This window comes from Eleutherodactylus coqui, chromosome 5 (genome assembly GCF_035609145.1).
Source record: "Eleutherodactylus coqui strain aEleCoq1 chromosome 5, aEleCoq1.hap1, whole genome shotgun sequence".
NCBI classification, from domain to species: domain Eukaryota; kingdom Metazoa; phylum Chordata; class Amphibia; order Anura; family Eleutherodactylidae; genus Eleutherodactylus; species Eleutherodactylus coqui.
The window spans coordinates 47,024,839-47,284,694 of NC_089841.1; the positions used below are offsets into that span (position 1 = coordinate 47,024,839).

Sequence of the window (259,856 nt, forward strand, 5' to 3'; positions counted from 1 at the left end):
CAATAGCAATGTATTTAGAGAACAGACCACCCACTGTTCTCTAAATACATGCAAATGAAGCTAGTTAGCTACTAAGGGGCTGTTTAGCCCATTAGTACCTAATGCAAAATGATCGCTCAAAACTGTCAGTTTCTGACGAATTTTGAGTAGTTTCCATCAGTTTGATGATCCTCTCAAATCATACAGAAACTGTGATGGAGCCTCTAAACATGATGTGAACACAGACTAAACTTGCATAATGAGATTAAATTACCTGTAATTTGGATTGCATACTGTTCCTCTGCTCGGCCATGTCAGAATTAGGTCAAGTATGGGACTGGGACTGTTGGGAGATGGCAGCAGGCAAAGCGGTAGAGAGCCGGTAGCATTAACATTCAGCACGTGGATATGAGCACCCTGTCCCCAAAATAAAAACTAGTCAAAAATGAGCAAGTACACCAAAATGTTATCAATGAAAAATGCAACCTCAGCTCTATTGATGGAATTCGGTATCGCCATAATCATATCTACTCAGATAGTAGATTTACCACAATACGTTTCCTCCATGGGGATCATCATAAATAAATGACAGAATTGGGTTTTTTCCCATCCTTTTCAGTGCTAAAAAAATGAATATAAGTTATAAAATACATTATATGTCTCTCAAAATGGTGCGATTGAAAATATAACTCATCACACAAAAACAAGTCATCAGATAAACCGAGAATCCGACTAAACATTGTAATGAACCTCGGATGCAATCTCAGCCAATCCAGGAGCGGCACGTAAGTCATGGAGGCCTCAGTATCTCTTCTCACTTTGTTGCTCTAGCTGCACGTGTGGGATAGATCGGAGCGTAAGGGAGAGTATCTAAGAGCCCTCGTTAGCTGAGCTGATACTAGCCAAGGCTGAATATACTGATAATGTCGAGGCCAATTAGAATACTTGCAGAATGATGTAATAAGGACTCTTCATGAGAAAGTCTTTGTGTAGGTAAAAATATTTCTTCAACCATCAAACTGATATGAAAGGTAAAGCAGAGCATAAGGGAAGATGGTAGATGAAATGAATTTCTTTCACAACAGTATATCTGGCCATTATATGAATTGTATCCTGCATTTATCGTCAGTTCTCTCTTCTCCAGGCTCCATCATTGTTTCTCAGTCTTCTCTGAGCCTGGTGAGTGTAGACTGGTGCTATGATGTCTCCATACACTGCACACAGAGAAGAGAAGGATCTATTCTCTATCTCAAAGCTGGTGAGTGTAGACTGCTGCTATGATGTCTCCTTACACTGTACACATAGGGGAGCAGGATCTCTTCTTTATCTCTGAGCTGGTGGGTGTACGCTGCTGCTATGATGTCTCCATACACTGCACACTTAGGGGAGCAGAATCTCTTCCTCTCTATCTCTGAGCTGGTGGGTGTAGACTACTTCTATGATGTCTCCTTACACTGTACACATAGGGGAGCAGGATCTCTTCTTAATCTCCCAGTTGGTCGGTGTAGACTGCTGATGTGATGTCTCTATACATTGCACACATAGGAGAGCAGGATCTCTTCTTCTTTATCTCTGAGCAGGTGGGTGTAGACTGCTGCTATGATGTCTCCATACACTGCACACTTAGGGGAGCAGGATCTCTTCTTCTTTATCTCTGAGCTGGTGGGTGTAGACTGCTACTATGATGTCTCCTTACACTGTACACATAGCGGAGCAGGATCTATATCTCTGAGCTGGTGGGTGTAGACTACTACTATGATGTCTCCATACACTGTGCACATAGGGGAGCAGGATCTCTTCTTCTTTATCTCTGAGCCTGGTGGGTGTAGACTGCTGCTATGATGTCTCCATACACTGCACACATAGGAGAGCAGGATCTCTTCTTCTTTATCTCTGAGCTGGTGGGTGTAGACTGCTGCTATGATGTCTCCATACACTGCACACTTAGGGGAGCAGGATCTCTTCTTCTTTATCTCTGAGCTGGTGGGTGTAGACTGCTGCTATGATGTCTCCCTACACTGCACACTTAGGAGAGCAGGATCTATATCTCTGAGCTGGTGGGTGTAGACTACGACTATGATGTCTCCATACACTGCATACATAGGAGAGCAGGATCTCTTCCTCTCTATCTCTGAGCTGGTGGGTGTAGACTGCTACTATGATGTCTCCTTACACTGTACACATAGGGGAGCAGGATCTCTTCTTAATCTCTCAGTTGGTCGGTGTAGACTGCTGATGTGATGTCTCCATACACTGCACACACAGGAATGACTGAACCATGTAATAGGAGGGGGAAAGAAGGAAAGTAGCCTCGTAAGTGGAGAAAGAAGCATTTTTCTCTGATAAGAAACACTGAATGGACCCTTTATTAGAGCACTTTTACATGGAATGAATGATTTAGTGTAAACACTGCCAGCATCTGAACAACGAATGATAATTCATTCATGTATCATTGATTGTTCAGTTTATGTAGGCATAAAAATTAAACAATGATCAGCTTGTGTAAGCAGGCAGTTTGTTCTCCTATGGTTTTTCACTGCGGCAAAACCACGAGATTTCCGCTGGGAAAGCGCCCCATTGAAACCCAGCATTAGAGTTCTGACCCTCTCACAATTGGCACTTTCCTGTATGGAAATTCTCCCCGGACCACATGTTTTCTGTGGATCAGCTTCAGTGTGAATCCACGTTAGGTGGGAAAATCCAGCCAGATGAGTGATTTCCAACGAGGCCGGGTCACCGGTGGAACTCTAGCCAAATGAGTGTAACAATTGTATTACTGAGCAGTGGAAAAACATGGCCTGGTCAGATGGATCAAGATTTCTGATGGGAGGTCAGAATTTGAAACACAAGCAGCATGAATTGATGACCCCTTCCTGTCAGGCTAGTGGAGGTGCAGTAATGATGTGGGGATGGTTTTCTTGGCACACCCTGGGTCCTCTGCTACCTGTGGATGGATGCCACAATATATTGCTGTTTTTTTGAAGCCCAAAGTGCTACTAGATGATGTCTCTAATAAAGTGGCCATTCAGGGTATATTACAAAGTTTCTTATATTTGCCAGTACTATTGATTTATGTAAAACTTATTGAGAGTGCAGTGGCTGTAAGTGTATCCTGCCACTAAGGCTTCATTTACATGAGCGTATATTGGCCCCGATTTCACAGCCGGCCGATAAACGCTACTCATCTGATGCACTGGTTTCCAATGCCTCAGTTCAGATGACAGTTTTTGTGTTGCATAAAAACGTCCGTCCGCAAAAGATAGCACATTCTGGTCAGCCGTTTTTACGCTGGCCCGAAGAGATAGTTCTGGAACTATCTTTTGGCCGGAATATGGTGGCCAGTCCCATAGACTTCTATGGGAGACGCAAAATAGGGAGGTGGAAAGAAGTTTAGCAGCGTTTCTGGTACACTCCCTGCCCCTTGCCGGCTGTTGATAAAGGGAGGCGGCGGGGCGGGAGGTTAGCACACTAGCTCCTGCCCCCTCCCATTGCAGACAGCTGGCAAGGGACGGAGAGGGAGTAGGAGTTTAGAAAACTAGCTTCTTCCCCGTTCCGTCCCCTCACATTGCAGACAGGTGGCAAGGGGCGAAAAAGAGGAGGGCTAAACTCTCTCCCTTCACCCGATGGTATTCAGGGTGCGGCATATACACGCCGCACTCGGTCTTCTGAACAGGCACATAAACGGGAGATGCAGCCGTGACTTGGTGGTCATGGCTGCCTCTCGTTCATGCAACTTTCGGTCGCGCTGTGGCCAGCTGAAAATCGCAGGGTCCGCGTGAAAGAGCCCTAAGTTTGTTTTCTAACCATCAAGTGATTGAGAGAAGCAAAGTCAGGAGCCCACGCCTAGCCACCTCTAACACTCAAATGGCCATCTTTACTAGCTAGGACCCTGTAGCCTACATCATCAGTCATTGTCTCTTATTTATGTGCTGAATAAACTTGAACCAGGTGATGATTCAGGCTTGGATTCTCTATTAACAAGCTGCAGTACGGTGGAATTTATTATTTGGCTTGTAAAGTCAATCTTTATTTATGGGATGTTGTCTCTCCAAACCCCAGGACAGCCATAACTATCAGGGTTCATTGCACAGTGTTACATTTTTTGCTACTTACTGAGTCTCTACTGTCTTACTTGTAAACAACCAGAAGATTGTCACACAGAAGTATGCCTGAAGCTCCAAGGGTGCCCAAACTATGACATGTCAAATACCGGGGTGTCAATTCTTTAGCAAAATAATAATAAGCTATTTGTTTCCTATCAATGAATGAGAAAACGTATTTCAATTGAGAGTTAAAAATGCTGTGCATAGCTAGTATTGCTTTCAGCTGAGAAGTGGATACAGTTGTATCCAGTGTAAACAATGCTGTGTGAGCTAAACAGCCCGGACTCAAGGCTGATACATTGTACATAGCTAGTCCTGCTCTCAGCTGAGAAGTGGGTATAATTGTATCCAGTGTAGACAATGCTCTGTGAGCTAAAGAGCCTGGACTCAAGACTGATACATTGTACATAGCTAGTCTTGCTTTCAGCTGAGAAGTGCATACAATTGTATCCAGTGTAGACAATGCTCTGTGAGCTAAACAGCCCGGACTCCAGACTGATACATTGTACATAGCTAGTCTTGCTTTCAGCTGAGAAGTGCATACAATTGTATCCAGTGTAGACAATGCTCTGTGAGCTAAACAGCCCAGACTCCAGACTGATACATTGTACATAGCTAGTCCTGCTCACAGCTGTGAAGTGGAGTCAATTGTACCCAGTGCAGACAATGCTCTGTGAGCTAAACAGCCCAGACTCAAGACTGATACATTGTACATAGTTAGTCTTGCTTTCAGCTGAGAAGTGGATACAATTGTATCCAATGTAGACAATGCTGTGTGAGCTAAACAGCCCGGACTCCAGACTGATACATTGTACATAGCTAGTCTTGCTCTCAGCTGAGTAGTGGATACAGTTGTATGGAGTATAGACAATGGTCTGTGAGCTAAACAGCCCAGACTCCAGACTGATACATTGTAGCAAAACCAGCAGAGAAATTTGTGTGGCTGCTGCTGATGTGTTTAGCTCACAGAGCATTGTCTACAGTGCATACAATTGCATCCACTTCTCAGCTGAGAGCATCACATTTCAACATTAGGAAAATATTGAGTGGAGCAAGGATCCGGCATGTGCGACACCTCTCCTTTCATCTTAATTGCAACTGCTTGTACTTTGCAATGTCCATCAGCTCCATTGAAATAAATAGAGTAGCTCTCCATTCAATCTCCACATCACTGTGGGTGCAGTGAGCTCGCAGTGAGGACAAGAGGGAACACATGAACGCAGTTCTTAGGATCAGTTGGGGTCTTAGTGGTGAGTCCCCTACCTATCAGATTTTCACCTATGGACAGGTGATAAAAATTAATTTTGGGATCACCTATTTAAAGGGCCTCTCCACTTTGGAAAATCCCTACCTGTTTGAAGGGTCCCTTGACAATGACCTAATCACAAAGTGCCCTCCTTCTTACACCCCTAGTTATGAACTGTAATCTGTAGAGAAACCTGGCAGTGTTCAATTTCCCTGCAGCATTCCCACAGGGCAAATGAAGTATTACACAGTGTGCATTTATATGAATGGGTTTCCTTTGTAATGCAGGACAGAACAGTCTTCTAGAGCAAGATACACTCTTTATACCCATTCTCCACTCTGGATAAGACATGGATCCTGAATAAACAACGCTCTTTTGTTAACTCACAATTACCTAATAGAGCGTATGGAAATGAGTTTTGTAAATTGGACATCCCCTTCAATTAGATTTTTCTCAAAACACAAATAGCAGAAACCCCATTAATATGCAACACGTGACAACAAAAAATTAGGGGTTAATAGAAGAATAGGCTCAGTGCTGAGGTTCCCAAAGCATTCTCATTAATCATTGCCTGCCCCTTGTGACTCATTGCAGACACCCTCCAAATTGTTCCTGATTAGGTCTCTACACAGAAATAACAAAATCACTAGTCTCAGCCTGCATTATAATTAACAACATCATGATTCATCATTAGACATGCCCTTCACTAATCCCTGGAGATAAATTCTATCCTCATAGAAAAATCGCTTCTGGAGTGTTAAGACTGATTAGATCTTTTTTCTTTGGGTGTATCACAGATAACAAAATCAGATTCTGCATCAAATAAACACAAGTTCGGTGTGATCTACAGCAAAGGTGCTAATTCTCCTTGTGGGAATCTACTGGGAATGCAATGCACACTGGGATAAAAGTATGCAAGTAAGGGCTGATTGCAATGGGAGGAGGCTTAGCTCCGCCCCGTCCCGCCTCCTCCCTTTGCTGGCTATGGACCATGGGATGGGGCGGGAGCTTAGCTCTGCTCCTGTCCCACCCCCACCCATTGCAGACAGCCAGAGGGTAGGAGAGAGGAGTTGGGGGGAGGAAAGGGCAACGACATGACGGCCTCAGCATATATACGCCGGGGTCCATGCCATCTGAACGGGCACACAAACGTTAGATTTGTGCACCCATTCACAAGTTTTTACTCCTCAGATCGTAGCGTATATTGGCGGCCGATATATACGCTCGTGTGAAAGAGCCCTTAGGGGGAAAAAATACCTCTCTCCTGTACCTATAGGTGGCTATCTTGTAAGTCAATATCCACCCCATGATCAAGTGTAGTGCTTGTGGTCAAAAAGTTCAGTGTGCAGAAGAAAGGCACTCTTGTAAGTGACCAGTTCACACTGATCAACGCTTAATAACTTGAAAGCCAGGCTCCAACTGGATGGAGAATAGGTCAAAGGTTCCTCCACCTCCTTTTGGAGACGAGCATAAACTACATCCTTGTGCACTTACTTTGCCTTTGGAGGAAAGAACAGCTTTAAAATATGCAAACCAGAGACCCCCCTGTAGGCATCACCCAACTAGTATGCTTTATTACACTATTACAGTACCCCTGGTTTCCTGCAGCTGCAACACACTGCCAGCCAGCATGGTTTATGCAGAACAGCTGCGCTGCTTACATGTACGAAGCTAGACTAGACTTCAGTGCTCTGTCTGTGCATGCAAGCAAGTCAAGAGTACTGATGCTTCTACTGGTTTCATAGATATGTTCCGATGGCCCATCTGCCCTCCCAGCTGAACAGCCACTTCACTCCCATGCACAGCAAGCACTAGACTCAAGAGCACGGCGGTACCTGCACTGCTTCTGATGCCGTAAGAAGGGTACAGATTATCGCTGGTTTATAAATAGTTGTTTTCTTTGTAATGGTACTGTCTCTTTAAGAGGGGACAGTAATAGAGGAATAGAGCTGAGCAGGAAAAGAAGACATGAGAGAGGTGCGTGGTGCAGGATGAAGGTTGAAGCAGGAGTATCTCCTGGTTTACTGCAGTGTTACAAAGACAGTCCTAAAGATGGTTCCCCCCAAGAGAAAGACAGCCATTAAAAAGCTTGCAGAGTGTGCAGAGAGCAGCTAAGCTGTAGATGGAGGATGAAGGAAGTATCTCCAGTTTGTGCTGCAGCTCCCCGACAATGATACTGAACCCAAGCCAGTGGGCATGAAGAAGTGTCATCCTCAGCCATACGGACATAAAGTTGTTGCAGGTATCCTGCCCTAATGGGCCTGAAGACTGTGAGACAGTTATCATTTATTGCTGATCCCGGTCAACCGGGTCCGCTCTGCCTCCATTCATAATCATTCATACGGACTCTTGAACTTTCTTGACAGATTTAGATTGCCAGGTCACAAGTTACCGTTTTTCTGTTTTGCAGTTAATAAAGCATTGTGCCCTATGTCTCTCAGGCCTCTTTCACACAAGCGTATATCGGCCGCCATTTTCACGGCCGGCTGATATACACTACGATCTGATGCATTTCAATGCATCAGATCACATGGCCGTATTCCTGCAGCATGAAAGCGTCCCGGCCAAGCCAATATAGCGCCAAGCACTTTCAAGCCGGCCCACAAAGATAGTCCTGAAACTATCTTTCGGGCCAGAATACGTTGACAACTGCATGGGCTCCTATGGGAGCCAATGACAGCGGCCAGAGAAGGGAGGTGGGAGGGAGTTTAGCAGCGTGACTCCAATTACTGGCTGCGGACAATGGGCGGAGAGGGGACGAGAGCTTAGCATTGCAAATACCTGGACGGGAGGAGAGAGAGTGGGTGCGCCATCGAGGGGGAGGGAGGGAAGGGCCAACGGCATCGTGGCCTCGGCGTATATGCACCGGGGCTGTGCTGTCTGAACGGATGCACAAACATTAGATTTGTGCGCCCTTTCACACGTTTTTACGGCGCCGGCGGGCGCACATAAAAACATCTACGACCGTGTGAAAGAGGCCTCAGGCTGACATAGACCTGTAAAATCCCCAAACCCGCTGCCTGCAGTCCCTTACACTGCCAGCTTGATCATGCTGTACCCTGCAGAGGTATTCGCCCCCTACCCCTCCAGACCAAGGCCCAGTCACACTTCCTGCTATCACAGACCGCTTCTTCTTCTGCATGACTGTGATTACCTGCTGTTGAATATCATAAATGGGTAAGCAGATTGTACAGGTGAAACGGGGCCTGCAGGTCTGGTTCAGGCTATTCCTGGGAGGTGAGCCTACCTGGGGTCCCTGGGGCAGGCCTGGTAATTCGGCATCAGCCCATACTCAGCCTCAGCGGCCCCTACTTGGGAGTTGGATTCCACGAGCTCTGGCATGGGCTATTGCCACGTCTGTTGGTGAAAGAGAGTCTGGAAATCTTTTATTGTAACAGCGAAAACAGTCTTACTTTTGATCACCCTGGCATTACTGCTGTAGGTTGAGACATAAAACATTGCAGAATGTCTTAAACAGGCGCAACTGATAGAGAAAACACAAACAGTCTCTAAAACTATTAAGAACAGTATCTATTATAACAGTATCTATTATAACATATCTATTAACCCTTTCCAATCCACTGTCTGACGTCTGAAGACATTCCGATTGAAGGCTGTACAGCTCCGATGTTGGAAGACGTCTGGCAGGGTATTCTTACTGTATATTAATGGCCACTCTGTTATCAGGGGCCTCTACAGCAATGGTCCCCAACCTTTTTGGCGCCAGGGACCGGCTTCAAGCAAGAACATTTTTACATATATGGGGAAGGGTTATGAAGGGGGTTGGAGTTTAGTGCATACTTATTTAATTATGACATTTATAATGTCCTGGCAGTACACGCATAGGGCAGTATATAATCTATTCCCCCCCCCCCCACAGCACACACATAGGGCAGTATAATATATCCCCCCCCCCCCCCCGCCTGGCAGCACACACATAGGGCAGTATATAATCTATTCCCCCCAGCACACACATAGAGCAGCATATAATTTATCTCCCCCCCTCCCCAGCACACACATAGGGCAGCATATAATGTATCCCCCCCCAGTAATAGACAGCCCTCCCTAGTAATAAGCAGCCCCCACCCCTCAGTAATAGGCAGCCCCCCCAGTAATAACCAGCCCACCCCCAGTAATTAGCAACCCCCCAAGAATAAGCAGCCCCCCCAGTAATAGGCAGCCCCCCAGTAATAAGCAGCCCCCCCAGTAGTAAGCAGCCCCCCCCAGTTGTAAGCAGCCCCCCCAGTAGTAAGCAGCCCCCCCAATAGTAAGCAGCCCCCCAAGTAGTAAGCAGCCCCCCCAATTGTAAGCAGCCCCCCCCCCCCAGTAACAGGCAGCCCCCTCAGTAGTAAGCAGCCCCCCCCCCAGTAGTACGCAGCCCCCCGCAGTAGTAAGCAGCCCCACCCCCAGTAACAGGCAGCCCCCCCAGTTGTAAGCAGCCCACCCCCCAGTAGTAAGCAACCCCCCCCCCCAGTAACAGGCAGCCCCCCAGGAGTAAGTAGCCCCCCAGTAATAAGCCGCCCCCCCTAGTAACAGGCAGCCCCCACCCCTCAGTAATAGGCAGTCCCCCCAGTAATTAGCAGCCCCCCTCAGTAGTAAGCAGCCCCCCCAGTAGTAAGCAGCACCCCCCTAGTAAGAAGCACCCCCCCCAACCCATATACTTACCTCCTCCCTGCTGTCAGCGTCGCTCTCTCTCTCTCTCTGCTTGCCCTGACGTCAGTGTGCAGCCTGGCACGCTTCCTCCCCGAGTCCTCTCCTGCGGAACTAATGAGCAGGGGACTCGGGGAGGAGAATCCTGGCTGCACACTGACGTCCGTGTGCACCGGGATCAGCGCGGTTACCAGCGGAGAGCTGTGGCGCCCCCGCTGGTAATCGCTTCAGTGGTGAGCGGCGTCGGCACGCCGCGAGCCACATAACACGAGGCCGCGGGCCTTGTGTTTAGAGGAAAAGTTCCCGGCGGTGCCGCGGACCGGCGCTAAGCACCTAACGCCCCGGCCCTGGTCCGCGGACCGGTGGTTGGGGACCCCTGCTCTACAGCATGTCCCATACCGCAGTACTGGCTCTAGCCGGCAGATGGCGCCATTGTATAATGGCAGAAAGAGAAAGCCCCCAAGAAAACCCTGAATCTGAAATTGGATTGCAAAGGGCTAAAACCCCCTTTCACCACAGATGAAAAGTCTGTGGTTTCTGGGTGATATATCCATAGCAATCTGACTGTCAGACATAACTAAGGTACTGTATTAGATCTTGTCTCAATCTAATACCTCCTTTCAACTCAAAATATGGCTTTATATAGTATAAATCTCTTATAACCCTCAATATAATTCATTATCTCTTAAATAAATAAATCTTGTTATTTGTATAGCGCCAATTTATTCCACAGCGCTTTCAAGTAATTTATTTATTACCCCCCACCAACTCATTTTACCAACCTCGGAAGAATGGAAGGCTGAGTCAACTACCTGAACTTTGCAGGGATTGAACTCGCAACCTTCAGGTTGTAAGTGGAAGCTTAGGACTGTATTTCTCCGCTTTAACACTTTGTGCCACACAGGTCTCTTAGAGCAAATATTCTGTTTCTAGCCCTAATTCTATATGTGAATACCCTGGCCAGCATACAGTAGGTTTATGATGACCCTCTGGCACCCAGTACCTGGCACACATGCCTGCCAGCCTCACCCAGCTTCGTACTTGATGGTATCTAAAGTAAATAGAACAAACTTATCTTCTAGAATTATTTTGGCCGCAATTTGCCTGAAACACGTTAATTACCAGGTTTACTCTACAGTTTAAGGATTCGTTCACTTGGCCGCATGAACGGTCAGTATGAATTCTATATATTCTGCTCCAAAGACAGGATTAGAGAATATTAGAGGAAAGCAGGAAAATCCAGGGAAGCCTTAGGAAAAGTTTTCTTAGTTTGCTTCTACTGGAACTGCTCGTGGTTTTCTCAAGTAATATAAGGGAAAACACATGGGTGACACCTAAAGGTCCATACATGCACATTTTTGTATGCATAGGCCTGTATGGTGGTGTAAGGGGCTGTCTTAATGGGTTACATTGTTGTTATGGCAATGGCCTGTGAGTTGTGCAAAAATTATGCCAAATTATTGTATGCACCTCCATCTCTGATGTCATATCCTGCTGACCACGCAAAATTATTTCTCAGGTAAGTGGTATCATGACGCAGATTTAGGATATAATGCAGCAGAAGGAGTTACAAAAATATGCTATATTTATTCACAAACTGGACCAGAGAGGATAGTATTGGTAGCCTCTGCCATGTCTGACTTGCTCTAAGAATTTGTAGGTGGATTAGGCTTCATGAAACCATATCAGTTGTGTATAGTATCGCATGGTGTGAGGCTGTTCAGCAGTGTCATTTTATTGAACAGACTTGGTGTAGTACCTCAGAGTTTGGGATCTTACAGCACTTCTATAGCTGCCTTTTGTGTATGTGTACTAATGTTTAGTTATGTGTATTGGCCTTGAATAGTCACTAGAGGGTTAATGTCTGGTGCCCTCACTGCCTAACACTGCATGACTATGCAGAATCCACCCTAATCTGCTCACACACCTGTCAATCACCTTAGCTAGGACTGGGATTAGGTAGGGAGAATCCCCTTAGCTCAGGATTGGCTATTGGGGAGAGTATAAAAGACAGGGCGTGGGTGGGGTTAGCCAGTTTAGTTTTGTCTAGCATTGCCAAGCTAGTCAAGTCCGGACTCTGAGGTCAGGAGAAATAGAGGATATAAGCAAGTCTAGTCCAGGCTAACCCTTGCCAGGTTAGTCTAGGAGCCCAACCCCAGAGTTGAATCTAGTCATGGAGTCAGCAGGAGGAAAGAGAGGAGTCTTCTTCGACCCTAGGACGGAAGGTCTCTGAGCCAGGGCAGACCCCGGGGAGCTGTAAAGAAAGCAGGCGCTACAATCGTTAGTGTAATTTGTCCCTGCACAGTCAACAGTCAGGGTGTCCACCGGGAAGCCTGCCCTCTTCCCTCCATTCCTCCACAAATCATCTCCTAATGAAGCAGCCACTTTGCTTCGCTTGGCAGTCTCATTCTTCAGGAGAGAATTGAAGAATCAATGTATGTTATTGCATATACATAAGAAGTTGTTGAAGTTTCTACTGCCTGCTAAACTGCCAGGTGTGAAAATTGTATTCAGTCCATAAGAATAAGTAAACTGTGTGCTTTCGGTTTTACTGATACTCCTATGGACTTGTCTCTTTATTTCATCATCACAAAGACTCCCTCATTCAAAGACACTGGTGTCACAGCAAACTTACATTAATTACTAACTGCTCTTGCCAAGACTCCCCATTGCAATCCCACCTACCGCACAAGCCACCATTTCCGGCAGAGTAGCCACCACGGAGACCAAGCCAGAGTTGATGCACCCACTCGAGCTATGCCTGCCAACTCCTGCTTGCTGCCCTCGGGAGACGAGCCAGTTCCAAGCTGGCTCCATAGCCCACAACAGTCGGAGATACCTTAGATCGTGGTTGTCAATTATTGAAATACTGCTGTCATTTCTAACAGTGGCATTTAATTGTCCCAATTGGGATTGCATTGTCCCAAATGGCCTCTCTGTGTGCAAAGAAATCTAGGGATGCTGATCAAGTGTCATGGCAGCCTGGAGACTTCCAAAGGTCCACAAAGACTGCCATGAATGCTTGCCTGTAGAACATCTTAATAGAATTCCATTTGAAATACAGTAGTTATATATTTTACACATTTATATAGCACTCACATATTCCACAGCGCTGTATGTCATAGAGGTTTGTTCCCATTGGGACTTAAAATCTAAATTCACCCATTGGGATATTTGCAGTGTGGGAGGAAAACTGTGTACCCAGAGGAAACCCTCGTAAACGAATGGAGAACATACAAACTCCTAATAATGCAATACCATAGTATTGCAGTATACTGTATAAGCGATCAAACAATCACAAAGTCAATATATCAATATATCAAAATACAGATTTTTTTTTAACTTATTACAAAAAATTAAAAAGATTAAACTTTTAAAAAAAACAAAATTAAATTCAAAATTGGTATCACTGCATCACATAAGTCCAATTGATTAAAATATCACATTTTGTATCCCACGCAGTGAACACAATCAGAAAAAAATACACAATGCTAGAATTTGGCTTTTGTGGTCACCCTATCTCCAAAAAACAAAAAGTTATGAAAATGCAATAAAAAATGTCTATGTATCCCCAAATGGTACTGATGTAAACTACAGGTCAACTTGCAAAAAGCGAGCCCTCACACAGCTGTGTCAACAGACAAGTAAAAAGGTTTTGGAGGTCAAAAGATGGCAGCAGAAAGCAAATTCTTGTTAAAAGGTAATTTTTACTGCACCGTAAAATCAAACTCCCCCATAAATGTCGCAACTGCAGTTGCAGTTTTTTAATTTTGCAGAACTTAGAATTTTCCAATGTATTATATGGTACATTAAATTGTACCACTGAAAAAATGCAACTCGGCCTGTGAAAAACAAGCTCTCGTGTAGGCACGTCACCGGAAAAATAAAAAACTTGTGACTTTTTTTGAAAGCGGGGAGGAAAAAATGAAAACAAAAATAAAGCTAGGCCTTTCACAATTACTGCATCTGCCACATACAAACACAGCAATACACGGGATCTGGTTTTCTTTCATCTCTGTTCTGTCGCTGACTTTTTAAACTCCTCTCTTCCGCTCTGACCACAAATTCCTTTTCTTTGCTATCAAGTATTTTTGTCTTTCTAAGAACACTCCTACCTGTCACGCACCCAGAAATCCACAGGTCGTTAAGGGACATTCATCGTTTAGATCCTCGCCATACAGCAAGAATCGGAAAGATTACCATTCAGTGTAAATGTATGTCCCAACTTAACGATGAAAGGTAATTCGTTTTCTTAGTGTTCGTCGTTGAGTTTCTGCACGCGTAAAAACTGGACGACGAGCGGTCCGTGTAAACAGGCAGTTGCTTCATCTATGAACAACTGCCTGTTTACTGTGAATGGAGTCAAGTAAGCCGGAATGATCTCCGGCCAGCTCCGCCTCCATTCACTCAGTGATGATCATTACTGTATTAAAGCATCTGGGCCCAACAGGTCATTCCATGTAAATGGACCCCCACAATCAGCAATTTATAGACTCCCTACAGTCATAATTGTCTTTAATCTCTTCCTTCTCTTGTCCCAATCTGGCTGCTGAACACTACAGTAAAACTCTCCAAAGTGTTAACGCAATCCTATGCAGGCTTTGAGCGGCGGATATCCCGCCGTGGGATTTCCGCCCGTGTGCAGGCGGCCTATGGTGGATATCAGGGCTGAAGACCACTTCAGTCAGGAAGTAGTCTCCTTATCCCCGATTACCTTTGGTCTTCTTTCCTCCACTACCTCCTCAAGTTATTTGACCCAACAACAACAGAAGAAGTCTCCAGACTCCTCTCTTCTTGTCGCTCTACTACTTATTCCATCACATCTCATCTAGTCTTTCTCTCTGGCTGCCATCAGTCACCTCTCTATGATATTTAACCTCTATCTTTCAACCTCGGTCATGTCCCCATGACTAAGGAAACCATCTCTTTCTTGACCCACCCTGGGCTGCTTACTACTGACCCAAATGATCTCCCAACGGCTAAATCAATTGGAGATGACTTGTAAGGCGTTTTTGACAGTGCAGAGGGAGTCCACCTGAAGTGTTTGATGTCTGTCCTCTTGTGTCTGTGTCTAAGGCACTTTTACACGGAACGACCTGTTGAGTGCAGATGCCTAACAGGTTACGCCAGTGATAATTATTTCTGTCCCTTTAGGGTGACTACCCACTAGCGTTTCTTTTCGGCTGCAAATTCGCTGCATTTTTTTTCCCAGATGCCTATGGGACTTCCCAATATTAAAAACGCAACGCAACTTTGCGCTTTTAACATAAGAAAGTCCCATTGACAATTGGAAAAAAACGCTGCGAATTCGCAGCGGAGAAAAAACGCTAGTGGGTAGTCACCCTTGGACAGGACTGATCATCGCTGAATAAATGGAGGCGGAGCGGGCCAGAAATCATTCCAGCCCACCTGCCAACATTAACAGTAAAGAGGTCAACATTTGGCGTCCACCAACAGGATTCTAACCTTTGCTGTCTAAAGATTGATACCGAAAACAAGTTTATTGGACAGAATATACCGCTGATTGGGTTGAGTGGGCGCAGAATATGGCCTGACTTTATCAGATCCATGCTGTATGCCACGTGGACCTATTTGGACAAGATCAGAGAGAGACATTGGGACATATCTGTCACCATCTGAAGCTTCTGTATGGGGATACACTCTACAGCACTGTATAGTACAACACTGCAGAGTCTATGGAAGAGAATGGCCCAGAAAGACAGAGGTTGGTGTGCTGCAGTTGTAAAAGGCTGTCGCATGGCACATGCGTAACATTTGTTTTAACATTTTGCCCCCTGGGTGCTGGGAAGGACAACCTGTGGCTGGCGAAACATGCCAAATGATCCCTGTCATCCTGACATGCCGGGTTTGTTATAAATGGGATGGACGCACCCACCCATGGCAGAGCGAGTCAGGATAGAGACATTGAAAGTCAACAATGAGTATCTTTGAAATGTCAAGCCTAAGGCCTACAAGTTAGAGAAGTGGGAACATGCTACCAACGTCCACCGATTGTATCACCCCAGCATCCAGGGAGAAAACCCATTTCCATGTAAGCCTCAATAAACCCGTTACGTTTGACAACGGATGTCAGCTCTGTTACTTCTCGTGGTGGTGAGACTGAAACTGGGAACCAAAAAGAGTACCAGTTAACAGTGGCAGACAAGGCGGTGTTTAAGAGACAGATCTTGAGTGGCTGGAACTGCTCGGATGATGTGGACGCCAGGTTTCTCTTAGAGGAATCAGAGACCCAGACTGCAGATAGGCACCTGACCTCCTCGAAGACTACAACATCCATCAGCCAATCCCGATCCTGGAGAGTTGGACATTGCCCTGGACCAACTTCCACAAAGTGCCAGGACCTGGCCTTATAAAAATCTGCCTGCAAGAATATGAATGTGCAGGAGGTGTATCCAACCTAGTCAGGGGTGCCATAAAACTATGCCAGATAGGGTGCAATGGCAGTCATTAATTTCAGCTAAAGCTAACAACCAGGTTGCAAGGAGAAACCATTCAGGAACAAGTCATCGATCATTATTTATGGGAGCAGAAAAGAAAGCAACAGAGATGATGGGCCAACTGGTGCATAATTGCTCACTTGTCCAATATTGTGGGAAGCAGAAAGCAGCTACAGCATCGGTGACTGCCATGAATATGGGACACAGGCTGGAGAAGGCTTCTTGCAATATGGAGCAACTAAAGCTGGCTCCTATATGTATGATCTGACTCGTCCACAGCCAGTCTTAGAACAGTTGTGTGGGGTCCTAGACAAGAATTGTGTGCTTCGAGGACTAAGTTCATTAAGTCTGGGGGAAGTGTAAGAAGTCTTTCACTGACAGTACAGAGGGAGACCACCTGTTTGATGTCCTCTTGTGTCTGTCTGTATCTAAAGGGTAAGGAGATGTCTACACTGGCATATGTTCATCTCATAGCCTACTACGTAATTCCTGTCCCACAAAAAAGGTATGGAAACATATACTTTTTTTTAAACATTGCAGTCAATAAAAAATATATGGCTGTATGCCACCATATGCTTAACATATACGTTTCTTGTGATCAGGGTGGAATAAAAAGTGTTGAGCTATAAAGCTTTATTAGAAAAAAAAACAGTTTACAATTAAAACGTATACAAAAATAATGTTTCTTTTAAAAATGGATCAAAGCGTATACCACGCATGCAATCCTAAAAACCTAATCGTTTGCTTAACAATCACGCATTTTTAAAAATTTTTGTCATGTACGTTTTCGCATACATGAAATATACATGAAAGTGCCAGAGTGGATGGGCCCTAGAAGGGATTTGAAAAGAGCAGTGCAGCAGTCAGAGGTACATTTGCAGCCAATCAAACGTCACGGCTATGAGGGGTTGGTAGACAAAGGAGGAGACAGTTGGGTGTGAAGATGACGATTGGGAGCAGATTGAGACATTTCTTCATCTGGAAACCCCTGCTAACATCGCTTGAATTTCTCTGCGACGTTCAACACTATAGATCACTATACTCTACTCTATTGACCGTCAGGATACTGCTCTCGGTTTTCCTCCTACCTATCTGACCGCTCGTTCAGTGTCTCGTTCACTGGCTCTACTTCTTCTCCACTTCCCCTTGCTGTTCAGGTTCTTCAGGGTTCAGACCCCAGACACATCGCATACGCTGGGGAGCTGGGAGGGCAGGATGCTGGCTTGTTACGGCGGCACTTACCACGCTCCCTCCCAGAGGGACACACGCAGCCAAGGCCAGGGCAGCGCTGGGCCTCTTCCGGACACCCCCTGCCCAATAAACAGTTGAACAGGTGCAGAGTTTGTCATGGGTGACGCCACATTCCGGCACCCACTGTCATGATAATCGGTGGGAAAATAACGAACCACAGACAGGAGTATAGTACCTCAGGTCCCCGGGAACAGTCAGGGCCTGGAAATAACTTTACTTGGTAACAGCTCTAACAATACAAGGCAAAACAGACAGTATTTCTACGTGCAGGTAAAATCAGAGATATAAACAGATAGACTTGATGATGAGTACCTCCACACAGCAATCCCAGCCTGTGCATGTGATGATTAAATACACATACCTCCATCCAGCAGTCCCAGACTTCAGTACGCTTTGAGTAAACAATTGAATAACAATTGAGTAAAGAAGAGTACCTCTGCACTGGGCCTTGCATAGAAAACGTAGGACTGGCTCACGCTCTCTCTCTGTGGGGTGGGCTCACTCACTGATCATGTAGATTCTTGCACTCGGGAAATCTTTCCTCCTCTTCCATCTTCAACACATGAGGGCTAAAGGTGCCCCCATGTGCCTCTGTGCTTTAGGCCTCATGTCCACGGGGAAAATCAGGCCCACGTGGATTTCTGCTGTGGATGCACTATAATTGTCTTTTTTTTTCATGCGGAAGATCAATTGAGACAAAGCTCCTGCACACGTGATCCGTGTTAAAATGGAGTATGCTACGTTTTTTTTCCCGCGCGTGAAATCCGCAAATCACTTAAAATACCATCCGCAGCTATTTAATTAACCGCGGATGGTCAATGCATTCCTATGGGAATGCAGATTTGCATTTTTTCTCCCGCACGTATTTGCTAAATATAATTTCCCTGTTAACATGAACCCTTACTCTCTCTCAGTTCCAGAAGATGAACTAACTAACCCCTTTCCGATCTCAATCACTCACATTTATAGCCTCACTCATACCATGTGACAGGATAGAATTGTTACATTTACAGACAGTCAGCTCACATTCAGCATTTACAGACAGTCAGCAGACATTAACCTCTCATTGGCTGCATCTGTGCATTACACACAACAGAGTGACAAGACAGTTTTGCACAGCGCATCTACATTAGACTAGAGATGAGCGAGCATACGCGCTAAGGACAATTGCTCGATCGAGCATTGTCCTTAGCGAGTACCTGCCCGCTCGGAAGAAAAGGTTCGGCTGCCGTCGGCGGGTGAGAGGTGAGTTGCGGCAGTGAGCAGGGGGGAGAGAGTGAGAGAGAGATCTCCCCTCCATTCCTCCCTGCTCTCCCCCGCCGCTCCCCGCCCGCGGCCGGCAGCAAAATCTTTTCTTCCGAGCAGGCAGGTACTCGCTAAGGACAATGCTCGATCGAGCAATTGCCCTTAGCGAGTATGCTCGCTCATCTCTACATAAGACATTACATGTATGACATTATGGAGGGGGCCAGGAAAGCATGTACTGGGCCACTACATCTCTCCTATTGGACAAACTGTGAGTAGATATGGCCTTCAGTCCCATCTCTGCTTTCATGACACCCAATGATACACTTCATCCTGTGATATCACACACTCGCTATTACAAAATGCCAGTGATTGCCCTTCCTCTCTCCAATATTATGTCCATATCTCTCCATCTGAAATTAAATCTCCAAAAAACTTCTTGTGTTTCCGCAATCTACTAACCAGTGTGCGGTGCTACCACAACTCTTTGGCAATGTAAGGGGCTCCCCTAAAGGGTGAAACTGGTGTTATGGTAACAGCCTGGGACATGCGTCAAAAGTTTGCCAAATTATCATAGAACAGTACCTGAGAAGAGGATGAAAAGCACGTGAAAAGCACGATATCCTGCACAGAGGCTGTTTAGAAGGTGCAATGTGTGTTGCACAGGAGGACTTGGTGTTAAGGGCTGACAGGAGCCAGAAAGGAGGTGAACTGTCCTAAGTTGCAGGTGCAGAGCAGAGGGTAAAGGAGCCAGCACAAGAGACCCTGGGATGCTGTGCTGCAAAACTAGAGACTGCTGACTGATAAAGCAAGGGGACTGAGCACAGGTAACCATTCTCCTAGCCCAAAACGAGCTTGGATTGGTAAAAGTGGTGCCTTCAGTGCAACGGAATCGTAAGTGAGGTGGGCCTCAACATAGATGCTAAGTGTGCACACCAAAAATGGTTACATTTCATCAGTGAAGAGGCCTACTATAAGGGTTAGTGCTAACATCATGGATACTAGATCCTGGGCAAGCTTTGGGTGTTTGAGCCCAGTTTATGAACCGCATTCTTTAAAGGAACATTGAGAAGGTATACCCTATTGAAGTGTACACGTTTAAAGGAACTGTACATTACGTTACACATCTGTATCCAAGAACAATGGGACTGAACATTGTATAGCATCTCTGTTACTATTTTCTTCTTATTGCTTTTGTAGTGTATTACAACCAAAGTATATGTAATCCTAGGCGTCAGATAGCTATGGCTAGTGTTAGATAGTTATGTGGTGAAAGATAATTGTCCATTTGTTATTATACCATTACTCACTTGCATTACTTGTTGTTGTTGTTGTTTTTTTAAATATGGTGTACTTGTGTAACTCCTTCTGCTGCCTCGTATCCAGAATCAGCATTACAATACCACTGCCTGTGACAAGATGCAGCAAAGGGGACAATTCAATTCAAGTAAAACAAAGCAGGCGACCATACTTACTGATATGTTGGTAAATGCAAGGGCAGGTGAAAACACCACTTCCCAGCAGCATGCAGACCAAGAAAAATGAATATGGAGGAGCACCTACCTTTTCACACCTACCACACATTGAAGGGGGATGGGGTGGCTGCTTAGTATGTAAAGATTATAATTTACTCTTTCACTGGTTGTTGTATGCTGTAAAGTGATTTTTTTTCATCTCTCTGCACCAATAGAATTCTCTTCTCCGCCTCCCTTTTCTTTTCCTTATTATTCTAGCCTTCTTCTTCTCCTTCTGCTCCTCCCCCTCTTTCTTCTTTTCCTCCTTCTTCTCTCTTCGTTCCCCTCCTTCTTCCTTACCTTCTTTTTCCTTCCTCCTTTTTCTTCTTCATTAAATTTGCCTTAAAAGCATCTCAAACGTACTTAGATACACTCCTAGGTGACCCAAGAGTGTAATATGGGGATTTTATGACTCTTTAACAGTATTATACATCATTTTCTTTGCCCAAATTTGTTAACCACCTAATCCAAACTTTTGAAACATTTGCTCCTCACTAATCTTCAATAGCAAATGTTGAAACCTGACAGGAAGGGGTCATCGATTCATGCTGCTTGTGCCAAATTCTGACCTCCCATCAGCACGGTGCAACAGAAATCTGGATTCATCTGACCAATAGAGATGTGTTGCACTCTTGAGTCTCACCTTCCTGTTTCTCTTAGACATAATGGTGCTGGAAGTGGTCATCTGCCGTTATAGCGGCAGAGTTGTGTGTTTGGACACATTAGTTGGGGCACCAGAGTTAAAAATGGCTGCTCTTGACTTTGCAGTACTTGGTTATCAGAATGATTCCTGACATCCTCCACTGACCCCTTTTGATGAGTTGTTTCCATAACTCATCCTCTTTTTGCTGTATGTTTTTCTTGGATCACACCATTCTCAGTATCCTCATCACACCGCTGCATGTGAAAAAGGTTTGCAGCATCTGGCTCTCAGGTAGCAGACTGCTCGTATTATGACATAGGGTGGAGTAGACGAGCAACCGTACATATTTGAGTAGCTGAACTGAGAAAACACAAAGCAAAACATTGTTTGTCAGACCAACGTTACAGTTCCTGGGAATCTCAAGTACATTTGATTAGGTAACCGGATGGAGCTCCTGTACTGTATGGTAGTAGCCATGCTGGTGGCAGATCATTCCGTGCAAAGGTTCAGTTAGGCTGCTGACATTTACGAATGGCATAATGCCACCATGGAACCGCTGCCAGGAAAACTATTTAGCAGTGGGTACAATAACTGGCAGGTAGAGCAGAGGCAGAGCACCAGCTGCTCAGAGTAACTAGAGACCAAGGCTCATTGCCTGTATTGTAAAAAAAAAAGAAAAGGGGTCCGTGGTGTGTGGGGGTAACTATAGTAATGTCAACATTGGCACGACATGAATGTTGCAGCCCTGACACACAGCTGAGGACTCCTGTAAGTAGGTTTAGTTTTCACTTAAAGGCATCGTCACAGAGTTTGGAATGTTAATTTTGCATTGTCTCCTGCATATTTTTGGCACATATCCCGTTGTTATAGGAGTTCACAAATGTAGCAGAGCTCAGTCTGTGAGGGCTTTTCTAAAGGGGTTGTGTTATGAAGACAACCACTGTACATATACTCTATTAGGGCATATATAGTGGGTCTGGAAAGTCCTCAGACTTGCTCTTTTTTTTATTTTATGTTGTGGCCTTCTGCAAATTACGAAAAAAACATTCACGTTTTCCTCTCATTCTGCACTCAATACCTCATAATGACAAAGTGACAACAGAATGTTAGAGATCTTTGTACATTTTTAAAAATTAAAAACTAACATTTTGCACTGACATAAGTATTCACATCCTTTGGTATGACACTTGAAATTTAGCTCTGGGGCCCCCCACTTCTCTTGATCATCTTTGAGATGTTTCTACACCTTGATTTAAGTCACCTGGGGGAAATTCAGTTGATTGGACATCATTTTAAAAGACATACCCCTGTCTATATAACAGCTCACAGCTCACAATGCAGATCAGAGCCAAAACCAATCCATGAGGAGAAAATAACTTCCTGTAGAGCTCAGAGACAGGGTTGTGTGGAGGCACAGATCTGTAGAAGGCTGCAAAAGCATTTCTGCTGCACTGAAAGTTCCTAAGAGCTCAGCGGACTCCATAATTCTTACATGGAAGACGGATGGAAGAAGCAGAACTCTTCCTAGAGCTGCCGACCCACCAAACTAAGTAATCGGGGGAGAATGGCCTGTTGCGGTGGTTCTGGAATTGCTGCCTTGCTCATAGTCTGGTGCTGGTTTTGGATGTGTTTCTACATCTTCTGGCTCAGTGGGTGTGGTATTAGGTTTGACATGTTTGGTCGCACCTGTGGGTATTTCTAGGGCTATTTAACCTGGCCTGATACTGACTAATTGTCAGTTGGCCTGACAATCAACTGAACTGCAGTTGATTGTCAGTCTCTGTTTGGCTGAGCTAGCATTCAGAGCTCTGGTCCTGGACCGTTCAGTTGCCTGCTGCATCTCAAGCTAAGTACTGCGCTTGTTTTCATTTCTAGTTTTGTTTTTCTTGTGTTTTCCCTTTCCCACGTAGGGTCAACTAGCAGCTGAGGTAAGCGGCCAGGCCATCCTTATACTGCCTGTGTTTGGTAATATAGGAACGGTGTTTCTCATATTTTAGTTCTTTCCCTGTTTTGTTATTTGTTCATTTGCATTTGTGGGAGATCTGCGGGTGACAGATCAAGCACATCCTGGTTGGACAAAACTGGGCCTTGGTAAGAGAGGTGATCAAGAACCCAATGGATACTCTGGCTGAGCTACAAAGATCCAGTGTGCAGATGGGAGAAACTTCCAGAAGGTCAACCATCACTGCAGCCTCCACCAATCTAGCCTTTATGGCAGAAAGACCAGAAAAAAAGACTCTTCCCTCCAGTAAAAGACACATGAAAGCTGCCTGGAGTTACCAAAAAGCACCTAAAGGACTCACAAACTGTGAGAAACAAGATACTCTGATCTGATGAACCAAGGTGAAACTTTTGGGCCTTAATTCTAAGTGTTATTTTGGAGGAAACCAGGCACCGCTCATCACTTGCCAAACACCATCCCTACAATGAAGTCTGGTAGTGGCAGCATCATACTGGGGGACAGGGAGACCGGTCAGAGTGGATGGAAAGCTGAATGGAGCAAAGTACAGAGATAATGAAAACCTGAGCCAGAGCACAAGGGACCTCAGATTGGACAGTGTCAAGACAATGACCCTAAGCACACAGCCAAGACAACACAGGAGGGGCTTAGGGACAACCCTGTGAATGTCCTTGGGTGGCCCAGCCAGAGTGCTGACTTGAACCCAATTGAACATCTGTGGAAAGACCTGAAAATGGCTGTCCACAGACGGCCCCCATCCAACCTGACAGATCTTGAGAGGATCTGTGGAGAAGAATGGCAGAAAATCTACAAATCCAGGTGTGCAAACCTTGTGGCATCATACCCAAGACGACTGGAGGCTGTAATCACTGGCAAAGTTCTTCAATTACGTACTAGTTACAGGATGTGAATACTTATGTCAGTGCAAAATGTTCGTTTTTCCTTTTTAAAAAAATTGACAGATATCTAACATTATGTTCTCACTTTGTCATTATGACATTTTTAATTGCACAAGGCTACAACAGAACAAAATGTAAAAAAAATTTGTGAAAATCTTAGCAAATCATTAAAGTCATGTAAAAAAACACAGAAATGGATAGGGCAGGCGAGGAGCAACATGCAGGGCTGCATTTTGGGCTCTGAGGTCTCACTATTAAGCCACAATAGTGGCTAGAGTGAGACACCCTCCCCCCCCGTGCACTGTCAGCCTAAAGATCGTTCTCCTCTGCCACAGCTGTAACAGCTGTGGCAGAGAAGAACGATGTTAGCCCATTGAATTCAGTGGAGCCGGCAATACAGCCGGCTCCATTGAAAGCAATGGGCTGCAGGCGAGCGCGGGGTGAATTTTCGGGAAGGGCTTAAAAATATAAGCCCTTACCTGAAAATCATCCAGAATTGTATAAAAATTAAAAAAAATGTATACTCACCTTTCCGCTGCAGCCGGAGTTCAGCCGCGTCTGGCCGGCAGCTCTCCTGAACTGCTTTCTGTAGTATTCAGCAGGTGGGGATTTAAAATCCTCGCCTGCTGAATGAGCTGCCTCTGATTGGTCACAGCCTCACCAATCAGAGGCAGCTCTCACTCACCCATTCATGAATTCATGAATGGGTGAGTGAGTGCTGCCTCTGATTGATCCCTGCGCTGAGCCAATCAGAGGCAGCACTCACTCACCCATTCATGAATTCATGAATGGGTGAGTGAGAGCTGCCTCTGATTGGTGAGGCTGTGACCAATCAGAGGCAGCTCATTCAGCAGGCGGGGATTTTAAATCCCCACCTGCTCAATACTACAGAAAGCAGTTCAGGAGAACTGCCGGCCGGCCGCGCTGAACTCCGGCTGCCGGGACAAGGTGAGTATATTTTTTTTTTACTTTTTACACATTTCTGGATGAATTTCAGGGAAGGGCTTATATAAGCGCTGCGGAATAAGTTGGTGCTATACAAATGAAGATTATTATTATATTTTTAAGCCCTTCCCGAAAATTCATCCCACGCTCGCCTGCAGCCCATTGCTTTCAATGGAGCCGGCTGTATTGCCGGCTCCATTGAATTCAATGGTCAGTGCTTGTTTAATCGAGACGAGTACCGCCTGGTGCTCGTCTCGAGTAACGAGCATCTCGAGCACCCTAATACTCGAACGAGCATCAAGCTCGGACGAGTATGCTCGCTCATCTCTATAGACTACGTTTCGGCCTTATAAGTCCTTTTTCTTCTAGGAAGGCCAAACTACAAGATTTCAGTTTTTCATTTAGCTCGTCTCTTGGGAAAGTAAATAAAAAAATATCACTACAAAGTAACAAACACATGTGAACTATTAATTATGGCACATCTTCTGTCGATACATTTGCTTTAGATGCAGTACCCGTTCTGTGCTGGGACAGCATGCTGCTCGGCTTGTTTAGATGTAGAAGATAGTCCTGTGCACTCACAATCACTGGATGTTCTGTTTCTAGATGCGGATACGTGACTGGGGATCTGTTCTTTTTTATGATGGGACTTAAAAAGTCTCAGAAGACAAAAATTCAAGATCAGACTGGTCAGCTGTGCTGTGCGCTCCAGACGTGGTGCAAGATGTTTTCTTTGATACCACAGCAGAACAGAAGCTCACCAAAGACACATAACTTCAGTAGATGTGATGACGCAACCCTTACTGTAGAGCATAATACTATAGAAATGACTACTGTGGATGCTTCATCTCCAAACTTCTGGAACGTTTGGTCTGCTCTCATCTAACCTACTATCTCTGCGAATTCTCTTCTTGACCACCTTACAGTCTCATTATTTAGAACTCTACATTCTACAGAAACTGCCCTTCCGAAAGTGTCAAATGATCTCCTGGTGATTAAGACCTCCTGTCCACGGGCATTGCGGTATCCCGCTCGGGAGCAGGAGCCGGCAGACGGATCTTCGCTTTCACACTTTCTGACAGATAGGCTGACCGCGGAGAATTGCAGCAATTCCCAGCATGCTGCGAATTGCTGGCCGCGAGCAGAGAATCGCAATGATTCTCTGGTCGTGCACACGGGGCCAGCGCTTTCCATAACAATGCTATGGAAAGCTCCAGACAGCGTGATTCGCCGGCGATTTACCGCCGGTGAAATCACGCCCGTGGACAGGGGGCCTAAAGTGAATGGAAACCACTCTATACTGATTCTTCTGGATCTCTCTGCATTGCTTGACACTGTAGATCACCAATTCCTCATCAGTATGCTCTGCACTATTTGCCTTTATGATGCTGTGCTCTCCTGGTTCACCCTCTACCTCTCTGACCACTCATTCAGTGCATCCTTTGCCAGCTCTACTTCTTCTCCTCTTCCTCTTTCCTCTTGGGCTTTGGTCCTCGGTACTCTAATCTTTTCTATTGACACAGCCCATATTAAACAAACTATCAGCAGATTTGGCTTTCAGTACCATCTCTACACTGTTGACCCCCAATTATATACTTCTTCCCCGACATTATACTCTTACTACTTCAAAACACCAGTGATTGACAGCTCGCAGCTCTCTATGATCTCCAGTCCTCCAGATCTCCCAGCTGATCTTTGCAGCTAGTGGGAAGTCACAAAGAGAAATACAAAAACTGTAGTAATGTAAGATGGCCAGTAAAGGCCCTTATACCATCCAGATTATATAACTATTGGAACTGTAACGGAGCTCATTACAGCACAAACTCAAACCTGGGCTCCCTTCTTACAGTAGACAGCAAGAGAAGGATCCCGCATCTATAAAACCATGGTGCTTCTTACAGTACCACCATAATCCCTAAGCAGCATGCTCGCTGTCCTGGGGGTCATATTTGACTCCGATCTTTCCTTCCCTTCCCATATTCAATCATTTGCTTGCCCATGTCCCCTGCAAAGATATCTCCAAAATCCGCCCTTTTCCTATTGTAGACACAGCTAGAACTCTTATTGTTGCCTCTGATACATTACGTCTGTAATTTTCTACTGATCAGTCTTCCAGTCACTAAACTCTCCCCTCTCCAATCTATCCTGAATGAAGCAGCCAGGTTCATCTTTTTATCCAACTGCTGCTGCAACCTCTCTGCGCCCCTTTTTTTGGTTCACACTTGAGGTATTGATCGTATATTGTTTACCATGCTGAGGCGATCATATGATAGTACTGTAACTTACTGCAGAACACCGTCTTCTCTCTATTGCAAGTGTCTCTGAAGCAACCTGGGCAGGTGGTAATGGAATTTTGCTTCAGGCGACCCTAGAGAGGGTGGTTGTGGTGATGGCTGTTGGCTTACTCGACTCTGGCTGCGAACCAAGCTCTTCTTGTTGCATTTCCGGCACTGGACAGCCATAAGGATGGTAAACATTCCCTCCCCTGTATAGCTATGCAGGAATTTGGAAGCTGGCTGGTCTGGCTGGTTAGAACTGCTCCACTCTTGTTGTCAACAGAACATCCTGCAACCATCCCTTGTCCTCTCTTTATAACAATCGTGGTTTGTGGAACATCTTTCTGGGCCTACAAGAGACCATCAGCCCAAGTCCTATCCATGTCTATGTGTGCCTGCTCTGCTCCAGGGTCACTCTCTTGTCAAAAAATATGGCACCCCTTTGTAGCGAGAAGGAGTTTGGAATTAATTTGGTTTCATGTTAACTAATGTAGTCTGACTCCCATCCTCTATGCTACAAATAAAAGGGGTAATGGTGGTGGTAGTTTGTGACACCAGTCTGCAGCGGGCCAACATGACAGACATCTAGGTACTTGCACTCCCACCCAGTCCTGCTACAAACAAAGTTTATGGTTGTGGGTCGTGGTCCCTGCTCCTGGCGTAGTGCAGTTGTTTCCTAGTGGGAAGGAGCTCCAGGAGTTCGGGTAAGGGTGAAACTGGAAAACTCACTTTTATTGCAGTTTCAAGCAAACAAGGCAATGTCCAATACAGTCCAATTCCGAAAACCAGAGTTTGGTGACTGGAGATACCGCACTCAGAATAATGTATCGTAGCTGACACTGGAGATATCACTCGCAATATAATGCGTTGTATGTGGTACCTTCTCTCAGATGTAGGGAATTGATCTGTCTCTGGCTGTTGCTTATCCAGTTTTCTTTTTCCTTTTTCTACGCTTCACTAACAATGTACTTTTTCTCTTTCTTACCATCTTTCTTTCTTTCTTTCTTTACGCTTCACTAACAATGTACTAGCTTCTATCTGCACTCTGCTCTAAATGGTAAACTAGTCTGAACGTTCTGAAGTCTGGGTGGAGCTATTTATTGACTCTAGGTCCTCCCATGAGCATAGAGCCCAGGGGCTAGTCTGCCCACTAATCGGGACTTGATAGTTTCTTCAATCACCAACTCCATTTTAGCACATGTATTTATTAAAATCACATAACCCTTTTAAATAAAACTATTTACGTTATCAAACATAAACATTTAAATAAGCTATGTACACTCTTTATGTAGTAACAACTCTTGGTCACTACACTTTCACTAGCGCTTCCTTTCCATCAGAGCAGACAGCATCTATTAGAACCAATGCTTTCCAATGCAAGCGGTCACATGTGCGTTTTTACATGCCAAAAAAATTCGCACCTACAAATATAGGACAGAGCTTTGCGATTCACACAAAAACTAAGTTTGCCCAAAGCCCTAGATGCTGGGAGAAAAAATAATGATACATCACCTAGAAGTGGTGTCCAGCTCCAGCGCCTCTTCTCCCTGGGTTCGCAGCACTGTTCTTCATCAGTTTTTTCTGGCCGGGGATCTAAAAATCCTCACCTCCTTAAAGCGCTGCCTCTTATTGGCTGAGCACTGTGACCAATTAGAGGCAGCATTCAGCTGTCATTCATTGCATGGCTGAGCGCTGCCTCTGATTGGTCATAGCGCTCAGCCAATCACAGGCAGTGCTTTTAGGAGGCGGGGATTTTTAAATTCCCAGCCAGAAGAAGAGCAATGCGGAGACCTGGAAGAAGACGCCGGAGATGACAGCGCTTCTAAGGGTGGTCACCCACTTGCGATTTTCTTACGCATTTTTTTTACGCGATTGTCAATGGGACTTTCTAATGTTCTAATGTTGCAAACGCATTGCAAATTTGTGCTTTACGATTTTTGTGCGATGCGTTTTTAACATTAGAAAGTCCCATAGACAATTGCGTTGAAAAAAAGGCAGCGATATCGTGTGAAAAAAAACGTGAAAGAAAAATGCAAGTAGGTGTCCACCCTAAGGTGATGTATAATTTTTTTTTTCTGCAGCTAGGGCTTATTTTTCAGGGAAAGGCTTATATTTCAACCCCCCTCCCCCCCCAAAGAAAAAATAATAATAAAAATCACCGCTGCAGGGGTTGCCTTCATCCCATTGCTTACAATGGGGCAACAACAGCGATCAATGGGATTGCCTCGTGATCCTCTGTCACAGTTGTGACAGCTGTGGCAGTAGATTCCTTCATCCCCGCGGGGAGTCCCCTCCTCAGTAAACACTGTGACAGTGCTGTAACGGTGTTCAGTGATTCGGAACTCCTCCCCTACCACAGCTGTCACAGCTGTGGCAAAGGATCGCGATCTTCTCTGTATGTTGTTAATGGGGCTGCTGCTGCCACCGGCCCCACTGACAACAAGGTGAAGCCCCTGGATGTGACAGCATCCCGAGGTCTTACATTTAAGAAATCCCCTGCTGCAGCTGTCACAGCCGCAGCAGGGAATAGCGATTGGACAGCACTTTTATGTGTGAATTTTCCATTGTGCTACCGCACAACAAGTGCAAATTTAGAAACGCGTCTACCGCTTTGGTCACACGGGTTTTATACAAGCGTTTTGCAAATTTGTTTCCCTGCCTAAATGTGTGGAAAAAAATGCTTGTCTGAATGAGCCCTAATACAAGACAGGATGGGTCCTCCAGAGAGAGAGGTATGCTCTTTATTACCGCTCTCCACTCTGGTCAGGAGATCAGGATCCTGAATAGAGGACACTCCTCTGTTAACTCATAATTCCCTTATAACCTACCTGCAAAAGTAAGAGTGGTAACATAGACCCAGGGGGCCGTGGGTGGTGGCCCACATGACAGGGTTAGCAAGGAGTGGGAAGGAAAGTGTTAACAGTAGTTAGGAGAAAGGGGGAGGAAGAAGGGGGCTAGAAAGAGTCACAAAAATGCGGGATCGGCAGTTGGAGAACAGAAAGCAAGGAAGACCCACCCTCCTGCCCTTTAAATTGTTTATTAACCCTTTCCCATCCACTGTCTGATGTCTGAAGACATTCTGATTGAAGGCTGTACAGCTCTGATGTCGGAAGACATCCAGCAGGGTATTCTTACTGTATATTACTGTCCGCTCTGTTGTCAGGGGCCTCTTCAGCATGTCCCATACCGAAATACTGGCTCTAGGCAGCAGAAGGCAACATTGTGTAATGGCAGAAAGAGAAAGCTCCCTAGGAAACCCTGAATCCAAAATTGGATTGCAAAGGGTTAAATGGGAAAAATGTTAAGGTTGAAATGTGCAAGGAACATTGGGTGGGGCGGGTTATTGCTGGGAATTCATTAAATTGTCACATCAGCAGTTGGCGGTGGTGGGGTCCATGGAGTCAGTTATAAAAGTGGTTGGGGGGGAGTCAGGGTGTGGATAGCCACCTTCCCTCTTTTATTGGATGGTGTGTGTTAGTGTCTTTGCTCTGACAGGCTGGAGTCCTTCAGGAATAATGGAGTTAAGTTGGGAGGTTTTTTGAGGTCATAGGGGCTACAGCAGATAATGACTCTGGTAAACCCGACTTATGGGGGTACTAAACTGGGTGAGAGTTTTCCATCCATGTAAAACATGGTCCAAAAAATCTGTGCTAAAAACCATAGCGGAGGTTCGCCAACTTTGACAGCTGATACTTGCCCACAACAACCATGCTCCATATAGCTCTGAAGCTGTTAACCCTTTATATGATGTTGTCAAAACTAATTTACAGGAAATCTACAGTAATTTATAATGGTCAGATCAGCATTCGGGGCCCCCAAATCACTTCCCCCTCCCCATGATGAGATCGCAAGGTGCCATTCAGTTGTCATGGCAGCCTTGGGCCTTCTGCCATGAATGATCATATATCAAGATGTGCCTGTGACATGTGGAATATTCTGATAGATGGCCGCTCAGAAGACAGTAGAATACAATACTATAGTAGACTATATTAACGATCAAACGATCACAAGCTCTAGTTTGCTGTGGGGACTAAAGAAAAATGTAACACTTAATAAAATAATTTCTTTTCAATTCTTAAAAAAAAATAAACATATTAAAAGTTTTAAAAAGAGCCCTTTCCCAGTCGTTGCATCAAAAAAGAAAAGAAAAAAATTTGTGTCACTGGGTTCGCAAAAGCCCAATGTATTAAAATGTCACATTATTAATCCCACATGATCAACACGGTCAGAAAAAAATATATACAATGCCAGAATTGTGCTTTTTTTGATCACCCCTATATCCAAGAAAAAAATTGAATAAAAAGCTATCAAAATGATATATTTTACATAGATAGTCCTGCTCTGTGAGCTAAGCAACCCGGACTCCAGACTGATACATTGTATATAGCTAGTCCTACTCTCAGCTGACAAGTGGATACAATTGTATCCAGTGTAGACAATGCTCTGTGAGCTAAACAGCCCAGACTCCAGACTGATAGATTGTATATAGCTAGTCCTACTCTCAGCTGATAAGTGGATACAATTGTATCCAGTGTAGACAATGCTCTGTGAGCTAAGCAACCCGGACTCCAGACTGATACATTGTACATAGCTAGACCTGCTCTCAGCTGAGAAGTGGATACAGTTGTATCTAGTGTAGACAATGCTCTGTGAGCTAAACAACCCGGACTCCAGACTGATACATTGTACATAGCTAGTCCTGCTCTCAGCTGAGAAGTGGATACAGTTGTATCTAGTGTAGACAATGCTCTGTGAGCTAAGCAGCCCAGACTCCAGACTGATACATTGTACATAGCTAGTCCTACTCTCAGCTGATAAGTGGATACAGTTGTATCTAGTGTAGACAATGCTCTGTGAGCTAAACAGCCTGGACTCCAGACTGATACATTGTACATAGCTAGTCCTGCTCTCAGCTGAGAAGTGGATACAGTTGTATCTAGTGTAGACAATGCTCTGTGAGCTAAGCAGCCCAGACTCCAGACTGATACATTGTACATAGCTAGTCCTGCTCTCAGCTGAGAAGGGGATACAATTGTATCCAGTGTAGACAATGCTCTGTGAGCTAAACAGCCCGGACTCCAGACTAATACATTATATCAAATTGGCAGAAAAATTTGTACAGCTGATGCTGTTGTATTTAGCTCACGGAGCATTGTACACAATGCTTGGGCGCTATATAACAATTTTCTATGGGCTCTATATTGAAGTATTTTCATGGCACTATAAGGCTAACTTATATGCTAACTTTTTAAGGAAGTAATATGTGGACTCTGGATATTATTTGGCTACTGTATGGTAATATTATATGGCCCCTACATGGCAGCATTGTGAGGGAGAAGACAAAAACTTGTGTACGGCATAAACGTCCAGTGAAAGCAGGCTCAAAGGGCAGGAAGCTTAAACCTCACTTCTCTGTTATTAGGTAGCATACCAGCAGTAGATATGCTTCAGGATATTAAATGGTATATTCCTACGATAAACCTTTATCACTTATCCACGTCTGATCATTGGGGTTCTCACTGCTGAGAGCAGCAGGCAAGGAGGCTGCCAGTAAGGCACAGGAGGACCTAATCTGTGCTGTGAGACTCTACCAGCTCCACTCTCTGGTACAATGTTTGTTCATTATTGCTTCCTGATGTCAGAAAGTGCAGATTATTGTTTTATGACAATAGGCGGTATATATTTCATGGGCTGCCTTATATGGTCTAACAATAACCATAAAATCACATTTCCTTCTCGGAGGAATTTTCCTAACCCCGGAGTGACAGAAATTATTTGGGAGGATTCGTGCCAGCGGCTTTGAATAAATCCCAGACATTGACTTTGCATTGATGCAGTGTTAGGTGGATTTATTATTACAGCCTGCTCATGTGGTGCCAGCAGCTTATGTGGTGCTGTACGACAGCGGAGCACGCTGCAAGCACACGTGGATTACACTGCAGCCCAGCGGTGTGTGCACTCCTGTATTACGCTTCTCTTAGGGTGCGTTCATGCAGGCGAGTGTGATATCGATCCGAGAAACTCAGGCCAATATCGCACTTGCAAAACTGCGGTTCTGAATGCGGGCACGGTGCGTTTTTGCTTTAAAAATGTATTTATGTACTTGCGCTTTTCACGCACACCGCACCTGACAGCTTCTCCCCCGTACACCCCTGACCTAACCCTGCTACTACTCCTCAGGACTGAACGGACACCAGCCGTTCCCTTTGGTTCCTGACAGTCCTGTTGAGACGTCATAACAGCTTCACTTTCTGTAATTGGTGAACCTTCCGAAGTTCAGACGATTATGATGAAGAAGTTGCGGCGCTACTGCTGTCCTGGACGATGAAGCCCTTCTCCACCCTGAATATCCAGCTGACTGCTGCCTGCTGCCACTGACCCGCCGAACCACCAACCGAACCGCTGCTTGACCCCAGGACTCTTCTTGTCTCTCCTCTGAAGGCCAATTGGGAAGCTCCCTGACCGGAACATCACCAGGTGACTTTCCCGCAGTGTAGCTTCTGCAGTTGTCCCACCCCCCCACCTCAGAGTGTGGTCCACTACTCACCACTGAGTCCTGGCGTCTCATGGGATTCCTTCCAGGGCAACTCTCCCCTCTGGTAGGTGTGGAAAGGAAGACCCGACAGAGATCCCCAGACGCCGGGCCTAAGCGTCTATATCAGGACTGAGACATGTTGACGGCCTCATTCTCCCCGGCCACTGCTCCTGACCGACAGGCGGAGCAAATGCCACTCTGACACCCTGTAGGATCTACAGCGTCCGAGGAGCAGCCGAGTAGACAGTGGGGTAAAGAAAGACCTTGTCACGGGGCTCTACCATCTCCTCCCACTAAGGGTAACTCAGGACCCGACCATATTACTGCTGGGGGAGAACACAGGAATAGTAGTCGGGGTTTACCTGTTGTCCAATTGTCACTCGTGACGCCATCGTTCTTTCTTCAGGGATGGATCTTGTAGATGAAAAAAGTAGTCTAACCCCAGGAGAGTATATTTTGGAACAAAACCGGGAACGGTCGATCTTGAACATTTACTTAAACATTAAATCTCCTGAGCTCCCCCTAGTGGTGGTTGCAGGTAGTAGAATGTTATCATGTAACTCTATGACTATACAGGAGATTACTGTATACTGTGTTATTATAGAGTACAATGTATATACAGTAATCTCCTGAGCTCCCCCTAGTGGTGACCGCAGGTAGTAGAATGTTATCATGTAACTCTATGACAATACAGGAGATTACTGTATACTGTGTTATTATAGAGTATAATGTATATACAGTAATCTCCTGAGCTCCCCCTAGCGGTGGCTGCAGGTAGTAGAATATTATCATGTAACTCTATGATTATACAAGAGACTACTGTATACTGTGTTACAGTAGAGTACAATGTATATACAGTATATTACACACGGTATTAAATCATCGGGTCATATCAACTTTAACGTGTATATATATTTTACTGTCTTTACATAGGATTTCAGGTCAACCTACTGCACATAAGGTATTACAGCATTATAGGGGTACAGTGTATGTATTTATTCATACAGCAGAGCTGTGGTTGTCATCTGACACCACTAATAATGATATCAGCATAGGTTATCTGTGGTTTACGTAGGATTACAAGGCAAACAACCGCATGTAAACATTTCACAAAGGAATGTACTGTAGTTTCTAAGTGTACATTTTTGCCAATGTAGAAGAGCTGACTTTGTCATATGGCACACCTAATGCCAATATCACACTCTATTGTCTATGGTTTTATACACTGGACTGCAGGTAAACCTATTACATTATCTTTGATTCACAGAATGCCCAAGCAAAGAGTTCAATGACAAGATCAACTCTGCTACATCTGTATAACTAAATCAATAGCAATCTACGGGTGTAAAAGTTTGGAATAGGAGTAGATGCCCCAGTGCAGTTGGCATCAGGCTCAGCCTTTATTTGTGTAAATCAGAATGTGTCAGTGTATTTCCACTCCCAAGGAGGAGCAGGAGGCTGAGGCGGGTTCTGCTGGCAGCAGTGACGCTCCCATCAGGGGCAGGAACACAGTCAGGATAGAAGTGAAGGGTTTTAAACGTAAGAAGAGCTGGGAAACCTGCTGGAATACTGCTGGGCACAGGAGGGCACGCTGCCCACCACCTGGGGACACTACTGATTTGTGGATTGTACAGGACCAACCCTGCATGGTGCAAACCAGGAATATGGGGAATACAGAACAGGACGCTGCCTGGGGTAATGCGGGAACCTAAGGGGAGTGTTGCCATCTGCTGCTATGGACAGGTAATAGGATATGTCATATACATGCATAATAGCCAGTGAAGTCTCATATGTACAGATGTAGCAGAGCTCAGTTTGTCATTTAACTCTTTTCAGCTACTCTACTCTTGATCAGATGAGTTGTGACATATGGGAAACTCGGTTCTGCTATACATGTGGGCTGTCATTGCACACCCCCTTCAATGCCAGTGTATGTGTATGGATATGCTGTATATATATATGGTCCTCATTGGTGACCTCTCATTACTTACAGTGAATTCTATCTGTACTTTATCTGGTCCTGATGCTTGGTGCCCATATATACACTGATACATTGTAACAGAATATTTACAATGACAGCGGTGATCAGAAAAGTTATTACACCCCCATCCTGCCCAGTGATTATCGCACCTCTCGTATATGCTGTATACAAACACACACGTATATAGATATATATTTGTAGTTTACATAAATATTTGTATTTTACCCATAATACTAGCCCAGACAGTGGGTTTATTATGGATCACATGTAACCTAGCAACAGCTTCACTTTGATACAAGTTGATATTATTTAATGTATCAATTTACCAATAGACATGCAGTTAGATAGTGTTACATGGGGATTAGTGGACTGCGGTCCCCAGATTGAGATTGAATGGGTTGGGGTAGAGACTGTCTATATAGAGTGTTTTCTGCACCCTAGAGACTGTCTATATATATATAGGGTGTCTTCTGCACCCTGGAGATGGCATTGCTGAACAGCACCCACAGATTAGGATTCATGGGTGAGGATTAGGAAATGTCTACATTGGCTTTAGTTGCCTGCACCCACGAATTAAGATTACACCGGCTTCATACTGGTGTATGTGTATTTGTGCAATAAGCAATGCTTTTTGTGCGTGCATCGACGTATTTTACTGAGTTTTTTGCATACGTAAATCATGCTCATTTGCGCAAGGCGAACAAAGACGCACCAATTGAAATGGCCAATTCGTCTAAGGAGTTCCAGATGTGTTCTTTTCCCTGCGCAATTATGCATCGCTTCACGCATCGCCTTGCATATTGCACACGTATTTGCGCACCCCGATTGACTTCTATGGGGACATTTGGTGCACAAATACGCAGAAAAATAGAGCATGCTGTTTTGTTTTTTTTTTTGTATAATTGAAATGCGCAGAATACGGAGATGTGAACAAACCCACTGAAATAACTGGGTTCCATTCTCTTCGTATTGCACACACAAATACACCCGTGTGAAGCCGGCATTAGGGGACCGTACCCCCATATTGACATTGCTGGTTTCGTCGTGCTGCACAGATTGGAATTAGAGCCCTGTACCCCCAGATCATATTGGGTTCGCTGCTCCTTAAAACTTAAATGAGAGTTTCGACAATTGTACTGGGAGCTGGAATGTAAATTGACGTTGCGGCATCGCTGCAATGTAAACCAACAGGATCTGCCACTCGCTGGCCTCCAAGCATCTGTTAATTACGCAGAGGACTCTCTATTTTAGGGTTGGGGGGGAGACACCCACTAATCAGATGACGGTGCTCTGCCCAGCGATCCCAGATATGATAATTAGGAGATGGCACAGATGTGACGTGCGCGGTCATGTGCAAGAAATAATGGTGGCATGCGGCTACGGCCATCAGAAGATCATCTGACCTTCTCAGGCTCCTGAGTATATATATATATATATATATATAAAATTTTCTTTCACTTACAAAAGCGCAATTGATGAAGCAGCCATTTAGCAATGTTTCGCTTATCACAATATGCACTTCATATGTTACTTTGCTTACCATATGTTGCGCAGCACCTAAAAAAAGTGGAGAGGAAAGGGTTAAAAGAGCCTCTGACTGGCATTCAAAACATAATGTCTTTGGCGCCACCCAGCGGCCAGTTGAGGTGTAACTGTGGTACTGGTGACAGTGTGGGTCTTGCACCCAGCTGTTCCTGGGTCAGGTGACTGTCCTATTGGATGGAGGGAGTGAGGGGCGTTCTGCCCACTCTGTCACTGAGAGGTTTTCACTTTCATGCCATTCACGCCGGTTAGCTATCGAGACGAAAAATTGCCAGTAAGTAACATGAACCCGACTGGTGAGCGGCGGCGGCACTGGCACCTTTGTGTTTCTGCCAGTGGTCTGCAAGGAAAAAGGCAGAGTAGTGGGATTATGCTCATGCTATAATGGCTGGAGGGAGAAGTTGGCTGGAAATATAAAGTTGTAGCAGAGTTGAGTTTGTCATTCTACACAACTCATTAATAATCATGCCACTGTGGTCATACATAGAACGGACATAATGATGATCATTAAAGAGGATGTCCAGTTCAGAAAACCCACTTCCATACACCCTAGTAGTAAATTCGAAGTTAATATCGGAGGAAGGGGGGGGGGGGGTGTCCAGGAGTCAGACCCTCATCTCTTGTCCAGACTGGTTACAGAGCATTGCTCACTTGTTCTCTTCCTGCCTGGAGGACCCATCCTGTTCTGCATTACTTTACTATGAATGGAGATTGTGTAATACTTCATTTTGCCTGCAGGGGCGCTGTAGGCAAACTGAACACCTACTGCTAGGTTTCCCCACAAATCAGAGCTGATCACTAGGGATTCCAGCAAGGGGGATACTGTGTTCTTTCCTTGTCGTCAAGGGATTGTACAAAGCGGAAAACCCCTTTAATTTTGTTTGGACAATTTAAAGGAGTTGTACCACAACTACAAGTTATCCCTTATCCGCCAATCTGAAGAATGGGGCTCCCATGTTCCCCTCTGCCTGTCACTGCCCGGTGACTTCTCCCTAACAGTGACATCGCGATGAAGGGAGTGGTGGACGAGCATGAATGGTCAACGCTCTATTCATGTCAATGGGCGAGATGAAAATACCCAAGCGGGAAACCGGTGCCACTCTGGTATCACCACAGTACCATGGAAGGTGTATGGAGCTACAGTGCGCTTGTGCGACAAACGCTCTATTCAGTCCTCTATGGGGGGGTGCAGTAAGTCCACAGTAAGTAGGAGGAGGGACACGGGACCTCCGTTCTCAGGATCAATTGGAGACCCCCACTGATCAGCAAGTTATCCCCTATCCTTTGGATATCCTGTGGATAGGGGATAACTTGCAATTGTAGTACAACCCCTTTAAGGGGGGATACAAGCAAAGAGGAGCTGCATAGTTTGTATGTCATTCTTAAAGACTTGGCATGTTGAGCAGTCGGCATGCGGATCCCCCTATATTGTTGTCGGAGGTCCCTAAAATTAGGTACCAAGCATTGATTGTGGCATCTTTGCAGAACTTTTTCAGTGTCTGTCCCTTTAAGGGCCGGCATGAAAACTATTCAGCTCACAGAAGAACTTTTCTATATATGGCCAAATGACAAATTCAGCTCTGCTACATATGTAATGCAGAGTTTGGGCAATAGTGAAATGCTTTTGAATGTTCATGCCATGGGTACGCACTGTCTGATCCCTGCAGTGTGTAGGTGTAGAGGAATGCAGGTGAGAACCGGCACTAGCTCACCTCCGGGAAGACATTAACAACCATCTGTTAGCCAATCTTCGGAAAAGTAGGCGATACTGATATTATGCCTGTGATTGCCCTTAGGGGGGGCACAAGCATTTGGTGGGGCTAATTTAAAGCATATTGATACTTAGTGTAACATCAGATGCAAATACATTTCAGATGTAGTTGAGCTGAATTTGTCATCTCACAGTTTCTCTTCTATTTCTGGAATAAGTAATTATACAGTCCTATGTAAAACCATATAATGAGACCGAATGACAAACCATATCCAGCAGAGCTGCATTTGTCAAGTGTAAGTTCTAGTTTAACTATGAGATGAAGCAGAGCTGAATTCGTCAGGTGTAAGTTCTAGTTTAACTCATGTAATCGGAGTGCTGTAAAATGTGGCAGAGCGGAGTTTGCCAGATGTAAGTTGTAGGCAAGCTATGAGATGCAGCAGGGGTAAAACTTACATCTGGCAAACTCCGCTCTGCCACATTTTACAGCACTCCTATTACATATATCTGAAAAATTAAGCTCTGCTTCCTCATCTAGAAGTACATCTAACGAATTTAGTTCTGCTGCATTGGATACAAGCTACAAACAACATTTTGCAAATTCAGCTCTGCTTCATCTCATAGTTAAACTAGAACTCACACCTGACAAATGCAGCTCTGCTGCATCAGAATGCTACTTTAGAACAACGTCTAACTCTGCTGCATCTGATGGCTATTTTGCACCCAACATTTTACAAATTCAGCTTTCTACACCTGACAGCTCTGCTAGAACCTACATATGACACATTCATCAAACTTCCATATTTTGCTTCTGGGGTGACAGAGTAAAGCTAATGCAGCTGCAACCATAGATAACATACCCCAGTATGTGTATTTTGCCAAATGACAAACTCGGCTCCACTCAACCTGCATCTGGTAAATTTGGGTCATCTTCATCTGACAGCTCTCCTACTCAAAAGCTGTATTTGACAGCTCTCTTACAACTGATTATGGAAGAATTCAGCTCTGCTGCATCTAAGAGCTCTTCAAAAACTTACATCCGACCAACTCAGCACTGCTGCATCTGATACCTTCTATACAATGATCATTTGACAAACTCCACTTTGCTGCATCAGACAGCTCTCCTACATCTGACTACTGACATATTCAGCTCTGCTGTATCTGAGAGTTCTCCTATAACCTTCATCTAACAAACGCGGTTCTGGGGTATCTGATACTTTCCTAGAACTTACAGTTTACAAACTTTGCTCTGCTGCATCTGTCAGCTCTCGTACAACCAGCTGCTGACAAATTCAGCTCTACTGCATCTACATTCTCTTAGAACCTACATCTAATAAGCTCTGCTGCATATGAGAGCTACGCTACACTTTCATGTGACAAACTCAGCTCCCCTGCAACTGTCATCTCTTACAACCAACTTCTGACAAATTCAACTTTACTACATCTGAGAGTTCTCCCGCATCTGTCAACTCTCCTTCAATCAACCACTGACAAATTCAGCTCTACATCTGCATCTACATTCTCTTAGAGCCTACATCTAACAAGCTGTTCTGCATGTGAGAACTACTCTACAAGCTTCATATGACATACTCAGCTCTCCTGCATTTGTCAGCTCTCCTACCACCAACTAGTGACAAATTCAGCTTTGCTACATCTGCGAGTTCTCCTATAGCGTACATTTGACAAACTCAGCTCTCCTACAACCGACTTCTGACAAATTCAACCCTACTGCATCAGAAACGTCTCCTAGTACCTATAGCTAACAAACTCGGCTCTGCTGCATCTGATAGCTTCACTAGAACTTACATTTGACAAAGTTTGCTTTGCTGCATCTGAGAGTTCTCCTACAGCCTACATCTGGCCAATTCCTCTAAGCTGCCCATGACAGCACTTCACTTCTGACAAACTCCACTCTGCTGCATCTGAAATTTACAAATGCCTGAAGTCTGCAGTTACACGGGTTCTTGCGCTTGCAGCTGCAATCTAGTGTGTTAGCTCTACTTCATTGCTGCCACATTATAATGAATCGCCCACGTACATTATATAGTCATGGATGATGGGTGTAGTTGTTATGTGCAGGCAAATCATATTCCTCCTGCTGTGAACCAGCACTAGAACACCAGTAGCCTGCAGCCATTTCAACACAGAACAAAGCAGGTAGGAGGGGGCACTACGGTAGTAATAGTGCGGATGGACGCCATTTAGAGGGAACTAGTGGTGCAGTTTCAGGGCAGTATAAGGGGGAAAGGCCACAGAAGTCGAGTGTGGCATGTGCCATAGGTGGCTGTATACCCATACTGGGGGGGAGCAAGGCCAGTAATGATCAGTAGCTGCTGCACCGTAAGTGGGTCCAGCGCAGGATGACAGTGGATGTCCTTGGGCCTGAGCAGGGACCGCATTGGTGGGAGAAGATGAAGTCTGTAAGATGATCGGTGATGTGGCTTGCCAAAGGGGTGACAGGGCGGTGATGACCAGACCCCTGAAATGTCATATGGGACTCCAGCTGATGTGTAGTGCGATATGTGGAGTAGTTGAGCGGGTGCTACTGTGACAGAGTTGCTGCCGAGGTCATTGCTGTAGCGGGGGCGACAACGGGTCCTTTTATTCCTGCTGGATCGCGGGAATCTAAACGCTAACCATTTAGTGTAAATGTCGGCAGCGACTGACAACGGATGATAATTCAATCGTTTGGATCGCGCAAACATAAATATCAAAGAACGTTCTGCCCATGTAAACAGGCAGTCAATGTATGAATGACTGCCTGTTTACTGTGAACGGAGGGGGGCGGCTGGAAGCGATCTACGGCCCGCTCCGCCTCCATTCACTGAGCAATCATCAACTCTATGTGAAAGCACAGGAGCGATCATCGCTGGAACAACTTTCGTCCGGGATGAAGCCGGCACTGTGGACCCTGTTGAGTGCCATGCTGCTCCCAGAGTGAGCCTGAGTCCTGCCGGAAGAGTGGAGTGCCTGGGAAATACGGAGCGCTAGAGAGTGGACGTAAGTGGACATCGCCATGAGTAGAGGAGATCCTGGCCAGGCCAATCAGGAGGGCATTGCCCCTGTATCACGGGGGTCCCCCTTGGGAATAGGGCAGAGACTGTATGCTTTCAGGGGGCAAACCCAAGAGACTGTCCGCGCGGTGGGCGCCGGCCCACGTGTTATTGTACGGGACTGTGATGTGTGCTATGTAGCGTTGAGGCTTTCACCATCCCGTGGAGAGAAGACGGTGACTATTTTATGCAGTTCTTGTTTTGGATTTTGCTGCACCCCTTTTGCCTCCGCCTGCCGTGCTATTCCCAATCTGCATATTCCTTACACCTACAAAGAACTGGGAGTCATTCTCTGCCAAGCAGTACATAATTTATTCAATGGCAATATAAAGGTGCGCAGCAGAGGTATCTGATAAAGTACCAGGCAGATTAGATCACAGATTAGAGAAGAATTTATACGTGCCGTAGGAATGGGGAACATACAGAGAATATGTCCCAACTGTCCTGGATTCAGCGGGACAGTCCTGGATCTAAGTGTCTGTCCCAGAAGGCAGGGGGAGACACATCCGCACCAGTAAAAAGAAGAAATCTTCTACCCCCAGTCCACACCACTACTACTGTCCCTCACTTACTTTCCGTATCACCTGTATTCGCTACCTGGAAGTGAGCGGGGGGCAGTAGCTGTGCAGACCAATGCAGGGAGTGAGAGGTGAATATAGGTTTTTTTTTTAAATTCTACTACATGAAAGGTGGCACATGGGGCATTATTACTGAGGGGCACATGCGGGGGCATGCAGCGATATTGTTATTCTTACAGAGTTGGGTATTATTATGAAGGGAGCATTCAGGAGCACTCCTACTGTGGGGGTCACTAAGAGGCATTATTACTGTCAAAGGGTCACTGAGGAGCGCTATTACTATGAGGTCACTGAGGGGCACTAACTGTGAGACGATCATTTAGGGGCACTAATACTGTAACAGGGGTCACTAAAAGGCACTATTACTGTAACGGGGTTCACTAAAAGGCACTATTACTGTAAAGGGAGTCATTAAGGGGCACTATTACTGTAAAGGGAGTCATTAAGGGGCACTATTACTGTAACGGGAGTCATTAGGAGGCACTATTACCGAGAGAGAGGGTCACTGGGAGGCACTATTACCGAGAGAGAGGGTCACTGGGAGGCACTATTACAGTAAATTGGGTCACTGAGAGGCACGCAGCGCTGTGGTTCTGGATTCAAATCCCACCAAGGACAACATCTGCATGGAGATTGTATGTTCTCCCCATGTTTCAATGGTTTTCCTCCAGGCACTCTCATTTCCTCCCACACTCCCAAAAAACATGCACATAGGCGACTATAGATTGTGAGCCCCCATGTAGACTGCACCCAATATCATGTGATATAAAGTTCCTTATTATCTCTTTAACGTAACTATCAAAACTGTGCACAAAATGTTTTTTTCTGTTCCCCCTGTGAACCCTTTACATGCCGCAATTAACATTGATCAACACGGTTGCAGTGGGAGTCCCGCTGTCAGTCACAGCCACCTCCTAAAGCAGATGGCACGGGCTTAGCTTCTGAGCCCGTCTCAACCATAGGATGTAAGCCTATGTCCTGGGGTGAGAACTGCTTCCCAGCCAGGACGTAAGTTTATGTCCTGAGAAGGGAAGGAGTTAAAGAAAGGCATAAAAAGAGCGACTGAACTTTTCCAAAAGTTACCCAGACAAACCAAAATCCTTGTAGGAAATGTTTTATGGACGACTGAAAGCAAACTAGAGCTCACTGGCAATGCAGATCAGTGTTATACTCATGGACAAAGAAGACTATAAAGAACAGCGCCCCCTATGTACAGTGAGACCTGGTGGAAGATCCATAATGTTGGGGGGCTGCTCTGCTGCCTCTGGGACTGGAGGCCCTAGATGTGCTACAAGAACAATAAAATCAGCGCATTTTAGAGCAAAAAGCAGGAATAAGACCCAAAGCACATCCAAAAGTGAACAAGGAGGGTGAAGAAGGAAGAAATGGACAACCGGCAGCAATGAGTCCTCATCTCAGTGGAGGGAGCTGAAATCTGGAGCTGGAGATAAGTGCGGAGGAAGAACTACCAGCAAATGGGGGCAAGACGATCACAGAGGGGGCTACAAAATAATCCCCCCTTCTGATGCCGCAGTGCACCTTATCTAATCCACGCACCTTCACTCAGGATCACAGCCATGAAGGACCTTAAAGTGCCGCCACGGGTCGTTGTATTTGCAGCTGCAATCTAATGTGTTTGCTCTGCTTCATTCCTGCTCAGTCACGTTATAATCAATGCACCTCTATGGTCGCCCACGTCCATTATATAGTGATGGATGATGGGTGTAGTCGTTATGTGATGGATAATGGGTGTAGTCGTTATGTGCAGGGAAATCATATGCCGCCTGCTGTAACCCCACACTAGAACACCAGTAGCCTGCAGACCTTTCACAAGAGAACAAAGCAGGGGGGCAGTATAACCCGGGGCAAAGGTTTTCACATACTCCTGACTGTGTAGTGCACATAAGTTCGTACATCGCCCCCCCCCCCCCCTGCTCAGTCCTTATGAAATGTGTGATTATCCTGTTGCTTCAAGTAATAAAGTTGCCGCTTTGTTCCTGTGCAGATGTAGGTGTCACTGGTTACTGTATATAGGCTTCAAAGGGTTTGTCCTTTCGTATTATTAGGACATATGGATGTAATAGGGGTGGGGGACAATGCCCTCTATTAGCCAGAGTGGGTGGCTGCTGCGGAGAGCTGCTGCAGTGCGACTGTTCACTATGGGTATTATAGTGGAGGCCTGCGGCAGTGACCCACCGTTCCCCATTGATACCAATAGCTAATCACAGAGGAAATGACTTAATCACAAAGGATTTCAAAAATTTTAACCCCTTAAAGACGCAACTTTTTTCTTTTTCGACTTTTGGTTTCTCTTCAAAAAAAATCGTAACTATTGTTTTTCCATCGACGTAACTATCTGAGGGCTTGTCTTTGCAGTACGAGTTGTAGTTTTTGATGGTACCATATAATGTATTCAAAACTTTTAAAACTTTCTAAATGCAGTGAAATGGAAAAAAAAATCACCATCTTAGGGGGTATTTTTTTTACAGCGTACGTAATGCCGCAAAAATGTGATGGTGCTGTGCAAGGGCTCATTGTTTGTGGGATGATCAGTGGTTTCTATTGGTACCATTTTGGAGTGCATATGACTTTTGAATTGCTTTTCATTAAATTCCTTTTCTTAGAGACGGGGTGACCAAAAAAGTGCGATTCTGGGGTTGTAAGATTGTGTATAATTTTGATATATGAGACTTTCATGGACACAGGTAAAACTAAACTTTTTTTTGCTTTGATGCTTTAATTTTAAGTATGGGAAAGGGGGTTTAAATGGTTAAACTTGTAGTATTCTTTATTTTTTTTTACTTTTTAATCTTTTTCCATTTTTTAGTCCCCTAAGTGGACTGAAACTTTGAATAGTTTGATCACTCATACAGTCCAAATCCATACAATAGTGTTGATAGGCAATCGTTCACGGCAGTCATGGGGGCCTTCAGAAAACCCTGGGCTGTCTGGCAGCTGACTGGCACCTCATGATCTAATAGTGAGGGCGTGGTTTGGAGATCGATGCATTTAAATCCTACTGTCAGAATTTACAGCGACATTTAAAGGGTTAACAGCTGCAGTCAGTATAAGCACTGATCACGGCTGTTGCAGGCAGGTGTCAGCTGGCAGCCACCGTGTATGGAGCTGGAATGGGTCCCAATCCATACTAACCCCAGACCCAGAAGGCATACATGTATGACCTTTAGGCATAAGGGGTTAAATCAATCTACTCGGACCACCTGTATTTTAATGTACCCCAATAAACCCCTCTTCCAATATAACACTTTCAGGGGTCCAGGAGACATGAAGAATACTGTAGCTGTTGCTCTGCAGCGTGTGACTTTGAGAGAACTCTATGGTCACTTTCACAGTTCCCCTGCAGCACCATCAGAGGAGAAATGAGGCATTACACCATTCTTATTGAAATTAATGGACTATCTTTGTAATACACAGAATTGTCGGGATGTCATTACAACATTTCCTAAGGTATAGACTAATCTAAACTATGCTCATTACTATAAACCCCATTGGAACTGTGTAGACCCAAGTTACTATTTCCTTCTATGGTTTGTTATCAGTCTGTATATGTAATGTATTGCCAAAACCTGCACATGGCCTCAGTACCAACCCCTAACCCAACTAATCCTTAGCAGAGTCTAATAAACATACAGTACATCCCTCTACCCTTCCATACTACACCCTCTGCAGGCAGCTATATGAAATAACCGCATGATACATGGGAGCATAGCAACATTCTCACTATTTTGCTATCCAGATGGTTCAGGAAGTCTCTTTATAGCTTACTTTACTAAATCATCAGTGCTTAAAGTCAAAACCTGTAGTGCCTCTACTCCTACGTCCTCACAGCAACAGTTCCTGTCTGTCTGGTTTGTTCAACTTTATATGCAGGCGTATGCATAGAGCAGAGAGAACTCCCCTTTTGAAAACCCGTTTCACATCTAGGACAGATTAGGGACTTGACCCTGAGGTATAAACTAGCCTAAACTAGGCTCCCTTCCTCCTACGGATCCCGACAGGGACTTGGTAGTCTGTCTCTATAGAATGGATACCCCTTTACTGTGTAGATCCAAATTATTACCCACTTCCACTTAGTCATATAATGCCAAAACCTAAACATGGGCTTAGTACTGACCCCATGGCGGTACCTAATGCTTAGCAAATCCTAATGAGCACAGTACAACTCTCTGCTGGCAACTATATCAATAACCACGTCATATATTGTAATAATCTCATCAATTAATTATCTGGATGGTTCATGAAGCCACTTGATGAATTTATAGAGCAGATAGGCGGATGCAGATGCTTATCGGAGACTCTGATTGCAGTCCTACAATAATGAGGTCACATAGTGACAGACTGTTCTCACCTGTGCTTGTATAAACAAAACATCATAACTTCTTAAAGAAACTCCGCTGTAATCCGGCTTAACTTTAATTATACAGCCGAGCTGCGTGCAAATAGCTCTTTGCTTTTAGCATTGACTGCTGCAACAGCACCACCTAGTGTACAAAGCACTTTATTTTTCTCCTGTTTGAAGTCAATAAAAGGAAAAATGTTGCAAAAATAAGACGGCATTATGGGTGTAGGGTGGATATATGTGTTACATTTCATAGCATTTTCTGAAGGGTCTTTTGTAGTGGCCGGAGGATATAGTATCCAGTAGATCTACAATCAGTATGTAATCACACTATACTTAGATAAGATACCCGTTATCACACAGTTCAATGATTTTATGGCGGAGTACGAGGCAGGCTGGACCGCTTCCCATCGCCGGGGCTGGACATGTTCCAGGAAGCCATTTTCGGATAACTTAATACTGTAACATGATGCTTTATGTCAGACGCCTGTAAACATATAAATGATGGAGAGCTATTATATCCGGCTCATATCCGCTTCTCAGTTCCTTTTGTGCAATCTCTGTCATTGCAGACTACACTACAGAGTGAAGCACATAGGGGCTTTCAGTCGCTGCAGGGGTGCAGCTATGGCATGTGTAGGGTAGCAGGCTCACCCAAAAGCTCCTCTGCCAGAAGACATTAGTATAATGAATAGGGCCATAATTATAGCTCATGTTGCACCTAAATGCGCCCCCATTAAAGCTATCCTCTGGTCCTGGACATACGAAGATGGCCGCACCAGCTTCTTTGACTACCCGACGCACACTGTGTATTAGTATATATGATTAGTTGAAGACACTACATGCTGCTTTGATTGTCCAGTGCTGGCCAGTTAACCCTTTCCAATCCAATTTGTATCCTGGTATTCCTAGGGGGCTTACTCTTTTTCTGCAGTTATACAACAGCGCTATCTGCTGGCTAAAGCCAGTACTGCATGAGGTGACACGTTGGATAGGCTCCGAGAGCAGAGAGGCTGGCAATATACAGTAAGAGAACCCCGACGGACGTCTTCCAAAATCGGAGCTGTACAGCCTTAAATCATAATGTCTTCAGAGGTCAGACAGTGGATTGGAAAGGGTTAAGGCTGCATGTAGTGTCCAATGGACCTTTCACACGGGACAGAATTACACCGCCGGATGCAGCCAAATCCGCAACTGCAGAATTCCACACCAAAATCTGATTTTGATGCAGGATTGCAGCCTTTAAGTCCATTTTCAATTCAGGCGGGATTTACCGCAGTTTGCGATGCATTATAAGGCTCATGCTGTGCCATGTGAAAGGTTTGGGTGCCTTTACAGGGTGAGTTGCATGTGAGTGTGATATCAGTCCAAGAAACTGGGACCAATATCGTATTTGCAAGGATGCGATTTTTTTGTGAGTGCAATATGTTTGTCGAGAAAAACGCATTGCACTCTCATCACAGCACTTGCGATTTTGTAATGCATGAAAACCATATTGTTACCATAGCAATTCCATAATAACACCACACTGTTACTAAATAATACCACCACCCGATGACTGGATAACACCAAGATACAATGACTGAATAATATCACCATAGCATCACTAAATAGAACCACCATACTGTAACTAAATAACAATGCCTTCTCTGACTCGAGCCGTTCTTTTTCCCTATCTTCTCCATCTGGCCCAGACCACCATGGCAATTTCTTCCAGTCACAACCTGTCTGCAGAGTTTGCCATACAGATAACTCTGGCTTTGTGCTTTCACAGCATATTTTTAACTTCCTTCACAAATTCCCCATCCTGCTACCCTATTTGATGGTGCTTCCTGATGTTGCATTTAATAATATTGCGTATGTTGTTATGTTTATTGTCCCCAAATACTGCACTCTAATAAAAGACAGTGTGATGCTGGAGGGAGGATGTGTTACTAGCGGTAGCGGACATTGGCTGTGAACTGAGTGTACTGTAGCTAGCAATATAGGGCGTATTATGGTCAACACTGGGGGGTATTGGGGCTGACAATATGGAAGCATTGTGGTGAACACAGGGGGATATTGTTGTTGGTTATAGGCAGCATTGTGGTGGATACAGGGGGATATTGTAGCTGATTTAGGGGGCATTGTGGTGGATAGAGGGGGATATTGTAGCTGATTTAGGGGGCATTGTGGTGGATACAGGGGGATATTGTTGCTGATTTAGGGGGCATTGTGGTGGATACAGGGGGATATTGTAGCTGATTTAGGGGGCATTGTGGTGGATACAGGGGGATATTGTTGCTGATTTAGGGGGCATTGTGGTGGATACAGGGGGATATTGTAGCTGATTTGGGGGGCATTGTGGTGGATACAGGGGGATATTGTAGCTGATTTGGGGGGCATTGTAGTGGATACAGGGGGATATTGTAGCTGATTTTGGGGGCATTGTGGTGGATACAGGGGGATATTGTAGCTTCTTTAGGGGGCATTGTGGTGGATACAGGGGGATATTGTGGCTGATTTAGGGGGCATTGTGGTGGATACAGGGGGATATTGTGGCTGGCAATATGGGGACAATGTGGCAGACACAGGGTAGCTATCATGGCTGGCAATGTAAAGGTATTGTGGTGGCAGTAGATGAATGTTGTGTCTAGAAATATGGGGGAGACATTTAAAGTAACATAGACATACTGGCTGACGCTTGTGGTCATTACAGCTGACAATACGCAGTAGATATCTTGCATGTATGAGGGATGCGTCAATAGTGACAAATACCATAGGTCAAATTAGGACAAACTGCGTTCTGTTATGTAGACACAACACAAGAATGACGGCTGGTTGAAATTTATGGGAAAACACGCACCAAACATGTTCTGCTGCTTCCATGCAGTTTCTTCCGAATAAAACTGCCCACTGCTATTAGTTAAGTGACACATTGTATAGTTACAGCAAATGACATATTGTATCATTGCAGCAAGTGACACATTGTTCTATGATTACATCTCTCTTCTCCGTGCTCTCTGTCCTTACACCGCCACTGCAAGGTGCCACCCTAGGCACTGGACCTCCATTGCGTAGTTGAAAGTGTTTGTGTGTATAAACTTTTATAAGAACATAGTGTATGGATGTTGTGTTCATGTGTGAGGGGGGTGGGGGGGCGCTACTAATGGTGGCTCCTTCTCTGGAAAACCTCATAGCCATCTGGAGAAGCTCATAGCTATTGACTTTAGTAGGAACAGTGGGAGCCTTAGGCAGTTCTCCTTATTCACTCAGCTGACATTTGGGGTTCCAGCAGTCATAACCCCTTCATATAACTGTCATGAGGTGCTGACTTATACAAGGGGATTGTCCTGGGATGAGTAGACCAATTGTTAAAGGGCTGAGATAAGTCAAAGCTTTTTTTCCAAGAGACCTCCAAATTTGAGGAACTTTATAATCAGGATTGCATTGCCCTCTGACACACAAAAAGGAACTTATGCCTGTAATGTAGGGAGCTGTAAGACCTGCTCAAATGTACAGACCGCGGACAGGAAACAAATCCCCAACACACACCAAGAATATAAGATCCCGGGGACATTCACATGTTCCCCGTCTGATGTTGTGTACCTGATCAGGTGCATTAAATTTCCTGTTGGGGGCCTTTACGTTGGAGAAACAGGACAAACATAAAGTGAGGATGAGGTCTCATCGTCACGCAGTTAAACAGAGAAAGACAGAATTACCTCTTTTCTAGTCACGGGCCCAACATGAAAGTTATGATACTGAAAGGTAATTTCAAGTCACAAAGCCATAGAAGAATTTGGGAATATAAATATATATCAAACTTTTGACGCTTTCAATAGAAGGTTAAAGTTTTCACGAGGATTCATGTGTGACTAGGAAGTATGAGAAAGGTACAGCACTAATAACACTGCTGGCCTGGTGACCGCCCAACAGTAATTCAGGGACCATAAAACCTTTATCAGTGATATTTTTAAGATGTTTGTATTTGTGTTGTAGTATTCTTTTAAGTGCAAATTATTCACATCCATATCTATGCCTTGTCATAAGTATGTTTGTATATATATATATATATATGCATGCGTCTTTGGATTTATGTATCTGCCTGAAGCCGAACCCTGCGTTGATTCAAAAGCTCACTATAACATCATGTATTTTTGTTAGCCATTAAAAGGCATCATATCTACAAGATGACTTCATTACTCTTGCTGGGAATAATCACATTTTCCAAAAATGGTGTCGCTCCAGTCCAAGGATTGGTTCTGGCATTACAGCCAAGCCTTATTCTTCCTAAGCATAGACCTTCAATATCAGATTAGTGGAGGTTCAACTCCTGAAATTCTGCGATTAGGCCATCAATATTGTAATCCCAGATAACCTCTTTAACCCCTTAAAGGGGTTTTGTCATTAAAAAAAAATCTAAACTTACCTATCCCTTCCCTGTCTGTCTCCTTATCACATCTTCTCCTGGTTGAGCTTCTCTAGTGCCCCAGGTCAGCTCACTGCAGGCTGGGCCCAGCTTGTTATGAGGACTGCTTATCACAAATTCCTGACGACTGGGTCAGTGAAGGTCACATCCCTGTGCTGTAGCTTCACTGCCTAGGAAGGAATTGTAATCTATTTCAGAGACAGCTCGCATGAGCAATCTCTGAAGAAGATAGGCAGTCCTCCTGGTGGCCTATGAGCTGTGACGTAAGGTACATTGGCTAACTGCCAACCAAATGTACATAACCTTACAGGAAGGAGAAGAATCAGGCAACTGGAGGTGAAGTGACCCTGGACTGCAGGAGACAGGAGAAGATAAGGCAGGTGAAGATAAGTATAGCATTTTTCTTTTTTAGTGACAGAATCCCTTTAATGACACCAGCTATAATGGACCTAAGGATAGCATGATTTTTGGGAGATTTTCATCTCCACCAGTCATAAGCCATACTTTTTAATTGTTTTGAAATGGCCATTATGGGGAATGTTCATTGCATGACAAGCTATAGTTTTTATTGGTTCCATTTTTGGGGTGTATATAATGTCTTGTATAACTGTTATTAATATTTTTGCGAGGGCAGGGAGAAAAAACACATCAATTCTGCCATTGTTTTTGGAGGTTTTTTATAGCATTAATCATGCAGCATAAATGACAGGTTGGTACAATTACAACAATACCAAAATTATATATATTTTTTAAGTTTTTTTTCCCACTTTTGCACAATTAAAACCTTTTTTGGAATATATATATATATATATTATTTGCATCGCTGACTTCAAGGTCCCATAACATTTTTTATTTCTCCACGAACGGAGCTCTGGGGGGGGGTTTTGCATGACGAACTGTAGTTTTTATTGGTACCACTTTGTGGTTAATATGGAATTTTTTATCATTTGTATTACATTATTTTGGAAGGAGAAAAAAACAAAATAAAGCATTTTGGCTGCATTTTGTTTCGCATTTGCCATGCAGGATGAAACGCGTTTTCAGTTTATTGTACAAGTCACTAAGGATGCGACAATATCAAACATCTGTTTATGTTATTTTTTTATTAAACAAAGATAGGAAGGTGCACAACAAAAGGGGTTTTTTTTTACTGTTTTTAGCATTTATTTTTCTTTACACTTATTATGTTCCTGTAGGGGACTTGATCCTGCGATGCTATGATTGCTCTGATAATACACTGCAGTACTTCAATACTATGCTAATCATAGTGATATCAGACTATGGCAACCCCACAGCACTTTGAGTTTACATGGCAGAGGGCCGATAAGCGACCTCTCTCTGTGAAACTTTTACATTACCACTGGCCTGGGATCAAGACACCTAATGTCCATAAGGGGGCCCTGACAGTACCTGTAACTTTGATCATCTTACACAAAAAAACTCAGTATCTATGGCATTTACCCGACTACACAAAACTAACGTTTTCATCCCCTTTACAAGTACATAACATTTATTGAGATTTACAAGCATGGGTGCCAAAAATGAACCTAAAGTGTTCGTTTTGGAGCATTCTGCAATTGTAACCAATAGGGGTCACTGTTTACATAGCTGTATGGGTAATGGAAGCATCCTCTTTGTCAAAAAAATCAAGTACCTTGAAGGAGTTGACGTTTTGCTGCAAAACCAGCATGCAGTTCCATCTCAGACAGATATACAAATGATGAGAGTTGTGGTGATTAGATGAACGGTCTTGTCACCTGAGGCCCTAAAAGTGGTTCCCCCTTGGCCTATAAGAGGCTCTCGGAGGCCCCTTGTGTGTAGTGACCTCTTCTTCCGCTTGTGTAGAGCTTGTTGACCGCTAGGCGCCTCTACGACTCAATTGAAGTGATTTTCCTAGTTACCAGAATCTGAGAGGGGCGCATTATTGGGATGCGAGAAGCTGCATGGTCATATCAACCAATTGCTGCCACCTGGGCTGCTCTGACCGGACTGTTAGTTGATATTGGGACCAGTGGATGTGTGAGAGACCATCAGTAGAGAGGGTCCTCTGATTGTCAGACAAGCACAAGCAGCTCCAAGTGTTTTGTTGTCCACCATCCAGGTGACACCCCTGTGTCTGTCGGAACCAATTCCAGGCACTTGGCTGAAGGACATTTGGTCTCACGGAGCCAATTACATGTACGGCCTTTCATACCCACCGACACCTCTGTTTGCAGAGAATGACGAAACTGGACGCTACGGAGTGGAAATTATCATTTTGCAATGGTATTGTAATCATTTACTGATATCAACATTATAATCACACAGAAAAAGTTTCATTCCGTTCCGACAACTTCTAGGGGAGGGATTGTTTTTGACAAGGAGTGTATTTCTAATATACATTAGTTACAGCAGTGACCTCTGTAGGATGGAGACGGTATTGCACCCCAAATTAAAATTCAATGTATGTCTTTTTCTTTCAGTGAATCTTTAATTGTCCAGTTTTGATCGAGGCTTAAAAACCACCAGTCAAAATGCTGCAGAAGGTGGTCTGTATCCTGATAGTACCCATTTGTATTAGAATAACAGCTCTGAGTGGTAAGTATTCTTATATAAAAGGTTTTCATAACCTGTCCTTCCCTTCAATTCTTTATTTCTTAAAAGGATTGTCCATGTTTGTAAAAACATGTCTGCTTTCATACAAAACACAGCGACACCCTTGTCTGTGGGTTGTCTTTGGTATTACAGCTCAGCTCCCATTGACTTCATGGGAGCTGAGCTGCAATACTGAACACAACCCTATGGACAAACGTGGTGCTGTGTTACAAAGGAAGCGGACATGGTTTTCTAACCCTGGACAACTCCATTAATTAGATTGGATGTTGGGAAACCTGCCTGATTGCCAATGTGGCTGCCCTTTCAGCTTTCAAAGCGTCTGTTATACAACTTTCCTAGACTCCTGAATGGCTAGAGTCACTAGCTGTGTCATATGTCACCCAAATTATTATTGAGTTTAAATGTCTTAATCCTTTAAAACATTATAAAGCTACAACTAGTACAAAACTAGGATGTGTGTGATGATAACCGGACTGAGGACTCATTCAATGTCATCCAAATTTCCTACAGCGCAGTCCCCACCAGGACAACCAACTGTCACCCACTGCCGGTCCTATGAAAAGGAAACTTTTAACTGTTGGTGGAAACCAGGGTCTGATGGCGGACTCCCAACCAACTACACCCTAGTGTACTGGACAGAAAAGTAAGACTGCAGTATTATAGTAGTTATATTCTTGTAGATAGGGGGCAGTATTATAGTAGTTATATTCTTGTACATAGGAGGCAGTATTATAGTAGTTATATTCTTGTACATAGGGGGCAGTATTATAGTAGTTATATTCTTGTACATAGGAGGCAGTATTATAGCAGTTATATTCTTGTACATAGGAGGCAGTATTATAGTAGTTATATTCTTGTACATAGGGGCAGTATTATAGTAGTTATATTCTTGTACATAGGGAGCAGTATTATAGTAGTTATATTCTTGTACATAGGAGCAGTATTATAGTAATTATATTCTTGTACATAGGGGGCAGTATTATAGTAGTTATATTCTTGTACATAGGGAGCAGTATTATAGTAGTTATATTCTTGTACATAGGGAGCAGTATTATAGTAGTTATATTCTTGTACATAAGGGCAGTATTATAGTAGTTATATTCTTGTACATAGGAGGCAGTATTATAGTAGTTATATTCTTGTACATAGGAGGCAGTATTATAGTAGTTATATTCTTGTACATAGGGAGCAGTATTATAGTAGTTATATTCTTGTACATAGGGGGCAGTATTATACCAATTATATTCTTGTACATAGAGGGCAGTATTATAGTAGTTATATTCTTGTACATAGGTGGCAGTATTATAGTAGTTATATTCTTGTATATAGGGGGCAGTATTATAGTAGTTATATTCTTGTACATAGGGGGCAGTATTATAGTAGTTATATTCTTGAACATAGGAGGCAGTATTATAGCAGTTATATTCTTGTACATAGGGGGCAGTATTATAGCAGTTATATTCTTGTACATAGAGGGCAGTATTATAGTAGTTATATTCTTGTATATAGGGGGCAGTATTATAGTAGTTATATTCTTGTACATAGGGGCAGTATTATAGTAGTTATATTCTTGTATATAGGATACTGTATTATAGTAGTTATATTCTTGTACATAGGGGCAGTATTATAGTAGTTATATTCTTGTACATAGGAGGCAGTATTATAGTAGTTATATTCTTGTACATAGGGAGCAGTATTATAGTAGTTATATTCTTGTACATAGGAGGAAGTATTATAGTAGTTATATTCTTGTACGTAGGGAGCAGTATTATAGTAGTTATATTCTTGTACATAGGAGGAAGTATTATAGTAGTTATATTCTTGTACGTAGGGAGCAGTATTATAGTAGTTATATTCTTGTATATAGGGGGCAGTGTTATAGTAGTTATATTCTTGTACATAGGGGGCAGTATTATAGTAGTTATATTCTTGTACATAGGAGGCAGTATTATAGTAGTGATATTCTTGTACGTAGGAGGAAGTATTATAGTAGTTATATTCTTGTACGTAGGGAGCAGTATTATAGTAGTTATATTCTTGTATATAGGGGGCAGTGTTATAGTAGTTATATTCTTGTACATAGGGGGCAGTATTATAGTAGTTATATTCTTGTACATAGGAGGCAGTATTATAGTAGTGATATTCTTGTACGTAGGGGGCAGTATAATAGTAGTTATATTCTTGTACATAGGGGGCAGTATTATAGTAGTTATATTCTTGTATATAGGGGGCAGTATTATAGTAGTTATATTCTTGTACATAGAGGGCAGTATTATAGTAGTTATATTCTTGTACATAGGGGGCAGTATTATAGTAGTTATATTCTTGTACATAGGAGGCAGTATTATAGCAGTTATATTCTTGTACATAGGGAGCAGTATTATAGTAGTTATATTCTTGTACATAGGGGCAGTATTATAGTAGTTATATTCTTGTACATAGGAGCAGTATTATAGTAGTTATATTCTTGTACATAGAGGGCAGTATTATAGTAGTTATATTCTTGTACATAGGAGGCAGTATTATAGTAGTTATATTCTTGTACATAGGGAGCAGTATTATAGTAGTTATATTCTTGTACATAGGGGGCAGTATTATACCAATTATATTCTTGTACATAGAGGGCAGTATTATAGTAGTTATATTCTTGTATATAGGGGGCAGTATTATAGTAGTTATAGTCTTGTACATAGGGGGCAGTATTATAGTAGTTATATTCTTGTATATAGGGGGCAGTATTATAGCAGTTATATTCTTGTACATAGGGGGCAGTATTATAGTAGTTATATTCTTGTACATAAGGGCAGTATTATAGTAGTTATATTCTTGTACATAAGGGCAGTATTATAGTAGTTATATTCTTGTACATAGGAGGCAGTATTATAGTAGTTATATTCTTGTACATAGGAGGCAGTATTATAGTAGTTATATTCTTGTACATAGGGAGCAGTATTATAGTAGTTATATTCTTGTACATAGGGGGCAGTATTATACCAATTATATTCTTGTACATAGAGGGCAGTATTATAGTAGTTATATTCTTGTACATAGGTGGCAGTATTATAGTAGTTATATTCTTGTATATAGGGGGCAGTATTATAGTAGTTATATTCTTGTACATAGGGGGCAGTATTATAGTAGTTATATTCTTGTACATAGGAGGCAGTATTATAGTAGTTATATTCTTGTACATAGGAGGCAGTATTATAGTAGTTATATTCTTGTACATAGGGAGCAGTATTATAGTAGTTATATTCTTGTACATAGGGGGCAGTATTATACCAATTATATTCTTGTACATAGAGGGCAGTATTATAGTAGTTATATTCTTGTATATAGGGGGCAGTATTATAGTAGTTATATTCTTGTACATAGGGGGCAGTATTATAGTAGTTATATTCTTGAACATAGGAGGCAGTATTATAGCAGTTATATTCTTGTACATAGGGGGCAATATTATAGCAGTTATATTCTTGTACATAGAGGGCAGTATTATAGTAGTTATATTCTTGTATATAGGGGGCAGTATTATAGTAGTTATATTCTTGTACATAGGGGCAGTATTATAGTAGTTATATTCTTGTATATAGGATACTGTATTATAGTAGTTATATTCTTGTACATAGGGGCAGTATTATAGTAGTTATATTCTTGTACATAGGAGGCAGTATTATAGTAGTTATATTCTTGTACATAGGGAGCAGTATTATAGTAGTTATATTCTTGTACATAGGAGGAAGTATTATAGTAGTTATATTCTTGTACGTAGGGAGCAGTATTATAGTAGTTATATTCTTGTACATAGGAGGAAGTATTATAGTAGTTATATTCTTGTACGTAGGGAGCAGTATTATAGTAGTTATATTCTTGTATATAGGGGGCAGTGTTATAGTAGTTATATTCTTGTACATAGGGGGCAGTATTATAGTAGTTATATTCTTGTACATAGGAGGCAGTATTATAGTAGTGATATTCTTGTACGTAGGGGGCAGTATAATAGTAGTTATATTCTTGTACATAGGGGGCAGTATTATAGTAGTTATATTCTTGTATATAGGGGGCAGTATTATAGTAGTTATATTCTTGTACATAGAGGGCAGTATTATAGTAGTTATATTCTTGTACATAGGGGGCAGTATTATAGTAGTTATATTCTTGTACATAGGGAGCAGTATTATAGTAGTTATATTCTTGTACATAGGGGCAGTATTATAGTAGTTATATTCTTGTACATAGGAGCAGTATTATAGTAGTTATATTCTTGTACATAGAGGGCAGTATTATAGTAGTTATATTCTTGTACATAGGAGGCAGTATTATAGTAGTTATATTCTTGTACATAGGGAGCAGTATTATAGTAGTTATATTCTTGTACATAGGGGGCAGTATTATACCAATTATATTCTTGTACATAGAGGGCAGTATTATAGTAGTTATATTCTTGTATATAGGGGGCAGTATTATAGTAGTTATATTCTTGTACATAGGGGGCAGTATTATAGTAGTTATATTCTTGAACATAGGAGGCAGTATTATAGCAGTTATATTCTTGTACATAGGGGGCAGTATTATAGCAGTTATATTCTTGTACATAGAGGGCAGTATTATAGTAGTTATATTCTTGTATATAGGGGGCAGTATTATAGTAGTTATATTCTTGTACATAGGGGCAGTATTATAGTAGTTATATTCTTGTATATAGGATACTGTATTATAGTAGTTATATTCTTGTACATAGGGGCAGTATTATAGTAGTTATATTCTTGTACATAGGAGGCAGTATTATAGTAGTTATATTCTTGTACATAGGGAGCAGTATTATAGTAGTTATATTCTTGTACATAGGAGGAAGTATTATAGTAGTTATATTCTTGTACGTAGGGAGCAGTATTATAGTAGTTATATTCTTGTACATAGGAGGAAGTATTATAGTAGTTATATTCTTGTACGTAGGGAGCAGTATTATAGTAGTTATATTCTTGTATATAGGGGGCAGTATTATAGTAGTTATATTCTTGTACATAGGGGGCAGTATTATAGTAGTTATATTCTTGTACATAGGAGGCAGTATTATAGTAGTGATATTCTTGTACGTAGGGGGCAGTATAATAGTAGTTATATTCTTGTACATAGGGGGCAGTATTATAGTAGTTATATTCTTGTATATAGGGGGCAGTATTATAGTAGTTATATTCTTGTACATAGGGGGCAGTATTATAGTAGTTATATTCTTGTATATAGGGGGCAGTATTATCGTAGTGATATTCTTGTACGTAGGGGGCAGTATTATAGTAGTTATATTCTTGTACATAGGGGGCAGTATTATAGTAGTTATATTCTTGTATATAGGGGGCAGAATTATAGTAGTTATATTCTTGTATATAGGGGGCAGTATTATAGTAGTTATAGTCTTTTACTTAGATGGAATAATTCTGTAGTTCTTTTCTTGTGCGAATTAGGCAATATTATTGTGGTTATATTCTTCTACATAGGGACAGTATTATAGTAGTTTTATATTTGTGCATTTTGTAATTTTTTTTTCTTTCATGTAGAAATAACAAGCGGATAGAGTGTCCCGATTATCACACTTCAGGTCCATACTCCTGCTCCTTCAGTAAAGCACATTTTTCCATGTGGATACTTTATTCTGTCATCGTGAATGCCTCTAACGCTCTTGGGTGGAATGCCTCGTATGAATATAAGTTTGACATGCTTGACATAGGTAAGATGTCTGGAAAATAATATAGATGTATGACTAATATGGCTGCCATATGGCTGTGCTACTGATCAGTGCTTGACAGGGACAAATACCATTGATATGGGTTGTGTGGTCTGAATTTTAGCCCTGTATCAGATCAGTGGCAAAAGAAGGCCCGACCACCAAAGAAAACGATGGCTTGATACCGTCAAAGCTGGTTCTGGTATGGATATCAAACGACTGAAAGAAGCAAAACCGAAAAACATGCAGGGAGCTCGCCTTTAGGGTCGCCAAAAGTCGAAGACAACTAACAGTAACAACATTAGATCCCATGTATTTTTATAGATGAGGTAGAGCTTAATTTGTTACTGATTGGGACTGCATCATTTGTACATTATAACTTTCTCTAGGTTGGAAAAATACAGACCTGAGTTTATGTGACTGATCACAGGATCGGCGGGGATATGACAGAGTTACTTGTTCAAGCTCAACCCTGTTAGAGACAAATGTCACTTTAACAAAACTTCCTTACCCTATACAAAGGGCAAACTGATGCAGACATAGTTACCAGGGGTGTAGCTATAAGGAGAGATAGGAATCGCATCTGGGCCCTAGTGCCTGAGGGGGCTCAGTTATCGGGGCTGTCACTATAGGGGGTGCAAATGTAGCTGGTGCATCCTAACCTCGCTGCTTGACGGCTCCTCTGCTACATAAGAAGACACCAATATTGTAACATAACATGGTAAACGGGGCCCTGGAAGCTTCACGCTACATCTCTGACAGTAACAATGGAAGAATACAGCAAAATTGAAGTGCTTAAAAAATATAAAAATGATACCAAAAAAGCTCAAACTGTTGTGGAAAAGTCCTAAATTTGATGTTCATCCAGTTTTGTCTTCTTTATTCTTTTTTCAGTGCAACCCTTCCCTCCCAGAAACCTGAGCTTGTCCTATGAGGCTGTTGAAACCAGTATGCCCTATCTGATAGTAAAATGGAACACACCAGAGAAGGCCGATGTTAAAACGGGATGGATGACACTAGTTTACCAAGTACGCTTAAGAGAGGAGAAGCAGCAAATTTGGGAGGTAAATCATCACAAAAATCACAGTAACCCTTCTAATTATTGGGGGATCATTCGGGATTGATTTTAAGAAAAATTTGAGAAACTGTCCAAAAAATGTATTTTACTTCTGAAGTCTTACTGTGTCTTCGGTCGCTGGTATCACTGTGCCCTGAGTGGTGACTATACTGCAGTGACAAATTATCATATGGCAAGGAGGTCCTGGTATTTAGCTTGGGTTTTCCTGGTGATCTGGGATGATGTTGGTAGCCCCAAGGTTCCGAAGATATCTCACATATGGTCCGGGAGCCAACATGTATGTTTTCAGTAAAAAACTCTACTGAATGTAAAAATAAAACAGATAAACAATTTAAGTCCAGGTGACTCAGGACCATGTAGGGTGGGCTATTACAGAGGATCTGTGTTAGCACTATTGTGTCTAAAGTCCAGTATCTATATATCGGGTCTCTCTAAAATCCTGGCCTGGTAACCGTGTAACAGGTTTCTCAAAAGTTCTCACCCGGTCACCGGTAAAGTAAGTCTGTGGCAGCATTGTATCACACCAATGTTGTCAAATAGAATGGAGGTGGGGAACAAGGAGGCAGAAACGTCTATCCCACTGAAGAGTTCATACCCGTAGGGTTAATCCTGTGAATCACAGTTTCTCTCTTACCAGGGCGAATCACTTGCTCCTCACTCCACAGCATGGCTGCAAAGAGACACCAAGATGCATCCCCAGCCCTTCACACTGCAGCATAGCCACACAGAGACACTGAGGAGCATCCCCAGTCCTTCACACTGCAGCATAGCTGCAAAGAAACACCGAGGAGCATTCCCAGCCCTTCACACTGCAGCATAGCTGCACAGAGACACCAATGAGCATCCCCAGCTCTTCACACTGCACCATAGCTGCACAGAGACACCGAGGAGCATCCCAAGCTCTTCACACTGCAGCATAGCTGCACAGAGACACCAAGGAGCATCCCCAGCTCTTCACACTGCACCATAGCTGCACAGAGACACCGAGGAGCATCCCCAGCTCTTCACACTGCAGCATAGCTGTGCAGACTAATAGTACTTTTACAGGGAGGGAGAAATCGTTCACCCGAGTAAATGAGCAAACAGTCACACAGTTTTCTTGTTCGCTCTGGTGGTCAGTTTAAACACACAAATAAATTGTTTATTTTTTAACACGATCATTCAGTTTACTGTAGCAGTGAATGAGAGCAACCAAAACGATCGTTGTTTAAACGAAATGACAAGCAAACAAGCCAATGATGATTTTTATGCCTGCATAAAATGCATGATAGATGATAAGCAAAAAAAATTATTGTTCATCGTTCAATCGTTGGCCGTGTTTACACTGAATGATTATTGTTCAAATTCGAATGATCCAGCATTTTTTTAAAAATGGTAATCATTTTGTGTAAAAGGGTCCTAACTACTTCCTGTCCCTTCTTTCTGCTCGGAGTGCTGCTCCTTGTTCCCTCTTTAAAGTCAGAGTGATTTACAATTCACTGACACAGCAGAACATCAAAAAAATGTTGAATAGTCAGCAACAACTATACCTCCCTTACAATATGACCACGTAGTCCAGTTGTGGCAGACCACCATGACGTTGCCTCCATAGTGATATTTAGTGTCTTCCCTGGCACATTACAGCACTAAGCTGGTAACATCACTACCTCTAACTTTATGACTGTCATCGGTACTCCCACAATGCATTGCTCTCTGATAAACCAAGAGAATTCTGAAATGAGCTTTGAATGTGATTAGAGAAGAGAACCTCGTGTAATGCAAAATCAGTTATAAATATTATATGCAGTTTTAGGGCTCATGTCCACGGGTGGGTTGGATTCTGCATGACATCGGACACGCACAGTACAGATGTTTCTTTTTTTTTGCATCCCCTGCTTTCCCCGAGAAATCAGTGGCATGTCCGCAGTGTCAACTAGAGACAGTCTGCGGATCGTACGGCTTCCATTGACTTCAATGGAAGTCGTCCGTGTGAGAACTACAGTGAAATGGAGCATGCTGCGATTTGCTTTCCGCATTAAAAGATCCGCAAAACACATCCGCATGCTCTAACATTGGGCCTTATGCATCTCACAACTAAGCTTTAACTAGGAAACTGCCATCTAAACTCCCACAATGCACTACGGTAACTGATCAGCAAGACAATCCTGAATTTAGCTTTGAATGTAATTAGAGAATTAATACTAATGAAGCTTAGCTACATCTCAGTAGCTCTGCTGCATGAATCACATCACATGTGGCAACCTTTATATAAACAGATGGGCTCATTCAGACCAATGAAGGTAGCCTGCCCTCTTACCCACTCATGCGACCATTAGGGGGTCCAATTTGTTTTTACTTTTTGGATTTTACACTTTTTAAGACAGCAGATATCTTATCATTTTTATGATTTTCTATTTTTGTTCTTTCATTCTAGGAACATATTGTTGAACAACAAACCAAATTGAAAATATTTAGCTTGACCCCTGGAAAAACGTATGCGGTCCAGGTACGATGTAATGCTGATAAAGGAAAATGGAGCGAATGGAGCGAGGAGGAATATTTTCAAATCCCTGAAGGTATAGACCAGACAGTAACTTGCAGAATCTGATCATAAGCATCTAAATTAGTGTAGAGTCTCAAGTTTCAAGGCTCCTCTGTGTAGGTCCTTTTACACGGGACTAATATGTCCAGATTTCTGCATCCAGCGGAAATCTGATCAACTCATTTGCTGTGAATGCACACCCCGACTGAACGTTGAAAGGGAATTCGTTCACTTCTCGTTTGTCTTCAGTTTCTGTATGCATGAAACTGAACAACTGATTGGTCTGTGTAAACAGGCAGTCGTTTACTTATGAACATGTTCCTGTTTACTGTGAATAGAAACGGGCGGTCAGCAACGATACCCTGCTCCAATCCACCTTCATTCACTAGCGATGACTGGTCCTATGTAAAAGCACAGAAACAATTATCACTAGGATGACCTGTTGGATCATCCCATGTAAAAGCACCCTACACCTGTACATAGCTAGTCCTGCCCTCAGCTGGGAAGTAGACACAATTGTATCCAGAGTAAACAATGCTCTGTGAGCTAAACAGCCCAGACTCCAGACTGATACATTGTACATAGCTAGACCTGCCCTCAGCTGGGAAGTAGATACAATTGTATCCAGAGTAAACAATGCTCTGTGAGCTAAACAGCCCAAACTCCAGACTGATACATTATAAATAACTAGACCTGCCCTCAGCTGAGAAGTGGATACAATTGTATCCAGTGTAGACAATGCTCTGTGAGCTAAACAGCCCGGACTCCAGACTGATACATTGTACATAGCTAGTCCTGCTCTCAGCTGAGAAGTGGATACAATTGTATGCAGCATAGACAATGCTCTGTGAGCTAAACAGCCTGGACTACAGACTGACACATTGTACATAGCTACACGCTGCTAAACTCCCTCCCACCTCCTTTCTCCGGCAGCTCCCATAGGAGTCTATGGGAGCCACTGCCGTATTCCGTCCGAAAGATAGTTCCTGAACAATGTTTTTATGTAAAAACGGCCGACCGGAATGCACACCATATGCGTTATTTTTGCTGGCCAGACGTTTTCACACCATGGGAATACGCCCATCTGAACTGATGCATTGTAAACCATTGTAAAAACGCGGCCGATAAACGCTCATGTGAAGCAGCCTTTAGAATGGGAACAATGCCTATTCCCTTTCATTGTTTGGTACCCGTGAGTTGTATATCGTGATACCGGGCTCCTGGACGTTTTACATACCGTGCCCCTATGTGACTTAGTCATACGATACAAATACTGATCCATAAATAATATTATCTTTCTAACAGTCACAAAGAAACAGGATCTGACACTCTGGATATCTATTGGAGTGTTGTCAATGATCATATGCTTAACAATGATTTGGACAATGGCCTTAAAAGGATGCAGGTAAGTAGCTGTGCGTCATTGTAGAAAGCAATAAATTACTAAGAGATGCTCTATATTTGAGGTGATGTGATGTAGCAGAATATACTACCAGTCATCATAAAATAGAAAATCTGTGGCCAATACTCCCATATTGGGATTACAGGGGTATTTCATTTCCTTCCACTTTGTCTCTAACCATCAGGGAGTATAATATGCCTGTTTCTTCAAGTAGACCCCAGGAAATATTACCCCCACCCATCCACTAGGCCCCAGGAAATATTACCCCCACCCATGCACTTGACCCCAGGAAATATTACCCCCACCCATCCACTAGACCCCAGGAAATATTACCCCCACCCATCCACTAGACCCCAGGAAATATTACCCCCACCCATCCACTAGACCCCAGGAAATATTACCCCCACCCATCCACTAGACCCCAGGAAATATTACACCCACCCATCCACTAGACCCCAGGAAATATTACACCCACCCATCCACTAGACCCCAGGAAATATTACCCCCACCCATCCACTAGACCCCAGGAAATATGTACTTTATGCCTCAATTTGACACCAGAAAATGTCACACCCGCGTAATTCACCATGTACAAAGCACCAAGGAGTATTATCTCCCACTACCTCCCTTACTTCCTTCCACACTTGACACCAGGGAATATAACCTACAGATCCTATTCTGGAATTACATTCAATCTAAATAATGTAATGCACTTTTTTAGACACTTTGCCTAACTCTATTTATTATTTATCTCTATTAGTTGGATGTCCTGTATATGTCCTCCTGTTCCTGGACCAAAAATTATCGGATTTGATACCCAACTGCTTAAGGTAAATGTTGTTTTTGGTACAAAAATCTCCTGATATAACAGTATTTCCAACATAAAACACCATAGGCTATTACATATGCAGTATATTTCAGTCGTCTGCTTACATTGTAGTGGCTATAGAGAGAAGGAGCCCAGTACACTAAGGGAAGTGTTATGGAATCTTCCAGGCTTGGGCCTGTGGTAGCTGTAGCTTCTATAGTATGTACATCTTTGACTGTGATTCTACTGAGACAGAGCTGGACTATAAGGAGGGCACATGTAGCCGGTTCCCAGACCCATCATTCCTCCTGTAGGCTGCAGGTTAGCACTGCACAGTCATTCAGAAATCCTAACCAGCTGAGCTGAGGTGGTCAGGCCTGTATGTGACTCTCTTCATGGAAGTCTAAAAGTCAATTGCTTAGCTGTCCAGATAAATCCTTTAAAGAATTCTTTTAACCTGGAAAGAGTCACATGGCCGCCTTTTCCATGTGTGGTTCTGTGGTAGTTAGATGGGGTCTGGATCTTAGAGGTATATTAGAGACCCCCACCCAACTTTTTACCAAGAGGCCTCCACCAATCTTGTCCTGTGGTTGGTCAACCTTCAACCATAAAATAAATAGAACATAAGATAAAACTATTTAAAGTGACTGTGGACAATAGAGTCTTCAGGTAGGTCTTGTAGTTGACTAATCATTTGAAAGTTCTTCTTTTCTTTACCAGAGTGGAAAATCTGAAGACCTGTTGGGTGCTCTCCGCTGCCATGGATTCCCTCCAACTTCAGACTGTGAAGACCTTTTGGTGGAATTCTTAGAGGTGGACGACAGCAAAGAGAATGTCATGGCCAGTCCGGAAACAGAGCATCAGTGCCAACATATAAAAGTTTCCCCTGTGGATACAGATAATGACTCTGGCCGTGGAAGTTGTGATAGCCACTTTGTTCCCTTCGAAGTAACTAAAGACCAAAGAGTTCCATCACAGGTTTTCGAAAACATTCAGTATGGTGTCCATGACCATCTGGCAACAAAATTTCCTTGGCCCGTGCAAAACAAATGCATAGATCCCACCTTTTCAGATTTCAGTGATAACAAATCTTGTACTTGGTCTGATGGTAAAACATCTAGCAACCAGTCACCAAAATCTAGTTATCACAATGTCACCGATGTCTGTAAGCTGGCACTCGGGGACATGAATGCCAACATGTTGAAATTTGTAATGCCAGTGAGAGAGAATAGAGAATCTATGTACTTTCAAACAGTTGAGAACATGGATGATGGGAACTCAAATAAACAGAATGACTTAGGAGATTTGCGTTCCAAGGGCATTGAGGCAGACATGTTAAATTTGTTACTCAACGAGAAGATGCCCTTCATGGCTCCTCAAACAATGGACTACGTCGAAGTCCATAAAATGAACCAAAACAGTGGACTAGCATTAAAACCAAAACATAAAGAAATCAACAGGACAACGGAACAATATTCTGTACTGGTTCCAAGCCAGGAATATTCAAAGATCGAAAGGGTTGAGGCCGACAATACATTAGTGTTACTGCAAAATCTAGTACGTCCGCCGAGCAGTGGAGACGTCATGAAGGAATTCATTCCGAAGCCCCAGCAAAGCCAAATGGAAAAACTAATGGGCTTTGTAAAACCTGTTGTAAATGAAGGTGAAATTAATAATTTTGGAATGGGTTACATGGACCCATCAAGCTTTTTGCCCTGAGAACCAGACTCTTACACATGGTGGAGACAGTCATGTTATGGCTCAACCGACTTGAGCCAACCCACAGTCACTTTATTCCTCAAGTATCAGTGATGTCATTAGTTTTGGTATGGGCTGAGCTTCTTAAAGGGCCGCCAGTACTAGCAGTAGACCAGAGCTACTCATTGAGTTGTCTGCAACTTTTTGGATTATCGGGTAATGTTGCAACGTAAGAGAAGTAAAACTCCAAGTCTTGAGATTGTACATCTAGCTGTTACACTGTTTTCTTGCTTTGACCATTAGATCCACTAGTCCAAGGCGAAACAAATGATTCTATGTGAGATTTTTGTTTTCTGCCTTTTGCGTGTTGTCTTGTTGTTGAATTTTCTTACTACCTTGTACTTTTGTCACTTTATGCTTTGCAATGCACAGACTAAAAAATGGAAAACAAATTCTAAAATATCAAATAGAAACCAGATCAGATATGCTTCCCAACATTCAGTAATGTCCGTGGGTGCTGGCAGAACCCCACTGTTCATATAGGAATGGGAAGGTGAGGAATTGTTTGCGCCCCTGTCTATTGTTTTTTCCATGCAACATAACTGGTGCTTTGTGTGCCTGGCAATCCTTTATCTCTTCGTAGAAATATTGGTCAACTTTAGAATGTTGAAAGCTGTTCTTTAGCACTTTCCACCTTCTGGAGCTTAAAGGGAATATTCAGTTACTACCATATGAATCTCTTCAAGCAAAGCAGTATGTACTATGATGACATTTTCTAGAATGTCTTTGATACTCAGGCTCTTTTAAGTGCTCTCAATATATATTCTTAACCTTCATGACATACATTGAAACTACCAGCTAGATGTGTTTAAAAGAATATTTTTATAAGATGTGTAATGTTAAGTGTAACTTTTGCCTTCTGTGTCCTACTTGACAGCCAACTCAAGGATTATGTTTTTATTGTTTTGCTATATAATGTCGACTTCTATTCTGCATGTTGAAGAGATTTGAAATTTGCAAATATCGCTGAAGTGCACTTTGCAGCATGTCATAAGTTGTGTACTACTCCTGACTTAAGTCAGCTTTAGCAGCAGTGACATCTGCTGGCCAGAAGATGGTACTGCAATGATTTTTTTTATTGATCACCAAGAACCTTTCTTTGCACACTAAAGGAAATGCATTGCTATATGTAAATGTCTAGAATGTATTTTTGTTACATCAACCTTATGTATCTAAAACCTTGTAGGGTCATTAATGATCTGGCACTTTTGTAAACTGTTAGCCATGGATTTTATCTTATCCTCCTTATAGACATAATACTATGGCAACATAATCACCCAGATGGCTAATATGATGGAATTGTTAGTGGTGTTTAGTTTATAATATGCTGTCTGATAAATTTCAGGTCTATTGTGCCAACCTTGCGGATCACAGCTGTAAGAGCAGGGTACTACAATACACTTACATGCTTGACTGTATGGAGCATGCTTGTGTTCTGAATGTAGAGAGGTGAGAAAGTTGCTATCATACTCCTCTGATTAGTCGCTTATCTCCCCAAAACCAAAAGAATTGAGCATGTTAAAATCAAAATGCCTGATCCTTATCTCCCCTGATATCTGCTGTGGGGAAGCCACCATACACATCAAAAGATCAGGCAATCCCACTAAAATAGATGGGTTCAACCAATCTACATGGGTAGGGCCTGCTTAAAACTACCCTCCAATTTCGAGACAAAATTCTGTCTGAGGACAGGAGGGGACTAGGGGTATATTACTTACAGTTGTTCTTCTCTGCTGCCCCTCTAATCCGCCAGCTTTGGGCCCTGTTTTCAGTCATCAAATATGCCACATGTGAATGGATCAGCAGTATGACAACTGGTCTGTTCAATTCTGTTGAATGAAGTGAGCAGATTGCCAAGAGTATTGAGCTGTGTGTGTCCTATAGAAGGGAATGCAGCAGTTGTCAAGGATACGCACCACAACTCCATTCACATGGGAAATTCGGGGTGCACTGGTCTCTGGATTGTTGGGAGTTCCATTGGTTGGACTCCCAGTGATCAGCCAATTATCCCATATCCTATGGAAGGGAATAAATGTCTTTATTGGGAAAACCCTTTAAGAATAGTTCAAGATTTAAATGTGAGGACCTCCAATTTGATTAGTGGTAAAAACGATATCCTCCACTTACATAAGTGTGTATAGTAAGTGTTATCTGGTATTTTGCAGCATTTCAGCTCTCTCTTCCTCTCTTACAGCAGGAAGTCCCAACACAATCTCAAATTCTAATCACCTAGATTACATTCTATCAGTCTTAAGTGTGAATCTCTCCCAGTTCTAGACAGGAAGATTTTGAGGAGTTGGTGCATGCAGTTATACAGTGAATATTGCAGATCTTTTTAGATGTTACCCTGTTCAACTGAAGGACATTGAGCAATGTATTTTATGATCAGATGCTCTACAATGGTCATGATACTTAGACTGCATTCGTGTTCTTTATATTTTTTTTACTTAAACGGATTGTAAAGTTTGCCCATATATCCATATGCCTAATAGAACAACCTTTTTAACCTTTTCACTCAGTTCATTAACCCCTTTATCAAGGGCCCTTATTACATTAACTGTGATGTCTTATAGGTCATCCAACCATTTTCTAAGTGCCTCAATCTACAATGCAGTTCCAACTTTTGTCAAGAAGAATACCCTCATAGATTTCAAAGGGTTCTCCAGTTTCCATAAATCACATTTTCTTAACCCGGCCCTCTTCTTTTTGGAGTTGTATGTATTGAGAAGGGTGGAAGAAGTTCTATCTGCCACACAGGAGACTGCTTCTATGTGTTACACAGACTTGCTTTAGGTTCCATTCACTAGAGCAGCAAAAAGGAGAAACAGATCATAAGAGAATGGCATACAGTAAAATCCCTTACATTACGAATCAAGCCAACCGCATAGCTTCCAGATGATCAGATTTTCTGAATTATTACACCCTTGTAGCAAAATATATAAAAATCAGAATCTTCATAAAAGAGCCTAAAATTCTTTTTCTCTGCTCAGTATAGGCAATTTGAGGCCTTCCAGAAATTCCTTATATTTCAGCTGTGTGCTAGAAACAAGTGCTGAATAATCAGATTGTCTGGATTATCCCAGTTTAGCACATAGGACTGAATCAGACTCTGTTCTTCACCACTGCCGATAATTATTCAACTATAGCCTTACTGCTCAACAGCCTGCCAAAGTTTAAAGACTATGTAGACTTTTGCAACCATTTTGATTGCCCCCAATGCATCTACAGTGGAAACAAAATAAATCAATTTCGTAAGTAGTCTTAATTAAAAATCTACCATTTAGTGTATACAGCTGCAATACAGAGTTCTATAGGCTGATCTTACTACCTTTCCATTCTCTTCTACTAATTGTAGGTTATCAAGAAGAGGAGGCAGATAGAATACAGTCAGGGTTCTTTTAACCCTTTCCAATCCACTGTCTGACGTCTGAAGACATTCTGATTGAAGGCTGTACAACTCCAATGTCGGAAGAAGTCCGGCAGGGTCTTCTTACTATATAATACTGGCTGCTCTGTTGTCGGGGCCTCTCCAGCATGTCCCATTGTGCAGTACTGGCTCTAACCAGCAGATGGCACCATTGTATAATGGCAGAAAGAGAAAAACCCCTAGGAAACCCTGAATCCAAAATTGGATTGCAAAGCGTTAAGGTGGGCCAATTCTCAACCTGCTGTAATGAGGGCAGGTAGATTGATGCTTGTTTAGATAACTTTTATAGGGGTTGAGAATCGCCAGTGTCGGGATGAATGATCATTATTACAACCGGTCATTTGCATAGAGCTGTGATTGGTTGGCTCCTCGTTCACCAGCGAGCATTTTCTATTCTCGCATAAATGAGCCAAACAGCCAACTAACGAGCATCTGCTGATTTGTTGACGGATCGTTTGCACAGCCCTGGAACATTCTTGCCCGATTGTCGGGCCGTGTAAAAGCTCCTTAGCAAAGCACAGCAGGATCTCACTGCGCAGGTTCTGTTTGGAGTCTGTATACACAAAGTAGTAGAATATCTTTCATCCAAACTATATACAGAGTTGCTTACATTTACATTTAAGTGCATTGGAACAATAAAAGTCTGGTTGTAAAAGTATACATACCCCTTTCTGGAATTATACCTTTAGAATCAAGATTTGTGGAGTTTCCTAGAATGTGAATGTTTGAATTTTTAAATCTTTATTAGCATGTACTCTGTCCATAAAGGAACAAAAACAAAAGTCGCATCTAAGGGTGCCCACCCACTAGCGTTTTTTTACTGCGAAATTCGCAGCGTTTTTTTTTTCTGCAGGGGTCTTTGGGCTATAGGACATGCAAAGCTAAAATCGCGATATCGCGGTAAATCGCGATTTTTACATTACAAGTCCCATAGACCCCCTGCAGAAAAAAAACCCTGCGAATTTCGCAGTGAAAAAAAACGCCAGTGGGTGGGCGCCCTAACTCCCATTGCTATGTACGTCGGTTCTGTAAGGAGCTGAAAATGTTATAAATATCTGCAAAATAAAGTGTATTTAAGAGATGTATATAAAAAGATATATTTATGATACAGACTATGAATGATACAAATGTAGAGATGGTATTTTTTACTTGCCCCAGTTTTGCACCTTTGTAGTATTTTATAGAAGTATCGGATCTTTATCCTAATCAAATCTGTTATCGTTTGAATTGCCTAAAATTAAAGCGGTTGTCTGAAACTAAGAAAAAAAAGTTGATTGTTTTCTTCAAGCACATCACCCCTCTTGTGCACAGGCAGCGTATGGTATTGCAGCTCAGCATTTTTCACTATAATTGGGATGTCAGGAGTTTTTTAGAGAAGGGATAAGACCATTTTTTTTGTAATCCCAGAGAACCCCTTTAAATGTCCCTTGTATAACTTTACTCTTGTTACTATGTTCCCTCTTAGATTTTATTAAATTGGTTTTCTGATTTTTTTTGTATTATTATTTTTCTAATTTATTAAATACGTCCATTCAGCGCTCTGGCAACATATCATGTGACTAGTGATGTCACAGAATCTTAGTCAATTCAATCATTTTTCCATTGTATTTCTCCAATCCCCGCCTCCCTCCCCATGTTTTTTCCATCATGCTCTTGGGTTTTCAGCTCCATGTAGAAGTCATATCATAATTTCTAGTGCTGGATTGTCAGGCAGCAGTACAACCGTCCTGCACATCTCCCTCTCATTTTTTAAAGCCAACCCCGGTATACCCAATGCCACCATATTGAAACTCTAAAGTCGTTGTTTTGGTTGCAGGCGCATCGCATTGGTACAGTACAGTGTAAGAAAAAATAAATTTTTCCAAACATACACGTTGTGCACATTGCATAATCCCAGCCATTCAATGTATGTGACGTCACTAGTGACAAGCCATATATTGCCCCCAACCAGAAGAAAAGGACCAGGCTAGTGAACAGGGATGTCAGTGGAAGTCCTGAATTTGGGGGCTCACCATTTTTGTCATGGTTGAAGGATAGCCTAGCTATGACTCTGTACTTTATGGATTTGCTTCGTACGTGTTATTTTCCTGCTGTTTGGATTATATTCTATGTTTAGTTTTCTATATGTGAACGGTTGATTATTTAAATCTGTGAAATAACATTCTGGTTGTCAAGTTGATCACACTCCAAGTAATTTCCAAAATGTTTCAATGTATGATAGGCTTGTGTGTACTCCTAAGAAAATGTGATCCATAACACAGTCTGTGGAGGCTGTAGATGACCCTGGGGTTTTTGTATTGGGATTTCCTGTACTGATGAGTGTAGTAATCCAGTTCAGTCCTCTCATGAAAGAAGGTTCATTTTTTTTACATCGTCTATATACCTAATTGAGCTATCACTAATTGACTCTACACTCTGTGATGTTACAGCAGGGATAGTATACATAAGCATACATTTTGATGGCACTATGTTCTCCTTTTTTTCAGGGGTAAAGATTTTTTTTTCAGTTCTTTAGAAATGTACAACTTTCACTTGTTAAACCCATGGATGAGTAAGTTATGGTTATGGAGTCAGATACGATATGATATTGGCCAGTATACAGATTTTAATCTTTGTGGGTTTATTTTAAGTGTTTGTTTTTCCTATAGTGCCCCCAGAGGGTAAATGAAGCATTACATGATACCCAATGAAATCAATGAGCTAGCTGTGTAATACATGAACATAGGATGATCCTCTGGTGAAAGAAGATCTTTGTAGATAATGTCTACCCCACTAATTGATGGCGGTGAGATTGTGTTTTATTAAAAATACATAACCCCCTTTAATTTGGCTAAAAACAAGTGTGGGATCCCCACAGGGAGATAAGCCAAGAGACGAGGAACACACATTGTAGTAAACAACAACATACTTTACTTGAGCAGCAAAGTGGTAGTACAATCTTTTGAACTTGGTAACAAAATCTTTTGTAGATGACAAACAGTGTTTAGAACTTGGCAAAAGTGACAGAACCCACATAGCATCAAGTTACGGTCTCTTTTAGCACACAACAAGCCTGTAATGTATGGCCCATGGGGAATATACACTCGCAGTCTTTGGATTAAGGCTTCCAGACTTTCAGCAATACAGCAAGTAACTGACCGAAGCTCACACTGCTTCCACAGGCAGGAAGTTCCAGGCTTTTTCCACACTCCTTGGTTGCACACAACCTCTCTCAGAGCTCTGGTACTTGCTTCTACATTGTACAAGGATGGCTTGCTCTGCATAACAATTAACTTGACACAGTGGTGCACTTGATTCAGCAGCTCACTTTACATAGTGAGTCACTCCACTACAGCAGCTAACTTCACTTTGCTACTTACTTCACTTCTATGGGGCACTTTACCACAGCGACCAACTTCACTCTGGACCATTCCACTATATTGTCCTGCATTACCCTCATTCATGCATGCCACACCCCACTATTTCTACCATCCGCAGATACCCCTGTGGGGTCAGCTGTGTCCTACCATTTGTCGATAGACTCACATACTCCTCCCAGCATGGTGACTGATTATGCAAACCTTCATAATGGTCCTTGTGATTGGGATCGAAACCACGCACATAATGCCCCCAAGGACACCACCACCGTACCTGTAACAGCAAACGGTTGCATAAAACCCAATAGCAATATACAATATTCATCAGTAGTAATGCAATAATCATCAATCACTACAGTATTTTTCCATATATACATCAGTATTCTATATCACCTTTCTAAATAAACTCTAGTGATTACAACACTCACCCTGACTACACTAGATTAAAGGGTTTTGGGGGTATTTACTATTCCTCAGGATAGGTCATCAATAGTTGATCAGTGGAGGTCCGCCATTTAGGATCCTCATTGACCAGTTGATCCTATGAACCTGCTGCCAGCGCAGTGGGGCTGGACATCCGTATTGGTGCTCAGAGCTGTGGGTGTAATGGACAGGTCCGTTACCATTGAAGTCAATGGGAACAGCAGGGATCCTGAAAAAAGGATCCCGGCTGATCAGCTATTGATGACCTATACTGAGGATAGGTCATCCATAGCAAATGCTAGGAAAACACCTTTAACGTTTTCATTCCCCCTTACACACCCCCATTTGAACAAAACTTTTGCAAATTAGCCTAAGCCCCACCCTTTATACAAAACTTATTGTTTGACATGCACTAGCACTAGAGGGGAGGGCGAAGAGCAGAAGACAACATAGATGATTCTTGGTACATATATATATAAGGGGAAGAAGAGGTGGGCACAATAAATGAGATATATTTTTTTATAGCATAGCATACTTTTTTAGCTTTACTTGTGATTTGACTGCCTCGTGCTGCAATGCTCAGCTCCATACAGGTGACAGTACAGAATGTTGGTAGATCCTATAAATTGCGCAATTTTCTGAACAACTTTTTTTTCTTATATGCCTTTAATAAAGGGTTTGTCTCGGTTTCGACATTGATGGTATATCACTCCCATATGCTACTGGTGTCCAGTTGGTGGTGGTCCACTTACTGAGACCTCTCCAGGCTGCTAGAATGTGGCTCTCATAGTCTTTTCCAGGAGGCCACACGATTGGCTATTGACTTTAATTGTAGTAGACCAACTATAGGCTCTATAGAAAAAAATGAATATATATGATACTGCAGGGTGATATCCTGTTGTAACACTCCTGCAACCTTGCTCTATCAATATAGAGACAAGGGTTGGACCTCCACTAACTGGACATCAGTGGCTTATCCCAGCGATATGCAACCAATGTGGCATAGTAACCCAGCGGTATTTATTTTACGAAAGCTGCAATACCACATGCAACCTGTTGAAAGGTATGGCGCTATTTTTCTAATTGTGGACAACTCCTTTAAGACTGATCTAATTTGTCTCCATTTGTACAGAAAACAAAGGTACTTTATTCAGATTGTATAGTATATATATAGATAGACATATATATATATATATATGACTCACCTGTTATGTAGATGTATAATGTTACCATGACACTTTACTACAGAACTATGAATGTCACAACTTCACTTGATGTACTAAGAGGTCATTAAACCGCTGCCAAAGTTTAATCATTGTGGTAGTAGCACTTGGATATTAATGCTATATATATGCCCACCTATACGTGTATATGGTATTAATGTGGATCACGCGGATTCCATTTATTCCTATGTCTACACTCACTGTTTGCATAATTGCATGCATTCTGATGAAACATGATTGTATGAGCCACTAAAGCACTCGGTGAATGTTTGTTTTTTTTCTGTTTTTTTTTTTTTTCCTTTTTTGTTTTTTTGATTTTTCCAGAGAAAATTCCAAAATTTATTTCTATTTGTAAAAAATAATAAAACGATTTAAAATGTATTTTCTGGTCTCGCACCTTTCAATTTTTATTAAAGTGCTAACTGTTTTGATTTAGACAATAATCCAGGCTGACAATGTGCCTTGCAAAAGTATTCAACCCCTTAAAAAATGGACTCGTTTGTTTTCTTCCCACCATTCACTGACACCAACCATAAATACAGACATATACCCTCCTATCCCACCAGTGTGCCACCAGTGCTAGTTCATGCCATACTGAAAATCTGAGGACAAAGAATGAAGGGCCAAAGGGGATGTTTTTGCGTCGTCCTGCTTATACACTCATGGTGTTGGAGTTGTCATGTGATATCACATGACATCCCATCCATTATGAAATGAATGACATGGAGCACTGAAAGCCTTCACTTATAGAGGGTGTAGAGGGAGCAGTCATACCCAGGCAATGATGCCTGAGGAGCCTCAAAGGCCCCACTACCGTATAAATGAGACGTTGTCAGTGGAGGTGACATACAGATTTTATATTGGGGTTCCGGAGAAGTGTTGAACAAACTGAAACACTCAAACCCTATTGCAGTTCGACTTTTGCTAAAAGTTCGGTTTGGTGAGAACCAGATCCCCGGCTGGTTGGTCTTGGCTGAGCCCATTAAAAAAGGGATGAAAAAGAAGAAAAAGATTTTTTTTCTTCTTCCCCTTTTTCCTCCTTTTTCTTAATTTCTTAATTAACTTTGCCTTAAAAACAGCTCAGCAGTACATAAATACCCTCCTAAGTGACCAAAGAGTGTTATACAGGGATTTTATGACTCTTAGGCCGGCTTTACATGGGCAAGTAAATTGTGCGAGACTTGTGAGTGGAGAGACACACAAATCTCACACAAATATGAACTCCATTCTTTTGAATGGGGTCATACACTTCAGCAATTTTTTTTCTTGCATCGCACCAACCATTGTGTTACGTTCGTGTGGGCAAACAAGCAACGGGCCCACACGAACGTTACCCAAAAACATGGGTTAGGGAAAACTGACCCTGTGCTGCAGGGAAGATGGCGAGGCCCTATCTACAAAGCAGGGTGATCGCCTCAACAAAGGCACCCCCACACTGGAACCTTGGCCCTGCTCTCCCTAAAAAGGTGACACTCCCAACCAGGCGGAACTGACACATTAAATACACAAACTCACTTACCACACAACGTCGCACACTAAAGCAGATGGTAAAGCTGAATATAAAAGCGAGGGATTAGTTCGTACATTGGCCAATGAACTTAAGCTGCAAGGTCCCAACAAGGCTCCTGGTGTCTTGCAGTCCCTACTCTAGCAAGACACAAAACAGGCAGCATAGGACACTACTCACACAGCAAGCTGCAAGTGGACCAGACACTACTCACACAGCAGACAAGACTCAGGAAATACAGCTTCCTTATTACAGAGGGGCTGGGGTATATATCTACACCCAGACCCAGGGAATTGGCTGATCTGTACAACCACACCCTGCCAGCTCAATTAACCCTCACCTGTGCAGGTGTGCTCCTGGAACCCTGTAAAACAACAAACTCCAGCAGCACAACCTAACAGTACCTGCCCTTTTAAAAAGTGGCCTCTGGACCCTTAAGGCATAAACAAAAATTATGCAACTCCTCCAAACCGCGCACGTGTACAGGACTTATTTATAATGGTCCTAACACTAAGGCAAAGATGGCAAAATGGGAGAGAGTAACAAATAGTGCACCTGACAACAGCACCACCGCACTTTACATAACCGACCTCAGTCACAGTAGACTGCCAGGAAAAGTGCACCAGTCCAGAGGGGAAAACATGGTAACCCTCCCTACTGACACAGCGTGCACAGGACTTATCTGTACGGGCCTGATGCGGACAGCAGCTAGTCAGCTAGGAAAAGGGATAAAGCACCCAGGTACATAGCATACAGGGCTCTGCAGCAATGGTAAAGACTTGTCCTTGATTATGTCTGCTGGGCGCACCTCGCCGCAGCACGGACACGGATCTGATATCGCATTCCTCCAGAACACGCCCACTGGACCACCACTCAGATGACATGCATGCCACCAAAACTGTATGGAGCCACAACAACACCCACTGTACAAGGGAAGGACCACCAGAACACCCATCTAGCCTATAAGGAAAATTGTGGCCGGCATCACCAGCTCGCAGCACGCACAAGAAATCAGATGTTTGGAGGCCGCACCTGCCAAAGGAAAGGAGGAACCTGCGAGTGGCTGCACTTGTGCGGTCAGTCACTGTACCACACACTACAGGGTGCACCACCCCAGAACGCCAGGAAGGGAGGAACAACAGGTGTCCAAACCATCTTCAGTGATTACGAGGGAATTTGCTCCAACAACCGCATGCAACTACACCACAATCTGAACACCACCAGGAACGAATGCATAACACAACATACAACCTACTCAGAACAGGACTATCCACACCTGATGTCTGGCCACCTGCACAGACACTGGACCTAACACTGTTCACACACAACATCCTCAGAACAGGACTATCCACACCTGATGTCTGGCCAACCTGCACAGACACTGGACCTGACACTGTTCACACACAACATCCTCAGAACAGGACTATCCACACCTGATGTCTGGCCAACCTGCACAGACACTGGACCTGACACTGTTCACACACAACCACGTAATGCATACCAACATATTGCAAACCAACATAGCAGCATACAATGTTACGTTCGTGTGGGCAATTAAGCAGCGGGCCCACACAAACGTTACCCGAAAACACGGGTTACGGAAAACGGCGAGGCCCTACCTACAAAGCAGGGTGATCGCCTCAATAAAGGCGACCCACACTGGAACCTCGGCCCTGCTCTCCCTAAAAAGGGTGATACTCACAACCAGGCGGAACTGACACAATAAATGCAAACTCACTTACCACACAACCTCACACACTAAAGCAGATGGCAAAGCTGAATATAAAAGCGAAGGATTAGTTCATACATTGGCCAATGAACTTAAGCTGCAAGGCCATGACAAGGCTCCTCATGTCTTGCAGTCCCTACTCTAGCAAGACACTAAACAGGTGGCACAGGACACTACACACACAGCAAGCTGAAAGCTGACCAGACACTACTTCCACAGCAAGCTGCAAGCTGGCCGACACTACTCACACAGCAAGCTGCAAGCTGACCAGACACTACTCACACAGCAATCTGCAAGCTGACCAGACACTACTCATACAGCAGACAAGAAATACAGCTTCCTCATTGCAGAGGGGCTGGGGTATATATATACACACAGACCCAGGGGATTGGCTGACCTGTACAACCACACCCAGCCAGCTCAATTAACCCTCACCTGTCCAGGTGTGCTCCTGGAGCCCTGTAGAACAACAAATTCCAGCAGCACAACCTAACCCATTGTTTCAATGGGGCCAGCAGCAGCATCACCGGCCCCATTGAAAGCCATGGGAGAAACTCTGCGTTCCTCTTCCACGGCTGTGACAGCCGCATCGGAGGATCCCTGCATCCCTAAAGGGATGCAAGGCTGTTTTCCCATGAAAATGCCTCGCATCCCTGGGGAATTCACATGATGCAGTAACAGCTGTTTGTAAGACAGGCAAACAGTCCGGGATGTACAAGACTTATAGCAACTAGAATCTGTGACTCAGTCTTACAATGCATGAAAAGTTGCCTTCTCTGGCGGCAGTGGGACACAAAGTGGTGGCAGACGTCAGTTCTCCTCAAGCAATACAGTCTTCGTCTATTCGGAGTTCCCCACTAGAAAACTACTCCTTTCACGGAGCTCACAGGCCGGATACCAGCTCCTGTATACAAATCGTGCCAGAGGGCTTGGTACAGAATCCAGCTAGTGGCCATTCCTTCATCTCTCTTCAGCATGCAATCCCCACCTGCAGCCGCTCCTCTCTTCTCACATCTCCCCTGGCGTACTCTGCTCTCACTTCGCGTAAAATTACTTTATCTAGTCCGCCAACCTTTGGAATCTTTTCAAACATGTGAACAGCCTATCACAAAATAGTATATATTTACAGTACAAGAGGAACCCAAAGCAGTAACACTGAATGACCACTAGAGGTCAGCCTTCATCCACAGTGTAACACAAATATACATATACCATATCTGAAAATAAGAAAACAACATAACAACAAGTGTGGCACGTTCCTTCACGATCAACCCCCTTACACAGTCATCAATAGTATTTGCCCTAAAATCCCCTTCAGCAAATACAGACCCCATCATCACACCCCAATACGAATTCTGGCTCCAAACCACCTAAACAGATACAGACTCCAGACCAGATACTTACGTCCCCGTTCCTCCACTCTCAGTAGATCTGTCTGCACTACCAGGAATTTCGAAGATCTCTATTTTTGAGAGATTGACAAATTTTATTTTGAACCCTAGGAAAGCTGGGGGACAACTGCAGTACTGACAGCCATATTCGCCGACTTCAGAAACTGATTTTGCAATCACAAAAATATTTTGGGATTTTTTGTGACCCCCATAAGTGACCTCCCCTATGCAATAACACTGATCATACAGTGCAATGATTGTGTAACATCGCAAGGGACCCGATATATGTTTCTCAGCTATTACAATATGCACAGCTGACCCCGTGACCCCACGGGCGCTGCAATGTGCTGAGTACTCATTTTACTGTGTAGATGGTTTGTCCTTTTAACTTCACTTGTCAATCTTTTCCTAAATCTCGGTACAAAGTCAGCGGCTGAAGTTGATTTAACCCCAACCTTTACAGATTAGCACTAACGATACACTCAGCCGCTTGCAACTAAGGTTGCTACTTGCTTACTGTTCTTTTCAAGTGTTTCTTGCACTGGATTTACACGGGACGACCATCATCCAAAATGTCAGTGAAAAGAGCGAATGCAAACAACAGTCGTCCCGTGTAAACATGGCCACCAACGGGATGATGAGTGATAATTCGCTCACTAGATGTTTCATTTCAGCTCACATAAAATAATGGTCGCCGGTTGATCAGAAGTCGCCTGGCGTGAAGTTACAGTCGTTTGTACTCAAACAATTTGCGAACAAATTTGCGTGTTGATCCCCGCTGTGAACGATGTCTTGGCACGGAACTAAAGAACAACCATCACTCTATGTAAAAGCGTTCAAACAATTGTCATTCAGACACGTAACTGTGACTATGGGGACGATAGTTGCTCAGTGTAAGGCCACCCTTAACATGAGAGTATGCGTATTTGTCCAGGCATGAGCGCAGCGTTCGTGCGGAACCAACTATGCTTTTTTGCACGCACATTGGCGTATTTTACTGTAGTATTTGCGCCTGCAAGGCATGTTCATTTGTGAGCGGCAAACAAAGGCGCACTGATAGAAATGGCTCATTTAGTCTAATGAGTTCCAGATGTGTTCTTTTTCCAGCAGCATTACGCAGCGTATCACGCATGTCCATTGACTTACATGATGACCTTTGGTGTGCAGGAAAATAGAGCATGCTGCGTGGTTATTATTGTGCGAACGAAATGCACAGGAAAACATATGCTTATGTAAACAAACTCATTGAAATCAACGGGTTCTATTCTCTGTGTATTGCGTGCGCAAATACGCCTGTGTGAAGGGAGCCTAGAGGGGCCTTAAGGCCTCCTTCCCACGAACGGATTTCCGCCGCGTAATTCGTGGCGAAAATCCGCTGCGTTGCCCGCTGCTATTAGGTTCTATTGAACCTAATAGCTCAGGGCTCACGATGCGGAATTCCGCACCGTGAAATCTCCCGTCCTCACCCGCGGCATGCTCTATTTGCCGCGGGTTTACGCGTGGCCGGCTCCCATTGCAGTCAATGTAGCACAGCGGAAGATAGCGTGAAAACGCTTCCCCGCCTACCGCCGCCGCGTCACATGACACGGCCGGCTGCATCATGTGACGCGGTGAGCGTGTCATGTGACGAGGCCGGCGTGTCACATGACGCGGCGGCGGGGAAGCGTCATGCGGGAGCGAGAACGCCGGATCCGCTGGTAAGTATGGGGTCTCTGGGGGGCGCCGTGACAGGCTTCGCCGCGGAATATTCCGCGGCGGAGCCCGTCACGGCCGTGTGCAGCCGGCCTTAGGCTCTGTTCAAATTTGCATTACAGGATTTATTGCAAACTCCATCAGCTTTGACGTGAGGAATAACACTGCATGAAAACCATCGCACATCACAACCAAACCCCAACAGAACACATCAGTGGCATTCACCATTTCTGTACACAAGTCCATAAACTTACATAGTCACAAGGATGACCATAGGGCTGATATGGGGTCCCTGGAGAGAGGGGACCCAGTTCTGGTGGGTCCCAACCTCTTAGCTTTTGACTCGAAATCAGCTGTGCTTCTGCAGCTGATTTCAGAAATACTGCCCTCCCTTTCAACTCCGAAGTCTTTGTGCTATCAGCGCCTCCTTCACCGGCACTTGGCGGCGTCTAGTGGGCACAGTGTCGCTGGTGAGGTGATGCGGACATGCCAGCTACACTCATTGGAGGCCGCTGGGTGCCTGTAACATCAGAGGTAAAATCATACATTATGATAAGCCACACCACCTAGTCATGCCCCCTGACCAAACCCCCTTTTTGGCAGGGGTGCCCTGGCGTAACATGTATTAGGCACATAATTTCAAGCTTCCGAGCCCTCATCCCATGTGGAATTTACAAGTTAGGCCCCATGTCCATGGTTGTGACGGAATATCTCTAGTGATATTCCGCCGCAGGGGAGCAGGGGGCGCTGTCAGTTCTCTGTGGTGAGCCTATCTGACAGATAGGCTCACCGCGGAGAATCGCAGGCTAATCACGGCATGCAGCAATTTGAATCCAGTGAGAGAATAATTACTATGATTCTCCGCTCGTGGATGCCGGGGCTGCGCTTTCCATAGTAAGTCTATGGAAAGCGTTCACTGCATTACCCGCGACCGGATTATCACCGCGTGTAACGCAATGAACTATCGCCTGTGGACAGGCAGCCTTAGGTGATAGACACACATCACTTTTTCCTGAGTCCTTTTCTAAGTCCATATACATGAAGCAACCTGTAAGAGAACATGCAATATGACAGTGCTTTTAGGTTTAGCAAACCTTCCGCATAAATAGTCTCTCACAACAGGTAGAAAGAAGTCCATGGGTATGGATGAGCAAATGTCCACAAGTACAGGATGTACCATGCGGTACCAGAGTCCAATGTCTCTGTAAACAGGTACAAATAAGCAACAAGATCATGCAAAACAACAATAAACAATGTGATAAAACTCTTCAAGTAGTCTCTTGAGGCACAAATGCTTGAACGTTACTGAACATCTCTGTTCTTCAGGGCAGGAACCTTAGTAATTATAATTAGAACAAATTATCTGTACTCAATACTCCATAGGATCTTATGAAGAAAAGGAAACAAATTAGTCTTGTAAATGAAGGGGAAAGTGCTCCTAGTGGAAAGTCTTAGAACGCGTGTTCCTGGAAGTCTTCTCCGCGGCAAAGTGGGTGAAGAAGTGGGGGATAATGCAGCTGGAAGTGATGAACCTGGTGGTGATGAGGCTGGAAGTGATGAAACTGGTGGTGATGAGGCTGGGGGTGATTAAACTGGTGGTGAATCCGCTGCTTGTGGAACAGACAACAGTCTCGAAAAAGGGTTTTGATACCACAACATTAGGTTGTTAAGATCAAAGAGTGATGGGCATTCTGTGACATTTTTAGATTCCTGCATTTCCATTTCTGAGTCAGAGTCAATGTCCTCCTGAGTCCGTGGATTCTGTTCAAGATGTGTAGTAGACATGATGATTAGCTAGCGTAAAATGTCTATTGATTTGTAATAAACCAGATGTATCACGCAGCTGTAGTGATTTAACTCTGTAGAGGCTAATGGCCGCATAATTTCATTATGGTAATTGCTGGACAATGGCATGGTGAAAGATGTGTGTTCTATAAAGTTAGCCTAATATAAAGCTCCTCTCCAGCCTCTAAGAGTTAAAGTCACATTCCTATACTGTATTACCTGTATCTACGTTGGGTGTCTTCCCAGCCCTCCCCCATTCTCAACTTCTGAGACAAAGAAACTACTTTTGCCTGACCGCATGTTGATGGGGCAAAGACTGGCTCATACACTGGACTTGAGAGAGGTGTGGGGAGGGGGCAGAGGATTCTATATGTTACTGATGTAATGTGTTATACGCCCATAAAGGGCAGGTATTATGTGTTTCAATAAAGTGAGGGTCTGAGCATTGTAGCGCCAAGATCCAGTTTAGACTTGGGACTTATAGCTTGTGTCTGACTTGGTTGGCATACCATATTACACAATTAGGAAGCTACAGAATACCCTGAAACCTGCTGGAGAAAACAGCATCCAGTACAGATGGACTGACTACACAAATTTTTAAGAAGTTACGATGTACTATTTGAGTGCGACCATTAGGTTGGGAAATGCGATACAGTCCTTTTTCCGGTGATAGTACATTACTGACAACGTAGTGCTTTAGTTCACATCTAGGATACAATTTGGCAATGCGATGCCCTTTTTAAAGCCATACATAATTTTCCAATTGTAAGGCGATTGCATGGGCGTTTTTGTTAAAGTCCTTACTCTGATTGTTGTGCACGCCTTCCAAACAAGCGTTCTCAATATTACGGGCCTCTTTTAGGCGATACTGGTGGTCCTGGACCCATCGGTACGAGGCAAAGGGTTTATATTGTTGGAGACTTGTACTCCCAACTTTAAGTCTGCAGGTAACTTTCCTTGCCTGCCGAACATGAGGAATATGGAGTATAACCAGTGGAGCAGTGTGCAGTCTTGTACACATAGATTAGTTCTGACAATGCGTCTGGCCAATGAGCATGCTGGTGTTGAGGAATGGTTCTTAATAATTCAAGAATGGTCTGGTGAGCTTTCTCACAGAATGCATTACTTTGAAGGTGGTATGCCGTGGTTCTTTGTCTTTTGCAATTGTAATAATCACACAGTTCTTGAAATAATTGTGATTCAAATGCTGAACCTCTATCTGACAAATTCTTGTTGGGGCATCCGTAAGGGTAAGGCAAACTGTTTCCAAACTATGGCAGCGGTGGTTTGTGCAGTAAGGTCCTTGACAGGGACTGCTACTCTGAACTTTGCGTAATAATCAATGAGGGTGAGCACAAAACTATAACCTGATGAACTGCTTTCTGTTTTCAAATGATTCATGGCCAAAATGGCATGGGGTTTGGTGGCGACAATTGGGTGGAGGGCACCTTTTTGATTGTTTTTAGCCCTTTGACGAGTTTCACATACTTGACATTCCTGACACTACTTTTCTATGTCATTGCGAATACCGATCCAATAAAAGCACTGGTGGATTGTGGCCTCAGTTTTGTAAGGCCGATTTCGCAATCGAGCACCGTGATTTACGAGTACCTCACTACTCGGGTGAAAAGATTCGGGGGTCGCCGGGGGGCGGGGTGTGGTGTAGCAGGGTGGGGAGCAGCGCGGAACAGGGGGGAGCCCTCTCTCTCTCCCTCTCCCCCCCCCACTCCCCTCTGCAACCCTCCGCTCACCCACAGCGCCCCCCGAACCTTTTCACCCAAGTAGTGAAGTACTCGAAAATCGCGGTGCTCGATTGCGAAATCGGCCTTACCGAGTACGTTCGCTCATCTCTACTAGAGAGCCATCTCTGTTCTAGAGCTCCGGGTTTCGCAGAATTCAACTGGGCCACCAGCTTGTTGTCAGTGTATGCAGTGAATCTGGCAGCAGCCAAGTAGTTTTTGAACTTCTCTGTCATGGCCCAGACTAGCGCAAGCAATTCTAGTTTGAACGAACTATAGTTTTGATTGTTACGCTTTGCGCCTTTCAATGAGCAACTAGTATACGCCACTGCTCTTTCTTTCCCTTCCTGCACCTGACTGAGTACTGCACCTAAAAACTAGCATCTGTGTACAAGTTAAAAGGTAAGGTGTAGTCTGGATAGGCTAAGATTGGAGGGGTCACAAGTTTCTCTTTCAAGGTCTGACATGCCTGTTCCTGTTCTTTCTCCCAATTGATAGGCAAGGGCCATTTATATGATTCTTTAGACTGCCCCCTTAAGACTTCTTGCAACGGGGCGGCTTCCCGAGTGAAATTAGGAATGAAGTGCCGATAATAGCCTACAAACCCTAAGAAGCTTTGCACATCTTTAACAATTCTGGGCCAATTTTTTACGGCATCAGTTTTATCAGGATCAGGATACACACCATCGGGGAGATAAGTGCTGGCTTATTTCTTACATAGGGTGGTTACACTGCGGGTCAATTCAGCAATCTGCTTCTGCATTTCCATAGGCTCCTCAGTGGGTACGCTGGCCTGTGTAGCCTGCGGGCACACATCACATTTACAGAGGCAGGGCAACTGATCCTCCCCCATAAGGCTCATGCAGGATTTTGAGTCAGCCAACTCAGCGGTCTGAGGCTCTGCACCCAACACTTGGATGGCCAATTCTTTAAAGGACAGAAACGTACTATCGGGGTGCTGTACCGACAACATCTTGAGCTGACTGCGCAGGGTTTCTGTAAACGTCTCCTCAATAAATTGTTCGCATAGGGCCTGATCATTCACTTGCAGCTTCCTTAGATTTGGCCTGTATGACTGCCTGTATATCCTCCGGTAATGGTAGGGCATATTCATGGAGGGATTCACTATGCTTTTGTTTCTTAATAAAAACTATTTTCTTAATTTCTGACATGGTATGCAGCTCGAAGATGCTTTGCAACCTCTCCAGAATACCCTCTACCATTTTCTTGTGTTCCCGCGGCCATGTCTTAACTTCCCTCTCTGCAGCTCCTTCTAACTGTCCCACCAGTATCTCTACCTTCTGTTCTGCCACTAACAGATCAAGTCTAAACACTGCTCCCATCTTTCCCTTAAACTGTCTTAATGTAGCGCCTAGACAATATGGCATAATTAATGGCGCAAAAACTGGCACGCTAGAGGCGGTTTGCTGATTGCCAGGTTGGTTGGCTTCATTGTCAGACATGTTTCTGAGCAGTTAGGAACACTTTTTTGGCTTTTTGAATTCTTCCACTTTTTGGCCGCTGGCCCCTTAAATGCCCAGCGGTAATGCAGTAATGTGCTAGCAGTCACAAAGGCAACTATCCTGTTCATGACGCCAAGGCTTGCAGCGTCCCAGCGGAGACAAGCCAGATGTGGGAGAGACCTTAGGCAAAATCCTTTAGACAAAATAATGTAGTCCGCACACAAGCTAACTTTCTGAACAAGAAGCGGAAATGGTCAGTTCTACTTGTTTACTGTAAACTCTTGAACTCAGATCCAAACAAACAGTCTTGGTACAGAAACAACAAGTCAAAGTGGTGCAACAGTAAGGATTCTCAGGGTATTTGGGTAATCCACAGTCCAAGTTATCCGTGCAATCCCTCTCCCAGCAAACTCTCTCTCTCTACCGATAAACACTCACTCTCGTTTCTTCTTCTACTCGCTGTGAAGTGGTTTATCCTTCTCTCCGTGCTCAGTAGAAGCACCAAGATCTCCTGGGTAGAATGTGCCCAGGTTGAGCGTAAAGAAGTCACTCGGCTTCCTCGATATTCTCCACACACCCGACGACCTCATGGTCTTTCTGCCAGACTTCTTCCACTGACTGACTAAGGCCTCATGTCCACGGGGTTAAAATCCGCAGCGTTTTTCCCGCACGCGGATCCGTGCCCCATAGGGATGCATTGGACGAAGCCGTCCAGATCCGCGGGAGACCCGTACCAGAATTAAACTCACCTGTCCTAGACGCTGCAGGTCTCCCTTCCGTCGGGGCCGGATCTTCTTTCTTTGGCTCGGCAGATGTGCCCGGCGCATGCGCGCGGCACGCTACCGGCGTGCCAAGCACATCCGCCGGGCCGAAGAAAGAAGATCCGGCCGCGACGGAGGGGAGACACGCAGCGTCAAGGACAGGTGAGTTTATTCTTATTTTCAGGCCTCATGTCCCCGGGAAAGGAGGGACCCGCTGCGGATTCTGCATGGAGAATCCGCAGCGGGCCTGATTTTCCCCGTGGACATGAGGCCTAACTCACTCTCACTCAACTTTCCTAACAACTCACCCTCTGACTTCTGCAGACACATGTATCTAACATCCTCACATGACTATAAGATGATACACCAAATATGATATATGTTCCAGACAGTCCTGCAACCATTCAATCCACATTAACCTAATGCTTTCCACAAACAAGACACTGACAAGACAGTGACATGGGACTGACATAGAACAATATGGAGAAGACCTACTAACTCTGGGCCACTACACATGCAACATGTAGTGGCCCAGAGTTAGTAGGGCATAACGTATTTTTTTGTGCCAATTAAAATACGCTTTCATGAACAACCCATTGAAATTCACTGTGTATTGCGCACATATATACCTTTGTGTGGATCTGGCCTAAAGGGGCTTTACAAGTTTCTCCCACGTTTCTGAAAAACTTCTTTAATAAAGTTTGAATGAAGTTTCAAAAAACTTGAATAAAAGTTCACCTTTTACTACAGAAAGTGGAAATTCCTTTCCTTCACTTGGGACCAATCACAGGACCACTGCTGCATTCTCCATAGTAACCTAAAGCCGGGCACTCATCCAGGAATGCAGATCAGCGGGCCATATTTTTACAATTAACAACTGCACAATTGCAGTCACAATTTTTAGCTTTTTAGCTGGGATCGATGAGTTAACTATGTCACTACTTTAGTGATTGCAGCACTGTGCAGGGAGAGTGCGCGATCCATTCATATCAGAAGTCCCCAAGATACCCCACAGCAATAGCAGCAGCCACAGTACCGCATAATAGGACCGACAGCTATAGTAGTTCCTAATAGGACCAACATCCGCAGTATCCCATAGCAGGACCAGCAGTCGCATCGCCTAACAATAGGACCAATCACAGTGCCCCTTTAACTAGCCAATAACTGCAGTACCCCATAGCAGAGCTGTAATAGCTGTAGTAGTAGGCTAAATAACCATTTAAATCGCGGCATGGTTGTGCCTTGTGCACAAAAAACCCTGCAGGCACAAAAAGTACAGTAAAATACACTGATATGCATGGAAAGAAGACTCATTCACGGCACACCTTCACAGGTGAGGGTTAATTGAGCTGGCTGGGTGTGGTATTCTCCAGCCAATTCCCCTAGTCTGCTGCACATAAATACCAGCTTCTCTTGCCAGAGAATGCTTGTCATTTTATCATGTTTATGCACTCTGTGTTAATCCCACTCTGAGCTTGGTGTTATGCATGTCTGGTCTGCAGTGTCTCTCGCCTTCCCTGAGATCGGTCTGGACACCTGTAATCCCTGTCTGCATAATATGCAGACCCCCTCTCCCTTTCCTTTGACAGGTGCGGCCTCCAGACGTCTTATGTGTGTGTCAGGTGGGTGATGCCTGACACTGTTCCCTGAATGTCAGTATGTTATCTGACTCTTTTTCCTTGGTGTGAGGACAACTGCGCAAGCAATGGTTTACCTGTATGCATGTGAACTCTGAGTGGGGTTTCTGTGTTGGGTTTCTCTGTCACCCTAGAGTTTTGCCTTTATGCATGATATGTGATACGTGTATGTGCAGGTGGCCGGATAGTGTTATGTTTATTGAGTCTGCGCAGGTGCCAGACTAGGTGTATGAACAGTCCTGTTCTATATTGCATGCAAGTCCCTGGGGTGTTGGTGTGAAAAGTGACATGTTTAGTCCCTGTGTAGGTTTCCAGACATCAGGTGTGAACAGCCCTGTTCTGTGAGTTGGTGTGAGCTGCATCCTGTCCTACTGTGGATCATTTGACGTAACTATAGGGGATGCAGGGGATGCGATTGCACCCAGGCCCAGGAGCATTAGGGGGTCCATAAGGCCTCTCTTCTCCATATACAGAGCCCAGGACTATGAATAAAGCATTATAGTTAAGGGCCCTGTTACAGATTTTGCATTGAGGCCCAAAAGCTTCAACTTACACCTTTGGGTAGGTCCCTAGGTTCCGGCGCAGAGTTGTCCTTATCAGGATGATTGTCCTGCTTGCAGACAGGTTTTCATGTGATGGTTGTCCGGTTAGAGTAGGGATATGTTATGTCTGCCTGTGAGACCAGTTCGCAGTCCCACCTTGGGGTTCAGTATGCATTTTCTGTGTGCTTATAGCGTTTGTGTGAACACTGTCTTGCGTCCGTGCTAAGGCTTGGGGCCCTGGTGTTGTGCGGATGCAACAAACACCCTAGAGATATGTAAGTGAAGCGGGCCTCGGGAAAAGGGTAGTGACTTAAACGCAGGCCTGCCAGTTAAAATACTGACACCAGAGGAACACATATTCATCTATCAGTTGCGGACAAGTTATTGGATAACACTTGCGTTACTTTCGGACTGTGTGCAGGTGACCGCCATTGCTGGGTCGAGACATTCGGTGGTGCTCTCACGTGTCCTACAGTGAAGTGCGTTGCTGATCTTTGTGATAACAGATTGTTACCATCCCCCACTCACGTTGGAGTTAATGATACTCTTGGAGTCAGTTAGGTTGTCTTACGTTTCTGAATAACCACATATTACTTATCTATTAACAGAAGCTTCTAGAGCGACTTCATCTCTTGATTAAAATAAAAAAATTCATATTTTTTTAAGCTGGGTGTCCACCTCGCACCCTGATGCCTGTGTCGCCTGCCCCTTCCATGATACTGACAAGGCCTATTAACCCCTTAACGCTCCATGTCGTACAGTTACATCATGGAGATTTGGGGTTTGTATGAAGGGGGATCTGGAGACAGGGATCCCGCTCCATACAATGTGGGTGCCAGCAGTTTCTTACAGTTGACACCCGCCTGCGATTAGCACTCCCGCTGATTGTGGCTGTTAACCCTTTGCAATCTAATTTTGGATTCAGGGTTTCCTGGGGGGCTTTCTCTTTCTGCCATTATACAATGGCGCCATCTGCTGGCTAGAGCCAGTACTGCAGTATGAGACATGCTGGAGAGGCCCCCAACAACAGAGCGGCCAGTAATCTACAGTAAGAATACCCTGTCGGACGTCTTCCAACATTGGAGCTGTACAGCCTTCAATCAGAATGTTTTTAGATGTCAGACAGTGGATTGGAAAGGGTTAATCCTTTAAATTGTCGTATTGGGGTTTTGGGGTCTCAAACGGCCGCCTGCGGTTGCCATGGCAGACAATAATTGTAGTTTTTTCCAAAGCTTTTTTATTGTTTAAAATTAGTAAGCAAAAAACAACTATATATAAGGCCGGTTTCACACGGATAAGTATCTCGCGCAAGTTTGGTGCATTGCGAGACGTACAAAATTGGCGTGAATATGAACTCCATTCTTTTGAATGCAGTCATATACGTGAGCGAAGCTTTCACTTACTGCATCGCGGTGTAGGACAAAAATCGTGGCGTGTCCTATCTTTTCGCATTCCTCGAAACGCATTGCGCACTGTTCCTCGGATCACACACGCAGTGCGAGTGCGATGCAACGTTTCCTATTGAAAACAATGAAAAAACACTTACCGATCCACTAACACACCTGAAAACCGGAGGATCGCTACTTTACTGACGTGATGGGAGGCGTCCTTACCAGAAAAATGCCTCGCATCTGTGAAAAAACACACATTGGCAAGAGCAAAATCAGGCCGCGTTTCTCGCGTTCGCCGTGTGAAGTTAGCCTACATATGGTATTGCTGTAATCATAGTGACCTATAAAATGAAGTTATCACGTCATTTTTGCTACAAGACCCCCCCAAAGATGATGTAATTGCACTTTTTTTTCCATTTCACTCCACTTCTTTTTTTTTCCGTTTTTCGGTACATTATATGATACATTACATAGCACCACTTAAAAAAATAACTCGTCTCGCAAAAAATATCTCCAGACCGCTACGTAGATGGATAAATAAATAAGAGTTATGACTTGTTTTGTATTTTTTAAAGTGGCGAGGAAAATCGGAAAATGAAAAGAAAAAAAGGGTCCGCGTCCGTAAAGGGTTAAAAAGGATCCGCGTCCGTAAAGGGTTAATAACTGCCATAAAAAGAAGTCTTGGCGGTTGAGGGGTTAACACATATGAACAGATCCTATACAGTGTGCCGCCTTTGCCCGGCCGCTTGGAGCGAAGATTGGGATTCTGCATCGGGTTCTTCTTCTCTCCTCGTAGTTCAGATGTCTTCAATTACCCCGAGGAGGGAATGAAATACTTTCTGTGCTCTTGGAGGGAAATCATGTCGGACTCACCCAAATAACAGGACAGAGAGAGCGCCTGCCTGTGGGGAGGGGTCTGCGTCTCCTCCCTCATGTCCTCCTCTGCCAACTCTTTACACAGACTCTAACCAGGGACAATCTACCCAACAGCTGACATGTCCGCTGCAAGTATGAAGTCCCTCACCTCAGGTTACTGTAAACTACTTACCTCCCTTCACCTCAGTGCAGGTAAGTGACTCTGTGTGAGGGGCTCTGGCTCTACAACATTAGGGGGGCCCGGGGTGTCTCCGCCATTGTGAGGGGCAGCACAGCCGGCGACGTCTACTTGTGGCGTCCCTAGCAGGCTGGTGCACTACATGTACCTGTGTGGCGACACCCTTTGTATGTCTTACCTACCTGCAAATACAAGGTGGGACATGGAAGGGTAGCCGGCACCACACTCTAAGAGACTACCTGTCTGTGGTGTCCCTAGCAACCAATCACAGCGCAGCTTTCACTCCTCATACTGCTGAGGTAAAATGAAAGCTGAGCTGTGATTGGTTGCTATGGGCACCACAGACAGATTGTCCCTCGGCTTTCATAGCAGTGTGGTGCTGGCCTACTCTTCCATGGCCCACCCTGTATAATATTAAGCAGCCCCCCAATATGTGGAGGGTATATGTGTGTGTGATGCTCCTCCGTAAAATATTTGCCCGTTCTGCGTACTGCTGGGAAGGAGTATTTTCGCCCGCCCTGCTATCTGCCTACCGCCATATCAGTGAGGCTACAGTCACACAATTAACTATGCTGTGAGGTAAAAAAAAAATTGCCAATGGTTTCCTATTTTTTCGCATCCCTCGGAACGCATCGCCCAATGTTTTTAATGGGACCGTCAAACACACCGCATCCCGTGCGAGGTGCACGCCGGTGTGATGGCATGTTTCCCGTTGAAATCAATGAGAAAGACTTGCCAATACTTCGACATGCGTGAAACCAGCGCCGGAGCATCGCAATTTTACTGAAGTGATGCGAGGCATTTTTGTATGATAAACGCCTCGCATATGTGGGTAGATCACACATGGACAAGCGCAATATGGGGCCAGGTTTCTCACCCAAATATCGCGCTCACTTGTGTGAATGAAGCCTAAGTACGGCCGCCCGCTATGTTTTTCAGCATCAAAAAAAGTTCTATAACCTACGTAAATTTTGGACTGCATCGAGATGAAAGGGTTAATATGAGATGGACGGATGAATATGGGACACATATGAAATAGACAGATATGGGATAGATAGATATAAAGAGAGAGCTATGAGAGATATGAGAGAGAGAGCTATGAGAGATACGTGAAAGAGAGAGCTATGAGAGATACGTGAAAGAGAGAGCTATGAGAGAGACGTGAAAGAGAGAGATATGAGAGAGAGCTATGAGAGAGAGCTATGAGAGAGATGTGAGAGAGATATGAGAGAGAGAGCTATGAGAGAGACGAGAGAGAGATATGAGAGAGAGAGCTATGAGAGAGAGATATGAGAGAGAGAGAGCTATGAGAGAGACGTGAAAGAGAGAGATATGAGAGAGAGCTATGAGAGAGACGTGAAAGAGAGAGATATGAGAGAGAGAGCTATGAGACAGACGTGAAAGAGAGAGATATGAGAGAGAGCTATGAGAGAGACGTGAAAGAGAGAGATATGAGAGAGAGAGACGTGAGAGAGATATGAGAGAGAGAGCTATGAGAGAGACGTGAGAGAGGTATGAGAGAGAGCTATGAGAGAGACGTGAGAGAGAGCTATGAGAGAGAGCTATGAGAGAGACGTGAAAGAGAGAGATATGAGAGAGAGAGCTATGAGAGAAGTGAAAGAGAGAGATATGAGAGAGAGCTATGAGACAGACGTGAAAGAGAGAGATATGAGAGAGAGAGCTATGAGAGAGACGTGAAAGAGAGAGATATGAGAGAGAGCTATGAGAGAGACGTGAAAGAGAGAGATATGAGAGAGAGAGCTATGAGACAGACGTGAAAGAGAGAGAGATATGAGAGAGAGCTATGAGAGAGACGTGAAAGAGAGAGATATGAGAGAGAGAGACGTGAGAGAGATATGAGAGAGAGAGCTATGAGAGAGACCTGAGAGAGAGCTATGAGAGAGAGAGCTATGAGAGAGAGCTAAGAGAGAGACGTGAAAGAGAGAGATATGAGAGAGAGAGCTATGAGAGAAGTGAAAGAGAGAGATATGAGAGAGAGCTATGAGACAGACGTGAAAGAGAGAGATATGAGAGAGAGAGCTATGAGAGAGACGTGAAAGAGAGAGATATGAGAGAGAGCTATGAGAGAGACGTGAAAGAGAGAGATATGAGAGAGAGCTATGAGAGAGACGTGAAAGAGAGAGATATGAGAGAGAGCTATGAGAGAGACGTGAAAGAGAGAGATATCAGAGAGATGTGAAAGAGAGAGATATGAGAGAGAGCTATGAGACGTGAAAGACAGAGATATGAGAAAGCTATGAGAGGGACGTGAGAGAGAGAGATATGAGAAAGAGAGACGTGAGAGAGAGAGATATGAGAGAGAGAGCTATGAGAGAAATGCCGCTTCCACACGGGCAACAAAATGGCATGTATGTAGAGGCCGTGCTTTCCTCTGGGTTCTTCCACACGAGTGATATTTTGTAGCCTGTGACATTGTGAGAATACAAAATCGCAGCATGCTTTACACAGCCGCGATTTGTAAACATTTTTTTTGTAGCCCATGTTTCTCTATGAAGCCTTCCTTTGTGTTGCATCGCACAAAAACGCGTTTTTCGTGCGGTGCAACTTTTACAGTAGGAAAGCCTACTGTAAAAGCCCTAAAATAAGCCCTAGCTCTATAAAGAAACCCAAATACATCCCCTAAGAAGCGCTGTCAGCTCCGCCGAGTCTTCTCTCAGGTCCCTGGCACTTGTCTTCAGGCATCTCTTCCAAGTCAGGGATTTGAAAAAGAATGGCTGTGATTGGTTCATTGAACGCTAGGTCTGATTGGCTGTGATTGGTTCATTGAACGCTAGCTCTGATTGGCTGAGCTACGGCGCTCAAGTGCCAATCAAAGGCAGCGCTTCCTGGAGGCGGAGATTTTCTAAATCCCTGACAAGGAAGAGATGGCTGAAGTGACGGGGACCTGGCAGAAGATGCAGCAGAGAGGACAGCGCTTCTTAGATGATGTATTTGGGTTTTTATGCAGCTAGGGCTTATTTTCAGGGTAGGGCTTATATTTCAAGCACCCCTTTCCTCCCGTAAATACCGACAAAAGAGCGCTACAAAATCGTGATATCATCACGAGAAAACACAGCAATATCACACAGACTACCTATGCGATATCGCTGCGCTTTTCTCGGGTCCATATCATTGTGGCCTGTGTGGAAGCAGCCAAAGATATATGGGAGAGAGCTATGAAAGAGATACACAAGGGAGAGATATATGTGAGAGATATATGAGAGAGAGCTAGGAGAGAAATGTGTGATAGAGAGATGAGAGAGAGGGCTATATGAGAAAAAAATGAGAGAGCAAGAGAGATGTGTGAGAGAGATATATGAGAAAGCGATATGAGAGAGATATATAAGAGCGAGAGATATGAGAGAGAAAGAGCTATGAGAGAGATGTGTGGGATATATATATATATATATATATATATATATGCGAGTGATTGCGCGATGTGAGAAAGAGATATGACAGAAATAGATATGAGGGCTCTATCACACGAGTGAAGCGTTTTTCAGCCGGCCGTTTCACGGCCACAGCATGTCTGAAAGGCATGTGAACGGGAACTAAAATCTGCCATTTGTGTGTCCGTTCAGATGCCCTGGGCCCGTCACATATACGCCGAGCTTGCAATGCCATCTGGTGGGGGGGACACAGTTTTGCTCTGCTAAACTGCCCCCCCCCCCCCCCGGCTCTTGGCAAGGTAAGGAGGCGGGATGGGACGGAAGCTGGTGTGCTAAGCTCCCGCCCCCTGTCGGCACCCAGCAATTGGAGGGGGCGGGAACTTAGCAATTAGCTTGCGCACCCTCCTATTTGAAACAGCCTGTCTGATCTGATGCATTGGAATCCAATGCATCAGATGGTAGCATATATCGGCCAGCTGTGAAAACGGCGGCCGATATATGCTTGTGTGAATAAAGCCTGTAAGAGCGAGAGCAATGTGAGAGAGATATGAGTGAAAGGGTTAATATGAGACGCTCATTCTAAGAGTTCTGTAAGCTGATTGATGAAAGGGTTAATATGAGATGTATGGATGAATATGGGACACACATGAAATAGACAGACATGGGATAGATACATAGAGAGAAAGAGCTATGAGAGAGACCCGAGAGAGAGAGAGAGAGAGAGAGAGATATGAAAGAGAGAGCTATGAGAGAGAGAGAAATATGTGAGATATGAGGGAAAAAATGGATTATACCTACCTGATAATCAGGTTTCCAGGAGTCTCCACGACAGCACCAATTGAGATTGCCTCCTCCTGATAGGACAGGAACACACTGAGAGGTTAAAAGCTCCCCCCCTTCCCCACTTTCCTCAGTGGATTCTAACGAATTGCCGCGGCAGGAGCTCAACTTAAATTTCTTCCCTTAACCGGGGTTTTTTGTTGATTATAATATTATATTATATTATATATTTATTTATTTATTATATTATATTCTATAGTTTCTTTTCTGTCCATTTAGGGGGGGAAGGTACGGGTGCTGGCGTGGAGACTCCTGGAAACCTGATTATCAGGTAGGTATAATCCATTTTTTCCCCAGTCGTCTCCACGACAGCACCAATTGAGATGTACCAACTAAAGTTTATTAGGGTGGGATTGCTGCCGAGAGGACTTTGCAACCGAAGGCCATGTCCTCGTCCTGCTGCACTTTTACCCTATAATGTTTAATGAACGTGTGGGTTTTTTTCCAGACTGCGGCCTTGCATATCTGCTCGACCGAAGCTGAGCTATATTCGGCCCATGAGGATGCTACTGCCCTTGTAGAATGGGCTTTAAAGGGGTTGTCCCGCGCCGAAACGGGTTTTTTTTTTTTTCAAACACCCCCCCCCCCCCCCCGTTCGGCGCGAGACAACCCCGATGCAGGGACGTAAAAAAAAAACCGCTCAGCGCTTACCTTAATCCCCGCGCTCCGGTGACTTCTATACTTACCAGTGAAGATGGCCGCCGGGATCCTCTTCCTCCGTGGACCGCAGCTCTTCTGTGCGGTCCATTGCCGATTCCAGCCTCCTGATTGGCTGGAATTGGCACGTGACGGGGCGGAGCTACACGGAGCCGGCATTCTTCACGAGCGGCCCCATTGAAGACAGGAGAAGACCCGGACTGCGCAAGCGCGGCTAATTTGGCCATTGGAGGCCGAAAATTAGTCGGCACCATGGAGACGAGGACGCCAGCAACGGAGCAGGTAAGTATAAAACTTTTGATAACTTCTGTATGGCTCATAATTAATGCACAATGTACATTACAAAGTGCATTAATATGGCCATACAGAAGTGTATAGACCCACTTGCTGCCGCGGGACAACCCCTTTAAGAGCTAAGGGGATTTCCTTCCTGAGGGCCTTATAGGACTCTATGATGGGCAGGCGGATCCACCGGGCTATGGAGTTTTTTGCCGCTTTGTTCCCTTTATTTGGGCCACTGAACTGGACGAACAGGTTGTCATCCCGTCTCCAGTGGCTTGTCGCATCTATGTAGCCTAGGACTGCTCTCCTGACGTCCAGGCAGCTTAGGATTTTTTCTTTTAGGTTTGCTAAAAAATGAGGGAATTATTACGTCCTGGGACCTATGAAAATGTGATACCACCTTTGGCATGAAGGCAGGGTCCGTTTTAAATACTAATTTGGAGTCTGAGATTTTTAGAAATGGGTGGCGAATGGACAAAGCCTGAAGCTCGCTAACCCTCCTCGCAGACGTGATGGCTACTAGAAAAACGGTCTTGATCGTAAGCATTTTTATCGGTAGTGCTTCGATCGGCTCGAATGGTTCCGCTGACATGGCCCTTAGAACCCAATTAGGGTTCCAGTCTGGAACAAGTTTTATGGGTCTAGGTCGTAATCTAGCTGCTGCTGTCAGGAACCTGTTGACCCATCTATTGTCCGCAAACTTTGTGTCGCATATGGCGCTAAGGGCTGCGACCTGGACCTTCAGGGTACTTGGAGAGAGGCCCATCTGTAGAGCCTCCTGCAAGAATTCTAAGATCAAAGAGATGCTCGGGATAGAATCCCCGGAATCCCTTCCCTGTCTCCATGAGGAGAACCTTCTCCAAACCTTCTGGTAGATAAGGTGGGCCGTCTTTTTTCTGCTGGACATTAACGTTTCTACCACTCTTTGTGAGAATCCCTTCCCCCTTAGTGAGGATTCCTCAAGAGCCATGCTGTTAAGTGGAGTCTGTCTAAGCCCGGGTGGTTCAGTGGCCCCTGTGATAGCAGATCTGTCCAGGTCGGAAAGGTGACTGGGTCCTGGACACTCAATGTTGTCAGAAGATCAAACCAACTTCTCTTGGGCCAGAAGGGGGTCACCAGGATTAGCGTGCATACCTGGGTTCTGAAATGTTGTACGACCCTGGGGATCAGCGGTATCGGAGGAAACGCGTACGCTAGCCCCTTTCCCCAGTCCTGGCCTAGGGCGTCTATTGCTGTAGGACGATCTCCTTGCCGGAGGGAGAAGAAATTGCCTACTTTGGCGTTCTCCCTGGTTGCAAATAGGTCCAATTGTGGGGACCCCCACCGGTTGGTCAGGATTCTGAATGCCTCCAGGGAGAGAGACCATTCTCCTGGGTCTATCTGCCTCCTGCTGAGGAAGTCCGCTTTTTGGTTTAGCGTCCCTTTTAAGTGTGTTGCCGTGATCGAAAGGATCTGGCCCTCTGCCCAGTGGAAGATTTTCTGCGAAATGTTTTGCAGGGCAGGAGACCTTGTGCCCCCCTGGTGCCGAATATGGGCGACCGTGGTGGTATTGTCCGACAGTATCTTTATATGCTGGTTCCGTAGCGATTTTCCTAACTGCTGTAGGACCCGCCATACGGCCTGTAGCTCTCTGTAATTGGAGGATTGTTCTTTTATCCTTTGGGACCACGGGCCCTGAAAGAACTGGTCCCCCACATGCGCTCCCCATCCCCAGGCGCTTGCGTCCGTTGTGATGTGCGTGGCTGGGTTTTGTAGCCAATGAACCTGCAGGTTCGCTGGGGATGTCCGCCAACGCAGGGATGTTTTCACTGTGTTTGGGATATACATTTTTGTCCCTAGCGAGGACTGCTTTTTGTCCCATGTGGATAGGACGGAGGCCTGTAGAGCTCTGGTGTGAACCTGGGCCCATGCTACTCCGGGAATGCATGATGTTAGGCTTCCCAGGAGAGACATGGCTTCCTGTCTTGCCCTTGCCTCGGTAGGCCTCGGGCTGTTGCCCTGGGGTTCGGAAGAAGGTCTTCCCTCTCTGCGGCTTTTCTTCCGGGAATCCCTTCTTTTTGTCGGCCGCCTTCTCCAGGATTTTGTCTAGGACTGGTCCGAACAAAAACTGACCGTAAAACGGGAGGGCGCATAGTTTATTTTTTGAGGCTAGGTCGCCTGACCATGATTTCAGCCATAGTACTCTTCTGGCTGAGTTAGATCGGGCTGTAGCTTTTGCCGAGAGTTTAACCGTTTCGGCCGCGGCATCCGCTAGGAAATTTGTTGCCATACGCAGGATAGGTAGGGAATTTAGGATCTGTTCTCTTGGCATTTTATTGGTTAAGTGTAGCTCCAGCTGTTCGAGCCATACCCCCAGAGTGCGCACCGCGCAAGTGGCTGCGATCCCTGGCCTAAGTATGTTTGCCGCTGCCTCCCATGATTTTTTTAGAAGGCCTTCGGCTTTGCGATCCATGGGATCTTTTAATTGTGCGGCGTCCTCAAAGGGCAGGCTCGTCCTCCTAGCTACTTTGGCCACTGGGACGTCTACCTTGGGTATCTCTTCCCAGCTTGCGCAAACTTCCTCCTCGAATGGGTACCTTCTTTTTACCCCTCTAGCGGAGAAGGAACCTGCGTCTGGTTTCTTCCACTCCTTTTGGATAATTTTAATGATGTTTTTGTGGACAGGGAAGGTATGTTTACGCCTCTCCCCTAGTCCCCCGAATATCTCATCTTGCAGGGTGCGTGGTTCTCTGGGCTCTTCCATTTTTAATGTAGCCCTGACTGACTTAATCAATTCTGTTAAGTCATCCTGATGGAAAAGGTATCTTTTGTAGTCCTCATCGTCTGAGGACTCCTCGGCCGCCTGTTCCTCTTGCTCCGATCTGATAGAACTCTCGGATTCGGAAGGCTCATCGGGAACGTACAGCTTTTTCTGGCGTTTCGCTGGTGGCGCCAGCTGTGACGTTAGGGCTGATCGAACCTCCTCCTTCACCAGCTTCCTAACGTCATCCATGAATCCCCCCGGTTCCTCTTTGACTAGTCTAGCTACGCACGCCTTGCATAGAGGCCTCTGGTACGTAGCTGGCAGTCTCGTCCCGCACTCCACGCATTTTTTGGGTTTTTTTCTGGGGGGGGGGATGTCTTTTTTATCCCCCTGACAAAAAGGAAAGTATTTTTTGCGGGTAAATATGCAATTTTTCCATATACAATACATTGGATTTTGCATTTTGTATTTTTTGCCGCACTGGCTACTTACGGCCGCTGAGGCTGAGGTTTCAGCTATCTCTGGGGCTGGAGCACTCATTACTGTACCGCTGCTGCAGACACCCTGCGACCTGTAGTGCTGGTCCACCTTCTGGCTTCTCTCAGGTTCCTTATTTTGAATTTTCGCGCTCCTGCGCTAAGCCCCGCCCCCTCCACGCAGCTCCTGATGCGAGCGTGATGACATCACCACGCTGGACACGTGACGTGACGCGACGCCCCGCCCCCCCGCCGTCAAAGGGCTTCCCTACCCCCAAAATAAGACCCAGCTGCATTACATTTAAAAAAGGAATATATTACCTCGCAGGCTCGATCCAGGTCCCTCCTGCTGCTCTCCGGAACTCCGACGCACTTCTTATTACAGTCCTGCTGCTCAACCAATCAATGCAGTGCTCGATGAACCAATGCGATGGCTGTGATTGGTTCATTGAGCGCTGCATTGATTGGCTGAATATCGGTTGAAGAACCAATCACAGCCATCGTGTTGTGGAGGCAGGATGTATAAATTGGCCAATCAATGGCACGGCTCAGCGCATCAGAACTCCAAAGAGCAGCATGGGGGACGTAGACTTAGCCAGCTAGGTAAGTATAATAAGACCTTCCCCCAAAATAAGACCTAGCACCTCTTTTGGAGCAAAAATTAATATAAAACAGGGTCTTCTTTTCGGAGAAACATGGTATATATGAGAGAGATATGAAAGAGCTGTGAGAGAGATGAGAGAGAGATATACGAGAGCAAGAAAGATGCGTGAGAGAGAGAGAAAGAGATGCGAGAGGGAGATATGAGAAAAAGATATGAGAGAGAGGGCTAATGCCCACGGACGGATTTCTGCCGCGTTAAATGTGGTGGAAATCCGCGTCCTTATCCTGCAGCTATTAGGTTCTATTGAACCTAATAGCTCAATGTTCACACTGCGGAATTCTACCGCGGAATTCTGGAGCATGAAAGAAACCAGGGCATGCTCTAATTGCTGCGGGAAAACATGTTCAGCTTCCACTGTAGTCAATTGAGTCCGTTCATCCCGCAACACTTCCGCTGTGAGCACAGCGGAAGTATCGCGTGATTACGCGTCACCGCCAGCCGTGTCATCCCCCACTGCCATCATGTGCTACACTGTGCATGCGTGCCGCCTTGCCATATGGGACTCGCGCGGCGGATACGAAGAGTTGCGTATGGGGTCTTTGGGTGGCGCTGTGTCAGACTCCGCTACGATATTCTGCTGGCGGAGTCCAACACAGCCGTGGTCATGAGGCAGAGACATATGAGGAAAAAAATGAAAGAGAAAGAGATGTGTGAGACAGCTATTTGAGAGAGAGATATGAGAGATAAATATGAGAGAAAGCTATGAAAGAGATGAGAGACATATGAGAGAGAGCTATGAGAGAAAGAGCTGTGAGAGAGATATTAGAGAGAGAGAGATAAGATAAGTGAAAAAGAGATATGAGAGAAAGGCTGATGCGAGAGAGAGCTATGAGAGAGATAGGAGAGAGAGAGAGATGTGTGAGAGATATTAGAGAGCAAGAGAGATGTGAAAGATATATTAGAGAGATCTGAGGGAGAGATGTTTGAGAGATAGAGAGAGCTATGAGAAAAATATGAGGGAGAGCTATGAGAGAGAAATATGTGAGATATGAGAGAAGAGAGATATGAGAGAGAGTGAGATGTAAGAGACATGAGAGAGATAGATATATGAGAGAGATGTAGGTGATAGATATGAGAGAGATATGAGAGAGAAAGAGATGCGAAAGATTTGAGAGGGATATATGAGAGAAAGAAATGAGAGAGAGTGATGTGAAAGAGATATTTGAGAGAGAGATAAGAGATATGAGAGAGATAGAGAACTATGAGAGCAATATGAGAGAAAGAGCTGAGATAGATATATGTGAGATATGAGAGAGATATAAGAGAAGGAGCTATGAGAGACATACGAGACAGAAATCTAGGAGAAAGAGCTATGAGAGAGAGAGTGAGGGGAGAGAGCTATGAGAGAAAGAGGTATGAGAGAGAGATATATGAGAGCAAGAGGGATCGAGAAAGATTGATATATGAGAGAGAGAGAGATGTGGGAGAGATATGAGAGAGCTATGAGAGACATAGGAGAGGGAGCTATGAGAACGAGATGTGAGAGATTAGAGATAGAGAGAGAGAGATATGTGACATATGAGCTATGAGAGACAAATGAGAGGGAGCTATGATCTATGAGAACGAGATGTGAGAGTGAGAAATATGAGAGAGGTTATGTATAAATATGTAATATATATATTGTGGGAGGATAGCTCGGTAGCGTGCGGGTTTCTCGATATTCAGAGACGGAACACCAGCGGATGAAGTCCAAAAGCAGGCGTGACCTGCGTTTATTTTTATAACAGCAACATAAAAGTCCAACCTTAGTTTCAGGCAAACAAATAATAGTCTACAATCCAGTGATCAGGCAAACAAATCATAGTCCAGAATCCAGTTGTCAGGTCGGCCCGGCCTGATCAGGTCACACATAGCAGGTGCAGTGCACAGCAGGGCTTCTATGTCCAGCCGGTCCACAGGCTGCCAGGGTCCAGCAGCCATCTTAGCTCCCCTGTGTCCGTGCACCTGCTATTTATGTGCACACTTGATTTGGCTCAGCTTCAGCACCTGGGCTGATTGAGCTCGCCCACACCCTGGAGTGGAGGAGGTGGAATGGACAGCCCCGCTACCAACCTGCCATCCATTCCAAAAAAAAAAAACAGACCCGGATATCTGTAAAGAACAGATCTCCAGCAACTGCTTGCTGGAGACCACATTACGCTCCCGGTTTCTTATGTCTCTGAGAGCGAGACATGACCCTCCTCAAGTCCCCTTATGTATAGTACCGGAACCTAGGGGCGATGTAGCGACCGTCCACCAGTACGCCCCTCAGTACCTCACCATATATATATATACATATATATATATGCGAAAGAGACATATGAGAGAGAGAGATGTGAGAGAGATATGAGAGACATATGAGAGGGAGCTATGAGAACGAGATGTGAGAGTGAGAGATATGAGAGAGAGGTTATGTATAAATATCTTATATATATAAGAGAGAGAAAGAGACTAGAGATGAGCGAATATACTCGTTTCGAGTAATTACTCGATCGAGCACCGTGATTTTCGAGTACTTTCCTACTCGGGTGAAAAGATTCAGGGGGCGGGGAGAGGCGTGGCAGAGCGGGGGGTAGCAGCGGGGAACAGGGGGGAGCTCTCTCTCTCTCCCTTTTTCCCCCACTCCCCGCTGCAACCCCCCACTCACCCACGGCGCCCCTCGAATCTTTTCACCCAAGTACGGAAGTACTCGAAAATCGCGTTGCCCGGGCGAAAAAGGGGCGTGTCCGAGTAGGTTTGCTCATCTCTAAAAGAGACCTATAAGAGAGAGAGAGAGAGAGATGAGAGAGCTATGAGAGAGATATGAGAGACAAAGAGACATATACTGTGTATGAGAGAGCTATGAGAGAAAGAGCCATGAGAGAGATAAGAGAGATATATGACAGAGAGATATGTTAGAGAGATGAGAGAAAGAGATATATGAGAGAGAGATATGAGATAGATAGTAATTGATGTTGATTGGTATTGATGGTTCTACCCATTAGTGTCTTGCAGATGTATATCGGGCAGTGCGCTGAGGATGCCCGCCTGTGACTTTGTGCCAGAGAAATATGAGGTGAGTCTCTTACTGAGCTTAGTGTTATGTTTGGACTTGTCTGTTCTCCCGGGTGCTACATGCCAACTATTTCCTCAGCTTTTCTCATCTCTTCAATCCCAATTTTCCAGGATTTGTTGTGACAGTATCAGATTTTAGGCGCTGTACCATGAGGCATACCCTTTATCCCAATTCTCCCCACCGGATACCTACTCCAGCCCTTCCATCTGTAGCAGTAACCAGCCTATCTTCCTCACTCGCACAGGACTTGCTGATTGCGCCGCTCCGTACCCAGCATATGAGTCCTCTCTGGCTCTGAGTACAGGGGGTCCTGTCTATTAATGACTGGCTTCCAAAAGTCACAGGTTTGTCTTACATGCCAAAGCTGTGAGTCTTAAACTATAAACGCCACGCCCTCCACTTTTTTAAAACTAGTGTAGATTTTCGTCCAGCACATGGAGATGCAACCAGAGGAAACCCCTTAGTGACAGAGCTTTTTTGCTTTTTTCCATTTTCGTTTTTTCCTCCTCCCTTTTAAAAAAAATATCTCTCCCTCTCCCTCCAAGTGGTAGCTTAGTGGTAGCACCGGCATCTCCTGAGTAGTCTGGTCCCAGGCCAAGCATATGGAATTTCTTAGCTTCCTCCATTCTGTCCACACACAGACCAATCTGTTTCTGTGGGGTTCACTCACTGACTTGCAAGCTTGACTGTCTCCAACTCCTGACTACTATAGACTACCTTGTCTAACTCACGAACTAGACCTCTCACATTCTTGCAAACACATACATATATATAAAACATAGTCACATGACATACAACATGATACATTTTCCATACATAACCCAGACTTTAACCCATTCAGTGCTGCAGAGGTGCAATACACATAATCCAAATGCATACTACACATAAGACACTGAAAAGACAATGGCAGGAAGCAGACATATAACATTATGGAGGGCCCCACTAACTCTGGGCCACTACAATCATTCCAGCCGCCCGCCTCCATTCACAGTAAACAGGAGTCTCTCAAACATTGAGACACAGCCTGACAGTTGCTTGGTTTTTAGTTCTGCGAATATCCAAGTGACTGACAGGTGAGCAATTTCTTGCTTAGTGCCCTGTTGGCGTCCGCATGTACACAGGATGATTCAGAGTTTTGCTATGATATCACGAGTTATATCTAATGGACACTATTACAGTGAAGGGAAACAAGGGGTGTGGCTTAATGTAAAAGGGGTGTGGTCTAACATTTAAAAACAAGTTACTTTGCAAAAAGGATTTGTCCCTCTTTTCATTGTTTGAAAATTGGGAGGGCTGCCACCACAGACAATGTCCTGACGCCACGGACTGAGTCAGGATGTTGTCTACAGCACCAACACGAGCGTCTGTATTCATTCAGAGGGTCTTGGGTTTGTATTATTTTGGGGGTCTGCATTTATTTAGAGAACATATTCCTGGTTCTGTATGTGTTTTGGCGTCTAATGAAGAGAGTCACATACACTACTTGTGGTCTAAATTCCTTGGTAGAGGGTGTGTCCTATATAAATGGGCGGGGTATATGATAAAGAGTTTGCACACTGCTTAATACATCACTTATCAGTATCTCTCTGGTGTCATTAATGGAAAGTAGTCAAGTATGAATATACAACAGTCATATGGAAATGTAGATAAAACAACCTCTGTAGACGTGATCACCATATCAGGACTTTTGCTCCCCAGGCTATGCCCTATGAACATGTAGTGGAGATCCGCAAGAAGAATCTCTCTGCAGCGCTTTCAACGTATTACAATAAACCCCTCCTGCTGCACCAAGGACACATGCAGTGGTTATTCGATCATGAAGGGCGGCGATATCTTGATCTGTTTGCTGGAATTGTAACAGTTGGTGTTGGACATTGTCACCCGTATGTATCTTATGAATGTCATTTATAAGGTCACCAAACATAAATTGGCAGCAAATGTGCAATTTCCCTGCAGCGCTACCACAGGGCAAATTAAGTATTACAGGGCTCTCATTGAAATCAATGGGCTGTCCATATAATACAAGGACATGCTAGGTCCTCCAGAGCTAGAGGTGCCCTTTGTAGTTGCTTTCTGTTCTAGATAATAGATGAAGGTCCTGAAGCCCTGCCCCTATTAAAGGGGTTGTCCAGTTGCAAATTATTGATGGCCTGTCCTCAGGATAGGCCATCAATGGTAGATTGGCCAGGCTCCACTACCAGGACACCCCTCTGAGCAGCTATGTGCTGGGCCACTGGGTTGCTGCTGATTTCTGCAGGAAGCAGACATCTCTGTTCTCTCTGCAGTGGTGTGGCTTGGTATTGCACCCATTGACTTCAGTGGGAGCTTTACCTGTAATACCAAGCCTGGGCACTGCAGAGGGAACAGAGCTGTCTGCTTCCTGCAGAAATCAGCTCAGTTCATGACTGCATCAGCCTGACAAACAGATGATCAGTAGGGTTGTTGGGCGGTGAACCCCTGCAATCCTATCCTGAGGATAAGCCATCAATAGTTTACAACTGGACAAAAAAATCTGAGCTGCCTAATATTTGAAAATGGGCCATTTTAGACTGCACAACCCCTTTAAGTAATCCTCAGACTTTTGTACGCCATTCATGATATGTTTTATATTTGTTTGTGCTTACTCTTTGTACAGGAAGGTTAAAGAAGCAGTTAAGAAGCAGCTCAATCATCTCTGGCACACAACTAACATTTACCTCCATTCTCCACTCCATGAATATGCTGAGAAACTGGCCAGTCGGCTGCCAGGGGAGCTGAAGGTATCATGGCGCAATTGTAGTCTATCTCTGTTTCCAACATGGAAAATGCAGTACAAGAAGTCACACAGGGAGGATGGATGAATAGATAGAATGGGATTGAAATAACATAACCACTGCATCTCTCCTCTGGATATGTACATTTTTCTAGAAACCTTCTTCTTTTAGGTCCTCTATCTGACCAACAGTGGATCAGAGGCAAACGACCTCGCAATGTTTATGGCAAGAATATGCACCAACAACTATGATATTATCAGTCTGAGGTAAGTCACAGACATACAGAGTCACATTATTATGACCACCAGCTAATATCCAGAGTAACGGTTGGACAGCAGCTAGACGGGCTGGGAGTGACTCAGTAGGGTGACGGTAGGTTGTCTGGAGCCATGCTGACTGCAGTGTATCCCACAGTTGCTGGAGGTGCATGAGGGAGGATCTATAGAGTGGATATAATGATCGAGGTGGTCTCACAGATGGTCAATTGGGTTCAAGTCTGGGGAATTAGGGGTCCAGGGAAGTACTTGAAAGTCTTGGTCATACTCTTCCAACTACTGTCGGACATTTCTAGCTGTGTAATATGCCAATCAGCGGTGGTCTAATTCTCATACTGCTTTGCAAATTGAAGCCTTTTCTGCCGATGCACCATTGTTAGCATAGGTGCAGTGACCATCCATCTGCTTTGCAGCCCCATACACAGTAGGGTTCCATGAATTGTTTTTGTATACACATGTTTGGTAGCCCCCTGGTTAATATTCATGATGAACTGCTCTAATGTAGCATATTGGTTGGCCCTTGCGTACCTATTTCTTATATTTAGGGACACTATTGAGACCGGGGTTGCACCACTGGATTGGCATATTTCCAAAGTGGTTCCAATATACAAAAAGGGGTCAAGAAGAGAGCCTGGTAACTACAGGCCAGTAAGTCACACTTAATTGGAAAAATATTCGAGGGGTTTCTGAGAGACGCCATCCTGGAATACCTCAAGGAAAACAATGGCATAACTCCTTATCAGCACTGGTTCATGAGGGGTCGATCATATCAAACTAACTTGATCAGCTTCTACAATGAAGTAAGTTCTAGGCTGGACCTGGGAGAGTCTATTGATCTCATATATCTGGATTTCTCTAAAGCTTTTGACACCGTGCCGCATAATAGGCTAATACAAATAAAGATTATTATTATTATTATTATATATAAAATGAGTCAGCTCGGTCTGGGCGAAAACGTGTGTATCTGGATAAAGAATTGGCTCAATGATAGAAAGCAGAGGGTGGTAATAAATGGTTCATACTCTGATTGGGCCACCATCACTAGTGGGGTACCACAGGGCTCAGTGCTAGACCCCATTCTGTTGAATATATTTATCAACGACCTGATAGAGGGGCTGCACAGTAAAATGTCAATATTTGCAGATTATACAAAATTATACCAGATAATCAATGCAACGGAGGACAATGTGCGGCTACAAATGGACCTAGATAAGCTGGGGGCTTGGGCAGAAAAATGGCAAATGAAGTTCAATGTTGAAAAATGTAAGGTTATGCACATGGACAGGAGAAACGGATGTCACCAATATACACTAAATGGGGTACTGCTAGGGGAAAGTGATATGGAAAAAGACCTGGGGGTACTAGTGGATTGTAGACTAAACTGGAGCAACCAATGCCAGTCAGCTGCTGCAAAAGCTAATAAAGTCTTGGGGTGCATTAAAAGAGGTATAGGGGCGAGGGACGAGAACATTATCCTCCCATTATATAAGGCACTTGTCAGGCCTCACATGGAATACTGTGTACAGTTCTGGTCACCAGTGCTCAGGAAAGATGTTACAGTGCTTGAGGGGTTAAAGAAGGGCAACTAAATTAATAAACAGAATGGGAGGACTGGAATACCCAGAGAGGCTATCCAAATTGGGACTATTTACCCTGGATAAAAGACGGTTAAGGGGCGACCAAATGATACATGAGGGGACAATACAAGGATCTTTCCCATGATCTGTTTATACCCAGGACTGCGACAGTAACAAAAGGGCATCCTCTAGGGCTAGAGGAAAAAAGATTTCATCACCAACACAGAAGGGGGTTCTTTACTGTAAGAGCAGCGAGACTGTGGAACTATCTGCCTGAGGACGTGATGATGGCAAAATCTATAGAGGAGTTTAAGAGGGGACTAGATGTCTTTCTAGAGGGGAAGGATATTACAGGATGTAGACATTAAATAACCAGCGGAGTTGTTGATCTGGGTCTTGGAGTCAGGTAGGAACTTTCAAAACTTTGATCCAGGAATTATTCTGACTGCCATTAGGGAGTCGAGAATGAATTTTTTCCCCCCAAATGGGCTAAATTTCACAAAACCGCACAAAAAAAATCGTCCATGTAAATACAATCTTGGGAATTATATCTGTGTCTGATGCTTTTACAGAAGTGGATACCATGGCTCCAGTCCTTATACCTTGGGGGCGACCTCTATCTCCGCTTACAAGCCTGGAGTGGCCAACGGTTTTGGGTGTCATACGGTAAAGTATTTCTTTCTTCTTAGCTCAGATTTCACAATTGAATAGCAAAAGTAATCCATAAATCCTGAGTGTGTGTTTCCATATGTCCAACGTTCCTGCATATGTTCCTTCTAGCATGCTTGAACAGCCGGTGTAACATACAGGGTGGCTCAAGATCACCAGGTATATATGATCCTACCCTTGCCAACACTTAGTATCGTCCCATTCCTGTGCCCCCTTTAAACTAGATTTCTGAATGGAAAACCCTCTACAAAACTTTACATTCCCTTCATATGGGAAATCTGCAAGGGTTCACAGACCTAAAACAAAGTCATCCCATATGGCAAGTGAGAAGGTGTGATTCATCAAATCACATGACATGGTATCATGGAATCAATACTGCACATGCATTGGATAGAAACAAATTAACATATCCAGCTCTGTGGTATAGCAGGGCCATGTGGTAGACAGTGCGGACATTTTTTTTGCCACATCCTTCCCCCTGGACTTGTACAATGACGCCCATCGCCTGGCATGGGGGAGCAGATGTCCGGGGGTCCCAAAGCGCTGCGGGTCTTTCTGCAGCGGGAGAAGGTGCTAAGATTCCTGTCCAACACAGAGGTCGCGGAGATCCTGAGGTGTGCTGCCTTCGTCCAGACGGCGGGCAGGACTACAGCTGAGTTGTCACCCCCCTTAGTGATAACACCCGGGACGACCCGCACCTGTCGCACCCTCCTTCCTACGCCACTGATCCAGCTAACTTACCAAATCATCTGTATGCATACAGTAACGCCTTAGATCACATGACCTGATGTTTACATAGGTTTTCTCCTTAGAGTGCCAAACAGCGGATGCAGAAAGTAGGGCAATATATGGTAAGCATGGGGGCGTGGGGTGTCATTGGTGTTTGGCACTCTGTGAATATTGACGGCTTCTGCTATAGTGCCATTTGCAGGGCTGGTCACTGTAGGTGAGGTACATAATTTTCCTAAGCTTTTTATTGTCTCTCTTCTAGACAATGTGTCCTGATGTCTTCCGTGGCATATGGGGTGGAAGTCATTGCAGAGATTCCCCTGTTCAGACCACACGGACGTGCTCCTGTTCTCCTGGTAGGAACCTGACTAAATCATAAAGGCCACAGCTCCCATCTACTGTATTAACCAGAACAAGAAGCAACTACAAAGAGTGTGTCTCACTCTAGAGGACCCGGCGTGTCAATGCAATACGTGGACAGCACATTGATTTCAATAGACAGCATGAGTGCAATGCAATTATTTTTATTTATTAGCTGCCATAGGAAATAATGGGTGATTCTTAAACAGAATCGCCCCAAAATAGGACATATCGCGATTTTTCGTAGCACAGTGCTTGGCTCTTTGCAACAGGTGGTCAAAACAGAGTAGCTCAGTTTTCCGCATGACAATTACATGATAAAGTGGCCACTAGATGTCGTTGTTTCATTGCTCAATTAACTTACTTTTTCTGTTTCTCCAGATTGCTGTGAGGCTAAAGACAAATATATTGATCAGTTAAAGGAGACCTTGGATACCAGTGCTGCCAAGAGGATAGCCGCATTCATAGCTGAACCCATCATGGTAAAAAAGGCACAGATATTGACAGTATCTATACAAATCAGTCTGCGGGGTATTAAGATACAGGTCTAGGGCCCCATACTGAATCTTTGCCCCCGGGTAATGGAAAGCACAGGTACGACTCTGGATAAAGATATCACAATGTTTCTGCACCTTATGGCATTACTATTTTTCTTCTCTTCCAGGGTGTGGGAGGAGTCATTCAGTACCCCAAAGGATTTTTAAAAGATGCGTACAAGATGGTACGCGAACGAGGAGGCTTATGTATAGCAGATGAGGTAAGTCTCTCCTCGAAACCCAGAAAAGTTTTTACCTTCTCTGATTACAATCATAACAGGGACTCATTTTAACTCCCTCTCCTGCCTCCACCTTACTAACGGCTCTTTCACACAAGCATACTTTGGCTGCCGTTTTCACGGCTGGTAGATATACGCTACGATGTGAGGTGTAAAAACTCGTAAACGGGTGCACAAATTTAACGTTTGTGCAGCTGTTCAAATGGCATGGGCCCCGGCGCATATACGCTGAGGGCGCCATACCGTTGCCCCTTCCCTCCCTCTCGCCGGCTCAACTCCTCTGTCCTCCCCTTCGGTTGACTGCAATGGGAGAGGGCGGGGCTAAGCGCCACCCCATCCCGCCCCCTCCTATTGCAATCAGCTGGAGGGGAGAAGAGAAGAGGGAGGGAGTTTAGCAGTCACGCTGCTAAACTCCATCCCACCTCCCTTCTCCAGCAGCTGTCATTGGCTCCCATAGGAGCCCATGCAGCGGCCGACTTATTGCAGCCCAAAAGATAGTTCCAGGACTATCTTTTGGCCCGGCCCTATATTGGCTGTCCTGGCACTTTTACGTCGCCGGAATACGGCCATGTGATCTGATGCATTGGAATCCAATGCATCAGATCACAGCGTATATCGGCTGACTGTGAAAACGGCGGGCTGATATACGCTCATGTGAACGAGCCCTCAGGCTCATTCAGCTCCATATATGTGCAGCAACTGCCACTGGTGATTTATTGGGCTGTACTTTATAATTCTGTAATAGAAATCAGCTCTCCATGCACTGATTTTCTGTTGAGAAAACTGTGCTGGCCCTGTAGTATACGCATCAGCCAATCAGAAGAGAATGAGCTGCAGTGAAGAAGGAGAAAGCACCAGTCTGAACCAATGATGAGACAGTAGGTGTGTCTCAGACTACCACTAAGCTGTTGTCACACTTCTATCCTATTGGGAGGTTTGAATCCAACAGACTAAAAAAATGGTACTTTCCATCAGATGCCTTATGCCTCTAGCATAATATGACACTGGATGAAGCATCAAATGGGTGCACACAGGACCTATGGGGCAGATTTATCAAAGTCTTTGACAGTTTTCTGATGTGAAAAAAAATTGCACATTTTGGCCCATTGCATCTAGAGTGCTAAAATGTGCAACTTTTTACAGTTTAATGTCGGCCCTATGGCATTTTCTTAAGTGGGTAGGGCTTATAGTTAGCAGGGCGGGCTGCTCATTGTCCCTAAAATTTACTATAATTTACACCAAAAACTGGCAGAAATTGTAGTTGAAATCTATACCAGCTCGTCCTGAACTTTGCATAGATTTCAACTTTGGTGCATGAATGGCCTTGTGAAAGAACTGAAATGACCTATGTTAGACTTGTTATTCAGGGGTTAATACAGGGAAGCTTGTAAAGGCGGTGTGAACTGGACTTTGTTAGTGGGGCTTGAGCGTTTCCTGGCGACCATATTTAGTCAGTGTATGCACATTCCTTACTCGGAACGGAGGGGAGATCTCTCTCTTCCCGCTCCCCCCTGCTTACCGCCGCAACTCACCTGTCACCCGCGCTGGCACCCTAATTTTTAGAGAGGAGCGGGCAGGTACTCGCATAAGGCACTACTCGCTCGAGTAGTTTGCCTTATCGAGTATGCTCGCTCATCTCTAATTAAGAGGCATGTGTCTCTTAATAAATTGGGCACATTTCATGCCTGTGTAATGCATACCTTGACCAGCATATAAAATGCCAGTCTAAGCAAATCTGCCCCAATATGCCCCCCCCCCGCTTCCTAATTTTATGCAGTTTTTCTAATAACTTCAATGCACATAAAAGTACTCCCATATACAGTACTATAACCATATAGCGCCTAAGCAATATGCAGAATCCATATAAGTCGCTCCTAAAGAGTCTGCTACAATTCAGTTCATAAATAATACCGCCACATAAGGGTGCCCACCCACTGGCGTTTTTTTTTACTGCGAAATTCGCAGGTTTTTTTTTCTGCAGGGGGTCTATAGGACTTGTAATGTAAAAATCGTGATTGCGCAAAATCGCGATTTACCGCGATATCGCGATTTTGCGCGATCGCGATTTTAGCTTTGCATGTCCCATAGCCCAAAGACCCCTGCAGAAAAAAAAAACGCTGCGAATTTCGCAGTAAAAAAACGCTAGTGGGTGGGCACCCTAACACAGCAATCTATATTCTTTTTACCACCTGTTTTGAGTGCAGGTCCAGACTGGTTTTGGAAGAACGGGAAGTCATTTTTGGGGATTTCAGACTCATGATGTCATGCCCGATATCGTGACTTTGGCGAAGGGAATTGGTAACGGATTTCCTATGGCCGCTGTTGTAACAACAGAAGGTAAGTGATAGGTTAGAAGAAAATCACCATTCAGGAGAAGCCAGTTATTTTTCCATTACATCTGGTGAAAATGATCATGACCCCCATTATAGCTCCTAGAGGGGTTGTCCCCCAACCACTGCAGCTAATCGCCTGTCCTGAAAGGTCCCGTATACAGCACTACGATTATCAGCTCATAGTACATGTTATTCGTTCATGTCGCTGGGCCAGGATGAAGTGGTGACATCACATCACAGGTCACATTAAAAGCCATGAAGAAGAAGAATGGGTGCATTGGGTAGATTGTAAGTCAATTGCAGAATTGCTGTGGGCAGCAAGGGACAAGTCTAGAATATCAAAATACATTGGAAACCCCCTTTAAAGTGCCCACTGCAATTAGATTCCCAAATGATACCACCTTACACCTCTGACTACTACAGGGTGGTTTATGTCTCCTGGCTTCCCGAGTAATTGCCCAATTTGTATTGTATCTACCCTAAATGGCCCCTCTAATAGCGACAGGATGTTACTGATAACCTTGTGAGGTTTTCTCGTGTAACTGTGTGGAGAATATACTGAGAATGGTACGATGAAGGAAAAACATCTAGTGAAAGGGAACCCTGGGGGCAGACACAAGTCATCACTGAAAGGGGTCAGAGGAGGATGTCAAGAATCATTCTAACAGGCACTGCACAGTCAGGAGCAGCGGAATACGACGCTGGTGCTCCAACTAATGTGTCTGAATGCAGACTTTACCATTTCGTAGTGCGGATAGGCTATAACAGCAGGCGATCAGTTCCAGCACCATTGTAAGAGAAGCAGAAACGTGAGACTCCAGCGGTCAAAAAGAGCGCACAAGTTGTATCACTGAGCAGCGGAAAAACATTGCCTAATCATATGGATCCAGACTTCTGTTGCCCCGTGCTGATGGGAGGTCAGAATTTGGCACTAGCAGCATGAACCGAAGACCCATTTCTGCCAGCTGGTCAGAACAGGTCAGCACCTCCATCTAATCTGCAGCAACTACAAAAAGCTTCCTGTCCGCAGGGGCCGATATTCCTGCAGAATGTGATGGAATCTACACTACTAAGAATTTCTGCAGCTCTGAAGCCAAAGAAGGTCCAATGCGTTGATAGATGGGGGTAATAAAGGGGTCATTCAGTGTATACCGTACCTCAAAAAATTTTAATTCCCATTCATGGGACATTTCTACGCCCTGACAAGGACGCCCACAAGGACATTTCTAAAACCATGCGAAGGATGCTCACAAAACCTACCGGAAAAATCCACTTGGGACATATTTGCATAAGGGCTCCTACCCACTTGCGTTTTTTTAACACGATTGTTAACGGGACTTTCAAATGTTAAAAACTAGAGATGAGCGAATCTACTCGGTTCGGGTGTTTTTGCACTCGAGCACCGCTTTTTTCCGAGTAACTGACTACTCGGGCGAAAAGATTCGGGGGGGGCGCCAGGGGTGAGCGGGGGGTTGCAGAGGGGAGGGGAATCTTTTCGTCCGAGTAGTCAGTTACTCGGAAAAAGCAGAGCTAGAGTGAAAAAATGCCGTAAACGAGTACGTTCGCTCATCTCTATTAAAAACGCATCGCAAGTTTCTGCTTTGCGTTTTTTGTTGCAAAGCGTTTTTAACATTAGAAACCCTGTTGACATTTGCGTGAAAAAAAACGCGAGAGAAAACCGCTAGTATGTCGGGGCCCTTAGTCACATCCTTTTTTGGTCTTTTTCATAAGCCTATACCCCACAAAAAAGAGGACAGTTAGCCTAGATGTCTATATCAGAGTCCCACTCTTCTCTACTGTGACTGATGAAGACACAAATTACTTCTCGTTTCAGAGATTGCCACCTCCTTCGTCCAGGCTCTGCATTTTAACACCTTCGGAGGGAATCCCATGGCGTGTGCCGCCGCCTCAGCAGTTCTAGATGTAAGTCTATCCTCCATTACTGCACACTTTCTCAGTATACAGATAGCCCAATCTCTCGATACCATCCTTTTTGGGAATTTTCATTAGTTGTCCCCCTATTGTTCTCTACGGGTAGCTTTCCATGAAAAGAACTGACAAAGGGCAAATTTATGTATTTGACTAGAATGGTTGGCAGCTGTTTTCCCACCCCTCTCTTTAGGTGATTGAAGAGGATGGTCTACAAGACAACTGCAGGACTGTGGGGACCCATATGTTGCTGGAACTTTCCAAACTTCGGGATAAGTTTGAAATAGTTGGAGACGTTCGTGGAAAAGGATTAATGATCGGGATAGAGATGGTGACTGACAAGGTAGGAACCGTGGTGTACCTATTTTCTGAGCATCTTTGATGGCATCCGAGTCCTTAAAGGGGTTATCCTGACTGTTGGGATATATAAAACCATACCAAGACAACCGAAACCCATGAGAGCACCTGGTATAATGTCTAACAATAAAAACAATGACACCAAAGTATGACTTTTTTTGCTGGGTGGGAATCGGTCACAACTAGAGATGAGCGAGTATACTCGCTAAGGGCAATTACTCAATCTAGCATTGTCCTTAGCGAGTATCTCCCCGCTCGGAAGAAAAGGTTCGGCTGCCAGCGCGGGTGAGAGGTGAGTTGCGGTAGTGAGTGGGGGGAGAGAGGGAGAGAGAGATCTCCCCTCCGTTCCTCCCCGTCCACCACCGGCAGCCGAATCTTTTCTTCCGAGCGGGCAGGTACTCGCTAAGGGCAATGCTTGATCGGGTAATTGCCCTTAGCGACTATGCTCACTCATCTCTAGTCACAACTTAGTTATTAAAATCTTTAAACATAACAGGAATTACCAGGCACTTTAACCCATTATGGACCGCCCCTTTTTTTTCATTTTCAGTTGTTTTTCTTTGCACTTTCAAAAAATCATAACTATTACGTATCCATCAACGTAGCTGTCTGAGGTCTTATTTTTTGCGGTACGAGCCAAATTTTTCAGTGGTACTATGTAATGTTCCATATAATGTACAGAAACTCAACTTCTAAGTGAAATGAAAAAAGAATAAAAAGCACAATTCCTGCATCTTTGGGCGGGGTCTTGTTTCTATGTTGCATACACTGCACACTGCAGCAAAAATGACATGATATCTTTATTCTGTGGGTCACTATGATTACTAGGATACCAAATTTATATCGTTTTTTGCTGTTCTACTTTTAAAAAATAAAATATCTTGGGGGGGGGGGGGGATTTTATTTTTTTCGTCACCATTATTGTGTGAGGGATCGTTTTTGTGGGACGCCCGGTAGTTTCTAGTAACATTTTAGAGAGTTTATACAACTCTTTGATAGCTCTATTATATTTTTTTCTTGATCGCTCCTGCAGTATGATGTAATACCAGAGTATTACATTATACCACGATCTGACAGGCAATCTATCAAGCCACGCCACACTCATAGCTTGATAGACAATCAGTAATGGCAACCTTGGGTTTTTTTTTAGAAGGCCTCCAGTTGCCATGGCAACCAAACAGCACCCCACGATCTCATCGCAAGTGGCCGTTGGGGACCCATGAACTCCAATAGGGGCATTTAAAGGCCACTGCCAGAATTGATGGCCGCATTTAAAAAGTTAACAGCCGTGATCAGTGGGAGTGCTAACTGCAGCTGGCGTGGGTCAGATGTAAGAAACAGCGGCACCTAGATTGTATGGAACTGGATCGACTTCTGACCCCCCTTCATTAAAAAAAAATAAAAATGCACAGGACATAAATGTACATCCTGTGTTGTCAAGGGTTTTAATAGCATAACCTGAAATACTTGCTCGGAAGCAAAATGCTGACCAGAGGCCAATTCTTAAGCAAGTCTGCCTTTTGAGATTCCAACTTTGTTCTCACCAATACTGCCATGGAGGAGCCGGTGTAAAGCTACACGTTGCTGTGACCCTACAGGTCTTGCTCAATCCCATCTTGTAGCCTGGATAGCAAAATGTGCAGGCCAATGTCATTTAAATGAATCCCACCAGGAAGCATCATGTTAGAATTATCCCCTTCGAGTAGCCGGTGACAAACTACCACTGCAGATCTAGCGTGAACAAACCAGGAGATACGGGAGTTGATGGGGTGTCTGGCTTTCTCGGCAGCTTCGGGGTCTCTGGCACCTTGGCAAACCAAATGGGATGATTTCTGACCTTGAAGAACTCACGAAATAAACCCAGAAAACGTTCCAGATCAAACCGCATCAATGTCAACTACTCTGCAACACCCAGGGAGCAAAGGTCATTAACTCCAGCGTGGATCAGAAGAATTGTTTATCCTTGGGACCTCTGACTAATGCTGACAACCTGGCGGAGGGCCTGGGCCAACCGCAGGCTACGGATCCCCCGCCAAAACATATCCGCTTTCCGCAAACCCAGGTTCCTGCCATCAGGTCTGAATTCAACCCGTTAAATGGCTCAAAATTTATAGGATTGACCAATCAACCAAACAGCTGGACAAACTTGACCTAAGAGAAAGGCAAACAGATTTGAATTAGCAATTCCATCTGAAAATACCCCACAAAACAAGAGTAACACCACCGACCGCTCCGCATCACCTCCGACTCTGAAAGGCCCGAGTGAGCTGCCTCAGTGGCGGAACCAGTGGGAAAGGAGGGAGTGTCGATCTCTCGGCGGTCAAGGCCCAAGTGCACAAGACCATGTCAGAAGACGGATTGATATTCAAACATGGAAAAAGAGGGAACCAATTCGCATGCACAAGAAAATTTTCTTCCCTCTGGTGGACCCGAAGGAATTCCGAAATAAGGCAAGTTGTGCAGGCTGGCCCCTCTACAGCATAAAGTGGTATCCCCACGCCCTAACCTAAAATGTCTGTCTTTGATCGACGAACACATAAGTGCTTTAACCCGTTGGCCAACACTGCATAGTCAAATAGAAAACCCCTGGAGAGAGCCAGAGGAAGGGACTAATTTACTGACCCACAAGACACCAAAAAAGGGAAGAAAAAACCCCACTGAAAAAAGGGCGGCCTCAAAAGGGGAAGAGCAAAGGACCTCACAGGACTCTATCAAAAGACATAAGAAAAGGACGGGATTCCGTGACGACATGTTCCTTCCTCTTCCACGCCTTTAGGGCCTGTCGGATCGTTCTGTCCAACCAGTTAAGCAACGGAAAATAAAAGGAAACACTGTGCTCAAAACCATTTAAGATCAAGGCAGCGAAGAACCAAGTGACACAGCAGGGACAAAACCGGTAGGGAGGATGTCAACATGTTAATTGTAAGGACCAGGCTCAAGTTGTCCGCCGAGAAAAGGACCGATCAGTTGCTAAACCGCTCATCTCAGATCTCGAGTGCTGATACAATGAGGAACAGCTCTAGCCACATCTTGCCATTCCCTGGGCCAGGAGACTGCACACCCCTCATTTTGGAAAATGTCTCCAAAGCCAAGAGAACAAACAGCATCAGTAAACAACTTGAGATTTGAATTGGATGCTTGTGCAGATAACAAAACAGTACAACCGTTGTACCTCCGCAGGAGATCCTGCCAAATCCACAGCCTTGTGAGCCATGCCATATGTGGTGTCCAGGTAGTTTCATCTTCACGTTGCTAATGAAAGGCTTGAGGAAAAAACTAGCCTATTGGAATTATGCGGCAGGCTAAGACCAACAGGCCCAAAAGGGATTACATCTGGCAGAGGACAAAAACCCCCCATCAGATCCCAGAGCCCATGCAATTTGTCCTGGGGCAAACAAAACTGTGTGGAATAAATAATGCGTTACTTTGATAGATCCGACTTTTACGGACATAACGATACCAAAAGCGTTTTATTTTTTCATTATAAAATACAGGCAAAGGGGTTACTTTTAACTTTTATTTTTTCTTAATAAACCTTTTTTTTCACATTTTTTTTAGTCCCCATATGGACTCAACTTGTGATCATTGGATCGATCCATGCAAACCCCAAACCTCCATGATGTAACTCTATGTCATGGAGCTTTAACCCCTTGAGTGGCACGCCCGGAAATTTTCCGGGACGAGCTCCACTGCTCATAGCACTGTATCACTATGGGAGCTGCAGAGCACAATGCCACAAGCTGTGACAGTGTGCTCTGCCTGCACAGACCCACACAGAGCAGTGCAAGGGCTGTGAAAAACCAGCAGAAGATATTGCAGATATGTCGGCAATCTCCTGCACTGGTTTGTTTACAGGTTGCCATAGAGACCATCGGCTTGTCAGAAGCAAGCCGATGGTCTCTGTGGCAGGGAGAGCTGGTTGTTAGCTGTCAGAGGACAGCTAGGTACCAGCTCTTACAGCAGAGATCAGAGAAAACCTCCGCTCTGCTGTGTTAACCCCTTACATGCTGCAGTCTATGTGACTGCAGCATATAAAGGGCTGTCACTGCAGCATGTAAAGGGCTGTCACCATCGGATCCCTGGAATGTGATCAGGGGTCCTGATGGGTCCCTGTGGAAGTCCCCTAAAGGGACAAAAAAAAAAAATTGAAAAAAAAAAAAGTAAAAAAATTAGATTAAAAAAAAATAAAAACACTTGTCTCCCTTTACTTTGTAAAAAATCAAAAATACAATCACACATGTGGTATCCATGCGTCGTAATGGCCCAGAGAAGGAAGTTAATACATTATTTAACTCCTTAATGACATGGCCCCTTTTTTTCTTTTTTCCCCCATTTCTTTTTTTCCTCCCCCCTGTTTAAAAAATCACAACTTGTCCCGCAAAAAACAAGCCCTCATATGGCCATGGCAATGGAAAAATGAAAAAGTTATGGCTCTTGAGACGCAACTGCAAAATTAGTTGAAATTCAATGATTAGACCATTTTAAAAAACCTGCCCTGGTGGGCACGACAGGGTGGTAGGAAACCCGCCACTCAAGGGGTTAAGGGGTTAACTCAGAATTCCCTGACAGGGTAGGTGAAATTGGGAATTTGAAGCCAGACCGCCACGTTAACCATTTTATACATTTTGTTATTTTTTACTTCTCTAGGAAACGCAGCGGCCACTGCCCACGGAGGAGATGAACTTTATATGGGAGGACTGCAAAGACAATGGGGTGCTATTAGGAAAAGGAGGACTTTACAATAACGTAAGTTGTTTTTTTTTGGTTTTTTTTTCAACTTGTCCTAATTTACAAGAATGGTGTTAAACACTCTTACCATACCACTGGTCCAGCGCCTTCAGAATGCCCCCATTAATAACAGTGCCAGCACGGTGCCCTCCCATACTCAATGTCAAAAGAGTGCCCCTTTATAAACTGTTTCCGCATAGAATATAATATGTTTTTATAAGGGTCAGAGCTAAGTTTTTGGTGATACAGAGTCCAAATCCTCTTCTTCCTATTACACAGCCACAGGATTAACCCCTTCATGATCCATAAATTTATACGTCATGCATGGAGGGTTTGAAAAGAGCTCGGAAGCAGAGACCGCTTCATACCCAGTGGCTGTAAGAGCATGTATGGGCATGCTGGACCCAGTTTTCAGAATGTCGTACAAGTTTATTAGTACTATTCATGTGAAGTACGTTTCCCTTTCAAGCGACCCTATGGGCCTTGACGAACGAAGATGGCCACACCACTTCAACTACCTGATGTGCAGTGAGCATTAGTATGAATTGGTAGTCTAGGACACTACAGTCGTGGCCAAAAGTTTTGAGACTGACACAAGTTTTGGTTTTCACAAAGTTTTCTGCTTCAGTGTTTTTCGATTTTTTTTTTCTCAGATGTTAAAGTTTTAAGCATTTCATAAGTTTTTAAACTTTTGACAAGTATGCCAAGTTTAGGAAAAGACTAAATATTTACAGTGTTGACCCTTTTTTTCCCCAAAACTTCTGCATGGGATGTCGGATATCAACTTCTGGGCCAAATCCTGACTGATGGCAACCCATGCTTCCTAATCAGTGCTTGGAGTTATTCACAATCTCTGTGTTTGTTTGTCCACCCACTCTTTGAGAATTGACCACAGGTTCTCATTGGGATTGAGAGCTGGGGAATTTCTGACCATGGACCCAAAATTTCAATGGTTTTCTCACTAAACGCATCACACTCGCATAAAAATGTCGCGTTTTGAAGTGCAAAATCTCGGACCAATATTACATTCGCCCCACGTCAATAGAACCTTAGACAGAACTAGCAAATGTGCCCCATTGACTTTTAAGGGAGTGTGTTGTGGGCATGCTGTGTGAGGGGGTAGGAGGGGCATAGCTGCCCTATCATCTATTGTCAAGCCCCTAGCATTATAATGGACGTGCTAACTTTCAGTGTCAGGGTGGTTTCACATCTGTGTTGGAGCCTGCAATCAGAGCTTCCATTGAAGATCTGGCACAAGATACCCGAAGAAAAATTACTGTGTGCTGCGCTTTTTCTTCCGGCAGAAGGCGGGCAGCTGAATGGCAAGCGAATGGACCCCATTATAATCAACAGGGTCCGTTCAGCCCTTTTTGGTTCCGTCATACGACGGAGTCATTCAGCTGCGGCGATTCCCCTTTCCTGCTCCCCGAACAAAGCAGGAAACTGGAACCCCTTCCCCAGATATGAAACCACCCTAAGCCTGCCTGCTGGCGCGTAATACTGAGAGGACTGCTGACCCCATCAAGGTTGGCAACCTGAATTTTTTTTCTGGACAACTTAAGCCAAAAATTGCATCCAGCCAAGGTTTTTCACGGACACATTGGTAACCATAATGAATGATAGAAATAACAGATACATGTCTGTAGGTCAGATACTGATAGGAGCTCATTATCAACATTTATTGTGAGCTGTAGAGGGACGGTAGTTACCATCCTAGTAACTTGGTCAAGCATCACCAAACTCAAAAAGGCCTCCCTCACACAGGTGTTTGCAGAAACGCTGTGTTTTTCAACGCTGCATTTACGGCAGATTCCACCTGGTTGCAGCAGCGCTGGCATGCGTTATGCCAGCGTTTTGGCTGCTGCTAAAAAAAATAATTAAATCCTCACCTAGCAGGTGAAGCCGCTGTTGGGACCTTGTGAAGCCAGAAGATTGCTGTGATTGGCCGGGTCGGCTGAGTGACAACCGACTCAGCAAATCAGAGCAATCTCTCGCTGGAGGCAGGGGTTTAGAATCCTCTGAAGGTTGACAAGTCCCGAGAGCGCCGCAGAGGACAGCGACATAACCTGCAGGGTGAATATTGATATTTTTTTTTTTTTTACACTCCAGTAGTGTAGCTAGGGTGTTTAGCTCTGCCAAAAGCGCAGTACCAAGTTGTGTCGCGTTTTCGGCATCGCTGCCCATTCATTTCAATGGCCAACGCAGGTCTGAAAACGGGCAAAAATAGAACACGCAACGCTGTCAAAGTGCAGCGTTGAAGACGCTGCGTTTTCAGCCCTGTGTGAGCAGCCCCATTGAAATGAATGGGAGCCTTGTACAGCGTTTAGCACTGTGCTAAAAACGCCTGTGTGAGGGAGGCCTTAATAAATCATGGACTCCTCTATTTTTTCATGGACACGGGAGAAAAAAAAAAATTTTTATGGACTGTCCAGGAGTTTCTGGACGATTGAGGACCCTGTTCCAAGTGTGCACAGCACAAGATGAAAAGTGGCAGCTGATAGAAAGAACTTGAAATCTTGCAGTTTTCAATATGTTTTGCTTGTACTCTCTCCACAGATATTCCGTATCAAACCTCCAATGTGCATCACAAAGGAAGATGCAGATTTTGCGGTGGCGGTCCTAGACGCTGCATTATCTAAATACCTGGACAAAGCAGCCAAATGAAACAGTCAGCAACAAATCCAGGACTGCGCAATATTTACTACATAATTGTTTTTTTTAATTCTTCAAACTAACAACGACCACTTGTCTGGGAGTACGTATGCATTTCTAATGCTCCACCCCTGATCATGTAATCGCTCCGCCCCCTGATGTCATTAAAGGTCCTACAACATATATAAAACACAGTCTGGCCGACAGAAGAGCAACACAGTTAGGGCTCTTGAAAAGGGGAGGACAAAAACAACTAAATGAGAATATAAGTTAACCACTATTATGTCAGACACAACTCAGCGGTCCTGACAGAACACACCGACCTACCACCACCACAGAGATCCGGTGGGCTGAAGGACCTGTGGTGATATCACTGCTGTGGGAGGAGCCAAGCTGAGAGTAGCTTGATTACCACACAAGACAAAGTGAGTGTGATGTGCCACCAGAGACACTGCTAGTATAATGTCCTAATAATTACTAGTGTATTAAGATACTAACAAACATTTCCACTGTGTACAATGACTGGATCAGCCGATGGCAAGTGAATCGCCTGCCATGTTAGTCATTCTGTAATTATGTCCCATTGCATTAAACTTTTGTATGAACTTTGTCTTTCCATAGAGGCTCAGGAGGGCCTCGGGCACCAGTGTATTTAGGGAGGGAAGATGGTGTGAATTGTGCCGAATTTACTAAACAGACTAAGTCTTGGTGCCGTTTGAGAACCCGGTATTCACCATTTCAAAGGACAAAAAAAAATAAATTCTGCAGCATTTGGTGCGTTTTGAAATGACTGAACTACAGTCTACGAGCAGACAAAAAAGTTTTAAAATGAAGTAGAAAAGTTGCAAACAATGGCGCAAGTTTAGATTTAACTTTTTTTAAAAGTTTCACCGCAAAAACTTTTTTATAAAACCTATTGATAAATGCGGTCCGTCCCTTTTTGTAGAGTAAGAGAATAGAACTAAAAAACTGGCATTGGAGAAGGCGCAACACTGCAGGTTAAAGCAAATAGGGGGTGACCAAAGGTTTGGGAAACTTCTCCTTTTATTCAATAAAGTACGTGATCAGCTTATGAAAAAGCGTTCAGGGGTAGCCCCTTCGTCAGTTCAGCTGGTGTTTAAAACATACAAGCTATTGGTGGGTCCCAAAAGGGTTAATGATTAGATCTGTTTGCCTGTGGAGTGCGGGTCAGCCAGGGCAGGAGAAGTTCTTAGAATCGCCCATGTAAATATACATTGCAAATAATGGGTTGAGTTTTGTGCATCTCACAAAAGGACAAATGTTGCACAATTTCCCCCCCACCCCCACCCCACCCCCCCGTGTAAATACGGCCTCAACGGAGGAGAAAAACAAAAATGAGAAAGTCCATGATGTGTAGCGCATGCTAAAAATACAGGTTGTGAAAACCGCGAGGCCTTAGCTGCATTATGTGTTCTGTGGTGAAGGACCAATAAGAAGGAGCCAAAGTTACTTGTGATATTAAAATAATTTATTTTCAGCTGTACAAGTTGGGAAATTGGTGACACCGCGAAATACAGGAACCGACATGGTCATAAATTACAAGAAATGCCAGGGATTACATACAACTGAGGGGTGGGGAAGACTCCGCGGGGTCCTCAGCAGCAGCTCCTAGGAACAGTTAGGGCTCACTAAGACGAATGGATTTAGCCTGCGTATCACGCACATGTTTTACTTTACGTGCTTAATACACAGCAAATACACGTGTGATACTGGGGTGTAATACGCTCAAAATAGGACATGCTGCAAGTTTTTTCAGATGCCTCTGAAAACCGCAGGCCTGAGCGGCCCAATGTAAGTCAATGGGCTTTACTCTGTGTATTATGTGTGCAATACGCTCGTGTGAGTGAGCCCCAACACTTCATCCTTAGTGTCACAGTGATAAGGCCCATGAGCTTTCTCCCTCCATGTCATCCAAGCATTAAGACTACAACCAAGACACAAATCCAAGAAGGGTTACTCAAGACAACTAACAAGCAGATGTAGTAGAGCTGAGTGTGTCACACAGTAATCCTAGACATTATATATAAAAGCGTAATCATTTTGTAATACGAAACTCTACATATTTCTAATAGACTTTGTTTAAACTACCATTTTCAAAACTGCAGCTTGTTGTTAGTGAATGCAAATGTATAAGAACATCCGGAGGCTGTAAGATGTATGTGGCAATGCTCTGTGAGGCATTTACACCAGGAGCATAAATATTTGCTAGTTTACTATAATATAGAAGTCTGGGCTGTTTAGCTCACAGAGCATTGTCTACACTGGATACAATTGTATCCGCTTCTCAGCTGAGAGCAGGACTAGCTATGTACAATGTATCAGTCTGGAGTCCGGGCTGTTTAGCTCACAGAGCATTGTCTACACTGGATACAATTGTATCCGCTTCTCAGCTGAGAGCAGGACTAGCTATGTACAATGTATCAGTCTGGAGTCCGGGCTGTTTAGCTCACAGAGCATTGTCTACACTGGATACAATTGTATCCGCTTCTCAGCTGAGAGCAGGACTAGCTATGTACAATGTATCAGTCTGGAGTCCGGGCTGTTTAACTCACAGAGCATTGTCTAGACTGTGAGAATTGTATCCACTTCTCAGCTGAGAGCAGGACTAGCTGTGTACAATGTATCCGTCTGGAGTCCGAGTTGTTTAGCTCAGAGTATTGTCTACACTGGATACAATTGTATCCACTTCTCAGCTGAGAGCAGGACTAGCTATGTACAATGTATCCGTCTGGAGTCCGAGTTGTTTAGCTCACAGAGCATTGTCTACACTGCATACAATTGTATTCACTTCTCAGCTGAGAACAGGACTAGCTATGTACAATGTATCAGTCTGGAGTCCGAGTTGTTTAGCTCAGAGTATTGTCTACACTGGATACAATTGTATCCACTTCTCAGCTGAGAGCAGGACTATATACAATGTATCAGTCTGGAGTCCGGGCTGTTTAGCTCACAGAGCATTGTCTACACTGGATACAATTGTAGCAAGTGAAGGTGTGAACAGCAGGATTTTGACCTCTGAAAACCTTCTTGACATGCATTCACTGACAAGAAGAGGAGATCTTATGGCATAACTTTTCATGATTAATGACCAGTGGCTGTTGAATGAAATTCATCTTTTCTAGATATGTGAACAGGTTATCTGTGACAAAAACTGGTGCCCTTTCTTTAGGAAAATCTGATCAGCGAGTGTCCGACTCCTGGCGCCCCCACTGATCAGCTGACTGAAGGAGATGCACATTTAGGTAAAAGTCTTTATGTAGCCCTAGGCTTAAGAAGTTTGTCTGGTTACAGGCCATCCCGCTTCAATAGGAGCTCCTGTATGAAAATAATCAACTGAGATATACTTACTCGTCCGCCGCAATCCAGCGCTGCAGCCCCGCTGTGGTCCCGGCGTTTGCTGTGAAAGCTGTCACTGAAAATCAGGTGACCGCTGCCACTTCACATTCCTGAACGCCCGGCATCATGGCGGTCAGTATGTGAGCACCGACAGCTTGAGAACGAGCGGTCACCTGATTTCTTGTGACATAATCTGGCACAACAAACGCCGAGACCAGAGCGGGGCTGCAGCGCATGGTAAGTAGAGTTCAGTTTATTATTTTCATACCGGAGGCCCCACTGATGCAAGGTTGTCAGTCTGGTAACCGGACAACCCCTTTAATATGTAACTGTGCTTACTAAACTTTTGGCATGTCATAAAAAGCTGTAAAAATTTTGAAACACTGAGGGTTGGGGGGCCGAGACCCCCATTGATCACTAGAAAGAGCCAGTTGAAGTGTTCGTCCGAGCACCGTCACCACTTGTGCTAGCTGAAGCCAGGCTCAACAGAAAGTCTATGGGGCGGTCTCCAGCTAGCGAGCGACAGCGCTTAGATAAGCACTTCAACGGACTCAGAAGGCAGAGCGGCTCCAGTGGTCAAAACTTTTGACATGTCCCTATGACAGGTCAAAGGTTTTTAGAAAGCACAGTTACACTAAGTATTTCCCACAGTTTTGTGTCTACAGATCCTATGCAAAGCCTTTTGTCTCCATGGTAACAGACAACATGTAGTCAGATCCTGTAGTCTTACTTCTTCCATCTGACCCGTGTTAGTAAGAAGTGGAGGTCAGGTAGAAGGGAGTATGACTGCAGGGTCAGACTACACAGGGTTTGTTTGTTGTCTGTAATCCCTGAAATACACATTGCTCTGCATTGGAGCTGCAGACTCAAAATGGTAGGAAATGTTTAATTATTGCAAAATACCTTAAGTTCTCATTTTAGAAGCATTAAGACAAAAAAAATAAAAATAAAATGGACACAACCTTTGAAGAGAGGCAATACATTTTAGGCCTCCCTATGTGCTCTTATTTCAGGCGATGTGGGAAACAAATTGCGGCACGTCCTATCTTTGGGGGTGCCCTCACATGATATCACCCATCGCTTTCAATAGGACAGGCGGCAGCATCACACAATGTGCTAGGTGCACGCCGTGCGATGTGATGTGATGCGAGATCTTCCTATTCAAAACAATGAGAGACACTCCACGGTCCTCCACTGTTGCTAACCACCGCGGGGGAATCGCTACTTCCCCGAAGTGATGCGAGGAGGTTTTGATATTAAAACGCCTAGCATCCGCTGGGAAATCGCATGTTGGTGAGCGCCAGCAGAATAGTGAGTGCAGCTCTGGAGTATAATACAGGATGTACCTCAGAATCAGGACAGGATTAATAATGTATATACACAATGACTGAACTTTTGAGATGATGTCTACACAAACTACCAAATGGCGCTCCTCACAGCTGGACTTACCCGTTAAAGTGACTCTGAATGGTAGAGTCACTTAAAGCATCCGCTGGTGGATTCTAATGGGAATCTTCTATTTCACTACCGGACAGAGCTGAGCAGTACTGATTATTATTGTGTGGAGAGGCTGGTGCACATGTTGCCATATAGCGGTACATAGACACTAGCAGGGAAGCGCGTTTGCAGGCACACAGTAGGACGTTTGATGAACTGGATGGTTTCCAATGTAGATGGTGTGGAGTGGAGTTCTCACTAGTTTCTAGCATTGGCTTAGCATCAATGACATTATGCTGAAAAACACAGGAAGGCAACTGTGATAAATGCCATGCATCCACGGATGGACTGGAGCTTGTGCGGTAGTTTAGTCTTGTGCTCGGCCTGCAGTAATCACTCCGCAGAGTTCCTCTAATTTTAGGTCATTTATTTTTCCGCTTGTCCTTTTTAGATTTTGTCGCGGCTGCGTTTGTGGGGGGGTTACTGACGGCCAGAGCGTGTCCCGTGTTCTTGAGGTGTGTAAATAGTTTGTTGCGTGTAGAAAACTCCGTGGCGCAGGTGTTACACTTCAGGGATAGTTCTGTCTGCTGTGAGAAAAGAAGCCGTGTTACACGTATGAACTGCGAATTTTATAACACTGCTTTAAAATTATAAGGTCAATTAGAGAGGGACACATACACCATGTCATAAGACTGTGGGGTCTGCGAGTTAGGACCACTGATAAAAAAAATTGTAGCCCCTTCTTACTGATAACCCTTATGTCTATGATATGTGACCCGTTCACTTTTGTGTGTACTTCCCCTTTAAAAGGAAACCTTTTGAATTGCACCCATTATACAATCAAGTACTTTTAAGGGCTTTTCCAGGCAATTTTTATTGATGACCTGTCTACTTCATCAATAGTTGACCGGCTGAGAACCACCATTAAGGACCCTGGCCACTCAGCCGTCACCAGTGGTTGGCGCTGGTAATTGCAGGCGTAGCCTTCATGGGTTTTAATGGGAGCTGCACCGGCAATAACAAAGGGATCAGTACAATCTGCTTCTGCTCTGTACCCCAGTGTGTGGCGGCGCTAGAACATCTGATCAGTCGGTGTCCAGAGCCGCAGATCCAAGTAAATCAACTATTGATTGACTTGTCAGGAAAGCCTAATAATCCATGTAAATGCACCTTACAAAGGAACCGGTCATCACGTTTGGGCCTCATAAGACAACGTTATGGGGCTAAAACATGTTGGGATGGGAGGGCGAGGTTTGAAACTTATCGGGTCTCTCATCCCAGCGCTGCGTCACAGCGACGTTGCCATGCGAGCACACAGTGTAACTTGTTTCAGCCGGCTGTGTGTGTGCTCTCCCATTCAGCTCTATGGCAGAGCTCACACTCCGTGGTGGAACAAGGGATGCAGCGAGTATCAAACACCACTCCCCGTCCTGTTCTGTCAAGTTTGAGTCCCATAACATAATATATGTTATGGGACTCAACATAAATATGGGTCATCAATATCAGACGGCTGCTTGGGATTCCCCACCCATCAGCTATTTGAAGAGGTCACGGCGCTCACGTCACGTTCAGATGGCCTGAGAGCAGCTCAGTCCTATTCAAGCGAATGGTACCGAGCTGCTATACCAGACCCAGCCACTAGGAATTATATACGGTAGCGCTATGCCTGGTAAGCACTGAAGTGGTGAGCGCCGTGGCCATTCTGCTCGAGACTCCTATCAATCGGATATTGGTGACCTATCCCTGAGACAAAAAAAAAAAAAAACATCAATATTAGGGTCCTGGAAACCCCCCTTAACGCTCCAATTTACTTTTACTACTATCTTCACCATTTTGAAAATCCCCAGTGAGTTGGACCATTCTTGGTAACACTGAGAGACTGAAAACAAACAGATTTAATAGCTTTAAGGCTGCAGAACAAGTCACATGGTCAAAGATCACAGCGTCCTGCAACTTGGCAACTTAGAAAATTGAACGTAATCATACAAAAATCCAGCCGGCTTCTATCTCTGTTAACTGTTGTGATAACTTGTGACTCCCATAACGACCGCATTCATCTCCATCATCGACGATGTAGCCGTGCGGCACATCACACGGGGAAAGACTGCAGTCAGAAATCACCATGCAGCTCTAGCAACATAGTTGAAAATTTGTTACTTGTTCCCAAATTAAAAACTCCTGTGAGCCCCATACAAGGCGCTCCTGTCCCGAGTACTACAAAGGCATCAGTACACGTAAAATGTAGTCAAAGCAGTTCAGTCTCTGTGCAACTGTAACGAACCCTCAGCTGTGAGAAGTATTATATCTCAATGTGTTTTAAGCCTCTGGATGTAGACAATAGTATTCCCATTCACTGACTGCAGAGATTCTCAAAATGGTGACAAATTGAAGCTACGAAAAACTGATGTCCGTTCAAATGCCGATTTGATCTTTCGGTAAGGCTGTAATTTACTGACTTTCTCCAGCGAATGCTAAACCTGCGCTCGTTTGTTTTATAACACTTTGTCAATTGGTTTTAGAAACCTCATGTTACTACATTGCACTGCCGTTTGTGGCAAATTGCTGCAGCAAGTTAATCCAGTGTGAACATGCTCTTAAGAAGGGGGTCGAGCCAAGATCACAACCCCTGTTCATAGGTCTTACTATGACATATGAACAACAGAGCAGGGTCCCTACCTCGGGACCCTGCTTTAGGACCCCAAATGGAGTGCAGCCTAGTACTGCAGGAGGAGTTCTCACTCACTTCAATGAGAACAATACCTGCAATACCAAACCTGGCCAGCAGTAGGAACAGAGCCGTTTGTTTCCTGCAGAAATCAGCTCAATGCATGGACCGGACGAACAGCTGATCAGCGGCAATCCTGAGTGGAAGACCCCGATAATCTACTATTGATGTCCTATCCTTTAGATAAGCCATCAATAGTTTAGAACTGGATGACTCCTTTAAGTATCTCCGGAGAAGCTGTTCTAAGCAGCATTTAATTTGTAAGACATCAAAAAGTTATTTTACCTCCTCTGGATTTTCTTCTGCTGCTGCCATCTTGGCAGCTTTCTTTAAGTCTTTTGCCTTCTTCCCCTTCAGCTTTGTTGTTCTAAAAAAAAAACACAAAAAAAAAAAGATTCTACTGTAGAGGTGCAACCAGCAGATTCCAGCAGTGATGACCCGATTAACAAGGTGTCTGGTTTAAAAAACATTGTTAAATACGCCATGATGGAATTCCAGAGTTACAGGGGCAACACAGCCAACATAGGAACACCCCTAATTACGATTTAGCTGGGATGATGAAAATCGCTGACCCTGGTTGTACAATGCTATTCCTGCAGCTCTCATTAAAGAGTACCTGCATGTTCACATCGGAGCACGCATGTTCCGTCGATCATTTTTGGACCATCCCAGCAGCTGAAGACAGCCCGACATAGTGATATATAAGCTCCATATGGAACTATATCGAGGTGCCTTCAGCTGCTGGGAGGAGCCGTATACAGCCGACAGAGCATGAGTGCTCCTATGTGAAAGGGCAGGTATTCTTTCAATTCTGTGGGATTACAGAAGCAACAGAGTACAGGGCGCTTGGCTATTTCCGTCCTCTGATCGCTGCATTCAGTGTGGCCCTGACTCAAGATGAGTGCAGGTCCCAGAGGTGGTACCACCATCTATCAGACTTTTATGGCTATGCCGTGAAAATGTCAGATAGGAATAGACCTTTGAATAGATGGAGGTCCTGTCCAGGACCATTATACATTATAAAGATGATCTCTTGCTCTGGAGGACCGGGCCGGTCCTGCATTATACAGATAACCCATATTTGCAATGAAAGCCAAGTAGTTTTTTATTTTTCCTGCGGGGGCACTGCAGGGAAATCGAACACTTGATGTCAGGTTTTCCTACAGATTGCTGGGGGTCCTAGTGGCAGGATACGGTGACCTGCTCACTATCAGGGATTCCCAAAGTAGAACCCCCTCCCCCATATCATCTTAATGCACTAAGCGGAGCATTACTAGAATGACGTGACTTACGGTTTCCCTTCATGAGCTGGCGTTTCCGCTGTTGTAGTGTCGGTTGTATCTGGTGCAGGGTCGTTTTGCTGTTCTGTTACACTATCTAGCTCTGCTTCGTTCATTGTGGGTTCAGCTGCTGGACTGGCTTCTTTATCGATCTCCACCATGAAGCTGTCCTCAGACGTCTGCTAGCAGAAAGAGAAAGATATTCTAACTTCCCCACAAGCTACTTGTTGTTGACTCTGTGTCAAGTCATAGGGACAAAGTTAAAGGGACTCTCCAGCTTAACGCAAAATCTATAATAAAACATTCCTAATAAACAGGGTTTCAATTTCTCTCTCTTAAAAAGGAGCGATTTGAGTTTCCTCGGGTAGGCAGTTAGTACATGACCAATCGCTCAAGATCCCTGAGGATCAGGCGTTATCTGGTCTGCTGTCAGGATGGATGGAGCCAGAAGCAGAAAGCTCCATACATAGTGCAGCACACTGGGTTGGTATTGCATTGAAACCAATGGAGCTGTGCTTGCACTACCAACCTGGGCCATTGCATCACGGACAGAGCTGTCAGCTTCTGGTTCCATCCACACTGATAGTGGGATGGGTAAGAGCTAATCACTGGTGGCCCTGTGTGGCAGACCCCCCCGACGATCAACTACTGATGACCTATCTGGATAATGGATCATCAGTAGTTCAAGACCCAGACAACCCCTTTAAGATCTAATTATTCAAGAAAGCTTCACCAAAAATTCACATGATAAACCAACTAGAACACAAGATGGGGGACTGACTAACGGGCGTAACAAAACCGCTTCAGTTTCACATTAGCATTAGAGATGAGCAAACGTACTCGGTAAGGCCGATTTCGCAATCGAGCACCGCGATTTTCGAGTACTTCACTACTCGGGTGAAAAGTACTCGGGGGCGCTGTGGGTGAGCGGGGGGTTGCAGAGGGAGAGAGAGAGAGCTCCCACCTGTTCCACGCTGCTACCCCCCGCTCCACCACGCCCCGCCCCCCCCGGCAACCCCCCGAATCTTTTCACCCGAGTAGTTAAGTACTCGAAAATCGCGGTGCTCGATTGCGAAATCGGCCTTACCGAGTACGTTCACTCATCTCTAATTAGCAGCAAAGTAGGGGAGGTTTTGGCCTTAGGGTGCGTTCACGTGTCACTAATTTCCTGTGAATTTTAGAGCAGATTTCGCCCCTTCAACTTGAATTCAATTAAAAGGGTGAAATCTGCCGCAGATCCGCAACAAAATCTGCAGCAGATCCTCAACATGTGAACAAGCCATAAAGATCAGCAGCACAACCTTCTCTCCTGATAGTTTGCTACAATGTATCAGTCTGGAGTCCAGGCTGTTTACCTGACAGAGGATTGGCTAGACTGGATCCACTTGTATCTAAAAGGTACCTTTAAACCGGACGACTATCAGGCGCACAAGTGCCCAACAGCTGTCCCTCCGACTATGGCTTCTGCGCTTTCACAAAGGAGCGACAGTCCTTCAACACAATGCAGATGGAGTGGGCTGGAGATCGCATCCGACTGCCCGCCTCCATTCACTGCGGACAGCCAGTCGTTTATAGACGAATGATTGCCTGTTTGCCCTGGCCGACAGTTTTTCACAGAACTAAAAGCGGAATGACTGACAAGTGAGTGATTTGTTGCCTCACGCCGTCGGCAGCCGCTTGTACACAGGACAACTATCAACCAAAGTAGTAGTTGTCAGCAGTTATTGGGGCGATAATCACCCCCTGCAAAAGGTACCTTAACTCCTTGTATTAGGGGTGTATGAGCGATCAAGTGGAAAAAAAAGATCCATTAAAAAGTGATAGTTACAGATAAGGAAGCGGCGCAAAAGGAATCCGTTTTTATGATGCAACCAGAATTTGCATCACTTAGTCATCAGTTTTAATAATTTTGAAAAAAAAAACAGAGCCAATAAAACGGATGAGAGAACGCGGGCGTGAAGATAGGCTTCGCTCTAGTTCTACAGCTGCTCATGCACAGTGTGATTTAAGGGATCCGTTAACAGGAAGACCAAACAGAATAGTTTCCATTTGTGTCCATCCTCTACTAGTTACATTAAAAAAATATATAGAAGAAAGCTCTATTCCGTCCAGTTTCCGCTTTTGTGGACTGAAAAAAAAAAAATCCTGCACTTCAGTCTTATTTCCATAAAAGAAAAAAAAAAAAAAGAACAACACGGAAACCAGATAGAAAGGAAGCAAACTGAAAAAAAGTAAGTCCATGGGGATTTTTCTGCTCTTAGGGCAGAACAGAAAAATAGGAAACAAAACACAACCCTGAGCTCAGCCCTAGAGCGGTCAGAAGAAAGTGAGAACCCATCACCAGTCACTGAGTGCCATCAACCACGCCTGCCGTGCCCAGGGTGCTCACATAATACATTGGACACGGTTATTCACAGCAGTATAGCACTTACCTTACAAGATTTTTGCTTCTTTTTCTTCTGCTTTTTACTAAGCCTACAGGAAGAAAGAAAATATTAGGAGTGAAACATCATAGGTGGCTATATAAGTCTGTACACAGTGCGCTCCACCCTAGAGGTGCCTGTATAAATCTGTACACAGTGCACTCCCCCTTAGTACTGCCTGTATACAGTGAGCTCCCCCCTAGAGGTGCCTGTATAAATCTGTACACCGTGACCTTCCCCTAGTGGTGCCTGTATAAATCTGTATACAGTGAGCCCCCCCTAGGGGTGCCTGTGTAAATCTCCACACAGTGAGCTACCCCTTAGGGGTGCCTGTATAAATCTGTATACAGTGAGCTCCCCCCTAGAGGTGCCTGTATAAATCTGTATACAGTGAGCTCCCCCCTAGAGGTGCCTGTATAAATCTGTATACAGTGAGCTCCCCATAGGGGTGCCTGTATAAATCTGTATACAGTGAGCTCCCCCCTAGAGGTGCCTGTATAAATCTGTATACAGTGAGCTCCCCATAGGGGTGCCTGTATAAATCTGTATACAGTGCGCTCCCCCCTAGAGGTGCCTGTGTAAATCTGTATACAGTGAGCTCCTCCTAGTGTTGCCTGTATAAATCTGTATACAGTGCGCTCCCCCTAAGGGTGCCTGTGTAAATCTGTATACACTGAGCTTCCCCTAGGGGTCCCAGTGTACATCTGTATACAGCAAACTACTTTTAGGGGTGCCTGTATAACTCTGTATACAGTGAGCTCCCCCTAGTGGTGCCTGTATAACTCTGTATACAGTGAGCTCCCCCTAGTGGTGCCTGTATAACTCTGTATACAGTGAGCTCCCCCTAGTGGTGCCTGTATAACTCTGTATACAGTGAGCTCCCCCTAGTGGTGCCTGTATAACTCTGTATACAGTGAGCTCCCCCTAGTGGTGCCTGTATAACTCTGTATACAGTGAGCTCCCCCTAGTGGTGCCTGTATAACTCTGTATACAGTGAGCTCCCCCTAGTGGTGCCTGTATAACTCTGTATACAGTGAGCTCCCCCTAGTGGTGCCTGTATAACTCTGTATACAGTGAGCTCCCCCTAGTGGTGCCTGTATAACTCTGTATACAGTGAGCTCCCCCTAGTGGTGCCTGTATAACTCTGTATACAGTGAGCTCCCCCTAGTGGTGCCTGTATAACTCTGTATACAGTGAGCTCCCCCTAGTGGTGCCTGTATAACTCTGTATACAGTGAGCTCCCCCTAGTGGTGCCTGTATAACTCTGTATACAGTGAGCTCCCCCTAGTGGTGCCTGTATAACTCTGTATACAGTGAGCTCCACCTAGTGGTGCCTGTATAAATCTGTATACAGTGAGCTCCCCCTACGGATGCCTGTATAAATCTGTATACAGTGAGCTCCCCCTAGGGGTGCCTGTATAAATCTGTATACAGTGAGCTCCCCCTAGTGGTGCCTGTATAACTCTGTATACAGTGAGCTCCCCCTAGTGGTGCCTGTATAAATCTGTATACAGTGAGCTCCCCCTAGTGGTGCCTGTATAAATCTGTATACAGTGAGCTCCCCCTAGTGGTGCCTGTATAAATCTGTACACAGTGAGCTCCCCCTAGTGGTGCCTGTATAAATCTGTACACAGTGAGCTCCCCCTAGTGGTGCCTGTATAAATCTGTATACAGTGAGCTCCCCCTAGTGGTGCCTGTATAAGTCTGTATACAGTGAGCTACCCCTAGTGGTGCCTGTATAAATCTGTATACAGTGAGCTCCCCCTAGTGGTGGCCACCAGCAAGCAGAATTGTCTACTTTTACCCATTTCCAGCTTATAAAGCAGTGTCAGTGCTGTATTTACTTAGGTTTAGAGGTTTCCTCTAGTTCTTCCTCTTCCTCAGAAAGGATTGGATCTTCGCCATCCACTGCACTGCTCTCTTCTCCTACAGAGGTGCTGAACTCTTCCTCCTCCGCCTCTAGCTGCTGCCGCAGGAGAGCGACCGTCTCCCGGTGTTTTTTAGACTTCTCGTGATTCCGCATGCTGATTGATTTAAAACAAAACTATTTATTAGTTCCACCCACGCGCATTCATCTTACGGTATACTGGGAGGTTCCTGAAAGTAATTGCCCCCCAATAGCTCGTACACTCTTAAAGGAAGTGATCCATTAAGTGGGATCTGATGCTCTATGTGAATAAAGCCTCCTCTGCAGATCCCACATTGTTTACCATCCTATGGAGTTCAATAGGAATCTGCGCCATTTCCCTACAGCGCGGATTTCTCCAGAAGCAGATCTAAAACAGACGCTGCTGAAAAAAATGAATTGTCCATTCTTGGCCCGAGTTGTGTAGGGAATCCATATCAGAAAACGCACAAGCAGATCAGTCCCATCCGAGAACGGGGCTAATAACCAGTGTGATCAAACCCACAGTAAGACACGGAGACTTCCACTGAATCTGCCACAGACTATTCCAAGGCCATGGGCACAGTCACACAGCGGGCTCAGGTAGGGGTCTATGCCCATGGATGTGAACACAGATTTAGCCCTTTTCAGAGTGCACATCCATATGTAGATTTCCCAATGCGGATTTGGTGCACAACTCCTGCCAAGAAGCGGCCGGTCCTTTATTCCCTGCAGGTGGATTTCAAATCTGCTAAATATAATGTATCTTCCGAAAGTGCAGATTCCCCTTAAAATCACCTGACTTCATTACTAGTGATGAGCGAGCATTGCCCTTAGCGAGTACCTGCCCGCTCGAGAAAAAACGTTCGGGTGCCGGCGGCAGGCGGGGGGCAGCGGGGGGGAGCGGAGAGGAACGGAGGAGAGATCTCTCTCCCTCTCCCCCCCCCCCCCCCCCGCTCCCCCCTGCTGACTGCGGCTACTCACCGCTCCCTGCCCGCCGCCGGCACCCGAACCTTGTCTCTTGAGCGGGCAGGTACTCGCTAAGGGCAATGCTCGCTCATCTCTATTTATTACCATCATGGATAAACCAGTCGTTCATTACTTCTGCTCACATAACACAATCAGTAGTAATTTATCAGCAACTATGTTTTATCCAGGTTATCAATAAAGTCAAGTGATTTTAACCCCTTAGTGATGAATCCAGTTTGCGCCTTAATGACTAACCAATTCCATTCCAGGAGCCATAACTTTATTTTTATTTTGGTCGACTTAGCTGTATGAGGGATGTTGGATTTCATTTTTACGTGTTTGGGCTAATGCCCACAGATGGATTATCGCTGCGGAATTCACGGCCAGGCGCCTGCCACGAATTCCACAGCAATAGCCGTCCATAGACATGCTGTGTTAAAAGATTCTCCCCTGCCCACGAGCGGAAATCCACTGCAATTTTCTGCTTCCGGGGGAGAATCGCAGAATGTTCTATTCTATGTGACAAATCGCACAGACGGCTTCCATTGCAGTCAATGGAGTCTGTCCCGTGATATTCCGTACAGTGGAAGCATCGCTCGCCGCGTCTCTGGGGGGCACCGGGTCTGATTCTGTTGCGATATTTCGCAGTTGGAATTAGACCTGGACATGGGCAGGAGGCCTGAAGTGTGAAAAATAAATAATGTGATAACATTCCTCTCTGGGTCGGCAGGATTCCAGCGACACCACATTTATACAGTTCGCTACTTTTGTACACATGGCATTTTTTTTTTTTTTTTTAAAGATTTGCTTTAGTGTCGCCGCATTCCAAGAGCCAGAGCATTTTTATTTTTCCATTGACGAAGGACTGTTTTTTGCGGGATGAACTCTAGTCTTCACATATCTCATTATTGGGAACATATAACATTTTGATTGCTTTTTATTCCATCTTCCCATGAGGCAAGATTAACAAAATCTGCAATTCTGTCTTTTTTAAAATTTTTGATTCTTAACTGCATTCCCTGTGCAGTATAAATCTGTTATATTAATTCTGCAGGCCAGTGCGATTAAGGCAATGCCAAATTATATTTTTTATTAATACACACTAAAATACATATATTTTATTTTTTTTACTTTTTTGTGGGATGGGTTGTACTTTTTAGTGATACCATTTGTTGATCCATGTGATGGTTTTGATCACTTTCTGTTGTGTTTTTTGTAAGGCAAAATAAGCTATTTTTGCCAGGTTTATTTATTTTTTACATAGTAAAAATGGGGAAAGGTGGGGGTTTTGATTTTATTTTTAACTTTAGAAACTTTATTTTTGTCTCACTAGACGACTTGATTGTCAACATATTTGATCATTCTTCTAATACAGCGTTTCCCAACTGCAGTCCTCAGGGACCACCAACAGGTCATGTTTTCAGGATATCCTGTGCTAAGAACACCTGTGGCAATGTCTGAGGCACCGACAATAATTACATCACCTGTGCAATACTGAGGAAATCCTAAAAACATGACCTGTTGGCGGTCCCCGAGGACTGGAGTTGAGAAACACTGTTCTAATATACTGCTATACTTTAGTATAGTAGTGCATTATAAAGCCTGTGAGGCTCAGCCTATATTCAAGTTTCTGGGTGTCATAGCAACCCATTGGTACAATGATCATATCACAGGGGTCCGATGGGTGACAGAGGGAGCCCCCTCCCACTAAGCTTTTTACATGCCATGGTCACACTGACCGTGGTGTGCAAAGTGTTAAACATTGGGGCTTTGAGTTTTTTTTCGGTCCCCGCTGTTAGAGCAAGTGCCAGCTGATCACCATCTCCCCCTGGCACAGGAGACATGCGCCAGCGTGAAAAGAAAACACTGCAGAATCAAGCCCCTTAACGGTCGTTGTCAAGAGACGGGTGGGAAGTCGTTAAGGGGGTTAAGAAAAAGTTTCTGTGCTGGAAGATACGTTATAGTTATGGGGTCTAGTTATTTACTGACTTGGAGTCCATGCACCCTCCAACCTCCACACATGGTCAAAGGGTACTCTTGGAATTTGTCATATACAGGTGAGCTGGCTGAATTTGGTTCCTTTTCAAATCCGCACCATATAGGACTACTTCTCAACCTCAAAGTAAATCTGTACAGATTCACTATGAGATTAAAGAGATGCAGATCTGCAGTGGATTTATTGCTGAGTTTGAGCAGATTCCACATAGATTTCATGTCAAACCCAGCCTAGAAATCTTTGATGACTTAATTAAAGAGTTAATCATCTTCCTGTATTCCTAAGGATGAGGATTTGCTCATCCTAATGGACAGTAAACGTGTTCATTTCTGCATAGACACACTTTACTCACGCTTTTTCGGATTGGCACACTTTATCACATGCTGGACAATAAAGGTCGTTGTACAATAACTCTTCTTCTTCATCCCCCTCATCACTGGCTCGTCCTGTTGAGGGAAGAGAATAGAATAAGGTTACACAAGCTGTCAGTGTTCAGCCATCTGCAGGGTGCAGTGAAAAGATGGCAGCTGTGCAGCATGCCGACAGCTCATGCATGGAGCGTAGATCACCCAATGCCCACAGCAACCTGGATGAGCGAGGAGCTTGGGTGGTCCAGCCGGGAATCCTTCCATCCATATGACCGACAATCCAATATTGATTTGTTAAGAATCAGCATATGATCGTCAAGTCCATAGCAGACAAGAGAAGGCAGGAATCGGTTATAAACTGGTTCCATCTTTTCAGCAGTTTGCAGGAAATATTAAATCATATTAAAGCACGAACACTGAAATGTGTTGCTTCAGACTCAGGACCTGGGCTACAATAATGTGGGTGGTTTATAAAGGGTTAATTGAGCTGTATGGAGGACGACATCTGGAGTTGGTGCTTAGGATAGATCACGACCATTTGGTTTTTAGAGGACCATTAGTAAGTGTGCTGCCCTAGTGTTCCTGATAAGAGCTCTTCATACAATGGAGGAGCTTAAGGTCCTCTGGAGCGAGCCAATGATTGAGTATAAGCATTCATGAGAACACCTGATTATTGTCCCGTATACACTATGTTAACAAACGTATTGACCCCCCACTAATCTTGTGCTGTTAGGCAAAAAGGATCGGCAAATTGGATGTGTGCGCATTAGATATAAAAGGAGAGTATCATACATCACATCCCAGTATCTCTGTGGGTAGAAATACAGCGCGAAAAAAAAAAAAACTAAATCCTGATAGGGGTTTTCTATAGGCCACCAAAAGCAACAGAAGAAACTGAACTGAAACCTATTAAGGCAGATAGAAGAGGTGTCAAACCGCAATGACGTAATTATCATGGGGGGGCGTTACCAGGATATAATATGGGAAGACGAAACCTTCAAATCTCACAAGGGTGATAAGTACTTGAGAACAATTAAAGATAACTAGCTTACCCAACTTGTGCGGGAGCCAACGAGAGGGAGGGCCATTCTGGACTTATTATTAACTAACAAACCAGACAGAATCATGGGGGTGCAGGTTGAGGGACTAAATTAACAAATGGAATGAGAGGACTGGAATACCCAGAGAGGCTATCAAATCAGGATTACTTACCCTGGAAAAATGACGACTAAGTGGTGATCAAATAACTATGTATAAATACATGAGGGGACAATACAAGGATCTCTCGCATGATCTGTTTATACCCAGGACTGCGACGGTAACAAGAGGGCATCCGCTACGTCTAGAAGAAACCAGGTTTCATCACCAACACAGAAGAGGGTTCTTTACTGCAAGAGCAGCGAGACTGTGGAACTCTCTGCCTGAGGATGTGGTGATGGCAAAATCCATAGAGGAGTTTAAAAGAGGACTAGATGCCTTTCTAGAGTGGAAGGATATTACAGGATATAGACATTAGGTGATCAGCAGGTTGTTGATCCGGGTCTTACAGTCAGGTAAGAACTATCAGAGGTTGATCTAGGGATTACTCTGGCTGCCATTATGGAGTTAGGAAGGAATTTTTTTTCATCCAAATTAGCTAAATTGGCTCGTTGGGTTTTTTTCTTTCCTTTGGACCAACAAGAAGGGGGTTGAAACAGGCTGAACTACATGGACATTGTCTTCATTTGGCCTAACATACTATGTTACAGAAACCATCAGATGTCACCAGGTATAGAGCAGACAATGGAGTCTGGTGGTGGGATGTCACCAACCAAATCAGTAGGGGACATCGCAGCAGTTTTGCACATTCCAAAGTCCAGTGTTGGCCATGTTATTGGGATATGGAGACCATCCAATGTGTGCGGTGCTGCCACGTTCTGGGGGAACCTTGTAAATTGACAGAACACGGACAACGAAGCCTTGTAGGAGCTGTGAAGGCAACACACACACACACACACACACACACACACACACACACACACACAACATCTGCCCTCGCTCAGAAGGTCTCACAGGCCATTGGAACATCTATTAGCACCAGAACCATCCGTAGGGACCTGCATATGAAGGGTCACAATGGATGAGCAGCTGCACACATCACAGCAGTAAATGCACAGAGGCGCCTGCGATGGGGCTTGGAGCATCGGACTGTAAATGAGTGGAAGCGAGTGTTGTGTACAGAAGAATCACAGGACCCATCTTCCGATCGGATGGCCTCACTTGGGTGTGATGGCTGCCTGGAGAGCGCTTTCTACGTGACTGCATCGACCCAAAAGTGAAATTTGGAGAAGGTTCTGTTATGGGTGTGTGGGTGTGTGTGTATGTGTGTGTGTGTGTGTGTTCTGCTGGGAAGGACTCGGATTGGTTATAGTGAAGACCAACCTCAACACCAATGGGCACAGAGACATTGCGGACAATGTGCCATCACCTACCCTGTGGCAATATCTTGGTACAGCTCCGTGTCTCTGTCAACATGACCAACCACCATGTCCCACGGCACGCAGGGTTTGAGCTTGGTTAAAGAGCAGGACATCTGCAAAATTTATTGGACGGTCCAAAGTCCATATTTCAATCCCATTGAGCGTCTTTGCAACGAAATAGAATGCCAGATCCTTGAAGAAAGACCAATCCCATTGACTGGCACTAGTCACCAAACTCACATTGTGCCGCATCGCAAAAGCCTTAGAACTTCAGCCTGATCAATGTGCTCCTTACCATTCTGCTGTTCTTCTGTCTCCTCTTCATCTTCCTCCAAGCCATCGCCAAACTCCTTGTCGTACTGAGCCTCCATCTGCTGCAGCTCTTTCTCCAGCCCTGACATAGACATCCAGCTCTGCTCTTTGTACTGTTCAACCAGTCTGTAATATAAATCATTTACATCAATATACACGTATGTAAAATTCCGCTCTCATAGCGGTCTTATACTGGTTCAGCAGGTTGGTACAGTGCAGGCATCAGTCCTGTGTATATCCATGGCGCCAGTCAGATATAACATGCGTGTGCAGGAGGCAGCAGACAGGACACAACCATGGACTAACGGAGGAATAGAGATAAACGTGGTTGTTGCAACAATTTCCTTACCCTGTGTGTACTGGTATAGTATGGCCGCCTGGCTGTGGACGATCTTGTCAATAAAGTTAACCCCTTGAGACCAGGTCAATTTTGGCCTTCAGGACTAGAATATATATTTTTTTATTCCTCCGCTTTCCTTTTCAGTGGTAATAACTTATTTTTCATGTGATGTAGCTGCAGCTCCATTGAAATTGTATTCCCATCTTATAAAGCGATGACCTATCCTTAAGATATGCATTCTCTTATTACTGGTGGAGGTCTGACTTCTGGGACCACTGCCAATGCGGAGAATGAAGGTGAGCAGCACTGCATTCCCTTTATGGTTTTTCCCTGCACGGTGGAGGCCTCAGCTTCACGAGGAACTACAGCACAGCTCTATTCAAGTGTACGAAGACACATGGTGGTCGCAGTGCAAAACCTGGAAGGGGACATAGTGTTAAAACACCAGCGTGGCAGTTCCTTCACTTTCAGGATCGGTGGGAGTCCCAGTGATCATAACTCCACCGATCATGAGAGATGGCATATTCAAGATGAAAACAGATCTTTAAAGAGAACCTGTAATCATGTTTGAGCCCCATAAAATGTGTAGGCCGGGAGCAGATGAGGCGAGGTCGCCTCCACATGACTGCCACCACACTTACTTCGCATTCTGTAACTTCTGTTGCCTGCGCAGCACTTCCACTTTCTTGGCTTTCTCAGCATTTTGCTCTTCTACCAGTTTCCTGTGCGCTTGCACTCTCTTGTCTCTCTTCCTGACGAAGGCCACCAGCTCTCGGACTAGCTCGTTGCGCTCTTTGCGTGCCTTGTCCCGAGTTTTCTTGTTCTCCTTCTCCATGGCTCTCTTCTCCCAGCGGTTGGAGGCCTGCCTGGTGTCATACTCTTCTTTCCATGCAAAGTTCTTCACCGTACAGAAGCTCTGCCAGTAGGCGTAGAACGGGTGCACCACCTGCGGTCAGCCGCAAGAAGAGAAAGGTTATAATATTAGAAGATAACCCACCAAACCAATGGCCAGCCATCTTAAGAATCGACTCCTTGAGTCCGCCATGACTTCCACATAACAGTGGCTATAGATACCCCCTGTAAAGTTTTGTACGGGACGGTTCCTTAAGAACAGGATTAGAAAACACTGAGTGAAGAGTATTAGGTATATAGCAAGCGGGATGGAACGCAACAGCAGCACCGAGGCCTAGTGAGAACGGAATCATGTAAGGAGGGGGAAGACTGGGATTACTAAAAAGGACAATTGTCTGTGCTGATCTGAACGCTGGAATGAGCGTTATGACGGATGAAGTCTGTGAAGATGTTGGTATCTTTGGGCGCCTGCGTCCGTTTATCAGATATGGAGGCATCTGTTCTATAGGTCACGGTTCACATTCAGTGTTTTGCAGCACATGTTAATAAGCTTTACCGGGTAGGCTCAGTGTGATCTGTCCATATGCTTCATCCTATTACCAATATATGGAACCTTTTTATGCATGCGCTGGAGTGTTAGGACGCATTAAACCTGTGTGGATGTCGACATCTTTGTGTGCATGTGTACGAGTGAATGGAAACATGTGCCCGCTTTATGATCACATGCACACCTAGTGACTCCATGTAAAGTTGGCAAACATGAACGTGCGTTCCACTCATATGCTGCAAAGCTATGCATGCATATTGAAAAACCGCACGCTTGGCATTTACGATTGGCTTACTAGGGTGGTAGGTGGAGCTATATGCTATATAAGTCTGGTATGTTCTTATGACAGGGTAGCATCCATCATATCATCAGTGGGGATTAGTGGTTATGCACGCCCTCCATACTACGATTATCTCGATGACCCAGTCAACTATCTATGTGGAAGAAACGCGTTGGCTTGTATGCAGTGTTAGGGTTTTGTAGTGTTACATCAGGGTTAGCCTGTGTTGAGCGAGGGCGCTCTTGTCAGGGCGACCACAGGGACTTTTTTTTTTTTTTTTTTAAAGGGATAGGCTGATTAGAATTGAAAAATCATCTAGTCATGCGGTACCACGAGCATCAGTTTTAATCAACAAACCACGAGTACTGCAGCAATACCTGCTGTATAACCCCTGACTCTAAGACAACACACATATACAAGGGGTGCACAAAAATATGGAAACACTGTACAAAATGCATGGGATTTAACCATTAGCACTGAGCTACCCTTTTGACCCCCTGCTTGGCTGAGAGCTTTCCTGCCAAATTTGTGTTTACTTCACCTCTTGCCCTGCTCTGGGTGCTAAGATGGTAGCAGCTGGACTGGCTCAAACCCCTGGCCAATGGAACCTTGTTGCTCAGGCAGATGTTCACTTCTGCACCATATTACCTCCACTTATGTTACATGGGATTATAAATCATATTTCAATAAGACATGTAGAGACCAATTTTAAGGCATGCATTTCGTACAGTGTTTCCATATTTTTGTCCACCTCCTGTATATTATTGTGTGTATATATAGTGGGGTTACTAGTGATTTATAAATATTTCTAATAAAGCAGTATATTTTGAGGGGGTATCCAGTTGCAGTGATCAGTGCCTTGTTGTTGATCCCCGTCATTACATATCACTATTGCAGTGATATTAAGACTAGGAGAGGCGACTCTACTGTACGCCATGCTAGTTGTGTATGAGGGACCCCGTGTGAGGCAGCATATACCGTACCGTGTCATAGTCACTCTGCGAGTCTCCAAACGTCGGGTATTCCTCCTCGCCTTCATCGTTAATCTTACTTTCTTTTTCTTCCTTTACGACCAAGTCAAAGACGTGTCTGTAGACGGCGTAGAAACCCTGAAAGAGAAGAGCATTAGATACTCAGCAGGAGCGTAGCTTACACAGCTATGTAGAATATCACCACGGAAGGGACGCGGTCACGGCTAGTCACATATACTGCCTCTCTGCGTAGTCCACATCTGAAGACTTAGGCCCAATGGTCACAGACAGACTTGAATTGCGGCACCTGTGAGGAGGAACCACAGTTCAAGCCCCCATAGGGAAACAAGGGCGCCCGCAACTGAATTTGCAGACCTTTGGGTGCAGAAATACAATTGCAGCATGCTCCATTTCAGTGTGGATCCCGCCCGGACAGCTTCCATTGAAGTCAATGGAAGTCGACCGTTAGGCAGACTGTCCACAATTGACATTGTGAACGGGCGACGGATTCCAGGAAAAAGGAGGAGTTTGAAAAAAAAAACAAAAAAAAAAAAACCTCTACTCCGCATGTTACAGCCGCGTCAGCCAGCGCTTCCGCATACATCCGCAGTACAGAAAAAAGAAGACCTGAACCGGTAATCACTGTCCCCGGCCAGAGCTGGATTCTGCTGTGGGCACCGACCCGCCCGTGGGCATGAGCCCTTATTTTCTGGCTGCACAAGGTCAGTATAAAAGAAAACCGCATGTTCTCTTCTCGTCGGTTTTCATGGACAGGATTAGGATATGCGATATGCCGGGTCCATGGGAATCAGAGACACCCGGGCGGTCCGATGCAAACTGCGCTCCAGTTTCTCAGGCGCAACTCACTCCAGCCCAACTACTCAGCACTAAATGGGCTTTCCATCTTGGGCATTTACACCGTGTCCACAGGACATATAGTTAGATCATGGGGGTTGGTTCCGTACAACAAAGGCGTCAGCTGGCACCAATGCACAACAGCCGCAATCAGTATAAACATGGATTGCGGCTGTTAACCCTTCAGATGCCTCAATCAGTATTCTGAGGTCACAAATGACCCCCTGCGATGAGCTGCTGTTCGGTTGCCATGGCAGCTGCGGCCCCTTCTGAAAGCCCATAGGGCTGCCAAGACCGCTGTCTATCAGAAGGAAAAATGAGTTTACAAAAAAGTTCTACTAATTCGAAAATAAAAAGTAAAGAAATCAAAACAAAAACAAAACAAATATTCGGTATTGCTACGTCCATAAAAGCCCAATCTGTCAAAGTGATGCATTATTTATCGTGCATGGTGAAGGTCATCAGAAAAATACAGAACGCTTTTTTTTTTTTGTCAACCCTGCCTACAAAAAAAAAAAAAAAATGTAGTAAAAACCATCAAAAAGTCATATGCCCCCCAAAATGGTACCAACAGAAATTACGTGACAGCAAAAAAAGAGCCCCCATATAACTATGTTCATGGCGAAAGAATAAAGTTATGGCGGTCAGAAGATGGCGGCAGAATTTTATTTTTTTTCTTAAGATATATATATATTTTTTAAAATACTAACTACATTTGGTATCGCAGTAATCGTACTCACCCACGGAATAAAGTTATGTTGTTTGTGCCGCAATATGTACAGTGACCCCCAAAAGGTGGTTAAATATCGATTTTTTTTTCTCCATTTCACTCCACTTAGGAATTTTAAAAAGGTTTTTCAGTACATTATACGGTACCGCTGATAGATACAACTCGTCCCGCTTAACACAAGCCCACAGACAGCGATGGATAAAGAAAAGAGTTAGGATTTTTGGAAAGCGGGGAGGAAAAAATAAATAAATAATGGAAAAGACAAAAAAGCCCCCATCGTTAACTGATTAACGTCCAATCGCTTGGATTCCAGATGTTAAACCTGTACATCAGACAGAGGGAAATGCCGGCTGACCAAACAGAGCAGACAGATCCTTCATAAACCCCCAACACTCCAGAAACCTCTTCTTTATCCTAAAAACAATGTCCACGGGCGGATTTGAATTGCGGGACGATCCACAGTTTAAGCCGCCCACAGGGAAGCATGGGGCGTCCGCACCTCTATTAACACCTGCGGAGTTGATTTGCGGATGTCACACGCAAAAAGAAATCATGCTCCATTTTACTGCGGAATCCGCACGGATGGGCTCCATAGATCTCTATGGAAGCGAGCGATCCGCAATGCAGGTGGGGAGGATGGCAAAGGTAGTCATTCTGGGCTTCCCATTTGTTTTCTGAGCCCATTCTGATGACTGATGACTGATGAGGGTACCAGTGGTCAGACCCCCACCAGTCAGTCACTTACCCATCTAATAAAGATTATTATTATATTATTATTATTCTCTGGACATGTGATAAGCTTAAAGGGATTTTCCAGAACAAGGCTATTAATGAAATTATGTCATCAATATCAGATCGGTGGGGGTCCACCACTCAAGACCCTACTGATCAGTTGTTTGAAGAGGTTGCAGCCCTCAAGTTACTGCAGCTTCTTCTCTCGCCAGCAATGTCACATTCACATGGCCTATGAGCAGCTCAAGTGAATGCAACTGAGCTGCTATACCAGGCACAGCCACTATGAAATGTACAGTGCTGTGTCTGGCATGCAGTGAACAGGCAGAGGCGCTTACCCAGGTATCACAGTCTCTTCAAGCAGAGATCCAATATGGCGGACTCCCACAAATCTGATGACCAATCCTAAGAGTAGATTCTAGTCCCAGCTTTATGACGCATGGCAGTTACCTCTTCATCATCTCCATATCCGGAGTAACAGGTGACTGTGAAGTACTGGACCAGATCCAAGCTGTCATCCTGGTACTCCCCGTCCGCGCCTCCCTTCAGCAGGGCGTCTCGGTGGTTATCATACCTGGAGAGGAGCGGCATAAAGATCAGCGGTGATGAAGATACCACAACCTGCTGGACGGCTTTATTGTTCCAACTACATAATTATACAAGTGAGCGCCATTTACAGGGGTGCGGCGTAAATCACTTACCAAGCCCGTTCCTGGGGATCGCTGAGCACATCGTAGGCCGCCTGGATCAACTTAAACTGCTCCGCCGCCTCCTCTGCGTTGTCCAAGTTCTTATCTACAAGGGAAGGAGACTGAGCTCAGAACTGGGACAGATATGTACATGTCACACGGGGCCCGATCCAGCGGGCGCGGTGACTACCGGGGGGGATTTCACAAGCTGAGCTGCAATCAGATGATTAGCGCCAACAGGGGGCGACCATAGCAGACAGCAGTCATTCAAGTGCATGGTCAAGGACACCGCTCTTAGGGCTCACTCACATTGGTTTGACTCAGTCCTTGGAGCTAAGCAATGATGGAAGTGCTGGGTCCAGCAGAGGGCGCTGGTGGAACCCACTGAGGCCCCCTCCAGCTACCGTCAGGCATGATCCCGGATAAATAGCGTGGCGTGTAGAGCTATTTAGTCCTGGAGCGTCACAGAAATCAGCGATGAAGGTTCCTACTGGCGGGCCTGTACACACATGCCGGGGTCACACGTGGCGGAGTTGCCGCAGATTTTCTGTGCCGACTTTCCGCATGTAAAATTCGGCATGCATTTTTAAACCCGAGACCAAGCAGCAAAGTGGGCAAGATTCGCAAAAATCTCGTTCGCACGCTGCGGACAAGCCGCGCAGAAATGGACATGCGGCACAGAATTCAAATTCTCTCTATGTGAAGAGATTTCTGCAGCAGAACACAGGCGGAAAAGCTGCTTCAAACTTGCGCTAAATGGAACAAGTTTTGAAGGAGCCTTTCCGCTGCGGGTACTTGCGGAATTTCCGTGCGATTCTGCTATGGAAATTCCGCGAGGTTTCCGTCCCGTGGGAACCCAGCCAGTTCAAAACCAGAAATATTAGCCTATATTTGGCATCCGCTCGCCCCGCAGTGAATAGAGTCAATGACTGTAAATGGGTTTTCATTGATCCAGTCACACCGGCGTACGTCACGCACGCAAGAAAGATCGCAGCATGTTCTAGCTTATCGTGCGAAGACCCCTATGGTTCTCTATGGGTGCGAATGATACGCAACGTCAACGCAAGTACTGGCGGAACAGTTGCGGTTTTCACACACGCTGCTAGAACACACGCTAATTAATTTTTTTTTTTTTTTTTTTTTTAAAAGCAAAAACAGAAAAATCATTTTGGGCCGTTTTCCCTGCTTGCGGTTTTTTTTCTATACGATACTTATTCGCATAAACACATGAAAAAAAGTAAAACAAAAACAGCGCGTATTTCGGGGCGCATTACGCAGGTATTACATACCAATATCGGCCATGTTACATGTATGTTTGTTGTGTATTTTACGCCCAAAATATGCAGTATGAAAAAAAAACCAAACCCACATACACGATCGCACGCACAAACCTTTCGTAAAACGCTGCGCTACGTAAAAGTCCAAATTATTAGAACACCACAAAGTTTATGCCGCCCGTGCGAGGTCTAACACTACCGCCTTTAGTGGTGGTAATCTGTGGCGATCAGCGGCGCCACCTGCCACCCCCTCATATGTGACAATCTCCAGCGATACGTTCATCTTTATAGAGACGCCCATTTAAAGGGATTTCCATCAACAAAACTGCACCAAACAATAAACTGCGTGAACTGGTGAATTCCGCTCCAGTTCCCGTTGAGATCACATGACCACAGCAGCCACCGATTAACTTACAACGACCAGAATGTCAACGTGGTCACATGACACCAACATGGATGACACAAGACGGAGACATCACCGTAACCAGAGACAATATTAAAGGCCGGGAGCCCATTTTGGTGTTGATGTAGTTTAGGAAAGTATTAATTGGGGGACTTCAGCCTACTATATAATTACACTGAGACAGCGTGGGATGGAGTTCCCCTTTAAGGAATGCCCTGCGGCATGGAAGCCTCACCCGGGTGCCACTTGAGGGCCAGCTTCCTGTACGCCTTCTTCAGGTCATCGTCGTTACAGTCCCTGCGGACCCCCAGCTCCTCGTAGTGACACCGCATCCCTCTCACCACTTGCCGGCTAACCCCAGTACACACGTGGGCCTCTAACCCGGAAGTGGAAAGCCATAGTTCCGCCTTCCTGTAGTTACCACGGCAACCATTGCTGTATTCCTCCAGAATGCAGCGCGCAGGGCTTTCTGCGGCTGCGCAGTACGTCGATAGACCGTCGCGAGGGGAAAACGATGCGTTCCACCGATGTCCTGACTACAGGCGCCATGTTTGGTGCGCCTAGTAGCCGTTATTTCTAGCGAGTCTGTCTTCTTACACATGGCCGACACAGAGCAGTCGTCCTGAAATCTACTTGGATAGGAAGAGTCTTGACTACAGCCGGTCTTGTCTGATGAAGGGTCGGTGGAGGAAGCAGTGAAGGGTTAGTGCTAGCTGTATTACTATAGAATGTGCTGGGACTTGTAGTACTGCCTGCTGTAGTCACTGTACAATAGGGCGTGTTTATTAGGGCAGAGCGGGGCGATGTGTGATTGTAACTTAGCATGCACTGCTTTCCCACAAAAAAAAGTGTCACCAAGGGTTTATACCGCACACAGAAGTTTATATCTGTGCTGCAGAAAGTTCAGCGGGGTGAGAAGCTGCGTAAACGGGGCGTACAAAGCCAGTTACACCCCATATGGATCCCCCCTTACGGATAGTCTATGGTGTGATTGTGTTGGCGCAATATTTGCTAGTTGGTATGTTTTCAGGTGGCCAAATTCAAAGCATTAAAGGGGTTTTCCAGTGAAATACTATTGATGACCTGTCATCAGGATGGGTCATCCAGAGTTTACCGGCCGGGGTCTGTCGCTGGGACCCTGACCGATCATCTTAGCGGGCGCATGCTGTCAGCACCGCAGTAACACAGAGGTCAGAGCAGAAGCCTCCACGTCAACCTCCCATGTGGTGGCCGGCGCTTATAACTGCAGGCACAGTTGATTTTAATGAGAGCCGTGGCTGCAGTTACAAGCGCCGACCACTACACAGAGGTCGGCATGAGGCTTCCGCTCCGACCTCTGTGTATTTGCGGCGCTGACAGCTTTAGAGCTTCTTCTGTGATCCGTATTGATCATTGTATTACAGGGGTTAAACAGCAGGGATCGGCATTCTCTGATCTGTCTGCTCTCGGTCACTGCTCAGGCGCCACCCCTGTGCCTCCATAATCACCTCGCCATAATTGTATATCACCGGCTTACAATTTACCTGACTGGCTGTATCTGTGAATTTCCGTTTTTTCTGCTCAGGTCCCCAGCATGTCGTTTTTGTCGCAGTCGGAGGTGGACGAAGAGCAGTACGTGTTCACCTGCAGCCTGGACAACGTGCGCAACCTGTCCAACATCCTGAAGGCCATTCACTTCAAAGACCACGCATCCTGCTTTGCCACCAGCAATGGACTCAAAGTCACAGTGGAGAATGCTAAATGCCTGCAGGCCAACGCCTTTATTCAGGTAGGAGCTTCCACGCTGCAGGGGGGCCGGCGCCCGCTACACCGCAGCAGACTAAATTGTCATTGGTCACAAGTAGGGCGTGATGAGGAAGGAGAACGGAGGGAAAGCAAGAGGGCAGCTGGGGGGGTTCTATACAGATTTATGTAAATGTATAAATAAAATCTACACGTTTCTAGTATACTTTGTGTTTTAGTTCTTTATAATCTTCAAAATCTCTGCTTGCTGTCAGCAAGTGAAAATACTGTTGTTTCCACTCAGAGACAGTACCCCTGTACATAGCTAGTCCTGTCCTCAACTGAGCAGTGCATACAATTGTATCCAGTGTAGACAATGCTCTGAGAGCTAAACAGCCCAGACTCCAGACTGATACATTGTACATAGCTAGTCCTGCTCCCAGCTGAGAAGTGGATACAACTGTATCCAGTGTAGACAATGCTCTGTGAGCTAAACAGCCCGGACCCCAGACTGATACATTGTACATAGCTAGTCCTGCTCTCAGCTGAGAAGTGGATACAATTGTATCCAGTGTAGACAATGCTCTGTGAGCTAAACAGCCCGGACTCCAGACTGATACATTGTACATAGCTAGTCCTGCTCTCAGCTGAGAAGTGGATACAATTGTATCCAGTGTAGACAATGCTCTGTGAGCTAAACAGCCAGACTCCAGACTGATACATTGTACATAGCTAGTCCTGCTCTCAGCTGAGCAGTGCATACAATTGTATCCAGTGTAGACAATGCTCTGAGAGCTAAACAGCCCAGGCTCCAGACTGATACATTGTATATAGCTAGTCCTGCTCTCAGCTGAGAAGTAGATACAGTTGTATCCAGTGTAGACAATGCTCTGTGAGCTAAACAGCCCGTACTTCACACCGATGCATTATAGCAAACTATCAGAGATATTTATGAAGCTGCTGGGCTGTTTAGCTCACAGAGCATTTTCTACACTGGATATAATTGTATCTACTTCTCAGCTGAGAGCAGGACTGGCTTTGTACAGGGTTACTGCCGCCGAATGAAAGAAAGTGTTCTCATTCACTGACAGGTAGCACTCATCCTGAAAATGGTGAAAAATGAAGCATAAAATTTATTAGAAAGTTGTAGAATTCTCATTGGTTCAATTATTTGTATATTTTGCTTATATAAAACCAGGTAAATGGGTTTTCCCACTAATGATATTTCTGGTGGGCCCCCCAGTGATTCTGACATCCGCACACCCCAAGTGTCATCATGTAACTTACTTGCCATTCTTTGTATAACAGGCTGGAATATTTCAGGAATTCAGCGTTCGGGAGGATTCTGTGGTGTTTCGCATAAATCTGACCGTTCTTCTCGACTGCTTGACTATTTTCGGGTCAAGTGCTGTACCAGGTAACTTCTATACTCTGGGACTATGGAAACGCCATGACATCATCCTGTCTGATCCTTGGCACTGCAGCCGCTTCAATCCCAGGATTGTTGGGGGTCCTGGAGGTCGGACTCTCACCCTTTGGGTGCCTTTCCAGTAGTGTTTTTTTAACGCGATTGTCAGTGGGACTTTCTAATGTTAAAACCACATCGCACAAAAATTGCAAAGCACAAACTTGCGATGCGTTTTTAATATAGATGAGCGAGCGTACTCGGTAAGGACAGATACTCGAGCGAGTATCGTCCTTACCGAGTACCTGTCTGCTCGCCCGCAAAGATTCAGGTGCCAGCGTGGGTGAGCGCTATGTTGCAGGAATGAGCAGGAGGGGGGGGGGGGGGGGAGAGAGAGATCTCCCTCCCATTCTCCCCGGCACCCGAATCTTTGCGGCCAAGCAGGCAGGTACTCTGTAAGGACGATACTCGCTCAAGTATCTGTCCTTAACGAGTACGCTCGCTCATCTCTAGTTTTTAACATTAGAAAGTCCCATTGACAATCGCGTGAAAAAAACGCAGCGATATCGCGTGAAAAAAACACACAAGAAAAACGCAAGTAAGCAGGAGCCCTTAATGAATGATACCATACTCTAGCCATATGCCATTTAATTTATGGGATGAGATTAATCCTCTAAAGTGATGCTCCAGTCCTGGTAACTAAATTTGCCCAGCGACTGCTGGTGGAGGTGGGGGCGGGGGGTGATTATCTGCTGCTATCCTTTTTCCCGATTTTTTTGTTTTGTTTTGTTTTGTTTTTTTCGTGGATCTGCTTGTTCCTTGGGCCCCGGTGATCTAAGATAGTCGCGGCGAATTTTAGATTCCCAGATGTACCCTGGTGGTGTATCCGTAGTCTGAGACATTACAGGCTGCTCTGATTGGTTAGTGCTACTCTCATGAGCAGCGCTGGCCAATCCACAGACAGCAGTATCTGATTACCGATACACAGTGTAATGATGGATGGGTGGGGGGGTACTGTGGCCATGTTAGACAAATGAAGAGGGGCTCCAGAGAGAAATAGATTGACGACAGAATAGGAACAATGGACTACAGTAGGTAATATAACTTTCCCTTCTCCACCCCAAACTCCCTTCAGTCCTTGGACATATTTTTAGGTCACTTTACACAGCTTACCTATAGCACTGCTCATCCAGAGCTTCTGGTTCATTACTGCTGAAAGGCTACTTCCCGAGCAGATTCTTTATAAATGATACTTTGCAACGCTTTCTTATTCCAGCCACTTGCACTGCCTTGAAGATGGGCTACCGGGGCTACGGCCATCCCCTTACCTTATTCCTGGAAGAAGGGGGGGTGGTGACGGTGTGTAAGATTAACACCCAGGAACCTGAGGAGACCCTGGACTTTGATTTCTGCAGCACCAATGTCCTGAATAAGATCATCCTGCAGTCAGAGGGGCTCAGAGAGGCGTTCTCCGAGCTGGACATGACCAGCGACTTCCTGCAGATCACCATGTCTCCCGACAAACCTTACTTAAGGTACGGGCACCCGCGATCTTCACTGGTCACTTCTATGTAGTTTTATGACCCATAAAGAATGTTATCCTGGCATCTTTTATATTTGTTGATTTGTAGCCTCTTACCCTGCAGTAAGGAGACTGGGCATGCGTTCACACATCTCTGATTTGCTGCAGATTTTTCCCTTCTCCTTTGGGTCCTCCGCTGTGTCTGACAGCCGAGAAACCGACCTGCTCATGCTTGATTGCAGCAGCAGAGGCTTTAATCCCGCGCCACACTTCTACTATCAGAAGTCATTCGCTTATCCGTCGTCCAGTTTCTGCATGCATAAAAACCAAATGACGATTGGCTTGTGTAAACAGGCAGTCGCTCATTTATGAACAACTCCCTACTTACTTTGAATGGAGGCGGGTGGGCTGGAACCATCCCTGTTCCGTTCCGCCTCCATATACTAGTTACAATCATTCCTGTGTAAAAGCACAGGAATGATTACCGCTGGGACAACTGTCGGGTATTCTGCGCCTGACAGGTCGTCCCGTGTAAAATCGCCCCAAGTCATACACACCAGTATACTCACCATCACAGCTGCTGCAGGGGTCGCATCTGGTTCATTGTATACGTGACCACTTAGCCAATCACAAGCTTCAGCGGTGATTTTGCCGTGACCGACACATGACCACTGAAGCCTCTGATTGGCCTATGAGTTGTCATATGTGCAATAAACCCCTTCTGCGGGAATCTGAGTGGCTGTACTGTCCTTGAAGGCATCTGACCGGTGAGTGCGGCTTGGTTTGTAATTTTGAGCCCTCCTAAGCCAGTTTTTTCCAAGATTTAGAAAGCCCTTTTTAGGCCGGGCTCACATGGGCATAAGCACGTTTCTGCCACGCAAATATGGTGGTTGTTTGCACAACCGAAATGTGCTTTGGCCTGCTCCCATGTGTATTTGTATAAGGACGCTATTCACTGCCTATTACGCTCATAACATTTTTGCGCCTAATATGCTGCGTAAATACATGTGAACGAACCCTAAGGCCAGCTTCAAACGACCATGTTCACGCGCGCAAAATCTGGGCAGGCAATACGCAGAGAATAGAATAGTTGATTTCAATGTTCACATTCCTCGCAGCATGCTCTACTCTTATGTTCCCACACAGCGTGATATAAAGCAGTATGTCTGAAATGGACCCACTGCACCATATTCTACATCATGGCCACGATGGAAAACATGTCAAAATCTGCACCATAGGTATGGATTTGGACACAGTTTTGATGCGGATCCGCAGCAGATTTCAATTGAAGGGGTGAATTCTGTTGTGGATCTGCACCAGAGGGTCTTTAAGAACTGAGGTAGAACAGAAGGGGGCGGAAGTACAACCCCACAAACAGCCCAAATATAATGGACTAATATCTTAGAAGTATCACATAAAAGACAACAGGATAGTTAAGGCCATAAACAACATAGTGCTAGCGTCCAGAATATGGGGCAAGCCGAATCCAGGAGGGCTGATCCACGCACCCCTCTAGAACAACCCCAGGACTTTCCTAGATAACTTAATGCTGCGAAATGTGACGTGGATTTGAGTGCTGTGGAAAATCCGTACCAGTTCCGCTGTCAATGTAACCCTAAGCTTTTTTTTACATAAATTTACCAATCTCCTTTAATTGTGCTCAGTAACAGTACAGTAAAGGAGATTCCACAAAATATGCCTGTACAAAGATCCCCAGCTCTGAGGGGTGGCTGATGTCCCGTCTCCCACCTGTATGAGTGATTAAGATGTATAATGTTTCTGCTTTGTGTTGGTGTAATAGATTGTCCACCTTCGGGAACGCAGGAAGCACCCATCTGGATTATCCCAAGGACTCGGATCTGATAGAAGCGTTCCACTGCAGTGAGACGCAGACCAACAGGTAACATCGCGTTGGACTTCTCCACCTACATTCAGTGTCACAGCGTGGCCCTATGTTACCTAACCGCCATCGGTGACCGCAGCGGTTGTTTTCTTACTGCTACATTGTTGGTATTTTCTCACCCTTTTTCCAATGTAACCACAGAATCTGCAACTGGCAACAAGCTAGCCTCTCCTCATCTGATGGTAGCAGTGTTATAGTTTGTTGCCCCTTGCTGAACCCTAGTGCCACGCTCTTCAAGGGGCTTCACAATTTTAATGCACGTTTAGAGTATATTTGAGAACAAAAACGTTAAACATTTGGACAAGTGCAGCGTTCTGTTTTCACGTTTCCTTTTGAATGTTACATAAAATAAATGTAAATGTTGAACATCATTTTTGTGCGACAGAAAAGTGGGGTAAGCTTCAATTTAAAAAAATAAAGTTGTACACCAACATACGGGAGGCCGAGCCTTGTCACACGTATGCACTCCTGAACTATGCTTGACCAGTTCTATCAGGGGTGTCAAACTCATTTTCACAGTGGACCTCATCAGCCTTATGATTGCCTTCAAAGGCCCAATTGTAGTTGTAAGATTGTATAGTAATAGTGACCCCAGTAGTAATAGGGTCCCCCCTAGTGGCCCCAGTAGTAAGCAACCTCGATAGTGTTCCCAGTAATAATAGTGACCCTCATAGTGGCCCCATTAGTAATAGTGCTACCATAGTGGCCACAGTAATAATAGGTTCCCACATAGTGGCCGCAGTAGTAATAGGATCCCCCACAGTGGCCCCAGTAGTGAGTGTCCCTTATATTGCTGGCTCCAGTAGTAATAGTGACCCCTGTAGGTGCCCCAGTAGTATTAGTGACCCCATAGTAGTCCCAGCAGTAATAGCAATCCCCCTATTGGCCTCTGGCTGGGCAGCATCCCTACTGGCATTCTGCTCACCCAGCCTGCAGCTCCAGTCTGGCAGCGGCAGGGCAGAGTCTGTGACCGCTGATCTCTCCCCTCGATGTCTGCGCTGCATACAGGATGGCACATGCAGACACCAGGGTGAAGAGATGAGCAGTCACAGACCCTGCCCTGCCGCTGCCAGACTGGAGCTGCAGGAGTGCCTGTTAGGTTGCTGCATGGCCGGCAAGCCACCTAAGATCAGGTGGTAGGCCATATTCGCCCCGCGGGCCATGTGTTGGATATGTGTGAGTTATAGTCTGAGGACATCAAACAATACATTTAAGCACATTTTGTGTAGTAAAACTTATATGCTTGACAGATAGCTAAAACATGATGTGAACAGACCTCTAAAGGGGTGCCCAAAAATAATAGACTAGCCTAGATTCACCTGTCAGGGTCCCTACGGCTCCGGCACCACACCTCTGTTTCTATTCCGGCGCTCTGCTTACAGGCTGCAGTTGATCAGCATGTTTATGGGACACTGGTTGCTGCTGCAGCCAATCGCCGACATCAGCAGTCTGTTCATCTTTTATGTGACCACTCCCGGATCATATGCCATTGATGTACAGCTGCCCCAAGCTAACCAAGGCCAGCGATTGGCTGAGTGGTCACATGAGCAATGAATGGCATTTGACTGCTGCAATGACTTCCAGGTTGGACTGGTGAAGGCTGAAGCAATGGTCCTGGGGGGCAGGGATGGAGTTCTAACTTTTTCTTTATTTTAAAATCCCAGACAACCTCTTTAATACGATTTTGTCATTATGCATTGGTCAGAGTCAAAGCTAGCTATGCCAGGGGGGCATCCGATGACCATGTGACCACTGGTACAGTGCTGGCCAATACAAGACTGTAAAGATTCTGTATGTTTATGCCTCTCTTTATGCTTTTCTATTGCAGATATAAGATCTCCTTGCTGAAGCCGTCCACCAAGGCGCTGGCCCTGTCCTGCAAGGTGTCTATACGGACTGACAACAGAGGCTTCCTCTCGCTGCAGTACATGGTCAGGAATGAGGATGGACAGATCTGCTTTGTGGAGTATTATTGCTGTCCAGATGAGGAAATCCAGGACGGCGATTCCTAAACCCACGTCCCCTTAATGTCATAAAGTTTCATCGTTCTGCAGCTGTCTGATACACCTTCTGCACTGTTTCATTACAATCTCTGTTTGCTGTGAGTGAATATGAACATTCTTGTTTATATCCAGAAACTGAAAACCTGTTCTCACACCTGAGGCTTTGTTACAATTGTATCCAGTCTGGACAAGGCTCTGTGAGCTAAATACATTGCAAATATTTCTGCTAATTTGCTACAATGTATCAGTCTGTGGTCGGGCTATTCAGGTCGCAGAGCATTGTCTACACTGGATACAATTGTATCCACTTCTCAGCTGAGAGCAGGACTAGCTATGTACTATGTATCAGTTTGGAGTCCGGGCTGTTTAGCTCACAGAGCATTGTCTACACTGGATACAATTGTATCCACTTCTCAGCTGAGTATAGGACTAGCTATGTATAATGTATCAGTTTGGAGTCCGGGCTGTTTAGCTTGCAGAGCATTGTCTACACTGTATATAATTGTATCCACTTCTCAGCTGAGAGCAGGAGTGGCTATGTACAGTAGAGCAGTCTGGAGTCTGGGCTGTTTAGCTCACAGAGCATTGTCTACACTGTATATAATTGTATCCACTTCTCAGCTGAGAGCAGGAGTGGCTATGTACAGTAGAGCAGTCTGGAGTCCGGGCTGTTTAGCTCACAGAGCATTGTCTACACTAGATACAATTATATCCACTTCTCAGCTGAGAGCAGGACTAGCTATGTACAATGTATCAGTCTGGAGTCCGGGCTGTTTAGCTCACAGAGCATTGTCTACACTGGACACCCAACTGTATCCACTTCTGAGCTGAGAGCAGGACTAGCTATGTACAATGTATCAGTCTGGAGTCCGGGCTGTTTAGCTTGCAGAGCATTATCTATTGTATCCACTTCTCAGCTGAGAGCAGGACTAGATATGTACAGGGTTACTGCTTATGAATAGAAACATTAGTCTTCTCATTCAGAGTCAGCAAGCAGAGATCTTGCAGATAGTGAGGAATTCAAACACAAGGCAGATAAGAAAGCTGTAGAGCCTTTGATTACACTGTATATACATGGCATCAGAGATTCTTCTATCATAATGGAATGTTCACTGTTTTCTGGCACTAACTCCATTACTTGGTACACATGAAGACCGAGCAAGTGCCTACAGGGCTTGGGCTAGAATTGAAAGTTTATCCTGTAACATGGGGGATAACTGTCTGATCTGTGGAGGTCTGTCTGCTTGAATCCCCACCAATTCTGAGAATGGGGATCTTGAAGGTCTGTAGGAATGGAGCGGTGGTCCAGCATTTGCATTGCTGCTTCATTCATTACAGTGGTATGGTTGGAGATAACAGTGCTTGAAATGAATTAAAGAGAATTTGCCAGTTACTTCAGCCCTATAAGCTAAGCTTACGGTTAGAGATGAGCGAACCTACTCGGCCCCACCCCTTTTTCGCCCGAGTACCGCGATTTTCGAGTACTTCTGTACTGTGGCGAAAAGATTCGGGGGGCGCCGTGGGTGAGTGGGGGGTTGCAGTGGGGGGGGGGGGGGGGAGAGAGAGAGGGCTCCCCCCTGTTCCCCGCTGCTACCCCCCGCTCCGCCACGGCTTCCCGGCGCCCCCCGAATCTTTTCACCCGAGTACGGAACTACTTGAAAATCACGGTGCTCGATCGAGTAATTACTCGAAACGAGTACGTTCGCTCATCTCTACTTACGGTGGCTTTCAACCTGACACTGGGGAAGGTAGTATAAAACATCCCTGAACTTAGCGAGTCCGATACCTTCAGCCCGCAATCTTAACTTTTAGCGCTCAAAGTCGCTGACCGAGTCCCTTTCATGTGACGGTGTGCAGGATCAGCTCCATTCATGCGGGGCCTTCTAGACCCCCTTTCTCAGGATCAGTGGGGACTTTAGCAGTCAGACTCCCACCAATCAGATAGTTATCCTGTATGTACAGGATAGGGGATAACTATCAGTCATGTCACAACCCCTTAAATGATTACTGGGGACTTTGTGTATTTTTGGGAAGAATTGTATCATAAGACTTAGAGAAAATATCCGCGTTCTGTATTCCCACAGTGATGCAGCCGCATGTGATAAGATGCGCTTCATAGTATTTATTTTGTATTTACAAAAATGTATTTTTTCAATATACATTTTTTTTCAATAAATATTTATAAAAAATATCTTTGCTTGTTTTTGGGTCATCTTAAAGGGAATCTACAGATATGGAGCACGGAGCTCTTCAGCAGCGCACGCCATGATCCAGGATGATTGAATACTATAGTGGAGACAGGAGAATGTATTTCTGGACCAAACGTGACCCTTCATCAGGCCGTCACCACTAACCCCACCAGTGCTCATTGCCATTGATATATACTATTAGTTATCTGCCTACTCTGGGTTGACATTCACCAATAATAATGGAGGAGACGTCTTCACTACATCAATACAATAAAAATCTGTGCTGAGACAACTGGCGCATTTATGAAATGTCTTTATTTGTTATCCCAGCTTTAGTACTGTTCTTCATTGTATTTAATGAAGACATTCCCTTTATTATTACTGTTGAACATCAACCCAGAGCAAACTAATAGTATATATCAATGTGATGAAGCTTTGGGATTAGTGCTGACCTGCCTGATGAAGGGTCCCTAAATGCGTTGTGTTGTCGCCACTGTAAATAACCTACTAAAGTGATAATATGCAAGACTTGATTTTCAATTAAAGGAGCTATCCAGGGAATTGAGTTCCTCACCGGCAACTGCTGCGTTGGACCAGACACTTGCTGCTGAGTTGCGACAAGGAGTGACATGGTATTGCAGCCCTCCAGTGTCGGTGACTTCATACTTAAGGGATGGGCTGTCGGCTCATAATAACTAAGCAAGCCCCTCTTTCGATCACTGCATTAGCCAGAAGTGGCCGGTCCGACTCAGCAGGTATCTGTCAGGTATTCAGATCCCTGGATACCCCTTTAAGCACACAAGTCCAGATAACGGAGCACAGCTTACACAGCCTATGCTGTGGCTATGTGTAAGGCTAGGTACACATGTGTATTTTTGGGCCGTATGCTGTTCATGCGTTACATTTGCACTGGAAACAAGTACAATACCCTGAGGTCACAACATGACGTGATAAAGTCTGGGTGGACCAACAAAAACACGTAACACCAAAACGTAATATGTCCATAGTGGAACAATACAGAAATGCGATCCCTATTCCTAACATGGGCACATGCAGACCTTGCCTATTAGTGGGGCAATCGTCCTGATAAGGACGGCCTCACGTCTTGAACCTAAGGATGCCTAGTCTGTCCGTAGATTGGAAATAGGGAAGGTTTAGAGTTGAGCGAACGTACTCTGGCGAGCTTGATGCTCGTTCGAGTGTTAGCATACTCGATGGTGCTCGTTACTCGAACGAGCATCAAATCGCACTTGACCCCGCCCCAGCTTTTGGCTCCTCCCCGCTGTGACATGCCTGTTTTGGCCCCTCCCTGCCGCGACGCAGCACGCGTCATTTGAAAATTTTTGAGAGAGAGAGAAACACAAACCAAGAAAAAAGCAAAAGAAAAGCTCGGGACCCAGCGTTCCACATACAAAAATGCTCAAGTCTTCCATTGTAGTCAATGGGGTTCGTTACTCGAGTAGAGCTCTCGAATTTTACGAAAAGCTCGACTCGAATAACGAGGACTCCAGCATTTGGGTGCTCGCTCATCTCTAGGAAGGATAAATAGATGATGGAGCTAGCCATAAGTACATAGCCACACCATACACAACAAAGAAGACATAGTACAATCGTCCAGCCACAATATGGATGGATTGGGAACTAAGGCATCCAGTGGTAATTATTGCATTTTTCAGTGCAGTAACGGAAGTGTGTAGAAGCCCCCTTAGGGCATGTTCACATGGGACAGATTTGCTGTGGAATGTTCACTGTAGCAAATTAGCAGAAATATTTGCAATGTATTTAGCTCACAGAGCATTGTCTAGACTGTGTGAGAGTGGTCTTAGGCTGTTTAAGTGAAACCAGTAGGTAAGTAAGGGCGCTCTTACACAGAGCCAGGAGCATAACTATAGAGGGTGCAGGGGATGCGGTTGCACCCGGGCCCAGGAGTCTTAGGGGGCCCATAAGGCCTCTCTTCTCCATATAGGGAGCCCAGTACTATGAGTAAAGCATTATAGTTGGGGGCCCTGTTACAGGTTTTGCATTGGGGCCCAGAAGCTTTAAGTTATGTCTCTGTGCAGCATGGTTTAGGTATGGGTACGGGTACAGATACAGATAGAGGGGGGCCCCAGCTCACCTTTTGCATCAGGGCCCCTGAGCCTTTAGTTACGCCCCTGCACAGAGCGATTAATGGTTGGCACGAGCGAATGATGACAGCGTTCACTTGGTCACTTGTGCAGCCTATTTAAATAGGCAGATAAATCATTTGCTCGCAAATCCTTCACTCGAACGCAAACGCTGTCCCAGTAAATGAGAACGACTGAACATTCCTTATTTAAACCAAACGAGCCAACCATGATTTTTATGCTTGCATGAAATGAATGAATTCTAGTTCCTCATTCGATCGTTGGCTGCGTTAACACTAAACAATTATTCAAATTCGACCAAACCAGCATTTTCTTTTTCTTAATCGTTCCGTGTAAACGAGCCCGAAGCTCCACTCTGTTATTTGGACTTGTGTGCTGAATTGCAAATGGCATTTTTATCACATCATCGCCTGATGCTGGAGTACGTTCATGTTTGCCCCCCAGCTTGCTCTGTGTGTGGACGCACGGTGATTTACGGAGTTGGCGATCCGCCTTCCGATCCTGAGAATAAATCTAGGAGTTCATATAAACATGTTGTTCGTGTCCTATTGGATCATGTGATATTAAATACACGTACATGCCCCCAGATTTGTATGCCATTAGTAAGAGCAGAGGAACATACTATAACACACAGAATACAGCCCATTGATGTCAATGGGTTCCTTCTATTTTTCTGCGTATTCGTGCACCAAAGTTTCCCAGAGAAGTCAATGGGGGAGCGTAAATGCGCAAGCAATATGCAAGAAGATGCATGACGTTCACACAACCAGGAATGACATAAAAGATGCGCTGCTGGAGAGAGAGAGAGATGGAGGGATTCCTTCGGGGAACCCCCTTCTCTAGGGAAGGGAAGCCTGCTGCAGAGATGAAGGGAGTTCCCCCAGGGCTTCCCTTCATCTCAGCACAATGCCAGGGTTCCCTTGCAGGGCAAATGGAGGGATTCCCCAGCAGCGCCATGCCAGGGTTCCCCTGCAAATGAACCCTGGCAAGGTGCTGCTGGGGAATCTCTTATTCTCCACTGCAGGGGGACCCCGGCATCACACTGCTGGGGAATCCCTTATTCTCCACTGCAGGGGAACCCTGGCATCACACTGCTGGGGAAACCCTTATTCTCCCTTGCAGGGAAAACCTGGTATCATTGTGCTGCTGGGGAATCCCTTACTCATCCCTGCAGGGGAACCCTTCTCTCCCTGCTACAAGGAAATCCCTCCAGCTCCCTTTGCTGGCTGGCTGCATAGTCTCCAATAGGAGTTTATGGAGGCTTCTGCAATTTCCTGCAAAAGATAGATCAAGACTAGAGATGAGCGAGCATTGCCCTTAGCGAGTACCTGCCCGCTCGGAAGAAAAGATTCAGCTGCCGGCGGCGGGCGGGGAGCGGCTTCCCACAGGCGTGCAATTTGGCCACGCAAAACACGCTGTGCGTTCACACAGCCGAACTGCACTGACCCCCGCGTTATCAGCCACTGGGATGTGCGCAAATATACAGACACAATCGTATGCTCCACTAATATGTGCGGCATATTTGTGCAAACCCATTGACTTCCATTGGCTCTTGGGCTGCACAAATGCGCAGAAAATACAGCATGTCGCATATTTTTTATCAAAATACCGCCATGTGAATGAGCCCAATGCCTGCCCAATACACTGGGTAAACACAGCCATGCGAGCCCGGCCTTGGGGCTCATTCACATGGGCGGAACTGCATTTTCCGCACACATTTGCGCAGTTTCTGTACACGTGCCCTCGCGTGTTTACGTGTATTTGCGCACGCAAAAAAAATAAAAAGCACGTTACAAAAGATTTTAATCGTCAATAAATTTTAATTAATTTCATATGTGCTATTTTGGTTTGCAATATACAGGAAAGTAGAACGCGCCGCGTTTATCCTTACGCACACAACACACGAACGTCAACAAACCCCCCGAAATCACTATTCACTGCGGATTTGGAGGTACATAAATTTGCGCACATAATACGCTACACAAATGCGCCCGTGTTAACCCGGCCTTAAATGTAAGTTTTTCCGTACACGCATGTAGCGTTAACATTACAAACACCCCGTCATTTCATGCAAAAAAAAACAACAAGTTGTAGCCCTTGGAAGAAGGGAGAAAAAACAACAATAAAAAGAAGAATGACAAGGAAAAAATGCTAACAGTCTGTGGATTGAGGGGGTTAATGGAGTTTATTAAAAAGTACAATTTTCCGGTAAATTTGTGATTTCCGGATTTTCCTCCTCCGGTCCGCCGTTGCTCGCAGTCTCCAGCAGGGGGCGCGCTGGTGCAGTGCCGTGTCAGGCTGTATAGAGTTGTGTCGCGGTACAGACAGGACTTCCGGTGAAAGAGCAACATGGCGGCTTACCGGAGAAAACGTGGCCTCACCACTGAGTCCTCCTCGCGGAGCAAAAAGCCGAAAGTTCAGGAGAAAGAAGCGGGGAAGGATGGCGCCGGGGACGAGTTCACCATCCCGCCTCCTGTGTCTGAGGTAGGAGCTGAGGAGAGGTCCATTCACACGGTGCGGTAGCCGTATAACCACAGGGTCCTGCACCCTCCTTACACTTATCCCAGCATAGAGGGGGTTACTGCCTCAGGGACATCATCAGGCCCTGCTGTTCCCCACCGGTCAGGTGGCGGCTCCGCAGTGCCGTAAATAGTAGGGTTCAGTAACGCAGTCATGTGACCTGGTGATATTACGGCGTAATGTTGCCGTCACAGAGGACCGACGAGGCGCAGTTAATTAGAGGCCCCCACTTGGGCGCATTCACACGGCCATATCGCATGTTTCATACCGAAAGTCACGTGAAAAATGCGCAATTGTGAATGAACGATTCAAGCCAATGCGCTGTATTCACTGCTTATTCCGCGCGGCTGTGTGTTTACATTCATGTGAATGATCGCTGAGCGTTAATGGGGCCGCTGTGCAGGTCATTCTCGTTGCCATCCAGGCTCACACCAGCGAGGCGGATGACCGCGGGCAGTCAGGGCAGTACAGTTTTGTATTTCCGTTGCTTGGCAATGCCGCGGGTATCTGCAGCCCATACGTACGGGCGGCGGGTCGCACATTGACATCACTGCAGGCCGTCCCCTCGGATTCTGCCATAAAATAAAGGTGCTGCAATTTTTCTTCTGTTCGCGGAATACGCGATCCATACCCGCAAGTGTGACGGATAATTGGTAAATGCATGCCTTTCAATGCCCGCGGTTTATTGTGGGAATTCCGCGCGGATGGCGATCGTGGATCCTGCAATTCTAATCCGATCATGTGAGCCCGGCCTTAGGGGCCGTGTCAGGGTGCTGTTCATACGTGGTGAATTTTCCGCAGCGTTCAGTGCGAATTTTGCCTCAAGCTTTGGCGCAGATCGCCAGCAGACGTACTCCCTTCTAAGATGTGTAATCTGCTTTGATTCTCTGTCAAAGTCCGTGCAAAACACGATTTCTAAAGCGCCGCGGAATATATTGGCGCCATACAAAAAAAATCATCAATAATAGAGGAAACGTCCGTTAGCGTTTACGTTGGATTCTCAGCAGTGGAAAGTCTTTGTCACAATCTGCACAGTTGTTGCAAATCCGCCATAGCTGAAAGGGTGAGAGCCGCTGCGGATCCGCACAAAACATGCTGCGGGTCTTGGTGCAGATTTGCACCGAAGGTGGACACATGGGAGCGTACTCTTTTTATCCGCCCCCTTGTGGTCCAGAGATCCCAACAGTCTGGCATGTAATGGACCGGATTGGTCGGTGGTTGGCCTGATAGTCCGGGCACACTTGGTAGATGGTCCTTTAAGGCTTTTTCCAGGACTTGTGTCAGGGTAATAAAATTCTAAGTACAGCACCAATCAGGCCCACCCCACTTGCCCGCTGCTGGCGGTAAGAAGAAAACACCACACACACAGAGGTCTGGTATAATTCCTCACACGGGGCATGGCTGCGCTTTGCCGACGTGCTTTATTACAGATTACATGAGATCTTATACCCTTTGTCCCATCACCAACAAGGGGTGATGGGCTTATAACCATATATGGGAAGTCCGGATTTCCGGCCTGAGACACTGAAAACAGTCGTTATCTTGCTACGGCGCCTCTGGCTTATGTACAGAAAATCACGTATTCAATTAACTCCAGTGCAAAGAATCACCCACTCAATTCTAAGAAAACGGCCAAGCATGCATTCTCCATATATGGGAAGTCCGGATTTCCGGCCTAAGACAGTGAAAATTATGTACATAGTGGAACATCTTGATATCTTGCTTCTGGGAAAACGGCCAAGTACACGCGTCCTTCATGTCTGGTTCGGTATCATCTCTGAATTTCTAGAACATCTCTCAGCCTTGCAAAGCCTTGGAATATCTGATGTAAGGCGACATATAAGTTTTTTCTCATTTGGAATTGAATAAAACTTGCATATAGGTATAAAACATAAAAAAACATATGGCAATATATATATATATATATACCCTCACACTTGGACATGGATGACCTGTCGTCATTATCAGATTGCTGGTGGGCCGCCACTTGACACCCCTGCCTGTCACCTGATTGAAGATGCTGCAGCACTCGGTTGACCTCGTTACTATATGAGGCACAGCGCCGCATGTTTCATAGCTGCTGAGCCTAGTATAGCACCCAGTTGACTAGGATGGAGCTACTTTCAGACCATGTGACCAATGAATGTGATGTCACCTGCATGAGCAGCGGCCGCAGTTCTCAGCTGAGTGTTGCAGCATCTTTAAACAGCTGATCACTGGGGGTCTCTGTGGACACTACCGATGCACTGTGATTGACCAGTATTTCTCATTTGATCAGCGTTGGCCAATCAGAAAGCAGTGCACAATGTACACCCTATGATCGGATGGTTGCTTAAAGGGGTTGTCCCGCGCCGAAACGGGTTTTTTTTTTTTCAATAGCCCCCCCCCCCCCCCCCCGTTCGGCGCGAGACAAACCCGATGCAGGGGTTTAAAGAAAAAAACGGATAGTACTTACCCGAATCCCCGCGCTCCGGTGACTTCTTACTTACCTTGCGAACATGGCCGCCGGGATCTTCACCCTCGGTGGACCGCAGGTCTTCTGTGCGGTCCATTGCCGATTCCAGCCTCCTGATTGGCTGGAATTGGCACACGTGACGGGGCGGAGCTACGAGGAGCGCTCTCCAGCACGAGCAGCCCCATTCAACACGGAGAAGACCGGACTGCGTAAGCGCGTCTAATTGGGCGATTAGACGCTGAAAATTAGACGGCACCATGGAGACGGGGACGCCAGCAACGGAACAGGTAAGTGAATAACTTCTGTATGGCTCATAATTAATGCACGATGTATATTACAAAGTGCATTAATATAGCCATACAGAAGTGTATAACCCCACTTGCTGCCGCGGGACAACCCCTTTAAGGCATCCATACACATTAAAGAAGACTCAGCTGAATCTGCGGCCCTCATTAGGGCTATCCGATGTGCACGGGGGCCTCCCAACTTAAGACAATCTGCTTTTTACATAGGACGACCTGTCGGGCGCAGATGCCCAATAAAGCGTCCCAGCGATAATTGTGTTTTTGCACAGGGACCATTCACAATAAAGAGGCAGTCGCTCATAAGGGAACAACTGCCTGTTCAGACGGGCCGATCCCTCGTTTAGTCTTCTGCATGCAGAAACTGAGCAACAAACGAGAAGCAAACGGATTCTCATTGGCTGTTCGGTCAGGCGTGTACGATATCGTTCAGATTCCTGCTGGATGCGAGTACGATTTATCGGCCGTGTAAAAGGACCCTTAAGGCCCATTTAGACACAACGATTATCGCTGGAAATTCGCTCAAAAGCCGTCTTTTGAGCGATCATCTTTGTGTGTAAAAGGGCCTTTACTCTCCTCACCCCATTGAAAGCGCATGGATGCTCCACATGCACTTGTATGGAGGGTCGCGGGGGTCTGCTGTCCCATTTAGGATGACATTATTGTGGGGGGCAAAACCGCACGTCCCTGGTGACTGACTGGCCAGGAGGTGGTATGAGATGAGGAGTAGGACAGGTGGATGGGTGTACAGCGCCCCCTATGCCAGTGTATATTAAATGCCCTACGTTAACGGTGTGTGACTGTAATATCCCGGAGACCTGCGGCTTACACATAACCACCTTGTTGTTGCAGGGAAAGTGGAAGAACAAGGAGCGGGTGCTGGTATTCTCTTCCCGTGGAATCAACTTCCGCACCAGACATCTGATGCAGGACCTCAGGATGTTGATGCCTCACGCTAAAGCCGGTAAGTGCCCTATATAATGTCCCCCAGCCAAGCCCATCCAGTACCAGGGTCACTCTGGGCAGGATGTCTGCATGTAAAGAAGGACATGTGTTTTCATTCCTCAACTTGCTGTCAATGAATAGACAAGGTCTGTTACATCAGGGGTCCCCAACTCCAGTCTTCAGGGACCACCAACAGGCCATGTTTTCTGGATCTCCTATGGTAAGAACATCTGTGGCAATGTCTGAGGACTGACAATAATTACATCACCTGTGCAACACTGAGGAAATCCTGAAAACGTGACCAGTTGGGGGTCCCTGAAGACTGGAGTTGGGGAACACTGGTAGAGAACTGCAGAACTTGTAAAGGACCATTTAGACACAACGATTATCGCTCAAAAGATGTCTTTTGAGCAATAATCATGTCATTTACAGCGCAAGATGATCGCTTGTCTCCTGCATCCAGCTGTTCCCCGCTCACAGCGCCCAGCTGTTATACAGCCGAGCGCTCTTAGCGGGGTATGGAGAACAGAGCTGGACCGCTCTGTTCTTTTACCCAGCCTGGCATCAGGGAGTGGAATACAGCTGAAACAATAGTACCAGCTCTATTCCGCTGTGAATCCCTGAGAAGTCTCATCGTTGTCTTTTAGCATGCTGAAAGACAACAATGAGCGACGAGGTAACAAAAATTGCACAATGTTGGTGCCGTTACAACGATTATCGCTCAAAAGATGGCTTTGAGTGATAATCGTTATCTAAATGGGCATTAACACATGAAGAACATATAAGATATGTTCACATGGCAGACCTTTGGCGGATTTTTCCTCGCAGATTCCGCCTCTAAAAGTGCAGCAGTCCACAGTAAGGTGCACATACTTTTCCTGCGGATTTGCCCCCCTCTATGCTGCGGTTCTGTATACAGATTTAGCCCTTGTCAGTAGGCATACTTGCCATGGAATACACATCAAGAAGTGACATGTGACTGTTTTTCCCCCCTTGCCCCGCCTGCAGATTTAACATCCGTGCCATATAGACTGCGGCACGGGTTCATTCCTATTCACATGAATTGGACACTTTAACAGCACTGATTCGTTGTGGCTTACGCAGCAGATTTGCACTTTATGGACATACCATTAGACAACGGTCATGTATATAAAGGACTACGGTGTTTGTCCTCTATAGCGACTTATGGCGTACGCTAGCGATTTGTCATCAATTTCCTGTTGGTGGGGGCTCTTGTGCTTGGACCCCTAAGCAATCCTTACAAGCTCCCAGCTTCCCACTGTGTGGGGGGTGTACACCACTACCCATTCACCTTCATGCAATTCCCTGATTCAGGTCCTCTGAATCAATGGGGTTCCCTGACGTTACCCCACTATCATAATACTACGGCATGTCCTGTGATATGTTATGTTCTATGATGGTAATAGGAGTCTCTCATCAGATATCATTACAATTATAGGCACCTTTGGCGCCTCCTTCCTGACACTGTTTATCTCCCTGCACACAGCAGCTTCTTCCTCCATCATTGTGTTAGGTGATGCTGTGATGGCAGCAGCTGTAGGATATGGCATGTGTATCTACTACCTGTATCTTCCATATTCTCCTTCTTTGCTGATATGACATGTGTATCTACTACCTGTATCTTCCATATTCTACTTCTTTGCTGCTGTTCACATTATTTTTTCTTTGATGTTTGCAGATACTAAAATGGACCGAAAAGATAAACTGTTCGTCGTTAATGAGGTACGTGATGTCCGACGACCTTCAGATTATTATAAAGAAGGCTTTCTGGTGTTCACTACCTACATCAGGGTACATGGTAATACGGAGGAGTCTCTGTATTGTGAACCCTCCCATAGGGGTTGTCTACGTCTGAAACTATTGATGACCTGTCCTCCGATACGTCACCAATAGTTGATCAGCAGGGATCTGCCTTTCAGCACACCCACTCCTCAGCTGTTAAGTGGTCCGCTGACAGCTCTGTACACATTGCAGAAGCCTGGGTTGGTAATTACAGGCACCGCTACCATTGAATTCAATCCAGGGCCAATATGTGGCCCTTAAGATAGGCCATCAATGGCAAATCAGCTGTTCTCTAGGCCGCCGCACTGAGCAGTGGCCAGGTTTGGTATTACAGACAAAGTTGCCATGCGTTCAACTCAATCAAAATTGCCTGTAATACCAAGCCTAACCACTGCAGTAGGAATGACGCTGTTTACTCCCTACAGAAATAAGCTAAGTGCACCAGTCCAGAGAAAAGCTAGTCAGCGGGGATCCTGCGTGACCAACCTCCACCAATCTACTTATTGATGGCTTATCCTGAACAAAGGTCATCCATAGTTTTACAGCAGGACAACCCCCTGAAATTAAAAATTGGGTATCCGTTCATGAATTGACCCGTTAGTAGTGCAGAATTGCATCAGATCACTGAGCTACCAAAGCGTCCTCGGGATGATGACCCTCCAGTTTCCGGTGACCTCCGTATGGATATCGGGTCTACTTGGCCGCGCTCTTGTTTTTTGTGTATTGGGATTAGGAGAAATTTGCTTACAAGTCTACAGAAATAAAATCCGCCTCCTTTTGTGTGTGTGTGTGACGCTCACTTGTCCTGCAGGTCTGTGAAATGAAAAATTGCAACAAATGTATTTACTTTGAAGCAAAGAAGAAGCAGGATCTGTACATGTGGTGAGTGACCCCTCGTCTGTTAAGTGGGTTCTCCGTTTTATATACCCCCTACTTGTTAGAAGGGTTTCCCTACAATAAGCTGATCACTAAGTGTCCTCCCTGGTGGAACCCCCAGCGATGAGCTGTAATCTGGGAGAAACCTGACGGCTTTCAATTTTTTTCCTGCAGTGCCCCACAGGGGAAACTAAGTATTACAGTGTCCATTCATATCAATGGGTTGTCTGTCATACAGGACAGTCTTCTACAGAGAGAGATGTTCTTTATAACCACTTTCCTGATAGTTGGGTTATGATATTTCAGTCTATCCTTATTCGGAGAGGTTATTTTATGTTCCTCTGAATAAATATTTCTATATTTTAGGATATCAAACACCCCTGAAGGACCATCGGCAAAATTCTTGGTCCAGAACAGTAAGTGACAGATTAATGTTTTATGGTGAATCTGTAAGTGGTGGTGATGAAATGTTCTGATGTATGGAGCCACTAGGGAGCGCTGTTTATATTTGAACTGATCCTAGACGCAGAACTACTCTTGACTGAAGAGACCTAGTATCTGTGTTCTATCGGATTATTTGACCTTTAAGCCCCTCTTACAGCAGCTCTTTTTCACTTTTCCATCTCCACTTTTTCAAACATTCTAAAACCAGGAGTCCAACGGTGGCCTCTGCTCATCTCCTCTGCTCATCTCCTCTGCTCATCTCCTCTGCTCATCTCCTCTGCTCATCTCCTCTGCTCATCTCCTCTGCTCATCTCCTCTGCTCATCTCCTCTGCTCATCTCCTCTGCTCATCTCCTCTGCTCATCTCCTCTGCTCATCTCCTCTGCTCATCTCCTCTGCTCATCTCCTCTGCTCATCTCCTCTGCTCATCTCCTCTGTTCTCCTTTTCTAGTTCACACCCTGGCGGAGCTGAAGATGACTGGAAACTGCCTGAAGGGCTCCCGCCCGCTGCTCTCCTTTGATCCGGTTGGTATTAAACTTCTGATGTAGTTTTTGCTGTTTGTAGATCCTTGGTGTATCAAACAACTCTCAGCATCTTCCATCAGTCACATGAGCGCTGTAGTAGCATGCTGGCAGTGACTTAGTATCCCCCTTCTCTGCAGGCATTTGATCAGGATCCGTACCTCGCGGTATTAAAAGAACTCTTCATACAGGTAACGATGACCCCCGTGTGTTTGTGTTCTCTGCTCGGTGACGCTGCTTCTGCATTTTATATTCTGTTGTCTGTTTGCAGACTTTCGGAACCCCAAGATATCATCCAAAGAGTCAGCCCTTCGTGGACCACGTGTTCACCTTCTCCATAGCAGACAAGAGGATCTGGTTTAGGAATTATCAGGTCAGTTGTGCCAAGGAGGTCTGCCCAGCTTTCCCAGAGACCTGAATGACTATGCAGTGAAACAGGGTCAAGAAAGTATTGGGGCGTGTTCATACGGGACCTAAAATCTGCAGCATTTACAGTACAAGCCATTTGGATGAAATTTTAAGAAATCCCTTTCAAGTGATGCAGGAAAAAATCTGCACTGAATCCTCAGTGGGAGTGACGTATGCTTACAGGCTTTAAAGGGGTTGTCTAGTTGTAAATTGTAGATGGCTCCTCCGCAGTATAGGCCATCAATAGTAGATTAGTCTGCCCAAGAGTCACGCTGATCAGCTGTTCACTGAGCTGGTGTGCACTGTTTCATTTAATAGCCTGACAAAGGGGGCGATATCCCCGAAAGCTTGCTTGTTGTAACATCGTGTATTTTTGTTAGCCATTAAAAGGTATCATAACTACAAGATTACTTGGTTTCTCTCTCTGAGAGCAATCACACATTGCTCTACTGGCTAACACCGTACCAAACCTTTTTTTTTCATTGAACCCTTTTGTACAGGAAGCGGACGCCTCCGTTCTTGCTGCAGTGGCCAGGGTTGGTATTGTAGGCATTGAAGTGGATAGGAACTTTGCCTGTAATACCAAGCCTGGCCACTGCAGTGAGAATAGAGCTGTCTGCTACCTGCAGAAATCTGCTTGGTGAACAGCTGATTAGAAGTGGTCCTAAGCCTCAGACACCGGACAGTCTAGTATTACTGGCCAATCCTGCAGATAGGCCATCAATAGTTTACAACTGGACAAATCGGCGTAGCTTTTATCTTTTTTAATCGGCTGCATGTGATGCAGCTGAAGATTGGGTGTTCACATTCACTTTCGACAAGCAGAGAACTGAAGCTGTGAAGTTCCAGGACTTCTTACTACACATCATTTTCCTAACACTGCAAACTTTTCAGTTGCGTCCGATGATGGTGGCGGAGGGTCTTCTATCTTCACTGTTAGTTACCCTTGTATTCATCTTGTGATGTCGCAGATTATAGAGGAGGACGCGTCTCTGGTGGAAATAGGACCTCGCTTTGTGCTGAATCTCATCAAGATTTTCAAAGGCAGCTTTGGAGGACCCACCCTGTACGAGAACCCTTACTATCAGTCTCCAAACATGGTACGTTCACCACCTCCATCTACAAACGCCTGCTGCCTGTATCCCCATCAATTAGTAGGATTGTAGACTTGAGAACTAGTTTGAAATGGAGGCTTAAAACATTCATTATGTAACTAGTCCCTCCCCCCCCCCCCCCAGTATATATAATCAGCTAGCTCTACCTTGTTTAGTTATTCCTGTCAATCTGAAAATTCCCATAGTCCTTCTCTTTAAGTGGGTCATGTGATCTCATTGTGATCTGGACATTTCTTGTCTCTGTTCTCTCCAGGAATTACTTCCTGTATGATAAAATTGCACAGACTGTACCACACAGGCTCATCACCAGGGGGACAAACACTTATCACAGTTACTGCCTGCTTGGAGCACAGTGTGATTATCCTTTGCCCTCTATATTCACCTCAAAAGCTACAGACCACAAGTATACAGTCAGGAGGATAAGCTGTGATCTACTTCATTATGCCTGTGTTACAGGAGATGACAGTTCATCCTCCCTGACTGTATAATTATGGTCTGTTGCTTATTTAGGTGAATATAGAGGGTAATGATGAGCTCACTGTCCTCCCAGCAGACAGAGATGGTACTGCCTTGGGATGATGCATCTTGGAAATGATTGGCACAGCATAGTGTAAGAGAAAGCAAGGACAAATATCTTCATCAAGATGGTGCTTCGTAAGCATCAGACAAGAGGCTGCACTGCATGGAAATGATTGCAATATAGATAAGAGATGTCTAGAGTGTGACAATCGGGTAAGGGGTGCAGGGATAGAAAAATGTGTTTTCGATTCGAGTGGTCCTTTTTAAGCCCCATAAAAATTGATTTCAAAACACAAAGCTGGTGCCCATCCTGATTTTTAGCAAAATTGCCTTTGTTAATTAATAACCTCTTGAAATTTGAACCAAATTTGTGACATTTACCCCTCCAAATATACTAAATTTATGAAGCCGGGGTCCTTGTTTATAGTAGGCGTTAATCCTGCCAATTACACTGCAGTGTTTTATTTATATATATCTATATAGCCCCATTCCTAACAAGTATCGCATGAAATGTCTCCACATCCTGGTGAATCTGCCTCTCCCAGCGCCTTTTTTTTAATAGACCTTCTAATTTTCCTTTCAGCACCGGCGCCTCATCCGATTGTCCACTGCGGCAAAGATTCGAGAGAAGCAGCAAGTGAAGACCCTTCATAAAATGAAGAAGATGGAGGGGACAGTGATTGTTCCTCATGACCCCACGGCGGACGTGTTTGCCACCCCAGCTCCAGAAAAGCCTGTGGTCATTGAGACTGAGCCGCCATTAGTGAAACCCAGCGTGAAGCGGAAAGACAAAAAGTTCAAACGCCAGAGACTGGCTAAAAAGCGTTTATGAACTGTGGGAGCGTGTATGTGCCAACCTCGGAGCAAATGATCTGTTTTTACATTAAAAGTTTTAAAGGAAGACATAAACCTTTCCTCAAACCGTCATCATTGTGTTATTTGGCTTTATCGTCAAATTACACTTATAAGCCTTGTTCTAATGCCAAACAGAGAGGGTTAAAGGGGTCTTCCACGCTTTTATTGATGACCTATCCTTTAGATAAGTCAATAGTTGATCAGCGGGGTCCACCGACTGGTCAGAGTGCCTACGTGACCCTTGTCTATTGCCGAATGTGCCTACAATGGACAACGTTTAGGGGTACTTGGGTTCTGGCATCATGTGGATGTGGCGTGCCAACTAGCTAACATTGTACAGACACGTACCCGCTTTGTGACAGCGAGATTCCCTTACAGCAGCGCCCCCTATCAGAAGGATAATGTGCCCAGCTGCACTGCAGGAACCGTTCAGACACAGGACAGTAAGATGAAGGTGATGACCTGTCCTCGAAATTACCACTCCAATCGAGAAAAGCAAATCCGAGCCATAAGCGCAGTTATCTGTATTTCTAGCGGCAGAGGCCAAGTTGTATAAGCAGCTTCGTACGTTCTAGCCCTGGAAGGATGGCACATGACAGGAAGTTTGGGCATGGTCCTGCCTGGTCAGCTGCCCCACCATGCTGCAGTGGGTGGGAGCAGTGCAGTGGCAGTTTCACAGTTCCCCTGAGGTGGGCACAACTTGGAGGAGAGCCAAGGTTCCCACAGAGGCCATATGAGCGACTTACTTGTTTTCATACGTGCCACACATGACATATATTTTGCACAACTTTAGCCCTTAAATACCACAGGGCGCACGTTTACGTCCTGGCTGGGTGGTACAGGACGCAAACTTAGGTCCTGTGGATGACATGGGCTCAAAACCGCAGAGGGCCAATGGGCTGCCATGGAAACCAGATGCCAGACAATGTTGGCAGGCCTGCCACGGCCTGTGCTCGCTATTGTAAGCTATAATGCATTGTAGTACAGATGGACTATGATGCATTATCATAACTTCTCTGGTTCAAGTCCCCTACAGGGACATAAATTCAAAAGCCCCCCCCCCCTTTTTTTTTTTTACGCTTCCCTTTTTTAATGAAAAATAAATAAAATATTTGGCATTGTATCCGTAATAAGTTGCACAATAAATTGGTTTTATACACATCTAATTCCTCACATGGTACCTAAGTTTATGGTATTGGGTTGAGGATGATTTAGTGATCCTGCACTGAGCAGGGGGTCAGACCCGATGACCCCGGAGGTCCCTTCCAACTCTACCATTCTAGGGTGGCTTTTTCTTGCAGTCCTGGTGTATAAAGGCTGCAGGATAGTGCAGACCCCCTTGATAAGTCTTCACAGCTCTTCCTTGTAATGTAGGAATCCCATTTATTGTTGCTTGCGTTGGACAATTCCTTCATTAACCAGTCAGACATAGATCTTCAGAGATTCTGCAGTTATATAGCATTTACTCCCAACTTGCTCCAGACCTGCAAAGAGGAACAGGCAGATTAGACTATAGGCTGACAGTCGTGGGGTCATATTATCCAGAATGAACTATACTGCTTAAGAAATGATGGGAACACTGATATTGCAGGCAGCGTCCGTCACGGGCGCAGTGTGAACCTGCTGTCATCAGTGAGGAGAACGGTGCACCAATGGTGGATCTGCCAATTCTGGTGTTCTCATGCCAATCAGAATCCATAGTGCAAGTTTGAATGAGCCCTTACTCTACAGATACTATTAGGATACAGCGCTTTGGAAAAAAAATATTAGATGGTAGGATGGCCCCTTTAAATCTTTGTCCCCTGCTGGAGCCAGTAGTGGGGAGAGGCTCCAGCTGCAGCTAGGCAGAGGATAGCAGGGAGGAAGACTAGGGGGAACAGGGCTGATTGACTGGAGATTCGTAGAAGATTTCTGTAAGACTCTTGATGGTCTCTGCTCTCATTACTGTTTGACAAGGTGCGGGTTTTAATTTGAAGCACGTCACCACCACTCACTTCTGTAGTGCGGTCAGGAGATTCTGGGTTTCTTTGCTCTTGCTGTGCTGGGACCCGTATACCGCAGTCTGGATCTCCAGACACTGTAAGAAGGGGATTAAAAGAAAAAAAAGAGAAGTGTCTTGAAGTTTGAATATTGTCTGCCTGCAATCACCACAAGGAGGTGCTCTATAATAATTTACAGTAATCTCCTGGGTCCCCCCTAGTGGTAGCTGCAGATACACGAATATCAAATGATGCAATAGTTATACAAGTTTTTGATAGAAGAATCACCTTTTTAAGCAGCTGGTATCCCTTCTGTATTTTCCCATCTGCCAGATGTATGCTGCCCATGATACTAAGCATCTCGGCTACAGTTTCGCTGTACTCTGTCTCTGAGCCCACCGCTTCCTGTAACATCTTATACGCCTCCTAGTGGAACAGAGATCAATTTCAGGACTAAAAAAAATGAGCAGTGCAAAATCCAATTTCAGGACCACTTGTTCCTTACGGGGCAGGGAGCAGACAGCTCCGTACATTGTGCAGTGGCCTGGGCTGGTACTGCAAGAGAAGTCCCCTTCACTTAAATAGGACTCAGCCTGCAGTACCAACCCAAGCTTCTGTACATTGTACGGAGATGTCACTTTAATGTGACTATATACCAGCATAAGGCTAGATACACACTACCATATTTAAGACCCATTATAGACCTATGAGGCGATGTATATTGGTGTATTTTCACACGAGTCGATGAGCTGCGTGTTAAAAAAAAAACACACAACCCCAAGCCTCAAGGCCTGTCCTATTCCTGTCCATTTCACAGAAAAACAGTGCATGCCAATGAGTGTCCTTGTGCTGTGTCCGTGTATATCAGACAGCACACAGATTGGTGCACATATGCCATCAAATGCTAGTTGAGCTCGAGCCTCTCAGGAGTAGTTCGTGCTCAGCTAGTGTGCCGATGGCCTAAAAGTCAGACTGTGGAGGTCCAGTTGGTCACCAAGTCACATCTGTGTCCATTCCCAGCAGAATAGTTTAAGAGAACCATAATCTAGATTCTACAGAATATTGTATGCAGTGGGGTTTAGTATAGTGTAGTATTGCAGTTTAACCAGTGGCAACAAACCATGTGGCTGCTATGGGGACTGGAGCTGAACTGTCCACCCACTTCCCCCGAATAACACCCAGGGACCCCTTATCTCACAGTACTAAAGGGTGCCTCCCTCATAACGTGTTCTCAATACACTAAAGCCCCCTGGACAGGGCAGAAGTCAGGCAAGTCTGGTAGTACTCTGGGCTAGAGAGTTTGGCTGCCGCTTCTGTCTGGAACCCGGGATGGACATAGTAACTTTGTGGAGCACAGAGGGGGCACTATTAATTTGTCGGGCTACTGTGTGGGTGTACTGAGAGTGGCATTGGGGCTGTTAGTACTACAGGGACTACTGAGAGTGGCATTGGGGCTGGTAGCCGTACAGGGGGTACTGAGAGTGGCATTGGGGCTGGTAGCCGTACAAGGGGTACTGAGAGTGGTATTGGGGCTGGTAGCCGTACAGGGGATACTGAGAGTGGTATTGGGGCTGGTAGCAGTACAAGGGGTACTGAGCGTGGCATGGGGGGGGGGGTCTAGCAGTACTACAGGGGGTACTAAGCGTGGCATGGGGTCTAGCAGTACTACAAGGGGTACTGAGCATGGCATTGGGGCTAGTAGCAGTACAGGGAGTACTGAGCGTGGCATTGGGGCTAGTAGCAGTACAGGGGGTACTGAGCGTGGCATTGGGGCTAGTAGCAGTACAGGGAGTACTGAGTGTGGCATTGGGGCTGGCAGCAGTACAGGAGGTACTGGGAGTGCAAAGTTGAGTTGTGGCTGAAAGAAGTTATGGAAGTCTGTCAATACCAAGTTCAATATATTTGCCAAAAGCACCAACCAGTCTGGGCACAGATGAAGAAAAACTAAACAGACATCATCAGTCAGAGATCACCTGTGGTTACTGGGGGTAAGTGCACTGTAATCACTATCACTGCCTACCACTGGTACTGAGTATTATATGGTGACTGCATTAATTAGAGATATCAGAGCTGAGCTGCTTTATAGTATCTGAGCCCGCCCTCTAAAAAAGTTGTCTTATACATAGTGGTGCACATTTACTAATACTGTCTAAGGCTAGGGTACAATACAAGGATCTCTCCCATGATCTGTTTATATCCAGGACTGCAACGGTAACAAGAGGGCATCCTCTTTCTAGAAGAAAGCAGGTTTCATCACCAACACAGAAGGGGATTCTTTACTGTAAGAGCAGTGAGACTGTGGAACTCTCTGCCTGAGGATGTGGTGATGGCAAAATCCATAGAGGAGTTTAAGAGGAGACTAGATGTCTTTCTAGAGCACTATGATATTACAGGATATAGACATTGGGTGACCAGCGGAGTTGTTGATCCGGGTCTTGGAGTTGGGTAGAATCTTTCAAAATGTTGATCCAGGGATTAGTCTGATTGCCATTAAGGAGTTCGGAAGGAATTTTTTCATCAAGGGGGCTACATTTAGGCTTCTGTCTCATTGGTTTTTTTTTGCCTTCCTCTGGATCAACAAGTTGGGGGTGGAAACAGGTGAACTAGATGGACACTGTCTCCCTTCAGCCTAACATGCTATGTTACCACACAGGCGAACGTTTTGCATGGGGATTAAAGACATTTTCCTGACAAAAATGCCCCCCATCACTTCTGTGAGGTTGCGATCCTCTGACGCGGTTGGAAGCAAAAGTGTTTCTCATTGTTGTCAATGGGAAGCCTTGCATCGCACACCATCGATGTGGTTTACTGGTCAACTAAAAACAATGTGCGATGTGTTCTGAAGAACGATCAAAGATAGAGCATGCCGCGACTTTATTCCCAGACTGCATCGCGATGAAAGAATGGGCTTCATATGCGAGATGTGTGTGTCTCACAACGTACAAATCTTGCATGATCCTTCGGCGATGTGAAAAGCTGCCTAAGGGCGCCCACCCACTGGCGATTTTGCGCGATCGCGATTTTAACATTACAAGTCCCATAGACCCCTGCAGAGAAAAAAATGCTGCGAATTTCGCAGGGAAAAAAAATCGCCAGTGGGTGGGCGCCCTTAGGATGCATTTACACGAGTGAGTGAGATATCTGTCGAGTCTCACACTTGCAAACCTGTGATACTTTTTTTATGCGAGTGCGATGAATTTTGCAAGAAAAATGCATCACATGCTTGGAAATGACACACCACCTAAATTGTACTTGTCTTTGTATGCCCCTTAGTTTGGCCCAATTCATCTGAGGTGTAATAGCAGACACAACCTGTGGACAGCAGTGGCACTGTTTCTTGAAAAACGAGCCTTAAGGGGGCATGATTACACACCATCTAATGGTTACACTCAGGTCGCCTTCACACGGGTGTCAAAATTGCGTGATATTTCTGCATTGCGAGACGCACAAATATGCATGGTTCCCATTCTTTTGAAGGGGGTCATACACATGAGGGATGTTTTCCTGCATGGCACCGCGATGTGATACAGGAAAAAAATGCAGCATGTTCTATCTTGTGTGTGCTCTCGCATCACAGTGCCCATTGTTTTCAATAGGGCCAACGGCAGCATCGCACCACCTGCTAGGTGCACACAATGCAAGGTCTCCCATTGAAAACAATGGGAGAAACTCTGCGATCCCCCACCAAACGATGCCATGAAAGGGCCTTGCATCTACGGCGATTTTACATGGATCTCGAGCACTATGGGGGGGGGGGGGGGGATCCACACTTGCCCGTATGAAGTTAACCTTAAAGTGATATTCCCATCATGCATTAACATGATTTGGCATCTCTGGTAGGTGCAGGTACCTCCTTGTATCCATGAGGGGAAGGACTGTATAGTTGGCTGCCCGTGTGCATGGCTCGCACCATTCATTTCTATGGGAGTTATGGAACTAGCTGAACGAGCACCGGCTGTGGATATCTTGTCCCCCCAATGTTCATTCATCTACATTCCCAATGCATCACATGCCTGACATACCCCATACCTGAGTTTTACCAATCTGTATGAGCCATTTGCTAAATTCCACACGTGTGTTCTGTGTCTGAGGGTCGTCGGCGCCCAGCACTATCTGGTAAACACTGAGGCTCTCTGTAAAATACTTATTGGTGTTTTCTAGAAACAAGAAAAATAGTTAATATCAATGAATCGAGGATGACTTACTGGAAAGGAAGTATATAAAAACCCTAATTTGCTGCACAAGGAACCTAATTCTGTCAAATTCCCCCAAGTCATACTCTAGAAACTAAAATAATATACTTTCTATGCTGGGGTAACCTGGTTATCTCATGTATATAATTATATATGTGTAGCTTGTATGCAATGCGAAAATCACACTTAGGGTGCATTCAGACGACCGTATATCGTCCGCGTGTTCACGGCCGGCCGATATACGGCGTCCCTCTCTCTCTCTGCAGGGGGAGGAGGCTGGAAGAGCCAGGAGCAGTGCTCTGAGCTCCCGCCCCCTCTCTGCCTCCTCTCCGCCCCCCTGCACTATTTTCAATGAGGAGAGGTGGGACAGGGGCGGAGCTAATTCATGGAACTTAGCCTCACCCCCCATCCCACCTCCACTCATTGCAAATAGTGCAGAGGGGCGGAGAGGGGGCGGGAGCTCATAGCACTGCTCTCGGCTCTTCCAGCCTCCGACCCCTGCAGAGAGACGCCGTATATCGCCTGGGCGTGAATTCCCTGGCCGATATACGGTCATCTGAATGCGCCCTTAATGTCATCTATTTGCGAGAACACGCTGGACGGGAACCAGGAGATAAAGGAGGACAAAAAAATGCTGTGATAAGCCACACCCCAAGTCACACCCCCTTTTTTTTTTACCATGGCCGGTATTTTTTAGTGACAAAGGTGGCAACCCTATGTGCGGTCTCCTACAACGGCCTATTCTGGTGAGCCAGAAAGAAGTTTCTGAGCATGTGGTGGTTGGAGTTCCACTATCTGATAGTGTGAACTGTCCAAGGTTCTATATCAGTGTGTCCTGAGGAGCTGCAGACAAGTCTGGGGGGTGGTGAGACATCCCAGGAACTCGTAATGAGATTGTAAAATCTCATTGGCTCGGTGTTAGGAAAGAATTAGAGAAACAGAGAGAGATAGTTGAAACTGTTTCCCACAAGTTATGGGCTGACCGAGAAGTTATGTGACTGAAGACAAAGGCAAATAATGTTGAGCAGCAACGCTTGGTTGTGGAAGAGGAGTGCGCCCACCTCAAATATGAAGTTGTGAAAGTACATGCCAAAATAGAAGAGAAGTGTCACTGGGTAAAAGAGGAGTCTAGCCAGAGAGTACTGGAAGCAGAAGGCAAGGTAAGAGAACTTGTAGAAGAGGTCTCGCGCAGAAGACGCAACGGTTGTGGGCAGGAAAGGTAGCTGACAGATTGTGGGCTCTTGCTGAGGAGGCCAAGAGGTGAAGTTCTATCGCAGAGGAAGGAGGCACCAGACAGAAGGCTGAAACAGGAAGGTTCCTGAAAGAGAAACTAAAGCCTGAAGTCTCCTTGCAACAGGAGGTAGACGAGAATGAAGAATTAGTAGATTGTGGAAAGGGGAAGTGCTCCAAGTGTGTCACTGCTACTGATTTGCCAGAATAATAGGACGTATTTATCAAGTTTTACTAAACCTCTGGCCTGGACGTGCCTTTTTGGTGTGTGGCCATCTATCTAGTGGAGGAAGAATGGTGATCCGATGAGTTAACAACCCCCAAGTTGTCACAAGAGATAACGAACACTGATGTAACAGTCAAAATACTAATGACGACCTGTCCGTCCGTGCGTGAGTGAGTGGGTTTGGGAGTGACTTACATGCTCCACCCCTGATCACATGATGGTGACCTCATTACAGGTCCTGTAAGCACACGGCTGCTGTCCAGCAAGGTGTTCATTAGTACTCCATACCAACTGAGGCCGCAAGGGGGTTTGTAGTCTGCCCGTAATCTGCACAAGGATGCAGGACCTGTGATGATGTCACCGTCATGTTATAAGGGGCGGACCATGTAGCTTCCTCACTGGTGATGAAGGACCTTTGATGGCGTCACCGCCATGTGATCAGGGGTGGAGCATGTAAGTCATTTACTCGCGATGAGCATCACTGTCATGTGATCAGGGGCGGCGCATGGCGGTGACATCATCACAGGTCCTTCATCTCCAGGCTTGTGCTGCTTCTGATCCCTCTTGTATGGGATGAACAATGTATGTAGCTGTGTGTGATGTGCATGTAGCATAGCTGTGTGACGCACTGCACCACCAGAAACACTAGTACTATAATTTCCTAATAATTAGCATTACAAAAATAATAAGCACAGTGATGTCATAGTACTAGTATAATCTACTCTATGAAGTGCAAACTGATGTCACAGTACAGGTATGAGGCACAATATAATAGAAAAGCATAGGAATATCGCACAAAAATGTCAGCATGTACATGGTGACATCACAGCATAGAAAAACAATGCACATAATGATGTCACCATGCAGGTATAATTCAAAGAGAGCTAGGGAAACAGTGCTGTGCTAAGCTCTTGGCTCTTACCTCCATGTCTCATACCCTTCTTCTCCAACCATTCTAAATCTATTTGAAACTGCCAGAATATATAACCTGGGCTTCACTCACCGTTGTATTCAGAACGTCCTGCCGCAGCATAGGCCTTAGCCAGGAGCAGTCCTGTATGTGCAGCCTTTTCACTTAGCTTTTTATATACTGCCTGGCATATAGAATGGGCCTGTGGAGACAGAACGACATATGAGGAGGTTACAAGAAAACACCTACCAGGGCTCAGTCCTACCATGTGCCATTTATAGTCCCAGTCTCCTCATGAGGACCATCTGGACCCCCTCAGATACCAGGGCCCAGGAGTGACTTCAACCTCTGTTCCCAATATAACTACACCCCCCCCACACACACACACACACACAGAGACCAGAAAAGCAATATAACGGGATATCTTGGGCCATTTTCACAGATCCAGTTCTGTGCTGAACAATTTCATATATTTGCATAAAGGCGTAGGAGCTCCATTCCTCTGATACAGAGCCAAACTCTTTCCAGTGGGATTCATGGTAGAATTCTGGTTGCTTGCAGCTGCCACTAGGGGGAGCTCAATGCATTCAGCCGTATACAGCTCCTATAGACTTGCTATACACCCCCTAGTGGGAGCGGTTAGGTGATGTAATACTGGCACGAGCATCTCTAGTGTAATAGTGAAAGGGGATGCCCTGCACCCTTGCTTACACGTAGCAGCACCTCTGCTGCTGTATGAAGTGGCCGGGAGCTGCTAGATTTGTGAGGTCGGCCTACAATGACTAAGCATACGCACACTCAACAGACTTTATGGACTTTTCAGACTGTGAAGGACACGTGTGACCATTAGCTTGAGGGTTTCTTATGTGTTGATGTTTGTACCTGGCATTCAAGAGTTAAGGATATGTATTCGTTAAGCAAGGGGTTAATAATGGACATGTACCGGAATGGCAAGGCACAGAAGAGCTATGCACAATAGAGAAGTTATGTGATGGAAGTGATGTACCTCAGTTAGTCCGGCTGTATTTGCTCTACCTTCTGCCCCTACGGTGCATGGAGTCTGTGAGTAGGCAGAGCTTCGTCAATGAGATGCCTTGCATTATATTCATTAAGGCCACAATATTAGAGTGTGCCACAGACCTCTGAAAATGAAGTATGCCGCATTAAGGGTGAGACAGACAGCTATAGTGTGTGAAGTGCCTTGCCGGACTGAGTTGAGGCAGCTAAATAGTGTGAAGACCCAGTTAAAATGATTAGGTAATGCTCAAGTACGGCGCCCTCCTATGGAGCGGAAATATTCAGCAAGTTTCAGTTCAGCAAAATTATATTTTTAGGAAAACTCTGGCCTCCGTCTCCATCTGACATCCTGACCCCGTTGTCACTCCACCATCCATGAGCAATGAGAGGTAACCAACCTGCAGTAAGTAGTGGATGGCTTGCTCGTGACGCCCCTTCATTTGCTCGGCCCGGGCCATCTCTCGGTAAATACCTATTAGTACGGCAGAGCTGTCCCCTTCAGAGGAGATGACCATCTTTACAGCTTGTTCAAAGAAATTCATAGCTAAGCTGAGCTTCTCCTGCAGCACACAGGACCTGCAAATAGCCAAGGAAGGATAATTGTGGCCAATTTGATGTGCTTTAGGTTGTATTTTGTCACATTTTTTTGCATATTTTTCCTTGTAACTAATGCAGCAGACAGATGTTTATCAAAAGTCCATAGTAAAATATGAAAATACTGCAGGTGAATGACTCTGGTTTCCATTCAGAGGCAGTAACCCTGTACATAGCTAGTCCTACTCTCCGATGTATCAGCCTGGAGTCCAGCTGTTTAGCTCACAGAGCATTGTCTACACCGGATACAATTGTATCCACTTCTCAGATGAGAACAGGACTAGCTGTGTACAGTGTGTCAGTCTGGAGTCCGGACTGTTAGCTCACAGAGTATTGTCTACACTGGATACAATTGTATCCACTTCTCAGCTGATAGCAGGACTAGCTATGTACAATGTATCAGTCTGGAGTCAGGGCTGTTTAGCTCACAGAGCATTGTCTTCACTTCTCAGCTGAGAACAGGACTAGCCATGTACAGGTTTGTTACCTCTGAATGGAAACAACAGTGTTCTCTTTCACTAACAGAAAAAAAAATATTGAAAATGGAGAGGAAATGAAATATTAAATCTAATTGAAAACTGTAGAACCTTTCATTTATAAAGAGATTAAACTTTTCTACGCCCTTGACAACATCTGCCATACATGTGCACTGGGATAGTATGGCACTGGCTTCGGAGACGAGACCACTCCATGCAAAGCAGGTGTAAGCTGTCTTTGAAAGCGGACATCCTTTCACAGCAGCCATGATTGCAGTTCACACTGAACAATTCTGTTAACCCTTTTAAATGTTGCTCAAATATCCCAATTGGTGTCTTAATGTTCCAAATACCCCTCCCTCCCCTCCCACGATGAGATCACAGGTGGTATCTAGTTGCTATGGCAGTCTAGTGCCTTGTGAGGGCCCCCTTTATGTATTTCTGCCTACTAAGACATGCCTGTGGCACGGCTTAATAGGATGCCCGCAGAAATAAAATATAGTGCAATACTGAAGAATTCCAGTATATTGTATAAGCAATCAAGCAATTGCAAGTTTAAGTCCCCTGTGGGGGCAAAACAAAAGTGAAATAAAGTTTTTTAAATTACTATAAAAAAATTATTTCTCCATTTTTATAATTTAAAAAATCAAAACAAGACCCCCCCCCCCCCAATAAAAATTGTGCAGTTGTTGGGCATTTTTCAGTAGCAGCGCACATAGAGGACTACAGGAAGTAGTCCTTCATGTTCATGAGCGGCAGCTAGCTCTGCCCACTATTCAACCACTGACGGTGAGGTGGGCAGCACTAGCTGCAGATCATGAATATACAGGACTTCCTCCTGCAGTCCTCTACGGCATGGAATTACGCCGCAGGACGCAGCCAAATCCGCAGCTGTAGGATTTCACACCAAAATCTGCGGGTCTAACTGCGGATTTTCATGCGGAATGGCGGGCAGCTTTTAAACCATTTTCAAATATGTATCAAAATCCGCAGGTAGCGGATGATCACCACAATTACAGATGAGAAATCTATTAGCCAAGTCCCTGCATAAACCATGTTGGTAAAGTGAGTCAATGACGACCAGCATTAAAAGCTACTAGGGGGCGCTGCCTCTCAGCGGATGATAGAACGTCCCAGGTGACTTTAAGTGGATAATGATTTATTCATCAACACGTAAAAAACAATATGAAATTGCGCGGGATCTGTCTCACCCAGTGAGAGGCAGCGCCCCATAGAAGCTTCTTCTTACGGACGTGATTGACGCATTACACTCTTCATTCTAAGCGCCGCTCTCACCAGGCCATCAGCCTTCATTACAGTTGTGCCTAATTAGCGTAACCCAAAAAGGTGAGTTTTCCACTTACCTGAACTTACGCAATTTTTTATCAGGTTTCACCCTATGGTGCGCTTGTGTGATTTTTTTTCTATTTTCTTTTTTTACGGTATCTGAAAACACATCTGTTCATACCTCCCCAGCGCCAAAGCGATGTCTTTGTCGGATATTTTGCCAAGGACAGACGTCTTCTCTTGAAGTTCTTCCAGATCGGCAATGAGTTTCTGCACTTTCTGCAAACTGACATAGGATTCTCTTCCAGTATCACAATTAAGGGAAACAACTTGAAAGTAGCAGATTGATGTAGCAGAGTTGAGTTTGTCATTTGGCACAATCCATGATAATGGCACACTATGCCGTCTGAGACCTACAGGTTAACTTTTGGTAGTATTATGTTAGGCTGACAGTTGCCAAATGCATGAGGCAGGGACTATGGAGATGCACCAAGCCTTAATGCTGCCTGAGGTAAATTATGAAATGGTGCCCCAATCCCCCCCCCCCTATAAAAAGACTCATTTTATAGACTTTGAAATCACCAATACAAATGGCACCGAATATATATTTGAACCTTTGAAACTTGTCTGAAGAAGCAGAGTAATAGTGGCCCCAGTAGTGACCTCCTTAATGGCCCCAGTAGTAATAGTTGCCCTCGTTAGTAGCCCTAGTATTAACCCTTTCCAATCCACTGTCTGACGTCTAAAGACATTCTGATTGAAGGCTGTACAGCTCCGATGTCAGAAGACATCCGGCAGGGTATTCTCACTGTATATTACTGGCTGCTCTGTTGTCGGGGGCCTCTCCAGCATGTCCAATACCGCAGTGCTGGCTCTAGCCAGCAGGTGGCGCCATTGTTTAATAGCAGAAAGAGAAAAACCCCTAGGAAACCCTGAATTCAAAATTGGATTGCAAAGGGTTAATAGTATCCCCCGTAGTTTACCTCCTGCTACCCACTATACAGACAGTGACTGTGACTTTATGGATGGGCCTTGCCCCTTTCGGTCTCACTATTCACTAAAGGATATTTATTTTGCAGCAGGTGAGACATCCCAAGAGTGTAGTAAATGGTCACCAGGGTTCCCAGGACTTCCCTTTTCTCTTCTACAGATTTTGACATGTCCACACCTCGCAGTAGGATGTTTTTGGCCGATTCAGCATGTTGTTTGGCCTGGACTGGTAACCCTGGAGAAAATCAGTCACTGCATAAGTGTTTATCCAAATTACAGCCATTAATACATTTACCCTCCCTCATACCTTACTTAGACTACCGTGTGAAACTTATGAGAATATTGGTTCTGGTTCAGTATCTATTTAATAAACTTACTGTATTTATATAATATGTTTGGTTCTGGTACCATATCTATGCAGGAAGTTTAAAGTTTAGGTACCATATCTTTGTAGTAAGCTTGGTTCTGGTACTGCATCGATGTAATAAGTTTGGTTCCGGTACCATATCTATGCAGTAAGCTTGGTTCAGGTACAGTATCTATATAGGAAATTTGATTCTGGTAGTGTATCTATGTAAGAAGTTTGGTTCCGGTACCGTATATGCAGTAAGCTTGCTTTTTGGTACTGTAGTAAGCTTGGTTCAGGTACAGTATCTCTATGTTAACTTTGATTCTGGTACTATATATATGTAATAAGTTTGGTTCTGGTACCATATCTATGTAGTAAGCGTGGTTTTGACACTGTATCTATTTAGTACGCTTGGTTCTGTTACCATATCTATGAGGTGTCAGATCATTTTAAAGCTTTAGCCTGACAGGGGTTCACAATCTTCACTAAGCCTTGGGCCCATGATAGGCTTAATCTGGCCCTGCTTCTTTCAGTGGGGGAGAGATGAGAAGGAGAAAATTGCTGCTGTCCGTGGTGGTGTAGAAGGGAAGAAGCTGATATGCCATAACTTTATGATTGGTGGGACTCCACCCTATCCTGAGAATAAAGGTGGCTAGACACGGGGAACAATACACACAGAATAGAACCGTTTCAATTGGTTCATTCACATTCCTTTTTTGTGCACACATTTCAATCCCCGTCTATGGGGGCTGCGCAAATGCACACGCAATACGCAAGACAATGCACAATACGCTGTACAATTCTGCTGGGAAAACACCACATCTGGACCTCATTAGACTAAACAGCCATTTAAATCGGCATGGTTGTGTCCTGCACACAAAACATGCCTGGTACACAGAAAAAGTACAGTAAAATAGTAGACACGCACGCAAAAAAGACTCGTTCACAGTGCAAATGCATAGTTCTGAGGCATGCGCAATTGCACATACGCCGGTGTGAAGCCATCCTTATAGGACTGCAGGGCGGATTCAGAGCTGCATCCATTTCTCCTTGTATTGCATTAATCCTGGCGCACCCAGTTGTGCAGCGTATGCAACGGGTAACCCCAATGTACCCAATCCGGGGCAGGATGTTTGCCCAAGCGGTGGGCCTGTGTCCTTTTTAAATGCCAGGGCCGATTTTAAGTCCCAGTCTGTCCTATTAAGAATATACTCATGAGGTCAATATTAGGGTGAAGTATTAGCCTAAAGTTCAGTTACTGTTGTTTACAGATTAGCCACTAGATGGCAATAGCAGCCCTTCAATTCATATTGCGCCATTCTTCCATATAGCTGCCTGCGGATTCTACGCCAATTGAAAGTTTTTTAGTTTTAGAATATTTTCTTATCATTAGTGTTTATGTCATACATTACTATAATAAAACCACCGTAGTTTTATCATTTCTTTGTTAGCAGAAGAAAATATTTTGAACACTTTGATAGTGGTGAACATTTTCATCTGCGTTCCCTCACGCCGCGGGTAGTTTAAGGGAAGCACAAGAAATGTTGCTGTTATAACTGCAGCTGGTTCTACCAAGCAATAACCTGAAGAGGATGAATACTTATGCAAGCAGCTTCACAATCTGCACAGGTGACAGGGCGCATTCATCAGGGAACTTACCTCTAACTGTAAGGTAACTGTATGCAAGATCAGCAAACGCCTTAGCAAGTCTCCAGTGGCCGTCTCCATGTATTATCTTGCTTAGGGCCACACAGCGGATTAACTCCTCGTGTGCCTTGAGCAACTAAAGAAATTTTGCACACAAAACAAATTGAGCCGAGAGATAAATACTTAATCAGTCCACTGAGCTCAGGACAGTTTTATGATCTGTCTTTATGATTTTCTTCTGCATTCACTGCCAAAGCTAAACTCTGAATTCTGCTGGATTCTTGTTACTATAGAGCAGTGAATGATGGAAGCACAGATGATTGCTGCACATGTTACGTACATGTCGAACAGCAATATTGAAATTAACTGCAGTCACGGGTCAAGGAGCAGCTGAATGTTTACTTTTTCTTTGGGTGTGAACAGAGAAGAAATCTTACCACTTGGGGCCCCTCAGACAGAAGAGTTAAAGGGTTGTTTGGGACTTTTACTATTACTCAGCTTTCCTTAGGACAGGTCATCAATAGCTGATCAACGGGGATCCGCTGCTCATGATCTGCGCCGATCACCTGATCACTGGACCTGATGATCAGTACTTAAAGCCGATAGTGCTGTTGAATTTTGCAGCAGCCCTGTTTAGTACTACAAGCACAGCTCCAACTGATTCCCATTATCTTAAAACCTCATTCACACGAGTGTTGTGCTCTCACACTCGCCGCATCACGGGTGACAAACACGTTTTCTCGTCCATTCACACAAGCATGAAAAACTCTCGAGTGGCATAAATCCTCGGCATGACTTCTAAGGGTTAACTAGAGCCAGCCGTAATGTTTTCGCAGCGTTGGACTCTGCTAAACTGCCTCTCCCTCCCTTTTTTTGCAGCTCCCATAGAAGTCTATGGGAGCCTCCAGCATATATCGGCCAAAAGATAGTGCAAGATCTATCTTTTCCGGCCACGTATAAAATTAGCCGCCGTATTCGGTCGCCAATGTCCTATTATTCCAGATGCAACATTTTTACGGGGCTAAAAATCGCTTATCTGAATGAATTGGAATCCAATGCTTCAGATGGTTGCAGTTTTTTTTATCGCGGCTATATTAGGCATGTAAAAACGCTTGTGTGAATGAGGCCTAAATGGGAGCTGAACCTGCAGACCAAACCAGGTTGCCGCAATACAGACAGTGCTATCTGCTACCAGCACTGTGGGCCTGACCATCAACTCTTGGGTGGGGATCCTGAGCGGCAGACCTCCGCCAATCAACTATTGGTGATATATCCTGAGGATAGTTCATTAATAGTAAAATTCACTGGCAACCCCTTTAAGAGACACAACACATGTTGTAGTACCCAGTATGAGTTGTAACTTGGCAGTAAACTTAGTAGTACAGTCGCTTGAACTTTGTAACACAGTAGTTCAAACTTTGGCACACAAACTTTAGAACCTTGGCAACTCAGTTTCTATACTTGGCAACACTGTATCGGCCTGGTAGCCCAAAAGGGGTTCAGTTACAGTCTCTTTAGGGCTCCTTCACACTGGTGATCGCGATATCGCTGCAATATCGCAAGTGTCCTCATGCGATGTGAGCGTTTTTTGCAACGTTTCTCGCAAGGCATTGCTGGAGGCTATGTTTTTCTTGTGTGTTTTTCTCGCAAGTGTGAAGGCGGCCTTAAACACACAGCAGACTTGGCGTGGGTCCGGGTCACACTCGTCAGCACATGAAGGTGTGCATTCACAGTCTCTATGGTGGCCAGGCTTCACACTGCTTCGCAATGCAGAAGGATGAACAACTGGAACCCTTTCACCTTCATGGTCAGGGGGCTTCAGGGCTTTCGCACTGATCAGCGCTTCTAGCTGCACCCAGCCTTTTCCACAGATCTCTCGTACCTGCATCCACTCTCCACACAGCGGCGCTCTCTCCACCAAGGTTGCAACTAGAGCACTCACACTTGTGTGCAACACCCCGCTATTTGTACCAGTCATAGGCACCACCCTGCAGGTAGGTGCACACCCTACCATTCGTCTGACTGGTTATGTAAACCTTAGATTGGTCATCAGACTGGGATCAAGACCACGAATGTCCACAGGGGCCACCACAGAGTTGGGGTCATATTTCCATCCCCCTTACACATAACCCCATGACTACAGCCAGCCTTATAGTCACCTTGTTGTCTTTGATGTACTGTTCCGCTATCAGCTGAGCCCTGGATAACTTATCCATAGGAAGAGCCTGATTACTCAAGCCATGAGGAGGCATAGATGGTCCATCAGATGACCTCTCTGTATAGTCTAAGATGCTGCCATCTTCTTCATGAATGCTGGTGACTGTCTTGGGGGTCCTGTTCAGTAATACAATAAATCTCGAGTTCTCACCTTCCATCAACTTGTTAAAAATTCTCATTGGCTGATCCCTAGTAGAGATGAGCGAGTATACTCGCTAAGGCACATTACTCAAGCGAGTAGTGCCTTAGCCGAGTATCTCCCCGCTCGTCTCTAAAGATTCGGGGCCGGTGCGGATGACAGGTGAGTTGCGGCGGGGAGCAGGGGGGGAGAGAGGGAGAGAGAGATCTCCCCTCCGTTCCTCGCCGCTCTCCCCCGCCACTCGCCCCCCCCCGCCGGCCCCCGAATCTTTAGAGACGAGCGGGGAGACACTCGGCTAAGGCACTACTCGCTCGAGTAATGTGCCTTAGCGAGTATACCCGCTCATCTCTAATCCCTAGTTATATATGGGGACCTTAAATGATAACCAATATGGCCATTGAAGCGGTTACGAAAGTTGTCACCTGGCTGTCCCGGACTTCAGAATGGAACATTTAATAGGGGGAAATGTGGCTGACTCTATTGTGGAGGCACTCATACTGGCCCTGTTATGGTGTACTGTGTTTGACACTATGACACTGGCCTTGTGCTGGGACGATCATAGGGATCCTGAGGTTGGCACTATTATTGAGGCACTGTCATGGGGAATTTGTAATGGTACTATTATAGCAGCCCTGTGGTTGGCACTATTATAGAGACCCTGGGGTGTGCACTATAAATGGAAGCTTTGTGGTTTGCACTATTATTGGTGTCCTATGGTTTTCACTATTTTTGCAGTGGTATGGGTAGCACTGTAATAGGGCACTGTGGTTGGCATTAATATGGGGGCTTATCTCAGTACTATTACTGGATCCCTGCAATTTACAGTACTATTGGGGCACTGTGAAGGATAATGCTATAGGGACCCTGTATTGGTAGCATTAGGGCACATACACACGGGTGTATGCAATTTCGATGCGTGAAAATTGCACCGTTTTCACTGTGTGTATGTGCATATTAAGTGGGTTTTGGTGACCATCATTCCGTGATACAGACCAAAATAGGATCCTGCGATTTGCATAACTGAATACCCCAATGCAAATAAATAGGGTTCATGCTGTCCGTATTACATCCATAAAATATAAAGACGGAATATGGATAGAAGATATACCCGTGTGAATGTACCCTTATAGACATACTGTGTTCGACACTGTTATTGCGGTTCTGTAAATAGCACTGTTTTGGGGTCTTCTGGCCGGCACTATTATTAGGGGAACTACAGATGGAATTATTATAATGGACCGATAGTTTGCATTATTATTTAGGCTTTATGATTTTCACTATTGTTGGAACACTATGGAGGACAATGTTATAGGAGCCTTATATTAGTACAATTATAGGCGTACTGCAGATGGCACTATTATAGAGGCCTTTTGATTGGCACTGTTATTAGGCTACATGGATAGCACTGTAATAGGGCCTTCTGGTTAGAACTATTATTGGGGTACTGTGATTAGCAGTATTATACAGGGACTGCAGTTGGCATTATTATAGAGGCGCTCTATTCTGCACTATTATTTGTGTTCTATGGTTTGCACTGTTATTCGGGCATTGTGGAGGACAATGTCATAGGAGCCTTGCATTAGTACTATGGATGTACTGCAGGTGGCACAATTATAGAGGCATTTTGATTGGCACTATTATTGGGCTATGTGGATAGCACTGTAATTGAGCTTTGTGGTTAGTACTATTATTGGGGTACTGTGGATAGCACTATAATGGGGCCTTGTGGGTTGCACCATTATTGGGGTACTGTGGATAGCACTATAATGGGGCCTTGTGATTGGCACTATTATTGGGCTGTGTGGATAGCACTGTAATTGAGCTTTGCGGTTGGCACTATTATTGGAGTACTGTGGATAGCACTATAATGGGGCTTCGTGGTTGGCACTATTATTGGGCTATGTGGATAGCACTGTAATTGAGCTTTGCGGTTGGCACTATTATTGGAGTACTGTGGATAGCAATGTAATGGGGCCTTGTTGTTGACTCTAATATTGGGGTACTGTGGATAGCACTGTAATAGGGCCTTCCGGTTGGCACTACTATTGGGGTACTGTGGATAGCACTGTAATGGGGCCTGGTGGTTGGCACTAATATTGGAGTACTGTGGATAGCACTGTAATAGGGCCTTGTGGTTGGCACTAGTATTGAGGTACTGTGCATAGCACTATAATGGGGCCTTGTGGTTGGCACTACTATTGGAATACTGTGGATAGCACTATAATGGGGCCTTGTGGTTGGCACTATTATTGGGGTACTGTGGATAGCACTGAAAAAGGGCCTTCCGTTTGGCACTACTATTGGGGTACTGTGGATAGCACTGTAGAAGGGCATTGTGGTTGGCAGGATTATAAAGGCCCTGTAGTTTGTATCATTATTGGTACCCCATGGTTTTTGTTGTTATATGGGCACTGTGGTTGGCGCTGTTAGAGAGGCACTGGTTTGCTTTGCTTTGGCTGGGGCAGGGGTATGCCTACTAATAGTTTCAGAATGTTGGAGGGTATTTGTTTTACATACGTGCGTGCTGATGCCAGCTCTTCATATATGGAGGCTGTGGGGATCCGTATTGGGATGGATGACATTATCTCCCAGACTCCTGTACAAAACACAAAGTTCAACATTTCCATCAAATCATGGATTATTTCTCTTACTAAAATCCCACAACTTCATATGAATAAATTATATCAGTCCGGACGGCCCCCCAAGGATTGTCACTCAGCTTTTCTAGACTCCGGACAGACAAATCTATTTTATTATTTAATTTTACATCTCGAGGTTATAGCTTGGCTTTCTTTCTCCTGGGGCAACAATTCAATTTGCTGCCCCAGACCTGTATCTACATACCCTGCCTATACCACAATGGATTGTGGCCGCAGTCCTAGGTCAAAATAAAGATGTTTAGGAAAAAAAACTGAAGACCCCTAGAGTGTAATAATATGTAGGTGGATCATTCATGCAAACCATCATACTATTACAGCACAATGGAACAGGTGCATAGGGGCAACGCTATCCCAAGCAGGTGTTAGCCATTTAAAGGGGTTGACCAATTATTGAAAATCAAATGTCAGGTACAAATGTGCTAAAATAACAAATCAAGCAGTACTTATCCATCCCCGCCGATCCAGCACTGCAGCCCAGCTATTTACCCAGTCTTTGTTGGCAGTGGAAGTCAGTTGACTGCTGCCTGCCAATCAGAGGCCACAACTTCAGCATTTGGAACTCCTGGCATCATGGCGCCCAGTATGTAGGGTTGCCACCTGGTTGGTAGACCACTAGCCCGACCAGTAATTAGGTTCAAAGGCTGGTGCCCGTATTTATTAATAATTTAGGTTACCACCGTGGACGGGGTGGAAACCCTAAGCCGTGTTCGTACTCCTGGTCTTTGCATATGCTGTACTGTGGGGGAATCAGCCACTCTGTAGTGGAAAGCAGAGTGATGTTCTCAGCTTCAGCAGGTTGTATCTGACTGTGTGAGTCCTCCTGCTGATGGGCGATTATCGAGAAGGGGTACTGTATATAAGGAGAGGCCACTTTTACTAATGGGGTACTGTGGAGGTCACTATTTCTACTGGGGCCACTATGGGGGACACTACTACTACTGAGGCTACTATGGGGACACTATTAGTACTGGTGCCCCTAATGTGGGTCTCTTTAACAAATGGAGCCACTAAAGGGGTCACTATTACTGCTGGGGCCACTATAAGGGTGGCTATTACTATTTGGGGTTACTATGGGGGACACTAATACTGGGACCCCTAATGGGGTCACTATTACTATTAGGGCAACTAATGGGGTCACTAACAAGGATACTGTTAATACTGGGGCTACTAGTAGGGTCACTAACCCAACTGGGGCCACTAAGGAGGACACTTACTATTGGGGCCACTACTGGAAGTACAGTTATTTTTAGTGACATTGTGAGGGGCACAATTACTAGTTGGGACCACCAGAATAACGGAGTTAAAAACATACATTGTTATAAGCCACGCCCCCAACCCACGGCCATTTTGCCTTGGTCTGTATTTTTTCGTGGCAAAAGTGGTGACCCTACCAGGATGTGGGCACTTATGCCAGGAGAACAGGCGGTGACGCTGTGACCTCTGATTGGCAGGCAGCAGTCACCAGACTTCCGCTGTCAATAGAGACTGTGTGAACAGCGGGGCTACAGCACTAGATTGCCGGAGGAAGGATGAGTAAGTGCTGCTTGATTTATTATTTCAGCACAACTGCACCTATCATTTAATTTTCAAAAAGTAACCAGACAATGCCTTTAACCCATTATATGCCATCATCAATACCAAATAATAGTGGGAAAGTGATCTGTTGCCATGGCAGCAGAGGGCCTAGTTCAGGCCCCCAGGCTTGCCACAACTATATGTTAATAGCACCCTCCCTAAGGGTGAATGCAGACGGGCAGAAATTTCGCGGCTAGATTTCCCACTGAATTTCCGCCCGTGCCCGCTGCCATAGAATTGCATTAGTTTATGCAATCCTATGCAGACAGACGCGATTTGACCGTGTGAAAACTCGAGTGGTAAACAAATCGCAGCATGTCCTATTTCTGTGCGAGCCTCGCAGAGGCCCGCACAGAAACGTCTCCGCTGACGCGCCGGCTCTGCATGCGGCTGTGCGACAGCCGGCACATAGCAGAGCAGAGACAAGACGCCGGAGGAGGTGAGCCGCGGGTCACTGCATGGGCATGGGGCACATCCTGCTGCAAAAATTCTTTCAGCGGAATCCGACCCAGCCATCTGGATTCACCCTAAGAGGGTTTAATAATCAGACTATTGCATGTTAAAGTCCCCTAGTACAACAAAAAGGTAAGAAAAAAATTGGTAATTTCAATACGGTTTGTTGAAAAAAAGTTAAATTAACAGTATGATTAGAGATGAGCGAGCGTACTCGCTAAGGCAAAGAACTCGCTAAGAACGGGGGGGGGGAGAGATCTCTCTCTCTCTTTCCCCCCCGCTTCCCCATGCTCACTCCCGCAACTCACCGCTCACCCCCGCCGGCCCCCGAATCTTTTGGCACGAGCGGGCATGTACTCGAAAATGGCAATACTCGCTCATCTCTATTTATGATCTAAAACTAGAGCACCATTTACATCCTTAATATCAACACTTATAATGAGTCGTAGAATGAAAATAATCTAGTAATTATAGTGTAAAAAAAAAGTCCAAAACGAACAACACGCCATCGTATGACTACCATGATAGAAACATAAAAGAGGGTTCAAGTAATGTAACGAGGAAGAACAAAAAAAAATTGTCCTGCAGGGCTCAAAATCAGCCGCATACTTAGGGAAGTTAAGGAGGCCCTCAAATCATATTTATCAAAGCTGTCTTAAAAAAAAAAAAAAAAACTGTCTTTGTTGCCCCTAGCAACCAATCAGAGCTCAGCTTTCATTTTACCAGAGCAATTTAAAAAATGGCAGCTGAGCCCTGATTGGTTGCTTTGGGCAATAAGGACAGGTTTTCTATTAGTCAGTTTGATAAATGAGGCTAGTTATGTCTTTGTGAAGCAGATAGCTCCTTCAGAGCTTTCATCTCACCAGTTTGTGCACCCAACAGTTCTGCACTCGTTAGGATGGTCCTTGATTCGGGGGCTTTCCAGCTGTCCCAGAAGGACATACTACATGTTTCACCTAAAGTTGCCACCCAGCCAGCAAACCACCGATCCAGCTGGTAATTTATCCTGAAGGCCGAGGTCAGTATTGATTTTTAACCAGCCATATTAATTAGAATAGTTACCTGGTGTGAGCACATCTGGCCGGGCAACAACCTTATCATCAAGTGCTGTAACTCACTGTGAAGCTCTTCTTGTGAGGTCTGCAGCTCAAAGAAGATACTCACTCCTCACCCCGGTGTCTGCATTCCTGCGCAGACATCAGGGAGGAGGAGTCAGGACCTTCTGTGAGCGCTGCAGCGGCGTCCTATCCTGAACGGAGCCCCACAGTGAGTTACAGCTCTTGATGATGACATCCAGAGGTTTGGAGTGGGGAGGAAACCAAGACTGGGTGCTATTATTACTGGGGCCACTAAAAGGGGACATTATTATTACTAGTGTCACTGAGAGCGGGCACTATTACTATTGGGGGCACTGAGTGGGAGCACTATTATTACTGGGGCCACTGAGAGGGGGCACTACTAATATTTAAGCACTAAAAGAGAACAATATTACTATTGGGGCCAATGAGAAGGAGCACTAAAATTACTGGGGGCACTATTACTATTGGAGCACTGAGCAAGGGCACTATTAGTACTGGGGCAACTGAGAGAGTGAGCTGTTAATATTAGGGCACTGAGAGAGGAACATAATACTATTGGGGCCAATGAGAAGGAGCACTAAAATTAAAGAAGGCACTATTACTTTTGGGGCACTAACAGAAGGCACTATTGGTACTGGGGCCACTTAGAGCAGGCACTATTACTATTAGGGCAGTGAGAGATGGTATTATTAGTACTGGGGCCACTGAAAGGGGGCGCTATTATTTTTGGGTCCGCTGACAGGGTACACTGTTATTACTGGGCCACTGAGAGGGGGCATTATTACTATTAGGGAACTGAGAGAGAATACTATTACTATTGGGACCACTGAAAGGGGGTAATATTATTATTAGGGCACTGAAAGAGGGCAGTATTGCTATTGAAGCTACTGACAATGAGCACTATTATTACTGGGCCACTGAGAGGGGGCATTATTACTATTAGAGAACTGAGAGAGAATACTATTACTATTGGGACCACTGAAAGGGGGCAATATTGCTATTGAGGCTACTGACAATGAGCACTATTACTGGGCCACTGAGAGGGGGCACTATTACTATTAAAAAACTGAAAGAGGGTACTAGTAGTACCGATGACACTGGAATAATGGAGGTAAAACCATTAATTGTGATAAGCCACGGCCCTAACAACACCCTTTTTACATTGGCCAGTATTTTTTGGTGACAATGATGGAAACCCCTGGCATAACTATAGGGGATGCAGGGGATGCGGTTGCATCCAGGCCCAGGAGCCTTCGGGGGCCCATAAGGCCTCTCTTCCCCATATTGGGAGCCCAGTACTATGAATAAAGCATTATAGTTGGGGGCCATGTTACAGGCTTTGCATTGGGGACCAGGAGCTTCAAGTTACACCTCTGGTAGAAACCCTAGTCTTGCCCCACTATAACCGGGCTCCCCCTCCACTAACTCCTTCCATCTGTAAAGGCACCATCATCCCACTCACAGGACTGCGTGACCGAACGCCGAAAGCAGCGCACCGCATTCTGAGGATAGCCCATCAGTATCAGTCCCAGAAAAGCCCTTTAACGCATTACATGAAATCCCCAAAAGTGGCAGCAATATAAAAAAAATGCAACCTGCCCCACAAAAGCCCTCACACAGCTTCGTAAACGGAAAGACAAAAATGTTATAGGTCTTTGCATTATATGTCCCCCTAAAAAGAAGCCACTGAAAACGGCAACCTGTCCTGCAAAAAGCAAGCCGGCCCCCGGGGACAGCGGGTCGCCTGAAAACTAATGAAAACTAAAAAAGTTTTGACTTTTGAAATGCAGAGATGTAAAAAAAAAAAAATTACTTTGTTCTGAAGTTCAAAAAAGGCCTGGTGATGAAGGGGTTAATAATGGTACCGCTGTATCCTGCTGTATACCTCACTGCTGATCCTCAGGCCTAGGTTCGCCTTCCAGCACTCAGTGCTCTCCTTGTTTACATTAGCTGTCTTGTTGCTATGGAGATGTAGAGGAAGCGTCCTGACAACGGGGGCGGGGTTAGAGAACTCCAGGCATTATGGGACCTGCTCCCTTGTGCGCCATTATCACTGTGGTTTCTGCCAGGAAGTTGTTTTCAGGAATTGAAACCGGAGGAGGGAACCTGGAGCTGCAGTGTGTTCTGTCTGCAGCTCCATGGCACATATTTAGTTTTTTTAATATTGTTTTCTCCTTCTGACTATAAGGCCGGCTGCACACGGGCGGATTTGCATTGTGGGATCCGGAGCGGGCGTTCGTCTACGGATTCTGCAGCAAATACCTTCCATAGTATGCTATGGAAAAGCATTTTTTCCTGCCCACGAGCGGAAATCAATTGCGATTTTCCACTCGCAGTGGAAAAATCGCAGCATGCTCTATTTTAAGCTGGATTCCATGCGGACGACACATCCACAGCACAGATTATGAGGACTGCGGACAGATACGCGGGGTCACCGGCTGGGCACAGGGTCAGATTCCGCTGCGGAATGTGACCCGTTTGTGTGCAGGAGGCCTTTTTTTTGTCCATCGACGTAGCTGCCGCAGGGCTTGTTTTTTGCAGGACAAGTTGTATTTTTCAGTGATACTATCTACTGTTCACTATAAGGCCTCCTGTCCACGGGGAAAATCAGGCTAGTCGTGGATTCTTCATGGAGAATCCGCAGCGGGTCCCTCCTTTCCCGCGGACATGATGCTAAAAAATAAGAATTTACTTACCTGTCCGGACGCTGCGGACTTGCCCTCCGTCGCAGCCGGATCTTCTTTCTTCGGCCCGGCGGATGTGCTTGGCCCACCGGCCAGAGGCAGTACAACGGGGTACTAGAGTCTCCATGCCCACCCATATCACATCGTGTTTCCGAGCTAGAGGCAGTACAACAGGGTACTAGAGCCTCCATGCCCACCTGTATCACATCTTGTATCCAAGCTAGAGGTGGTACAACAGGGTACTAGAGCCTCCCTACAAGAGGTCGGTTCTCTACAATAAATTCTCCTTTTGCTCTGATATTGTAACCACTTACTTATATCAATGTTACAATCACACAGAGAAAGTTTCATCCATCCGACAACTTCTTTTACTGTAGGTGCTTGCCACAGACACTCCAGGCCCCAGACTGCAATGACACTTGAACACGATCTTATGTCGGGGGGCATTCGGGACATTTTAATAGCAATCGGGACAATGAATTACTACTAGCAGAATTAACAGCAACATATAAATCGTAATAGCCTCGATTACAGTTATCTCCCATCACGGCTGCTGCGGCCATGTGTCGGCTGTCAAGGAGCATTGGTTGTGTCTGGCCAGTGAGTCATGCCAGAGCTGGGCATAACACATCCCACCCCCCAGGAACAGGGACTACAACCACCATCAATTTAATTAGTAAAATGACCGGGTTGGAGTTATGACTACCATAACTACCAAACTGACCTCCATTCCTGCATGCTACAGTCTTTGAACATGTCACCATTTTATGGTACTTATCATATGCTACTTCTCATTATCATGGTGGAGATACTGATCCATTTGCATATATGTGTAACTGTAGACGTCTCCAGCATATGATTATTGGTCACGCAGGGGGAGAAGGGTATGGCGCACTCTAGTGGATGCTCATTTTCCGGATACATCTGAAGTTGCGTTGTTTCTTCATATCCACATTTCAAACAGTCTGGAATATAGCAGACAATTGTCAATTCTCTGTGGACAATGTATTCTGTCATTTATGGTGGTTTAGCAGCACAAGTCTTCTCCTTCACTAACATCAGTGACATGATTATCACCTTAATCCTCATTGGTCACTTTTGGCCTCTTGGCTCTTAAGGGCCTTTCACATGACTCGATGATTGGTAATTCACTGGGCCACAAGAAATGTCAGCCCCCTGATACTGCTATAGGCACTCAGCACAGTCACCAACTAAGTCAGGAGAGTCACAGAAGAAATGCTTTGTCATATATAAAACCTACCTTTAATTCATACATCTAAAACCAAGAAAAATGCAGGGTAACCGTCCTGAAAAGGACGACTCCTCTAGGAACTTAGACCCTAACATTTATCCATAGGTAACATCCATTCAATGAATGATAGATGAGGATATTGTCTTGTAGTGTAGCCAATTTAAAGTTCATCTTTATTCACCTATCTTGTTGGAATATTTTTTTACTGGCCGATTGGTACTTGTTTGAATCACAGTCATATAGTTAATGATTGATTTATTCAGGTCGTATACATTGATCTTCTCCAGTCTTCTTCTTTGCTCGATATTTCTTCTTGTTCCCCTTTTTCCTAACTAGGGTGTTATAGGGCTATCAGGGTCTGGCAGAGTCATCCTTTTCAGGGTGATTACCCCGCATTATCAATAGTAGAACACAAGAGGGTGTTATAGCCTTTTTCCTATGTATGAATAGAAGTAAAATTTGTTTTATATATGATATGGTCCAATAATTGGGTAAACACTCGCTTTACACGTGGATGCAAGATGTTTTTCATTTAACCCTTTCCAATCCACTGTTTGATGTCTTCCTACATTCTGATTGAAGCTTGTACAGCTCCAATGTTAGAAGACGTCCGACAGGGTATTCTTACCGTCTATTGGCAGCCACTCTGTTGTCGGAGCCTCTCTGGCATACACACACTGGCTTTAGCCAGCAGATGGCACCGTTGTATAACAGCAAAAAGAGAAAGCCTTTTAGGAAACCCTGAATCCAAAATTGGATTGGAAAGGGTCAAAAACATCCTACATCACTTTCGTGAAATTGCGATCCTGAGGCACGTGTTTCACGCACTACAGGATCACAAGTGTTTCCCATTGATTTAAAAACTTGTGTGAGATTCTTGCTTGTGTGCAAGTAGCCTCAGGGTGCTTTCATACATACCAAATGTGATAATCTTTGTGTTCTTGTTTCACCTGTAGAAGCCACGTTGCAAAAAAACAACAAAAAACCCCATAACAAATTATGGTAAAACGCACATGGAAATTGCATGTCTAGCACAATGATGGTCCATAAATGTAAAGCAGCCTGAGAGTATGATTTCTAAGATGTAATCTGACTTGGTAGCTCCACCTGTGTCATTATTCCTTGTAAGAGACTAGAGTGAGCAACTGTGTCTCCAGTACTGGGAGTAAGGGACTATTCCCATGGACAGGACACGGAAGGCGTCTGTATGCTGTCCAATTTTTTGTATGTCTGAATACTTAGACTGAACCCAGCAATGGCCGTGTGAGTAAATCCTTAGTCATCTGGTAGAGCCAAAAGTTGCTTTTTTTTGTTTGTCTAGTTAGAGCATGAATTAACACGTTCCGGTATCTATTTTTATGCAATATGCTAAAAATGACTCCACCAGCAGAAGAGGGCGTGCAGCTCTGGAAATGAACAGGATTCTAGAGGTAAATAACTGGCTACGTCGATGGTGCCATTAGCAAAGATTTGGATTTCTAGAGTGAATTACCTATATGATGGACTGCTTGCTACAGACGGGTTGCATGTTACAAAAACCGGTAAGCATATATTTGGTGGGCGCCTTGCTTCACTCATTAGGAGAGCTTTAAACTAGAACAATATTGGAAGGGAAGTGAAGGCCAGGTAAAAATATACCGCTAATTAATACAATTGAGAGCCTCGCTATTAGAAGTGGAAAGAAAGAACAAAAACAAAAAATTCAAAAAGAAAGTAGAGGAGCAAGAGACACCGATCACAAACTAAAATGTTACTACACAAATGCCCAGAGCATGAGAAACAAACCAGGAGAATTGTAGCTCCTAACACAGGAAGAGAAATATGATGTCATAGGCATCACGGAAGCTTGGTTGGATGATGCACATTCACCATTTTCATCCTGTAAACATTCTACAGCATCTTTGACTTTTTTTTTGCTTTTGACATACCCCCAAAATCCTTTTTTATTGCTTTTGGCCTCTGTTACAAGCCTCAATTTATTATCAGCTTTTGTTTGTTTCCCATGTTCTGTGCATTTGTGTAGAAACATTTTAGTTTGTGATCGGGGTCTCTTGCTCCTCTACTTTGCTTCTGAACGTTTTGTCTTTGTTCTTTCTTTTCATTTCTAATAGCAATACGTTTACTTTACTTTGTAACGTCCACCTTGTCTCTAGCAAGCAGTCCATCATATAGATAATTCACTCCATGGTCTAGAAATCCAAATCCTTGCTGATGGCACCATCGTAGCCAGTTGTTCACCTTTAGAATTCTGTTCCATCTCCTTATTCCATGGCCATCCAGTGGGAGGATGGAGGAGAAGACCACCTGTGCTCCTAGTTACTTCACCTTCCTGCTGAAAACGAAGTAGCTAATGTGAAGTAATTAAGACAAGAGAACAGAATGTCATTGCGTATGGATCTGGATAAGTTTGGGGCTTGAGCGGTAAATTGGCAAATGAGGTTTAACACTGATAACTGTAAGGTTATGCGCATGGGCAGGGGAAATATATGTCACCATTACACACTAGATGCGTGTAATAGTGATCAAAAAACTGACACGGAAAAGGACTTGGCAGCAGCTGCCTAATGCTGGTTGCTCCAGTTAAACACCTACAATTACCTAAAAGAGGTCTAGGAGCACATGCCGAGAACATTGTTCTTCCTCTTTACAAGTCACTGGTCAGACCACACAGGGAATATTGGAACATCTAATATAAACAGACATCTCCCAAAAATAGAGCCGATCTTCTATTCTACTATAAATGCTAATGATCAGAGTGATAAAAGAAAATTCCACCTAATTAGTAATAAAACACTGATAAAATATAAAAATAGGGAATTAAGAAAGGAGCATTAACATCTTAAGTTGCACGACCTCCGTCGGGGCGGACGTGCGACAGGGCCTTTTATTACTGAGGAGTGATGGAACTGGAGCTTTGACCTTCGCGGACCTCGAGCGTTGAACACGTGAAGCGGAACTTCCCACCTTAAGGGTGACATCTGTACTATAGGGTGGGGGAGAGTGGGTGATCCCTACGAGACCAGCGCGGCGACACTCCCCCTCCCACCACCCCCTCCCTCTCCCTCACTCCCCTACTACTCCATCCACTAGTCTACCCCTCTCCCCCCCACCTGACCTTGCCATGTTCCCCCTTTTCTTCACTGTCTTCATATCGGATATTTAACTCCCATGTTCCATGACACGGTATTTTACTAATCACCAGCGACCATACCACTGGCCAGAAGCGCCTCTAGCGGGGTTTCATGCAAAGGCTTTGTAACGGGAGATGGATACCCCTGCTTCTCTATCCCCAGGGGAACCGACTGGTTGGCCACTGGTTGCTCTTTGTTCTTATTAGTTTACCCATATGTTGGTTTTGCCGAACCTTGGGAGTCTGGGTGGAGCAGAACTCCAAGAAATATGTTCAACGCAGTAGTGAAATGTTGTATGTTATGGAGCAATCATCTGCCTTCATTGTTTGTATCTTAAAAAATTACTCTTCTGAAAAAACAATAAAAATTGATTTAAAAAAAAAAAAATATATATAAAAATAGAATTTAGGAATACAAAATAGCAGCTTCTCAAATAGTGTAAGAGAAGAGGAAAAAAAGATGAGAAATAAATGAAAAAAAAAACAAAAAAACCAAACACCTTGCCTTTAAAAAATGATTCTCTAATTGTTAATTTAAACCTACACAAAGCTGCTGTTAAATGAATGCTAACCAAAAGGCATGAAACTTTGCAGTGCGGTTCCGATTTGGGCTTTGGACTTTGCGTCTGTTGCTCCATCACCTTCTCCCGGCACTTCACAAGTGTTTATTCCCAGGTTGCCCCTGGATACGTCCTGTAGACATTGCAGCTCTACAGATCAGGCTTCCACCTAAACCCAGTGGAAACATCCAGGGGTGGCTTTTTTGATATTCAGCTCTCGGGATCGGATTGCTGACCAATAGCAGGGCAGCACGTAGCGAGGAACGTTCACAGGAAGGAAGTACAGAGAAGGGAATTGTGGTAAAGGTAGTTTCATGTCAGCAGGGAAGCGGTGGCCATTTTGGAAAAAAGTGATGTGGGAAAAACATCAGAAATGGAGTACAGGATAAGAAGGTAATGGCTGCGCTATTTATCCGCATAACCAGCTGTGCATAAATATGGCGCAAGCACCTGTCACATCTGGAATTTTTGACAATTCGCTTCACAACCGAAATACCCCTTTAAGTATCCAAAACATCCCTCTCTTAGGCCTCATGTTCACAGGCGGACTGGATTCCATATGCGCAAGCCCGCAGCGGAATCCGACCCTGCCCATGCTCGAGGACATGCTGCGATTTTTTTTTACAGACCGAAAGCTCCGCAAATCAAATTTGCATTCTTTATTTCTTTTGCAGACGCCCGTGTTCCCCTATGGGAACGGATTTATGGATTTACGAATCAAGCAAATCAAACCCACCCGTGGACATTGTGCCCTACTGAAAATGGTTGTAAATATTGTATGTTGTTATCTGTTGAATGGGTGTGACAAAAATACTTAAAATGACACTCGTACAAAGAATGTCATGAAACACGAGGTTTAACAGAAGCATTACTGATGTTCCACCTTTGCTTATTGATACGCGCACTAAGGCTACGTGTCGCCTGTCCCCCATACTGAAGGCCACAACTGAAAACTTAAAAATATGCTGATTGCAAACTTTTCTCCGGTCTTATTGCTGTGAACAAGACTATTCGATTCTTGATGCTTAAAGAGCATTTGTATCCCTTATGATTATTGTAATATAGAGACTGGTAGGCTGTCGGCCATTTTGCGTATAGTTAGTTTGCTTAGTAATTTTTCAAATGCTCTTTCATCCATTTTCTCACTCCTGCCTGTTAATATTCACATTTACAAAGGCCATCCTCTGACATTCCCCTAGACAAGGGCTGTGATGTGTGTAAAGAACCCGTCCTTTCTTCTCCCACCTGTATCTGTTGGTGTAGAATTAGCATGAGTAAACCACATTGTGTGTCCATGTTAATGAAGTCTTAAGGCCCCTTTAGATGGGACAAGTGTTGGGTCAACGATTCCCGACCCTTGTCCCTGCACATACTAGCTCCCATGCTCCTGCATAGTCAATGGAGAGGGGCGAGGGAGCGCGAGCAGAGAAATCTCCTGCAGCCTCCCCGCTGTGAGCTAGCAATACCTTAAAGAAAATCCTTCACCCAGGAGTTGGAGTCTAGCAGACATTGTGGAGTCAGGCTGCAAATTAAGGGAAAATCTTTTAATAAAGATTATTAGTTGTGTGAACGTCCTAGCCCAATATGAATGATAATTTTCAGACTCGGACAGGCTAGCTGAACAAAACACACCTAAAACACATTGGGGTACAGGCCCCAGCCCCCAAACGGCATATCCACGTACCTGGTTATAATTTACGTGTCATGCTTGATAATCGCTGAATAGATAAAATCATGACCAGAAATACAACAGGTATATATTCCTGAACGGAGGAACTCCTGTGAAGATATGGCCAAAATGGGGAATTATGGTTTTTCCACAGGTCCATTCGCATTTATCCCACCCTTCTCTGAATGCCCTCAGAGGGGGTGGGGAGAGGTGTTCTCTGGGAAAACTTTAAAATTAAGGGTCTTAGAGAGACCCAGTGTCAGACTTCAGAGATACACCTCAGCCTAAGGCTGTTCCCATTTGCTTCAGTGACTCTGCATGAATCAGAACCTTGGGCCGGATATACTAAAACTAGTATCTTTCTTTTTTTTCTCCTTGTTTTATTTTAAAATATTGCCTTGTTGTGTACGCCTGTATACCTCCCATGTAACAAGCTTCTGTATGTCCTTTGTGTGGGTATGTGTGTTATAAATAAAATATGTCTGCACTGCTAGCCTTTTTAATTTTTTTAAGAATAAATCTGCAATTTATTAGTCGAGCCTTGCCCGTTTTAAAAATAACCCGAATGCTGAAGAGATTGTGTTTATAATTCATAGTCTGGGTTCCAGCTTACCTTTATGGTTCAAACATTTTTTATTTGGTCCGCCATGAATAAACATTGATTACAACCTTGTGGAGAAACGTTATGAATCAGCATAGTTATAATTATCATATACTCAATCTGTCTTCATTGTCCATCCATGTTTTCTGTCTCTGTGGCGGTTTTTGTTTTTCTGTATAAACAAGACTATTATAACAATTATGTCCCTTGATGGGCCAAAAGTTAGATATTTAACAACAAGCAAAAGGCAACAGAAATAAGACAGGAGGGAATGAGAGGAAGGAGGGGAAGCTTTGGACGGGTAGAGAGGAGTGGGAACAGGTGGAAGGTGGACGGGGGTGGGGAGTAGGTGACCCTGATTTTCGAGTAGACAATGGTAGGATCATGGTTTATTAGTTGGTGGGGTTGGCTGTGGGGGTGGCTGCGGGTGCGGGTAGGGCACCGTTGTCAAGCCACGCATTTAAGTCAGGGGAGAGTCGGAATTGGTTCCAGATCAGCCACGTTGAGATATATTTGTTGTGTCTCAGTTCGTCTTTCGCGCAGAGTTCCTCCATATATCTTATGTGGTCCAGCGCTTCCAGCCACATCAGTCTGGAAGGGGTTGTCGCGGATTTCCAGTTTCTGGGGATTATCTGACGCATGGCCAGAACGAAGAATCTAAGTAGGGAACCTTTGGCGCGAGCTATTGAACCAGGGAACATGGAAAGCAGGGCCATTTCTGGTGTAAAGGTAGTTTTGTATCTACATACACGGGAATACAAGGCATTGACTTCCTGCCAGAGGGGGCGGATCAGGGGGCAAGACCACCATATGTGAACTAAGGTACCGGTTTCTCTTTGGCACCTCCAGCAGGTATCCGGGTACTGGGGGAATATCTTGGCTAGTCTCGCTGGGGTTCGGTACCATCTTGTTAGGATTTTGTAGTTTAGTTCTTGTAATTTGCTGGATACATTTATTTTGTGGGTTAGAGTGTATGACTTCCTCCACGACTCCTCTGGGGGTGTGATTCCGAGGTCCCTCTCCCACTCCCGCTCCAGATCTTTGTTACTATTACAGCTGTCTTCCTCCACTAACATCCTGTATAGTGATGATATTTTTTGTTGAGCCGTAGGGGTTGAGAGGCACATTTTCTCAAAGGTGGTCAAAGGCCGTCTTATCTGATGTGCATCGCCTAGGGCCCCTGCGTAATGACGTAGCTGCAGGTATTGAAACCACGCTCCGGGTGGGGGTCTTTGTCCCTCCAATAGTTCGTGTAGGGTTTTGAATCCTTCCCCTAGCGTTATGTCTCTGACCCTGAGAATCGCATTTGTGATAGCATTCGTCAGGGGGGTGCCTTTTAAGAAGTTAGGGATATCTATGTTACCGACCAAGGGAGTAAGAGGGCCTGGTCTAAGGATCATGCCCGTTTTAGTCGCTTGTCTAAGCCAGGACGAGACTAGGTCTTCTATAAATGGGGACCAACCCAGGCCTTTATGTTTCCCATTGCCTGGGACCCAAATGAGTCCTCCGCTTTGGAAGGGGACTGAGTCCTGTTCCATCTCCACCCAGAGTTTCTGGCCTCTGCTGTGAAGTAGGTCCAGGACCCGTTTAGTCAGTGTCGCTTTGTGATATAAGGCAATGTTTGGGATACCCATGCCTCCCCGGTCCTTGGGACCGGCGAGGGCCCTCCAGTTACGTCTGGGCCTGCCATCCCCCCAGATAAAAGCCATGATGGTTTTCCTAATTTGAGTTAGGAATGGCCCGGGTATGTGAATCGGTACTGTTTGGAGCAGATAGAGAAATCGCGGTAGAGCATTCATTTTTATTGCACTTATTCTGCCGAACCAGGACATGGGGACCAGTTTCCATCTTTTAAAGTCTACTTCTAGTGTGGTGAGTAGGGGTTTATAGTTTTTAATAAAGAGCTTGTCTGGGTCTTTTGTGATTATGACACCTAGGTATTTGAGATCATCCTGTTTCCATTTAAATGGGAGCGTGGGTTTCAGGGCCTCCACTTCCGAGTCCGTTAGAGTGACATTAAGAATTGTTGACTTGCTGAGATTCACTTTAAAGTTGGAAAGTTTCCCAAACCTTTTAAATTCTGCCAGAATGCTAGGTAAAGCGATTCTGGGGTTTGTTACATATATCAGCAGGTCATCCGCATATAAGGCTATTTTGTTTTCCTTGTTACCTATCCTAATACCGCTAATGTTAGTGTTTGTTCGGAGGGCGTTTGCTAGGGTCTCCATCACTAGGATGTACAGGAAGGGAGACAGAGGACAACCCTGTCTCGTGCCATTACGTATTTGTATGGGTGGTGAGAGTTGACCATTGACCCGGACCCGAGCGGAGGGGCACTTGTATAGCGCCATTATCCAGCTCTTGAATCTCGGGCCCATACCCACCCGTCCCAGCACCGCCCCCAGGAACCCCCATCCCACCCTATCAAACGCCTTCTCTGCGTCCACCGAGAGCAGGCATAGGGGATCCCCGGAGGCGCGCGCCCGGGACACGAGGGCAAGTGTTCTGATTGTGTTGTCCCCTGCCTCCCTCCCCGGGACAAAGCCCACCTGGTCTCTATGAATTAGTGAGGGAATATGGGATTGCAGGCGGGTAGCCAGGATCTTTGAAAAAATTTTTGTGTCCACATTTAAGAGGGATATCGGTCTGTAGCCGCTGCAGGAGGCGGGGTCTTTCCCTGTCTTGGGGATTACTGTTATTACTGCTTGTAATGCTTGAGCAGGAAAGGGGCAAGAGCCGGATATGGAGTTGAATGCGTTAAGCATCAGGGGAGCTAAATTCTCTATAAGGAGTTTATAGAAGCGGGGCGTGAAGCCATCTGGCCCCGGACTTTTCCCGATTTTCAAGGACCGAATGGCTTCTTTTACTTCTTCAAGGGTGATGTCTCCCTCGAGTTCGCCCTCTTCTGTTTCCGAGATGAGCCTGGGGGCAAAGTCAAGTAAGTAATTATCTCTGTCCTGTAGCAGAGCTTCATCTTGGTTGCCAGGCCCGTCCGGCAGATTATACAGATCCTGGTAATATTTATGGAAGCCGTTTATTATTTTGGTGTTGGAGTTCACTAGACCCTCATCTGGCGTGTTGATTGCGAAGATGTAGGTCTGTGGGGATTGTGGGTTTAATGCTTTAGCTAATCCTTTACCACATTTATTCCCGTATTCATAAAAGTGTCCTCTAGCTCTATCCCGTTGGCACAGAGAGGCCTGATCTAGCAGTTGCAGGACCCGGCCGCGTATTTCCGATATTTCCGACGCCCTTGTATTTGACGGATCTTTCTTGTTTGTATTCTCAAGGTCAGTCAATTGAGACAACAGACCCCTCAAGGTGGCAGCTCTTTCTTTTTTCAGGCGCGCCCCGTGGGAAATAAAAATTCCCCGGAGTACACATTTGAGAGCTTCCCATTTTGTAGGGTCTGGTGTGCTATCTGCTGAATGGTCTATGTTGAAATTTTCGATGGCCTGTCGTATTGCCTGTATGCAAGCTGAATCCATCAGCAAGTTGTCGTTTAGACGCCAGCTGATGTTAGTAGTGTCTCGTGTGGCATATCTGATCGATCCCCATACCGGAGCGTGGTCCGACCAGATGATGGGGCCTATAGTACTTTGGGGGTCGCGGTCTAGAAGTTTGTGCGAGATGAACAGATAATCTAGGCGTTGGTACGAGTTATGGGAAGGGGAGAAGAAGCTGTAGTCTCTCTCTTTGGGGTGTAGGGTCCTCCATAGGTCAACGAGTCTAAGGCTAGCTAACTCCCTGCGTAGTCTGCGCAGTGATGTGTGTGTAATTGCGGACTTACCCCCAGAGGAGTCGAGTGAGGGTTCCATGCAGAGGTTGAAGTCCCCACCTAGCAGTATGCTGGAGCCGTCTGCGAAGGTCTTCAAGGCCCCCAGTACCCGGATTCCGAAGCGTACCTGTGCTTGGTTTGGGAAATATATATTAGCGATGGTAACAATCTCATTACATATTTGGATTTTCAGAAAAATATATCTTCCGTCTTCATCAATTGACGAGGAAATGAATTTGTGGGGGAGCCATTTGTGAATGGCTATAGAGGTTCCTCCCGCTTTTTTATTAGGGTGCGGGCTGTGGTGCCAAGTTGTATAATTGCGGTTCCTGCATTTGGGGATTTTATTCGTTTGGAAATGAGTTTCCTGCAAGAGCGCAATCATAATTTTATGTCTGTGCAGGTGATCCAGTATCTGCCCCCTCTTGGCAGGTTTGTTCAACCCTCTCACGTTATAAGTGCCAAATGTAATGCTAGCCATGGTCCATATTCAGATAGCAGGCTTGTTTAGTAACCAGGGTGTAGAAAGGTAGGGGGACAGAGGGAGGGTAGAGGGGGGAGGGAAGGAAAGAGAGGTTTACAAGAAAAAACCTTCTACGGCATTTAGCGGCCGCATGCGCTATCATGGTGAGAAATGTTGTGTTCGCAGTTTTGTGCGACATTTCACCCTAGGCGGGGAGTGGTAGGTTGCCAGGCAGAGCAAGCCTGGCCCCCGCCCCCACCCCCCCGGAATAATTATTGTAACGTTTGGGGTACCCGAGAGGGACCCTGCAAATAACCTCCAAACGACGGTAAATCAGAGCAGATAATGCAATTTACAACAGCGACTTAAAGAAGTTGTGAACGACGGATGTTCCAGCAGTGAGAGAGGGTACTGCCAACTGGGCAGTCAAGTCAGGTGTCGATTTCAGATCCTCTGCGGCGCTCACGGCGCTGTTTGGGTTGAGCGGTCTGCCAGTGTTCCCGGGCCGTTGGACCCAGCAGGGTTGGTGCGTTTGGCCAATCGGGGAGTGCTGTCATTGGGAGTTGGAGAGTCCCCAAGAATTTCGGCAGGTCCCCCAACATGCGAAATGTGGCTGACCTGCCGTCTCTCCCGGCGGTCAATGAGAATGGGTAACCCCAGCGGTATGGAATGTCGTTTTCTCTGAGCAATGTTAGTAGCGGCCTCAGTGCGCCCCTGAGGCGGAGAGTGTGGCGCGCCAGATCTTGAAGTAAAATAAGTGGTTTGCCATTATGCACAAGGTCCCCCTTTTCTCTGGCGGCACGCATGATGGATTCTTTTTCTCTAAAGAAATGAACCCTGCATATTATGTCCCTTGGCCTGTTTGGATCGGACGTCCTGGGTCCCAGCGCCCTGTGTATCCTGTCAATTATGATCGGGTTGTCTGGCGCGCGATCAAGTAATTGTTGAAAAAATGTTTGTGCCCAGGTTTCTAGTTGGGGGCCATCTACTTCTTCAGCTAAACCTCGGATGCGGACATTATTTCGTCGATTCCTGTTCTCGAGGTCATCTATGTGCATAGTCAGGCTGGCAATTTGATCCGTTTGAAATTGTATGGCTTGCATGTGCGATTCTAAGATGGCTGCCGTGTCCTCTTGCGCCTCTTCTACCTGCAGCAATCTGTGTCCCATCTGGTGTATGTCAGAATGGATACGGTCAAGGGCTTGTCTATTAGATGTTTCAAATTTTGTGAACAATGCTTGGAGCTCACTTTTTGTGGGATTGACATTATGTGAGTTTTCCACTGTTCAGTGTCCTTCTCTAGGAGTTCCCCTTTATGTGTGCTGCCAGCCGGGCTGCTAGGTGTGCTGCTCTCTGGGGACACCGACCACCCCAGGGGGTCATTGCCCCTTTTAGCGTTGGGAGAGGTGAAGTGTGCAGCAGGTGAGGCTTCTGTGGATGTGGCTGTATGTGCTGAGGGGGAGTCCATGTTTGTGCCACTCACTGTTTTGTTGCAGCTTCCTGGCTCCATAGGTGTCTCAGATGCGGGAGCCTCTCGTGCAGGGAGCCCCTGGCGTGTGGGGGCTGTCTCCTTCTCACTCTGTGAGGTGCCCAGTGATGGTGACCGCTGCGGCTGCAGAGCCGGATCGTTCGGCGCTGTGCTCGGCGGGGAGGTCTGGGACCCACGTGGTTTGATGGGAACGGGTGCCGGCGCCATCTTTGCCGGCTTCCCGCCGCTCTGACTGGGGGCGCCGAAGAACCGTTCCATTGCCCCTCTTCTGCCGCTCGGAGCCGCCGCCCGCACTTCGGGGACGTTCTTCCTGCCCATCCTGTCCTGAATGGGCGAAATTCGCCGTTCTTATGGAGGTTTCTGTCCGGGGATAGGTGAGCACAGCGGGAGCCCGACTCACACACGTCCTATGGCGGCATTCGCAGGCCACGCCCCCCTCCAGCTTACCTTTAAAAGTGGGTGGTGGCAGCGTGTGTACGAGCGGCATTGTGGAGTGCGTTAGACCAGATCAGCGGGTGATTTGTGCTTTCGGTCTGCATGTGGCAGGACCCTGTGAAAGCTGGTTACAAATCCACCTGTAGTCTGGCAACTCCATACTCACAATCTCGCTGGAGCGATCGGACTCTGCCATGACAAATTGGATGCAACAGTTAGCACGCTTTCCCCCGTAACCATTATAATAATCACTGCCTTTTAATTCTTGAAAAAGAAAAAAGGAACGATTTTTTTTTCGGGGGGGGGGGGGGGGGGGGGCGGTCAACTGATGAGTCAGAACAGAAATGACAATAAGGTAATAGACATACCTGATACATCCTGGTAGAGTAGGGCTACATTCACACACACAAGCGCATAAATCAGGTGCAGAAACTCAGCCCAATATTACGCTTGCCGAGGTGCTTTTTTCATAGTAATGCCAAGTGTTTTGATGCAAACACACATCGCATCACTTTTGTGAAATTGCGATCCTCACGCACATGAAAGGATCACAAATGTGTCCCACTGATTTCAATGGAAAGTATCACATTGCACAGCGTGGAGTGCCATGCGATGGCGTTTAAGGTCTCACTGAAAACAATGGGCAAAGAATTCTGAAGGAATGCCCAAAGATAGTATTGCTGTGTGAAAAAAAAAAAAAAAAAAAAAAGAGTATAATGAATCCATTCAAAAGAATGGATTTTATATTTACATGAGTTTTGTGTGCATTGCACAAAAGTCACGCAAGAATACTGCTTACGTGAATAAGCCATAAGGCTTAGAAGGGGAATCCGGGATCCGTCCCTGAATATGCTCTAGCTAGACTGACGGGAGAGTGGAGCACCTGCCCTGAAAAGGGTGACTCCCACAGCCGCTGAAGCCCAACTGGATTTCCTAAAATTCCCTACATGCAATTCGGGAAAGTGAGAAGACAGGAGGAAAAAAACGCAGGACCAAAAAAGGGAAATTAGCCAAAAATCGATTCTGCAAGCGGAGTGGAGGATAGAATTAAGTCACTAGCAGAGGAAGGAGCAAAAGTCCCAGTTTAAAGTTATACATAGAAAACATATTGTAGCAAAACTCAGACTCGTCACCTACTAGTAGAACATCTTCTTACAGACACTTGCATTGAAGTCAAGACACCCTGGGAGGGTCAAGTGTACAGCCTGCTGCTGCTTTTTTGTAGATAAGGCAGTGTTTGTTTTTCCTTGGAACCCACTGTTTAATCATTTAGATGTCATGGTCAGGGCCGCGGCTCCTTCTGTCCTCCAGGTTTAATCATTTAGATGTCATGGTCAGGGCCGCGGCTCCTTCTGTCCTCCAGGTTTAATCATTTAGATGTCATGGTCAGGGCCGCGGCTCCTGCTGTCCTCCAAGTTTTTCCCTGCTGCAATAAGATTGTTTGGTTGCAAAGGCAGCCTGTGGCTTAGTGAAGGTTCCCAGGCATGCCACATAGTTAAGGCTATTAAGCCCTGACTATAGCAGGGTTAACAGGTGGACTTGGAAAGTACAGTATAATGTAATACAGAGGTGGAATAAATAAATTTAAGGGCTTGTTTACACTAGTGCTGTGCCCTCAAGGGTTAAAAATATAAGTTTAAAACGGTGACATTATTTTCCATTAAACAAGGTGACGTTTGTAAAGGGAGCTGCATAAACAGAGTGTAAGGACCGGATTAGGCGGTGTCCCCTCATGGCACTTGTAGCACTATCCTATGGAGCATGTTAACGGCACATCAAAACCGCTGATGAAACCCGCATGCCTTTTTACAGCAAACTGTCACTGTTTTGCGCTGTCCTTTGAAGCACATTGAATTCCCCGGGAGCGGTGCCGGCGTTACCAACCAGAGCCGCTGCAATATGTGCTTCCAGCTCTGTCCATACTGATAGGCCAGACGAGCAGCTGATCGTGGGGATCCGGAGTGGCTGACCTGCATCGATAGATCCTCAGTAATAAAGTCCTGGAAAACCACTTTAGTTGCCCTTCTGTAAATGTATAAAACTAAACATATATTTCTTACGGCAATCAACGGTGTCCATCCAGTTTAAATAAGGGTAAAATGCCACTTTCACCAACTACTGCCATCTAAGAATTATTTATCCCCTTCCTGACAAGCTTCTTTAGTACTTAGTAGAAGCCCCTTCTGCTGCTTTGATCGGCTGCAGACATGATACGTAGCCGGAACGCCGCTTCTCACAGCTTCCTGAGGAATCTTGGCCCATTCCTCATGGTCACTGGCCTCCAGGTTACTAATATTCTCGGGTTTGAGTGCTGCAGCCGCCTTCTTCCCATTCCACCAAAGATTTACTATAGGGTTGAAGTCAGGCAACTGTGACGGCCACTCCAGGATCTTCCAGGACTTCTTCTCCAACCAAGCCTTGTTGGACTTTGTGGTCTGCTTGGGATTGTCCTGTTGGATGGTCCAATGATGTCCAAACTTCAGCTTCCTCACAGCGGACATGACGATGTCTCTTAGGATTTGCTGATACTTGATTGAACCCATCTTGCCCTCCATATGCTGCAGGTTTCCAGTGCCGTAAGAAGCAAAGCAGCTCCAGAGCCTCACCAAGCCACCGCCGGCTTCACTGTAGGTAGGGTTTTTTGTTGTTTTTTTCTCAGCTTATGCTTCTGCTCTTCCTTCTCCAACATACTGTTGAGCCACAGGCTCGAAAAGTTCCATTTTTATTTCATTGTTCCAAAGAACAGAATCTGAAAGGTTCTATGGTTTATTTATATGGTTTTCAGCATATTGGAGGTGACTTTTCTTGTGCTTTTGGGTCAGAGGTGCACATCTTGGACTTCGGGCATAAAGACCTTCAACTGTTAGTATGCAGTTTACTATGAAAACTCCATGCCCGCTGCCATCAAATCTTGCTGCAGATCTTTTGCACTCACTCTGCAGTCTTTCTGCCCCATCCAGGTAGTGTTGTCAGTGTTCATTTAGCTTTGCACTTGTGAACTACTTCCAACTGTATCTCTAGGAACATTCTGCGCCTTTGTTTTCTTTTTTTGTTTGTACAAGGCAGTGATCTCTTCTCAACTTTTTGGACCCCTCTCTGGATTTAGCCATATTTTTTAACATGCAATCAAACATCACAGTCAACGGAGACCTAGCCAGTCCAGGCGTTTCATCTCAAGGACACCTGATGCAACTAATGAAGCCCTTGATTAGTAGTATCAGGGGTGCTCGAGGCAACACCTGATACACAACTTGTGTCCCTATGAGGGATTTTATCCAGGGGGCTGGCTTATTCTGAGACAGGAGTACAGTAATAGTAGTTTGTGTTGATTTTAGAGAAACCACTTATATTAATTGTGTTGAGCTAATTTTAAAAACTCTTCCTGTTAGCTTGTTTTTTTGCAAACAGCTGAACGTTTTTTGTAAATTTGGCAAATAAACCTAATTTGCAATGGTTTTGAATATTTCTGATTGTGACTTTATTACTGGAAGGGACACATAAGAAAAGTCTGAAACTAGAAGCGTGCTTCAGCCTGCTTATTCTGGAACTGACTGGACATTACAGCTGTTTAACTCGAGGTATTAACATCTAGAAAATAAGTCATCTTTTCATATCAAAAAAGCATGTCCAACTACGTTATGGGGCTCTCAAAAAGGCGATGAAACGGAGTCCATGGAGTGATGTTGATACTTACCAGGTGTCCTAGCACATTCACAGCTTGACTCTTTCTGAATGCACATCTGGCATAGAGATGAATGGTAGATCGCGCACAGAGAATCAGGTTGCCTGCGCACAGGGACACCGCACTGGAAGGGGGCACCTGGTGAGTATCAAACATCCCTCCGCAGACTGCCCATTCCATCACCGTTGAACTCCATAATGTAGTTTTTGGGGCTGAACTGTGAGGACAATTCACAACTATGGCCAACGATTTGAATGGTAGGTAGCCATCTCTCCAAGCTCCCTCATTAACATGCATGTCCAGGTCAGTAGATTTGGTGAAATCGGTATAAAAGTGGTCACCAGACAATTCTGGATTGACTTATCTTGTTCCATCAGTGGACAGTTTACAGGTCACCACAGATATAAACCCTTCAGCAACCAAATTCAACAGCCAACTTCTGAAATTACAAGCCAGTAAACAAAAGTAACAAAAAATGACTTTACTGATAAATCCGTGATCTCTCCAATAACAGGACAATACCAGTAAAACAACAGTTTTCTCATGTTGTATTTTAATATACAACTTAAAAATGTTACTAGGTATACAATGTATTCTGGAGTGCAGTAAACATCACGAATTGTCTGCTTTACAGTAACAAAAGATTAAAATCAGATCACAGTGCAAAGAGCCAGCAGCGCGCCCGTGTGCAGAGGTGGAGAACACAAAAACTAAGCTCATTTTTTGTGCGCGAGGTTTAATATTCTAACCTACAATATATTAGTAAGGATCATTCTCATTCATCTAAGAAAGCAGAAAAACTGAATCACAAGGCTGAAGAATGGAGCCTGTTCAGACTGTGCAGCTCAACTCTTCTATAATAAACTGAAATACCCATTTACATTTAGAAATCTTGGGTGCGGTTTGGTTCAAATGAATGCTACATAAAGCCACAATGTAGAAGAGTTCAGCAGTCCATTCCCTAAACGTGCATGTCCAAGCTTGATTGACGCCATCCCGTGCTATATCCCTTCAAGCCGGTTCCAAGTCGTGCGCTATTCCACTGCACTCCTGGCTCCTGCAGTGTGAAGTATACTGCGCACCCATCGGTTATCTCGGGCTTGTCAGAGTAGAAATAACCTGTGTATGCACAGCACTCATGTGAGATTTGGTACTGACCTAGCATGTTAATGGAGCCGATTGCCAAACCCTTCTGCATTGCGACTATGCCTAGATGACTTCTCCAGAAACTTGCCTATAGTGTGCAACACTTTAAAGTTAATTTTATAAGGCATCATCAAAAAAAAATTGTGCCAAGAGCACATCATGGAGCAGGACCCACCCCTCCAACCCTTATGACCCAGTTCTGGCAGACCGCCTGCCGTTCTGTCATTACAGGATGGCCATTCATGGGAGTGGCGGTTCTGTAATACCGCATTTCACCTGTAGTGGCTGCTGCAGGGAAAGTGTATAGCTATCCAGGCAAAAATCAGCTGAGATCAGGACCCGGAGCGATCATTTGTTTGCCTGCATTCTGGGAGGGGTTGGGTATCTTGGCACAACCCATTTAAAAAGGAGTTGGACTATGAAATAACGTAATCTCTTATTCACAGCCGGACATTGGGAATGTTAGATAGATTAGCACGTTGCAGGCTTGTTACAGAAGTTTCTGAACCTGCAAAGCAGTTCCATTCATCTGGACAGAGAGGTTTCGGAGGTCAGAAAATGACTTCTTCAAGCCGCGTTCTGAAGAACGGGACAGACGCAGAAAATTGTGCCGACTATGAACTCATATCTGCAGGATCCATGAAAACTAAAATGTGCACATCAGTCACCAGAGACAGATATTGTGGCATCACGATCCGCAATACCATTGCCAACATTTAGGTGCTAGAAAATGTTATTTTAATGCCCGTTTCTTATCGCAAGCACTGGGGGACGCTACACGAGAATCAGCATGCTCTTTGCTCTACAGGAGCGCCCATGGCAAAGGGGGGTGGGGGGGGGGAAATCAGCTTTTTGCTCCCAGTGTCCTCATTTATACTTCAGTATATGCAAGCTAAAACCAGGAGTGGATCCAAACAATGCAGAACGGATGCAAATCATTTGATTTTATCCAAAAGTCAAAACCAATATCGGAACCTGCAAGAAGTATACTGATGCCAAATACCAACCAAACTGCACCCACGTGAAACGGAAGAGCAGCACAATTCTGCAGCCGTTGGGGGCATAAAAGTATTTTTCTTTTTCATGGCTGTGATATACGCCCGATAACTTGACTCAAACAGCGGCACCATCATGGAATGATACATACAGCAGAAAACACTCAAGACAGTACAAGAGATACATTCGCTTAAGGTCAATCAGACCAATTCATTGAAAACTTGGCAAAAAAAAAAAAACCTACCAAAACCACCATACCAATTTTTAAAAATTATTAATATTTCACCGGATGGCCCCTTTATTAAAACCCCACAGCCCTCATACGATTAGCGATTCCCTGTATAGAAACTAGAGCCGTGACCCCGGAGTGCAGCATGAAATCATGTGATAAATCTCTGTAGATCAGCTTCAGTGTGAATCCACACTAAATGGGAAAATCCAGTGATCGGAGCGACTTCCAACGAGGTCTGGTCACCTGTGCTAGACTAGCCGGGCTGGGATGTCACTGCCAACGTTCTTGCATAATGGTGTGGAGAGTATACAGAGAATGGTGCGAGGGGATCCTGTGGACAGAAACAATTCAGCACTGAAAGGGGTCAGAGGAGGATGTCAGGAATCGTTCTGATCAACAGGCGCTGCACAGTCAGGAGCAGCCAATTGCAACACTGGTGCTCCAACTGACATGTTTGAACACACAAGTTGCTGTTTTTTTAGCACAGATGGGCTATAATAGTAAACTACCCGTTCCAGCACCATTATGTCTAAGAGAAACAGAAAAGACAAGACTTCAGGGAGCAAAAAAAAAAAAAAAAAAAAAGGCATAAAAATTGTATCTGAGCAACGGGGAAAAAAAAAAAAAAAAGTCAGCTAGACCAATGGATCCAGATTCCTGCTCCTCGTGCTGATGGTGGATCAGAATTTGTTGGAAGCATCAGACTCCTGTCAGGCTGGTGGCATTATTGGTTCGGGGAGGGTTTCTTGGCACACCTTTGGTCCTCCTAGACCTCTGGATGGACGCGAGAATGCTCCAAACGAGGTCCAATGTGCTACTACGATATGTAGGGAGCTTTAATAGAGCGGCAAGTGTATGAGGAACACTTGATCACACCACTTCATGTTCTAGCAGTTCTGTACCTGTTCCGGGTGCCCCTACAAATATCCTCCCCAAGTGTTCAAGCACCAAAGAAAGAAAACAGCAAGTTCTATGTAAACCGGAGAGGACAGAAGGTGAAGCCACTTTTCAAATCAAAGCTTTGGTATATCCTCACTGCTCCAGCTTCAAAGCACATTATGTATATATATTGCCTAGCTTATAAAGTAACACAATTAACCCTTTGCAATCCAATTTTGGATTCAGGGCTTCCTAGGGGGCTCTCTCTTTCTGCCATTATACAATGGCACCATCTGCTGGCTAGAGCCAGTACTGCGGTATGTGACATGCTGGAGAGGCCCCCAACAGAGTGGCCAGTAATCTACGGTAAGAATACCCTGCCGGATGTCTTCCGACATCAGAGCTGTACAGCCTTAAATCAGAAATGTCTTTAGACGTCAGACAGTGGATTGGGAAGGGTTAAGGGAGGTCCACATGAGACTGATTTGCTGCGGACTAAGCTCTGTAGGAAAATCCAATGAATTTCCTACAAAAATTTAAAAAAAAAATTAATGTGCAAAAGACAGCCTGACGAATGAACAAGAGTGCATCAGGGGGATAACAGGAGGTCCTAAAGACCCTCACAGGAATGGAGCAATTGGTTGCACAGGCACACTACCACTTTCTGCATTTCCATGGGAGTCAGGAAAATGGTTGAGTGCTTAAAACTTGTCTCTTTTCGGCACTCCCATTGAGATTAATGCAGCGACAACACACCTGCTGCTCAATAATGCACGAACCTTTGGGACCCGTTTTCTGGATCCGTGCAGGTCCCAATGATAGACTCCCTACTGATCAATGGTCTATCGGGCTAGGGAATAACTTTCTATCTTGGCACAAGCCTTTAACGTGATCTTCCAGCTTTGGGACTAAACTCTGTCTGGGAGGGTGGGGGGGTTTATTACCTGGAGCTCTTCTATGCCACCCCCTCCAATCTGCCAAGCCATTTTCAGTCATCCAAAATGGCCGAAAATCTTGAGACTGCCACATTTGTGGTGTTAGACTACTCACGCACTATAGCTGTTCTGTTTGGTCAGAGCTACTCATGTGATCAGCACTGGCCAATGAGAGCAGTGGACATTGTGTATTAGGTAGTTAAAAAATTGCTGCAGCCATCTTGTACAGCCATAAACAGGGTACAAACCTGGTGGATCGGAGGGGAGGCAGAGAAGAACTATTGGGGTGCAACCACCCCAGTAATTTCAGTTGTGGGCGTCAGACTGTAGCTGGTCACCCTTGCCCGTCTATGAATTTTTTGATTACAGGATTGGTCAGGTAGAATTTATCCCTTCCGATCCATTTGCCCTTAGACAGCAGTAAGGGTACATTTACATGGGTGGACAGTTGCCCGAATAAAGTGATTACGGACAACTGGTGGCCCGTGTAATCATGGCGCCCAACAGGGTACTGAGTGAGAAGGCTGTAGTCGTCCCATTTCAGCTCACTCATGGAAGAGCTCTCCGGGGCTTTCTATTGCTTGAATGACTAAATCGCTCTTGTGTGAAAGCGCAGGAATGACAGTCACCCCTCCTAAATCTGCCCTAAGCCCCATCTGGTCTACATATTATGCTCTATGGGCATTCTGCAGGTTGGGTGAAATCTGGGAAATCCAACGTTGGCAAAATAAAAAAAATAAATAAGATTGTGAGTTTGTGAAAGTGAAAAACTTTACCACTAGGACATCGTAACATACATTTCCTTTATCAGTAATTTGGGTTCTAATGACATCAAATTAGTAATTAATTACATATATGCAAGTATTTTCTATACTATAGTGCCGAGTCTCCAGAACCGTATTCTGTGCAGCGACTGGGGGTAGTGGACTGACAAAGATGGCCGACATCACGATGTGCGCTACAACTTCCCAAAGCTGGCCTGTCAGGTCCGGTGTGGCGGCGCTGCGGCCCTGAAGAGAAGCCACGAGAGGTAAGGAAATAACTTGTTTTAGTGTCTAATTCATGGGCCCGATCTGGGGAGGGGAGGTGTCCCAGTTAATTTAGGAGCCTATCTCGTAAGTTTGACCTAATTTAGGGGCCTAGTCTGGGGTCTAAATTAAAAGTCCTGCACTTAGGATGGGGGGGGCGGTCCAGTGTGGGGGGGAAAGTGTTCCAACTTAATTTAGAAGCCTGTCTGGGGTGTGAAATAATTTTGTTTCCAACTCTTGAAGGAGGGAGGGGGGGGTGTCTAACTTAATTCAGGAGCCTCGTGTGAAGGGGGTGGGGATTGTTGTCCCAACTTAAATTTAGGAGCCTGGTTAGGGAAGGGGTGTCTGACTTAATTTAAGAGCTTATCTGGGGTCTGAATTTAGATTCCGGCTCTAGAGAGTGTGGTAGCATTTGACTACATGGGGGGCTGGTCTGAAGGGGGGAAAGGTGGTGAGGAAGTGTTCCAACTAACATGGAAGCCTGTTTCGGGTCCAAATTAAATTTGGGTCACACTCTTTGGGGAAGGGGGTGCAAGCATAATTTAGGGGTCTGGCGTCTAAATAAAGCTTAGCTTCCTGCTGTGGGGGTGTAACTTAATTCAGGGGCCCATTTTTTTGAGGTCTGAAGTTATTTAGCATCCCACTCTATAAAAAGTCTTGCTCTTGGGTTGGGAGGTCCGAATTAATTTAGTCTCTCCATTTTAAGTCAGACCCCTCTTCCCCTCAAGTGGATGTCCAGTTATAAAAGATCAACGGCCTATCTGCATGATCAGCAGGAGTTTGCTGCCTGGTCCTGTACTGGGGAGCTGTTTTCCGGGCCGGTGTGCTCATGCACAAAGCCAATTGCTGTAGGAAGCAGAAAGCTCCGTTCCCTCTGCGGTGTCCAGGCTTGGTATTGCAGGCAGTGTTACTATTGAAATGAATGGGAACTTTGCCCGTAATACCAAGGCTGGTCACTGCAGTGGGAACGGAGCTCTCTGCTTCCGCAGAAATCAGTTAGTGCATGAGCACAGAGGACCGACCAATAACTGATCAATGGAGATCCAGGGTGGCAGAGCCCTGATCTACTAGTGATGGCCTATCCTAATGAAAGGCCATCAATAGTTTACAACTGGGCAACATCTTTAATTTAGGAGTCTGGTGTCGGAATTAATTTAGCTTCCTACTCTGATTGGTCCGACTTAAAAATTTACAGCTCAGGCCTGGTCTGTGAATTAATAAAGCTTTCTATTTTTTGGGGGTGGGAGGGTGTTGTCTGACCCAATTTAGATTCGCACTCTATGGGAAGGGAGTCTGTGCTGGCAAAAAAAAAAAAAAAATCTCATTTGACATTCAATCCCCCCAACCCAATAGAGTCAGACCCCAGACCCGCTCATAGATTAAGTCCGTGATACAAGTGCTTCCACATTAGCTCTTTTCAGTAGTTTCTCTTTTAGGTAGGGGTCCCCCAAGATCCATATTTTTCCAGAACAGCCATAATGCTAAAAAGGCTGCGAAACTCAGTGATGCTGTATGGACCAATTCATTTAGCTCCATGCACAGAGTCCTAACACTTACACCGGCAGCGCCAAACAACGTTTTCACATTACGGGGGGCAATTCTGTAACGGATGAGAAATATTTTGTTTGTATGCTTTTTAATTTTATGTGAAAAAGCTTCCAGCATCAAGATGATTCAGCCCCTGTAGAAGCGAAAAGCAAACACAGCCGAATAACCGGACGGACGTCTACAATGTGCACAACTGACGAATGTCTCACGTAAACAAGGAACGCCGTATGTCCTCAAGTAAAGCTTTTCCAGAGACCTCCCAATGTCAAGATGCTTTTACAGGGTTTTTGGTACCGTAAAACTCGGAACGCAACCGAACTGGGAAAAATAAAAAGTTGTCGGCCGTCATTCCGCCTCATTAAAGGGTTAAAACCTGTCGGCTTTCCAGAACTTGTGAAATGTCATGATCTTTGTATATAGAAGGTACATTTACAGACACAAGATACGCAGTGACGTAGGCAGCAGAACACGAATCACAGTGATTGTTTCCTGGTGGGGTGGCAGCGGCGGTGAGAACGGACTTTACGATGCGGTTGGTTGTTTTGTTTTTTTTGGGAATTTCGTTCACAGCATTTCTTGCATCATTTGACATAGAAAGCGAGCGGACGAAACACAAAACTTGACACCTGGACAGCGGAGGAGAGCACCAGTCAGAAATGGATGTCAAACACTATTCTATCTTCGTATAGGGCAATGACCAGCATTATGGCGAAACCGAGAAGTAGTCCTAAATTCTGTAGGATGAATTGTCCTACTGGGCAGGATCCATGTTCTTCATTTTCACCGTCCCCGTGCAGCATTTCTGGGAGCTGGGAAATGTACAAAGGAAAAAATATCAATGGTAAGAATGTAAGACGTCATCGGTAAACGCTATAGAAAGCGCAGAATCCTCGGTCAAGCAGAAGACGCAGCGTCATGTATTGTATAGCCGCCCAATCCCATTCACTTGAATGGGACAGAGCTGCTCAGGCCACGTGACGAATGAATGAGACATCTGCATTTCTTCAAACAGCTGATTGTCAGGGGTCCCAAGGGGCAGACCCAAAACAACTATTGATGACCAAGGTGTATGTCATTGGTATCAAAGTTTTGGAAAACTCTTTTAAAGGGGCACTAACTTCCCAGACAACTTCTGCTCATCTACTAGTTTGTGCGTCATCATTTCTGTAATATACTTGCATTTAAAATTACCACTGTAAATGACATTTGAAGTGGCTGCCACTAGGGGTCTCCCTTCCAACTTCTCTGCAATCCTCTCTGTGGGGTTCGGCAACCCATCAGCTCTCTGCGATTACATGATGGAGGGCCGATAACGTCACAGAGGAAGGCCAGCTGTCAGTCACAGCCGTCTCCCGCTCCGGATACCGAGGGCTCAGCTTATAAGCCCGCGCTATCCATGGGATCTAAATGTATGCCCATTTACAGGAACTGCTTCCCAGCCAGGGCATACATTCACACCCTGGGGCAGGAAGGGGTTAAACCCTCCAACTCATTTCTCATGCCTTCTTATAAGTCCAGTCCAGTAAGGGTCAACACCGATGAGACAACACGGGACACAAAAGGTTGTACTAATAACGATCCTCCCTTACCATATCGACAAGTGCCACATATAGAAACATTCCAGCTGTAATGGCAAAAATCCACAAGGTGATATTAATGGCGTATTGTCCAACTGCGGTACCTATCAGCATGCCAACATACGCCATCATGGCGGACAGGAGATTGTACACAATCGCTTGTTTTACAGTCATCCCGGCCTTCAGCAGCACAGCAAAGTCTCCTGTAAAAAGGTCAGAAATAAACAGTGTCATGTGTGGGGTACAGTGCAAGGTGATCGCTGTCATATCTCAGTGCCTAAAAACGGGACACAAGACATCTCTCGTGTACCAAGAGTCTCCACTTACCCAATTCATGAGGAAGCTCATGGCAGAATACGGCAACCGAAGTGCTGATCCCCCCAGTCAAGCCGGCGCTGAAGGCGGCACCTGGAACCAAAGAGATCGGAAATGCTGAAACCAACACCATTCTATCCCCTAGTTCTGAAAAGGATGTATTTTATGCGTTTCCTACAGTGGCTCTCATTATTACAGGACACTGGGAATCCCCCCCTCTTATAACGTGCTCATTAACCCTTCCTGCACTGCTAAAGCAAGGCTGTTTCCGTTAGACAACAGTAAATTATGGGGATGCTCACAGGACTTGTACCTGCGTCATCACTTAGTTACTGGCAGTATTATACAAACGGCAACTCTCTACCGGACAGGACTGGTGACTCCGATCCTGGCCGGCTAACCTCTCCACAGTCACTGTAGCCATTACATGGTTAGACTCAGGGTGCCAATGGGCTTCAGAGGCAGATGGGGACCCAATGAAGGCTGGGCTGTGCCACAAGCATATTAGCTATATTCCCCACCAGCGTTGATGGCTCCGTTCTGAATCTTCATTGCAGATTTCTGAGAAAACCGCGGATGAAATCGTGCAGCATGCCGCGCTATTTTGTGCAGGCCTGAGACGGACCCCAATACAGTGAATGGAGTCAGTTCAGAGCCATTCAGCTTGGTGACAGGACAGATCCATTTGGCCTGAGAAATTCGGTTTTCGTGCTCCAACAAGCTTAAGTTGCCGACTGGCTGTGGATTTTGTCAGATTTTGGTGCGGATCTGCAGCAGATTTAACCCTTTCACTTTAAATCAATTTGAAGGGATGAAATCTGCTGCAGATCAGTTGCGTGTGAATGAAGAACAAAAGAGCAGGAAAACAGAATCAATAGTGTGAGTGAGCCCTTAGACTTATCGCCGTTATAGGAGACAAGTGTACAACATACAGTGAAAAGCTCAAAGAAAGGTTTTAAAAGGAAAAAAAAAGGCGCAGTTGCTGTTTTTCATTCATCCCACCTCCCAAAAAAAATTAAAAAAATACAGGCACCAAAAAGTTGTGTGCGCTCCAAAAGGACACCGATTCACCCCACGGATCATCCCACAAAATACAAGCCCTCACGCTACAGAAACAGTCAATAGAAACTAGTTTCTATTCAGCTTCCTACTTCAAGAGGTTCTGCAGCAGCTGCAATATTCATTGCACATTGCACCGTCTGTTCTTCTGCCTCTAAATGTTCATAAATGAAAGGGAGAGGTCAAAGCAGAACTTGACTTTTAAAAAAAAACTGACAAGCGACAGGTCAAAAGTTTTGATTGGTGGGGAACCGGGTGCCGAGACCCTCACCGACCGCTAGAATGGATGGGCAGAAGCATTGATTTAAGAGTTTTGCCCGCTCGGCCATTTCTGGCTCTGATGATGTCATGCAATAGTGAACTGCTTTCCCCCTATAACTGGCTAGGAATATATTGTAGATGTCTACAAAATAAACTAAAAAAATAACAAAAAATTAAAAGAAAGTGAAATAAAACAAACCGCGTTGCGCTCTCACCTATGGCGAGCCCGTCACTGAAGTTATGCATCCCATCCCCCATTATCACCATCCACGCTATGCTGGCGATGCCCGTGTCCTTCAGGTCTTTTCCTGAGTGGCAGTGGCCGTGGGAATGATGGGAGTGCTTGCTGTGACTGTGCTTTTTTGGCATCTCTGCTTTTGCGTGATTATTCTCGTACTGTCCGTCATCCGCAGTGTGATCGTCCGTGATGTGCGGCACGGCATCTTCAGGAAAAACCTTCTTTGGCGACTGATGGAGACTGTCCACGTACGTCATCTCCGTTTCATTCAGCTGCTGGGATTCAGATGCAGCCGGGTCTTCAGTGACTGCATGAAAAAAACACAAGGGCGGGGGAGGGGATGTTATGGTGAACGGAAATGTAGCATTTTTAGGTTTTACTTTTTTTTTTTGGAAGCAGAAATTTTTTAAAGATTGGCGCAGAAAATGTAGTTTTCCTATCTACAGGATGGAGAATTAATGTCGATGGTGAAGGGCCCAGCGCTCGGACCTCCACCTATGAGACAAGTACAGAGGTCCCAAAGATACCCGAATCAATGAAGCAGCAGTTAACGTGTGTACCGCTGCGCCATTTATTTCAGTGGGACTACTGGAGATACTGAGTACAGGCATTTTACCATCTCCGGCAGTCCCACAGAAATGAATGGGGGGCAGTTGTCCGCATGTGAAAATGGCTGCTCCATTCATTTGGGTGCCTTTGGGACCTCCTGCTTCTCACTGGTGAGCGGCCCAGTGCTCCGACCTCCACCGATCAGATATTTATCCCCTATCCTGTGGTTTTCTGGAAATATAATCTGGATAACCGATTCTCAGGACAGGTGTTCAATCTCAGATTCACAGGGGGTCCGACATCCAGGACTCCCGCTGATCAGCCACTTGTCGAAGCTGATGTGTGAAGGAAATGGCACAGCCCCGTATAGCATGCAGTTGCCCAGAATGGCACTGCCCACTGTCCCCATTCATGTGTATGCAGAAAAAGGGAATATAGAACAATGCCTCTACAGCGCCACCTATTGGAAGGCAGCGTCCTGCAAGTCCATGTCTGACCTCTTAACAAGTCTTGTAACAATGACTGAGAATAAAAGCCAAAGCGGAGTCTTCAAAAGGAAAAGAGAACTATGTACAGACAGCTGGTTTGAGGTTTTTTTGCCCCTCATCGGCATGCAGTAGGTTGCTGGGTGAGAGGCCTCGACGTGGGTCAGGAAGGTTATGGTTACTCCTTAGGGAGAGCACCTGGGTGTGACATTGACTTGCAGGAATTCTGCCTTCCATTAGGTGGCGCTCTAGAGGCATGGTTCAATCTCCCTATTTGTATATCTCCCAAAGGAGCATGGGTGTTCCTCATAAGTCTCCTCACACCTAGGTGCTCTCCCAAATGAGCGACCATACCCTACCTGATCCAAGTGCATGGAGACAAACACAAGTAACATCTATGAACCCGGCACGTCTTGTACTAATTTATATATATATATATATATATATATATATATATATATATAGCGTTCTGTGTCTCAGACTTATCCACAAACAGGATTTAATATCAGTTTTTTTTTACTAAAGGTTACGTTTCGATACAAAATTGCAGGAGACGCTCATGAGTGTAAGGCGCCAGGTGCCTACTTTAAAGAGGGTTTCCCCATTACTTAAAATCACTGCCTATAGGTCACTGTTGTTGCCAATGATTGGCTGCAGCAGTCACATGTCCCGGTCAGCAGCAACCAGGAGGTACAGAGAGTCTGTGGAGCAATGTTAACATATCAGTATGGAGGGGAATAATAAGGGGAACACTGTTCTGGCAATGAAAGGGTTTAAAAAAAATTAAGAAAAAAACTAAAACGAAGACACATTCGCGGTTACCTGCCAGGGGTTTGAGCTGTAACCATTCGGCATCTGATCGCCGGTTCAGTTTGTGATCAGACAGTTTTCTTCCTACTGTAGACTCCTCTGCTTTTTGCTTCCATTTCGACCGACTTGGTCTTCCCTTAACAAAATAAAACACAACATTGAAATAGGGCATCTTCTTGTGCCAGGTCCAGAATTTAGAGTAGTCATGCAGGGGTACCGTACGTATCCGATACACGCCCCTGTAATGCTTGACCCTACACTAGAGCACTGCCGACCGCTCCAACCAGTAACTACTTGGCTTTTGACTTCTTACAGCCCAAGGAGTGCCCAAGTTGTTTTTTTCCCCTTTCTTAGCCTAGTGCCCTGAATAAAAACTATTCTGGATGCCTGCAGTCACCACTAGAGGGAGCTCTAGAGTTCAATATACTATCCTTTTTCATATTATATTGTACATTTTTGTAAAATTACAGTTATTTTGGTTGTGTTTGTCAGTTATCCAAACTTCATCTTTTCTAAAACTATAATTACTCCTCTGGAATTCAAAGACGATTTACACAAAAGTTATGCACGTTCTTCCACATCCACCTGTGTTGCATAATAGTTCATCAACCTCCCCCACGACCCATCATAATAGATCAGTTACTATTTGTGAATTGATTAATCCCTTAGCGACGGCCAATACGCCTTTTAACTGACCTCACTAATAGGCTTTAAACCTGCACATACATCTCTTTAAGGCTGTGGCTTAGCTGACTACTGACAGCCAGCAACGGAGAAACCGCAGATCCCAGCAGTTTAGCCCCTTTACATGCTACAATCAATAGCAAATGCAGCAAGTAGGCAGATGACAAGGAAGTGATGCGCCTTTGTTCACCCATCAGCCCACTGCAATGCGATCATAAGGTAATGGGCAGCTATAGGTCTGCCAAAGGCTCTCATGTCTGCCATGTAACTCAGCCTACTAAATCCTGCCTCTGGCAGTGTAGAATGCAGTATACAATAGTCACTAACAGAGCCGATATGGGCCTGCTAGGACCCCGCAGATCTGCAGTCATGTGATCAGCGAGTCGCATAGTGTAACTAACACTTCCGCTTTCACTTTTTAGCACATAGCGATCATTGAGAAAACCACTTCTCCTCTGGGTCCTTGGCTGCGTCTGAGAGCCGAAGACCTAACCTGCTCCTGCTTGACTGCAGGAGCAGATACTTTAATTCTGCGCCGTATTTCTGCTATAGGCCAGAATTAAAGCCCAGGACCAAGCACTGTATATTTACCACGCTTGGTCCTTAAGCGGTTAATGTAGTTAACGATATGCGAATAGTAAATCCTTCTCCATAAACAGGTGGTTACACCGCTTCCTCTCCACCCTGAAGCACAGACAGATGAGGAGCTGTAAATTATACAGTGCGACTCCGGCTGACCAAAAGTAGACAAACAAACAAAAAGTTTCCAAAAAATCTGCGAAGCACCCGAACGGAGGGAAGAACACTCACCCTTCTCTCCTTATAATGCTTGAACATCCGTAGACAATGCTCCACTATGAAGAGCAGGTAAATCCCACCGAGGGCCACCAGACCCTTCATAACACTGTCATACTCTACTAAGAACTCTTCGGTGTGCTCCGAGTCTTGGCCGTGGTCGTGACTGTGCCCGTGCTCTTCCGAACTGTGGCTGTGCCCTCCTTGTGACTGCAACACAAATTAAACAGTAGCAAGAATTATTTAAAGGGGTTTTTCGGCTCTGAACAGTCAGCCGGAAGCCGACGGCCTCACACACATTGGGGAGGTATTGAGTTCAACACATAATTATCAACCCGGCAGCTGCAACGTGTATGCAGCGCTCCGCTTCTGGCTCCATCCATACTGACAGGGCCGGACAAGAGCAGATCGCCCTGAGCGGTGGACCCCCCCGGCAATCAACTATTGATGGTACATCCTGAGGAGAGCTCATTAATATTTCATACCACTTTAATAGTCACAAGTATTTTAGAAGGGTCTTCTGGGAGTGGAAAAAATGTATACAAACAGGCTGGGAATGTAAAACAAGTAAAGAGTGAGACAAGATATACGAAAAAGCAGCCATACTCACTTTAACCCAGCCGGTCCAGTGCAGGAGCCCTGACCCCTGAGGAAGCTGCCGCCACGTGCAGCAGCTTCTTCCAGGCCTGGGGAGGGTAGCGCAGCATAAAGTAGCGCAGACATGCTGATGACATGAATCTGTCACTTATGGGGTTAAGTTCTGTGGCTTTTGATCGCTTTTTATTACATTTATGGACTTTTTGATCGCTTTTTATTACATTTTTTTTCCTGGAGACGGAGTGACCAAATAAAGCGCAATTCTGGCTTCCTAATCCCCCCCCCCCCCACGATGTGTACCGCGTGGGGTAAATAATCCGTTACTGTGATAAACCAGACTTTTATGGACGCAGCGATCCCCAATATGTATTTTTGTTTAATTATTTAGATATTATAAATATGGCAAAAGGGGAGGGGAAATTATTAAGAAAATAGAAAGTAATAACTAGTTTAACTTTTTAAAACTTTTTTTTTTAGCCCCCAGAGAAGAACTAGCGATACTTTGATCGCTCCTGCAGGCAATCTATGAAGCCACGCCACAGGAAAGGGGAGGGGGCAGTGCAGGCCCCCCGAACATTGGTTGGGTCATTTAAAGGGTTAATAGCTCTGATAAGAAGCGTGGCTTATTGGAGCTGTTGCAGGCAGGTGTCGGCTGTAAGAAACAGCAGGCACCCGCGTTGTATGGGGAGGGATCATCCTGCGAGCTCCCTTCATCCATACCTCGAAAGCTACAGGACGTAAGTGTATGCCCTGTACCATTAAGGGGTTAAAGGGGTACTCTGGTTATGGAACTTTTTAATTTTCCCCATCCATTCTTGGGATCGGCAGGGGTCAGACCGCTTGGACACCCACCGATCCCAAGAATGGTGGTGCCGTTTACCCCCATCCCTCTCACTTCCAAGTGGCTTCTTCCCCCCCACAATGAGGAAATTCAATGGATCTCAGATCACACTTGCCCAGCTGTCGCTCCACTCATTTCAGCAGGGCTGACGGAAATAGCCGAGAACTTTGTAGTTGTCCATTTCTGGCAGCCCAATTAAAAAATGAAATGAGCGGCATTGTGTACATGCAACTGCAGCTTCATTCAATCTCCTCCTCTCTGCAGGGGCCGCGGTGAAGACGAGGAAACAGGACCCCCGGTGGATAGGTGAAGACATGAAAAAAAAAAAGGGAACCAGAATCCCCCTTTAAATACACAAGTGCGGGAAACCTACAGAACTTTAACCCATAAGTTACAGACTGCTTAAATGTGTGCGTCTCCCTACTTTATGCTGCTCCAGAGAGGTCACCGTAGTGTACCTGATGGATTCTCTGTGCTGGACAGGTGAGCAACCTAAAGGGAACCTGAGCTCCGCGGCGCGCTCTGCCTCTAGTCAGCGATCGCGGCTCCTGCGTAAAAGCAGAGGCGTGATGATCGTTGGGACGACTTCCACTGGCAGAAATGCCCATACTAGCGGCTAATGACGCTATATCAAATAGTATGCAGGGCGTATTTAGGCGGGTCAATGGTCAGGAACGAATGTGCATACAAACCTTTGTAAACCAACCTCTGGTCCATGAAAGAGGCCTTAAAGGGGTTGTCCGGGTATGGGAGGACTGTTTTTTTTTTTTTTAAATGGATCCAAATCTGCTAAAACAGTAAAAGCCGCAGTCACCCGCCCCCTCCTGTGGAAATCCAGCGCTGCAGCTCCTGCATTTCTCCTGTTCTTGGTTTAGGAGCAGCTACTACCTGACCGCTGCAGCCAATCAAAGGCAGTAGTGGTCATGTGCCATCCTCCTGGCATCACAGGTCAGATGCTGCGAGCCATGATGCCAGGAGAACGGCACGTGACCACTACGGCCTCCAATTGCCTGCAGTGGTCAAGCGGCAGCCGTTCCCAAACTGGGAGGACAATTCGAGCTGCAGTGCTGGACCGCCATAGGTAAAGACGGGTGAATAGTCCTGCCTAAATCCATTTAAAAAGGAAAAAAAAACAACTCACGTTTGGACAATCCCTTTAAATCTATGCAGCATCTGCTCTGCCAAGTCCGGCAACAGAGGCGCAAGAAAGCCCTGCCTCTGCTCACTTCAGACTGGTACGTTCAGCGGAGAGGGCTTACTGCAGGGCTGTGCATTATCAAAGCGGCAGCTACTGGCAATGTGATGGGGTGCAGGTGCTGGAAATAAGGTGGGGCAGAGCAGCACTTAATAAACGTGTGGCTTTTGCATACCTCCTGGACACTGCCCGTTAGGTTTTAGGTTTACAATTATTGGCGCTTTGCAGTCCAGTGTGTTCTACCGTCTGAAGAATACATTGCACTGTCCTACCAAAAGGAAGGGGATCCCTGAGCAAGAATGAGAAGTAGTATTTACTTCCATACATTAATACCTAGTGGGACTCCTTTAGCACTAATGACATCAGATAATCTCCGTGGTATACTTTTTACTAATGTCTGATACACTTTCGCTGTTATTTCCCTCCATTCATACTGCAAATGTCTGGTGAGCTTGGTCAAATGCGATGGACGCTGTTCATATTTCCTGACCCGACCTTCCAGTTTATCCCAAAGGTGTTCAGTAGGGTCCAGGTTGGGACTCTCTGCATCTGGTCCAATCGTGGAACATCCATATCCTCAAACCAATGTAAACAGTGTTTGATCTGTGACGAGGCACGTTGTCTTGTTGGAAGTATGGCCGACCATTCCCAGAGTATTACCACATTGTGGGCAGCACATTATTGTCTAGAATGTCAGGGTCACCTCTGTGCTCATGTTTCTTGCCACCACAACCAACGGGATACTTTACATGACATGGTCTCAGTGCAAGACCATAAAGAAACTTCTGCCGTACTTACCTGCTGGCACAACACACTCAGACACAAAAAGGCATTCCTGAGGCTCCTCCACACCAGGTACAGATATCTGGTGTGAAGATGGCATAGTTCGATTCGTCACTCCATAGAACATTCTTCCATTGTTCAACTATCAACCAATGACGCTCCTTGCACCATTGTAGACCGGTACATGCATCATCTTTGAGAGAACTTGCCAGACATTTGCAGGATGATTGGAGGGAAATACCAGCTGAAGTGTATCAGATGTCAGTAGAAAGTATCCTGCTAAGTATTAACATATGGAAATTAATACTTCCCTACTTCTGATTCTTGCTCAGGTGTCCAATTACTCTTTGTAGAATAGCGCATGTTTACAATTATTGGCATTTCTTATGGTCCAGCGTGTTCTACAGTCCGAAAAATACAGAATATACCATCATCATGCAACACGTAACGAATCGGAATTTCATTAACTCATTAGCAGTAGTGAAATGAAGCATTTACATGAGGCAAGAGATGAAGAAGGGCGTCTCCACTTAAGGTTCCCACAGCCAAAGCGACAAAGAAGTTGAGCAGGAACTTGAAGCAGCCTTGGTTAATGAATGGAATCAGAATAACACCCAGCAGGGACAAGAGACTGATGACCGTGATTGAGATGATGCCGCAGATCCAGGCTAGAGAGGGAAGAGAAAGCACAACAGACACCGCAAAGTCCACATAAATATACTAGTGGTCATGATAACAGCTCAGACAATCCCGAGAAATGACAGATAGAATTATATCAATAGCCGTACGGGCAAGTTCACACATAGCGAAAATGGCGCAGGATTTAGACACGGATTTTCGGACACCAACCTTTCAATAGAAGGGGTGAAGTCTGCTGCGGACCCACACAAAATTTGTGTCAAAATCCGCACCATTTCCACTACGTGTGAATGTACATTTATTGCACTTCTGACGAAAAGTTGTATTTTTTATTGGCACCATTTAAAGGGGATGTCCAGTTGTAAACTAGCCTATCCTTAGGCTAGGTCATCAACAGCAGATTGGTGGGGATCCATCTGCAGCTCTTTGGGCTGCTGTGCTCATATACTGCGCCAATTTCTGCAGTGGTCAGGCTTGGTATTGCAGGTCAAGTTCCCAAGGCCAGCCACTACAGTAAGAACAGAGCTGTGTACTTCCTGCAGAAGTGCAAAGGTCTGATGGGCCCTTGATCATCAGTAGGGGTCCCAGGTGACAGACCCCCCACCAATCTACCATTGATGACCTATCCTAAGGATAGGCCAACACTAGTTCACAACTGGACAACCCCTTTAATGTATGATGTGATGCACTGAAATAACTTTGAATAGTCTCTATGTGGGAGGAAATGAAACCCAACCCTGAGGAATCGCCTTCTATTGACTTTATTTAATCCACTCTTACAAGTATGAGGGTCCCCATTACCGGGGTGGGGGTAGTGGGGGGGGGGGGGAGGGGGGACACTTACCGGATGCTTCTGCTTTACTTTCTTCCAAACTCTCCAAACTCTCCATTTCCATAAAATGCTTGATGCAAGAGCTGTTATCGATCTGGTACAAAAGCGCAGGACACAGGTAGACGAACTGGTCGGGGGAGATGGTGGAGTTGGTATTGAGCTCGTAATAACTGAGGAGCTGAGTGACGTTTAAACACTGGAAGTAAAAGAGGGAGTTACAATCTACCGCCAACCTGCTGACTTCAGACACGTACTAGTTTGGGGCGCGGTGCGACTTCACACGGGCCGATAGTTGCTCGAATGAGGTGGTCCTGTGTGCAGGAGCAATAGTCTTGGAACGGCTGTTGGGCACTTGCGTTCCCGATAGTTGTACCGCGTTCAGGTACGTTTAATCACAGCTTTCTCATTTGCATCACAGTCTGTAAACCCCATCCACGGCAAACAGTAACACAAAGGACCCCTTGAAGTTTGAGCCATATTGGACCTCCATAGGGTTGTTCCACTTCTAGCGGTTTTGCTGCAGGTAGCAGACAGCTCCATACATTGCACAGTGGCTCGGAGTGGTACTGCAGGAACAGCTCCCATTCACTTCAATAGAACTCAGCCAGCAGTAGCAACCTGGGTCACTGCGCAATGTACGGAGCAGCTAGAAGTGGGACAACCCGTCTTAAAAGGGGTTGTCTGGATTCACTTCAAAGATAGGCAACAGCTGGGCATAAAAATTATATAACCCGTATGCCCATCCATTACCCATCTTTAGAGTTACCAACAACTCCTTTATGTGTTTTTTTTTTTTCTTTCTGAAACTCCAAAAAGGAGAAAATAAAAAAAAGTGCCTAAAAAGAGGGAATAGGATAAAATAAACTATGCAGTACTCACCGATCCAGTCCCACACGCTCCGACAGCAGTGATGTGGCGTACAGTGTTCACGTGAAGGCTGCAGCCAATCCCTGACTTCAGTGGTCACATGTGCATGATGAGCTGGTGACTGATTGGCTGCAGTGGGCAATAAACACCACATGACTGCGGCAGGAGCTGACCGGCGGCACTGGACCGATAGGACATCTAACTGGTAAGTTCGGCAAAGTTTATTTAATCTCATTTTCTACCCTTTACTTTTTTGAAAGTTTCTGAAAACCCCTTTAAGGGTCTAAGGGTATTTATTTTGCTTCCTCCTCTCAGCATTGCGAGCGCTCGGCCATCTGCAGCACTGGGGTACAATGGATGGAGCTACAGTGAGTTGGGCTATCCCTCCATTCAAAACTTAGTCACTGCAGGGGGTGCAAATACATTGTAATTTAAGGGATGTCTTTGAGACCCCCACCAGACCTCCTGCAGTAGCTGAGAGCCTTTTACATCCGCAGATAAATGGTGCAGAATAAGCGCTAATCGACCATATAAGCCCAGCAAGGCGATGGCCCTCAACACTTGCAGTTATTGGGAGGAAGGGACGATCATCACTCCGTGTAAGATGGCCCTTAATGGGGTTTCTGGAACTAAAGTACTGATGACTTATCCATAGGTCATTAATATCAGATCGTAGGGGGGGGGGGGTGTCTGCCGCCCTGGATCCCCACCAATCAGCTTTTCAAAGAGGCCAAGGTCTCTTCTCAGGCCAGTGACATCACATTAGTTCGTAATGTGGCTTATGTGCAGCTCAGTCACGATTCAAGTGAATGGGGTCAAGGTGCTATAACCGGCACCTCTACTAAGAAGCGCTGCTGCTGGGCCTGGTATACAGTGAAGCGGCTGTGCACCCCAGGCCCCTTTAAACAGCTGACCAGCGAAGGTCCCAGGCAGCAGACCACCATGGATCTGATATTGATGACCTAAGAATAGTACATTAATATTGTAGTCCCAAAATACCCCTGCAATCTAACGAAAAACACCAAAAAACACACCAAATTGGCTCCAAAAATGGAAAGAGAAAAAAGCAACAAAAATGCAAAAAACACGTTTTGCCAAATTATCTGAGGCAGTTTAGTAAACTAGTGTGGGTGTAGAATCGTCCAGGTAGGTGGCCTCCACTCACCTCATCTTCGTCGTGTTTATGCGCCTCGTCGTCATGCTGGTGGTGACTTTTCTGGAAGCCCGGGGGGCTCTTTATAATAGTCTCATCGTTGGGGGCCTCTCTTTTCCGGATGTTTCTCTGGTTAAATTCGGCGCCCTGTCTGCGTTCCTCGGATTCCAGCTGATCGCCGTCTGCATTGCCAGCAATAAGAGACGTGGCGGAGTTGTGGTCGGGGTTGTAGACGTGCTTGTCTTCATCTTGAGCTTGTTCGAAGTCCAGCTGAGAGTCTCCGGCCGCCTCGCTGGTTTTTGTTCCTTTCCGCCTCTTTTTATGCTTGCGCGGTTTCTTCTCCGCGTGTTCTTGCGTCGTGTTCGTACCGCTCAACGGTTGGTTGGTTTGTCCTTCGTGCGACACGTGGCCGACGGTGCGGTTGTGGTGGCTATGGTTGTGGGAAGGATATGTACCATTATGAAGATGGTGGTGATGAGGATGATGATGGTGGTGATGAGGATGATGCAAGTGATTTTTGTGGGCGCTTTTGGAGGCCTTTTTCTCGTTACACTTATTTACGTCTTTCGCAGTTTTTGACTCATTCTTTCCGTTTTTGTGAGGATGGGAATCGATATGATCGTGTGAATCGTGGTCAATGTGCTCGTGACCGATTTCAACTACTTTCACCACCCCAAGACCCAAACTAGATAACAGTCTTTCCAGCCCGGAATACGACAATCTTCCATTTTCCCCGTAGCGGTGGAATAATTTTTCGATGTAGTAGTTTTGTTCGTGCTCGGCCTCCGCCACAGAAGATTTGCTCGTGGCCGACTCTGAAGCGCGGGTCCGCAGGTACGGCTGTTCCGAGATCTGGTAGTCGTTGTGGCTGTGAGTGTGGCTTTCTTCGGACGTGTGGTCGTGGACGTAACCGTGGCAATGGTTGCAGTGATGAAAAAAAAAGGTAAACAAACAAATAATGCAAAATTTTGTGTGCATGTGTACCTTCATTTCTATTCCACCTGGACAAAGAGAGGAAGAAGAGGGATAAACGTTAGAAGGAGGGTCACACACTCAGTACAACAGACACATTTTCATTATGTTGTGGAAATGGCGCAGATTTTTACCCCTCCAACATGCACAGGGTGACATCAGTGGCGCAATCAGTACGTAGTACTTTGCTGGTGGTTTTGGCGCGGTTTGTATAGACAGAAGTCACATCATCAGCGCATCCAAGTAGAAACGTGTTTTTTTATAGTCAGCTCTAAATACCAGCTCGTAAAAAAACGGAACACTTCCACATCTAATTAACTGGAGGAGTAAAACACGTAATAAAACCTTTACGAAGCTTAGCGGATCTCATACTGGTACGAAAATGCTAAATCTACGTGAGAACAATCATCAAAAACCGGAAAAAGTGACGCAACCTTCCCAATGTATCGGCACGCAAAACGTAAGCAAACACATCGCCAACGTATACGCAAACACGGCGGTTTTTAAGCAGAATCACGCTTTTCCTTTGCAAATGGTGAAAACCGCCACATGAATTGACCCGCCGAGGCTGTAAACCCCGCTATGGAGGTTTCCCCATTGAGTGCGAATGGGATGAGCTTAAATCTCGTTTATTTCGCAGCTGCTGTAAACGCTATGGACATTCCGTACGGAAAACCTGTAGCGTTAGGACGGCTTCACATGTAGCACGATCGCCACGGGCTTCCTGCAGCGGCAAGATCAATCTAAATGGCGCGGGTTAGGATACGTTTTTCTGTTTTAACCAAAATTTTAATCTTTGGATTTCAGGGATTACAGTACAAATAGACGTGCGATGGATTTGGAATCCGCAGTCCAAAGGCGTACCAGTCGTTGGAAATACGTGCCGTAGCCCAAGGGTGTCACCAGGGGCCACATCAGCCTTATGGTGGCCTTCAAAAGGGAGGTCAGCGCGGAGGCCTCTGCTCTGACCTCTGTGTTATTGCGGCGCTGTACACATGCGCCCGGTCAGCTGATGGGTCGGGGTCCCTGAGCGATGGACGCCGGCTGATCAACTACTGAGGACCCATCCTGAGGATTTCAGAAGATAAATATCGGATCTCCAGAACTCTTAGTATGGAAGCAGGTGAGATAATAAATCTACCAAACTGAATCGGTAAACTAGAAATCAATATTCTTACGAAATGCGGTCAAAACCCAAACTTTTTTCTTATTGGAACAAGCCAAGTTTTTGGATTTTTTATTTTTTTTTCTTAAACAGGAAAACTGTAAGGGCCCGAAAGAGAGGAGAGATGCGTCTGAAGACAAGTAACCTCCGTCTTATGACTTACTGCTTCTTTCCACATCAGGGATCTTGTAAAAGGTGACTTAAGGCCCTTCGTGTTCAGCGATAACCCTGGAGGCGACATGGTAGATAGAAGGATTTTGCACAGTTAGGTGGCCCCACGGCGGGCGAGGTGTGACCCGTGGAGGGCGAGGTGTAAGGGGATGGGGACAATACAGGGAAACAGGCTGTAAGTAACCTAACAGGCATCTTAAACAAAACAGAGGGTGAACTAATCAGGTTATCCATGGAGGCAGAACCGTAACATAGAAAGGAGAGCAGGTGAACCGCCTTCACAGCCGGAGCCTCGACTGGTGTCTGGTGGAGGAAAAGCTCTAAACCTCCTCATGTCAAAAAGAAGGCCGCTAACCCTCAGCGGGCCGGAGTCTGCAACGCCCGTCATGTGGGGGTTTACATGGGTTTCTTGAGGAAGACTAATGCTGCGTGTAGACGGGACGATTAGAACCATAATTATGGTTCAGAAAACGGTTAGAATGAGTGAAACAGTTCGAAAAATCGTTCAGAATGAATGCAGCCAGCGACTGAACCACCAATGAGGATCATGAGGTCCGCACTCGTCGTCCAGTACCAGCCGGCATACAGATCGGCGCCGGCTCGTTCCCTCGTCGTCCAGTACCAGCCGGCATACAGATCGGCGCCGGCTCGTTTGCTCGTCGTCCAGTACCAGCCGGCATACAGATCGGTGCCGGCTCGTTCGCTCGTCGTCCAGTACCAGCCGGCATACAGATCGGCGCCGGCTCGTTCGCTCGTCGGGCAGTTTATACACCGATCGTTCCATGTGTTACACAGGACTGAACAAGAGCCCCGTGACGCTTATTGGCTGCAGCAGCTTGTAGGGAGATGACTGCAGCAGCAGGGAGACCGGAGCCGGCCGCGGGGGATGAGCAGAAAGAGGCTCAAAGAGGTTATATTCCAGAATGGGAGGACCTGGTGAGCGGCAGTTTACAGAACTGAGGAAACCCCTTTAGCCCCTCTCTGAACACAATGTAACTATACGTAATTCGGTCACGGGGACGAGGGGGTGCCGGCTGTCTTGAAACCGCTGACATTTGCCAGCCAGCACTGATGGCGGCCATTCAATCCCTTAGATGCTGTGGTAAATGCCATTAGGCCATTAGTAGTGGTGGTGTGCGCGCATTTAGCCCCCCTTCCCCAGGATATGTTTGTGGGGTGCCGATGGATTACCACGTTGGGTCTCAGCCTATTAAAGGCTCCCATGTATTGTAGTCTACAGGACTTACTGGGATAATGCATAAAGTACAATGTACTGCAATACTTTAGTTTACAGTCTACAGTACAAGTGATCGCAAGTTCAAGTCACCTAGTGAGAGGGAAAAAAAAAAGTGATAAAGTGTAACAAAAAAAAAAAATAAGTTGCAAAAAACGTATTTTCTTCAAAAAAAAGATCTGAGCAATTAAACATAATTAACATTCTTGTATCTGGAGAAGTCTAACTTCTTAAAAGTATCACATTATTTATCCCACATGAGCACCACAAAGAAAAAAAAAAAATAAAAAAATTAAATAAAACATGTGTACATACCACAAAATGATACCGCTAACCACAGCGCGCCCCACGCCGACGCATAGACGGAAAGGGTTTTTAAATAGTGGTCAGAAAATGGCGACAGAAAGCCATTTAAAAGAAAAAAAAAAAAAAGTCAGCACAAGCCCGATCCCGCAGCAGCCAGGCCGACCGCTGAATGAAGGAACATATTTACTGCAGTAGTGACTTTTCTTCTACCTCCCGGCAGATATTCCCATGACCGGCGCTGCGTGACCGTCACAATCTTGCAAAACATCCACAAGCAGAACCTCCCTTTGTTACTTCCCTAAATCTCCTACATGATTAATATCCTTTGAACTATTTTTTTCTAACTCACAACGGACCTAATTACTAATCTGCGAGACAAGTCTGAGCACCGCGCCGCACTAATCACCTGCAGGGCACCGGGCGGCCCTTTATTAGCCCCATCCAGGAGCAGGATGGACTCATCGGGCCCCCAGAACCGCAGACGGGCCTCGTAGTGTAGATGCCACTAGTGAGGACATCGTCCTATAGGAATATCGGCCCCTGCGGACAGGAAGATTCTTGTAGGCAATGCAGATTAGATGGAGGTGCTGACATGTTCTGAGCAGCTGACAGGAAGGGGTCATCGATTCATGCTGCTTGTGCCAAATTCTGACCTCCCATCAGAAATCTGGATCCATCTGACCAGGAGATGTTTCTCCGCTGCTCAGTAATACAATTTTTGCGCTCTTTTGCCCGCGGGGGTCCCACCTTTATATCTCTTTTGGCAATGGTGCTGGTCGTCTGCTGTTATATCCCATCCGTACTAAGGAACGGCGAGTTGTGCGTTCGGACACGTTAGTTGCAGCACCAGCGTTGTATTCGGCTGCTCAATGCCTGTTGGTCAGAACAATTCCTGACATCCTCCAATGACTCCTATTGGTGCCAAGTAGAGATGAGTGAACGTACTCGGTAAGGGCGATTTCGCAATCGAGCACCGCGATTTTCGAGTACTTCACTACTCGGGTGAAAAGTACTCGGGGGCGCTGTGGGGCGTGGTGTGGTGGAGCGGGGGGTAACAGCGCAGAACACGGGGGAGCTCTCTCTCTCTCCCCCCCACTCCCCTCTGCAACCCCCCGCTCACCCGAGTACTTTTCACCCGAGTAGTGAAGTACTCGAAAATCGCGGTGCTCGATTGCGAAATCGCCCTTACCGAGTACGTTCGCTCATCTCTAGTGCCGAGCCATCTCCATCCACAGGATCCCCTTCAGCTGGGTTTCACTCATTCACACCATTCTCCATATACTCTCCACTCCATTACACAAGAAAACCCCACACGGTTGGCAGTGACATCCCGGCTCAGCTAGTCTGGCACTGATGACCCGGCCTCTTTGGAAGTCGCTTAGATTGTTGGATTTTCCCATCTAATGTGGATTCACACTGAAACTGATCTGCGGAAAACTTGTCACGTGATTTTATGCTGCTCTCCTAAAGGGCCGGGGCTCTCCTAAAGGGCCGGGGCTCTCCTAAAGGGCCGGGGCTCTCCTAAAGGGCCGGGGCTCTCCTAAAGGGCCGGGGCTCTCCTAAAGGGCCGGGGCTCTCCTAAAGGGCCGGGGCTCTCCTAAAGGGCCGGGGCTCTCCTAAAGGGCCGGGGCTCTCCTAAAGGGCCGGGGCTCTCCTAAAGGGCCGGGGCTCTCCTAAAGGGCCGGGGCTCTCCTAAAGGGCCGGGGCTCTCCTAAAGGGCCCGGGCTCTCCTAAAGGGCCCGGGCTCTCCTAAAGGGCCCGGGCTCTCCTAAAGGGCCCGGGCTCTCCTAAAGGGCCCGGGCTCTCCTAAAGGGCCCGGGCTCTCCTAAAGGGCCCGGGCGCTCCTAAAGGGCCCGGGCGCTCCTAAAGGGCCCGGGCGCTCCTAAAGGGCCCGGGCGCTCCTAAAGGGCCCGGGCGCTCCTAAAGGGCCGGATGGTGTAATTTCCAATAGTAAAGCTCAACACCATAAAAAGTTGTTAATTGAGACGAGGGACCAAAGGGCGCGTCTTATCACCCCACCAGATCCTCAGCTTTTATAGCAATAATGAGGCGATGACTAATTCCTTTGCCGTCGGCAGGTGCGGCACCAGGCAGCACTGGGACTAACGGCATATCTGCACTCACATATCAGGGGAGGCAGCGGATACCACATATTCTGCATTTTTCCTTGGCTCCCTCCTACGAGGCTCAGCGCCCTCGAGGTCTCCTGCGCTCCTACCACTTTGTTGCTTTGCTCAGTTATAGAAGTAGAGTACACAAACTACGGACAACGCCGGACACGGACTCGCCCCACGGACTCCGGCGCTCCATTACAGTCCACCGTGTTTTCAGCGCTCTATTACCCCCAGTGATCTGTAACAGAGGCGCCGAACTGAACCCCAATGCCAGCGAGCCCCAACCTCTTAAAAAGGGGACCCCCCCCCCCCCCCAGACATCACCTATGCTGTACAAACTGGTGACGCGTGAGCAAGATGGCGCTGGTCACCCCGGTGGTGGCCGCGCTCACACTGAACAACCGCCGTCCGCTTTCCCTCTTTTGCGCAGTTATTTGAACGCCAGTCGCCCCGTGTAAAGCCGCGTGTCTCCGACTATCAGGGCTCCTTCACAAACGCACAAACTGCGGACGAGCGGCCAGCGGTCGCAGCAGGTCCTATTTTGGCGCTTAATACACGCCAATAAGGGCTACGGGGATTCAGCGGGGACACACATGTGCGAACCATACACGGGACGCATACGCCCGTCTGAGCCCTTCGGCTCCTTCCTACACGGGCAACCAGTGGGCGCCTCGACGCTCGACAGTCATCCCAGCGATAACGGTTCCTGGTCTTTCCCGTGGGAGTGAGGATCACTCAGTGACCGGAGGAGCAGCGGCCATCATTCCCCCCCCCCACAGCGAACAGGCTGTCCCTCAGAAGCGATAGCTGCCTGTTCACACGGGCCGGTCAGATTATTAGCCCTTGTAAAAGGGCCCTAAAATACAGAGGATGTATAAGTAGGTGAGGCCTCCGGCGCACCTGCCTGTCCGCTCCCCGAAGGGTCTGCGGTGTTTTACAATAACCGCCGCCTCTTCGTTTTTTTTTTTTTACCAGACACAGCACTGTACGTGATATAGAGGTGATGCCTGGTACTGCAGCCCCCACAGCTCACCGATGCAAGGGAAGACCAGCGCCCCCTGTATGCCTGCCATCACATGTCCACAAACGGACGAAGCATCCTTTCGGCGTCCGTCCAGTCGCTGGGCGCCGGTATAGGGGGACGGAACGGCCCAGAAGTCTGCAGCGACTCATCCGGCAGAGTCCAGTTAAAGACGTACATGTTTTTGCGTTCGCAGAACGGTCGCCATCAAACGTAACCAGCTAGTCAGTGGCGTATCCGGTAGTGATGGACGCTGCAGGTAGTCGTATCGGTCACAGTCACCGGATAGGCGGGAAGCTTTTCACGGTGCATACGTTAATCAGCGGCGAGAACTGAAACCCGCACCCCGTCATCCGCAGCACCAGTCGTGGGCGCCATCGTACAGCGGCGGGCACCATGCGCTCTACCACCATATTATTACACAGAGCCCCCTATAATGCTGAGGACCCCCGTAGTACACAGAGCAGTAGCACGTGTGAGCCACAGCAGCACAGAGCACTACAGCACACCGCCGGCGGGGGGAGCCCGCGCTCACCGCTATAGCTACCTCCTGCCAACACACGGGAGGTGGCGGAGGACAAAGACCGCTTCCTGCAGCTCACCACCCCGCCGGTAGCGGCAGCACCTCGCTGACCCAGACCCCCCGCAAACCGGCCCGCGCCCCCACATACCGGCCGGGTGAGGCGCCCTCTGACCTTACTCGTAGATCTCCCAGGTTCCAAAGTGCCGGCCATTAGAGTAAGCACACCTCCTGCCCGCCGCGGACTACAACTCCCGGCAGCCTTAGCACCTCGGTGGGAAGGGGGAAAAAACATTCAAATGTACGAAACTTTACCTACACGACAAGGCGCTCACTTTGCGACACGAAGAGGAGGTCACGCTGTAGGGGAGTCACGTACTGACGCAGCACTCTGCACTGTGGGGCGGGACTAGAGCGGGGGCGCCTGCTATTGGTCACCTAGTCAGGAGTCATATGACCGCACGGGAACAGGAGGGGGCAGGGGAGGCAGTGTGGAGGCGGGAAAAGGAAAGTCTGCGGGAGTGAGGGAGAAGGAGCGGAGACAATGAGGGGAGCAGTCTGTGTGAGAGGAGGGATTGGTAGACCAATCTGTGGGAGAAAAGGAAGCAGTCTGGGAGAGAGGAGATGCCGCCAGGAACAGTATATGAAAGAGGAAGGGGTATGGGGAGCAATCTGTAGGAGAAACAGCCATGAAGAGGAGAGAGCGCGAGAGCCATGGAGAGCAGTTAATGAGATATGGGGCCATAAGCAGTCTGTGACAGAAGATGGGCATGGGGAGCAGTCTGCGAGAAGAGGGGATGGGCATGAGAAGCAGTATGTAGTAGAAACAGCCACGAGGAGCAGTCTATGTAAGCGAGAGAGGATGGGCATGGGGAGCAGTCTGAGAGGAGGGGGCTGGGGAGCAGTCTGAGAGGAGGGGGTCATGGGGAGCAGTCTGAGAGGAGGGGGTCATGGGGAGCAGTCTGAGAGGAGGGGGCTGTGGAGCAATATGTGAGAGGGGGCCATGGGGAGCAGTCTGAGAGGAGGGGGCTGGGGAGCAGTCTGAGAGGAGGGGGTCATGGGGAGCAGTCTGAGAGGAGGGGGTCATGGGGAGCAGTCTGAGAGGAGGGGGTCATGGTGAGCAGTCTGAGAGGAGGGGGCTGTGGAGCAATATGTGAGAGGGGGCCATGGGGAGCAGTTTGAGAGAAGGGGGCTGGGGAGCAATATGGGAGAGGGGGCTGTGGAGCAATATGTGAGGGGGCTATGGGGAGCAGTCTGAGAGGAGGGGGCTGGGGAGCAATATGGGAGAGGGGGCCATGGGGAGCAGTCTGAGAGGAGGGGGCTGTGGAGCAATATGGGAGAGGGGGCTATGGGGAGCAGTCTGAGAGGAGGGGGTCATGGGGAGCAGTCTGAGAGGAGGGGGCTGTGGAGCAATATGTGAGAGGGGGCCATGGGGAGCAGTCTGAGAGAAGGTGGTCATGGGGAGCAGTCTGAGAGGAGGGGGCTGGGGAGCAATATGTGAGAGGGGGTCATGGGGAGCAGTCTGAGAGGAGGGGGCTGTGGAGCAATATGTGAGAGGGGGCTATGGGGAGCAGTCTGAGAGAAGGGGGTCATGGGGAGCAGTCTGAGAGGAGGGGGTTGTGGAGCAATATGAGAGGGGGTCATGGGGAGCAGTCTGAGAGGAGGGGGCTATGGGGAGCAGTCTGAGAGGAGGGGGCTATGGGGAGCAGTTTGAGAGGAGGGGGCTATGGGGAGCAATATGTGAGAGGGGGTCATGGGGAGCAGTCTGAGAGGAGGGGGCTGTGGAGCAAAATGTGAGAGGGGGTCATGGGGAGCAGTCTGAGGAGGGGGCTGTGGAGCAATATGTGAGAGGGGGCTGTGGAGCAATATGTGAGAGGGGGCCATGGGGAGCAGTCTGAGGTGAATGAGGGGAATCTGTAGTGTACGCTCGTAAGATGACGGAGGTGTAGAGATGAGCGAGCGTACTCGGAAAAGTACTACTCGCTCGAGTAATTTGCTTTATTCGAGTATCGCTGTGCTCGTCCCTGAAGATTCGGGTGCCGGCACGGAGCGGGAAGCTGCGGGGCGGAACGGAGGGGAGATCTTTCTCTCCCTCTCTTCCGCCCGCTCTCCCCTGCTCCCCGCTGCGACTCACCTGTCAGCCGCAGCGGCACCCGAATCTTCAGGGACGAGCACAGCGATACTCGGATAAAGCAAATTACTCGAGCGAGTAGTGCTTTTCCGAGTACGCTCGCTCATCTCTACGGAGGTGGTCTCAAGGTATGAGGACCTGTCCCAGAGGTGTCACATGGGGCGCCGGACCCTCCTCACCATTGGCTGTAATTTTGTGACCCTACAATTTTTTACCTGTTTGGTTTGTTCCTGGGCTTCTGTGGAGAGAAGAAATGTGACTCCATGCTGAGAAGACTCCATACGTCTGCTGTGCACACATGGTCATATTTACAATGCCAAATTCACAACCGTTAAGCCCCGCCCCCGAGAGCGCTCCACGGAATAGACCTTTGAAAATCAGAACTGTTGTCAAGTGCGCATGTTCATGGTAGTCGGGACAGGCTGGTGCTGTAGACTCTGGACGAGGTGTCCTTGGATCAGTGGAGATTGCAACATGTCAAAGGATCAGATCACGAGGGGCCCATGCCGGAGGCGGGACACAGGCCTCTTTGTTTGACATGTGACTCGGCCTGTCAGATTCTGCCTCCAGCAGTCTAATAGCGGTTCAATAAAATGTAATATAAATGGAAAAAGTATAATAAAAACCTGTATCTCCACATTCATAACGACCCGAAGAATGAAAATATTTATCTCGAATGATCATCTAAAAAATATTTTTAACCCCTTAGTGACCAGGCCTGTTTGTGCCTTAGTGACGGAGCAAAATGTTGGAGATCTGACATGTGTCACTTTAACAGAACAACTCCGCAAAGGTTTTGTATATCCACGCAATTTAAACACTGTTTATTTCGCCACATTTTGTACTTCATTTAGGTGGTAAAATTACATCAATAGAATTTGTGTATATTTATTAAAAGCGTCAAAATTGAGAAAATTTTGAAAAATTAAATTTTTTGGACATTATCGACTGCACAGATGTTTGATAAGATATATATTTTCTTCTGTTCACTTTATTCTGGGAGCACATTTGAAAAACTTTAGTTTTAAAAAAATCATTTAATAGATGTACACATTTAACATTTATTAAAATTTTGAGGAACTATGTGTTTTCCTGCAGCAAACCAAGATTGCAAAGTCTCATAGGTGTCAGAATGATAGATGCCCCCACAAATGACCCCGTTTAAATAAATATATATACACCTCATAATGTATTCACAAAGGACCCCACAGTTTTTTTCAGGAGTTAATGCGATTGAGAGGAGGAAAAATAAAATGTCATATTCTTGCAAATATGCCATTTTTAAAGACAGGTTTTTTTTTTTGCTATAGTGCACATGAAAATGAGGGTTTATACCCCAAAATAAATACCCCTGTTTGTCCCGTGTTCGGAAACATACCCATTGTGGCCCTAATCTTATGTCTGTATGCACAATGGGGCCCAAAACTAAAGGAGCAGCCGGTGGCTTTCAGAACACATTTTGCTTAAAGGCGTTTTAGGCCCCATTGCCCACTTGTAGACCCCTTAAGCTGCCAAATCGATGGAGAACCCCCACAAATGACCCCATTTTGAAAACTACACCCCTTAACGAATTCATCTAGGGGTGTGCTGGGTATTTTGAGACCACAGTTTTTGAATGAATCTAAGCAAAGTAGAAGGAAAAAAATTACCATTGTCACCGTAGCAATGAAATCCTTTTTCAACTTTAATGAAACTTGTCACCGAAAGGACCAAAAATAATAAATCTTAGCTTTTATTGATTTTTAAATAATAAAAAGGCGTCCTTATATTTTCTCATATGTGCTAAAAGTCACACAATAATTAAAAACAGTAGGGCTTAGATATATAGATGATTACTGCTCTGTCCCAACAATCTAGGTGCATTGGCCGGGAATCGAACCCGGGCCTCCCGCGTGGCAGGCGAGAATTCTACCACTTCTACTACTTTTGTATTCCCTGATGTCTTTTTCTATCCAGAGTTACTCAGATTTCTATTTGTCAATGACTTGCGCCACCAGATGTTTATTAAAGTGTGGTGAAGCACTCCCTGTCAGTGACCTTGAACACTTTTAGTTCTCTATCACAGGGTAGGCCTGATGTCCTCTGATTAGTCACGGTACAGTGATGTCTGTTAATTTACAGTCAGTAATATTGTACCTGACACACACATTTACTAGTACTGTCGTCCCATTTATAACAGTTGCTCATTAATATTGCTTGGGTTGTATTTGTTCTTATTATTTCTAGAACAATATCGCGGTGATTGATTTATGTAGAATGTGATTGTTCTCAGCAAGAGAAACCACGTAATCTTGTAGATATGATACCTTTTAATGGCTAACAAAAATACATGATGTAATAATAGCGAGCTTTCGTACCAACGCAGGGTACTTCCGGCTTAAATGGATTGGATCTGAAGAGGCATGCATATTTATACACACTTATAACATACATACTTATGACAAGGCACAGATATGGATGTGATTGGTTCGCACTTAAAAGGAATTCTGCAAACCAGAAAACAACCTTTTTTTGTCTAGGCACTGATAGCGGAGTGAAAGTTTTATGGTCTCTAAATTACTGTTGGAGGGGGGGGAAAAGGTCAACAGGCTCGAATTGTTATAAGAGATACACAAACATTTTTAGCTAAATACTGATAAGGGAGTGAAAGTTTATGGTCCCTGAATTACTGTTGATGGGGGTCTTATCTGTGCAATCAAGTCTCACACTTCCCATTCACGAATAAATCCTGGGGACTTGATTGCACAGATAAGACCCCCATCAACAGTAATTCAGGGACCATAAACTTTCACTCCCTTATCAGTGTTTAGCTAAAAATGTTTGTGTATCTCTTATAACAATTCGAGCCTGTTGACCTTTCCCCCCCCCCCTCCAACAGTAATTTAGAGACCATAAAACTTTCACTCCGCTATCAGTGCCTAGACAAAAAAAGTTTGTTTTCTGGTTTGCAGAATTCCTTTTAAGTGCGAACCAATCACATCCATATCTGTGCCTTGTCATAAGTATGTATGTTATAAGTGTGTATAAATATGCATGCCTCTTCAGATCCAATCCATTTAAGCCGGAAGAAGTACCCTGCGTTGGTACGAAAGCTCGCTATTATTACATCATGTATTTTTGTTAGCCATTAAAAGGTATCATATCTACAAGATTACGTCGTTTCTCTTGCTGAGAACAATCACATTTTGCTCTACTGGCTAACACGGTACCAGATCTTTGTTTTCATTATGATTTATGTAGAAAACACCCCGATATGTCACCACTAAGTGTTAAGTCCGGAGTATGCTTTTGTATAACGCAGACCCAAGCTTATATTGGCTTGATACTCTATGGTATTCCCTTATGCCTATGACTGATCGCATGAGCCATTCATTTCTTATGGCTCATGTGATTATATACCAAGGTTAATTGCAACCAGACGACAGTTTCAGTGATTATCAAGGATAGAGATAAGTTGTTCCAAATAATAATGTGTTTTCAATATGTTCTCTCTCCTACTTATACATAGGCTCTATTCCGGAGAGATGATGCTCCCACTTGTATAAGTGATTATTACAGGTAGAACATATATAAGATGAATAAAGACAGTGGCTGCATTAAATGGAACAGCTGCAGTATTCATCTATGAGCTACTCATCCTTCAGGATTTAAATAGCTGCAATAAAATGCACATAGATAGTTTGGTGGTAGCCCAGAATGAATTCTAGGCTATCACCTATATCCAATGCCCTTTTGGATAAATCTCTGTCTCTGTATATGCAGTCTGTTGTGATGCACCAACAGCTGCTGACTAGAGTGATAATGATAGACTCTGTCTGTTATAGTTGTAGTTGTATATGTCTACGTGGGTTGCATTATGATGAACATACAACCCCCACATAGATTAGTTCTTATGGAGAGAATCGGCCCATGGAACCTATCCCTCCCTCTCCATCACCATTTTCATTTTATGGGAAATTTTGTAATTTTAAAAACACTTTTTTTTTAGTACAGCACACATATGAATGAGGATTTGCACCCTCAAATGGATCTCCCTGCTTGTTCCGTGTTCAGAAACATACCAATTGTAGCCCTAATCTGCTTACAGGACACATGGCTAGGCCTATAATGGAGGGAACACCCACTAGCTTTTAGGGCACAAGTGAATAAATTCCAGGCCCCATTGCTCACTTGTAGAGCCATCAAGCTGCCAAAACGATCGAACGCCCCCCACAAGTGACCCCGTTTTGAAATCTACACTCCTTGTCCCATTTATCTAGGTGTGTACTGAGCATTCTGACCTCACAGTTTTTTTCAAAAAAGTTTATAGAGCAGGTGAAAAATAAATAAAATGTCATTCACAAATGTCACTTTCATGACAGTTTTCTTTGTTTCAAGCAGGGAAAACTGGGGAGACGCACCCCAAATTTTATAGCACTAGTTCTGTGCTCAGCAATACCCCCATTGTAGCCCCAATCTTCTTATAGGAACACGACTAGTCCTATAATAGAGGGAACACAGATTGGCATTCCATTGGATAACAGCGAATGTGTGACGGAGGACCGCACCTCCATGACAGATCACAGAAATGCAAGGCCATTTTCCAAGGCCATTCACCGATGTCTCATGAGAAATAATGGCTACAATTAGCCTCAGAGAAGTCCTGCCTAAAAGAGACACCACTGCACTTGTCGAGTTTTTAATGAATTATAATAAATTGGGCATATTCAGAAGTGAGGCGTCTTCTAGCCTCGCTTCAAATGTCTTTGTATAAATACTTCTGCTGATTAATAAATGAGATAATTGCCATCATACTCAATGCTATGTGTGATGTGTAAGCTTCCTAGAGCTCAAGCATTATCTTAATTTGGCTACCTGAAAACATACCAACTAGCGAACATTTGCACTAACAAATTTGGCTCCCAACATTAAGCATGACTGGAATCTCACTCTATATCTCAGCAAAGAATTCAGGGGGTGAGCGGAGGGTTGCAGAGGGGAGTGGGGGGGGGGAGAGAGCTCCCCCCTGTTCCCCACTGCTACCCCCCCCCCCTGCTCCACCACGCCGCGCCTTGGTGCCCTCAAATCTTTTCACCCAAGTAGTCAGTTACTCGAAAAAAGCGGTGCTCGATTGCGAAATTGCCCTAAACGAGGATGTTCGCTCATCTCTAAAGGTAAACCTTATTTTTTAGAAAATTATCTGTCCCCTGAGGTTGCGATCGTCCCTCTTCACTGGCCAAGGAGGGAACTACAGTCATGCTTTGAGATCTGTCTCAAAGAATTCGACAGACAGTACGTTTTTGGATACGACATCTGTATGTAAATGGTGAACTGGTGTCCAGAGCGTGTGTGTAGTGTGATCCAGTCACGAAAGGAAATTTTGTCCGGACCCTGTAAATGTGCACGAACTTCAGGCTACCACAAAGGAAGAATGGCAGGATGAATGGACTGCGCCTGTTGTAGAAAAGACTACAGTAGCAATTGAATGAATCTGAGAGAGATGGAGCTGATTGGTACAAATAATTGTATATATTGCTGTTTAAAGATAGGAAAAGTTTGCTGTGTGACCAATATTGCTCATCATGGTTTAAGGAGTATTAACGCTTTCCAATCCACTGTCTGACGTCTAAAGACATTCTGATTGAAGGCTGTACAGCTCCGATGTCGGAAGACTTCCGGCAGGGTATTCTTACTGTAGATTACTAGCCGCTCTGTTGTCGGGGGTCTCTCAAGCATGTCCCACACCGCAGTACTGCCTCTAGCCAGCATATGACGCCATTGTATAATGGCAGAAAGAGAAAGCCCCCTAGGAAACCCTAAATCCAAAATTTGATTGCAAAGGGTTAAATATACAAATGTTATATGTTGTTTTACAAATGGTTTAAAAGTTTGTTTCTTTGGTTTCCTTGGACCTTCAGCAGAGGGTGGGAGCTTCATCTCCCAGGTCGGGGGAGGGGGGGGTTGTTCTTTGTTCTACCAGGAAGATGGTCTTGGATCTTACCCTTTGACATGCCTGAGGTGGGGGCCAATGGGTGCACTGAGTTCTGCTCATTGTCCAAAGAGTAATTTGTCAGATGGGAGTTGTAGTATTAAAGGGTACAGTGTGTAAAACTACCAAGGGTGCAGTGTTGAGAAGTATGCCCGCGCAAACAGGCTTTTTCAATTGTGACCAGACAGAACTTTGTGAGATAAGCCTAAGGTAACTTACAATGGGGAGCTTCCAAGGTAAGGGCTAAGCTGCTGGTTGAGGGGAGAAAAGTTAAAGATGCAGTACAAGAATGTCAAGCAATGTTAAAAAAAGCTGGTATGAATCCAGAAGGATGCTTGGTCAGTTGTGCAAATGGGAACCGGGCATGTATTGTGTTGTCGTCAGTATCAGATGACCGATAGTGAACAACCACGTCAAACCGTGGTAAGTAAGATTTTTCTTACCTGTGCTATTGTTCACTATTTGCAGTTTGGCCGATTCTAGTTTCTGAATATGAATGACTAAGTGTTCTTGCTGTTTGTGTAGTGTGGATTTGTAGTTTGTAAAGGAGGGAACCTGTCTTATATAGAGTCTAGAGATGAGCGAGCGTAGGCAAGTAGCGAGTAGTGCCTTATGCGAGTACCTGCCCGCTCGTATCCTAAGATTCGGGTGCCAGCGGGGAAGAACGGGGGGGGGGGGGGAGATCTCTCTCTCACTCTCTCCCCCCCGCAACTCACCGCTCACCCCCGCCGGCACCCGAATCTTTAGAGACGAGCGGGCAGGTACGCACATAAGGCACTACTCGCTCGAGTAGTTTGCCTTAGCGAGTATGCTCGCTCATCTCTAATAGAGTCTTGATTAGAGAAGATTAATGTTTTTTTGCTTCTCAGAGATAAGGTGAAGAAAGGGGCTGTCAGCTTCAGAGAACGGTAGAAATGTATTACTGCTGCATAGAATTTAGCACAATGAATCAGACAGAAAAATAAATAAGCACATTATATGGGTGGTTTGAGGAAGTGAAACATTGGATAGCAGATCGTGATGGGGAAAAAAAAATAATGAAGTGAATTAAGAGTGTCTTAGCAAGTGTGTGCAGAAGGCTGCAAGGAAGTTGAATTGAAAGGATGTTTATTAGAGATGAGCGAGCACCCAAATGCTCGGGTCCGCGTTATTCGAGTCGAGCTTTTCGTAAAATTCGAGAGCTCTACTTGAGTAACGAACCCCATTGACTACAATGGGAGACTCGAGCATTTTTGTATGTGGAACGCAGGGTCACGAGCTTTTTTTTTTTTCTTGGTTCGTCTCTCTCTCTCCTCTCTCTCTCCCTTCTCCTTCTCCTTCCTGGCAGACCAAAAATTTTCAAATGACGCGTGCTGCGGTGGGGAGGGGCCAAAACAGGCTCATCACAGCGGGGAGGAGCCAAAAGCTGGGGCGGGCTCGAACACAATTTGATGCTCGCTCGTGTAACAAGCACCATCGAGTATGCTAATGCTCGAACGAGCATCAAGCTCGACAGAGAACGTTCGCTCAACTCTAATGTTTATGTATAGTGATTTAAAAGTTGTCTTATGGTGCCCGAGACCCACCCAGTCAACCTATTTGAGTGAACATACTTACAATGATACACGCAGAAATTGAATATACCGCAAATGGTATTAGGGTTAATAGGCCTTTAGTGAACCAGCAATTAACCACCATCTGTGCAGTTCTTATTGTTATAGATTGTACATTCTTCTGCAGTAAGTTTTTGCATAGGTTCCAGCAGAGTTGTGGGCGACCTTATTATCATGGTCCCTCCTGCAGGGATGGAAATACTGCATTGAGTACAAATTTAAAATCCTTCAGCTACCAGATTCACTAAGTATGAAACTGCCCTGCTAGCACCCTCACATCACAATCAAAATAGTTCCTAATACAGCTTCATTCCTTCTGCTGAATTTAAAAAGGGTTGGGTCAGCAGGGGCGGGCGATGACATTGAATTTCAAGCTCGTGATTGTCTGCAATTTAATGGAAGTGAAACTAGGGGTACTGGAACAGTTTAAACTCCCATTCCTAATGCAGATATCGACTGGAGTCACAAAATTGTCTCCCCTATGCATGAGTCTAACACGATTCCTAGTCAGCAACACTGCACCTGTAAATTGGATTTGGGGCAGATGTGCTACAAGCCTTGCAAGCCACTATCCACTTCTCATCCAGTGGTACTATTACCCTCGGCTCTGAGGTGGATGAACAGTTAACTTGCTTGTTAAACGCTAAGAAGTCCATGACCCCTACAGATATAGCGCAGCTTAGGGCCCATTTACACGGGACGAATGTTGGGCAAATGATGCCCGACACTCGTCTCTGTGTCTCCACGCTCCCGTGGTCCTGCACGGCAGCTAGCAGGGCTGGCTCGCACATGGAGTGGCCCGCAGGGGGACAGGGCAGTGCAGGAGATTTCTCTCCTCTCGCTCCCCCGCCCCCCTCCATTGAGATAACTCAGCGACCGTTTGCTACTGAACGGACGCTGTTTAAACTGCACGATGAGCTTCATCACTCATTGTGCAGTTTAAATAGCTGCCGTTCAGTAGTGAACAGCAGCTGTGTTATGTGAATGGAGGGGGGCGGGGGAGCGAGAGGAGAGAAATCTCCTCCACTGCCCCGCCCCCCTGATGGCGTTCTGTGACCCAGCCTGCTCTGCTAACTCCCGTGCAGGAGCGTGGAGACACAGGGACGAGTGTCGGGCCTCATTTGCCTGACACTCGTCTATTGTAAATGGCCCTTAACTCAGATCCCACAGACACTATGGGTAACTAGCAAGACAGATAGTGGGAAGCTTCCAGTCCCAGTCTTGGTCAAGCTAAAAGAAGGGGCTGTGCTTCCTCACATGCCTCTGCACCCCCTGAGCCCAGCTCAAGAGGCAGTCATTGAATTAACAATTCATGCCTCAGTATAGGCCGGGGCCATAAAAGAGACTATGTTGATTCCTGCTACATTACTTTCGCTTAGATTCAAAGGGGGAAAAAATGGACACTGAGCTACCTGAAGATACTCTGTTTTTTATATCACTAGAGTCTACAGAACAAGATGTCCTATGTGAACATGATTGCATTGCCCTTATGACACTGTTGGATTTGAGCATGCTAAAGACGAACCAGTTGTTAATGCAGATTTTGAGTTTTTTTTGTAGATTGTTCCAGATATCATGAAGATGGACGAGCAGAGCAGGTTATGCAGTGATAACCAATATTGGTAATTGTAGGAAAGAAAACTCCCTTCCTGGGAAGCCTGCTCAGTAGGTCGGAGTAGATGGCACTGGCTGAAGGTAAGACTGTTAATCTATGCACCGACTCGAGGTGCGCTTTTGGAATCGCATTTGATTTTGCACCCTTGTGGCGCAGTGAAAATTTTGTTGGATCTTCGGGTAAACCAATCCAGAATGCAGAAGCAGTGTCTTTGTTGTCCGAGGTTTTAGTTTTTCCCACACAGGTAGTTGTCATCGAGATCCGCCAAGCTCACACCAAAGATGTAACTCCTGAGGCTCTAGAGAACCAGAGAGTAGACTCAGCAGCCCGACTCCCCTTGACTGAGGTAATGGCTGTTAACCTGGTTGCACCCGAAGCAGGTGTGGATATCTCTCTGTTGGTTAAATTGCAGAAACAGGCCTCAAAGGGAGACGACGAAGACTGGCAAAAGAGAAGAGCTAATAGAACACTGACCGTGTCTGAAGGAAGGGTCATCTCCTGTGCCTCCCCCGCACGCTGTACTTCCTGATGTCACACCTGAGCCATGAGCTAACCCACCAATCCAAAGAGATAATGGGTGGTATAGTGCCCTCTGCTTGGCTGGCCCCAGGGTTTAACACTGCTGCAACCTAGTTTGTACAGGCCTGCATGGTATGCACCCATCACAACCCAGGTCAATTGGTCAAAGTACCTCCTCACTGTTCTTTCAAGGCCAGACTGTTTCACTGACTGCATACAGCTATCGAAATTAAAGGGGTTGTCCCGCGCCAAAACGGGTTTTGGTTTTTTTTCAACCCCCCCCCCCCCCCCGTTCGGCGCGAGACAACCCCGATGCAGGGGTTAAAAAAGAACACCGGACAGCGCTTACCTGAATCCCCGCGCTCCGGTGACTTCTTACTTACCCGGTGAAGATGGCCGCCGGCATCTTCTCCCTCCGTGGACCGCAGGGCTTCTGTGCGGTCCATTGCCGATTCCAGCCTCCTGATTGGCTGGAATCGGCACGTGACGGGGCGGAGCTACACGGAGCCCCATTGAGAAGATAAGAAGACCCGGACTGCGCAAGCGCGTCTAATTTGGCCATTAGACCGCGAAAATTAGACGGCAACCATGGAGACGAGGACGCCAGCAACAGAACAGGTAAGTGAAAAACTTTTGATAACTTCTGTATGGCTCATAATTAATGCACAATGTACATTACAAAGTGCATTAATATGGCCATACAGAAGTGTATAGACCCACTTGCTGCCGCGGGACAACCCCTTTAAGTGTTTTGGAGTTTATGTTGGTTTACATAGACCTCTTCTTAAATTAGCTAGAGGTGTGCTTGTAAAATAAAAATGCCAACACCAAAACTACGCCTGAGAGATTGTCAAATGAAGTAATTTGTATATATGGTGGCCCACATTTTATTAGCCCTCTACTCAGTCAGACCTATGCCTAATCGTAAGACTGAATTTTCCTTGATTCCAGGTTCATACTCAAAAGAGTAGTTGCACAGGTTTGCTTTCAGGTGACTCGGTTGTCCTCAAAAGGACATATCGGGAAAAAGGTTTGGAACCCAGAATTGATGGACCATAGCAGATCAAGTTGAAGTCTGCCACTTCAGTCAAATTGAAAGGAAAAGACAACTGGATACACGCTAGCCACTGCAAGAGAATTCTCGCTTCTGAACAAGAAAAAGACTCGTAACTATTGTTATGTGCCGCCGTCCACACAGACTCAATAATGTGTTTACAGACAATTGGGCAATACCTTT

General features: G+C 45.4%; 7 protein-coding genes across 14 annotated transcripts; 4 read left to right on the forward strand and 3 right to left on the reverse strand.

Annotated features, from left to right (window-relative positions):
* Positions 1-35,207: 35,207 nt before the first annotated feature.
* Positions 35,208-76,031, forward strand: PRLR (prolactin receptor). The gene is made up of 9 exons (XM_066602448.1): positions 35,208-35,447; positions 53,803-53,917; positions 54,446-54,578; positions 59,488-59,657; positions 60,549-60,718; positions 63,146-63,287; positions 64,559-64,658; positions 65,416-65,485; positions 66,184-76,031. Exons 2-9 carry the CDS (start codon positions 53,854-53,856, stop codon positions 67,180-67,182), a joined length of 1,848 nt encoding a protein of 615 aa, XP_066458545.1. The 5' UTR covers positions 35,208-35,447; positions 53,803-53,853; the 3' UTR covers positions 67,183-76,031.
* A 16,165-nt stretch (positions 76,032-92,196) lies between these two features.
* Positions 92,197-124,168, forward strand: AGXT2 (alanine--glyoxylate aminotransferase 2). Its single transcript, XM_066602449.1, has 14 exons — positions 92,197-92,355; positions 104,356-104,426; positions 106,125-106,309; positions 107,062-107,185; positions 107,351-107,445; positions 109,604-109,697; positions 110,692-110,785; positions 111,171-111,271; positions 111,454-111,546; positions 113,769-113,901; positions 115,732-115,820; positions 116,020-116,169; positions 120,831-120,929; positions 123,468-124,168. Exons 1-14 carry the CDS (start codon positions 92,283-92,285, stop codon positions 123,573-123,575), a joined length of 1,509 nt encoding a protein of 502 aa, XP_066458546.1. The 5' UTR covers positions 92,197-92,282; the 3' UTR covers positions 123,576-124,168.
* Positions 124,169-125,030: 862 nt separating this feature from the next.
* On the reverse strand, positions 125,031-150,819 carry DNAJC21 (DnaJ heat shock protein family (Hsp40) member C21). Of its 3 annotated transcripts, none has more exons than XM_066602451.1 (12): positions 150,686-150,819; positions 148,783-148,876; positions 148,532-148,655; positions 145,777-145,902; positions 143,756-144,060; positions 142,758-142,900; positions 139,988-140,081; positions 136,630-136,809; positions 134,795-134,837; positions 132,375-132,541; positions 131,368-131,449; positions 125,031-128,944 (listed from the first exon to the last, which is right to left on the reverse strand). In XM_066602451.1, the coding sequence occupies exons 1-12, from the start codon at positions 150,780-150,782 to the stop codon at positions 128,780-128,782; spliced, it is 1,620 nt and encodes a 539-aa protein (XP_066458548.1). In that variant the 5' UTR covers positions 150,783-150,819; the 3' UTR covers positions 125,031-128,779. The 3 variants fall into 3 exon arrangements, with proteins under 3 accessions (XP_066458548.1, XP_066458549.1, XP_066458547.1); XM_066602452.1 differs by having other exon boundaries at positions 125,031-128,941; positions 132,375-132,544; XM_066602450.1 differs by having other exon boundaries at positions 132,375-132,544.
* Positions 150,820-151,042: 223 nt separating this feature from the next.
* RAD1 (RAD1 checkpoint DNA exonuclease) lies at positions 151,043-160,531 on the forward strand. Its single transcript, XM_066602453.1, has 6 exons — positions 151,043-151,152; positions 152,015-152,218; positions 153,481-153,589; positions 154,854-155,112; positions 156,901-156,999; positions 158,831-160,531. The coding sequence occupies exons 2-6, from the start codon at positions 152,024-152,026 to the stop codon at positions 159,012-159,014; spliced, it is 846 nt and encodes a 281-aa protein (XP_066458550.1). The 5' UTR covers positions 151,043-151,152; positions 152,015-152,023; the 3' UTR covers positions 159,015-160,531.
* A 5,118-nt stretch (positions 160,532-165,649) lies between these two features.
* On the forward strand, positions 165,650-176,149 carry BRIX1 (biogenesis of ribosomes BRX1). The gene is made up of 10 exons (XM_066602456.1): positions 165,650-165,804; positions 169,450-169,561; positions 171,242-171,285; positions 172,157-172,227; positions 172,588-172,637; positions 173,116-173,189; positions 173,327-173,377; positions 173,458-173,559; positions 174,566-174,694; positions 175,812-176,149. The coding sequence occupies exons 1-10, from the start codon at positions 165,670-165,672 to the stop codon at positions 176,058-176,060; spliced, it is 1,017 nt and encodes a 338-aa protein (XP_066458553.1). The 5' UTR covers positions 165,650-165,669; the 3' UTR covers positions 176,061-176,149.
* Positions 176,150-177,213: 1,064 nt separating this feature from the next.
* Positions 177,214-201,046, reverse strand: TTC23L (tetratricopeptide repeat domain 23 like). 2 transcript variants are annotated; one of them, XM_066602454.1, is made up of 12 exons: positions 200,990-201,046; positions 195,855-195,933; positions 193,141-193,315; positions 190,994-191,117; positions 189,064-189,220; positions 188,177-188,302; positions 186,037-186,214; positions 184,715-184,823; positions 182,092-182,219; positions 178,351-178,488; positions 178,078-178,160; positions 177,214-177,567 (listed from the first exon to the last, which is right to left on the reverse strand). In XM_066602454.1, the coding sequence occupies exons 2-12, from the start codon at positions 195,917-195,919 to the stop codon at positions 177,546-177,548; spliced, it is 1,305 nt and encodes a 434-aa protein (XP_066458551.1). In that variant the 5' UTR covers positions 195,920-195,933; positions 200,990-201,046; the 3' UTR covers positions 177,214-177,545. The 2 variants fall into 2 exon arrangements, with proteins under 2 accessions (XP_066458551.1, XP_066458552.1); XM_066602455.1 differs by having other exon boundaries at positions 200,918-201,005.
* A 21,599-nt stretch (positions 201,047-222,645) lies between these two features.
* LOC136627403 (zinc transporter ZIP10-like) lies at positions 222,646-247,132 on the reverse strand. 5 transcript variants are annotated; one of them, XM_066602461.1, is made up of 10 exons: positions 247,114-247,132; positions 239,304-240,292; positions 237,284-237,467; positions 236,299-236,468; positions 232,400-232,594; positions 230,918-231,041; positions 229,039-229,368; positions 227,516-227,596; positions 227,201-227,391; positions 222,646-226,420 (listed from the first exon to the last, which is right to left on the reverse strand). In XM_066602461.1, the coding sequence occupies exons 2-10, from the start codon at positions 240,279-240,281 to the stop codon at positions 226,262-226,264; spliced, it is 2,412 nt and encodes an 803-aa protein (XP_066458558.1). In that variant the 5' UTR covers positions 240,282-240,292; positions 247,114-247,132; the 3' UTR covers positions 222,646-226,261. The 5 variants fall into 5 exon arrangements, with proteins under 5 accessions (XP_066458558.1, XP_066458555.1, XP_066458556.1 ...); XM_066602458.1 differs by lacking the exon at positions 247,114-247,132 and adding an exon at positions 246,946-247,071; XM_066602459.1 differs by lacking the exon at positions 247,114-247,132 and adding an exon at positions 246,970-247,069.
* Positions 247,133-259,856: the final 12,724 nt, after the last annotated feature.

Coding starts and splice junctions, on each gene's coding strand:
- PRLR (XM_066602448.1), top strand. CDS start 53,854: ATGCTGCAGAAGGTGGTCTGTATCCTGATAGTACCCATTTGTATTAGA. Junction 64,659..65,415: donor ATGGCCTTAAAAGGATGCAG/GTAAGTAGCTGT, acceptor TATCTCTATTAG/TTGGATGTCCTGTATATGTC. Junction 65,486..66,183: donor TTGATACCCAACTGCTTAAG/GTAAATGTTGTT, acceptor TTTCTTTACCAG/AGTGGAAAATCTGAAGACCT.
- AGXT2 (XM_066602449.1), top strand. CDS start 92,283: ATGTCCGCTGCAAGTATGAAGTCCCTCACCTCAGGTTACTGTAAACTA. Junction 109,698..110,691: donor ACGGTTTTGGGTGTCATACG/GTAAAGTATTTC, acceptor TCTCTCTTCTAG/ACAATGTGTCCTGATGTCTT. Junction 115,821..116,019: donor CCGCCTCAGCAGTTCTAGAT/GTAAGTCTATCC, acceptor CCCTCTCTTTAG/GTGATTGAAGAGGATGGTCT.
- DNAJC21 (XM_066602450.1), bottom strand. CDS start 150,782: ATGCGGTGTCACTACGAGGAGCTGGGGGTCCGCAGGGACTGTAACGAC. Junction 148,877..150,685: donor GGCCCTCAAGTGGCACCCGG/GTGAGGCTTCCA, acceptor CTTCCCTTGTAG/ATAAGAACTTGGACAACGCA. Junction 131,450..132,374: donor CCAGCTCATGAAGGGAAACC/GTAAGTCACGTC, acceptor TTTTTTTTTTAG/AACAACAAAGCTGAAGGGGA.
- RAD1 (XM_066602453.1), top strand. CDS start 152,024: ATGTCGTTTTTGTCGCAGTCGGAGGTGGACGAAGAGCAGTACGTGTTC. Junction 152,219..153,480: donor AGGCCAACGCCTTTATTCAG/GTAGGAGCTTCC, acceptor TTTGTATAACAG/GCTGGAATATTTCAGGAATT. Junction 153,590..154,853: donor CGGGTCAAGTGCTGTACCAG/GTAACTTCTATA, acceptor TTCTTATTCCAG/CCACTTGCACTGCCTTGAAG.
- BRIX1 (XM_066602456.1), top strand. CDS start 165,670: ATGGCGGCTTACCGGAGAAAACGTGGCCTCACCACTGAGTCCTCCTCG. Junction 173,190..173,326: donor CGCTGCTCTCCTTTGATCCG/GTTGGTATTAAA, acceptor CCTTCTCTGCAG/GCATTTGATCAGGATCCGTA. Junction 173,378..173,457: donor TAAAAGAACTCTTCATACAG/GTAACGATGACC, acceptor GTCTGTTTGCAG/ACTTTCGGAACCCCAAGATA.
- TTC23L (XM_066602454.1), bottom strand. CDS start 195,919: ATGTCATCCATCCCAATACGGATCCCCACAGCCTCCATATATGAAGAG. Junction 193,316..195,854: donor GAGCTGGCATCAGCACGCAC/GTATGTAAAACA, acceptor ATTACTGAACAG/GACCCCCAAGACAGTCACCA. Junction 188,303..189,063: donor TCTCACCTGCTGCAAAATAA/ATATCCTTTAGT, acceptor TAATTGTGATAC/TGGAAGAGAATCCTATGTCA.
- LOC136627403 (XM_066602457.1), bottom strand. CDS start 247,008: ATGGCCGGCACTTTGGAACCTGGGAGATCTACGA. Junction 237,468..239,303: donor ATAAACACGACGAAGATGAG/GTGAGTGGAGGC, acceptor TTTTACTTCCAG/TGTTTAAACGTCACTCAGCT. Junction 231,042..232,399: donor AGCATTATAAGGAGAGAAGG/GTGAGTGTTCTT, acceptor TATTTTGTTAAG/GGAAGACCAAGTCGGTCGAA.